The 251,901-nt window shown below is 43.1% G+C and overlaps 3 protein-coding genes across 6 annotated transcripts in view; 2 read left to right on the top strand and 1 right to left on the bottom strand.

The window, feature by feature from the left end:
* The window catches only part of IL10RA (interleukin 10 receptor subunit alpha), a 10,700-nt gene extending 3,354 nt beyond the window's left edge, over positions 1-7,346 (bottom strand). For both annotated transcript variants that reach the window (XM_069947058.1, XM_069947059.1), the window contains exons 1-4: positions 7,100-7,346; positions 2,750-2,870; positions 1,603-1,775; positions 1,050-1,219 (exon numbers count right to left, since the gene is read on the bottom strand). In XM_069947058.1, coding sequence (XP_069803159.1) covers positions 1,050-1,219; positions 1,603-1,775; positions 2,750-2,870; positions 7,100-7,178 — 543 coding nt within the window. In that variant the 5' untranslated portion in view covers positions 7,179-7,346. The remainder of the gene's footprint in view (positions 1-1,049; positions 1,220-1,602; positions 1,776-2,749; positions 2,871-7,099) is intronic.
* A 69,510-nt stretch (positions 7,347-76,856) lies between these two features.
* TMPRSS13 (transmembrane serine protease 13) lies at positions 76,857-128,600 on the top strand. Its single transcript, XM_069947061.1, has 13 exons — positions 76,857-77,290; positions 90,513-90,639; positions 102,618-102,722; positions 110,427-110,552; positions 114,027-114,159; positions 114,538-114,636; positions 114,733-114,776; positions 117,240-117,411; positions 120,802-120,968; positions 122,309-122,407; positions 123,809-123,951; positions 124,267-124,419; positions 127,295-128,600. The coding sequence occupies exons 1-13, from the start codon at positions 77,276-77,278 to the stop codon at positions 127,310-127,312; spliced, it is 1,401 nt and encodes a 466-aa protein (XP_069803162.1). The 5' UTR covers positions 76,857-77,275; the 3' UTR covers positions 127,313-128,600.
* A 2,132-nt stretch (positions 128,601-130,732) lies between these two features.
* LOC138768967 (FXYD domain-containing ion transport regulator 6-like) lies at positions 130,733-209,699 on the top strand. Of its 3 annotated transcripts, none has more exons than XM_069947076.1 (8): positions 130,733-130,755; positions 195,824-195,877; positions 196,957-196,998; positions 198,481-198,555; positions 204,067-204,106; positions 206,166-206,215; positions 206,299-206,339; positions 208,378-209,699. In XM_069947076.1, exons 2-7 carry the CDS (start codon positions 195,829-195,831, stop codon positions 206,325-206,327), a joined length of 285 nt encoding a protein of 94 aa, XP_069803177.1. In that variant the 5' UTR covers positions 130,733-130,755; positions 195,824-195,828; the 3' UTR covers positions 206,328-206,339; positions 208,378-209,699. The 3 variants fall into 3 exon arrangements, with proteins under 3 accessions (XP_069803177.1, XP_069803175.1, XP_069803176.1); XM_069947074.1 differs by lacking the exon at positions 130,733-130,755 and adding an exon at positions 138,448-138,686 and having other exon boundaries at positions 208,378-209,698; XM_069947075.1 differs by lacking the exon at positions 130,733-130,755 and adding an exon at positions 161,847-161,982.
* Positions 209,700-251,901: the final 42,202 nt, after the last annotated feature.

Genomic DNA, 251,901 nt, shown 5'->3' with positions numbered 1-251,901 from the left:
CTGTAGACTTTGAAAGATACCCCAAAGGCATAGCAATTACTGGGAAGCTAAAATCTCCAATTTCCTGTGATATGTTTAAAAAATACTATAGTTTGATAGGGAACACAGGACAAATACACCATGTACAATGTGGCCATGTATAGTTGATTGAAAAAGATTTTGATGTGAACTCTTGACGTATCAGCTAATGACACAATGTCACTGTTGCTTCACTCCGCTTCCCTTCATGTGATTTTTGTAATCACTATTTTTGTAAACTTCCCTTACCAAAAATGACTCCTTACCCCAGAAAAACTGTTCTAAAGCATTGGCCACTAGTTTTCTCCCTTTCTTGTAATCTTCTGTCCACTACCTGTTGTCGGGAAATAATTTTCTAGTAACAGAGAGACCAAGACAGCACACAGGAAGTGGGAATGAAAGAGGAGAGGGAGAGAGATAGGAATAGAACTAACTGTGGAAGCTTAGTCAGTGCAGTTTTAGCAGCACTATGCCATTGGCATGTTGGCATGTCTTGTGCTGGGGGTGACTGGCTTGAGAAGTAAGGGAGGAGAGAGTTAATTATATGATAGTAAAAAGTCCTTGTTGCTAATTCCTGCCTTCATGGTCTCTATCATGTACCTAAGAAGTGCAGATTTTCCAGTAATGATTGGGAATGAGCTAATGTAGGTAAGGGCATAGCTGGAGGTATGCATGGCAAAGGGCAAGAACTGGCTATAATTAAGAACTCTTCTTGTGCCAGCTAATCAGTATGTCAGTGGAAGGGATTTGCTATAGGTTCATACAGTACACTGTCTCGGTTGCACGTATGCTATTTATCAGAAAGAGTCCTTTTCTGTACTTCCTCCCACAACACTTTCACATTGTGGTAAATAATATGCAAACATTATAACGTCACTTAAAAGAAATATTGCCTAGCACAGAAATCCTTTCCGAAACAAGTGGGCTAGTTTGGACTTAATGCTGCCTTTAAGTAAAATAACCCAATGTTGATCTAAACATGTAGCAACCATGTATAAAAAAAACTTACACACATATTTGGCTTGCCTTACCGTGTGATTATCTTTAGTTCGCCGGATTTTTAATGTATATACACGATTATAATGGAAAATATCCTTGTAATTACGAGTAATGTTGTCCTTTGTGATCTCAGGTAAAATTAGCTCAACGTGTAGTAATGTTCCATTTACGTCAAGCAGTACAGTTGGTGGAGGAAGGTTAACTGTGTGAAAATCATAGGATTAGTGTTCAATGTATACAATACATAAAATTGCATTTTCTAAAAGGGTACCTGTCATGACGTTCTCCACCATGCCGGGTCAGTCCCATGCTTAAGCCCCATACTAATCCAATAGAGCTTGTGCACTTAACCAACCCAACAAGGTCGTATCCCTATTACCTAAGCCTCAGGAGGAAGGAGCGACTGCACGCTAAACTGGAGAGAAAACTTTATGACACCTCATGGTACCCATTAAATGTCTACAAGGGAATACACATCAAGGCTCACTAACAGGTCCACATTTCCACATTTTCCTATGCTTCCATGTTAAAAAACCATCCAATAGTGTAAACCAGTCTATACATGTCACACATATAATCAATCACCTTCTGTGAATGTGTATCGTGCTGTTCGGGACCACTCTGATGTTTGGTTTCCAAGAATACTCCTGACCCTTCCATAGTACCCAAGGCTCTTGGGCAAGGTCTCCCCTGTGAGATCACAATATTGGTGGCTTATATGGTGACAATGAGGTACAGACGTCCAGTTAGAGCCATACCTGAGAACAGAAAGGTAAGATGATATAAAATCTTCCACAGAACATCAAAGATATAAAAATAGGCTAACTATAAAAATTGGCTGCATCTTGAAGTTTCTTAGCTTTTTTTGGTTACTTTCATGTGTGTTCATTACGTGTATACTGCCCGAGCAGTATCCCCCATTGCTGCATACATTTCCTTTTTACACTAAAGTCAAGTATCAGGGTCCACTTGTGATTAGCCCACAAAATAGACTCATCCTCTATCCTCACGGGTGACCAATATGCCTAATCTGCCCCAGGGGGCAATGCACCTAGGATTTCACTGTATTGAGCGCAAAGTGTCTTCTTTGGCTGGTCTCTCGGAGATCAGTGATCTGTTTGCCACATTGTCTGACCACTGGGATCGCCACTGTTAATGGTCAACCTTGTTGAATAGAGTGGTGGTTGGACATGTGTGCTGCCCCTTCATTCAACTCTATGGTCCACAATAAGGGTATGGTCACACTGAGCAGAATCGGTGGAATTCCACCTGCCTCAGTGTCAAACAATGTGTCTATGGGAGGGCTCGCGCACCTCCACTCCTTCCACTTAAAGAATTACCATGTCATATCTTTGTATCTTTGAGCAGAGAGCAGAGGAAGTGGAGGCGCGCAAGGACACTGACACGGAGGCCGACGGAATTCCTCAGCGGAGAGCTCTGCCGCGGAATTCCACCGATTTTGCTCAGTGTGAACATACCCAAAGATAGCAGAGCACTGTACTCATGTACACAGTGGTCAAGCCTCCACTGATCAGACTTTCATCCCCAATACACAGAATATACACAGTCTGTTTCATGGCCAAACCCCTTTATTACATCATCTCTTTCTAAATTGCCTTCTGTCAATGTGCTAAAATTATTTCCTTGAAGAAATGTAATATTGCATATATATCTTTTTGCATTCTGGTCATGGCACACATGACGTTAACTATGCTTTCATGCTATTCCTTACCTAAGATAATCAACTTCATACAAGATTCCATCATCAGTGGTTTTGTCATGGCTCCAGGTTAAAATGTGGGCAAAGAATCCCAATTGGAAGTGGACATTTGTAGGAGATGTGACATTGTCTCCTATGGGAAAATCATAGAGTTGGTTTTAATCAGAATATACAACATACATAGAAAGTATCTGGTAATAGTTTTTTCCTTTGCATATTTTTACATTTTCAGTTCATTCTGACCCATTATCTTCTACAATGTGTCTGTGACTAATACCACATAATAGTAATATATCTATTATAGTGGAGGTGGAGGAAATACCCAACACACTTATCCAGAACAGAAAATCAGTAAAGTAATGGGTTAGATGTATATCTTCTGAGCCTATTTAGTAGAATCCAGAAAATTGTGCACATTTCTTTATCAGCTTTAACTTCTCTTCCATCACTTCTACATCCCGTAGCTGAACAGGAACCAGTGACGCCATCACACCACAACTTTACAGTATAGAAAGTTTCTGTACGTTATAAGATTCAAACACAGCGGAAGCTGCAACAGAAACCTTCAGTCTGCACAAAGGAAGTGAGTGTGTTTTTGAGAACAGGCATTAACTTAGTGTTTTTTTTATAGTGGAAACATCTTGGAAATCTATAGGTCTTGGAACATTATTGGTGTTACAAAGAAATTCATACATTTTGGGTTATTGGCAGCTGTTCAATATGAAATGTACACATTAGTAAAAAAATCATTTTTGAAAACCATCTGGTTCTAGAAAGTTAATATACATTTGCATTCTCCCGCTCCTCCGCTGATCGCTGTCACTTTTATGCAGGCCAACTATCAGCCCAAGGAGGGCTTATAGCAACACTACTGGCCGATGATCAGCCTGTGTAAAAGATCCTTTACCATGTCAGAACTGGCTATTACAGAGATATGGCCGGGGAGTAGATCATGCTGCCGCTGCACCCTCTATCCGGTTAAATCTCCAGATTACAGTGGGTCTCACTGCTAAGACCTGCTGTGATCAGGAGTAGTGCTGAGCGCAATCCACTCTTCGCCTGTATCTCCATTATGGGCAATTCTGACAATATAAAGGATCGTTAATCTGCTGATCATTGTCTCTATTAAATAGAGTGATAAATCGGACAAATCGGCCAGATTCGGCCGATTATTGCTGTAATAGGGCCCTAAGTCTATGAGACTACAAGTCTATGATTAGCTTCTGTATCAAAGACGGCTTATTCTAACAAATCACTTCCCATTGTAAGAGCAATGTACATATCCATTTTATTAGAACAATGGCATGTAAAATAATACACGAAGAAGCTGTACAGTTTGTCTGTTTTCTGACTGGATTAGGGAAGTATTAATTGTGGACATGCGTCATCCATCCTGCATGGGGGTTTCCATCCTTGTACTATCCAACAGTATGTAATTATGATACTCATGTGAGTGATACTCAATGGCTGCTAATACTGTATGTTTAGTATTGTACAACTCCATATAGTCCACAGGCCCCTTGGCTTTAAAAGATACAGTAATCTATATCATAAAAATCAAAGTCTGTCTGTCTGTCCTTCTGTCTGTCTGTCCTCTATAGACTTCCAAACGCCTGAACCGTTTGACCCCAAATTTGCCACACAGATACATTGGGTGCCCGGGAAGGTTATTGCGAAGGTCCCGTCCCCGCCAGATGTACAGGAGGGGAGGGGGAGGGGAAAGAGAGGCGCCCCATAGAGATGAATGGGAAAATCTCCTCACTGCAAACACAGGTGATATAATTAGCTGCAGCAGACACGGCAGTTGGAGCCTTAGCAACCAATAGGATTACTGCTCTCATTTTCACAGGGAGCAATGGTTGCTAGGGCAGCTGCCTCACAACATCCACAGTAATAACTGGTAGACCCCCTACTCCATCTATACAGTACACGTATATACAGGACCCCCTACTCCATCTATACAGTACATGTATATACAGGACCCCCTACTCCATCCATACAGTACATGTATATACAGGACCCCCTACTCCATCCATACAGTACATGTATACACAGGGCACAACAGGTATACCAAACTGTGACTGGGTAACACTGCCACACCAGACCTGAACAATACCGCCATACTGTGCTGGATAACACTGTCATACCAGACCTGACCAATACTGCCATACTGTGACTGGATAACACTGTCATATAAGACCTGACCAATACCGCCATACTGTGAATGGATAACACCGCCACACCAGACCTGACCAATACCGCTATACTGTGCTGGATAACACTGTAATACCAGACCTGACCAATACCGCCATACTGTGACTGGATAACACTGCCATACCAGACCTGACCAATACCGCTATACTGTGCTGGATAACACTATCATACCAGACCTGACCAATACCGCCATACTGTGACTGGATAATACTGCCATACCAGACCTGACCAATACCGGCAAACTGACTGGGTAACACCGCCACACCAGACCTGACCAATACCGCCATACTGTGACTGGATAACACTATCATATCAGACCTGACCAATACTGCCATACTGTGACTGGATAACACCGCTATACCAGACCTGACCAATACCACCATACCGTGACTGGATAACACCGCCACACCAGACCTGACCAATACCACCATACTGTGACTGGATAACACCGCCATACCAGACATGACCAATACCGACACACTGTGACTGAATAACACTGCCCTACGGGTAAATACAACCCTGCAGGTATACAGGACACTACAGGTATACAGGACCCCAAAACTATACACTACAGGTGCACAGGACCTCCTCAAAACTATATACTACAGGTATACAGGACCCCAAACTTTACACTACAGGTATACAGGACCCCAAAACTATATACTACAGGTATACAGGACCTCCACCAACTATATACTTCAGGTATACAGGACCTCCACCAACTATATACTACAGGTATACAGGACCCCAAACTATACACTACAGGTATACAGGACCCCAAAACTATACACTACAGGTATACAGGAACTCCACCAACTATATACTACAGGTATATAGGACCCCAAACTATACACTACAGGTATACAGGACCTCAAAACTATACACTACAGGTATACAGGACCTACACCAACTCTATAATACAGGTATACAGCACCTTCACCAACTCTATACTACAAGTATACAGGACCCCAAATATACTACAGGTATACAGGAACTCCACCAGCTATATACTACAGGTATATAGGACCCCAAACTATACACTACAGGTATACAGGACCTCCACCAACTCTATACTATAGTTATACAGGACCCTCAAACTATTTACTACAGGTATACAGGACCCCCGAACTATATACTACAGGTATACAAGACCTCCACCAATTATACACTACAGGTATCCAGGACCCTCAAACTATAAACTACAGGTATACAAGACCTCCACCAACTATACATTACAGGTATACAGCACCATCTATACACTACAGGTATACAGGACCCCCGAACTATACAGTACAGGTATACAGGACCTTCACCAACTGTACACTGCAGGTATACAGGACCTCTCTCAACTATACACTACAGGTATACAGCCCCCCCAAATACACACTACAGGTATACAGGAACCCCCCCCCAACTATACACTATAGGTATACAGCCCCCCCAACTATGCACTACAGATATGCGAGACCCCTAAAAACTATAAATTGTGGGTATACAGAACCCCTCCAACTATGCACTACAGGTATACACTAATTCCACTGATTAACTCAGATGAAACAATACCTTTAGCTTGGCCTCCTGGGCACCTTAGAACAAATCTAATTAACACACTGACACTTTATACCCGGGCAGCACCGGGTACATTTTCTAGTATACATATAAATTGTAATCATTTTAGTGGTCATATGCTGTCAGCATTTATATGTTTATAGATTTTATCTAATAACATAAATATCTAATAATAATAATAATAATAATAATAATAACAACAACAACTAATAATCATCATCATCAGAATTATCATAATACAACATGCGTCAGAAAAATTTAGGAACAGTCTATTATCCATCTCATCTATCTGTCTATGTATCATTCTGTATGTCCGTCTATATACGTATCATCTATGGTCTATCTATCTCCTATTTATCTATCTCCTATCTATCTATCTATCTATCTATCCATGGTCTGTCTGTCTATCTATCTATCCCTATAAATTCAAAGAAACTTATTTTATCATTTCAAATGTATCATTGTGTTTTCTATCATCTATCTATTAATTCATTCATTAATCTAATTCTTTCAATTAAAAATTCTTGCTTGATAATATGAGAGTAAATCTGCTAAATGAAGAAATGAGAGCTGATTTACCTTGTGTTGGTGAAAGCAGGCACAGAGCAGCACTAAGGAATGGCAGCCAGCCCAGCGTGAAGAGACACAGCTTTGCCATGGAGACCTGATATCATTGCTTCATCATACAGTAATCTGCTAATAAGTCAAAGAACACTTATCAGTCTGGATACTTCCTCATTGTTCTCCACGCCTTGGAGGAGGTGTCCTGATGTCCCACGCAAGGAAATACCAGGGGATATTTTGCAGAGACTCCTGAGAGATCAGTGTGAGGAGCTTACTAAGTGACAGCAATTTATATATACAGGGACTTCCTCCGAAATGTGAGCTGTACAATAGAACACTATGGGTGGTGGCTTCACTGGGTTTATTATTTGTTATACTGTATAAAGCTAATAAGGTGTAATAAACTATAATCTACAGCTAATTGTTGAATGTTACATCACAATAAGCAATGATATGAGGATAAAAAACTTTATGCCAGGACAGTTTATGCCTCATTCTAACTACTTGCTGGACATGGATGTTGCTATTTACTGTGGCATCTAAGGGGTTAAATCTGTTGCGATCGAATGAGAGATGTACAGTATATTATATTTTATCCCCAATACTGATGGGACAGGCGCAACAGCTGTGCTTACACCGTCCATGACCACCATGAGCGAAACTACAATTTTTTTGCAAAACCCCGAATGCTCGGCATTTCACTTCTGGTGGCTGGAAAAGATGGATACAGCCCTAGGGCTGCCTGGAAAACATGGATACAGCCATAGACCACTGGGAGTCAAATAATGAACGTTCGGAGGTTTTGCAAACCCAAACCTACTAAAGTTTCGCTCATCTCCATCTCATTGCCACACCACATGATACACATACAGCACAGCTCAACAGTATTGCGGCAATCCCTTCATGCATGCCTCAGCAAGCTATCTCACCTAGGACTGTCTGTTAGCTATGGCTGTAACAAAGATCGTAGACACAGAATCACTAAATAAATGAATACTGTCTAGTCATGTGTATGGCTAATTATTAGTGAAACAGATAGCGTGATCCATCTTCAAGGCATATTATACAAACAGTTGGTATAACAAAGGACAAAAGGGAACATTTATTAAGACCAGTATACTTGTAAGTCGGTCTTAACTTAGGCCCTGTTCCCATTCATCCTGCCAGGTGGGTCCCGCACCTGGCGCACAGTGTGCACAAAAATGTACACCTGCTCTGCCTTACTGCACCCCCCCCCTTTTCCCCATCAGTTACACCACAGAACTAGGGTGGTTTGCACAAATTTGGTGCCGGTTCAGTGTGTGTGTGTGGGGGGGCATTTGATAAATGTGCCCCAAAGCAATTACATGCCATCACACAGTGTTAGTGCAGATGAGATACTTAGGAACACTAGAAACACTATCAGTAAGAGTTGTTATATGTGCAAATGTAGATCCCCCGCCCATATGTGGTCTCAGCCACAAGGCAGTAAATCCCCCGCTTATCAGTCACACTAAATATCTTCAAGATGAGGTTGTAAAAATAAGCAAGAGAAAAGCTGGACACTATAGTAAAGCACACACCACTATATCCAAACCAAATGCAAAGTTTATTGAGACAAACAAAAAACACACCACAACAAACAGCGATAAAATCAATTAAAAACCACATAGGTATGTAGAAAACTAAGCAGGAGGACAATGTACTCTCCTACTTTACCAGGGAATCAAGCATGTTAGTGATGCTCCACATGATCAAATATAAGCTATAAAGTGCATAAGATCGAATGGCTGGCAAAAATACAAAAAAGATCTATAGTAAATAGTAAACAATGTAAAAAGTTAAAAGTGCTACAGTGCAAACGTGCAAATGAATCGTTCAATCATTGTAAACACCAGTGTAAACCTCTAACATAGCAAAAAGAGCCAGACCATATATGCAATATCAATTAGGTTACATGGGAGCAGATACCCTGGTGCAGACCCTGGGTGCGCTTTACTATAGTGTCCAGCTTTTCTCTTGCTTATTTTTATAAGGTTGTTCTTTGAACACTTAGCTGCACCCCTTGTTTTTCCTGTATTTTTGGTGAGCTCCCCCATATCTTACATTGGATGAGGTTGTAAGTCACTTGAAACCCCATGATAGAGTGAAGTGCTGCTCTCTGCCTGTGTGACTAAATGTATTGTAACTCGTCATTACATGTACAGTGAACAATAACTAATGCAGAAACATATTTTATACTGTTTGGCTTCTTTTTAGTTACAAGATGTTATTGACCGCTACAGTTATTCAGTGTGAAATTCGGTTAATTCTCCAGTCCAAACCAGTGAGAAAATGTCAGTAGAATATTAGCTATGCATATTGCGTCATATTGAGATAAACATACAATATTAATTCATCATTTTCATATTGTTATTTTATGTGTATTTTCTTATGCCACCAAGTCATTAGAGAGGAGCGAACCGCTCGAGGTTCGGGTTCGTATGAACCTGAACTCTTGGCTTCTTATTCCCGTTGTCTGCCCGCTCCGTGGAGAGGGTGGATACAGCCTAAGGACCGCCTAGAAAACTGGGATACAGCCATAGGCTGTATCCCTGTTTTCTAGGCGGTCCTCAGGCTGTATCCACCCTCTCCACGGAGCGGGCAGACAGCGGGAATCAGAAGCGGATAGTTCAGGTTCATACGAACCCGAACCTCGGCCGGTTCGCTCATCCCTACTAGTCATATAGCTTTGTGTTCCTCTTTCTTCTTTCTTTTCCATAAACAGGTGTAAGGTCAGGCATGCAATCTATAGGTGTCCAGGCCATAAAAAGAAGTAGCATCTCCCTCTTCAGCAGTGACGGACGATGCACCTGTGCAACCACTCATGTTCAGGTTATTCAAGTTTAGTTTTTAGTTATGTTTTTTTCCCCACATTGACACCTGCAGCATACAAATTTGAGGAAACTGCTTTGGTTTCATTACAGCATTTTTGCAGATTAAGCTCCCCCCCCCCCACATGCCACTTACCAACAAGAAAAATAATGCTCCATGTTATAGAAATTGAATGACACTTGATATAATGAATGAAAGTACAATGGTAAATGTAAGCAATAAAAATATTAGAGCAAAGTTATACGTTTATTAGGGAAAATTGTACAATAAATGGAGGCTTAAGCACTGTTATGCTGCCTGGATACAAGATGAGATACAGTCGAGCATACAGGTTCCATATGGCATCCTGCAGCACATCTCCCCACAGATGTTGCAGCAAGGGTGATGGTACCTGTGAAGGGCACCTTGACATCAAATTTCCTTACTAAACTAAGACAAGGCTTAATGAAGATGCCATCTGTGTGAAAACTGTGGGAACTCCTTGTGCTTGTTGGCGGATCAAACCTTCCGTACTGGTGATCTGTCTGGACATCTGGAGTCCATTCTCTGTGTGTGCCTGACCTCATGTAAAGACTCCTCCCAACACCTCCTAACAACTTGGTAAGAACGGCCTAGATGGTGTGCAGTTTAACAAAAAAAAAAACCACCATCCTACTTCTCTCAGTCTAAAAGTCTTACAACGTAACAAAATGTCTTTAAATAAGCCATAGAAGTAAATGATGTCTCACCAAGAGGCACACAACCCAAAGGTAGCCTCTGAGAGCAGGGCAGTGGGGGACGTACATTTGCATCCTCTTGTGGCAAGGACCAAGTGTCTAATTAGACCATACCTATTTTAAGACAGTGGCATAAATGCATGCCAACTTTTGCAGCAATCTGACATAGGGCGTTTTTTTTTCCCGCAATGAGAATATTGTACATGCCACCCAAAATCCATGATCCAGCACTTAGCCTACCTTTTTATGGTAGGTGTATAAAGTACTAGAAGCGCCTCTGCATTTAAGTATAAGATCAGGGGCGTAGCTAATGTCTCCTTGGCCCTGGTGTGAGAGGTCAACTTGCCCCTCCCCCCTCCTTTCACGACCAAGTGATGCTTTTGGTATATATATATATATATATATATATATATACCAAGACAATAAAGTACAGTGTATTACCAATGACACCAGCATATAGGAAGAGAAAATATTATCACCATACATATTACCGCCATACTGTTACTGACCAATTCTTGTATACTGAGACCAATATTACCAATAATACCAGTATATAAGAAGGAAATATTACCACCACACCAAAACCATCACCATCATATTGTTACTGACCAAATCCAGTATACTAGGACCAATAAAACACAATACCAGGTAACAAGTAACAAATAACACTACCCCATACTAACTAACACCATTGCATACTGATTAACACCACCACATACTGACTAATACAATACATACTGACTATACCACCACAAACTGACGAACACCACTGCTGCTACTGACAAATACCACCACATACTGACTAACACCACTGCTGCTACTGACTAATACCACCATATACTAACACCCCTGCTGCTACTAATACCACCACATACTAACACCACCGCTGCTACTGACTAACACCACCACATACTGACTAACACCACCGCTGCTACTGAATAAAATACACTGTAAACAGATCACTATCACCTCATCCAGTCATATAGAGGCTGACCCAGCTGTACACAGGTTCTGTACTCCATATACATTACAGTGCAGTTATATCAGGTGACTCACAGGGGACGTCTTCTCTAATCAGAGTTCTTCCCTTTTCATCTTCTTCTCCATCCGCCCTGGGCCGTTATAAGAACTTCTCCGAGCCACGAATCCACAGAATCTGCCAGACAGACATATTAGGCTCCTCACTCTGGCACCATCCTCATCTCTACAAACTGCACATCTGTATTGGCCCCTTTACACCCTCATTTAGTGGGTAGGCTGACTCTATGTGACCCCCTAATAATATATGCCACCGCCTCTATGTATCCTCCTTATAGATGATCCCCTGTGTTGTCCCCCTTATAAATGGCCCCCTCTCCCCCTATGTTGCCCCCCCTTATAGATGGCCCCCTCTCCCCCCTTATAGCTGCCCCCCTCTCTCCCACGTTATAGTTGGCCCCCTCTTCCCCCCTTGTAGATGGCCCCTCTCTCCCCCCTTGTAGATGGCCCCCTCACTCCCCCCCTTGTAGATGGCCCCTCACTTCCCCCCTTGTAGATGGCCCCCTCTCTCTCTTTCCCCCTTGTAGATGGCCCCCTCTCTCTCTCCCCCTTGTAGATGGCCCCCTCTCTCCCCCCTTGTAGATGACCCTTTCTCTCCCCCCTTGTTGATAGCACCCTCTCTCCCCCCTTGTAGATGGCCCCCTCTCCCCGTCCCTTCTTGATGCCCACCCTTATAGATGGCCCCCTATCCCCCCCTTATAGATGGCCCCCTTTCCCCCTTATAGATGGCCCCCTCTTCCCCCCTTCTTATAGATAGCCCCCCTCTCCCCTACAGATGGCCCCCTCTTTCCCCCTCCTTATAAATGGCCCCCTCTCCCCCTATGTTGCCCCCCTTATAGATGGCCCTCTCTCCCCCTATGTTGCCCTCCTGTCTTCCCCACTTATAGATGCCCCCCTCTCCCCCCCTTATAGATGCACACCTCTCTCTCACCTTATAGTTGGCCCCCTCTATCCCCTTGTATATGGCCCCCTCTCTACCCCCTTGTAGATGGCCCCCTCTCTCCCCCCTTGTAGATGGCCCCCTCTCCCCCCTTGTAGATGGCCCCCTCTCTCCCCCTTGTAGATGGCCCCTCACTCCCCCCTTGTAGATGGCCCCCTCTCTCCCCCTTGTAGATGGCCCCCTCTCTCCCCCTTGTAGATGTCCCCCCCTCTCCCCCTTGTAGATGGCCCCCATCTCTCTACCCCCTTGTAGATGACCCCCTCTCCCCCCTTGTAGATGGCCCCCTCTCTCTCTCCCCCCTTGTAGATGGCCCCCTCTCTCTCTCCCCCCTTGTAGATGTCCCCCTCTCTCTCCCCCCCTTGTAGATGGCCCCCTCTCTCCCCCCCTTGTTAATGGCCCCCTCTCCCCCCTTATAGATGGCCCCCTCTCCCCCCTCCTTATAGATGGCCCCCTCTCCCCCCTTGTAGATGGCCCCCTCTGCCCTTCCCTTGATGCCCACCCTTATAGATGGCCCCCTCTCCCCCCCCATTATAGATGGCCCCCTTTCCGCCCCTTATAGATGACCCCCTCTTCCCCCCCTTCTTATAGATAGCCCCCTCTCCCCCCCTACAGATGCCCCCCCTCCCCCCTTCAAGATGGCCCCCTCCCCTTATAGATGGCCTCCTCTTCCCCCCCTCCTTATAGATGGCCCCCTCTCCCCCCTCCTTATAGATGGGCCCCTTTCCCCCCCCGTGCAGGCAGATAAAAAAAAACTCTGGTGTTGCAACTCATTACTGAGGAAAGAGCTGAGCAGTGCTATGAAACGCGTATAAAGAGTTGCTACTACTATTGAATAGATTGCAGAAATATACTGCCATAACCACCTACCACCGGTCCCACCATTTATTAGCTCACAGCATAGTGAATGCATACAAATACTCCTATGCTGACAGAGAACACGGGAGCAGCTCTTAAGGGTAAACACCCATCTGATGTCAGGAGAGACAACCGAGCACTGAGCATTCAGCTCCAAACCGGACAGTACTCTAAACAAGACCCCGTGCACACGACACGAGGAACACTGAACATGAGGAGAGCTCCTGACGACATCTTCAAGTAAATAACCCTCTGTCTGCTCCCTCCAGTCTGCGGCCGCAGACCTCATAGAATCAGAGTCTTCAGACCGGTGAGAGGTGGATTTCCACCGAATCTATTTTAACATATTTCTGTGAAAACGCTAATAAGCGCCACTAACTGTTGCAATTTATAATGAACTGAAACATAACAGTGATAACTGACTTGATCAAATATAGTAGTAATAAACCACGGCGACTTGCAAGGGCCCTGCACTAGTCGCATGCGGTGTTAACCGCACCGTATGCAACAACTACATGCGGACTTAACCGTACTATATTAATTTTAACAGCATTATATGTATTTTAACCTAAAAAAAATCAAGTCTTTATCCTGTATTATACCATTTGCAACCGCATGAGATTTATATACAGAGATTTTTTTGTAAGCATGTAGTTACATGTTCATTTGTTTATATGTTTTTATGAATTTTAATTTTGATTCAGATAAAGTGTTATATATACATATTTACTTGTGATTTAATTATACTTCGAGATAATATTTTAGGGGTATTGCTAGAGAGCCTACTAATTATACAGATAAAAAAACCCCACACACACACAACTCACCTCACAACGCGCTCCCCTGTCGAGCCTCTCTCCTCCTGCAGCATCCGTCTGGCCCTGGCTGATGACACCCCCCTGTAGCTGTGCATGTCCCCGGCAGCGTGCGCACCAGAGAACTCCCTGTGTGCCAAGGCTGAGACTCCCGGCACAGTCCGGAAGTCAGGGCCCCAGGCACACAGGGAGTGGGGCAGACAGATCTGGACTGTTGTGACCACAAGCAAAACAATGCTTGCGGTCACAAGAGTGATTGATGGGGGGCCCCCCTTGTGGCGGGCCGTGTCGCAGTGGCGACCGCTGCGACCCTGGTAGTATAAGTATGGTGTATAAGATCCCACATTGTTATCCCACAGCACAGCCAAATAAATAATCAATTGGAAAATGTGTTGATTTATGGTCCGTGGTATGTCTTACACTATTTCTATTTTACTTACACTGCACTATCCTCTCAAGAAGTTATTAGTTATTTTGTAGTCACACATGGCCTCATAGCGTAGGTGCATTGCATTTTTTGCTGGAGTGGAAAATGATAAACAGGGCTTGAAGCAAGTGAAACTAAAAGTAATGTTGAGACCCAAGTTATCAGTTGTCTGTGTCGTGTGTTTTGTAGAAATGAAAAAGTCGCAAATTTTTGAAAACATCCACATGCTCAATATTGAGAACGGTCCTAATGAAGGACCGAAACGTTGCCTCGTATTCCCATCTGTGCACAGAAAACACATGATTACTTACAGTCATCTACAATCTGACCTCCCTCTGGCCCACATATATTTGTGGCTTTTCCCAGCTTCATCGGTCCTGATGTTTTTACATATGTACAAATGTCCTACAGCTTTTTTACTTATAGGTGTGTCTAGTCTGTTTGCTTTATGTAAAAATATTATACTTGTAATCTGGACATGTAACCAAAGACTACATAACAATGTCATTAGACAATCAACGTAGGCAAACATGTATAATAAGCTGATAAACTGTGAAAGTCAGGACAGGTCTGTGGGGGCAGGATTGTAGTGTGGTCATAAGCTTAGGAGGTCTGTGGCCTCATCATCCACCCATCGGTTTGTGGATAATGTGTTATGTACGGTATGTATGTATAAATAATAAATGTCATGTATATTGTATGCATTGCTGATACTTTCTATTGTATTTTTACAGAAGTTTTTTTTTTTTTTTATTAAGATTTTTTGGCCTTTTCACTAAAGTGAAAACATAACTTACTCTAATATATAGGGAAGTCAAATTGTCACTGTACTGGTCAGAATTTCCCCCGATCTTTGCAGTACAATCACTGGGTATCAAGTACTTAATACTTTTACTGCTCTGTATCTTTCTACTGCAAAAAATAATCCCATATCTACTCAAGAGTATTTTTCCTGTTCACATCCATCTCTGAATACATACTCAGCAATATACAATAATACCAATAATACACCACTCTCCCAAGTTAAAATCGAGTTCAATAACTTAAAGTTTAAATATTTTCTCAAAGGGTCTAAAGAGAAATTCCAGCATCAACACTAATCTCCACAAAGAAATGTCAATCATAAAAATAGAGTATAAGCTCTAATAATAAAATTCATACAATATCAACAGAATTATTTTGAGGTACTGGGTCCGTGTAAATTGTTTTCTAAAAAAATTTAACAGATATAAAGTATATCTCAATTTAACCACATGGCAAAATAGATGATTGACAGCCAAGGGTGTGGCTGGAGAGCAGGGTGGGCACAGACAGTGTCACAGACACACCTATGTGACACTGTCAGCCCAGAAGAAAGAATGTTTTTACTAAAGATCTCAGATTACACAGCATTTTTATGTGTGGGATGCTGGTGTGATCTGGAAACTGGTAAATATATGCACATACGCGCTGTCAGTTTCCCTTTAGGGAGGCACCAGAAAGCTTGAAACAGATATAGGCTGAGTGGAAGGTGGTAAAAAAAAAAAAAATTAAAGAGAGCATTAAATGGTTCGTACTGGGGTGCCCTCCAATGCCGATTGATAATAGAGTATGTCATCTGCATATAGCAGTTGGCACTCACAGGGTACAAAGCCTACTCCCCACCAAGCATATTACATACCTACAGTATACAGTATGTCAAATTGTGCAAGCATTATAGGATTCCACTTGAACAGGATAAGCTCCTGGTGACATGATACTGATCATTCTATATCTCAATCAGTGTGGTTCGGTGGTATTTATCTAGTACAAATTTAGATTTGTTCTAACATACAATTTTTTCCCCCCAAGGGACTGCAATGGAGTCAGCTTGTGTGCCCTTGAATGCTAATATCTTAAAGGGGCTGGTGCATAGATGATACGGTCATAATTAGAGATGAGTGTAGCAGGTGGAAATTCGTTTTGTGATTACAGAAGGGCAAATTTGTTAAAGCATGTTGTTGTAAAAGTGTCAAAAATCTGAAAATCACTATTTAAAAAAAAAAAAAACATTAACAGCCAGTCAATCAGCCAATTTCTGCCATTCCTCTCCTCTCTTTCACTATATCAATCTGTTAGTCTCTCCCTGCTCTGCTCTAACTGTGTGCATCCGTTTTTCCATTGACTTCCATTATAAAAAAGAAAAACGGATCAAAACGGATGCGTTTTTTATTTGTGACCGACACAAAAAGTGGTCAACATCATTTTTCGGTCCGTCAAAAAAAAACTGATCCATTAAACGGATTGCAAAAACATAGTGTGAACCCAGCCTTAATGTGTTTATAATCTTTATACAAGAAAAGTGTAAATTAACAATCCGTAGAATCGACCCACTGTAAATTCACAGGAGAGACCATGAAAAGGATTTTACTACAAAGTGAAGCCAAATGGGTTTATTTATTGAGGACTGTTTTCCACATGGTCTCAATGAAATGTTTAACTATGTTTCTTTTCTGTTAGTATTATTATTAAGGTTTCATATTAGATTTTTATAGCCCTACTTAGTTTCTTTAATCTATTTTAATTATTTTCTTTTACCTTAACACTCAATTTTTAGTGTAGCCCCACAAGGTTTATATTTTGCAGTTTTATTAAAAACAGTGGCATACTTGGTGGTTATGGGTGTATCTTTAATATATTGGACATTTGTATGAACTGGGGGTTGTTTTAAAGCTACACAATGAAGAAGGAAGAGAAGATGAATAGAAAAAATAAATCATATATTTTTGTATTACTAATATATGAGAATTTATTTACCTCAGTGTACTTCTGTGTTCTAACAAATCTGTATCATATTGCTCAGTTGTATTTTTTGGTCACATATATCAATTATATTAATGTTTTTCCTCTATTTAACATATTCATGTGCATGGCCTAAGGAACCCTACCAAGGACGCCATGTGAAAACAAAACAGAGGGCTAAGGCTATGATTGTATGTTTTGATCCCACTATTACAAGTAGACTTTAGCTGCCTGTCAGTGTTGGTAAATGTACTGCATTTATCACGCTGTTACTATGTACAGAAGCATTTGTTACAGTTGAAACTATTTTGCAATCTACTGATTAAGGCCTTATCCACACATAAGTTTTTTCTGTCCGTAAATCAGGATCCTGATTTAGGTACAGAAAAAACACCTATTGATTGCAAATATGTGGTCATCCACGCATCTGTTTTTAAACCACAAGTGATCTGTTCCACCAAAAAAATTGGACCTGCACTTCTACCGTCTGTCTTTGCAGAACAGAAGCTCCAACAGAAGTCAATAGGTCCATTATTACCAGATAACACACATATGTTTGGCATCCATTTTTTCATCAAGCATTGACTAGTAAGTCCTAAGTAGGCTCCATCCTGTGGTCATTTATTACTCTCCCATCGGTCTTTGCGGATCCCCAAAAACTGATGTAAAACTGATCGTTTTTCCAGGACATCACTTATTCAGATTTCTGAGATCTGAGAAGAAATTCTGGTGAGTGGATAAGTATACAAAGAGGGGACTTTGTATACAAACACTTAATAGAAAGATTTCTACATCAATACAGTATATTTATCTCAAAGTGTGGAAAGTTTTGCCAATTCTTAATATACCGGTGTGTGCATGTAGTGGAGGTCCTAGCAGTGCCGCTCACTTTGTACCTTTGTTGGTCTGTTGGGATTTGGTATTAAAATACTCCAAATAGATTGGCTGCTCCCCCAGTGCTCAGTAAGCAGAATCATCATGGTTATACTTAATGATTGCATGATTGAACGCCCAATCATTATTGTAAACAAGTGCGACTGCTAGATTGGCACTCATTTACCGAGCCTATTACATGGGCCAATAATCATTTAGCAAGGGCTCCACGGACATCGTTAGCTATATCCATGCAGCCCTTGCCCAGACAGTTAATCCATTAGCTGTCCACGCTCTATGGGCTCTGCCTGTTTTCCGGTCCAGCAGCTGCACCTTCACAGTGATCTCTGAGCTGACAGGCCATTCAGCAAGTCACTGGACAGTGATTGGCTGAGCAGCCTGTCAGCTCAGAGAAGCTGCAGTGCGTGGTGTCGGGAAGAGAGCAGAAGGCAGGAGAAGACCGAGAGCGTGGACTGATAATGTATTAACTGTTTGTTCAAATGTTAGGGCCCTAGAGGCCCATTGATTTTCGGTCATGACCTAAAGAAACGATCGGTCGATGATCGTTTCATCGGCTGATCATTGTGTCTATCACACAAAGCGATAATCGGCAGAGTCATACTGATTCTGCTGATTATCGCTCCATGTAATAGGGCCCCTACTGTACGTATTCCACCCCAGCAATTTCTCTTGATAAACTAGATACTCAGTGTAAGTCCTGTCCCTATTGGGGTTTTATTATGGTAGTTTGGGCAATACAAATTTATGTTATAAACGGTTTATGACTACAATGTTGCAGATTGTTGCAGTATAATTAATTGCTAATGATTTATTACAGCACACGCTATACAACCTTTTACATTCTGTTCTTTTTAATAAATGGGTTTATTTTATTTGACACAATATTTATGAACTAATGGTTTGATGCTCACCATTTCTCATTTAACATAAACCACTGTGTGGACACACAACGGGGCTCAGAATGGAAGGAGCGCCAATTAGCATTTCCAGTTCAGATTTTTCTGAAGAAGTTTCTGAGCGCCAGGTGCATTTGCAGAGCCCCTGTAGTGTCAGCAGAATAGAACCCCCCAAAAAGTCACCCCATTTTGGAAAGTGCACCCCTCAAAGAATTCATCTTGGGGTTTGGTGACCATTTTGACCCCACAGGTATTAGAGGAAAGTATTCAAAAGAAGACAGTAAAAATGAAAAAATAGAATTTTTCCAATAACATGTTTGTTTAGTTCAAAATTTCTCAATTTAACGAGAAACAGGGGAGAAAACTCACCCCAATATATGTAACGCAGGTTCTCCTGAGTAGAACGGTACCCCATATGTGGGCATAAACCACTGTGTGGGCACACAGCGGGCCTCAGAAGGAAGGGAGCGCCAAGCATTTTCAGTGCATGATTTTTCTGAAGAAGTTTCTGAGCGCCAGGTGCGTTTGCAGTGCACCTGTAATGTCTACAGAATAGAACCACCCCCCCCAAAAGTCACCCCATTTTGGAAATACACCCCTCAAGGAATTCATCTTGGGGTGTGGTGAGCATTTTGACCCCACAGGTATTGAAGGAAAGTATTCAAAACTAGACCGTAAAAATGAAAAAAATTGAATTTTTCCAATAACATGTTTGTTTAGTTTGAAATTTCTCAATTTCACTAGGAAAAGGGGAGAAAAAGCACCCCAAAATTTGTAACGGAGGTTCTCCTGAGTACAATGGTACCCCATATGTGGGCATAAACCACTGTATGGGCACACAGCAGGGCTCAGAAGAGAAGGAGTGTAATTTTAGTTAGAGGCAATATGTGGGTGTTTACTGGTTATCTGGGGTGGTAATAGACAATCTCGGGGTGTTTACTGGCTATCTGAGGTGGCAACAGGCAATCTGGTGGGGTTATGGGCAATCTGGGGTGGTTACGAGCAGTCTGTGTCAATCTGGGGTGGTCACAGGCAATCTGGGGTGGTTACGGGCTATCTGGGGTGATGATGGGCAATCTGGGGGTGTTCACTGGCTATCTGGGGTGGTGACGGGCAATCTGGTGGTGTTCACTGACTATCTGGGGTTGCAACGGGAAATCTGGGGTGGTGATGGGAAATCTGGGGTGGTGATGGGAAATCTGGGGTGGTGACGGGCAATCTGGGGTGGTTGCGAGCAATATGGGGTGGTTGCGAGCAATATGGGGTGGTTACAGGCAATTTGGGGTAGTTACAGGCAGTCTGTGGCAATCTGGGGTGGTTACGGGCTGTCTGGAATGGTTATGGGCTATCAGGGGTGGATACGGGCAATCTGGGGAGATTACGGGCGATCTGGGGAGATTATGGGCAATCTGGGGTAGTGACAGGCAATCTGGGGTGGTGACGGGCAATCTGGGGTGGTTATGGGCTATCTGGGATAGTTATGGGCTATCTGGGATGGTTATGGGCTATCTGGGATGGTTATGGGCTGTCTGGGATGGTTATGGGCTGTCTGGGGTGGATACGGGCAATCTGGGGTGGATACGGACAATCTGGGGAGATTACAGGCAATCTAGGGTGGTTACAGGCAATCTGGGGTGGTTACAGGCAATCTGGGGTGGTTACAGGCAATCTGGGGTGGTTACAGGCAATCTGGGGTGGTGACGGGCAATCTGGGGTGGTGACGGGCAATCTGGGGTGGTTACGGGCAATCTGGGGTGGTTACGGGTAATCTGGGGTGGTTACAGGTAATCTGGGGTGGTTACAAGTAATCCAGGGTGGTTATGGGTAATCTAGGGCACTTGACTTTGGTGACAGGCGTAAAAAAGTGTCGGCACCATTTGGAACAAGCGATAAGCGGTATATAGTATATACCGCTGATCACTTGTACTGGGACCACACTGGGTGGTCACCGATCATTGCCCCATGCTCTCCGCCACCTCCGGTGGTGGAGAGAATGAAGCTTTGATCATTTTTAGGAATCCATCACTGTGAATAGAGTCTGTTCACAGTGATGGCGGCGGCTATCTTGGATCAGATGGCCGCCCAGGGAGGGGAGGGTCAGTGACCAGGTCACTAGGGTTAATTCTGGGGACAGGGGGGGGGGGACATGTTCTCATCTCCTCTCACTGTGGATTCACGGTGAGAAGAGATGAAAGCGTTCAGCTGCACTGACAATGTCTGTTACCGGTTAACTATTACCGCTTTGGCGCAATAGAAACTATCTTCCTAGCAAAAACCCACAAAAACTGTGGCCGCATTGCAAGATCCATAGCGTTCTCATCTTTTGCGTGACAGAGCTGGTTTTGGGCTTATTTTTTGCGTGAAGATCGGTAGTTTCTATTGATACCAAGTTTTATATGTATATGACTTTTTGATCTCTTTTATGACGTATTTTCTAAAGTGGATTAATAAAATACAGCTATTCTGGTACTGTTTTTTTTTTTTTTTTTTTTTTTTTTTTTTTTACAGCGTGTGTCGTGCGATATAATTATTGATATAGTTTTATAGACTGGGTCGTTACGGATGTAACAATACCAAACATGTATATGATTTGTGTTTTTAATCACTTTTATGTAATGTTTTATAGTGTATGGGGAATGTAATGCATCTTTATTATTGGGGGGGGGGGGGGCTGGGGGGGGGGCTGTGTTGTGTTTGGTGCACACTTTTTTTCACTTTTTTTTACTTTTACACTAGTGTACATTACTGTACACTAGTGTAAAATACTTAGATCACTGATACAATACACTGCAGTACCTGATGTACTGCAATGTATTGTATCATACCTCATGCTGACAGGCAATAGCCACGGCCACCCCTGTCAGCATCAGGCATCTCCATGGAGACCCCGGGGACCTTCATTAGGACCCCGGGATCACCATGGAGACATCGGAGGACTGGACGGCGCCGCGGGACATCGCGATCGCGTAAGTGACCCACGGCGCAGACCGGGATCCACCGGGACCCGTTAAATGCCGCTGTCATGGTTTGGCAGCGGCATTTTATGGGTTAAACTGCCCGAAACGGAGAATCCTCCGCTCCGGGCAGTTACAGGAGGGTGTCAGCGGTCACACTGACCACTGATCACCCGTCCTGCAGCCTCCGCCGGGCAGTGATTTATTCCGATATAAAGCCCATTAGTGGCCGCCGTGAAAAGGCAGCATGGCGGTCACTAAGGGGTTAAAGGACAACTCCGGCGCTGATAAAAAAAAAACTTAACTAAAGCTCCAGTTGGTGTCTTCATTTTTTCTTCACTTCCTGGTTTGGGCTTTCCCATGATGCCTTTTGTCTCCTGTGATGTCTGACTGACTCTGTAGAACTGTTAGATGACTTACAGCTTGCTCAGCCAATCAGAGCCATCTGACAAGGGGCGGCTGGCCTAACAGGGCTTAGACCCGTCTCCCTCTTGATGATGTCATTGTCACAAAATGGCTGCCAAAGAAAAGCCTGGGGTCAACAGTCATTAGGTAAGAATGAGTTTACATCACTTCCTGGTGGGGGGTTGAGGCGGGGAAGGATACGGAAGGGGGGGTAGATAGGTCATTTAAGTATATTACAAAGTTATATAATATTTTGTAATGTGTTTCAATTACTGGGGAAAAGCTTTTCACCGGAGTACCCCTTTAATCCTGCATTGGCAGCTTTTTTAGTGTCTGTAATCAGATGAAGGGTTACTTATATGAGGTATAGCAATAAATATAACCTCATCAAGTAGGTAGGGACATAAGCAGGGTTCAGTTTGAAGCCTGCACTCACACATTTACCCTTCGTGACATTACAAACAGGGTCAGAATCATCAGCAGTGAATTAGTCATCTAAGTATATCACTTGAACTTAACAGTTATATTTATCATTATTGAATATATTAAATTTCTAGCAATCTACTCATCATTTACTTATTTTCACATATTTTCCCCATATCTATACTTAATTAAATCCTCTCTGTTCATCCTTTTGTTTTGTTTCCCACACTTTGCATTAAGAATTTTGGCAGTAGCACTATGTTTCTCTTCCTCCTCAAAATTCCCCTTCTCTTAACCTTTCACTGAAAATAGTGAAACTACTGTACTGTATGATTTATAGGGGGAATGGGGGTTGACAGAATTACAGCCGGTGTACTGCAAGTCAAAGTTTACTCCTGTGAAATAATTGAAGACATTCCAACCTCCTCCATTTCATAGTTCTGATTATTTTTCTAGTTAAAATTAAACATATTTCTTTAAAGAGAATGCTGCTTATCTATACAAGTACTGTTTGTGTTATCACATAAAGTGGATGAACAATTCCAGTATAATTGGCCTTGGCCAGTATCAGTATGCTTGACCTTGATCAGTCACTGTGACTAAGGAGGGTCCCGAGATATCTTGTGTTCATCGTGTCTATGTGACTGCTTCTACATTGGCTGGAAAGAAATTTGAGAAGTTGCTCATGGCGTGTTCATTCTAATTCTCTGTAAAAACACTTGTTATCGCATTAGCAAGAAGTGTACTGCATTGACATCATGTACAGTATCACAATAGTTTCACTGTTATTTTTATCCACAACACTACACCTTAAAAACCATAAAAAAAGAAAATAGATACATATATAAGGTTTTTGACCCATACATATATATATATATATATATATATATATGTATGTATATATATATATATATATATTTTATTCCCTTCATTTACTTTGTGTTAAAGGGGTACTCCAGCGGGGGGGGGGGCACTTTTTCGCTGGGACCGGGGAGGAGGTGGCTGAGGGTAAAGACGTCCACTCACCTCCCCGGTTCCAACGGCGGGTCCGGCATCGCGGCGCTCTGGTGCCCGGTTCCCAGCCGCTTCCTGGTGTCTGACGCGTGCCCGAGACGTGACGTGAAGTGCCCCCCTTGGAGTACCCCTTTAAGTTAGTGTATGTAGTAGGGCAACTGTGATTATATAAATGTTTCAGTATTTTGGTTGTGTCCTGGTGATCTGATGTAGTTTTTGCAAAAGAATCCCCATGATAATGCATTAATAAGTGACTAGTCACATGGCTTTTACGCACACAGATGTTCAAATCTGGGCCAGAAAAATCCACTCTGCAAAAACTATGGTGTGGATTACTATAAGACATAAGATGAGGTCTGGGAGTAGAATTTTGACCCGGTTTTTCCTAGTTCCTGAAAGAAGAATTTGCCTAGATACGACGCTGTTTTGTAGGAGGAGGAGATTTATCTAGTAGATTTAGTATTTTGCTCATTTAGAGAGGGAGTCAAGAGGCATTGCAGGTTGTAGCTCTTGAGGAGCTTGGGAAAGCCTCTTTGACATTTTGCACCACAGAATTAAAGCACTTTTTTTTTTTAATTATGGAAGCACAGAAAAATATAAGAAAGGTATCATGTGTCTAATAGCAGCCGGTCCTCACCCGGTATGAAGCAAGCTCAGCTCCTGAGCTCGCTTCATAGGGCAGCCCCCCGGCAGGGCGTACAGATGCGTTAAAGGGGAACTCCACATAAAGGAAAATTTGTTTTCCATTAAAAGTACATTAAAAGTTATATAAATGTGTCTATACAATGTATTACCATATCTATGCGGTTCTGCCACACTGGTAGCTGATAGAAATCCAGGAAGTGAAGAAAAATGGCCTCTGTGCCAATTCACATTGTCTCCTGCTTCTTTTGCTATCCCACCTTAGGGGACAATTATTCCATGCTTCTGTCTCACATTATGTGTGTTTGCTGAGGACAGGCTGATGATGCAGACAGGGGGCAGGGCGTGATGTCCCAGGAGGCTTGGCTGGATCCCCCAATCCCCTGAGTGATTTACCATCTCTGACCGGCCAGAAGCAGCTGCTGCGGACTGTGGACTGTGATGAACAGCTGAGGGAAAGCATTGCATTCTGGAACCAGTGCTGCATTCGGGGAACAGCTGAACCAGGAAGTACAGAAACACAATACAGAACATAAACGGCCAAAACAAATAAATTTTTGGTAGTTTCAAAACTGGGATAGATAGGTAAGTAATGCGTTATGCTTCTGCAGAAGTTTAATTTTTTTTAACCTCAGCGGGGGCATACATGTACCATAACCTTTTGCCGCAGTGAAAAGATGATGTGTTTCTCTCTGCGCTGCTTTGTGAGTTACAGCAGCAAGATCCGGACTGTAATACATGGCTGGGACCCTGCTGCTACTGCCGGGAACAGAGGTGAGTTTGCTCTTACCACGCTGAGTGGTCAATAGCAATAAAGTGGTTATCCGGTATCAGAAAATGGTATTAAAATAAAATTATCACCCCAAGACATATAACTTTCTAATTTTAATAGTCATTAAATTAATGTTGCTGGAATAAATAGGATTCAGATGTCTGTCAAGATGGGATATTGAAGGATTGGTGAATCCTGAGATCTAAATTTAATTTGACTAATGATGTGTTTACAGAGAGATTTATCTGACAGATTTTTAAAGCCAAAGCCAGGAACAGACAATAAACAGGGAACAGGTCATACAGGAAAAATTGAGACTTCACCTCTTCTCAAATCCATTCCTGGCTTTGGCTTCAAAAATCTGTCAGAGAAATCTCTCTGTGTAAACACACCAAAAGGGTATGTGCACACAACGGAATCCACGTGGTTAACGCGCCACAAATTCCACTGCTCGCCCCCTTGCGCATCTCCATCTGTACCATAGACTCCATTCTAAGCACAGGCGGATTCCGCCGACCGCCCAAAGAATGAACTGTGAACTTGCCAGCTGACAGGATACAGCGCATTTGTTAGGCAAACAGAGAAGTAAAATACACAGAGAGCACTGGGGGAACAAGCAGAGCCGGCAGTGGGCACCTGTGTAATGGGCACATACCCTTGGTGGGCACACATCTGAAAGGTAGTCTATGGCATACATAGAGATGCGCATGGGCGCGAGTGGTGGAATCCGCATCGGTTTATCTGCCTGGATTCTGTAGTGTGCACATACCCTAAGAGTATGTGGTGGGAGTAACTCCGATTAAGAGATGCATTAAATACTTCGGGTGAAGAATTACAATTGAAAATGACAGAAAGATAATTAAATATGTAACTAAAGGTGAAATAAAAAAAAATATATAAGTTATATATAAGAACTTGATGGAGCGCTCTGGGGATAATGTGAAAAGTATCCAAGCATGGAAGAAGGAAAATTGGACTATTGCAAAGGAATTTTTCTGAATAAAAAGAAAGTCTCATTGGATTTGGAATCACCGACTTGTACAGTTTAATATAATTCATCTTATATATTTCACTTTAAAATAAGATGCATAGAAGGGAAGACTTTTGGTGTCCGAGGTGTGACTATGAAGGGGCTGATTTTTGCACATAGTATGATTATGTCAGACTATTGAAGGGTATTGGAAGTCTATAAACTAAATAAAAAATTCTTTCTATATTGCAGTCATTGGGGGGGGGGGGCTCTTAGGCTCTATGTATGGGGTCATAAATTATTGGGTAATATTTAGTCTGTTAGGCTATATTCCTACTACAGGATCACAGCGGGAGAAGGCGTCCGTCTCTTAATATTGATGGCCGCAAATAATGATCATTATTTGTAGACATCAATACTAATAGCTGGGTGGCACACTTGGTACATACGATCTATACATATTACATACCTATGGCAAGAGAGCAACAATGACTATACTACATGCCCCACGGGTCTTCGGCATATCTTATTAGTTGTTACTCAGCTTTCCAAAACTCCTGAAAGATAAACCTGCCACATAAATATAACAAAACATTTATTGAATTATAACACAATAAGTAAAAGAACTGTCGGTAAATGCGTTGCTTTAACAATACGACAAACCACAGGGCCGTGTGGTCAGTCTACTAGATCTTCCATTATCTTTTTGGTGGCAAAGATAGACTGTTGCTTTATTCCTTTTAGTAATAAAAGACTGTTATATTTTTACTTATGTTTTAAAATATCTGTCCTTTAATTTCCATCTCATTTATCTGTTACTGGGTTGGCTGAACGGATACTTAAAACATAGAAGATCTAGACTGACCACACGGCCATGTGGTTTGTCATCTTGTTCTCTTGTTATAGCAATACATTTACTGAGAATTCTTTTACTTATTGTGCTATAATCTAATAAATGTTTTGTTATCATTTTTCATTCTTTCCATAGATATTTTAGATGGGGCAGTACCTGAAATATTTTTTATATTATATGTGACATTTATTCTCTGGCTTTTTGAGTATAGGAGTATCTTTCGGTGTCCTCGGTAATAAATCATACATTAGTGAGCTGCTCGATTACCTTTTAGATTCATTTCTCTATCCTAATACTTCCTGCCTCTGGTAAAGTTTAATATGTGTGTAGACATGGCAGAACTAATGGTCACATTGGCTAAAGCCAACAATGACCACAGGGATTTCTTAACCAATTAGGTGCCACAGTCAGCAATGACATCAATACCAAGGAGCTATCACCAATCCTGGATCTTAGAGAAGGGTGTTGGTTGTACAATAGAGAAACCAAATCCACAACAGATGACAATACAAGGCATGTAAAGGAAAGTCTACTTGGGCCTACTTCCATGGTAGTTCTCATCTAGGAGCACTTTGGGTAACAAAGAAGTCTTCTCCAAGACTACACTTTTGTTTCTATGCAAGGCAAGCCCTGGATTGCGGCACATCCTTGCTGCACAAAAACTGATGCCCAGTACTGACTAACATTACTCTTGTAGCATACACAGGTGGCGCTAGTCTACAAGCTGTAAAGAGTCCTACATTTTTCTGAGGAATAAATCCTCCTTCATCCTTGTCTTGTACTCTGAATTTTATAGACTTAGGGTGCGTTCACACCTACCGCATCCGCAGCTTATTTTTCTGCGGAAATCCGCAGGTCTGGTGGTGCAGATATCAACCTGCGAGAATCCGCATATGTGTGCGTTTTGTGGTTTTTCTGCAGCAAGTTTATCGCAACTGAAATGTCCGTTTAGAATGAGACACATTTTAAACTGACATTTCAGTTGCGATAAACTTGATGCAGAAAAACCGCAAGACACACACATACGCAGATTTCTCGCAGGTTGAAATCTGCACCACCAGACCTGCGGATTTCCGCGGAAAAATAAGCTGCGGATGCGGTAGGTGTGAACGCACCCTTAAAGTTAATTTGTACCAATGGACTCCCGCAAACTGCCAGTACCATTCTATTGTCTTCTTTACTGCATGCCAGGTCGCAGAGCGCTGTCTGTCTCTTAGGGTCAGTATTAGGGCTAAAAACTTTTATTCCGGCTGTGCAGTGTCAATGACGGTTTTGGGGGAGTCCAGTGGTACAGATTGACTTTAAGAAATTGTTTAAGAGATGTTCCTCTAGGCTAGGGGCTTCTTCTTGTATGGTGAAGTCAGCAGTAATTATAGTATCTCTCTTTATCACCCGTTGGGTAATTTCATCACCAACAAACATACATGCTATTATAATTCTTATTGGTTATGGCGTTATTGTTCCTTAGTACTGTATGGTGATATTATGTCATCATTGTTTGGTGGCATTAAGTGATCATAACATGTTATCCTGCAAGTATCTTAAATAGAGAGCAGAAATAGTCAGTAAGCCCAACGGTGAGAGATGTAGAATTTTGAGTTATTCTGTCTCTTTGGGGATTGAAAAATTACAATACAGTGGTGCCTTGGATTACGAGCATAATTCGTTCCGGGACCGTGCTTGTAATCCAAATCCACTCTTATACCAAAGCAAATTTTCCCATAAGAAATCATTGAAATGTAGACAATTGGTTCCACACCCCAAAAATCATTTTATAATCATTATAGCAGCAGTGCGTATAGCTGAGTGTGAGTGCAAGCACATTATAGCAGCAGTGTGTATAGCTGAGTGTGAGTGGAAGCACATTATAGCAGCAGTGTGTATAGCTGAGTGTGAGTGCAAGCACATTATAGCAGGAATGCAGAGGATGGGAAACACAAGGACTGATAGAGACTGCAGGGAGCATGAAGGAATGAGCAGGGCAGATGTGGACACAGTATAGCAGCACTCTCTGTCCGGGGAGACAGGGGTTAAAGCTATAAAGAGATTACCCCCACAGTACTGTCCCCTGATGCAAGCCCCAGCCTGAAGTGGATCTGCTATAAATTGGAAGGTGAGAGAGACTTCCTGGGTCAGAGTACTGTGCTGCAGACCCCGCTATGCAGGCCATGCCCCTCCCCCACTCACGCTCCCACCCAATACCAGGAGCTCTTAAACCAAAGCAATGCTCTTAAACCAAGTCACAATTTTGAAAAACTGAGCTCTTCTTGCAAAACGCTCTTAAACCAAGTTACTCTTAAACCAAGGTACCACTGTATATTGAAATTAAAATATATTAGTATATTTGTACTGAATATCTTTTATTAGTTATTCTTACTGTTTTTTTGTTTTTTTTCTGCAGAAACTATCGAGGACTACCATGCTCTGAGCCTCAGAAGAAACTGAGGTTGCGAATCAGCTGGCCTACCACCAGCAATTGTATAACTACGGTGGAAATGGCAGGTGACAGCAGCCCTGCAAGTTGTGTTACTATTTCAACTCCCCAAGGGGAAGAATAACTGCTATCATTCCTCTTCTGGTCTTCTGGAGGAGTTTGCAAAGACATAAAAACCTTAAGTTGGTTAAAGGGAGTTTACTACATACCTTTTAAGGCTGTTCACACAATGTATTCTTTCGTATTTATACGGCCGTTGTTGTAATTTGCAACAACGGTCATATAAATACGAAAAAATACATTGGCCTGGTGTCTATGGTGTACACATAGTATACGCTTCGGCCGGGACCCCTCGCGGCGCTGCAAACAACTGAAATGTCTGGCCGGGATGATCTTTGCAGTGACCGTCCGCTCTGTGACCCGGCCGGGTCACAGAATGGCCGGTCTTTTGCACCATGTGAATATGGCCTAATATTTTATTCTTGCTTTTTTCTCAAGGGGGGGGGGGGGGGTAGTAATGTATAATTTCTCCATGATGGCTACTTTCATTTTACTACATGCACAACCAGTCCTAGCACTTTTAGGCCATGTTCATACATGAATAAAACCGAAAAACTTTTGTTAAATAACCTCCAAGAAGTACAAAACACTCTCTATGCTCAAGGATGTACAACCCATACAGCACCCCAAAACAACTCCTCCCACAGAAGAGACATCCGAGCCAAACCACAAATCTTAGAAATATTCAATAAAGTTTATTTTGTACAGTCATTTTGAAAACATGATTTACACACAAAAAGGTTTTTATTTAAAAATATTCTTTGTACAGAGGACAACACAAGACAGACAACACAAGGAAAGGGAGACAACACGGATCATGCAGGTGTCACAAAGGGAGTAAAGTGCATGCTTTAGCCAGCAAATCTCATATATCACAAAGTGCCATGTGCATCATGCAATAAACAAAAAATTAAGGGAGGCAAAGCGTGCAAAAATGTAAACATGATATTATATAAGATGATTGTCAGAGGTGAAAAATAAACAAGGTAAAAATGCAAAGTGCTTAAGTAACAACTAATGATCACCTCGAGGAAAAGAGCATACGATACATCACAGAATTAGACACTATGCATGCGAGCCGTGCAGCTCCCTTACCCACAGGAACACCCCTCACACATGGCACAAACAGCGGACGTTGTGTGACACGCTCTGTCACAGACTGGCCCAGGGGCGGATAAACTTTACTATAGGCCCCGGGTTGTTCATTAGGCCTGCAGTATCACTTCATCCTAATTGGAATGCAGGCACATTCGGGTGTGCCTGCACTCCATATAGCCATAGAATAACACAGGAGCAGTACTTTACTTTGTGTGCCTATCCTATTTTTTACAGCTGCTGATCACTGAATACCAGCCGCAGAAAATAGACATGTCAGTTTCTTGTGCGGCCGCATAGAACCCTGGCCATTGTGTACACAGAATGTATACACCATGGCCGGTGTTCTATATACCTCAATGTTATCAAGCAATATTAGTTAACAACAGCCATTGTTGCAAAGCTTGTTTTACCGAAACATACAGTGTGTGAACGAGGCCTTAAGGTATACTGTAAATACAAATATGAATCGAACATTTTATAAAGGGTCCCCTAGTCTCCTTGCACTTGTATAGTGGTATTTTTTATAGGTCTTGTATGGTGATATAATTTTGAAATATATATTATTAATTGAAGCTATACAATTTATACTATATGTGAATTAGTTTATGTGATAAGTTAGTTATTTAGTGTTGGGACTGTTGTGGGACAAACTATTACAGATACAGATCCTGCAATACAGAACACAAGAAATATTTCCCACTCTGCTAAACCTAGACCCAGCTGTCCATGTTCACCACCGCTCTCCTAGAATGAGAAGCAGAGGAGACTGTTTGATGAATCCGCTTTTGTTGACACGTTTTTCTGGAATGTTGCAATGTGTCTGGAAAGTTTGAAATCCATCCCTGCTTCCATGGATCCTAGTTTCAGCTAGTTGTAAGGTTCTATTTGCTCCTCTAGATGTCCCCATGTAACAGCATTGTTATCAGGTTACACACACGGCTTGGTTCAGAGTGCCCGGTGACTGTACCGTCTATATACGCTGATACTCATGAGTGTGAAATGCCAGGTGACTTGTTTACAATAAATCGGTTAATAGTACAGCCCACTGCTCAAGATACTTTATTTTTTTGCTTTTAAAAGAAATTATTTTTCATAATTTTCATATTTTTATAATAATATATCAATAATGTTATAGGAAAAGATAACACTAGAAAATCAATCACCAATGGAGAAGTAAGAACAACAACTCACCAAAATCTTCTTAAAACCATGATTTATTTAGAAGCAGGCCTTCCATAGTATAAAAGAATGTACAACACGGACAATATGGACAGACGTGACTGGAACCATGTATACACTGAAACTGCATTACATTATCCCCTTTCCACTTTAGCTTTACTGGTATACAGGCAACCATAGGCTCTAAGCTTTACTGGTATCCAGGACACCACAGGCACTAGACCTAACTGGTATCCAGGCAACCACAGGCACTAGACCTAACTGGTATCCAGGCAACCACAGGCACTAGACCTAACTGGTATCCAGGCAACCACAGGCACTAGACCTAACTGGTATCCAGGCAACCACAGGCACTAGACCTAACTGGTATCCAGGCAACCACAGGCACTAGACCTAACTGGTATACAGGCAACCACAGGCACTAGACCTAACTGGTATCCAGGACACCACAGGCACTACACCTAACTGGTATCTAGGACACCACAGGCACTAGACCTAACTAGTATACAGGCAACCACAGGCACTAGACCTAACTGGTATCCAGGCAACCACAGGCACTAGACCTAACTGGTATTCAGGCAACCACAGGCACTAGACCTAACTGGTATACAGGCAACCACAGGCACTAGACCTAACTGGTATACAGGCAACCACAGGCGCTAGACCTAACTGGTATACAGGCAACCACAGGCACTAGACCTAACTGGTATCCAGGCAACCACAGGCACTAGACCTAACTGGTATACAGGCAACCACAGGCACTAGACCTAACTAGTATCCAGGACACCACAGGCACTAGACCTAACTGGTATACAGGCAACCACAGGCACTAGACCTAACTGGTATCCAGGACACCACAGGCACTAGACCTAACTGGTATCCAGGCAACCACAGGCACTAGACCTAACTGGTAGTCAGGGAACCACAGGCACTAACTGATATCCAGGCACCCACAGCCACTAGGCATCTCTGGTTTTCAGACAACCACAGGCCTTAGGCATCACTAGTATCCAAGCAAGCACATGAACTTGACCTCACTGGTATCCGGGCAACCACAGGTACTAGGCATTATGCTGTCCAGGTAACCATAGATACTAGGCATCACTAGTATCCAGGCAATCATAGGCACAAGGCATCAATGGTATCCAGTTAACCAAAGTACAAGGTATCTCTGGTATCCAGGCAACCACAGGCACTAGGCCTTACTGGTATCCAGGCAACCACAGGCACTAGCCATCAATGGTATCCAGGTAACCACAGGTACAAGGCACTTCTGGTATCAAGGCAACGACAGATACTAGGCCTAACTGGTATCCAGGCAACCACAGGCCCTAGGCATCACTGGTATCCAGGCAACAACAGACACTAGGCCTCATTGGTATCTAGGCAACCACAGGCACTAGGCCTCACTGATATCAAGGCACGTTTCTCTACCCTAAAGCACACAGTCCTCTATCTTTTATAATTCTGGGTCATAAATGCAATGACAGAATACAGAATGCAGCATACACTGACACTGCATACATCCATACATACATTACATTATCCTTCACAGCAATTTTTTATTTTATGTTACATTCTTACATTTTTTCCTCCTTTAAGGCCCATAGCATCTTAATTTTTTCGACGCCTATAACGTTTACAGTTTCCATCTATGGAGCTGTATTAGGACTTATTTTTGTGTGCTGATCTGTGATTTTTTTTTCTAATTCTTTTTATTCCAAGTTTTATGTGATGCGACCAAAATCAACAACGCTATTCTATTTATATTACATTCAGGGCCTTGTAGTAATTGTAATAGGTGTCAAAATCAATGTGTATTACATATCAGAGAACAAATACAAGCTCAGCAGACAGTATCACACATAATAAGATTACATAGAACAGATCATACCGCAGTCTTTTTTTGAAGGACTGGTTCCCGCATGCGGCCATATTCTATTCCCGGGCACTGGCCAGGGGTGAAGCACTGGAGGTGGTCCGCCTGTCCCCAGTGGTAGGAAAGTCCAGCCCCTCTATGATGCAGCTCCATTCATTGTAAAGGAGCCGCGTCATAGAGGGGCGTGGTTTCCACCCACTGTGGGCGGGCCGGCCCCCCTCCAGTGCTTCACCCCCGGCAGGTGCCCAGGAATACACAGCCATACACAGGAACCAAAAACACAGGAAAAAAAAAAAAAAGGACCGCGGCACCGGCTTCCCCTTGCCAGCGTCGGTACTGTACATTTGCTTTAACTCATCTGACATGTCTGTACATACCAGTATTGCCCTGTAGTGAAGATAACATTTAGGGAATATTTAGTACCTCCAGTCACTCATGCTTGATTGGCAGCCTGAGCACTGAGAACTTAGAGAAGCAGTTCACAAATTTTTTTTTATTGCAAGCCAACCTCCCCGCCCCCCGGTAGCCGCTGGCACGTATACTCACCAAAGCAGATGGGTGTCCCATGCATTCTATATGGAAGCGCGTGACTTCCAGCGTTCAGAGAAGACAGAGAAGAGGAGTCACTGCATAAGCTTAAGAGAGCGCACGCTGGATTTGAACGGTGCCACGGGCCCGGGCGAGACCGCGCTGCAGGACACCAACTAGTTGTGGTGAGTATACATGCCAGCGGCTACCGGGGGGGGGGGGGGGGGGGGGGCAATAAAATTTTTTTGTTAACTGCTTCTTTAATGCAAAGCCTTGCACTAAGGTCAAGGTTTTGAATTTACCACACTGCTCGAGAATGCTGGGCATAGTGTTGGAGAGCTGAACCTGGCAGCTGTAAGGTACCGGGGCAGACTCCCTCTTCCTCAGGGAGGTGATTGGTTCCCTTTAACGCCTTCCTCCCCTGTACTATCCCTAATTCCCTGCCAACAAACTCAGTCATGCAGGCCTTCTCTTAGTACGGTCTAACCTAAACTTCAGGACTTTGTATAGAAGGATCATAAATCCTATAAGGCCATGGTATCAATAATGATATGAAAAGCGTGTGAAGCTTGGTGTATATACTCTGTGTATATATTGTATATAGCAGCGATTTGTGAAACACAGACATGTCGAACACTAAAGTATTTTTATGTGAACATGTGAAGCAGATAGAAACTACAACATCCTACACAGATCACCAGTTTCAGTGACAACAGGATACCGATACAACCTTTAAATGCCGCAGTCGAATTTCACATTTTGAAATAAGACATTCTAAGGCTATGTATACACAAGGGGACAGCCGTCTATTAATAAATAATGGACACAAGTAATGTTCATTATCAAATAGCAGCCATTATTATAAAAACAGCCGTTTTTTGCCTAAAAAGACGTTGTGTGTATTTCTTGTTTTGTTTTATACATAAATTTTAAGGCATAACAAAATCTTACTCGAATAGCGATATCATATACAGTACGTACTGCACATTATTACAAGCAACATGAACCTGAAAACATAGGGTGCCATATTTTTTCTACCATGTAACGTGCATCCATCATATCATAAAGGAGGTTTCTGATGATATACTGTAGGTGGGTTACTATATTTTATTTACTATATTTATTTATTTATTTCACCTCCTTTCACATTTATTGCTGAAGACAGCTGGGATTATTGTAAACTCTAACGTACGATCACACAAACTTGCTACAAGCTTATGCCACACAGCCACAGGTCACCATGGAGCCCTAAAAAGCCTCTAAGAATCTAAAAATACTATTCATTATTGCCTTTCCAGTTTATCTATAAAAAAATTATGATGACGGCTCAGTGTCTCCACTAGCTGGCTGCAGAGAGAGGGCTTATAAGTGTGGCTTCCCTTCTGAAGCTGAGAGAATATCCCTATTAAAGGGGGAGTCAGAAAGTGGTGGTGGTGTCAGAAAGTGACAGAGATATGTAATTTATTTCTTAAAAAAATCTCAAGTATTCTAGTACCTATCAGCTGCTGTATGTCCTGCAGGAAGTATGGCAGCAGAGAGGACAGTGTCATACTCCAAAGAAGGATAATGAGAAAAATATGATTAAAAAAAGGACCACGTAAGGTGCTGCTTTAAAAACATTACAGATTTATTTAAAAAGCATAATACAACAAGTAAAAAGGTTTGTTTTGCAGCCAGAATGACTTTTTATTCAGGTAGGTGCATGATGTTCATAAAAAACAAGGACCCCTGGCACGGATCGTCTGAATAGGCTTATAGGATTCAATGTCCTCTAATATTGTCCGTGGCCACTGACTATTTATTGTTTTTTTTTGCCTTCCCTGGATCAACACAGTAGGGTTTCCCTAGGTTGAACCTGATGGACTCTTGTCTTCTTTCAACCTTATTTACTATGTATGTTACTATTGATGACTCATTATCCCGACACCAACCCTTTACTAGAAAATGTGTTCTAGAACTTTATACCTTTTACCACTAGTAGATGGTATCAAAGAGCAAAGAGAGTGGAATACTATCTGTAAGTGAACACTGTGTATGGGTGGGTTCACACTGAGAAATCCCCACAGAGACATTCCGCAGATTCCATTGCTGTCCCATAGACTCCAGTCTTTGGTCGGGCAAGTTCCGCCATCCGCCAAAAGAATTGACATGTCGGAATCCGCCTAAGCATAGAATAGAGTCTATGGCACAGTCGGAGATATGTGCAGGCATGAGCAGGGGCGATTGATGGAATTCGTGGGATTCCTCAGTGTGAACCCACCCATAGAGCTGAACGAATGCAACAGAAATACAATACAAACATCAAGAGTAAGCATGACAAATAATAGTTTGACTCTATTACATTCCAGGGAGGAAACTACTGGCATACCGCAATACAATTTCTAACAATTGTTTCTTTACTTCACACTTTTAGTTGTTTCGGGATTAGTTTAGCATCTTGGTCATGCCACAGGCAGAAGTAAACAACAGATGGTGAAAAAGTGGGTCAACAACACTTTATCAGCGACATCACAGTGGCATGCAAACTCCGGCTTGAAAATGCAATGAACGGTTATATATTTTAAATGTTGCAGGCAGCCCTCTGCTTGGCCCAGGAATGAACAAAGCACTGTACATCCTTTCTATTGTAAGGCTGGGTTCACACTGTGTTTTTGCAGTCTGTTTATGAAAATAAACAGATGCAATTTTGGGCCATACATTTGGATCCGTTTTTTTCGTTGACTTCCATTATAAAAAGAATTTTTATTTTTAGCGGACTGCGAAAACGCAGTGTGAACCCAGCCTAAGTTTGTTTGCAATCTCCTTTCCGACAAGCGTCATCCTTTAGCATTACAGTCCACCCAGAGCTCACAGTGTGTAATCCCTTGTCCTCACGCGCTTCAATCCAGCGTTCCAAGAGAGATGATAGCGTGTCACAAGCATGATTGAGTATGACTTTATGGAGGTGTGGCAAGCCTCAGTAGTGACACACTACACTCATATGTGTATGAGTAGCATATATGTTGTGTACATTGAAACCTGCTACTGGTATTGGCTAGGTTCAGCTCCAACCAAGGACAACATCTGTATGTAACTTGTATTTTCTCCCCATGTTTCCATTAGGTACACCACTTTAGCAGGGTAAATGTCTAGGCATAAATTTAGGAATCATGTAGTCATAATTATAATCAAAATGATTGATTTATTTATTGTCGTGCAGAGTCCACCCCCGGGCTGCCCAGCATGACAGACACAATACAGCTGCAGTCTTACTAGAAGCTACTAGTTGCTTTCCAATACTTACAACTACAGAGCAGGAAGACATCTGTTTAGTGATGGCTGTGGTTGGGGAGGCATCAGGGGATTCCAAGGAGAAAGCAGAGAGGTGCATAGTCTGACTTCTCAGTTCCTCTTTCTTTGTTATGCCTCTGGAAAGGTTTAGGGAAAAGCCTAGGAGATGACTTCTGGGCACGTCCTGTAAAGGCCCTATTACACAAATTCGGTTGTATTCGGTCGATATTGGCCATTACGGCCAATAATCGCCTTGTGTAATTGAAGACAACAGTCAGCCGTCGGCTGATCGCTGTCTTTCAACATGTTAAAAGACAAACGACTAACATAGCAGATATGCTGCCGTCACTCCGTGGAATAGAAGCGGCAGCAGCAGACCGCCGCTATCTTCTATGGGCTGCTGGGACAATCTAGCGATCACCCGGGCAGCCCCCCCCCCGCACTCACCTGCTTGCTGCCTGCGCACGTAATAGCGGTGGCATGGAGCAGAAAACAAGGAGCAAACGGCACCGACACTGCTTTATTGCTCCTCTTCATTGCCCGGTGTAATAAAAGCTTAAGTCTTTCAAAAAAAGGAAGGACGCACGGGGCACTTCACCAAAATTGTGCTGTGTCTTTATTTCAGTGTTTCTTCAATACATGGTTAAAAAGCAGGTAGCAGAAAAGGCGCCATGCACCCTCAGCAGACAGCTGTTTCGCGTTTTCCACACTTCATCAGGGCTTAAATCTTTTACCCAGTCCATTCTCGCCAGCACATGATCCTATACACGGCCTCCAGCTTTACCACTGGTACTAGTACATCATTGTGTCTGTTTTAGTAAAGGAAATATTTAGTTCTACCCTATGTGACCAAACAATGTAATTCCATTCAAAACAGCACTTGTATAGTAATGGGGGCCTGAGGGCCGTCCCTGGCTTCTTAGACCATTAAAGACTATGAGGGACATTTATTATCTGGCTAAAATGACAGATGGGCCCAGTATGCGTAAATAGATATTTGCAAACACTGCTTTTGCAAATATTTTATTTGCATCATGTCCCTCTGCCCTGCTTGCGCCAGAGGAGCAGAACAGGGGGTGCAGCTGCATGCAGAGGAGGCGGGGCCTTTCTGTGCTCCGCATTTAACATTTTTTCATTGAAAAATGTCAGTGAAACCAAGGCTAGCTTTGAGCTCTCTGCACTGTGGGGAAAATGTTAACCCTTTGAGGACCAAGCCCAAAATTACCCAGTGGACCGTGCAAATTTTCATTTTTTTGTATTCGTTTTTTCCTCCTCCCCTTCTAAGAGCTCTAGCACTTTCAGTTTTCTATCTACAATGCCATGTAAGTGCTTGTGTTTTACAGGAATAGTCCTTTGTAATGGCATCTTTCATTCTACCATAATATGTACTGTATGATGGAACTCCAAAAATATTATTAAATGAAAATATAAATAGTAATCGTAAAAAAATTATGCAATATGGTAACTTTTCGGGGGTTCCTGTGTCTACGTATGGGGTGTCATTTTTTCTGCCATGATCTCTAGTTTTTGTTAATACCATATTTGTAAAGATTGGATGTTTTGATCACTTTTTATTGAAAATTTTAATTTATTTTCAGATATAAAGTAGGAAAAACAGAAAGTCTATTGTCTTTTTTTTTTATTGAAAATTGAAATTTTTGATCACTTTTTAATACATTTTTTATATATGTATATATAATGTACCAAAAAATCGGAAATCCTAGCGCTTTTTTCACTCTTTTTGTTTACGCCGTTCGCGATGATGATTGTTATATTTTAATAGATCGGACAATTACACACGCTATGGTATATAATATGTTTATTTATTTATTTTTATTTATATAATTTTTATTGGGTGAGGGGCTTTGGGGTATTTATAAAAACATTTTTACTTCTTATTTTTTTACACATTTTAGGTCCCCCTGGGGGACTTTCACCTGCAATCATGAGATTGCAAATGCTGTACAATTCTATGCCATAGGCATAACATTGATCAGTGTTCTAGGCTTTCTGCTTATTGAGCCCTCTTGTGGCAGGCTCAATGAGCAGAAAGCCTATTGGACCGCATGGAGGAAGGTAAGAGACCTCCAGGGGTCCGATACTGCCCCTGTCACTTACACTTAAACGCTATGGTCGCGTCGCGGCCTTTAAGGGGTTCATGACACGCTGCAGCGCGATCGCTGCACCTCCTATCATAGCAAAGGACGTACTGGTACACCCAGGGTCGTCTGGGGACAGTCACCGAAGTACCGGTACGTTAAAATAATAGTTGCATCTAAAATATATTCGCCCCTTGAATACTGGTTCATAGATAGAACGTATCCAATAAAGAAGAAATATCCAATTATTCACCTAAAAATAGGCCCAAAGACCTTGATAAATTCCCCCCATTGTCTATTTTCAGTGAAAACACTAGTGCTTCTGTTATAATGTTCACAAACAAAGGGGCTTATTATAGTTTTCAGTTTTTGCAATTACTGTACATATATTGTCATTTTAAATGTCTAAAGTGTTATGTTTTAGTTTTAGAACGATTGTAGTGTATTTTTAAGAACATTGAGAGCACTGTACAAAAATATTAGACAGTATAAACAATAATTCAACTTGGACTTTGCTCTCTTTGCTTCATGACAGCATTATTGTCAGCAATAAAGGGGTTTAGCGATTTACAAATACTTGTCTCCTTTCCCGCTTCGGACAGTTCCTGTCATGAACAGAGGTGGCAGCAGAAAGCACTGTTTTAGAATGGAAATAATATACCACTTCATGCAGGGCATACAGCAGCTGATAAGTACTGGAAGACTTGACATTTTTTATATAGAAGTAAATTACAAATTTATATAACTTTCTGACACCAGTTGATTTAAAAAGATAACGGTTTTTGCCAGACTACCCCTTTAAGCTTGGATTGAGCCATGTTACAAGGATTGTGTGTGTGTGTGTGTGTGGGGGGGGGGGGGGGGGGGATTAAAATTTATCCTAAATATACAACCTCAAGAGACTTTACAGCTAGATCTGTCACTATATACAAGTGAGCTTGGGTACTGCAACAATGTTACCCAGAATAACTTTCCACCACATTAATATCATTAAACTATAGCAATGTATCATTGCACAATTGCAGAAGGTGAAACTACATATTAAACATTAGTCATCTCAAGTACCATGACAGTGACAAACCCAAAACCTAAGTTATGAAAATAAACATAGACTTTCATAGCTGAGTATCTACAGATATTGCCTCACTGACCTTCTCATGATAATATGTCAGTGGATCATGAGCCCTTTCCTATATAAAATCTAACTAATGGATGATATTCATAAAAGTTTTCCAGCATATATCATGGTGTAACCATGGTGCAGCCATAGACTCTACAGGAAGGGTCCACTTTTTCTGGTTTAAAGAAATATGTAATAATGATGATAATGTGACTGACTCTATGCTCTTTTGCATTATTGTTCCCCATTATGCTTATTGAGGAAGCCCCCCTCCATTGTCGCCCTTCCTTGTCGTCCAGATGGCGCTCCTGTCCATAAGAGAGCTGCAAATGTTAGAGCACATCACTTAGTCACATGCTTCTCTAGATCTAACACGAGCGGCATCATGGGAAATGTACGCTGCACTAGGAGGGCCATATCAAAGGGGAAATTGAAATCAAGATGGCTGATGAGTTCAACCCATGCATGCCACAAAGTAGATCAGAAGGCATACAATGGTCTTTACAATAACCTGGGTGAAGCAGTGCTTACATAGATAGCGCTTGTGTCAGATAATATTTAAAAATATACAAAGCTTACACATTCCATGTCTATGCATGCATCTTCTTACAGTAAGTAGGCACTAGAGGCACTTAAAAATAGTTTGGCGAAGTTCGCAAATATGCAAATATTCACGAATCACATGCAAACGAATGTTGCGGTGACAGTGTTAAAATTGGAAAATGTCAATTAAAAAAAAAAAAACAATCAGCCTGTTAATCATTCAATTCTTACCATGGACAGTAGTGGACGTTGCTGGATCAGCGGCTTAACACCAGTTTTCTACCAGGACAGCAGTTAAATGAGCACCCAGTCAGTTATTAAGATGGACACTGTGTTCACTGTGAATTCCTATAATGCACACCCAGCACCCAGTGACTTGGTATAATGAACAACAGTCACCCAGTTACTTGATATACTGGACAATGGCTTCACTTCTACCACAGAAAAACACCCACAATCCCCTGTCCTCTCCTCTCTGTCCCTATTTCTCTGTATTTCTCTCCCTGCTCTAACTGCCTGCTGCAACCTACTCTCCACTATACACAGCCGACTGGCCGCCTCCAGGAAGCCAATCACCTTATAAAGAGGGGATAATCCTTTGCTCCCGCCAAAAGACTGTTCTGTAAGCTAGCATGTGCAGCCGCCATGTTTAGCGAATTTGCAAAGTGAATCTGACAAATTCGCGTTTCGCAGGCACCTTAGAAACCTTACATCCACATTTCCAAATTTTTATGCATCATGTAGTAAACACAAATAATAATAATAATAATAAACGCCTAGTCAATAACACAAGGTTTCGCGCATGGCTTTCTTCTTTCTATATAAAAATAAATGCAACTGGAATCTTGAAATTCCCCGGTCTGACTCTACAACTACTGTATATCACCTTAACAGAAAACAATGTCTATTTTATTCGATTACTTACCAATCCGTGCAAACATAATTTATTACTAATATGACACACACTGTATGTAAGCACGCTGAGGAAACACTGAGTGACCTGAATACAAAGCTGCATTCTTCTCGGCGGAGCAGTTTGTCTGGTTCCATGAAGGAGAGAACTCATTTCTAAATAGCCCATAATTTAAGCTGATTCATTCAGCAGTCTACCTAGAAATCTCTGTAATGAGACGTAGCAATTCATGCAGCAAGAATGTTTCTATTATACAAGGTCTTCATTCAGACAAGTAAAGAGAACTATAAGCTATGCACCATCATCTTCAGTCACTCTTCAGGAGCCCATCAGAGGGCTGACTTCATTCTTTTTTACCCTCGCTGTGCTGTCACAGATCTAGTGCAATGGCGGCACAGAACTTGTCCTGAGTGATTTGTATTTGTAGAGGTATTGATGCACCAGATACAAGTACGTCATACATTTCAATCGTCACTCCAAAGATATGCAAACTTCAAATAAAGTATTTATCTGATTACTGTCTGGTCATTTACATATTGAAATTAGGAGTTTAGGATTTAAAGAAGGTCAAAGGGAAGCTGACCTGCATACTTACCTTCCACGCTGATCTGGCTGGGTTGATCCAGCATGTTCCTAAAAATCGTTCTTTATCCCTGGTCTGTGACACTGTGAGCACGCCCCACACAGCCTTAGCCTGCCCAGCTCTCCATCCGATGATGTAGCCTAGGCTGCTGCCCACCTCTTCCAGAATGACTGACAGCCAGAGGAGGCAGACTGTGACCTGAAGCTACAGTGTGGGACAAGCGCAGACAAGCACAGACAATGTCACAGACACACCTCTGTGACACTGTCAGCCCAGGGATAAAGAACGATTTTTAGGAACATACTGGGTCAGTGCAGCCAGAACAGCACGGAAGGTAAGTATGCACTGCTTGTGTGATTGGTAGTGGGAAACTGACTGCACAGATATATGCATGCTGTTAATCCCTTTAAACTGAAGAAGGTCTACAAGACCCTCATTAATGCCCCGAAAAAGGGATGCAGGCAGTCAGTGAACACATGACCCATTTGATTACAATCAGATCTGATATGTAGAATTCTTTATAGTCAAATGAAAATCTGCATATTGATCTGTTTAAAGAGTATAGAGATCCATTAAAAGCTTGGACAAGCAGAGAAGGACCCTTTTTAGAGTATCTGTGGTTGGCTGATAGTAAGAGGCTACTATGTTTGGGATCTCTACTCATTGTAGTAAAAAGCACAAGTGATAGTCAAAAGCACATATAAAATGTATATTTCAATGCACAGCAAAACCTTATAGCAAGTTTGCCATTTACATTCATAATTTTTTTAGGTATCATGGAGAACTCGGCACTTCCTGTTTTCTGACTTTTTCTTTCAGAGTCAAAAGAGGAAGTCCTGTGTATCCCAGGTCATCTAAGCGCTCAAAGAAGCAGCAGTCAAATGATTGAAAGACACATTGAGCCGTGACTCTCTGTACTGGCCGGAATTCCTGTGTTTAGTCTGTTTTTTTTCAACCAGCACAAGTCTAAAAATCTGCCTTGAGGAGACTGGACCTGGACGCTAAACTTTTATGGTTAAGCAAGGATAAGGTACAACTCTCCACAGCGCATATATACTGTAGTAATCGGACCACAGCCTCTCCTATAAAGTCATAACTTGGAACAAACTGTTGCTCTTCACTCCACACCAAATCCTAGGTCTGGCGCAGGTCACACCAGGTATTAAATATAAATAGCTTTTATATTTGATACCTGGTGTGACCTGCACGAGACTTTACCTAGGATTTGGAGTGGAGTGAAGTGCAATGCATTTATTCATGACCAAGTTTTGTTTGTCTGAGCTTTTTTTAGGAGAAGAGCAGGGTCAGATTTTGGGCATGGCAAAGAAGATAAATGTAAAGTGATAACGCTCCTCCTTTTTGATGGTGATCTAAATCTAATGCAGAGTTTCATTGTGAACTCCGATTTCCATCATTAATTAATAGAGATGAGTGAAATAGTGAAATATTCGACTTTTGAGAATTTGAATCGAATAGGCACCGAGATTCTACTATTCGAACGAATATTCAATCCCATTATAGTCTATGGGGAAAAATTGCGCCACTTGGAAATCAAAATTCAACCACTTGGAGGTCACCAAGTCCCCCATGAAACCTCCCTAAACGATGCAAACACCTCCGGAGTGACACTGGGACATTAGTGGGAGCATGCCTGAGTGCCCCCAAAACCCCAAAATCGCAGTATAATGCCACTCTCCGGCATTGCGAACGCTTTACGAACATTTATGGCAATGTTCACACATTTTGTTCGTATTTCTTGCGCAGTGTTACATACATGATTCCAATGTGCGTCTGTAAAGCGTCATGTTTTTCGCGCGTATCACACATCATGCTGTACGAACGTTACAGGAACAGTATGTATGACGTGCCTTTTTCTGGGCTACTGGAACAATATGTATATCGTGCCTTTTACTGGGCTACTGGAACAATATGTGTATTGTGTCTTTTACTGGGCTACTGGAAATGTATATATCAGATGCAATTAGTGGGCTACTGGAACAGTATGTATAACGTTTACGTGCCCTTAGCAGGCTAAACCAGGGACACTATAAGTCACTTGTACACACAGGGTACTGGAATGAATACAGCTGCTTATGCTGCTGCTGCTGCTTTTATATAATCTATTTCTTAGCACTTAGAAGTGCTTTTGATTCAGAGATGACTTCTTCGCTGTATCTTAGCCCTGAAAAGGACTTTTGGGTTCTGTAGTAAGCCTGCCTAACCAAAACACTACTAAAACCTATCTCTCCCTGCTGCAAGATCTCTCCCTGACTAGGGTGAAAGCGCATCTGCGGTCGAGAGGCGGAAGCCAAGTATTTAAGATTCAAGGTCATGTGGTTCAGCTATCCAATGAGGGTAGACGCCATTTTCGTGCTGCGTGCGTACTCCCAGGGTCCCTCACGGCCTCTCTGCATGGTCATTGGATTTAAAAAAAGCGCCAAGTGCGATGGGAGGGCTTTCGAATGTTTCCCACGTATTCACCACACTACTCGATTAAATTTGAATCTTTCGAATACCGGAATATTCAATCGAATATCATCTCAATCGAATCGTATTCGCTTATCTCTATTAATAATATTAATTATTGTATTAAATTGTTTTATACTGTTGCTCTAAGATGTTTCACAAAATTGAAATCCAGGTAAAAGCAGTTGTACCCTTGTAGGAATTAACGCAGAGAAAAAATATCATGGAAAAGTTTGCACTTTGCACTCACATCCGGTTATATACTGAGCAAAATACCGTGTGAACTCCACCTAACTTTGACCTGATGACAGATTCCATTTAAGAATATCATTGGGTAGGGCACAAAATGTTTCCATGATACCATCACTTCAAGCATGCCTGTAGTTGTAAAAGATTTTTTATAAATCCCCATGGTTCTGATAGAGTAACCCTGCAGAGTGCTGACAAGTGATTTTAGTGTTCTCACTGCTGTTATTGAGCCCCTGAGAGCCCTGCCATGGTGTACAGCTTTTACTCAGAGGGCGGGCTGGGCTGTTTGCCAGTAGTACACACAAGGTTACTTCCTCCTTTACTTCTCAAGCCAATCCCAGCACAGCTATGCCATACCATAGTGCTGATGATGATTTACATAGTACACCACTATAGATAGGGGAGACGGGAGCTACTGATGCATTGGGTTTTCAAAGAGCTATGTAAATGGAAAGGAAGCAGCAGCAGCCAGGAAAGGGTAACACTAAGCATTGAGCTTCTACTGCTGCTGCTGATACACCACAGCATTGTGGACATATAGCAGATGAGCTATTCACAGACATTGAGCATCCCCATGATCAGCCGTTTGACGTCTACACTATACAGTGTACGGGGCTGAAAGCAGTTGTCTCCATTCAATGTGTAAACTCAAGTATTGAAGTAAACTGAGCTGGAGTAACCAGGTCCGGCAACTACACAGGGAACACAGACAATTGCTTCCGGAATCATAATGGCGTTCAATGAAATGTCTTTAACGTCTGTAAAGTTTCTCCCCTGCTGATTGGCTGTACTTGCTGTGGTGATCTATTGCAGGACAGCCCATAAGTAAGTACACTGCAAGAATTGTGCTCATATTTATTTATAGTTGTTAGTTGTGCCTCTTCTTCATCTTGTTTACTGCTGATCAGATACTTTAAATTTCCTCTATATGTCTTCTAAATAAAATTGTAAATAAATAAATATTACAGTGTTCAAAAAAGCACTATATTGTTATCCCTTTTCTTTATTTAGCCCAAAACGCTTTATACAGCCCAAAACGCTCTGCACACAGATTCCGTTCAAACTGCGTCTCAAAGCACTCGGCAGTGACGGGTGTACTAAATATTTTTGGTTTCTATCCGATTTGTATTTTTAAAGAAAAATATGTTAAAAGATCTAAAATTCCTTATAGAAATGAATGGAGGAAAGTTCAGGAATTCAAATATCACACAGCACGGTGCTAACCAGCCAATCACAGCACACATGTAAATAGTTGAAATGTAGCAGCCAATAGAAACTGGCAGCTCCTTAATTCAATGCCTGACAACATCCACGCAGTCACATGTCCCCTGTTGACCAATAGAAAATGGCAGCTCCTTATAATTTTGCCTCACTGACAAATACAGATTTTAACAACTTGAGCAATTTTCTTTACCTTTATAAGCCGCTCTGAATGTCACTGTTAAAGGGTAGGTATCAAACTCGCTCTTAAAGAGCCAGTACCAAGGTCATTCTTAAAGGACCAAATTTGTTCTTAAAGGGCCTGCACCAAAGACGCTTTTAAAGGGGCAGCATCAAAGTTTCTTTTAAAGGAGCAGCATCAAAGTCGATTTCAAAGGAACGACACCAAATTTTATCTTAAAGGGCCGGTATCAAACTGGTTCTTAAAGGGCCGACACCAAAGTCACTCTTAAAGGGGAAGTACCTTTTTAGAGCAACTTTGTTACAGTCCCTTTAAGGGCAACTTTGCCCTTAAAGGGACTGTAACAAAGTTGCTCTAAAAAGGAGTGTATCAATGGTTAAAGTTTCTCTTAAAGAGAAGTCACTGTTAAAGGGGTGCTTTCTCTTCGAAATGCACATCTAGTTAAAATAATTTCTCAATATTTTCCATTCCGACATCAAGCCCATTGTGTCATGTGACTGCCCTATTATATTTAGCCTTTTTTCTTCTCTTTTTAATAATGCAATAATAATTTCTTTATTTATTTTCTTAAATGTATTTCTTTTGATTTTTTTGGAACAAGGAATAATGAATTTATAACAGTAAAAAGTTAAGAAGAGGTGTAACAGGGCTCAGAATATTATCTGTCTTTTCTATGAAGCAGCTTAGCAGTTGGGTCGGGGAACCTAATGATTAAACTTGGGTAGAGAGTTCCCACAGTCCTAGGCTTTTTAAGAATAAATAAACAAAGTGGAGGGACTGTGGTGAAAATGCTATAATACGTCTTATAGCATGTATTTATTAATATGTACATTAAACACAAACATGAAAGACAGGTTTTATACTTAGATGATTATAGGTAAAGATATAGGGGGTACGGGGTAAAGGTACGAGATGGGTTACATGTATCAAGGCATATCCCATTGATACTCCAACACTCTTCCTACTCCCTGAGGAACTTGTCGCCATAGAACAAGGGAAACGCGTTGGATAAACGGAAGAAGGGATATCAGAACCACGACTAAAAAACATCTATACCTGCCTTTCATATGCTACACACTTTGTATATTACCAGACACAGTGACAACTGACATCTGTGACGGGAAAGACCTACACAACCCTAGCACAGGGTCAGTCCCTCCTGTTGTTTGGGGACGCCTAAACCAGGGGGTCCCACTTCAGCAATAGGCAGGGTTAAACTAGGGGTAACCCATCTCGTACCTTTACCCCGTACCCCCTATATCTTTACCTATAATCATCTAAGTATAAAACCTGTCTTTCATGTTTGTGTTTAATGTACATATTAATAAATACATGCTATAAGACGTATTATAGCATTTTCACCACAGTCCCTCCACTTTGTTTATTTTTTCTATGAAGCAGCCTGCCCTCCTTTTATCATATTACATATTCCCAGGCTAGAAGTAAGTAGGTTTCCCATACTTAGAACCAGTAGGATAAGGTTTCACAGCCGTGCTTTATGATGATTTTCATTCCCTGACAGGAAACAATGTCCTTTTTGTCGCCGACCTGTCCCCATTCATGCTGTGATGATGCTCCTTAGAGACAGCTGATCACAATGCACTGCTGGCTGGCCAAGTTGACGTATTATCTTATTGTCACATGGCACACAGGACTGGGTAAGGTTATATTTAGGCTAAAGGTGGAATAGTGATTTAACTCTTTTGTTACTACAGCTCAGCAGCTTTTCATTATTTTAGTTTTGTTTAATCATTATTTTATATGTTCAACAATATACCTACATGGGCACTGTGGTTTTAAACAACTTCCCACATGTGTATCCTAATATTGCCTTTGCTATGCTGCTGCCACTCCTTTGATTTCTTCTCACATAGAACCTTAAAAAAAGCCAGTCTATGCTATTTGTAGTAGTGCAGTATAGTAGCAGTAGTAGTTGTGTCTTTCAGCACTGTGCAGCCTGAACAAGGTTCCTTTTTCCTTAAAGGGGTTGTCCAGTGAAAATCTTTTTCTTTCAAATCAACTGGTGTCAGAAAGTTTTAAAGATTTGTAGTTTACCTCTATTTAAAAATCTCAAGTCTTCCCATACTTATTAGCTACAATATGTCCAGCAGGAAATGCTGTTTTATTTTCAGTCTGACACAGTGCTCTCTATTGACATCTCTGGCCAAGACAGGAACTGTACAGAGCAGGAGAGGTTTTCTATAGGGATTCCCATAGAAAGCCTCTCCTACTCTGGACAGTTCCTGTCTCGGCCAGAGATGTCAGTAGAGAGCACTGTCACAGACTTAAAATAAAACACCACTTCCTGCACGACATATTGTAGCTAATAAGTATGGGAAGACTTGAGTTTTTTTAAATAGAAGTAAATTACAAATCGTTAAAACTCTCTGACACCAGTAGATTTAAAATACAAAGATTTTTGCTGGACAACCCCTTTAAGCCTCATTTACACCTCAAGGGATTTTCAAGGACTGTGATTTAGTCCCATTAGCTAGATTCGTAATCCATGGAAAACCATCCGTGATTGCATCTGTTCCGTGCAACACATTACCCCAGTATGTATTCCACCATGTGTATGCATCATGCTGAGCCTTATTGTTCCCTCCCCTGCCATGCTGAGCCCTGTAGTCCCCTCTATGGCATACTGGGCCTTTTAGTCCTCCTGTATATGCTATATGCTGGCATGCTGGGCCTTGTAGTTCCCTCTACATCCCCCCCCCCCCCCCCCCCCCCCCCCCCGGCAGCAGAGGTGGCAGTGCATGCCTAACATGAGATCCCCCAATCCCCTCCCCCTGGGGCAGAGCTGGCAGCATATTTTATAGAGCTACTTGTAGGGGTGGTACTGGGCAGGTAAGGGGTTAAAACAACTCATTTAGGTGTTATAAGGTCACCTTTGGTCTTTTGGTTAAAGAAGGATGAAAGATTACTAATCAATGTTAAAATATATTTGTTTGTCACTCTTATAATAAAGCTGTGGCAGTCAACTTATTGTGTCACCCCATAAAGATGAAAAAACTGCATCTATTTCTTTAGGGAAGAGGTGATTCGCTGCCGGATGAGCACTTACAACAAAGGGTAAGGGGAGTTTATAATTTATTCTAAACTATTATAATTAGAATTTGGCAGGCAATCTCATAGATTAAATGAAATAATCTAGCAATAAATTCCCAGCAACCACCATTACTTCCAGCGCACCCTATACTCATTCATACTGGTACATTGTTGGAAATGCTGCTGCTGGAATTTAACCAATATACCCAGGTAGTAGCAGCTCCACAGAAACTATTGGCGGAGCTGGTGTCACAGCAGTATTTATAGCACCACTCCTCCCAGTACTACACCTTGCTCTGGTCAGCTGCGCTGTTTGTTTTCTGTGGTTTTGGCATACATGGCTTTTCATTATGTAGTTATGATTTTTTAGCAGCGGGGCACCATGATACTGTAATTGTGGTCAGCTTCTTGTGATTCATACTTTAAAACAAAACAAAGCGCTACACAATGGATCTTGGTGTTCTTTATTGTATACTTAGAAACAAAGCAACACCTTCAAAGCCACTTTAAGGAATGTTTGATAAACTGAACTACCAGGAATACCTAATATAAAGGTATTGTCGGAAACACTACAGCCCTGGGAACACTCCAATAATAACACTCTAACACAGTGTACAGTGTACAGACTTCACTGGGAAATAATACTGTGAACAATGTTCAACTGCTTAGAAAGCACATTTAAGGGGTATATTAAGGGGGCATTCACACGTACAGGATCCGCAACAGATTTGATGCTGCAGCTATCAATGTAACTAAATGACTGAACACAGCATCAAACCTGCCCCATCAAATCTGCTGCAGAGCCTGTCCATGTCAATGCACCATAAGGCTATGTGCACACTACATAAAAGTACAGCCGTTGTTGCCATCGGCAACAATGGCCGTACTTTATGCAGTGTGGAACATTGCCTACATTTCTATGGGATCCCGGCCGGGGCATATACACATCGTATGCGCTCCGGCCGGTATCCCGTGCGGCGCTGCAAATAACTGACATGTCAGTTTTCTGCGGCCGCAATTCAATGAATTGCAGCCGTAGGAAACCCTGTCAGTTCACACAATGAAGCAAGCGGCTCCGGACGCTTGCTTCATTGTGTGCTCTGGGAGGTTCTGATGCGGGCGCGCGCTGATGCGCCTGCATCAGAACCCTGTGGCCAAAAGATCATCCGTCCGGTACTTAAGTACCAGCTGGGATGATCCGGGGAGAGACTGGCCGTTTTGTGACCCGGCCGGGGTCACGGAATGGCCGGTCTCTTACCCCGTGTGAACATAGCCTAAGGGTAGCTTTACAAGTAACGGAATCGCAGTGGATTTCATGCTGCAAGTTCACAGCTAAATCAGCAGCGATTCCCCTCCTGTCAGTTTCAATAGGATTACATACTCACAGTGGAATTGTCATTCCGCTGCGAGTATGTAAGCGGCAGCCCCCTTAACCCTCCACGGCCGGTGCATACATTACGTTGTTCTGTGGCTCCTGGCGTCCTGACATCCTGCTCAGCCAAGATCCGCTGCGGATCCCTGCACTGTACACTATAGGCAGACAAACTTGCAGCGGGATGGACATCCCGCTGTGAGTATGTCAGCAGCCCACCCCATTAACCCCCCGTCACCAGAGCGCGTACATCACCTTCTCCACGCCCCGGCTTGTTTCGTGGGTTCCCGGCACGTTCCACTTGGCCAATCAGTGCGCTGCCCCGCCGCAGCGCACTGGTTGGCTGAGCGGGACGTGAAGACGTGGGGAGCCCTGAAGCAAACCGGAGCGGGGACCAGGTGATGTATATATGTCCATCCCGCTGTGTGTTTGTCTGCCCATAGTGTACAGGGCAGGGATCCGCAGTGGATCTCGCTGCAAATTCGCAGTGAGATATCCGTTCTAAGCTCCATGCACAATCCCTTAAACACTCTTGTGTGGCATACCATACAGTGTAGATATGCTGTAGTAATACTGTGTAGTACTTTGTGACATTGATTTGAAGGTAAATGAAAGGTAAATTTTATAGAATTGGCAGTATGTGAATGGGACTTCTCCCTAACTATATCTGCTGTGGAAAGTTACAAGGTGGAGTAGCAGAGTACTAAGGCTCTTGTGCAGCAAAGTCGACACTACTTTACCGACTCAGTGACTGCAGGGCTTTAAAGGGGTTATCCAGTGTGGGGCACTTTTCTTCGGGGACCGGGGAGGAGGTGGCTGAAATAAAAGACATCCACTTACCTCCCCGGTTCCAGCGGCGGGTCCCACATCACAGCGCTCCAGTGCCCGGTTCCCGGCCGCTTCCGGGTGTCTGACGCCGCCACCAGAAAGCGGCCGGGAACCGGGCACTAAAGCGCCGTGATGCGGGACCTGCCGCTGGAACCGGGGAGGTAAGTGGACGTCTTTTATTTCAGCCACCTCCTCCCCAAAAAAGTGCCCCCACGCTGGAGCACCCCTTTAAACCTCATCTGGCATGGGATGAATCATGCCTCCCTCTCTGGCAGTCTGATAGACAAGTCTGAGGTTGGTGAACGCCAGGAGACGTTTATCTTCCTGGTTGAATTGTGCAAACTTGAATGTTTGAACTTGAACGGCTGCACAGAGCCCTAAAGGCTACTCCATCATATCCCCCCCCCCCCCCCCACCAGCCCTGTATGTCAATCAGTCATGGCAGGAGGGGCTCAGCTCAGCACCACCACCTAGACTTTTGAGTATAGCACTGAAATATGATGCACCTTATATTAAAATACACCAAGGTTATACTATTATGCTAGCATGTCCATGGCATAGTCAATGCATAACATACCAGCTGTACTTATATAATCATACACTATTTATTGTCTTCTCAATGAGGTTAATGTGATAATATTAGTGCAATAAATCTCATGAAGCTGAGTAGTGTAGGTTATAAGTGGATCCTTATGAACTAGTACATTACTATGTACTGGGAACTGGATAATTTATCTCTTGTATAATAGTACTATTGATAATTAGCATGGCACACTTGGTTAAGTAACAGTAGGATGGTAATGTAGTGTAGCGGTATTGTTGGTAATATTGATCTTGATATACTGGGTTATGTGCTGTAAATGTTGGATGGTAATATATATGGGGCTGATGTGGATATTATTTATTCATTGTATAGTTGTGCTATTTGTGTGTACACAGCCTTAAAAAGGTATTCCACTCAAACATAACTTTTGATATGTTGCTGACGCTGATGAGAGTAACAATTCATTCCATACTTGTTATTATCTATTTAGTCTCCTTCCCCAGTTCTGAGCTGCTGCTTTTTGCTGAAAACACAAAAATCTGTATGGCAGCTTTTCCCTCTGGCTGGCTTTATCTGCAACATTTTAGCTTCTTTGTAATGCTGGGAGGATTAATTTGATGTCAAGGTGCTGATGAACTCTGATTAACCCTCCCAGCATTACAAAGAAGCTACAAATGATGCTGATCAAGCCTGCCAGGGACTTTTTTACATCAGCTGTCTCAGAAGGGAGGGGGGGGGGGGAAGAAGGGAGAGACAAAGAGAAAGGCTCAGACACAGATTTATGTGTTTTCATCAGCAAGAAGCAGCTCAGGCATGGGAGAAGGAGACTGAATAGATAATAAAAGTATGGGAGGATTTGTTAGTCTTACCATGGGCAGCAACATGTCATAAGTTATGTTTGAGTGGAATACTCCTTTAGGGTGCCTTCACACCTACCGGATCCACAGCGGATCTCACTTCTGCGAATTCGGAGAGAGATCCACTGCGGATCCGGTACCATTCACCCTAATGATAGCACATACCCGCAGCGGGATTGACATCCCGCTGTGAGTATGAGCTTTAACCCCCTGGCGCCCGCAGCTCCGCCGCTGCCCCCATCAGCCCCGGCGCCCGCATCCCCAATTGCCGCCCACCCGCATTCCCGATCATCCCTGCAGCCCGCACGCATCCCTGATGGCCGCCCGCATCCCCATCATCCCCGCAGCCCACCCGCATCACCCCAGCAGCTGTGCCGAGGAGCAGGTAATGTATGCTCTCGGCGGCGGCCGGCGGGTTGCTGGGATGATGCGGGCGGGCGGCGATCGGGGATGCGTGCCGGCTGCAGGGATGATCGGGAATGCGGACGGGCTGCAAGGATGATGCGGGATGATGCGGGCAGGCTGCAGAGATGATGGGGGATGTGGGCGCCGGTGCTGATGGGGGCAGCGGTGGAGCTGCAGAAGGCGGGGATGCGGGCACCAGGGGGTTAAAGCTCATACAGCGGGATGTCAATCCTGCTGCGGGTATGTGCTATCATTAGGGTGAATGGTACCGGATCCGCAGTGGATCTCGCTCCGAATTCGCAGAAGTGAGATCCGCTGCGGATCCGGTAGGTGTGAAGGCACCCTTAAGAGCACTGTACTTATTATTGCACAAAGGAAGGCAGACAGATCTCAGACCACTTACTGTAGTTTATATGTCATTTTCCAAATAAATATAAAAAAGGTCCATTTGCTTGAGCTTTTGTTTTTTTTTTCACTGTGTATACTGTTCAAAGCCAAAAGATAAAACAGTATGTATGATCACTGTCTCAAATCCTTGTAAAATTACGAGTGGCAATGCTTGAGATTCTTACAACGTTACGTGATGTTCCCGTAAACTTGTTGCACAGCAAAGCAAGATGCAAGGTCACCGGGGGATTAGTAGACATTGTGAAGATCTCTAACTACACCCTATCATCTGTGCACCCTATGAGTAATGACGGGCTGGATCCTGACATCACCTGTCGGGGTTTACAAGCAGTTTGCCAAATCCTTAAACTAATGAGACCTACCGGAGATGTTTAACCTCTTCACATCTGCAATAGACAGCTGATAACAGGTACATGCAACCGTGTTAATCTCATTCATGATGTAACAATGAAGATATTTCCCCATTTAACCAACAATAGATGAATTTGTAAAAACAAATTAGTCATTTGGAATCACCTCTCCTGAGACTGGAAGCTTTGTATTATACAGCAATAAGGCTACACAGCGATTCCCAGGAGCTGCTGTGGTGCACCGCCCATCTCTCGGTCGGGTCGCATGACCCCCTCACTCATGCATGTGAATGGGGTAGCAATGAAAATCTATCCTGGATGCATTTTTTGTGACTGCGAGGTTGTGGCCATAGCCTGACAGTCAGTTTGACATGGAGGATCCTGGTCATGCGATTGGGAATGGTCACGTAGCTCCAGCCTTAGGTATGGCATATTGTGTATCCATTGAACCAGCGCTAGTGATGGCCCCAAGCTTTAGAACCTGCACTAACACTGACTGATATGTTGTTTCTCACTGTTGGTGGGCCCCCAGGATCATTGGTGGGCCCCCAGGATCATTTCCTGTGGTGGGTCCTAGAAACCCCATTCCAACACTGGCAGGAACCATGGGCAAGCTGGGACCACATGCTAAGGGTAGCAATGCAGAGGCTCCAATACGGGGGCCTAGGAGGAGCTAGAGAGGTACACACCGCGGCTGTAACAATGGGCAGCAAGTACAGGTAATAAGATGAAAGTAATAATCTAACTACTATATATATAACATTTCCGCCTCTTTACCTTTACATGCCAATTGTGTTGGAATTCATGTTGTCGATGTCTTTTTACAGTCTTAAAACCTGTAGTATTTTTTGTTACTTTAGCGGGACTTTTTGATTTTAGATTTTTATCCAATAGTGAACTTATGGTGGTTTTACACGGAACGATTTATCGTTCGAATTTGCACGATAGCGGTCGAATCGAACAATAATCGTACGTGTAAGCGCAGCGAACGATCAAGCGAGGAGCGAGAAATCGTTCATTTTGATCTTTCAACAACTTCTCAAATTGTCGTTGATCGTTCGCAAAAAAAAATCGCAGATCGTTCCGTGTAAATATTCTTTCAACGATTTCACCTATGTATGAGATAGGCTTAAGCAATCGCAAAACGATCGCAAAACGATTTTTCCATACGATGTATCGTTCTGTGTAAACGCTGATCGTTATGAAAAACAACATTGTTCATTCTAAGTCGGTAATCGTGCGATTGGGCAAATTATCGCTCTGTGTAAAAGTACCATAAGGAGAAGATAGGCAGATGGGTAAGCAGAAGGACCAGAACGAGATTAAATTAGGGAAATAAAGTAACTGGAAAAGGTAGAGATCAGCTTGAATGTTTAACCGCTGTATTGTGTTACTGCCAGAGACTGGCCAACTATGTAGTGTATTGGTCTCCTTACTATCGCCCAACAGCAGCTGACAGAAAGGTAAAGACCGGGCATGTTGAATCCTAAGTGCCCAATACCCTTGTTCTTGAAAACTATGTCACCACCCCAGGTGGTTTTCTACCTTTTCCCCATTGAGAACACATGCACTTTAGCTTTCCTTGGTGCCAGGGCTATGGAGTTGGTAAGCTGCAGCTCCAACTCCGACACCTGAATTTTACCAGGAACTGACTCTGACTCCTGCTTCTTCATAAATGGTCAATCAGACACCAGGAGAGTTATTTATCACACTGGTGTAAAGTAGATCTGGCTCAGCAGCTTCTTCCCAATGTCCTACATGATCCTGGAGCGACTTCTGAGTGAAAAAGGCAAAGATATAAAGCAGATTCTCCTCCTCGTGTGTGTGTGCAGTGGATGCCGCTAGTCTCCAGCCACCATGTCCCGAACAACTCATAACTAGATTAGATGGACCAGGTGGCTGATCTTTTTCTGCTCATAATCTTCTATGTTTCTAAATACTAATATATTCAATACTAAATATTCATCATTCACAAAGAAAAACTGGCAGCAATGCCAGATACCTGTAATATAAAGGTCAGACATAGGCCCAGATTTATCAGCTCTCGGTCAGTGTCCGCGCTCCTGAATCATAGCGGCCCAACACAAACTACCCACTCAGCCAATCAGTGACTAAGGTGAGACACAGCTGCAGTCACTGGCTTGCTGAGTGGGCATTTCTGAGTGGGGCCATGACATCACAGGATTGGGAACCCAGCGAGGGACCATAAGCTGTGAGGCTGCACTGCAGGGGGACACGTAAATAGGACTTCTTTATCATGATCCCACCACCCCCTGCCCAGGACATTTTTCACTGTTGCCCAGAATACTCCTTTACTTTGGCCTATCTCTCTAAAAAAAACACAGCCTGCTGCAGCCATAGCACACACACAAAGCCTACTGCAGTCATAGCGTGCGCACACACACACACACACACACACATGCAGCCATAACACACACAGCCTGCTTCAGTCATAGCGAACACAGACAAACAGCCTACTGCAGCTATAGCACCTGCACACACACAGCCTGCTGCAGCCATAGCACACACACAGCCTGATGCAGCCATAGCACACACACACACAGCCTGATGCAGCCATAGCACACACACAGCCTGCTGCAGCCATAGCACACACACAGCCTGCTGCAGCCATAGCACACACACAGCCTGCTGCAGCCATAGCACACACACACAGCCTGATGCAGCCATAGCACACACACAGCCTGCTGCAGCCATAGCACACACACAGCCTGCTGCAGCCATAGCACACACACAGCTTGCTGCATCCATAGCACACACACACAACCTGCTGAAGCCATAGCACACACACACAGCCTGCTGCAACCATAGCACACACACACACACACACACACAGCCTGCTGCAGCCATAGTGCACACACATGCAGCCTGCTGCAGCCATAGCACACACACAGCCTGCTGCAACCATAGCACATACACACACCCGCAGCCTACTGCAGCCATAGCACAAGCACAGCTTGCTGCAGCCATAGCACACACAGACAAGCTGCACCTGCACATACACAGCCTGCTGCAGCCATAGCGTGTAAACACAGCCTGCTGCAGGCATAGCGCACACACACACACACAGCCTGCTGCAGCCATAGCACACACACAGCCTGCTGCAGCTATAGCACACACACACACAAACACACATACACTTCAGCCAAAGTACACAGAAGAAAAACACACAATCTTCTCTGAGAGAGAAAACACCATATTGAGGACAGAGGGCACTGCTACACTAATTATGGCTTCTCCTCCTCCTTCTTCCAGCTCAGAAACAAACCGCCAAATAGTGAGACTTTTCCTCAACCATCCCTATCTAATAGGTCCAGTGCTTTATTACTGATTTATGAGGAAATGCCTAACCCCGTGTAACTAAATGTATGCGAGAAAGTGTTTTTCTGGTTTTAATAAATAAGACCATCAGATTTATAAAACAAACTTTATTGATGAGGAACATTTATAAAATTCATATGAAAAAATTATAAAATTTTGAAAGATTCCTTTTTTACAGCTCTGACTCTGACTCCAGCCAAATGCTTAGAGCAGAAGTGACAAGGGGGCAGTGCTAAGCCGCAGTATGCATGCCTCCTCCCTCCACCACCCCTTACTGCCTTAATTGATTGACCTTCATAGCTTAGTGCTGGAAGACAAACTATGTACACCAATCATTTGAGTGAACGGTGGGGAAAATAGATGGTGTGCAACCTACAGTTCATATAGCCTCCTGGACACTTGGGCTCTGGGCATGATCTAAAGCTGACAGATCCCCTGTAAGGCTATGTTCACACTACGTAAAAGTGTGGTATGGAACAATGCCTTATTTTCAATGGGATCCCGTCCGGAGCGTATACACATCGTATACGCTCCGGCCGGGATCCGTGCGGCGCCGCAAATAACTGACATGACAGTTTAGGTTTCTGCGGACGCAATTCAATGAATTGCAGCCGTAGGAAACCCTGTCAGTCCACACAGTGAAGCGAGCGGCTCCGGCCGCTTGCTTCACTGTGTGCTACGGGAAGCTCTGATACGGGCGAGCGCCGATGAGCCCGCATCAGAGCTCTGCGTCCGGAAAGACTATCCGGGCAGAGACCGGCCGTTCTGTGACCCGGCCGGGGTCACGGAACGGCCGCTTTCATACGTTGTGTGAACATAGCCTAAAGGCCCTATTCCACGGAACGATTATCGTCCGTATTCAGCCGATATCGGCAGCTACGGACGATAATCGTCCCGTGGAATAGAGTGCAACGATCAGACGACATCGTTCATGTCGGCTGATCGTTGCAGTTGCTTGTTTTTCAACATGTTGAAAAACAAGCGACTGATATAGCAGTGATCTGCTGCCGGTGCTCTGTTGAATAGGAGCATCGGCAGCAGACGCTGCTATATCCTATGGGCTGCCCGGACGATCAGCGATCACCCGGGCAGCCCCGCCGCCCCCTTCCGCACTCACCCGCTCGCTGCAGCCGCGTTGAATAGTGGCGGCAGCGAGCGGGCAACGAGAAGCAAACGAGCGCTGAGAGCGCTCATTTGCTCCTCTTAACGACCCATGTAATAGGCCCTTAAGAATGATTCTGTGTGTGCCTGTTTCTAACATGGAAAAATCGGGTAACGAATGTGTGACCTTGTGATGCAATAGACGAGAGATGAGCAGATCTGGCCTAAAGGTGTTTTCTCTTAATATGTAAATAAAGATTAATCATAGTACCAGAAAAGTAAAAGTTATGCAACTTTGGGATATTCTATGGGACAGATGCACTAAGGCAGTATGCTGGCACAAATTCTGTATACCGCATGTATTATCCATTTAAGAAACTTTTTGCGTATTGCATCTCTGTAGCAAACCCCTCAACTATGGATTTATTGCAAATTTATACGTCCCCACTGACGTCAAGGTGAACAAATTACAATAAATTAGAAGTGTATACACAACATAAATCGACAACATAAAGATTTAAAATCCATAGAAATTTTCAACATACTTTTTTTTGAAGTACAGTAGATGAGTTAAATATTGAGATGAATATTGACATTTCTATTCTTCCCCTTAATGACCAAGCCAATTTTCGTTTTTGCATGTTTGGTGTTTCCTCCTTGTGTTTAAAAGGCCATAGCGCTTGCATTTTTTCACCTGCAGACTCATATATGCCCTTATTTTTTGCAACGACAATTGTATCACTGTAGTGACACTGTTAATTTTTCGATAAATTATGCTGCAAAACAAAAAAAAAAACTAATAAAAAAAAATGCACAGTGAAATAAAAAAAAATAAAGGGGGGCTGTCTATACACCATTCACCCTGTGGCAAAACTGAGATGTTATATACTGTATGTTCCTCAAGTCAGTACGATCACAATTTATATTACTTTAATTTTATTTTACTGCTATTAAAAAATTAAAAAATAAATAAATGTGTTAAAACTACTCTTTAATGATCTTTATTTTTTGGTGTATGGGGCTATTTGAGGAGCCTATTTGCTCTAAAATCTATACTTTTTATTGATACCTTGCTTGTGTTTATACGACTTTTTGATCACTTTCTATGATTGCTCATAGAGATCAATGCAGTGCATATGTACTGCATTGATCTATGTTTTATGGATTCGATTGATAGGTATAATAGATCAGCATTTGTGAAGTCAGACATTACTGTTGGACAAGAGAGCCTCTCATGCAATCTTGATTCTAGGTCATCCTTAATGACAGGAGTAGTGGATCCGGTGAACCACTGCTAGCGATGGCACAAGCCACACCAGGGAGCAAAGTCTAAGGGGCTCTTGGCAAGGTGGGTTGGACTTGCTGATGAAAGCGAACCCCAGGTTGCTACCCCTGACTTGGCTTTCTAGTGGCAAGAGACGAGGTGCTGCTGGAGACACCTAGGCAAGCAGGCAGGCAGGATCACAGCAGGACTCACCTCTGGAACCAGGGCAATAGTTACAGACAGCAGAGATGGGCAAGAATCATGGGGGAGCTGGGACCACCCACTATAGATAGCAATGCAGAGGCTCCAATGAAAGAGCCAGGTGAAGTAACAGTTTAAATAGTGAAAGGCTGCAGGCTGCAGCCAATTAAGGGCGCACTGTCCCTTTAATGTAACTGAGCTGGGAGCGAGGACCCTGCACATAGATTCCAGCGTCTGCTCTTGACAGACTGCAGGAGGATCAGGCACATCAGTGGTGGGGCCACGGAGCACGGACTGCCCAAACCTAAAGGTGTTTAAGGTCAGAGCTCACCCAACCATGCCACTATGGGCCACTAGGGCACAGTCATGCTGGAAAAGAAATGGGCTGAACTCACACTGTTCCCCCCAAAGCGTAAAGGGGGAAATTTATCAAGGGCTTTGTGCCTATTTTTATGTGAAAAATTAGATTTTTCGCCCAGTTTTGGTCTAAGTTCTATGTATGAACCAGTTTTCAACAGGTGAATATTTTTTTGATGCACCTTTATTTAGTTTGCCTATTTTGAGTACTTACCCAGAAGTTTGCAACTTTTTCTGTAATTTTTTTACATTCACTATGGCAGTGCTACATTTTAATAACTCAGTCACAAGATATTGGAACAAAAAAATCCACCAATCCTCATTAGAAGAGTCGTACAAATTAGACTTTTTAGTAAATGTTTAGTAAAAGTTTTTTCCAAAATGTATGCATTAAGCATAAAAGAAGCACTTTGTCCTCCCACATACTCACATATTCTCACTAGAGATGAGCGAACTGGCCGGTGGAGAGGGTGGATACAGCCTGAGGACCGCCTGGAAAACTGGGATACAGCCTATGGCTATGGCTGTATCCCAGTTTTCCAGGCATTCCTCAAGGTTGTATCCACCCTCTCCACGGAGCGGACAGACAGCGGGAATCAGAAGACGATAGTTCAGGTTCATACGAACCCTAACCTCAGCCGGTTCGCTCATCCCTAATACTCACCAGCGAATAATGGTGTCCCATGGCATGGCCTCGTTCTGGTCCTGTGTCACTGTTCAAATCCTGTTTGAGTTCACATCACCGCTCTTCTAACCCCGCTTCTGTCTCCATGTCGATTGAAGGCCGGAAGTCACTCTCTCCCATAGAGAATGCATTGAAGAGCGTGACTTCCTGCCTTCAATCAACATGGAGACAAAAGAATAGTAACATGAACATGTGAGGGATTTGAACGGCGCTGCAGGACTGGAACAAAGCCGCACCACGGGACACCGATCATCGCTGGTGAGTATACGCGCCAGCGCGCAGCAAGTGCTTCTTTAAGATTTCCCTTCAGGGTACAAACACACACACAGTATACGCAGCGTATTTACTGCTGCGATACGCAGCAAATACGCAGCAGATTAGATCAAAATAAATGAACACACCTTCAAATCTGCTGCAGATCTGCTGCGTATTTGCTGCGTATCTGCTGCATATATGACCAATACATGATAATTAACTCCACACTTAATCTCTCCTCCCCCAAAACTTTACAGCTGGCAAAATGTCATATGGAGAAGCATCATTTCACAGAACGTGTTCCCACTGTTCTAGAGTCCGGTGGCGTGCTTTACACCACTCCATCCGACACTTTATCATCGACGGCTGTTGTGCGAGGAGTATTCTTGTGTCAGTTACTGTTTTGGTGCATGTTGGTTAGTAAATGTACAGTATGCCTATTTTTTGTGTGTATCTTGCACCAAAAATGGTACAAAAAAAGACCTTCTAGGGAACATCTTCCCAATCATATAGGTTTTAAGGGCCCCACATAGTTTTGGGAGCTGTCATTTTGTGACAGTGTTATCGCTCTTGTTGTTGTTCTGTTATTCCACAGTGTTGGGTGAGGTTGTGAATCACTCAGCTGTCACGCTGGTCGTACACCTGGTTCAGGCTGCAGCTAGTTATAACACAGAGGACACTGCCAATAAGGGGTGCTACGGTATATGCCTCTTATCTACATACGCTGTGCAGTTCAATACAATCTAATGGCACTTAAAGGGGTTTTTTGGGTAGAAAACCTTTTTTAAATACCCTTGAAGGTAATTCTAACCCAGTAGTGAAGGATCCATGTTTAGGACTTAAATCTTTTTCTGCTTCCTGCCGATCCCAAGATGCCGGAAAAAGCTCAATCCAATCCTGGGAAGCTTCTCCTCATTTCCCAGGATTGGATCCAGCTTTTTTCTGGCACTCTGGGTGGGGGGAGCGGAGCAGCAATAAAAGGCCGAGGGCTTGAGACACTTCGCTTTGATTAGATCTGCGATTCGCTCATCTCTACTTTTACGCATCATGCAGAGTCTATAAAGAGGGATGTGACATGTCAATGCATTATACAGATAGTCCATTGTTTTCAAGTAAAGCTGTTTAATGCTTCATTTCATGTTGTTGCTACAAGGAAACCAAACCCCTTGTTTCGGGGACCCCCCACAGATTACAGATGGGCTCTGGCAGTGGACCACCTCTGATCAGCTTGTTGTCAGGGTAGCTTTCTAATAAAACACAATTATTCTAATCAGACATTTCCTTTATTGTTCAATGACCATCAATATAAAAGTGTTCCTGATGGTGCAAATGCAGTATTCATATAATAAATTATATACAAGAGACCTTGTGCAAAAAACAAGTGAAAGGTACTGCTCAAAGCAAATAAACAAAGGTCCTGCTTTTTTAACACAAGATTAGAGGCCTTTATTTTAGTACTAAAATACTCTCTATAGTGCCTCCATGGTATTACAATGTAATTTCTTTGAAAAATCTGTACATTATTTTGTATGATTTTTTTTATTTTTTTTTCAATTAGTTGCTTTTCAGAATTCAAAATTATGGGGTTATGACTGTTGCACAGCTTTTGGTTGTAATGGGGACTAAAATGCTGTATACATTGAGATTTCTGAATGGAGCTATGTCTGTTTCCCAATTTCTTTCTCTTTGTACACTAGCCAGGAGCGTTGCTGAACTATGGGGAGCAGGAGAGGTTTTCTGTGGGGATTTGCTCCTGCTCTGGACAGTTTCTGTGCCTGACAGAGGCGGCAGCAGAGAGCATTGTGTCAGACTGGAAAGAATACACCACCTCCTACAGGACATACAGCAGCTCATAAGTACTGGAAGCCTTAAGATTTTTTAACAGAAGTAAATTACAGATCTCTGGCACTTTCTGACACCAGTTGATTTGAAAGAATATTTTTTTTATTTTTTTTTTTGCTGAACTTCCCCTTTCATATAATTTCAATATACTCCAACTGACTCCAATCAGTTGGAGTATATTAAAATTAGAGAAGTAGAAACTCATTTGCCTCTGGTCTATCATTCTGTGTTTCACAATGACTTCAGTACTTGTGACTAATAAGAAATGTTTGCAATTTACATATAATCAACATTAGTATGTTAATCCTATGTTTATTATGCAAATGAAGACTTACTATAATAAAGTCATACTATACAATGTAAACTAATGAATGTACCTTTTTAACAGATTCATGTTGCCACTATCTCCTAGACAATTGGCATTGCTGGTGCAAATCAAAGTAAATTTAGGCTGGACTTACACTGTGTTTTTGCTGTCCATTTAACTTATCAGTTTAATAGAAAAAGCGGATACATTTGTGTGCATCTGTTTGGATCCGTTTTTCCATTGACTTCCTTTATAAAAAATTTAATGGATCATAGTGGATCAGTTTTTTTTATAGCGTACACAAAAATGTATGTTTTTGTGTATGCTAAAAAAAGGAAACAGATCACTTTTGATCTGTTTTTATGCATCAGTTTTTTCCATCCCTTTTTCTCTTTATACGGATACGTTTAAAGGGAAAAAACTGGCAAAAAACTGCGTGAACTCAGCCATACTCAAACACATGGTGGACCTATAGTCAGGGGCGTAGCTAAAGCCTGATGGGCCCTGGTGCAAAATTTTAGCTTGCCCCCCCCCCCCAAGCTTGGCCCCAAGCACATACATACAGTCACGTAGATACACACATATGGTCAGGCACATACATACATAGAGACACATACAGTCACATTTACACACAGATTTAGGCACATATACAGAGACACACATGCTGTCCAAACAAGCACATACATAGACACATACAGTCACATGCACACAGGTACATATACCCATACACACATGCTGTACACAAAGGTACATACATACAGTCCCATATACACATATGGACATGGACATACATACAGAGAGACACATACAATCACATATACTCATACAGACAGACATATATACCCATACAGGGAAACACATACACACACACTCTACACAGAAGCACTCAGGGCCGATTCTAGCCTTTTTGCCGCCTGAGGTGAAAATTTAAATCCCCCCCATCATCTTCTGACAGCAGGTTCTGTATATATTGAATAATACTGCTACACACTGTGCCCCTGAATATAATACTGCCACACACTGTGCCCCTGAATATAATACTGCCACACACTGTGCCCCTGAATATAATACTGCCACAGACTGTGCCCACTGAATATAATACTGCCACACACTGTGCCCCTGAATATAATACTTCCACACACTGTGCCTGCAAAAGTAGTAGTGCTTCACACTGTGCCCACTGAATATAATACTGCCACACACTGAGCCCCTGAATATAATACTGCCACACACTGTGCCCCTGAATATAATACTGCCACACACTGTGCCCCTGAATATAATACTGCCACATACTGTGCCCCTGAATATAATACTGCCACACACTGTGCCCACTGAATATAATACTGCCACACACTGAGCCCCTGAATATAATACTGCCACACACTGTGCCCACTGAATATAATACTGCCACACACTGTGCCCACTGAATATAATACTGCCACACACTGATCCCCTGAATATAATACTGCCACACACTGTGCCCACTGAATATGATACTGCCATACACTGCGACCCCTGAATATAATACTGCCACACACTGTGCCCACTGAATATGATACTGCCATACACTGCGACCCCTGAATCAGGGCTCCAGATGGCGACCAAAATGGTCGCCAATGCGACTGACATTTTGCAAATGGCGCCCAGATTTATTAATCTGGGCGCCATTTGCGACTGGCCCCGGCGGCAGCGCGCTGTCTCTTTAAGATGCGCGGCTGATGCGCGGCTGCCGGGGGTGTCCCGTCCTATCCCCGGCAGCGCGGCGCATCAGTGAGCTGCCTGGGGCCCTGACTTCCGGCACAGGAAGCGCGCGTCAGAGACGCTTCCTGTGTCAGAAGTCACAGCCCCGGCGTACAGGGAGCTCACTGACGCGCCGCGCTGCCGGGGATAGGACGGGACACCTCCGGCAGCCGCGCATCAGCCGGGGACAGCGTCCGAAGAAGAAGAGGATCGCCGGGGGAGCGGGTTGTCAGGTGAGTTTGTGTGTTTGTTTTTTTTAAATATTGCTTAGCATAGAGGAAAGGGGGGGCTTTATAATGGGGGGAGAAGAGGGGCCATATTCAAGGGGGGGAGAGGGGGCCATCTATAAGGGGAGGGGGTATCTATAAGGGGGGGAGAAGAGGGGGCATCTATAATGGGGGGGGAGAGGGGGCATCTATAAGGGGAGGGGGTATCTATAATGGGGGGAGAAGAGGGGCCATATTCAAGGGGGGGAGAGGGGGCCATCTATAAGGGGAGGGGGTATCTATAAGGGGGGGGGAGAAGAGGGGGCATCTATAATGGGGGGGAGAGGGGGCATCTATAATGGGGGTAGAGAGGGTCATCTATAAGGGGAGGGGGCCATCTATAAGTGTAGGGAAAACTGGCTGCAGACACTGGGAGATAGATATATGCACAATTATTATTATCAGGGCCCCTCAGGTGTCTGTATTGTAGGGGGTCACTTGCATTAGTCACTAGGTGAGAGATATATCTATCTATATACACATCTTGTGGGGGGTCACTATGGCTGCAGTCAGAAGTCTAGCTCAGTATGTATAGACTGTTGCAAGCTTTTAAAGGGAACCTGTCACCCCCGGTGCCGGGGTGACAGGCTCCTAACCCCCCGTTAGAATCCCCTATACTCACCTCATCGCGCCGGGTCCCGCTTCTGGAGGTGGTCAGGTCACGGAGATCTAAGCCGCTGCAGCCCGGCGTGCACACTGAGAGATGAGTCCAACACTCATAGAGAATGACGAAGCGCTGGACTCTCCCGTCATTCTCTATGAGCGTTGGACTCATCTCTCAGCGCACGCCGGGCTGCAGCGGCTGAGATCTCCGTGACCCGACCATCTTCAGAAGCGGGGTGAAGATGAGGTGAGTATAGGGGTCTCTAACGGGGGGTTGGGAGCCTGTCACCCCGGCACGGGGGTCGACAGGTTCCCTTTAAGTTCAAGTTCAGAAGAGTAAGCCTCATTAAAAGGCTAGCCAAGTGAAGCTGAAGTACTGAGTCAGACTCTATATGGTTGTCAAGTTGCAAGTTTCCATGTTGAACGTTTTCAAACTAAGAAAAGAAAGGATCTAAAGGAGGAGGAGGCTGCCGTGGCCTCTGCACACAGTAAGTCCCATTTAACATAACATTAATTTTACATGGTTTAAAATGTTGGCGACCAAATATTCTATTTGGCGCCTAAATTTTTCAGGTTAGGAGCCAATGGCTCCCAGGTAAATTTTTTAGTCTGGAGCCCTGTGAATATAATACTGCCACACACTGTGCCCACTGAATATGATACTGCCATACACTGCGACCCCTGAATAAAATACTGCTATATGCTGTAGCCCCTGAATACAATGCAGCCACATAATGTGCCCCCTTATTATAATAGTGCCACACACAACTAGTCCCTTTAACGTTATGTTGTGCCCCCTGAATACTGTTACAGAGCACGTCCCCTAAATAAATTGGCATCACATGCTGTGCCCCCTAAATATTATGCTGCCACACTATGTGCTCTCTGATTGAAATAGCGCCACACACATTATGCCCCCTGAACAGTGACACACACACATTGGGACAGATTTATCAAACATGATATAAAGTAAAACTGTCTCAGTTGCCCCTAGCAACCAATCAGATTCCACCTTTCATTCCTCACAGACTCTTTGAAAAATGAAAGGTGGAATCTGATTGGTTGCTGCTAGGGGCAACTGAGCCAGTTTCACTTTAAACCATGTTTGATAAATCTCCTCCAATGTGTCTTCTGAGTATTGTGGAAAAAATTGTGCCCCAAAAATTAGTGCCAAACACAAGATGCCCTAAGAAAATCATAATGCTACATGGGAGCAATTAACAACTGATCAAGGGCCCTCCTAAAACATGACAATATAACTCACAATGACCTACAATAAATGATGGCTCCATTCACTGTTAACTGAACACAACCTGACTTTCCCAGTATGCACATTAAGGGGGGGGGGGAGGGGGACACCAGAACTCTGCTGTACAGTGAGGAACTGACATGTCAGGAGACAGCAGGCACAGCTTCCCCACTTCCAACCATAAATCAGGTTCAGGACCTGTGTGTGATGCCGACCCTGCTCACACAGGTCATGAACTTAATTATTCTAAGCTCACAGGTGGATTCCAAAGGAAGAAGGGAGAGCACATAGTGTAGATAAGGAGACGACCACCCCTCTGCACACACCAGCAGCACATACAGTGACATTCAGTGAGCTGGACTTCACTGAAATGACAGGTCCGGCAGCGGCCCTGAGTAGATGGTTTGGCAGCATGGGGACGATAAGGGGGGCCTTGGGCAGGAAGGAAGGGCTGTCCCCTGCGCTGCCTGTTACTTTTTTTCCCTGGAGGCCTGTGCTTAGTGCATTTCTCCTGAACTGGCTGTCATTATCACAGCCAGTTGGGGAGACCTGCAGAGTGACTGGAAGTGGTGAGGGGGGCCAGCGGGGCCCCCCCTAGCTACAGGCTCGGTTGCCATGGCGACCATTGCGACCCCTATAGCTATGCCACTGCCTATAGTGTATATACATAGATACTATATACAATGACACCACACTGTGACAGGTAGCTGCTAGGGTGGAGCAGATTGAGAAGATAGCAAAGGAGGTTTGCCACCAATAATGGAGATAGTGGATGGTCCTTATGCAGTGCCTTATTGGAGTTGTAATTGGCCTGTATAATTATTAGACCTGGGAATTTGTTCCATCTGGGAAGATTGTGGTGTGCTGGAAGCCATTGTAGGCTTGGACTTTGCTTTGGTAGTCTGAAGTTTTGAAGAGGTTTGTGCACAGGGTAGATTGCAAGTGGGCTGGATGCCAGGGGTTGACAAAGGGCCTAAAATGCGCAAATGTTCTGTTTGAGTGAGTTTCTACAGAGTAGAGGTTTGGCTCTTTACTGAGACCTTGTTTGTCACTTGTGAGAATTGTAGAAGAAGGAAGTCTGACCAAGAAGGAGGGTGGTTGGCCGACCATGCAGACCATGTGAAGTGGTATAGCTTGAGTGTACAATAAACTTGCATGGGATAGCTTTGCTAGAGTATGTTGTTGGACCAATGTCAGATATGAGGGAACCATGGAGGCATGAGCAGTTCTAAGCTCAAACCTGGGCCCATGATGGGCCGACTGTTAGATATGCTAATTCTTTAGGGACCTCACAGCAACCAGGTAAACTGAGAAGCACAAAAGAGTTACAATCTACATATCTTCTAAATGTATATTGCAGAGATTGTCATTCAAAAATTCCTTAGAGTGGTGCAGAGAATTTCCCACTGGTTCTTGCTTTGGAGATGAGTTGTCTCAGCAGGACCAATGATATCTTCAGCAGTACCTCATCTAATCAAATGAGTCAATGATTAGCTAAGAAGGCATGTCCTGCAGGAAGTGGCGTATTCTTTTCAGGCTGACACAGTCCTCTCTGCTGCCACTTCTGTCTGTGTCACCAACTGTCCAGAGCAGTGGTAACTCCCCATAGAAAACCTCTCCTGCTATCGCGACTAAAAATAATACACCACTTCCTACAGGACAAACAGCAGCTGATAAGTACTGGAAGACTTGAAATTTTTTAATAGAAGTAAATTACAAATCTCTGGCACTTCCTGGCACCAGTTAATTTAAAAGATTTTTTTTACTGGAGTACCCCTTTAAAGTCCAGATTTACCAATCTGTATAAAACAAAAACTGGTATAATTTGCCCATAGTAACCAATCACAGCTCAGTTTAAAATACTTAACAATCTATAGTAAAAGGAAATCTAGTTGGCTGCGATGGGCAATACACTCCAGATTTAGTTTTACGCAAATTAAAAAAAATCAGGAGTTCTTACTCACGGTTGTAAGAACCCCTTAGACAGCTGATTTTTATCTGTTCCTCTTTGTATGTAACCATTGGATGCTAAATAATTGAAGAAATAGAAGCTGCCTTTATTTACCCTATTTATTTATTTTTATTTATTTTTTTCAAATAAAAGATTCTGAAGCTATATCATCAGTCCAGTGGTAATGTCTTCTAAGGTTTGTTCCACATCTACCCTCTTCCTGACTGGTGACTTGTCCTTTAGATGCAAGCTGTACCCCACCGACTACACTTGATCAATGCACTGCAAGAGTTGTGTCTCATAGCACAGCCAGCATAGGTGAGTGTTCTTATTCCATTAACAGCATTCCATCACAGGAGATGTTTTTACCCTATGAATGCTTTTCTTTCATTCCACATGATATTTGTTTCTGTATATTGACTTATTAAAGGAGATCAGAATAATTACTATAATTACTTGTTCAAAACAATCTTAGAAATCCATACATTTGTTAGGGGATTAACCCTGAAACAACATTATTTGGAAATAAATCTAATTCTAATTGTTAAGCCTCTGGAGAAAGAATAGTTAACCCATATAGTGAGTCTGATTTTCATGAAAAGAGTGCCTTGAAGTGCCTTATAGAATTACAGGAATTTTCATCTTCTACTGAATACCAGGAAAACCTGCCCAAGGACTTTAGGATATATGACTTTTACCAGATTGAGTTCAATTCCTGGAGAAAAATAGATCTACAGGAGCTAAAAAGTTTATAGGGATATAGGGATATTAGATACTAATTCTTATATAGAACACATAAGAAGTTACACTTGCATCCTTCAATAGAATTCTCTGGGAAATTCAAATTCTCCTTGTAGCGTTTTGGCTGAGAGTACAAAAATATTTGTATCCACAGCATCTGATTATTTCAATAATGTATGGTCTTCCCATGACATATAAGACCATATGAGACCAATCATGTCCATTATTAGCCCTCTTAAAGGAAGGCTGCGCGCTAGGCTTGACTTCCTTCCACTGCCCCTTGTTTCTAAATTCTCTAGATACAGTAAAGACTACTGGGACTTTTAGGCTACCTTCCATAACAGAGAATGGCATGTCAAAAGTTTTTAGAAATGACAGGAAATCTTTAAAGAGTCACTGTCATTAAAAATAACTTTAGACATGTCATCAGGCATTTAAAAAGTTATTGATCGCAGTGGGTCTCGCTGGATCGTGCTTCTGCCCTTCCCTTATCCTCGCAATATCTCCTGATCACAGCAGGTCTCACTCAAAACATTCAACATCCAACAAAACCAGCAATTATAGTACAGTACTCACTAACTCCTCACTCATCCTTTACTGTCCCCACCCCCTCCATCCCAGCCCTGTACAGGATGGGAGACGGTGGTGCACTGACTGTACTACTACTTTACTGTATATACACTCCAGCAGTCTTATACAGTACTGTACAGGATGGGAGATAGTTGTGCACTGACTGTACTACTTCTGTACTGTATATGCACTCCAGCAGTCTTATACAGTACAGGATGGGAGATGGTGGTGCACTGACTGCAGGGGCGTAGCTAAAGGCTGATGGGCCCTGGTGCAAAATTTTAGCTTGGGGCCCCATCTTACCCGATCAGGCAAAGTCATATCTAACTTTATATCCAATTACTCTAATGTGCCACCATGTTCTAATGCACTGTCACTGCCTCCACCTCATGTACTGCACTACTGCCCCCTATAATTAATGGACTGTACCGTGTCATTGTCTAATTATTGTTTTCCAATCTTTGACTCTCCAGCTGAAAAACTACAACTCTCATCATGAACTGCCAGTTGGAAACGATAGGGGTTGTAGTGCTGCAACCTGAAGAGCCACATGCTGCAAAACTACAACTCCCATAATAAACTGTCAGCAGGGCATGATGAAGTTTGAACTTCTGCAACCTGGATAAGTCACCTGATGTCACCTGCAGTCCTATGTAACACCACAGATAACACAGTGATATCCCTCTGAGTACAGATAATGTAGTAGTCACCTGCAGTCCTATGTAACACCACAGATAACACAGTGGTATCTCTGAGTACAGATAATGTAATAGATGTCACCTGCAGTCCTATGTAACACTACAGATAATACAGTGATATCTCTGAGTACAGATAATGTAGTAGATGTCACCTGCAGTCCTATGTAACACTACAGATAATACAGTTATATCTCTGAGTACAGATAATGTAGATGTCACCTGCAGTCCTATGTAACAGCACAGATAACGCAGTGATATCTCTGAATACAGATAATGTAGATGTCACCTGCAGTCCTATGTAACAGCACAGATAACACAGTGGTATCTCTGAGTACAGATAATGTAGATGTCACCTGCAGTCCTATGTAGCAGCACGGATAACACAGTGATATCTCTGAGTACAGATAATGTAGATGTCACCTGTAGTGCACTTCTTCTCTCCTCAGTAGTGTAAGTTTGCTCCCGCAGGGTTGAGGCTCCTCCCCCTCCAACATTGCTGTACTCTCTGATGTTACTTGCCAGCTGTACAGTAATGTCACCTGACCTGGGGGAGGGGCCTCAACGCTGAGGAGAGGTGGATTGCAGCACAAGCTGGAGCTCAACGCGGTAAAGGTACGGCCATAGGACACAGCTTGGGCCGCCAACGCAGATGTCTGGTACTTGTTGTCATCTGATTAGGTAAGAGGCCCAATCAGATGACAGCATGTGCCAGCGGGCGCAGCGGGACAGATTAGTGCAGTGCTTCCCAACCTTTTCCACCTCGGAGCACCCCTTGGAAAAAAAAATTACCTTGGGGCACCCCTACCAAAATTATGTTCTACAAAATAAGAAAACCGTCATACAGTGACTCACAGGTGACATCATCTTTGATCTGAGGCGTCACTTTCCCTTTTCCTCTCCATCCAGTCCAGTCCTCCATGATGATTCCTTCCAGATACGTTTCATCTTTTCAGAACCTGCGAGACAAACAATTTAGGCTCCGCACATTTCTAGCAGCTTCCTTTCCTTTCTCCCCCCTGTCGGCTTCCAAAGTAACTGCGCTGTTTGGTGTTATGTGCAGTAAAGCGACTAGGAATGTGGGATGCCCAATGTATGTAGGATCCCCTGCTGTGCCCCCATGAACTAATAATGCCCCCAGAGGTGCCCCAGGAGCTAATAATGCCCCCAGAGGTGCCCCCAGGAGCTAATAATGCCCCCAGAGGTGCCCCCATGAACTAATAATTCCCCCAGAGGTGCCCCCATGAACTAATAATTCCCCAGGGGTGCCCCCATGAGCTAATAATGCCCCTAGAGGTGCCCCCATGAACTAATAATTCCCCCAGGGGTGCCCCCATGAGCTAATAATGCCCCTAGAGGTGCCCCCATGAACTAATAAGGCCCCCAGAGGTGCCCCCATGAACAAATAATGCCCCCAGAGGTTACCCCATTAAACTTATAATTCCCCCAGAGGTGCCCCCATGAGCTAAAATGCCCCCAGAGGTTACCCCATTAAACTAATAATTCCCCCAGGGGTGCCCCCATGAGCTAATAATGCCCCAGAGGTGCCCCCATGACTTAATAATGCCCCCAGAGGTTACCCCATTAAACTAATAATTCCCCCAGAGGTGCCCCCATGAGCTAAAAATGCCTACAGAGGTTACCCCATTAAACTAATAATGCCCCCAGAGGTGCCCCCATGAACTAATAATGCCCCCAGAGGTTACCCCATTAAACTAATAATTCCCCCAGAGGTGCCCCCATGAGCTAAAAATGCCCCCAAAGGTGCCCCCATGAACTAATAATAACCCCATGAACTAATAATGCCCCAGAGGTGCCCCCATGAACAAATAATGCCCCCAGAGGTTCCCCCATGAGCTAATAATGCCCCCAGAGGTGCCCACATGAGCTAATAATGCCCCCAGAGGTGCCCACATGAGCTAATAATGCCCCCAGAGGTTCCCCCATGAGCTAAAAATACCCCCAGAGGTGCCCCCATGAGCTAAAAATGCCCCCAAAGGTGCCCCCATGAACTAATAATAACCCCATGAACTAATAATGCCCCAGAGGTGCCCCCATGAACAAATAATGCCCCCAGAGGTTCCCCCATGAGCTAATAATGCCCCCAGAGGTGCCCACATGAGCTAATAATGCCCCCAGAGGTGCCCACATGAGCTAATAATGCCCCCAGAGGTTCCCCCATGAGCTAAAAATACCCCCAGAGGTGCCCCCATGAACTAATAATGCCCCAGAGGTGCCCTTATGAACAAATAATGCCCCCAGAGGTTCCCCCATGAGCTAATAATGCCCCCAGAGGTGCCCACATGAGCTAATAATGCCCCCAGAGGTTCCCCCATGAGCTAATAATACCCCCAGAGGTGCCCCCATGAACTAATTATGCCCCCAGAGGTGCCCCCATGAACAAATAATGCCCCCAGAGGTGCCCCCATGAGCTAATAATGCCCCCAGAGGTGCCCCCATGAACAAATAATGCCCCCAGAGGTGCCCCCATGAACTAATAATGCCCCCAGTGGTGCCCCCATGAGCTAATAATGCCCCCAGAGGTTCCCCCATGAGCTAATAATGCCCCCAGAGGTGCCCCCATGTACTAATTATGCCCCCAGAGGTGCCCCTATGAACTAATAATGCCCCCAGAGGTGCCCCCATGAACTAATAATGCCCCCAGAGGTGCCCCCATGAGCTAATAATGCCCCCAGAGGTGCCCCTAAAAAAACAAACATCCTACTCACCTAATCCACGCTGTGCAGGCAGCAGCTCTCCTCCTCTTCTGGCTCCATCTTGCGAGCCGCAGGGACAGGACCTCCGGCAGGCGTGATGACGTCACATCATCATGCCTGCCAGAGAGGTCACGTCCCGGCATCCCATAGGCTGCTGGTATGAAGTGCTGGCAGCCTATGGGAGGGAATGCAGGAGCAGGACGCTGACAGGTCCTGCTCCTGCATTCTGCTCGCTTTAATGTTCCGCCCGCTCATTGTGCGGGCGGAACATCAAAGCGATCTGTGCATCCCGAGAAGCTGCGCGGCCGCAGCTTCTCAGGATGCTTAAAGAGACAAGTGGCAAGGGGGGCTGTGCGGGCCCCCCTAGCGTAGGGGCCCGGTCGCCATGGCGACCGCTGCGACCCCTTTAGCTACGCCACTTACTGACTGTGCTACTACTGTACTGTATATGCACTCCAGCAGTCTTATACAGTACTGTACTGTATGTGAAGCCTCACCAGTGCTAAACCCACCATCCACGCTCGCAAAAACGTTGATACCGAGCAAAATTTGAATTCTGAACATTACTTCCAGGTAAATTTTTATTCAAATACTTGAAAATACTGTTGGAATTCGGAGCAGTTTGAGAACAGAGGAACCACTGTATAGGCTAAACCATTACTGTAGTACAGTACATATGTGCAGGAGGAAGATGTTTGCTTTTCAAGCGATAATATCAGTTCTATATAACAGAAGTGGTACTTTTAGTTTACATTCTATTATATAACCTTGTCTAGGTGATTTATAAAGGAAACTTGTATGGTATTGGATCTGTGTAAAGTGTAAACTATCTGATTCTCAGCTCTTTTTATTCATCTAACCATGAAATAATATAGATGAAGTATATTCCAGGAACTTTGTGTCACGGACGGGTTGTACCAGGTAGTGGACAGGACACGACAGTGAGCCCTAAAGCTGAAACCACCCCCTGTTCCTACCTACTTGCCTAAAGACAGTCCTAAGCAACTGTGGGCAACCACAGTGACGTTCCCTATACTACACCAAGTGAGAACACAAAACGGAGACAAACAACACGATAAGCCAAGGTCTTCAGTCCAGGTCAGTAACAGTGGGCAGCGAAAGTACAAAACGTGAGGCAGAGGAATCGTCAGGGACAGACAACAAGATCAGGGCGGGCGGCAAACAAGACAGGCAAGGGTCAAAAACAGGAGATACAGAGCAGAGATAGCTTAGCAAACTTGCTGCTGGCTATGCTCAGTATTTATGAGGACCAGGAGCCCGCTAGAGATGATCGAACATCGGAAAGTCTTAGGTTCAATCAAACTCAAACCTTGTCAAACCTTCCGCATTTAATACCCAATGCCTTCCCGTTCCATGCGGAAGGAGGAGACAGCCCGGGTACCGCCTGGAATTCCGGAAAACAGCCTACGTAATAGGCCAAAGGTTTCCCATCCCTGATTTAGGGCTATGACAGGTTATGGTCTCTTAAATCTGGCTAACAAATGGTATCTATCTAAAGCCTTTATACCCCTATTTTAGCTAGTCTAAAGGTCACAGAAGTCTGATCTTAGAAACCGTAGCAGTTACATAGTGGTATGATGAAGCCTAGGACCATAGGGCAACAACATGCCCCCAGGGAACCATTTCTTGGAAAATGATGACAATGACTATAGGTGTTTTATAAGAATGTTATTAATAAAAGCTCATAGAATAAAGTTTTTTCATTGGTCAGGTTGATTCAGGAAAGTGTTGAAGAAGTCTTTGTTGAATGATTTGGCTTTCATTGCTGGTGTTACCACACAGCTTCATAAAAGTGATCTGATGCACTTTCTCCTTATACTCGACCACAGCTATGGATGCCACCCACAGCTTAGCTGTAAGGAAGTAGGAGCAGTGGAGCGGTGACAGGAGTTGGATGATGCCAGAGGCTGGTGTGACAGGTTGAGTGAGTTTGGGAGGGGGTGAGGACAGGATTGAAATTACCTGAGAGGGAGGAGAGCAGGGATGCTTCTTGGGACAGGGAAGAAGCCGAGCAATACTTGAGACAGAGAAGAGGACAACTTGTGCCTGGGACAAAGAAGGGGGAGGAAGAAGAGGGCCGGTCGTAACTGGAAAACAAAACTTTATTTCTAACCAAAGAAAGGACATAGGCTAAAGCCTTACCTGGGTAAACAAATAACAGTGCTGTAACCTAATCTCTTATAAAGCATCGGCATTGCTTTCAATAGAAATATCACCACGGATAGACGGGTCACTATCGCAGAGTAAGAAGAGGCCAGAGGTGCAGTTACCTTTATCTGAGACATGCAGAACACAGCGGTGTATTAAGGAATTAAAGTGCAATAAGTATTACTTGAGTTTCCAATGACTCAGGTGTAGTCTGCAACATAGAGAAAACTGAAATGAGCCTTCATCTTGTCGTCTGATCTTCTCACCTTCATTAATGGACAACACTCCGGTAAGTACTTGGCATACAATATCTATCAGTTTTTACCTGCAGCTGACCTTACAACTTATACTGCACATGTCCAATGCTTCTGTATAGCAGATGAACATTATATAAGATTATTAAGCTATAGTATATATAATATACTGTATATATAGTGTTGTGTTTTCATTCTTTTTATTGTATTTGATTCTATGTTCATTTTGTTCTGGCACAAAGTGTAGACACAGAAAGGCCCCGACACATAACATGAAGGCCCTAACTAGAGTTTTTTTTTTTGTACCACCCTTATGTCTTACCATGAGCAACATTACCAATCATAGCTATTGCGGACATCTTCTACCACCCTTGTTTTTTTTCCTAGGGTAATTGGTGATAACTTATCAATAACATGAATATCTGTACTTCTTGTTGTCAGGGTGTTTATTGGATCTCTTGTTGTTGTTGTTCTGGTTTAGAATTACTATAACATACCTTGCATTCTATATGAAGTTGTAACAGCACAATCCATGTATTAGGTGATCCCCTCAGAAGGCCTGTGTATGGAGCCCCTCACATTGTATAAGTTGGTCAGGTCTGGTGAGAGTTCATTTTATTTTCGCATAAACACTTTTTTTTTAATAAATCTTTTTATTAACATGTTATAATTATTTGTATTTGTGTTTTAAATGTATTAATTGCACCAGGCAGTTAAAATATTATAATTGTATTCTGTGGGTCAGGACAATGACAGAAATACTAAATTTATTTACATATTTATTATATACATTTTTGTTTGTGTAGGCGCTTGTTTCTTATGGGAAACTTTTAATTTTTATTGCTACCATTTTGAGGTATATATATATGATCACTTTATTCAATTCCTTATGGGTTCTTATCATTCCAGTCTTTATGGACATGGCAATCTTACATATGTGTGTTTTTTTATATGTTTTATGTTAAAAAAAAATATTTTGTTTTAGAAAAAGGAGGGTCTTTTTTTGCTATACTATTCATATCTATTAGTTCAACAAGGGGACTCCTAACAATTTCCTAATCATGTATATAATATACTACACAACTTCTGTACTGACATTTATTATGCTTCACAGTATAATAGGTAGGCATGCAGACCTTAAGGGCATTCATTAATCCCCCATTGCCATAGAAATCCATCAGTGCCCCGCAGTCATGTCACCGGGGTGCTGATGGGGTGACTGGTCCATACAAATTTTTGATTTGAAACAGATGCTGTGATCACTATTTGACTGTGACATCTAAGGGCCACAGATGGTTTAATATGAGGAGGTTCCTCCACTTCTGGTAGCTGAGGTCCTTCAATACCCAGCACAAAAGACTTGTAAAAAGGCATTGGTCTACAACAGAGACTCTTAAAGTGTTACTGTCCTTATAACTTTTGAAACCTAAATCAACATTAGATGTGATATAAAGCAATTTACATATATTTTTTTTTATTATTATTATAATGGAAAACACAGCACTTCCTGTTTTCTGACTTTTTTTCCCAAACAATCTTAAAACAGGAAGTCCTGTGTTTCCCAGGTTATCTGAGCGCTTATAGATGGACCCATTGAGCCGTGACTCTCTGTACTGTCCGGAATTCCTGTGTTTTGTCTCTTTTTTTCATCCAGCACAAGTCTAAAAATCTGCCTTCAGGAGACTGGACCTGGATTTCTGGTAAGTTCTGCTTTGTTTTATGGACCAATAACAAGAAGAAAAAAAATGAATGTATATTGCAAACTTGCTTTATTTCACATCTACTGTTGATTTAGATTTTGAAATTTATAACAACATGTACACTTTAATAACTGCTATAAAAAGGTTAAAAAGGACAATTAGTTATTTTTTCATGTCTGTAGAGATGGAATAAATCTTACATACATCATAAGGTTTGACCTGCTTCAACTCTACAGCAAACATTCAAAATAACAAATACTTTTACATACTATTTTTTTTAATTCATTCCTTGAGATATTGATTAGCATTTGCTCTATTTGGACCATATCTTTTTATGAGCGATAAATGTATCTTGTTACTGCACAGGTTAGGCATATGCTTCCCAAATATACACTGAAGTAGCATTCAGTAGTTTTTGTACATGTGTGTAGTGGCTGCTATTAAAGTGATATGTGTTTGTTGTGTATGAGGCTGGACCAACCAATAAGTTATATAGGCTAACTATGGGTTGTGCTTATACTGTATAGCAGATATTAAAGTGATGGATGTGTATATTTGTATGTTATCCTTTGGTTGTTTGAAGAAGTAACTGTATGTTACTTGTTCTTTGTGTTCTTATTGTTGTAATGATTTATATATTTGAATGTTGTATAGTATTGTTACAGAACATTTCTTATTGTGTTTTGACCATTAAATAGTGTAACAAATGTGTTTTTTGTGCTGCTTGACCGTGGAAGTGGTAACAATAGCATGGTGGAAAATCTTACCATTCGCTGTGCACTTTGCCTCAAGTAGTACAGTATCTCACCCACAACAGAAGACTGCTTTTTTTCCATGACACCATAAAGGTCACTTATAAAGTGTGAACTATGTGGGTTAATGTGCATAATGGTTATAGTGATGCCTGTGTGCACCGACCAGTCTGAAAAAAGTTACTATGAAATAATGTCATACCAAAGTAGCAAATGATTGCTTTTAACTAGCCTTGAGATTGTCTGCATATAAGTGATACATCTGATCTTAAAGGAACACTCCAGGCTAAACTGGTTGACATCCCTACGGCAGAGCAGTGACTGGGGGATACAAGCTGCACCAAAGAGTCTTCAAACACCCCCCTCACAACTAGGGGCTCTCGATATGCTCCAAGGTTGTTGACATTCTATAAGCACACAAGAGACTTTTGTTTGGCGTCCACAATGCAGTGATTGACAACAACAAAAAATACACCAAGAAGGAGTTTTTGAAATCGACTGAAACTCTATATGTGTTAATGTAATGCTGATATGTAAGGCTGCGACTCTAGTATGCCGGGGATGGGACAGGTTTCCATCTATTATGATTCATTTACCTATTTTGGTTTCTTTCTGTGTAGTCATTGTTCCCAGTAAATGCTGCCAGTGTTCTTATATTAGTATCTGAGCTGCGGACATTGCCTACCAATTGTCATATTTGCCTATAGTGTCCTGAGGAAAGTACAAAAAAAGGAAGTTTTGACCTTGACCTGTATACAATGGCTTCCTGTTATGGAAACAGTTTTCATTGTTATGATCTTCCCTGGGATATTTTCCATGATCACCAAAGATTATAAACCAGGATGTCATCTGTGTATATAATATATCTGTTTATAAAGCAATATAAATAATAGGATTGTTCTTAGCGCACTACAGTTCATATAATATAATGATCTGTGGTCACCTGTAATAAAGAAATAGAAAATGTAGCTTTTCTTAAGTTCTTCCAGTGCCATAAATTCGTACCATCTCCTCTGTCTGTATAGATTTGCCATAAATGCGTACCATCACCTATTTGAATTTTCTCTGTCTGTATACTGGTTTATGATAGAGCAAGTTGACAATGAAAAGTTATACAGAGGGCACAGTATTCATGTGAACGGTAAGGCATATGGGCTATGGCATAGTGTGTGTACTGTAAGAGTAGCTCCCATGCTGATGGACTCATGCTGCCCATGTAACACTTCTGAATAGCCGCAATGTAATACTAGACAAGGCTTATCCCCAGCGAAATCATCTGGCGGCTTTATTCTGGAAAAGGTTGACAACTCACTTAACAGCTGTCTCTCTGAACCTTCCCAGCATGCATGGTAATTTCAATAGGAGAGGTGAATAAGCTAGTGCCAGACTCCATTGCCTAGCAGCAGCTTATCTCTCAGAATATGAAAGGATCTGCCATGCTGAAAACTATCCCTCTCCCTAAACAGTAGCTGGACTGTTGGGAAGACCTTATTCATATTGGGTCATTGGCCTACACAGTGTATTTGGAAATTGTATCACACAGGTCCTAAGTATTGTATTCTTGGATTCCAGTAGGCCTCTGTATACTGTCCAGCCAAATATGGGGATACATGCATCCTCAGGAAAACTAGGTGGCATACATTTATTTTATAGTATTACAAGTTATAATAGCAACACCTGAACTTTTACCTGTTGCTAGTTGGCAATATGGCAACAAATGGGATGGAGGCTGATAAAGTGTAACACATTATGCTGCATCATCAAAGTGTCACTATCGTTATAACTTTCAAAGTCTAAATCAACAGTAGATGTGATATGAAGCAAGTTTTCAATTTGCATTCATTATTGTTTTTTAGTTGTCATGGAGAACACGGCACTTCCTGTTTTCTGACTTTTTTATTAAGAGTCTAAAAACAGGAAGTCCAGTATATCCCAGGCTATCTGAGCGCTCACAGAGAGGGCAGTCATGTGACTGATGGACACCTTGAGCTGTGACTCTCTGTACTGGTCGGAAATCCTGTGTTTAGTCTGTTTTTTACAACCAGCACAAGTCAGAAAAATCTGCCTTTAGGAGACTGGACCTGGATTTCTGGTAAGTTCAGCTTTATTCTACAGCATGATAACATTGAAAAAAATAATGAATGTATATTGCAAACTTGCTTTATTTCACATCTTTTGTTGATTTAGATTTTGAAAGTTATAATGACAGTGACACTTTAAAGTGGCATCTAAAATTGCTATCTTCTCCTTAAAAGAGAAGGCTGGGAAAAATGTAAAAATCCCAGGCGAGCAGTGGGAGGAGTAACTTAATAAAGAAGACATACTTACTAATCCTTGTGCGCCCATGCAGCACAACATCTAGCTCACTGGCAGCCTCAGTCTCCTGTTTCTCCTAGCTTCCTGCATTGTCACGTCCAGACAGAAAATACCACTCAGCCATCCAGTGACTGCAGCGATGTCCTGCCCCAGTCACTGACTAGCTGAGTGCATATTTCTAAGACAGAATGTAACAGAACTGGAAGCTGCAGGAGACCACCATAAGCCCATGAGTGGTGGTGCTGCATTGCAGGGGCATGGGGACAGGTAAGTATAGCTAATTTAATATCTTCCCCTTCCACCTCCTTCCCACTCAGGATTTTTATTAAGGAGTTCTCCTTAACACTCCACCAGTAGGACGTTTGAGAGCAATAGCAAAGTCTGCCATGTGCCTGTAGCCTGTAGTGTGTCTGGAGCAAATCCAAAGTGACTAATCTAAAGTTAAACACACTAAATGCTTGATTGTATGTGACCAGATTTGCTTTACAAAAAGGATGAGTATTTGTGCGGTTACCTGTAAGAAGAGCATGACATGTTCATTTGGTAATTACTATGTAACTACTGTACACATTGCCTTCTATGGCTATGTTCACACAATGTATGTTTTGTATAAATCACGGCCGTTGTTGCAATTTGCCATCATTTATACAAAACATACATTGCATGTGAATGAATGGAATCCCGGCCGGAGTGTATACACATGGGGGGGGGGGGGGGGATTTATGAACGTTACGCCAGTGGCGTACTCCAGCAAGAAGGTGCATATTCGCCCCTTCTCCTTGGCGTACGCCTCCCGTGCTCCCAGCTTTCCCGATGGGCGGGCTCGCGGAGCTTGCGGGGGGGATGGGGGTGGCGTGATGAGGCAGGGAGGAGGCGTGGCCTCCTCCCATGCCTCATTTATCAGGATTTATGCCTGCTTGCAGACGCAAATCATGATGCAAATCGTGACGCAAATCTACACCTGCTGGAAGACGGGTGCAGATTCGCGCGCCCGGCCGGATTCACTAAGAGGCATATGTCTCTTAGTGAATCCTGCCGTGAAAAAGGGGACACGGCTTAATTTAAGACCAGTGTACTTGTACGTCGGTCTTAAAATATTTCCCCCCCCATAGTACCAGCCTGGATGATCTTCAGTAACACCAGCCGTTCTGTGACCCAGCCGGGTCACAGAACGGCCGGTGTTAAATGTAGTGTGAACTCGGCCTTAGGCTGTGATAGCAAAGCTGGTTGATATACTGTAAGGGTACAAACCCACACACCGTATACACAGCAGATACGCAACAAATACGCAGCAAATACGCAGCAGATTTGTTGGTACAGATTTGATGCTGTGTTCAGTTATTTAGATCTAATCTGCTGCGTGTTTGCTGCGTATTGCAGCAGTAAATACGCTGTTTATACGGTGTGTGGGTTTATACCCTAAATATTCCCTGGTCTGTCTTAGGGTGAGATCGCATATTGCGACCTAAGCCAAATAGTATTATTGCTGCTTTCACATTGCCTACAAGCAGTTTTATTGCTAATGACTACAGGATAAACTGCACTGATCATTTGTAGTTTTGTATAGATGAGACTTTTTTCTTCAACCTTCATATGTGATGTGATTGTACTGTATGTTGTATGCCATTCACCTTGCATAAACATTTTTATTTGAGAAATGGGAAATGGGGAGGGGTTATTGTGTGTTGGAGATTTTATAATATTTTTAAAAAGTACTTTTTTTTCATCATTTTTCCCGCCACGTTTTTAGTCATCATTATATTGCTTGCACATATCAATGCGATAGATACGGTATGCATTGCACTGATCTGTGAGATCGCTGCTCTACTTGTACAGCCTATATTATGGAGTCTATATGGCAGGTATGGAGGCATTTGGAAGGCCTCTGGCTGCCATAGCAACCAATCTGGACCTCATGATCGTGTCAAGGGGGTGCCAATTGGAGACTTGACATGTCCAACACCTGTCAAGTCCCCCTTTACATGGCATAAACTGCCAGGATTGGACTAAAGTCTGAAATTGGCAGATGAAGCCAAGTGTCTGCTGTAAGATACAGACAGCACCTGCCCCATAGAGAGGGCTCTCAGCTTTTGAGCCCACTATTCGCCCCCAATCTTCACATTGGTTTTTACCATCCAGCCATTGTGTAATAAGAGCAGATAAAGCTAATTTCTATACACTATTTACTGAGCCATTCCTATTATGATGAGGCTGCAGACATCAGTGTAAGTGTATGTGTAGGAGTTCACATGCGGCAGATTTATTGTGGATTTCTCATTTAGATTAATGGGGAAAATCCACAACAAAGTTAGAGAATCTGCACTGTAAATCGACATACTGATGTAAAATCTTTACTGCTTGACCATTTTCAAATTTTTAATTTGGTGCTGTCACTGGAAGAAAGTAGCCATGTTTTTGAAGTGCTGGATAACCCCTTTACTGTATAGCCATGTAGAAGGTCACCTTAAAACCCAGGCATATATGGCCAGTGTGAAGGGGAAAAAAGAAGAATGAGGAGAAGATAAGTAAATATAAAGCTATTCATTGTATATGTGCGCTATATCATCACACGTGAATTGTCTCTGGAATAGTCAGCTGTGACAAGGAGATTACCTGGGCGCAGACAAGTTGTTTCTGGTGAATGTAGTATAAGTATATCATATCTCAAAGCACCATCAGTTCATAAGCTTGCTTCATAGCAAAAGTGGCAAACAACAATCCAAAACAACTCAGGCAAAGTTCAGGGAAAATTCCAAGTCTCAGGAATTAGCCCTCCTTTTATTGGGTCTTATCTCCAGCCTTATTGTGCGTTTACACAGAGCGATAATTCGCCCAATCGATCGTTTAACGATTTTGAAGCAACAATTTGGTTTTTATAATGATCAGCGTTTAGACGAATAAATCGTTAGAAAAATCGTTTAAAAATTTGTTATTGCTATAGTTTTTAAGATCGCTTAAGCCCATCTTTTGCATGGGGTAAATCGGTGAAAGACTGTTTACACGAAGCGATCTGCGAAATTTCAGCGAACGACGAAGGATGATTTAAGAACATGTTGAAAGATCAAAATGAACGAACGATTTCTCGCTCGTCGTTTGGTCGTTTGCTGTGTTTACACGGTACGATTATCACTCAAATGCCATCGTTACAGCGAAAAAATTCGAACGATAATCGTTCTGTGTAAACGCAGCATTAGAATATTTGGTGTCTAGCAGCTTGGGCAGTATATACAAGTTCTGTCTGGCATGATGCTTTTCATAGGACTATGCAACCTCTGTATATTTTGACAAGCCTAGATCATTTGTGCAACTCATGTGCTTGTTTTTTGTTGTGTGAGGGTATAAACACACACACCGTATACGCAGCGTATTTACTGCTGCGATACGCAGCAAATACGCAACAAATACGCAGCAGATTAGATTTAAATAACTGAACACAGCATCAAATCTGCACCTTCAAATCTGCTGCAGATCTGCTGCGTATATGGTGTGTGTGTTTGTACCCTTACACTTTTTTCTGTTTTATGATAAATCAGTGGAAAGAAAAGTACCAGCTAGGGGAGTGAAAATGTTAAAATCACTGAATATTCCTCAAACTATCCAGGTGGAAAGAGGATCTGATGATTATGGAGAGGTCTGCAGAAACTGTGCAAAACCCTGTGCATAGAACTTCTATGGCAGTACTTAGAATCCCCAAGCCTCTGTCATATAGACTCATAGGCACTCACTGTTCTCATGGTAAGGGTATATTCACACGAACAGGCAGGAGAATCTCGCTGCGAGCCCGGCAGGTCCTGGCAGTTCCCATACACTACATACTTGCTGCGGTCTAAACGACCGCAGCGAGTATGTAATTCTGCCGCCCTTAACCCCTTCTGCTCCCGCCCGGCTCCCCCGCTGTAAGCATACTTTACCTGTCCTCGCTGCACGGGTCCGGCGTCCTGCTCTCCCGTCCGGCCAATCAGTGGCTGCGGCTGGGCAACAGACTGATTGGCCGGGCGGGAGAGCAGGACGCCGGACCCGTGCAGCAAGGACAGGTAAAGTATGCTTACAGCGGGGGAGCCGGGCGGGAGCAGAAGGGGTTAAGGGCGGTATAATTACATACTCGCTGCGGTCTTTTAGACCGCAGCAAGTATGTAGTGTATGGGAACTGCCACGACCTGCCGGGCTCGCAGTGGGAATCTCGCTGCGAGCCCGTCCGTGTGAATATACCCTAAAGAAGACTTGTCACCTCCGGAGATTGAACCTTTTTTTCTCCAGGCGGAGGCAGTGCCCCCTTATTCACCTTGAACATCTTTTCCCTATATATCTTGTAGGGGTCATTTATATACTTGTATTAGTTAATCATATCTCCCCTCTTACGTCTCTTCTCAAAACTAAACACATTTCCTTTAATCTATCCTCATAACTAATGCTAAGTTTACTAGCATTTACTAATGCTATCGTTCGAATTCGAACGATAATCGTACGTGTAAATGCGGCGAACGACTGATAAATCGTTCATTTTGATCTTTAACATGTTCTTAAATCGTCGCTCGTCGTTCGCAAAAAATTCGCCGATCGTTCCGTGTAAACAGTCGTTCACCGATTTTACCTATGTGTGAGATAGGCTTAAGCGATTGCAAAACGATCGCAAAACGAATTTTCTGTGAGATATATCGTTCCATCTAAACGCTGATAGTTATAAAAAAAAGTTGTTGCTTCAAAATCGTAAATCGTTCGATTGGGCGAATTACCGCTCCATGTAAACTTAGCATAAGAGTCCATTTACACAGAAGGATTATCTGAAAGATTATCTGCCAAACATTTGAAGCCAAAGCCAGAAACAGACTATAAACAGAGATCAGGTCATAACGGAAAGCCTGAAATTTCTTCTCTTTTCAAATCCATTCCTGGCTTTGGCTTCAAATCTTTGTCAGATAATCTGTCAGATAATCTTTCTGTGTAAATGGACCCTAATGGTAGTTTTACACGGTACGATAATTCGCCCGATCGCACGATTAACGATTTTGAATGAATGATGTTTTTTTTATAACCATCAGCGTTTAGACGGAACAATACATCGTACGGAAAATTCGCTATGTGATCGTTTTGCGATCGTTTAAGCCTATCTCACACATAGGTGAAATCGCTGAAAGAATGTTTACACGGAACGATCTGCGAATTTTTTTGCGAACGATCAACGAGGATTTGAGAACATGTTGAAAGATCAAAATGAACGATTTTTTGCTCGTCGTTTGATCGTTCGCTGCATTTATACGTACGATTATCGTTCGAATTTGACCGTTATCGCGCAAAAACGAACGATCAATCGTCCCGTGTAAAAGGACCATAAGATGTTCCATTCCCCTTATTAGTTTAATTGCTCATCTTTGTACCTTTTCCAGCTCTAGGACATCCTTCCTATGAATCGGGTTCCAAACTGAACAATAGCATACTCCAGATGAGGCCGCACCAAAGCTTCAGAAAGCAGTAATATTATATCCCTGTCCCAAGGTCACAGAACAGCCGGTGTCAGAGAAGATCATATTAATTTCTGATGAGCTGGGATGCGGGCGCAACCCAATTCAGCGCTGCACACAATGGAGCGTGCGGCCCGACAGGTCCTCTGCGGCCACTATTCAATGAATAGCGGGCGCAGAAAACTGACATGTCCCGGTCGGAGTATGTACTATGCGTATACACTCTGTCCGGGATTCCCTCTAACTGTACTGTACATAGGTTGGTATTAATCATGGCCAATATTGCACATCGGCAACAACGGCCGTGATTAATACACAACTTACGGTGTGTGAACATAGCTAAAACAGCTGTATGTAATAAACAAATGTTATCATAGTAAATCATAGTAAAAATCTATGATTTACTACCTGCACCCCTTAATAGATCTTCCAAAATGATCATCGATGTGGACATTAGGGCCCTATTCCACAGTAACGATTATCGTTCTGTGAAATAGAGAGAACGATCAGCCGATGATTGTGTCATCAGCTGATCGTTCATTTAGGGCCAGACCTAAAATCATCGTTCCCCCACCGCGCATCGCTACGGTTAAATAGCGGTGCACGGCGGGCGACCGATGATCTGAGAAGCAGCAGCAACAGCATACATTACCTGTCAGGTCTTCTCCTCCGCTCCATCTTCCTCCCCGGGTCCCACACGCTCTAGCTTCAGAATGGCCTGTCAGCTGACGGAGCGCTCAGCCAATCACAGGCCGGGACCCCCGCGGCCTGTGATTGGCTGAGTGGCCTGTCAGCTGACCGCCATTCTGAAGCTAGAGAGTGCGGGACCCGGGGAGGAAGACAGAGCGGAGGAGAAGACCTGACAGGTAATGTATGCTGTAAGGGCTGCAAGGACATCGGTAACAATGTCCCTGCAGCCCTCGCTCAACAATCATCGGGCCGTGGAATAGGCCCAGTAAATGAGCGTCGATCTAGCAGATCGACACTCGTTTACATCCTTGATCGGGCCCTCCTCGGCCCATGGAATCGGACCCTTACTTAGACCTAACATACACAGGTCGTATTAGTGGAAGTCACTGGAAAAGAGATCCAAACAGATGCACACAAATGCATCTGGGTTTTTTTCATCAGTTTTCTATATTAAACGTATACGTTAAACGGACTGCAAAATTGCAGTGTTAACCCCGCCAAACTAAATGTTCACCATCGAGTTACTTTGCTGTATTGTGCAACTAGCTGATATTTTGAACTCGAAATTTTAAATTCTAAATTTTATGCAGAAAAAGACTTATGACTGACTCTTTACCGTGTTGTAAAGTAATCCTGACCCCCTGTATCCACAAGAAGTATTACATATGACTGGATATCATCTGTACACAGTGAATTATATAATAGCCATAACTATCCATATAACTATTATATAAGTGCTGCACCTCTTTGACCTCTATGGTCCCTCATGTCTCACTCCACACCCCATCATTGTGACATTTACCAGTCATTACACAAGTTACAGATTTATCTCTATTTGTACCAAGAGAAAACCACGGTCACTTCCTATTAGAGATCATATAAAAAGATATACCTTTTATGACCTTTTACGCATATGGTCATGGGCTTGGGTTGGCAAATTTATATAACTGGATTACCTAGGTCATTAGGGAATTTTTATATGTACTGTGTATAAAGGTTGTACGTGCATGTTTTTGGCCATCAATGCTGTACATGGCATTGGACAAATAGTACGTGACATCACCAGTGATAAAAATGAAGTTAATAATAACATGACTCACAGAAGATAGATGTTTCCACATTCAACCTGGAGAATGAGTGCACAGCTCAAATAGCTGTAAATAGCTAGAATCCTGTTAACCTTTCCATAACTGAGGCTATTTGTGTCCTTTATAAGGATTGTTGCCCTTATTTGTATCCACTAAATGGTCACTGTAATTTTAAACAACTTCCCTTCATGATTCCTAACGTTGTGGGACTCATTACCCCATAAATAGCAAGCAATAAAGCCTGCTTTCTTCCTTCCCTGCAGTCTTCACCCCTGAGTGAGATGTCTGCCTGTGCTGTTTTCAACTGCTGTGGTTTTGTTATTAGGGAAAGTCTGTCTCTAGTCTCAAAGAGACCAGACAAAACACAGGAAGAGGGGGTGGGGCTTAGCATGTGTACTGTGTAAGGAAGAGAAAGAGGGACTGAGAAAGCCTGGGCTGTGTATCTGCAAGCTAAATCTGTCTGCCTACTAAAGATGATCTACACTGTTCCTAAAAGGTAAATCAAGGCTTCCTTCTCATCTCTTACCACCTATAAAGCTCAGGGCAGCTTTCCTTTGTATAAATAACAGTGTACCTAATGCTGTATGATCACAGTGCTGCAGTGTATTCTCCTTACTTTTTCAACAGCAGCAGTGGCAGTACACTGCCTAAAGGATCCCCCTTTTTTCTTTGCTGCTGCAAGTTGGAAAGCCTCTTCTCTCACCGAATATAACCTATAGTACTTTACAGGGTAAATACTTTAAGGCTGGGTTAACCCATAGTATTTCATTAATTATTTCTTTGAAGTAAATCTCTCCAATGTAATTCATGTTTCAAACTGTTAAAAAAAAGTGCCTGTGAGGTTCTATATTTATGGTACATTCATAAATCTATCCCCATGTTGCTGATTTTTGAGTCTATACATTTATACCAATGGCTATATAAGCAGTATATTGGTACTGTGTGATGTCTTCAAATGTATGAACTATCCATGCAGAAAGGCATACCCTAGGAAGGCTCAAGTATAGGCCTGCAATTGGTACACAAATCACTATTATCCTATGATTGCAGATAACTATAAATGTACTTCTAGGGCTGTCTATAGCTACAGGTCCGCAGCTACGGACAGCATTAAGGAACGTGTGAATGCAGCCTAAGTAGGCTTGTAGGATGTCATGTTGTTGGTAGATTATTTCACATTTCTTGCTATTATATTACGTTTGGAAGCAATTTTCTTTTTCAAGTCACACTAACTTCTTCCTCTGTTTAACAGCGTTACGACAATGCTCCATATACAGCATATCCAGGTCCTTACCCACCAAACAGCTATGGTACCAACTACCAGCCATACACCATACAACCAGGTCCCCCTCCTCCTTCCTACGTGATCGAAAGGCCATGTGAGTATCTGAAAGAAATTATTCCAGACATTATTATGTACAGTACAAATATTTAGACTATATTTTCCTGGTTAAGGACTTAAAGGGTTTTTTTTCCGCCAACAATTGACATTTATCACCTATGGTTTCACTTGTCTTTATTATTTCTGAAAATGGGCTGGATTGTGAAGAACCATCTAATAAAGTGGGTGGGAGTCAGTAAGATGTTTCCTAAACATAGATACTAATTATGGGGTGATGTATTACAGGTATCTTTATCTTAATAGCAGCAACCATACCAAATCATACAATAACAACGATTAGCCTGTAAGTACATAGCTCATACTCATGGCAGAAGCTCTTAGCCACCTTGTAACCTTGAAATTATAGAACAGGGGTAGGGAACCTTAGCTCTCCAGCTGTTGCAAAACTACAACTCCCATCATGTATGGACAAACAGTGATGAACTTTCCCAGGAAAATCCCCATAGAAAACCTTTCCTGCTCTGAATAGTTCCTGACGTGGACAGAAGTGGCAGAGAGCACTGTCAAACTGGAAAGAATAAACCACTTCCTACAGGATATACAGCAGCAGTATGGGAAGATTTGAGATTTTTAATTAGAAGTAAATTACAAATCTATATATCTTTCTGACACCAGTTGATATGAAAGAAAAAGATTTTCACTGGATAACCCCTTTAAGCATTCCAAAGCCACACTATGTAAAAACAACGGCTTTTTTTCATATTTGAGAAATAATGTTTGTTGTTTGCACAACAGCCGTTGTTTTTACATAGTGTAAACCAAGCCCAAAGGTGCATGTAAATAACTATAGGTTCAGGCCCTCAGTTAAAATCAGGATTTAACACTTCATAGTAAGAAAGAGATAGGGCTAAAGTGAGATTCTTGAGAGAATAAGAAACAGGTTTCCACTGCTGTAGAGAGGTAGCAGTAATGTCACAATTAATGAAGCTCTCTAGATAATACATGTGTGAATGCAGAAGGATCACATCATCAACCCAATGATTTGTGGGGCAGGTTGTAGATCATTTTCCCCATTGTGTGATATGGCTTCTAGATACCTATCCACAGACAGAAAAAAGTCCCATCCCTTAAAACTTTAGGGCTAGTATAGGTTTTGACATTGTGATGAGTAGACAGTGTGTTGGCATTGTCCAGAACAAGGAATTTATATTGATCATTGTTCTAATTATATGATCCTAATTCCATTAAAGGGAACCAATCATAACCAAAATGGCCCTGCAGTGTTACATACAGTGCTATAAAGCCCCCAGCACTAAGTCTGACCATATATCTCATGGCTACCAGCTCTCCTCTTAGTCCCTGAAAATGAACTTTTAAAATTTCCCGCCCTGCATGCTAAATACCTTTATCTAGTCATTGGAGCGTGCCTCTTCGGCCAAATAATCATGGCTGGTGGGAGATTTCAGCTGTAATCACCCCCTCTGGGCATGAATACAATGGCAGAGCTTGCAGTGTCATGTAGGTGGGCCGCCCAGTAATGTTTTATGGACACCAATGTGGTATCCCACCATTGGTGTGTTTTTTTTCTCTCCTGTGCACCTCTCAAAAAGCTTCTCACCTTGGGTTCAGTGGTGATGAAGGTATTTTTAATGTTTCACCACTAGATGTCAGTGTTTCTTATATGTCTATGTATTGCACAGCTGAAGCCAGTAATGGATTACTGATTTATATGTACCATGTGCTTTTGTTGACCAATGGGAGGTGTTTCTTCTTCTGACCTATCTCTTTCCCTCTTTCTTTTGCACACACTCATCCCCACCACTCACAGGGTAGATTGCTTAGCCCCTGTAGGAAGTTAGTTATTGGGTAGAGGAAGTGCAAGTCAGTTATTATCCAGATTCTCGTGGGAGAAAAACACACAGAGCAAACATCCCTGCTGTAGCCAAGCCAGAGCCTGGCTCCTGCCAGGACCCTTGTTCGGGACCAAAGTTCAGTTCAGTCTGGAGCAGTCAAGTCTAGACAGGAGTGTGTACAGATGCAGCTAGAGACAACCAGTTTTTCTACTACTTTCAGTATATCTACTAAGCAGTGCCAAACACTAAAAAGGCAGAAGAGTCTAGGAACATCCTAGCTAGGGATGAGTGAACCGAACCGTTACGAACCAGATTTGTTACGAACTTTGCGAAAAGTTTGGTTTGGTACCGAACCGAACTTTCAAAAAGTTTGTGACGAAGTTCGTTAAAATCGCAACGGCGTCGCAAAACTGTACTTTAATCAGAGAATAGAACAGTCTACAAGGGATTATTACTCCTATAATCATTTGTATCCTGTTTTCATGTGAATATCAAGGTGTGTGACGTCACTCCAGGAATAGGAAGTGCTTGAGCCTGGCTGCAGTTCCTCATTGTGTTTCCAGACACCAGAGAGAAAGGAGGTGTATGTTAGGCAGTGAGGGAAAACACATAGATTACATATCCAAACAACTGGATAAGTACAGGGAGAGATAGAGAAGGAGTATATATTGTTTGTGAGAGAAGCAAAAGAGAGGAAGATAAAAAAAAAAAAAAAAAAAAATAAAAAAAAAAATCGCAAGATCCAGGGAAAGCTTGATAAGCTCATACATAGTGAAAGAGGCTGAGAAATCAAGAGTTAGGTAGAGAGAGGGAGCCATCTAACTCAAAAATTGTGATATCTAGGGAGAGATAGGGAGATAAAAAAAAGAAATAGGGAGAGAAAAGTGACAAGAGTCACTCAGGAGTCAGGACACGTAGCATTGAACCAGCTACTGTTCCGTGACAGAGAGGAGACGCTGGACGTTTGTTTGTGATCAGCTGTTGTAGGTGACGCTAAGTCAGCGCCTCACAAAAGCTGTCCGTTTGTGCTCTGCTGGTTGCCGTTAACCCCGGCTAGCTGCCCGCAACCAAAAAAGTTTAAAAAAAAACTGGTTTGTTTGTGATCAGCTGTTCTAGGTGACGCTAAGTCAGCGCCTCACAAAAGCTGTCCGTTTGCTCTGCTGGTTGCAGTCAAACCCGTCTAGCCAACAGCAACCAAAAAAGTAAAATAAAAAATAAAAAAAAGTTTGTTTGTTTGTTTGTGATAAGCTGTTCTAGGTCACGCTAAGTCAGCGCCCCACAAAAGCTGTCCGTTTGTGCTCTGCTGGTTGCCGTCAACCCCGGCTAGCTGCCCGCAATTAAAAAAGTTTAAAAAGAACGTAAAAAAATAAAAAAAGTTTGTTTCTTTGTTTGTGATAAGCTGTTCTAGGTGACGCTAAGTCAGCGCCCCACAAAAGCTGTCCGTTTGTGCTCTGCTGGTTGCCGTCAAACCCGTTTAGCCACCCGCAACCAAAAAAGTTAAAAAAAATAAATAAATTGTTTTGGGATAACCTGTACATTTCTGCTTTGCTGGGTGCCTCCAACCCACAAAGCAATAGTCACTGAAAATTTGTGCCTTCTGCCCAATAGATTATTTCTTTTTCAAAATTTACACCAACCAAAGAACTATGTCCAAGCGTCCTACTTCCAGCACTTCCCAGGCAAGGACTGCAACGGCAGGCGGTGAGGGTAGGAGAAGTGGCAGCACCAGGCCCGGCGGCAGCCGGGGCAACAGGCGTGGCTGCAGGGTGAAGCTACCCCAGACACCCAGTGGTTCTGTAAGAACCACACAGCCAGCGGTTCTACATTGGCTTACCCAATCCTCCACTTCCACCGCCCAAAGCTCCCAAACGAGGTCGGCTGGATCATCCGACACCACCCTTACATGGGACGGTCAGCGAGAGTCCTCTGCCCGCCCCCTGTTATTACTATGCCACTCACCTCTGGGGCACCTTCTGCCAGGGAACTGTTGGCAAATCTTGATCTGCCTTTGGATTCTCTACCACTTTTTAGTGATGATGATGAGGAGGAGGTAGTCCACCAAAGGCAGCAGGTGGAACGTGCAGAGACTGCAGAGGAGGTGGTGGCTGTAAGCCAGGGAGGGGGGGGGGGGGGAAATCGATCAACTGCTGCCTCATCCTCCTCAAGTAGCCTCTCCTCGATTATACTGGCCTGGAATCAATCAACTGCTGCCTCCTCCTGCTCTTCTAGTAGTCTGTTTTTAATTATACTGGCCTGTAATCGATCAACTGCTGCCTCCTCCACCTCAAGTAGCCTCTCCTCGATAATCCTGGCCTGGAATCAATCAACTGCTGCCTCCTCTGCTGCGCAAGTAGTCTGTTTTTAAGTATACTTGCCTGGAATCGATCAACTGCTGCCTCCTCCTCAAGTAGCCTCTCCTCGATTATACTGGCCTGGAATCAATCAACTGCTGCCTCCTCCTGCTGCTCAAATAGTCTGTTTTTAAGTATGCTGGCCTGGAATCGATCAACTGCTGCCTTCTCCTCATCAAGTAGCCTCTCCTCGCTAATACTGGCCTGGAATCGATCAACTGCTGCCTCCTCCTCATCAAGTAGCCTCTCCTCGATAATACTGGCCTGGAATCGATAAACTACTGCTGCTGCTGCCTCCTCCTTCTCAAGTAGCCTCTCCTCAATAATACTGGCCTGGAATGGATCAACTGCTGCCTCCTCCTCATATAGCCTCTCCTCAATAATACTGGCCTGGAATCAATCAACTGCTGCCTCCTCCTGCTCTTCTAGTAGTCTGTTTTTAATTATACTGGCCTGGAATCGATCAACTGCTGCCTGCTCATCAAGTTGCCTCTCCTTGATAATCCTGGACTGGAATCGATCAACTGCTGTCTCATCCTCCTCAAGTAGCCTCTCCTCAATAATCCTGGACTGGAATCGATCAACTGCTGTCTCATCCTCCTCAAGTAGCCTCTCCTCAATAATACTGGCCTGGAATCGATCAACTGCTGCCTCATCCTCCTCAAGTAGCCTCTCCTCAATAATCCTGGACTGGAATCGATCAACTGCTGTCTCATCCTCCTCAAGTAGCCTCTCCTCAATAATACTGGCCTGGAATCGATCAACTGCTGCCTCCTCCTCCTCAATTAGCCTCTCCTCCATAATACTGGCCTGGAATTAATCAACTGCTGCCTCATCTTCCTCAAGTAGCCTCTCCTCCATAATACTGGCCTGGAATCGATCAACTGCTGCCTCCTCCTGCTGCTCAACTTGTCTCTTCTCAACAATACTGGACTGAGAGGCGAGCAATCTACTGCTGCCTCCTCCTGGTTCTCGACTTGTCTGTTCTCAACAATACTGGCCTGGGTGCAATCAAGTGCTGCCGCATCCTCCTTGTAAACCTTTTTTTCCAATATTTTTTTTCACTATTTTGGCACTTTTATTCACTATATTTTATTAATTTTATTCCTATTATTATTTTTTTTTATTAATTTTTTTCTCATTATTTTTGGAAATTGTTTTCCCACTTTTTTCATTGTAATAACAACTGCAACTAAACGAAACTATACCCTATCACACTCCCACTATTGTAGCTGCAATTATTCAGCCGTTAGAGCAAGGTTCGTTTTCGGTTCGGACCGATCCGAAATTCACGAAAGTTCGCCGGATCGAACCGAACCGAATTTTTCAAAAGTTCGCTCATCCCTAATCCTAGCCCACGCTGTGAACCAGTCTAAAAAGTGTAGGGCAGTATCCTAAAACACAAGAGGAACTAGCCTAGATAGGACAAAGCTACCAAGGAAGGGCAACGTACCCTCTCTCTCAATGCAGGTAATTAGGACACCCCAGAAACTTAGCTTCACCCAGATAACCACGACTGGGGCTTGTATCACTCTAGTGGGACAGGACACTCGACACTGTAGGGCACAAGTTGGTCAGACCAAAGTGTATACACAGGTACAAGTAACTTCTCACTCTACAAAGTATTCTCTCAAAGTTCTGGTTGAGTACATTGCTGCATCGGGTTAGGACTCCCTCGACAAACTCTTCTCCTCTACTCTCAACACTTCAAGTACCCAAGGGACCCATCACAACCCGGCAGGTCACAGACCATATGGGGAGTCCAGCCAGCCACAACACAAAGCAGGTACCAACATCACACCCGTGTGCTTGACTAGCACTGGTGTCACAACAATAGCACCTTTGGCTGAGCTGTACAACAACATAGTAACCAAAAACCTCAACACACCAACATCCTCAGTAGGGGATTTAAGGGGATGTCTAGGATTAAAAACACAAAGCTGCTTCCTTCCAAAAACAGCACTACGCCTGTCTCGAGTTTGCATACAGTATTGCAGTTTAGTTCAGGACGTGTGGTGCTGTTTTTGGTAGAAAGGAGCCATGTTTTTGTAATCCTGGACTTTCCCTAAATATCTAGCTTATAAAAACATTGTTATCTTTCATGTCACTGCAGGTCACACTTCATGAACACTTTCTTTATTTTGAAGCCATATTATCCCATTTAGTGCAGTAAAGTCTAATAATATCATTAAGCACACTTTGGCTTCATTAGTTCTAAGCTGCAAGGACATTATGTAACTTCTGCTAGAAGCCAATTGTCATCAATTATAAATACTGAGGAATAAGGATATGAAAGGAGGCTGAGCAGCTGGATTCTGCCTCCTGCACACAGAACCAGTCCTATTTCTATAGAAAAGGATAGTTTAGTACGCATAGAATTTGTTAGAAGTTTTCTAATATTCCAACATTTTATTTTTGTCAGAAATTATTTGGAAGTATGAAATTGTGATTTTATTAAAGGGGTTATCCAGCGCTACTAAAACATGGCCACTTATCCTCTTGTCTCCAGGTCAGGTGTAGTTTGCAATTAAACTTTATTTACTTCAATGGAACTGAGTTTCAAACCCCACCCAATCTGGAGACAAGAGCGGGGCCAAAAGTGGGCATGTTTTTGTAGAGCTTGATAACCCCTTTAAAAAGTGCATTCCCACCTCAAGTAGTAACATAGTTATACATGGAAACTGGAGAGAAAGGAACGGCTGCACATCCCTATCCATGGCTGATACTAATGCAGCTAGGCCTATATTAAAAATCAACACCGGAGTGTCTGTATATGATTTGATCAAGCCATAATAGCCCCGTGTACCACCGTGCAGGTCCTCTGGTTCACACGGGTCCCTACGCTAACTCCACACCGTGTCGGTCAGTGACCGCCACCCCTGCAAAGCGTGCACGTGCAGGGAAGGGGGGCCATGGAATGGCCCTGCAACCCCCATGTCACAGGACCAAACCCAAACAGCCCCACCAGAACCCGGCCAGCACCACCGGCGGGGAAGGCTGCCCCCAAACGACACAAGTATGGATATGGTATTACACTCACCAAAACTGCTGCAGACAGAATGGGAAAAACATGGAGGTACTGACATGTGAGCACAGGCATATCCTGCTAATTTTGGTCATGTGGGTTTTATAAAGGAGTGCGAGCTGTTCAGAGAGTGAGAACTGTAAAACACGGAAACTGGAGAGAAAGGAATGGCTGCACATACCATCCATGGCTGATACTAATGCCACTAGGCCTATATTAAAGATCAACACCAGAGTGTCTGTATATGATTTGATCAAGCCATAATAGCCCCGTGTACCCCCGTGCAGGTCCTCTGCTTCACACGGGTCCCTACGCTAACTCCACACTGTGTCGGTCAGTGATATGCCTGTGCTCACATGTCAGTACCTCCATGTTTTTCCCATCCTGTCTGCAGAAGTTTTGGTGAGTGTAATACCATATTCATACTTGTGTTGTTTGGGGGCAGCCTCCCCCGCCGGTGGTGCTGGCCGGGTTCTGGTGGGGCTATTTGGGTCTGGTCCTGTGACATTGGGGTTGCAGGGCCGTTCCATGGCCCCCCTTCCCTGCACGTGCACGCTTTGCGGGGGTGGTGGTCACTGACCGACACAGTGTGGAGTTAGCGTAGGGACCCGTGTGAACCAGAGGACCTGCACGGGGGTACACGTGGCTATTATGGCTTGATCAAATCATATACAGACACTCTGGTGTTAATTTTTAATATAGGCCTAGCGGCATTAGTATCAGCCATATCTCTCCAGTTCCTTTCTCTCCAGTTTCCGTGAGTAACATAGTTATACTTGTCGATTGTCAACTTAAATATTTTTGCAAATAAATTCATATGCAAACTTGTCTCCTTCTCCTGATATGCTGCTCTTTCACTCCCATTGTTGTCTTGGTTACTGACCACCACTCTGCTCTAAATCAGTGGTCTGACTGATGAATACATAGATAGTATATATAGTACATACCTCACAACTTTTTTGACGACCAAAGAGGGACACTTGTGCTTTAGTCAAGGGAAATTTTACAGCCATTTCTATACTTTTTAATTCAAAGATCCAATCACACATACAGGATCTGCTGCAGACTGATGCAATCACACATACAGGATCTGCTGCAGATTGATGCAATCACACATACAGGATCTGCTGCAGACTGATGCAATCACACATACAGGATCTGCTGCAGATTGCATCACACATACAGGATCTGCTGCAGATTGATGCAATCACACATACAGGATCTGCTGCAGATTGATGCAATCACACATATAGGATCTTCTGCAGATTGATGCATGCACACATATAGGATCTGCTGCAGATTGATGCAGTTACATATACAGGATCTGCTGCAGATTGATGCAGTCACACTCCAAAAGAGTGACACTTAAGACGTATGATTATACTATCTCTCTATACATCTACATTATAGCTGTATGTACACCAGCCAGACCACTGCTTTTAGAGCAGAGTGGTGGCCAGTACCCGAGACAACAATAGGTGATAAAGAGGAGCATATCAGGAGGTATAGGTTTGCTAAATTAATGTTTTTGCTAATAGGATTAAAGGGAACAAATCAGCACATTAAGCTCCCAGGGATGCTGCACAGATCTTATGGACAGGACTCCTGCCATGTCGGGGGTTGCTTGCTCAGTAGCTTTATATTGCAGTAAAAGGTTAATCTGTGCTGTGCATAGGGAGAGCTGTGAACTCTGGGCAGTGTCATCTGGGCAGTGTCCCAACTGTGACTAGTCACGGCTCTCTACCTGTCAGCGTGCTCTGTTGGGGTGATTGACAGGCAAAGAGGCGCTGACAGGCAGACTAGTCAGGGCTTGGACACCACCTAGATGACTAGTTCACAGCTCTCCCCTGCACCGCATGCTGGATTAAACAACGCTTTACCAAGATATAAAGGTACCAAACAAGCAACCCCCCCAACATGTTAGAAGACCTGTCTACAAGATGTGTGCAGCATCCCTACAAATGAGCTGATTGGAGATGGGAATACCCCTTTAATGGGTTGCATATGAGATGCAATCACTCAAGATAGCTTTAATTACTGGATGCAGCCATGTCGGAGTATAGATCAGGAGGAAGGTTCACAATCAAAGATTCAGTACGGTAGAATCTGGAAATACCCTGAAATTTGGCACAAATCATAACATTGTTTTTCATTATATCTACTGGATATGAAAATAATTATGTATCTGCAGCTGCTTCTCCTATGGGATTGGTTGGCCATTTGCTCATACAGTTTATACTGCACCACAGTTTAGAAAATCAGATAGCGTTAGGCAGGAAAAGGGTTACACCTACTGTATATATGTTATACCTGGGACAGGCAGTATCTGGCACAGTTACTGAGGATCTGTAAGCAGCTTTCCACACTGAGCAGAATGCTGGTGATTGGTCACAGATACATTCACAGTGTTATATCACTGATGAGCCCTGAGATTTATACTATGAGGATGTTCTATTTGTATATAAGATCATTCTTATTAGTTTTTTAAAGCGAATGTACAATCAGTACATTCACTTTAAGTTTTGAACATGGATAAAACGGCCCTGGCATTGGGATGCTGGTGCCATGGTCCTTTTTTTGAGCCAAGGCCTGGTTCCCGCATATGGCGACGTTCTATTCCCTTTTTTATTGCACATGAAAAACATCACAGACTTAGGCTACATTCCACAATTAAGAACAAACTTTGGTCCCATTGATTGGTATGGGACCCGTTCACTTATCTGTGGCATGGATTCACTAATACAAATCAAGTGTAGTGTCCACAATTTGAAGATGTTATGGAGGTAATGATATAACATCCACAAATAACAGATCTGTTCCCTCTTTTTTTCAATCAACTTCACTTGCAAAATTGCATAATTACGGACAAATACGCGTGCATTACAGACATAATTTTGTTTCTGCATAGAAAAGTTAATGTGGCCGTATCCATGTTTTCCAGGACTCCTTAGGGCTGCATTTAACTTCTCCAGCCGCTGGGAGTCAAATGCCGAGCATTGAGATTCTGAGACTGTTGCCAAACCCAAACAGTTCAACAAGTTCACTCAACACTATCGAGGATCCAAAAAAAAATAAAAAATAAAAAATAGTTTCTCCAACATCCAGTTTAATTAAAATGTAATGTTATTAAAAACAAAGGAGTTGCATACAATTAGGGTACAAACCCACACACCGTATACACAGCAGATACGCAGCAAAAACGCAGCAGATTTGAAGCAGATTTGGTGGTGCAGATTTGATGCTGTGTCCAGTTATTTAGATCTAATCTGCTGCGTATTTGCTGCGTGTTTGCTGCGTATTTGCTGCGTATCGCAGCAGTAAATAAGCTGCGTATACGATGTGTGGGTTTATACCCTAAAAATGTAAACGATACATGGTGGAATAACAATGCCTTTCAAAGCCAATCAAATTCTTAGTCATAGTAAAGATAATTCCCCATGACCACACTTATATATTCATAGAACACACCTGTTCCTCTTTTCCTTCTCCTCCCCATTTTTCTTTTATTACAATCTTTATTAATTTTCCATAATACAAAATCATGTTAAAACCTTCAATTATCCACATCCTACCCCATACAATCTCCATTTGCTAAATTTACCCGGTCTAGATCAATACCATCAATTAAAAAACATAACAAAACATCATTATGCTCCAGGGGGCTCAATCCATCCCTTTACAAGGTACCAGCTAATTTTTAAACCTCTAATATCTTCCCCTTACCATCACTATATCACAGTATACTAACACCATTACTAAATCTTCCTATACTAACTGCAGATTCCATACCCAGTCGAGAGAGCACATCAAACTAGCTCAATTTAAAGATTAGAAAGTTAGCTCTTAGCCAGTTGTTGTTGCCATTCCATCCTGGAACACGGGCAAGCCCACTCAGGCAGACCACCAATGCTCCATACAATCTACTAAGCTCCCGGAAGGGCCTCATTCCCCATTTTAATTGCCAGCAAACTGGATCGATTAATAAAATATTGCTTGGGATAAAGTGATGACATGAAGTGGGCCAGAATCAAATTCTCCCCTAACAGCTCATACATAATAACAATCTATCAAAAAGGTTTGGCTGTCACTTTGCCAAGTAGTTTAACATCCATATTTAGCAAAAAAAATTCAGGTCATATGAATGTGTAAATTACAGGTCTGTACTGTATTGTCCATATCCATATTGTCATAGCGGCTAGCGGCCTACTTTCCTATTCTGCTGCCCTACAACAGATCTGGTCAAAGAAACTCTTCTTATTTAAAAAACAAACGAATCTCCTTAGAAGACCATCAATTCAGACACCCTCTCAATAATGAACTCCCAAAGGAATGACTCTAGTCTTTCTGCAGTGACGGGCTTGTCTATTGTTCATCAGTCAAGGATCAGAGAAGGACGTCCCTAGTGCCAAGCTAATATTCTTCCAGAAGTCCTGTACAACATTTAAAAAGTGACCGGTAAATGATCTACCAGTAGCATCATTAACCCCTTCCTGCATTCTGACATCCACTTATGTTGGCAGTGTGGAGGGGCTCAGGAGCTGGGCCTATTCCATTTGCGGTGGGTTACAGCTTGCCATCTACTCCCAGCAAATTAGCCCCATAGATGTTGAGGTCTATAGTGACTGTGGCATCTGGGTGGATATTTTACAGGTGCCCAGAATCTTGATGGGAACCCCTATCTAGTTGTATAATTATTTACATTCATGTTTTCATGCTGTTGTGTACATATCCTTACAGAAATGCTGTTGCTGTATTAAATAATAAATCTAACTTTATGTAATTTCAGCTTCAAACAAGTATCCATTTTCCTTCTTTTCAAACCGCGGATCCACTATCTTTGGCGTCATTGTAATAATCATTGCACTCATAGGAATTGGTCTCATCACCGCATGTGAGTACAGCAGCCCGTCTTACCTTTTATCCTGTTCACTATGTTCAAGTCCTGTCCATTGCAAGGCTCATGTCTGCCCCTTCTACCTAACCATTAACTACTTAAAGGGGTATCGCAATATTCTGGGAATAGGGGCACTGCCCAACCAGGAGGCAGTGATTTTTGACATGGTAAGGGAGAGGACTACACACCAAGTAGATGTAAGGGTGGTTTAAAAACTGGGCCAGGCAGGTAGGCAAGGTTTTATACTTTTGTAGCATTTTTCCATGATGTTGGCGTACCCCTTTAACACACTAATGTACCTAATGATTACATGCTACATACAAATATATGAAAATCCATTATTGCCAATTTGTATGGGACTTTATGGGCTTTCATGGAGTTGGGTCTCAGTTTTGATTGTTACCTGGTAATGCCATGTAATCTACTTACTCACCCATGTTCAGTTAAAGAAAATCTGTCATCACTTTCATGCTACCTGAACCTCAAGCTACTAGAGGGGTCCCCAGCAGTTTCTCCCTTCCCCATTAACCTTGATTGACAGATCTCTTTCTGTCTGTGCATAGGACAGGATCTACCAATTATGGCGAGGGTGGGAGAGGGGAGGAATTGGTGATGGCCCTGGCCCTGACCCTGCCCCAGTGGTTAGTGCAGAATGAATGATGACAGGTTCGCTTAAAAGAGGTGATAGTCAGGGATATACATTAAATACATGGGTTGATAATTAAATAATTAATTTACACTTCCTACATCCAGTAATCAGTTATGTTAGGATGTATTCAGCAATTGTGCCATGGTACTTACTACACTACCAAGAATTACATGGTGAATCCACATACATGGTTTTACATATAATAGTTTTGGTATCAATGAGCTTTATCTATTCTAATCAGCAAATGTCTGCAAATGACGTTTTTTGATAAACCCTTAGCATCCACTCATTGACTCCATACATTGTCAGAAGGAGCAATACCATACACCCTTGCTTGCATTTACCACTTTAAGCAGCTGGAAATATGTAGATCTAAGTACACCCAGGGATTTCCTAAGTGAAAATAATAGCAGCACCTAAAAAGTGAACATGACATCTACACCCTATTGGCACATAGATGGTAACATAGTAAGTGAGTGTGTCCTGTCTATCCTGTTAGTCTGTCCTGTCACTTTATATAGTGGAATAAATTAATTTGCAAATAGTTTCTATGAAGTGAGCGCTGATACTGGAGTGTTCCTGAGGTCAGGCGCTGAGATAGCTGGATTTGCTGCTACTTAGCATACTAATCTGGCAGCATGGCTTTATGTATAGACATCTCCAGTGTAGTTCTGACATTTGGATTGAGCATCACAGGCTTATGTACATTGTGGGGGAGATTTATCAAACATGGAGTAAAGTGAAACTGGCTCAGTCGCCCCTAGCAACCAGTCAGATTCCATCTTTCATTCCTCACAGACTCTTTGGAAAATGAAAGGTGGAATCTGATTGGTTACTAGGGGCAACTGAGCCAGTTTCACTTTACACCATGTTTGATAAATCTCCCCCTGTATGTCTAAGTAGATGGCTGCTGACAAGCAATTCACCCCCGTGGCTACCACTGAGATGAGCGCTAGGTTACTGGATCCTAATAGGAATCATGGTACATTATAATGTCCTTTAGGGATCCACACTGCCAGGAGATTGTGAGGCTGGTGTTACACTGCTATGGAGACCTCGCATGAATACCAATAATAATTTCAGATGGTTGTTGATTATTCTACGTGATGGCTTTGTTCACACTGACCTTACAATGCGCTCTGGCGTATGCCAGGGAGAAGGCACAGATTCTTGCCGTATCCCTGGCTTGCCTCATGGGTTGGCAGAGGGGGCACAGCAAGGCTGCAGCGCTAATGACACAGACAGCTTTCCAAAGCGCAATTTCTATTCCACTGACAACATGCATTAGACTTCACATCAGGGGATATTTAGTATTGCTAGCGCCAGGGCCGTTTTAATACATTGGTGGGCCCAGTGCACAGCCCTCAAGAGTGGGCCCCCCCTTACCTTTCTGCACATTGTATAATGTACTGAATTTGCCCCCACACTGTATCAAGAGCCCCAATACATACAGTAGTTACCTTATAACACTATTTCCACCATACAGTGATTACATATTACATAAAAACTGCACTAAACAAAACAGAAAGCTATCACCAATGATACCATTACATAATACCGCCACACCATGACCCCTATCAGTACAAGCCTATAACAGAGTGAAGTTACATGCAGTGACTCACCGGGGGCGTCTTCTCCGATCAGAGTCTGTCACCTTTTCTTTTTCTCTCCATCCAGCCTGGGCTACCTTGAAGTCTTCTCCTGGCTGTGAATCTTCTCTCCAGAATCTGCCAGACAAATATTTTAGGCTCCAACACATACAGTAGTTAGGTCCCTTGTACCCCTATACAGTAGTTACACCCCTCTGTGCCTCCATACAGTGTCCCTGTAGTATATAGACCCTCATGTGCTCCTCCAGTTATATACAGCCCTCCTGTGCGCTCCCCCTTTAGTATATAGCCCCCCTGTGCACTCTCCCCAGTAGTATATAGCCCCCCTGTGCTCTCCCCCAATAGTATATAGCCCCCCTGTGCTCTCCCCCAATAGTATATAGCCCCCCTGTGCTCTCCCACAATAGTATATAGCCCCCCTGTGCTCTCCCACAATAGTATATAGCCCCCCTGTGCTCTCCCACAATAGTATATAGCCCCCTGTGCTCTCCCACAATAGTATATAGCCCCCCTGTGCTCTCCCACAATAGTATATAGCCCCCCTGTGCTCTCCCACAATAGTATATAGCCCCCTGTGCTCTCCCCCAATAGTATATAGCCCCCCTGTGCTCTCCCCCAATAGTATATAGCCCCCCTGTGCTCTCCCCCAATAGTATATAGCCCCCCTGTGCTCTCCCCCAATAGTATATAGCCCCCCTGTGCTCCCCCTCAATAGTATATAGCCCCCCTGTGCTCCCCCTCAATAGTATATAGCCCCCCTGTGCTCTCCCCCAATAGTATATAGCCCCCTGTGCTCTCCCCAATAGTAAATAGCCCCCCTGTGCTCTCCATAATATATAGCCCCCTGTGCTCTCCCCCATAGTATATAGACCCCTGTGCTCCCCAATAGTATATAGCCCCCGTTCTCCCCCATAGTATATAGCCCCCCTGTGCTCCCCCATAGTATATAGCCCCCCTGTGCTCCCCCATAGTATATAGCCCCCCTGTGCTCCCCCATAGTATATAGCCCCCTGTGCTCCCCAATAGTATATAGCCCCCTGTGCTCCCCAATAGTATATAGCTGCTATATAACATTGAAAAAAAAAAACACTGTTACTCACCTGGGTCCACGCGTTCCTCTTCTCTTCCCTCTTGTGGCCGCACTTCCTGCGGTCACAAGAGGCTGCACTCCCCTTACCCTCGCGCCGACGCTCCAGTGACGTCGGGCGCTAGAGGGAGAGTGCAGCCTTTTGTGACCGCAGGAAGTGCGGCCACAAGAGTGACTGACAGGGAGGGAGCCAATGGCTCTCTCTCTGTCAGTGTCGCTGCTGCTGCAGCGCTGAAGCGCCGCAGCAGCAGCGGACGGGGGCAGTGGCAGACGGGGGGGCCCTGCAGGGGGCGCCATGGAGGGGTAAGTAGATTACCCATCCATGGCGCTCCCCCCTGACAGGCTGGTGGCCGGAGCCCTGTGCGACCGCATTGGTCGCACATAGCAACGGCCGGCCTGCTCGGGGGGGCCCCTTTAACCAGTGGGCCCGGTGCACGTGCATCATGTGCCCTCTGGTTAAAGCGGCCCTGGCTAGCGCTGCATTACAGCTGGAATATAACTGTGCCAGATCAGAATGCAGTTAACAGTTGAATACTGTGGGGATGAGTTCAAATGGCAATATAAAAGTCTTTCTTAATATGCAGTTTAGCCAAACAGCAGTCCTTTTATTTTCAGCATAGAAGGGACAGCAAACTAAAACACTAATGGCTTGACTTCAGCAAAACAGAATATAAAGTCCAAGTGGATGTCACAAACTCACAAGTCCTTTTCAGTTTCGGGTTCACCCGCTAGGGTGTGGAAAGGTGAGATGGCACAGCTTCCAGACACCCACCAGCTTCCCAGCTGACACACTCCAGCACTGCAAGTCCCACAAACTCCAGAGTTGGGACCACACCCTCAGCTCTGCTGAGCTACTTGGATTCTATCCAGCCACAGAAAACCCGGCCTGGAATACGTGGGAGCAGTCATCCCACCCAGCTCTAAGACTGCTCCAGTGAAAGGCCGGCCCGGATCAGCTGTGCAACAGCCATACTATTCAACAAAAAGTGTCAGTAACCTAGGGTTACCGACCAAAGCTACCAGCTCACCTCGGTGACCTCGGCCAGGCACCTCGGTGACACGTATCGGTCATCTACTATGACCCCTTGTACCTTCTCACAATACTATAAAACAATAAAGAAGCTATACTTACCTCTCCATGCTCCTCTTTTGTCTTCCTACGGGTCTCCCGCCGCAGCCAGTGTTTGAGTGGGCTGTCAACCCAAAACAAGTCTCTCTTGGAAGTGGAGAGGGGATTGTCTTAGTGGGACACTGGAGACCCCTAGGAGGACACTGGACACAGAGAGATAAGTATAGCTTCTTTATTTTTTATAAACACTTGCAATGATATAGATTATCCTTTTTCTACTGTATGATTAGCAGTTCAGAAAAATCTACCTATTGCGCACGGTGTGCTGAGGATGAAGGTAATTTTCTTACCTTCACCCTTGATGCCATTTCCATGCCATTAGGAGTTAAACCCTTATGCTAATTAGGCATTTTGGTGCCCTGGAGGCGGGGCTACCTCCCCAATCCAATGATCCACCCCTGGCAGGCCAGCCCGTTCTGCTGATATATTACTAGGAGTTAGCTGGCTGGGGCAGATTGGTGCACTAGGGATGGGTGCACCAAAACACCAAATTAGCAGTAGGATTAAACTCCTAATAGCATGGAAACTAGACCGAGGATGAAGTTAAACTTACCTTCATTCTCAGCACCACGAGCACAATAGGGATGCATCAGTTGGTTAGATTATTGTAACTTGCCGATGCTTTTCTTTTAATTTTTCTTACTAGTCCCTCTGTTCATTAAAACCAGCGATTCCCAACCATGTGACTACCAACAGCTACGTGCTACAACAAGCCCTTACTATATGTATAGAAAACACCTTATAATATTATGTCATGAAAACAGTCTTACTCCATGACCTGCTGCAGCAGCGTGCCATGACCTGTCCTCCCCTCCATTGTTACTGTTATTACAGAAGGAGAGGATGGAGCACGGTATGTCATATGAAAGCTTAGGTAATAAGATTGTCTACTATGATGTGGCTTTTTGCCTTGTCAAACAATTATTATAGGGTAAGATGTATAATATGCTATAATAAGCTGTGTGCTAATGTATAATATGACTGGCCTACGTCATGTAACAAGTTAACAATCAAAAAAGTTATAAATTATTATTTTTAGTTATATTACATTGTACATACATTATGGTACTACTCTTGAACCACTCACTAGCCCTGTCCCCTGCCCCTAGTGTATGTGCATACTCATCACTTTTAAAGTGTCACTGTCGTTTAAATTTTTTGAAGAAATCAATAGTACAGGCGATTTTAAGAAACTTTGTAATTGGGTTTATTAGCCGAAAAATGCATTTTTATCATGAAAAAGAAGTTTGAAGCTTTCCCCCCTGTCTACATTGTTCTCTTATGGAGAGGGGAGGGGTGGAGGGAGATGAGGCACCAAAACAGGACAACAAAGAGTTAATTTACAGCAACATCACCGGCTATCTCCTCTGACAGTCAGCACTGACCTCTCTGACCTCTAATTACCGCTTTCACACAGTTCCTGCTGTGTAATCCTTTGTTCTCTGCTCTCTGCTGCTGACTAATCTCCCTCCTCCCCCTTCCATAGACCAGACGAGAGCATGTCTGATGTAAAAGAGTTGAGATTTCCTGATAATGAGCAGCGGATAAGAGGGGGGGGGGGGGGCTGGGACAAGGCTTTTTGAATGCAGATAATGGAATATTTGGCTAATAATCCCAATTACAAAGTTTCCTAAAATCGCCTGTATTATTGATTTCTGCGACAGTGACACTTTAAGGTTTGCCTTTACCAGTTTTTCTCTGCAATCCTTACTCCTCTGGGTACTGTATGACAGCTACACCAAATCTATTGTAGACTTTTGCTATGTATCCAGTAACACTATTCTGAATGGTAGAATACTGGTTTCATCTGTACAGCCCAATATATGCGTTATTACTTCAAGCTAAAAATTGGTGAGGCCCCCTTCACACGTCCGGAAAATCTGTCCGGATTTCCGGACTCATAGGCTAACATTAGACATGGACACCCTTCCGGATTTTTCCGGAAGGGTGTCCGTTCCGGAAAATAGGACCGGATTTTTTAGATCCTGTCCTATTTTCATCCGGAAATCCGGCACGGACGCCCCCATAGAAGTCTATGGGAGCGCCGGAATCACGGGCATTTTCCTGATGTATATCAGGAAAGTGCCTGCGATTCCGGACTGGTAGAGAGCCAGCCCCGTCCGCCGTCCAATCACCCGCACACCCCCATCCCCCCCGCACCGCAACGCACCGCACACTCTGCCCGGCACTACAGGGCTGGCCGGCCAGAGTGCGGTGCAGATCCCCCAGGGGATCAGGTCATGATGGGAGTTGTACTTCTGCAGCCTGTGGCCATCCAGGTTGCAGAAGTACAACTCCCATCATGGCTCTGCTGGCAGGCCATGATGGGAGTTGTAGTTCTGCAGCCTGTGGCCATCCAGGTTGCAGAACTACAACTCCCACCATATCTTGCTGACATGTCATGATGGGACTTGTACTTCTGCAGCCTGTGGCCATCCAGGTTGCAGAAGTACAACTCCCATCATGGCTCTTCTGGCAGGCCATGATGGGAGTTGTAGTTCTGCAGTCTGTGGCCATCCAAGTTGCAGACGTACAACTCCCATCATGCCTTACTGACAGGCCATGATGGGAGTTGTAGTTCTGCAGTCTGTGGCCATCCAGGTTGCAGACGTACAACTCCCATCATGCCTTGCTGACAGGCCATGATGGGAGTTGTAGTTCTGCAGCCTGTGGCCATCCAGGTTGCAGACGTACAACACCCATCATGCCTTGCTGGCAGGCCATGATGGGAGTTGTAGTTCTGCAGTCTGTGGCCATCCAGGTTGCAGACGTACAACTCCCATCATGCCTTGCTGACAGGCCATGATGGGAGTTGTAGTTCTGCAGCCTGTGGCCATCCAGGTACACGGGTACCTGTGATTTATGTTGGCATACTAGACCATATTATCTCATCAGGAAATCCTGAAGGTTTTTCCTGATGGTTTCCTGATGGTAAAAACGGATTACTGTCAGGAAATCCTGATACTTTCCTGATGACATTTGAGGTCTCCTGATCAGGATTTCCTGACAGTAAAAACTGACACGGACGTGTGAATGGGGCCTGACATATTCTGCCTATGGCATTGCTGTGTAGCATCAGTCTTCACACCAGATGTACTGTTTTTTTTTGCGATAGGGCAGAAGCCTTCGGTTCTATATTGTTAGTTGCAATGTTTCCTAAACCCAGTTCTTTAGCTCCGTGTATAAATGGTTATTTGTCACATTGAACAATTTCCTCTTCTTCCAGATAAACTTAATGCGTTCGGGAATTCTTCTTATACATACAGCCAGCCTAGAGAGAAGTGTTTTCCCAACAAGACTCTGTGCAATGGAGTGGCTGAATGTTCTGAAGGAGGAGACGAGTCTGGATGCGGTAATGTTACTTTTCTTATCTTGTGCCATACAAAATTATGAGGCTGAAGCCCCTTTTACATGGGCCTATTATTGACAATGGACATTGTTAGAAATGCTTACTTGCGACTGTAGACGGCCAAAGATTTGTATATGTAGAAGTACCTTAAAGTGAATGTACTACCGTTACAATGCTCTTTTTGTTTTTTACATGAAAAGACTGGAGCAGGGATGCTGGTGCCGTGGTTTTTTTTAACTGCCGCACAGTTCCCGCGCACACAGCGCTGATCTATTACCAAGCACCGGCTGCGTAAGAAGTACTGGAGATGGGCCTGCCTGTCGGCCCCCAGTGTGACGAAACCCCCTCCCCTCTGTATCACAAAGAGGAGGGCAGATCGACACACTGGGGGCCGGTAGGCACGCATCCAGTGCTTTATGCCTAGCCGGTGGTCGCTAATAGACTGGCACTATGTGTGGGAACCGGGCGGTGGTTTAAAAAACAGTACCGCAGCACTGGCATCGGTCTATTCATGTGAAAAACAAAAAAGAAATGTACTCATGGTACATTCGCTTTAAGAGATGTTTGTACACAATATCGAAATTATATCAATAGTCCCACACTGCACAAACTTTAGACACACAGGAGCACCAACTCCTCTGGAGCACGCCACACTTCAATATACAGACATCTGAATAACTCTGGGATGGTGCAGAAACAGACTGTATTGGGAAAAATACTGTACCTCACTGACCACAAAGTGATGCATGTTCTCCGTGCTGTTTATTTCTTGACAATTCATGGTATTCCATAACAAAGATCAGTAATGAAAAAGCCAGATCTTACTCGGTATGGCATTTACTGGCTGGCATTTTCTTTACTGATCTCTGTTATGGAATACCATGAATTGTCAAGAAATAAACAGCATGAAAGATTTTGGACAACATGCATCACTTTGTGGTCTGTGAGATATGTTTCGTATCGCTATATCTTCATAAGATTTATGCACCATCCCAGAATTAGTCAAGTGGTTGTAAACAATGAATTGATCCAGGGGGAGACAATGAATAGATCCAGGGGGGGGACCTAGACTGCAGAGCTGCACAGCGCCCCTATCTGGAACATGTTTCCTGTACTCCTGAGAAGGCTGATGCTGGGGGACACTTACAGAAGGAACCAGTGGGAGGATACCTGCTCACCTGCTTCCATTCTCCAATCCTGGACTGTTCTGTATAATACCAACTACAACTCTCAGAATGCCCTGCACTTACGAAGCTCTCAGGGTATGCTGGGAGTTGTAGCTTGTGAGGGGACAACACCTTGAGGTGTCTGTGGACTGTCAGTAAATGCTGGGAGTTGTAGTGTTTGCAGCTGTTGCAGTTGGAGGGTCCCAAGTGCATTGATTTATGATGCTTTACCTGCAAACAGGTGTAAATCATGGCAGAAATCTACAGGAGCAGGTGCAGGTCCCGCTGAATTTACTTATGGTGTGTTTACACAGAGAGATTTATCTGACAGATTATTGAAGCCAAAGCCAGGAATGGATGTCTTTCCTTTATGACCTGTTCTCTGTTTATGGTCTGTTCCTGGCTTTGGCTTAAAAAAATCTGTCAGATAAATCTCTCTGTATAAACTCACCATAAGAGAAGTGTCATTATCATAAATGAGTATTCCTAAGGGCTTATGCCCACGTCCCATAAATTGCTAACGATACGGACAAGGAAGCCCTGTAATGGAGCATGACACAGAGCCGTGCGGCTGTGTCATTCAAACAGTTTCCCCGCTCCCGGCATGATGTTGATACATAATGCCGGGCAGGGGTACGGTCCATCAGAGGGTTTCCTTGTCTGTAGGGCCCGTAATTCACAGGATGTGGGAATAAGCCCTTAGAACGCTCATTCCCCTATGGCAATATCAGCTGACAGGTGAGCAAATGCTCACTTGTTTGCTGACTGGATTTTTTCGGCTGCCATATAAAATTATTATGGGTTGCACATTGCTCTGTATATACAGGTGATGTGTGGCCGATAATAATGTATGTAAATGGCTGCACCACCAATACAGCAGCCCGGCTGCATATGACTGCATATGGGCCATGTAGAAGGGGCACTATATTAATATAGGTCCTGTACTGGGAATATCTTCTCTTACTATACTAATAAGAGCCATGTACCCTGAATATCTATTACTTCTCTAGTTCCCTCAGTTTCTCCTTATCAGACACTTATTTATTACAGCAAAGAGACAGGTGTAACCCTTACATTGCCTGCCCAGGTAACTAATTCATGGGAAGGCAGTGCAAGGGTTAAACTTTCAGCAATGAATATAAGTGACTGATGAGGAGAAACTAGAGAAGCTGCCCATCCCCCTCCCCCCACACTCCCCACTCCCCACTTACATCGGACCCTGACACTGCTGTCTTTTTAGTGACCCCCCCCCACTTGCCCAGATGAGCTGTAGTAAGATAAGAGAGCAGGACTTATGCTGGGTTTACACGGAACGATAATTCGCCCGATCGTACGATTAACAATGTCGGAGTAACGTTTTTTTTTCATAACAATCAGCGTTTACACGGTACGATATATCGTGGTTGGTTAAATCGGTGAACGACTGTTTACACGGAACTCTGTGTGCAGAGTTATTAGCAGGGCCACCACGGAACGTCCCTGCTGCCTCCACTCTCCTCTTGAAAGCAGCCACAGGACACAGGATAATGCAGCCACAGGACACAGGATAATGCAGCCAGCTCCTAGGACACAAAAGGACCCTCCCAGGAGCCGGGTGCTGCATGTGGGGGCGCACTGGAGTCTATGCCAGCTGCTGTTGCACAGACAATATGTCTGCCACTGCTACTGAGTGAGATGTGGGAGGGCGCCCCCTAGCTGTCAGCTCCCTGTGCCTGTGCCCATCCAGCACAGTGCTAGAAAAGGCCCTGGCGTTCAATATAACACACCCATAATGGAGAAAAGCTTTGTAATGAATCAATGAGAGAGTCATACTGACTCATGCACCATCTCTAGAGAATTTTACTAAAATGCAAGCTTCTAATTTTTTTTTTTCTTGTGGTCTAGAGTCATGCCTCTCTGTTGTCCTTGTCTATCTTTTCTACCTTGTCTATATTAAGCCAAATACCCCCTACTCAAATAAATTACCACAGTACATCTGGGATTATGATCATACACTGTGCTGTGCATTAAGAGAAAATATAGAATAAGTAACCCAGAAACATGGTATGTGCCCCCTCAGATGCACGTTACACAGACGGAGAACCTAGAGTGTTTTATACTATATGGAGTGTAGATAAAAGAGACAGATCTCCTTTTCCTGTAATTCCTTGTACTTATCACATAGATTAGTTGGGAGTATGATTTAGAGAGCAGTGATTATTTGGACCATTAGGAAGACCACCCTGCTAAGACCCCTGTATATATAGAGATAGTCCTGGTTACTGTGAACACATCATGCACCATCTAATAGCAGTGTTCTTACATCTAACAGTGCGCTTTAGGTGGGATAATTCATTGCTTCAAGTGATGTCCCGGAGAAAGGAGAACGAATGGTTACCAGTGTGTTCTACAGGGGTCAATGATAATTTTGCTTCATATGTGTGCCAACGATTTGGATTTCGGGAGTAAGTATTACCATATTTTCCATACCATATCTATTAATGCTTAATCGGTTTTCTTTTTTTTTAATCTCACATTGGCCTGGCATCATATTAATTGTTATACAAGATCACTGCTCTGGTCCTACAAGATGTAGCACAGAGGCAGCCATTCGCATCAATATGGCAATGACGAATATTATAAACAAGAGATTTCCATATATAAACATGGTTTTATACTGCCATCTATATGTATTCTCTTTTATGACATGACAGCATAAATATTTGTTACTTTAATAATAATAATAATATATATATATATATATATATATATATATATATATGTATGTTAATATTACATATATTGGTATATTGTATGTAATTATATTGTTTGCCTCTTCTTAGACGCCCAACCACAATGTCTGTATCCATAAATGACAATCCTTCTAATATAGGACTTTTTGCCTCTGGATCATCTAACACCATACAAGGGGGTCTGGACAGGTATGAGAAGCAGTGATATTGCAGAACTATTCACCTTCTTATTTGTTCTTTAATCCAGATGACATGTACTTATTAATCCTCTCCTTATTATCTTAGTCAAACTTGTCCGAACTCCCAGTACCTGGCTGTGAGATGCTCAGGTAAGTTTTTGACAACTGTTACCCTCTCAGGCAAGTAGAAGTGATGCTGCTTAGGGCCACAGGAGAAAGGTGTCTCTCAGGGCAGGGCAAAACAGGTACACAGGGTGTTTGTAGAAGGTCCTTGCAGGAACTAGGCTTGAAGGGGTACTTCAGTGTCAGAATGTTCTATACATTTGTAATTTACTTCTATTTAAAAATCTCAAGTTTTCCAGTACTTGTCAGCTGTTGTATGTCCTGCAGGAAGTGGTGTATTCTTTCCAGTCTGACACAGTGCTCTCTGCTGCCACCTCCCACTGTTCAGAGCAGTAGTAAATTTTCTGCAAAACCTCTACTGCTCTGGATAGTTCCTGTCATGGACAGAGGTGGCAACAGGGAGCACTGTGTTAGATAGGAAAATAAACTCTAAATAGAAGTAAATTACAAATCTATACAACTTTCTGACACAAGTTGATTTGAAAGAAAACATGCCCCCCCCCCCCCTTTCCTTTTTTCCTCCAGATTATAAAGATTTAGTTCCTTAAGTCTTTCCTGATATGGTTTATGCCTTGCACTCTTCACCATTTTTGTAGCCCATCTTTAGACCTGGTCTATTTCATCAATAGCTTTTTTAGGTGAGGTCTCCAGAACTGGACACAGTATTCCCGATGTCATGTCGCTAGAGCTCTATATAGCAGGATCACAATCTCCCTCTTCCTACTGGTTATATCTCTAATTATACAGCCCAGCATACCATTAGCTTTCCCTACGGCCTGGCTATGCTGGTGACTCATTTTAAGGGCTCATGCACACTGAGCAAATGACGAGGAATTGAAGAGGAATCCGCTTTTAAAGGGGTAGTGCGGCGGTAAAGAATTATTCACAGAATAACACACATTACAAAGTTATACAACTTTGTAATGTATGTTATGTCTGTGAATGGCCCCCTTCCCCGTGTCCCACCACCCCCACCCGTGTACCCGGAAGTGTGGTGCGCTATACATTACCTGTCACGTGCCGACCCCCATCTCCGATCTTCAGTCAATGACGTCTTCTTCGGCCGGCCGGCGAACAGCTCCGACTGTCCCGAATGCCGGCCGCCCTCTGCAGCGTCATCCGATGCTCAGCCGCGATTGGCTGAGCATAACTGTGCTCAGCCAATCGTGACTGAGCAGCTGATGACGCGGACACGGGGAAGGGGGCCATTCACAGACATAACATACATTACAAAGTTGTATAACTTTGTAATGTGTGTTATTCTGTGAATAATTCTTTACCGCCGCACTACCCCTTTAAATTCTGCTTGAAATTCCTCCCGTAAAAGAATGAACAGAACAATGTCTCATTGTGTTCAATGGGATTTCCACTCTGTTGTTCACACAGCAGAATTTCCAAGCAGAATTTTCTGCCGCAGATCTGCTTTCTGCCCAAGTAACATGTCACTTCTTTGGGCGGATTCTGCTAGAGGAATCCTATAGAAGTCAATGGGGCTTTAATTCTGATTAAAATTCTGCTTGAATTCCACTTGCATTCTGCTTGAAATCTGCTCAAATTCAGTTCTATTCTGCTCCTATTCTGCCAGAGCAGAAATTTCAAGCAGAAATCTTTCCTCTTCAATTCCTCGTCTTTTGCTCAGTGTGCATGAGCCCTAAGGCTGTTAGAGATCACTACCACTAAATCCTTCTCTTCTTAAGTCTTTGCTAACACAGAACTGCTTATATAATACTCCCCAAGTAAATTATGTACCATATTTGAGTAGAATTCCGACTGTACACAGGCTGTGTCAGTACACTAGCACAAATTTTTTAACTGTTTAGGAGCTCCTGACGTCATAAAAAAAAGAAGGGAAGAAGAGAAAAATCCTCTAAAAAAAGGAGTACAAAAGGAGTTAGTTATGTAGCACTAGTGTTTACTAACGTTAGCTGTAAGGAATGTAAATATTTCTACTAGTTTAGAGGGTCAGCGCCATATTGTAATGGCTACACTAAATATACAATATATCACATCCTTAACAGTATGAAAATGATATCAGGAATTCTTACCCTAACCTCTGTATAAGGAGGGTTAAAAAGCAGAAGACTTAGGGCCCTATTCCACGGGAAGATTATAGTTCAGATTATCGTTAAGTCATTTAAATCTAAGTGATAATTGTTCGGTTGAATAGCAGTTAACGATTAACGACCGAACGAGAAATCATTGATCATTTAATAAGACCTGGACCTATTTTTATTGTTGCTCGTTCGCATTGACGTCGTTCGATCGTTCGCAGTAGTGACAAACGCAATAGCGACAACAAGACGACCGTAAGAACGATCATAAGTAACGATTTCAGGTCTTTCGCAATGGCGGTCATTTGGATCGTTTATCGTTAACGATTATGCGTAAGATAATCGTCCTGTGGAATAAGGCCCTTACTGTTTGTTTATTCTTTATTCTTAGAAAGCTAATGTCATTTGTTCTTTTAGCATTGAATTATTTATTTGACAGATTGTGGGCGGCGGAAGGAGAGCAGGATTATCGGTGGTACAGAGGCCAACCCTGGTGACTGGCCTTGGCAAGTCAGTATGCAAGTTCGCACAGAAAGTGGTTATGAACACGTATGTGGAGGAACAATTGTCAACAACCTATGGGTGGTGACCGCATGTCATTGTTTCTCCAGGTAAATAGTTCAGCTAGTTTTTAATATGCACATAAAAAAAAAACATCTATGTAAAATGGTAAAATGGCTCTTGAGTTTCCCAAAAAGTTTTGACATCCTAAGTTCAAACCCTGTTCAAATCTAATGCTAGAATGAGGGATGTTTCTGTCCCTGTTCTGTATTTGTGTAAGTGAAATGATCCCGTAGACTTGCATTGTGAGACTATTTTAGTTCTTTGACACAGAGCTGGGACAAAATCTTGCGAACACTCGTGGCTTGACTGCTCAGATCCTCACTAGAATATGTGAAAATAAATTTAAAAGCTCAGTGCCCCTTTAAAGCGAATGTATCTCCCCTGACCAGCTACTGAGCTGGTTGCATCGCTGGATAGAAATCTATAAAAGCATTTAGCACATATTTTTGTTGGCTGTGTGTGTTTTTATTTTCAGGAAAAAACTACGTTATTTGGGCTATGAATAGTGTCAAGAGGGCGGGGCCCAGTATTACCTGGGCTCTAGTCCCACTTAGCCTGATTGTGCTGTATGTCTGTCCCTTGGTATAATCAGTGAGGTGTACTTTGTATACAGAAGAGTGAGAAGTGGCAGTGCTAGGGCACAGGGATCCCTAGGCCCCGTCTCCTTGACATTGTTTATGGCTTGAAGGTGTTTTTTCATAAAAAAAAAAAAAAACACAGACGCAGGCAACAAAGGTGTATTCTGAATGATTTTATTGATATCTATCCAGCAGTGTCACCATCTTGTTAGTAGGTCAGGGTTGAAAGATTCACTTTAAGCACACTGAGTTACATGCAGCCATGTAAATTAGTATACAGATTTACTTTTCCAAAATATTTATAGAGAGAGAGAGATAGAACATTTTTAATATGTAGCTGCCAGATAAGAGAACATAACAAACATGTTATGTTTACCTCTCTGTGCTCCCCCAGTGTCCTGTTGCATTATCCCCTGCTGTGTGTAGTCGCCATTACTTCCAAAACAAGCCGATCTTAAGAGTGACAGCCAGCTCAGCCAATCACTGTGGCGGACAGTGCCGAGGTTGGTAATTGTGAAAAAAAGAGAGCCCATGGAGCCTCACTGAAGAGTCTCGAAACACAGGACTAGCCAGATATCCCTCCGGGAAGGACCCAGTCAATGGGTGGCTCCTGTAAGTGTTTCCTTACAGAAGCCAACCCTTGGCAGGGTCCTTCCCGGAGGGATATCTGGCTAGTCCTTTGTTTCGAGACTCTTAAATGAGGCTCCACAGGCTTTTTTTTTTTTTGCATATTCATGTCTCCCAGGGAGCAATGCACCTAGGATTTCACTGCAATGAGCACTTTAGCTAGCAGCCGGCAGTGTTATCTTTGGCTGGTCTCCCTGAGATCAGTAATCTGTTTCCCTTCGAGGTTGATAATTGACTGAGTGCGTTGTCACTCTAGAAACGAGCTTGTCTTGGAAGTAATGGCGGCTACGTACAGCAGGGGCCACTGCCGACACAGCAACAGGACACCCGAGGAGCGCAGAGTGGTAAGCTTAACATATTTATGTTTTCTTATATGGCAGCAACATGTTAAAAATGTGCTAGTGCTGGATAACCCCTTTAAAAGAAAACTCCCTTTAAAATAAAATCCAGACAAAAGTTCAAGAGTAAATACTTTGTTTTCTTTATCTTGTATCTGAGCTATATGACATTTTCTACACCATTCAGAATGAAAGTAAAAATTCTTCTGGTTTCTTCTTAGAATGTGAATGATGTGGTTTAGGCATTCATCTAACCGAGGGAAACTGTAACTACTTTATATAACTGTGTACTGAGCTCCCACCATGTGCTGACTAAAGGTCAATGTTACATTCTAATTGTTAATGGTAACTGAAGAAAAGCAAGAAAGTCTTATGCTCATACACTATGATCACTGGAGACCTGTTTTTGAAAGAATAGTTTACTGAAGTTTCTTAAAAATGCAGCAGATACAAAGATACAACAGTCTCTTTGTATGCAAGGTGCAAAAGTGGTAGTTAGGGAGTTGGCTTGTCTGTGTCCTATTAACCCTTAGGGCACTGCTTTCATCAGGAATACTGGGAGATAGGGTTTAGGGTTTTAGTAAAGTCTCTGGATAGAGTGGTTACTTGTTTAGTTACATGGCTTGAGGACCTATACAAATAGTACTGTGCTCAGTTGGAGGGGCTCTGACCACTTAGGAGTTGGTTGTGATAAACTTGATGAAATAACCTGTACCCATGGCCATGACTGATCCGTCTAATAATGGGTGAGGGCACAGAGTGATGCATCGAGTAGTACAGGCCCCAGTGAAGGGTGAACCAGCTGTTGCGAATCCCCATCAGGTCCTGGCAAGTTGCAGTGGGGTAGGTTGACGTAGTTGCTCTTTCCTAATCCACCATCTTGACTGGCTTGAGGAAGTGAATAGAATAGCCTCTCAACATGGATTGGTTTTGGATTCTCCCGTCAACAGTCGTTGAACCTGAGGTGTACTAGCCCTACATGTCTAGCATACAGGAATACCGAAACAGAAGATCAGCATAGACTTATGCCACCCAGAAGGTGGGCTCTGCCCAGTGGCCAGACCCCAGGAAGACACTCAGCAGGAACCACTTATACTTTCTCTCACTAGACTGGTACTAATAGACTGAAGCCCACTCCACCTCTACTTATAGGCTTTCTGGAGGTTAGCTATTGGTGGAGAGAGCATGGGAAGACAGTGAGACTGGCTGAACACGATAAGTAACTTTTGTGAGATGATCTCTGCAGCGATTGGACAGCAAGCCAACTCTCCGCTGGTGGCAGACATAAGAAGCAGTGCCTAGGCATGTACACCTTTAACCCCTTTGTACAGTTCTCTTCAGCTGTGCTTTACAATAGAAGAAGATGCAGGGTCACATCTACTGACCAAAATTCAGTACTACCTTTACTATTCAAAGAATACCCAATAACATGTACCTTCAGTGCTGACCTACATATACACACAGAACTAGAGGTGGCACATGGGTTCTGGCACACTGCATTAGTAATATGCGATTACTTACTATTGTAGGCACTCCCTTTAAGCCCCACATTTACAAGACTGCTGTTGATGGATCCTAGTGATGATGTAAAGTGAATGAGGTTCCACCGCACACCATGTCATCAACCACAACAAATATCTGAGACATCTGGCAGTAGTTCATCTTGCCCTCTTTCATAGAGATTAATATGGTTTTCCATCAACCATGCATGTTATTGGGAGAATATTTGATTAGAACTGTTGCATGAGTAATCCAGTTATGTTCAGCTTTACTGATAATGGAAGATGAGTATGAAGATTATTCCTCCATGTAACATTGCATTTGCAGGCTATGTACAGGCAGTTTGCTGTTCTTTGTCATTTTTAAATGATCCTGATGTCTGTGTCTCCGACAGCCCAGTACCCATTACCTACTGGAGGATAGTGGCCGGCATGGTCAATCTGGCTCAGGCTAATAGCATGTCAGGTGTCTCTGCTATTATTAGACATGAGAATTATAATGAAGACACTGATGACTTTGACGTGGCACTGATGAAACTAAGTAACCCGTTTACTTTCTCAAGTAAGAAATAAACAATTGTGCTCTGTTTTTTTTTTCTTCTGTTTCTTTATAAAACCATCTATGGATTGTATACAGCTGAGAGAAGCACATAGCCGAGCGCTTCACTCCCTGGCTTGCATCTCTCCCTGTCTAGCTCCAGGAGACAGGATCCACAGACTTTCTGTACTATAGAATCCAACTCTATTTATTTTGAGATTAAAATATGGTAATTATCACAATATGGCTGTATTTTAGCCTCAAAATTATGTCCATCCAAAAATTTTCGCCAAAAACAGACATTATTCTGTCACAGACCCTATTGCACTAAGACTGTACCCTGTCACTTTTGGTTCAGTGGTTTCTTGGACACAGTTGCAAATATGACCCCTATATCTACATTAATGCACACAGTATTTCAACAGCCAGGTGTTACGGTTACCATACACATTCAATAACCATTGACTAAATATTTAGTTCTACGGTCTTCCCTATACACACACATGCTCAGTTTGGCTAAGTGTGCATGTTTTTTCAATGAGGAGGGGGAGTAGGCTGCAGCCAGCCATCTCTGGCAGAGGCTTATCTCCAATAAAAACAAGGGGATTGTGCTTTTCACTGACATCATGTGTCAGAGGAGCATTGGGAGTTCCTAACACATGTTAGAAGGCCAGCTAATCACCGTAAACCAACAGATTTGACTGTGTAATGTGTATAGAGGCCAATCACATACCCTTTTTTATACTGTACATACTGTACACTGTATATGTTACATATTGCAGGCATATAGCAGACAAGCAGGGAATTTGGTAAAAGTATAGTACATAAATTAATCTGTTGGTGCTATACAAATGAATATTATTAATTCAGTAGGAACTTTTTTTGTAATGATGAGTAAAAATGAGGATTGTAAGAAAGCAGCAGGTTCCAACACAAATCACACCAAGTACAAAAATCACTTATGTGGAGTTATGCAAAACCATAAGAATATGCAAAATAAACACAGCATGCAAATATACTTTTATGCTTTTATGAAATTTCTTTACAATTCAACTGATATAAATAGCTTCTATTCAGGGTCATTACATGTACACTTGATGCCGCATACCAGCTAACTCCTGCCATGTAGGGGAACAGCAGGCTAATGTGTATCCAAATGACACTGCCATAGAGCCACCTAGTGGCTACAATAAGAAGAACAATGGACACTCTTTTTACATACTATGAACCCTTTTAGATATGTTTCCTTATGTTATTAGTAGTTTTATGTTTGCTTGTATAATACCAGGCATTCTTGTTGTACATGATATGCTGCCTTTTTTATTTAAATTTTAAATGTATTTTTTTTTTTTTTTGTCCTTTAGATAGTATTCAGCCTGCCTGCCTTCCAATGACCCAGCAGACTTTTAACCCTGGCACCCAATGCTGGATCAGCGGCTTTGGTAAAACTGTAGCAGCTTCAAGTAAGTAAGATCAGATAGGGTAGTGAACAGCAGATTAAGTGATCATCACCTTCTCCTGTGTATAAATGGTCTGCGATGTGGGTCAAGGGTAGAGATAAGCAAATTTACAGTACTAATTAAGCGATTCGTTACGATTGGACATTGGCTTGTCAGGCTGCTGGCTTTGAACTCTGTGCCACTCCCGGTGTCTGGAACACCTGGATCCAGTCCTAGGAAACTTGGAGACGTTTCCCAGGACTAGATCCAGCTTGTGCATGGAGTGGCACAGAGTTCATAGCCAGTAGTCTGACAAGACAATGTCCAATCGTTACGATGTGCTTCGCTTTGTTAATACTGTAAATTTGTAAGGGTATGAGTGACAACATACATGTATACATGGCCTCTATAACAAAGGTCTATTCCTGCAAGCCAGTTATTTAAAAGGAAATGGGGGGGGGGGTAAAGAAAACATACTCACTTGTCCTAATCCCCTGCAGCTGCTGCTCCAACAATGCTGGGTCCCTGCTGCTTCACCCAATAAGTATCATGTGCTCTTTGTATCATGAAAAAGTTGTCATTAAAGCGGCTCTGTACCCACAATCTGACCCCCCCCCCAAACCACTTGCACCTTCGGATAGCTGCTTTTAATCCAAGATCTGTCCTGGGGTCCGTTCGGCAGGTGATGCAGTTATTGTCCTAAAAAATACTTTTAAACTTGAAGCCCGTGCCAAACAGGAGTATCTGTGCCCTAACTTTGCACTGCCCCACCATCCCTCCTCCCCACCCTCTTCATCATTAGGAATGCCACTGAAACATTTTCTCCATGCTGAACATTGCACAGGTCCTTAACGATCCAGCCCATGTGCCGTGCTGATACAGGTGGGGAATAGGAGACAATCTGCCTGGAGCATTCCTAATGATGAGGGTGGGCAGGAGGGACGGAGGATTGGTGCAAAGTTAGGGCACAGATACTCCCGTTTGGCACGGGGCTGCAAGTTTAAAAGTATTTTTTTAGGACAATAACTGCATCACCTGCCAAACAGACCCCAGGACAGATCTTGGATTAAAAGCAGCTATACGAAGGTACAAGCGGTTTTCGGGGGGTCAGATTGTGGGTACAGAGTCGCTTTAATTCTAGCTATTGGTGCTAGTGTGGGAAGATTTTGGTAAATGTACGGCCACATATTACCAAGTGATCTTTATATAAGTGGCACAACCTACTTGAGTGGTGTTGGAGACCATTATGCCAAGCATGGGGCTTACTGAGGGTATGACATTGGGATTTATTCATTTTTACATTTCTACCACTACATAAATACTTATTTTTTCTCCTAACTTTACACTCGCGTATGAGAATGAATGCTTATGACAATTATAATATGTTGCACGTCTTGATCTTGTATTTTTTTTCTTTTTTTGCAGAGCAAACATCCAATGTGCTGATGAACGCAGAAGTCTCCATTATCAGCACGTCAGTGTGTAACAGTGCCAATGTTTACAATAATGCCATTAGTGCCAGAATGATGTGTGCTGGGGACCTCAGGGGAGGAAGAGATTCTTGCCAGGTGTGTATAGCAAATAGAATACCACATGTAGCCCCTTTCATTGAACATTTGGACCAATGAGCTGCCAATAATAAGCGCTGATCTTGATGATCTGTGCTAGGTTGCTGAGCGTTCACAAGACCCGATCAATCACATGTCTGGGCTGCACCTGTTGCCTGCTGAATGTGCGTAGTCTGGTCAGAGTCTTCTCAACTAAAAGAACGTTTTTAGAACTGTATCTATCTCTCCTATCTATCTATCTATCTATCTATCTATCTATCTATTTATCTATCGTGCAGTGTATATGCTTATATATGGCCTGTAAATTATTTTCAGGGGGACAGTGGAGGACCACTGGTTTGTTTTCAGAATGATCGCTGGTACTTGGCTGGAGTGACGAGCTGGGGCACTGGCTGTGGACAACCTAATAAGCCTGGAGTATATAGCCGCGTTTCTGAGTTCCTGACATGGATATACACCAAAATAGAGGTAAGAGATCACACTCTTTAACACACTTAGGGTGGTATTACATGAAGCGATTATCGTTCGAATAATCGTTCAATCGGTCGTATTTGAACGATTATCTTTAAGTGTAATAGTAGACAACGATTAAACGACGAACGATTGGTCGTTGGTCGTTTAATAGGTTTTGGATCTATTTTTATCGTTTGTCTTTTACACATCGTTCGCACATCGTTCGTTTGAATAAGATGTCGTTAGCCGTTCCCTGTTCATTCGCAAATTGAAAGGGGAGTGTTCTTGAACTTTGTTGCTCCAATTCAACCGATAATCTTTCCGTGTAGTAAAACGAACGATTATTAGGCAACCGCTATTGCGATCGTTGGAGATCGTTTATCATTAATCGTTAATTGAAAAAAATCGCTTCGTGTAATACCACCCTTAGGGTACAAACCCACTTGACGTATTTGCTGCGTGAATCAGTCTTAAAAATAAGCAGGTAAAACGCAGGTTGGCTTTATACGATTGTTCTGCGTTAAAATACGCAATTGCGTATTTTTGAAGCGTGAAGCTTGTTGTTAGCAAAGCATCAGTTGTTAACAACCTGTGCGAAAAACGCATGTAGCTTCATGCTTCAAAAATACGCAATTGCGTATTTTAACAACTTATGCTTTGCTAACAACAAGCTTCACGCTTCAAAAATACGCAATTGCGTATTTTAACGCAGAACAATCGTATAAAGCCAACCTGCGTTTTGCCTGCTTATTTTTAAGACTGATTCACGCAGCAAATATGTCAAGTGGGTTTGTACCCTTAGACAAGCAATAATATGAAAACATTTTGGCATGCAGATTTCTAGAAATGCATTCTGCACTAGTGCAAAGAAATATCCTATAAATCTTTTTTTTTTTTCACCTTGGATATCCTATCTGGGGAGGTCTTGTTTTTGCATGCAGTGATTTTACATATATGTATAAATTTACTTTTTAGGATTCAAGCTTCAGTGCCCTAGGCTTGAATTGTGATGTAGACGAACTAACTTATACAACACATATAATACTTATTTATTTATCAAGGGAACGCCTGATTTACGCCACACAAAGCCACAGATTTTACGCAGACGATGGGTGGAAAGGGGGATGTGACAAGGCTAGGAGAAGGTGTGATCATTTATTATGATTTATATCTGCTCCAGATCTGAAGTAGATTTTTAAGACTACCATATGGCAGCCTAAGATAAGATGGATTACAGTGCAGTTACACCCAGTGACTCACAGCTGACGTCTTCTCTGATTGGAGTCGCTCACTTTTTCTTTTCTTCTCCATATGGCCTGGCCATTATGAAGGCTTCTCCCAACCACTACGTGCCTCCACAGTCTGCCAAACAAACATTTTAGGCTACTTTCTCATACAGTATAGGCACCCTATGTGCCCCCTTTTAGTAGTTAGGTATCCTCACTGCATCCATACAGTAGTTATGCATTCTTCTGTGCATCCATATAGTAGTTATGCGCTCCTCTGTGTATCCATATCATAGTTATGCTCCCCTGTGTGCATCTATATAGCAGTTATGCGCCCATCTGTGAAACCATATCAAAGTTATGCTCCCCTCTGTGCATGCGTATATAGCAGTTATGCACCCCTTTGTGCATCCATATAGTGGTTATGTGTCCTTCTGTGCATCCCTATAGTAGTTAATATAGTTTGTAGGTATTCCTTTTGGATTTCAGCCCCTAGCCCCCCCCCCCCCCCAATAGATAGCATCCCCATCTTAGGAATCAGCCTGCAGGTAATCCCCCTGGAAATTACCCTACCCCCCAATAGGCAGTATCTCCCCAGGTAGTAGGCATCCCCTGCAAATCCCACTGCTACCCCCCCCCCCCCCAGGTAGCATCCCCATATAGTAGGCAATCAATCCCCCTACTAGCCCACCCAGTGAATAGTCCCCCAAAAGATAGTATTTTCCATGTTGTAGGCATCCCCCCCCCCCTTGTACTTGGCACCTCTTTGTAGGTAGTTCCCCACACCTCTTAAAGCATCCCCCCTCTGGAATTTAAAAAAAAAAAAAAAAAAAAAAAAGGAAGAGAACTATACTAATCTGGCTGGCTGCAGTAGTCCACGGTCATATCATCTTCACTCCCTCTCGGTGTGCGCATGAGTAATGTCACTCGTGTGCAGGGGCATAGAGAGGCCTCTTGTGGCTCAAGGGCATAATGCTGCCTCTGGCCACAATGTTTGGCACAGCGAGAGCCTATGACAGTGCCGCCCAGCCTGGATGTAAGGCGCAGGTCCTGGGGGAGCAGCAGAATCAATCTGACCCAAACTGTTTGAGGACAGGGTGCCTTGTAAATATAAGTGGCAGCCCTTTATCCTTGACTGAAGGGACCAGGGGGCCATTAGTCAGTGATACAGTGCTGCTGCTCAGTGTGTGACAGACTCTGCAGGTGAAGGTTCCAGGCCAGGGGCCCACCGGAGGATCCCCCGGGGACCCAGTCTGACACTACACAGGGATTTTCCCAGGGGAACATTATCACCACCATCAGTAACCATGGTGTGAGGACTACAAGCCATTCTCCCTTATACAGTCTAGTGCTTTCCTTAACAATATTCTCAGAGTAAATGACATCTTGTGTTTAAAATGTATGTTAAAAAAATCGCAATTCAGAGTGTGAGGAGCATTTAAGTTTCCAATTAAAAACAATGGGTTTTATTTACATGTGATGCATGCAGTGTGAACACGGATTTAGATATCAGAACAGTGGTTCCCTATGCCAAATATTGTCCCATTCATAATGCATTGGTTGTGAGTGCTACAATAATTAAATTCTATTGACTCTACAAGCAATTCAAAGAACTGTGTTTTGGGTTTATTATTTGACCTTGAATCTTAATATTTCTTTTCCAGATGGAGACAAATCGGTGATGTTCTACAGTATGTAAAGAGGCGGAAGGAGACGCACTTGCACTGTGAATACAGCAGAAGAATATACTTCAGTAAAGGGATATATAGCATGGGAAGGGGTATTTATAAAACATGGACAAACAGCGGCATTCAAGATACTAAATCATTGTGGAACACTTTGTTACTCAGAATGCCACAGTAGCAATGCAATAAGAAATAACCAGGGGCTGACATCTCTAAGAACCGTGACCTTTACTCTGAGAAGTGTGTTTGGCTATATAAAGGACTTTTATGGTGGGCATAATGGACATGGTATACAATCTGTAATTGGTTATAGTGCGTAATGTGAATTAAAGTTCACTTCAGTCATATATAATTCTATGTAATACAGTGCTCTACATGCAATACCTATCATTTTCTCGATACCTATGGCCAGTTTACTAAATCTATGATTTTAGTTTTTTTCATGGTTCATTTGCACAGATATTAAAGTCTGGTTTAGGCCCTCTGGGAAATTCTGAGAATGGAGACTTGGTACAAGGAACATCATTCTCCATGGTGGACCCGATATGTCTGTATGCCTTGTAGACATGTGGTTAATTTTATGGGGACTACTGTGTAATACTTAATTTCCCCTGTGGGGGTGCTGCACAGAACACTGGCTGCTAAGTTGTCACATAATACAGCTGATCACTGGGACAGAATAGGATTGTCCAAAGCAAACATTTGAAGTACTGAAAATGAACGATGGAGAACATCATACCAATGTATAGTAAATCTGGGAAAGGGTTAGGAGAGCTGTGGATAATAGACTGATGGGGTGTCTATTTGAGCAGGGTGATGCAGGGAGCTTTATAGGCCATGCAATGCTCCCTGGGGGAGAAAAATATGTGAAGTGGTTCTCCTTCAGAAGGAAAGAGCTTGTTCCCACATATTGGAAGTAGCTTTCCTGTAAGTGCTTGTCTAGGAAATATCTATGTGTGGTCTAGGGCACATAGAAGAGTTAGAAGTGGACTGGTGCATAGGAGTCATCTGGCTAATAGCACCACATGTCACACAAGTCCTGGAGAAAAGTTATTGCCATTGCCATAATACAAAAAGTCATAACTAGCTTCCAAGTAATATTAAACATACTGCAAAGGCTGCAGCGTATTGCCACAACATGCAGGCAGGGGACCTTTAGACTGCATACTGTATAGTAATATTAAACTTCAAATAATTTATTACAACTGAAACCTGTACTAAAACTATTTTTATAAATGCTTTTCTGGAACATTTTGCATTACACATTATAAAGGTATTAAAACCACGTGGAGTATTGTCTGATTGGAAAGAATTCCTATGTTATACAAGTACAATAAGTCAGTATAAGTACAATAACAACAGCAATAAAGGGACTTTATTGTATTCTATGTCGGTCGTTTCTGTTTTATGAGGACATGGCTGATATTTGGTAATCCTGCATATGCATAATCTGATCATATAGTAATAGTCACTAACGTAATAGACGTTGGAGAGGTCACGTGTAACCTCCCAGGCAGGACACGGACACCTTAACATGGTATCAGCAAGAAATCAATAGTTCACTGCGGATTCTTTTTGTTCTCAGATGCCAAGTCTAAATGTAAGAATAATTGAACTGGAAGTGATAGAGAATGACGTAGACATTCACCAACCCATTAAATCCCACTTTAGAGAAAGTAAATGGAAGGACAATCCATTTATTACAAAGCAAATGCCAAGTGACTCAGGGCCATCATGTTATCTGTTATATATTAGCCTTGGCACCTGTTTGCTGCCTGGCACAGGGTTTGTTTCTATCACCCAGGTATGAATACTACTGCTATTGTTTTCACATTACTGACTTATGTGACCTTGACCAGATCTAGTGCCAGCTTCAGCTCTGGCTACTGTTGTTTTTATCTATTAGAAATACAGATAACGTGTAACACTTCCAAATACTTCAAGAGAAAATCCCTGGAGCACCGAGCAGACACTGATACCGCGGCTTGTTGTTGTCTTGTTGTATAGCCAACGGGATCAATAACTCTAGCGCCATCTCCTGTATCAGTGGCTACAGAATACACCTTTTAATTTTGAATGCTATCAATAGGATCCGCATCTGCTGTTCTATGTAACGTGTAGTACAGCTATTAGATATCTCTTACTTTTCATCATGTGCTGTGTCCAGAACGGTAAGGCTGGGTTCACACTGACCTTTTCTATTCATTTCACGGTTTCCTTTTCAGTACCTTTATTTTTTTTCTTTCAAATCAACTGATTTTGGAAAGTTATATAGATTTGTAATTTACTCCTATTTAAAAATCTCATGTCTTCCCATACTTATCAGCTGCTGTATGTCCTGCAGGAAATGTTGTTTTCTTTTCAGTCTGACACAGTTCTCTCTGCTGCCACAACTACCCAGAGCAGAAGCAAATAGAAAACCTCTCCTGCTCTTGACAGTTCCTGTATCGGACAGAGATGTCAGCAGAGAGCACTGTGTCAGACTGAAAACAAAACACCACTTGAGATTTTTAAATAGGAGTAAATTACAAATCTATATAACTTTCTGAAACCAGTGGATTTAAAAGAAAGTTTTTTGCCAGTGTACCCTTTTAACGTACAAAAAACCTGATCAACCACATTTTTGTGAACATAAAAAAACACGTCTTCGTTTCAATCCATTTTTTTTCTATAAGGCAAGATAATGTAAGATTCTATAGTATGGTATACAGCAGCAATTTTTACCAACCCTTTTTTCCTTTTAAAGGGGTACTCCGGTAAACAAAAAGAATGTTTTTAAATCAACTGGAGATACAGATTTGTAAATTACTTCTATTTAAAAATCTCCAGCCTTCCAGTACTTATCAGCTGTTGTATGTGCTGCAGGAAGTGGTGTATTCTTTCCAGTCTTACACAGTGCTCTCTGCTGACACCTTTGTCTATTACAAGGAGCGACAAGCAGCAGACTGTTGCGGTCGTGATTGTTTTTATTACACCAAAGGATTATCGGCTGAAACGGCCATTAATTGGCCAAGTACGGACGATAATAATGTAATGTATAAGAGCTCTTAGACATTAAAATAAGAAATTAAACTAAAAAAAGGTAAATGAAAAAATGTCAGATTCATTTGCTTTCACTGAAGGTAAAAGGAACAATATTTCATCATCTGCATAGTCAGCTGGTTTACTATTGAGCAACATAAAAGGAGAAGTGAAAATCCATGATGCAAAAAAATTACTGAAATTATTTAAAGTGAAACTAGCGTGCCACTTTACCAATGTGAATAGTACTTCTACAGATAGTGAAGTTAATGGAAAAGATCACATGACACTGGGGTCTGCAAACGCATCTCAGAATTTTTTAGGAGGTCATCAGAGGAAACGAAAAAAAAAACGGGGGTGTATCTTCAGAAGGGATCACAAGCAGCCAGCAAAGGAAGGAAAAGAAAGGGAAGAATAAGGTGAGCTCCTTCTAAAGAACGTACTGAGACATTATTAATAAAGGGCTAGGGTTTGTACACACATAGAATTTGGACAAATTTGACTTTATAATTGACTTATAATTTTTGTAGATATTTAAGACTAATGCTGCGTTTACACGGAACGGAACGATATATTGTACGGAAAAATCATTTTGCGATCGCTTAAGCCTATCTCGCACATAGGTTAAATCGGTGAACGACTGTTTACACGAAACGATCTGCGTATTTTTTGCGAACGACGATTTAAGAACATGTTGTAAGATCAAAATAAGCGTTTTCTCGCTCGTCGTTTGATCGTTTACACGTACGATTATCGTTCAAATTTGATCGTTATCGTGCAAATACCGTCTCGATCGAATCGTATTCGCTCATCTCTAGTATTAATGTAACCGCAGTGACCCAGAGAATGCATTTATGCTGTTATTTTTTTACCGAACACTGAATAGCGTATTTTTTTCCAATTTTTTTATGATATTGTGATTTTTACAAAAAAACACATACAAAATTTTGCCACTAACATAAGGTATCACAGAACTAGAACCGCAAACTGAGACAAGTCAGATTTTGGAAAATGAGCTTGGTCATTAAAGGGGTTGTCCAGCAAAAATCTTTTTCTTTCAGATTAACTATTGTCAGAAAGTTATATAGATTTGTAATTTACATCTATTAAAAAAATCTCAAGTCTTCCCATACTTATTATCTATTATATGTCATGCAGGAAATGTTTTCTTTTCAGTCTGACACAGTGCTCTCTGCTGACATCTTTGGCCGAGACAGGAACTGTCCAGAGCAGGAGAGGTTTTCTATAGGGATTCCCATAGAAAGCCTCTACTTCTCTAGAGAGTTCAAGTCTCGGCCAAAGATGTCAGCAGAGAGCACTGTGTCAGACTGAAAAGAAAACATTTCCTGCATGACATATAATAGATAATAAGTATGGGAAGACTTGAGATTTTTTTAATAGATGTAAATTACAAATCTATATAACTTTCTGACAATAGTTGATCTGAAAGAAAAAGATTTTCACTGGACAACCCCTTTAAGGCTCAAACTAGCTGCAGCACGAAGGGGCTAATAGAAGGCGAGGCTGCAGTAACATGGCACCACCACTACACTGAGTACAATCCAACTGCTTCCAGCCAGGGCCGCTCCTGCCATTCCGCCTCAGGTGGCATATTCTGCAGTCCCGGGGGCGGGGGGGTAATCTTCCCCACAGCAGTCATTTTAGTTAAGTTTAACTTAACAAAAGTGACGCAGCTAGGCCCCTCCTCAGTCCCTGGGCAGCCGCTTTATCCCCATGTCCCGCAGGGCGTCACCCAGACCGAGAACAGACCACCCTGGGCTTTGGTGAGCGGGGGTTGTGCTGGGGCAAGAGTGATTGGGCGGGCGGGTAACTCGGCTCCGGGGGGAAAGGGGGATGGCAACAACGGCTGTACTTTTACGTAGCGTGAACATAGCCTGAAAGATCAGAGACGCCACTGTCGGGGGGGAGGGGGGCAGCTGAGGTGGCGGCGGTATGGATACTGGGGGGCATTTTAAGAAAACCTGGAATTGGCCGTAATTCCAGCTCTGAGTGTAGTGTGGTCGGCAAACCACTCTCTTGACAACCTTTTTAAAGTAATCATGTATGGGTTGATGGGGTTATTTTTGGTGTATTTTGCCAATAACTATTATTGTTTAGTCTGCAGTGTGATTGGTCACTATGTGGCAGCATTATTGATTGTAAAATATAGTGGTATTATACACTCCCTGATAATAATAAAAAAAAAGTTGACAACTCTCCCTGATCATATGGTTAAGACTACCAGTTTTCAGGACTATATATGATGTCTGCAATCATCCACAATTAGAGATGAGCGAACCTGGAGCATGCTCAAGTCGATCCGAACCCGAACTGTCGGCATTTGATTAGCGGTGGCTGCTGAACTTGGATAAAGCAATAAGGCTATGTGGAAAACATGGATATAGTCATTGGCTGTATCCATGTTTTCCAGACAACCATTCACACGTTCAGTAATTTTCCCGGTCCGTGATTGTGGTCCGGCAGCTACCTCCGTGATCCGTGCAAAACAGTCCGTTTTGCATCCGTTTTGTATCCCTGTCCGTTTTTTTCACTGATCTGTCTTACAGCATTTTAAATTACATTGATTACATCACATCCGTGTTTTTCACAGATGAACACGGATGTCACATCCGTGAAAAACACGGATCTCATTGATTTCTATGGGGAAATCCTTTCCGTGCATTCGTTCCGAGTAATGACATGTCCTATTTTTTAACGGAACGGATCACGGATCCGTGAAATCACGGAACATCTGAATAGCCCCATAGAAAGCAATGGGCTGTAAAATTGTCCGTGCGCACGGATCCGTGAGCACGGACAACTTCCCGGAACGTGTGAATGCAGCCTTAGAGCTTTATCCAAGTTCAGCAGCCCCAACTAATCAAATACCGAACGTTCGGGTTCGGATCGACTCGAACCCGAACCCGGTTCGCTCATCTCTATCCACAATCTTTTTCCAGGTGAAGGTTGATAGGTTAAAATAGGTTATGCAGCCTGTGGGCTCTGGTGTTTGTAGTGGGACACTTTTAACGGCCAGGAGTGCAAACATCAGTAAGATATTTTAGCTTTCTGAAGTGCAGTTGGCTAGAAACTGTGTACCTGCACCTGTGATTAGCCAAAACAGTGAACATACAACAGCATAGTTAAAGGGGTAGTGCGGCGCTCAGCAATTATTCACAGAATAACACACATTACAAAGTTATACAACTTTATAATGTATGTTATGTCTGTGAATCGCCCCCTTCCCATGTCCCCCCACCCCCGCACGTGTACCCGGAAGTGTGGTGCGATATACATACCTGACGCATGTCGACCCCATCTTCTATTGATGCAATCTTCGGGCGGCCGTCCGACTCGCTGCAGCCGTCCTGCATGCCGGCCCCCCTCTGCAGCGTCATCAGCTGCTCAGCCGCGATTGGCTGAGCATAACTGTGCTCAGCCAATCGCGGCTGAGCACAGTTATGACGCGGCAGAGGGGGACCGGCAGGAGCAGGTCGGCCGGCCTCCCGAAGATGACAACTTTGAAGAAAATGGTGGACGGGGTTGGTCGACACGGATCAGGTATGTATAGCGTACCACACTTCCGGGTACACGTGCGGGGGTGGGGGGACACGGGAAGGAGGCGATTAACAGACATAACATACATTACAAAGTTGTATAACTTTGTAGTGTGTGTTATTCTGTGAATAATTGCTGAGCGCCGCACTACCCCTTTAACCCTTAACCTTCAGCTGTGCTCTGACAGAACAGACAGTTTAGGGGAACTGAGACACCAAGTGGTGAAAATGCAAACAGCAGCCGACCTCAGCGTAACCCCTAGGGGTAAGTAACAACAGAAGGTGAACACAGCATGGGTTACTATATAAGGCACATCATAAATAACAATATATAACAGCATAGAACAGGATATATAAAAGTATAAAAATATAACTTAATATATATAAGCAATCATTAAATCATCCATAGTGCAAAGAACTGTTGGCATCGCTATGCAGTGGTGAGATCCTCCATAGTATGCTGGGACTGGAGCTCTGGATGCATCAGTCCATATACACCCTTTTTGGTGCTATGATGCATCAGTCTATATACATCGCAAGTGGCTGAGGTAGAGCAAGAAGTCTCTTTTCTCACAAGAAAGAGGGGAAAGGATGGGAGAAGTTCACAGCAGAGTTGTGCACAGGGGACTTGAAGAAGCTGTAGGGATAACCTAGGGGACACACAGACTTGAACAAGGTGGCCAACAGGGGCCAGTCACTGGATGGTGGGAGTATTTTTACAGTAGACTCTTTAGTTGAAGAGCAGCTTGCTCACAGCTTTGTGAGCTGCCAGGTTGCAGCAGGCTGCTTCCTTCTGGGTTGCTCTGGTAGCAGACATCTGGGACCACTCCTCTTACAGTACATGCAGTGGCTACTGTGGTTGTCGTGGCAGTGGTTGTGGTAGCTGGCAAAGGTGACGGCAACGTTATATGTTACCTGAGGCTGGACTTGGATAATAGTGCCTGCATCCACAACAGTAACAGTGGCTAAAGACCTGCGGAATCTCTCTACGGAAGCAGCAGGCACCGCAGCAACCTGTAGACAACAAATTGTTTGTGTGCCGTTGATCGTTGATTTACATCTGAACCTAAATCATCATTAATCGTTCGCTGTAATTCCACATTTGTTCGCTGTAGTTCCGCATTTTTTTCACTAATCGTTCAGTGTAATTGCCCATTGTTTATTATTTTGCTGGGATCAGATGGAGTAAACGATCATAGTAACCATCGCAATAACGTTGGTAATAACGATCATAACAATATGGTTTGCAATCGTTTATCGTTAGTGGTTAATCGTTAAATCGCTTTGTGTAACAGGACCCTAAGTCTATGGGAGCAGGCTCTCCCAAGATGGCTGCTTCTAGTGACATCAGTGGAGGTGTGCAGCAGACTCAGGGGCTCCACTGGAAACACTGTAGAGTTCTTTTAGTTCCGCCTGTGGGCAGCGATGGGAGTGTATCTTGTAACTGTTGGCGGGAACACTGTACTTTTTCCCACGCTTGTGTAAGCGATTTGTTAGCCCCTTGATGGGCGATCTGGAGGCAGCTTGCAGCGTAGCAGAAATAGGACACAAGCTGCGCTGACACGCCATCTCCCCAGTGGGGCAACTAGTAGATAAGTAGACAATCCTGCAAGCAATAAAAAGCACAAAGTTCTACACAATATGGCACTGCCCCACTTATGAGCTTGATATCGGGCAGTAGATTAGTTGAACCAGGCCTCTGTACAGCGGTCAGCTTTGCGATACCGCATCTGGATAGCAGGATGGTTCACACCAGTGACTTGGCATTTTTTTGACTGCACAACACTCTTTTTTAAAAAAAAAAATAAAGTATGGGGCAGGGACCCCACAGTAACCATAGTGTATTGCACAAAAACAGCACCAAAAATGTAGCAGACGGTGTGATTTAAATAATTAAGGCAATGTCTAGGCACAAGATGTAACTAGGAAAAATCTCACCATGGTGCACAATACATGCTGCTATTTCTCTGCCCTCCCTCCACCCTAGATTTAATCCTGGGAGCGCCCTTGGGGCCGGGTTGCTCATCAGGATACAAACAACACGTTTTCTTATCTCTAACTGCTAAATTAGAAGAAACCTTATGTTGGGTGATAAGGTATAAATATAGATGCACCTGCTCCGTGTGTATACTGTAAGAACAGATGTAAGCACTGTTCAAACTTTTATGGCAGAGAGTTATAACATGCCAGTTTATAGCTGTGTTATCATCAGTGTATGTGGACTGTGTTATTATATAGTAGGCGGAGTCAATGTTTTAAGTATTAGGCTGGCCATAAGCCTTCAATAATAGATGGCTGAACCATCATTCAGCTGTAAGTGATCGCTTCCAACCGGCTGCTGTCCTCCCTATACACAGGAGCGTTCAACACTGCTGAGCATTCCTGTGTTCTCTATGGGGAGAGTAGTGGTAAGTCACAGTGAGAGAGCTCTTGCTGTGGCTTATCTCTCCCGGAGCAAAGGGGTCAGATAGTGATTTACCATCACCATCAGCCCCTATCTCCACCGACATCACCTGTCAGTGGACAGTCGATAAAACTCTACACTTAGATTGACAGCAATAGGTGGGCACGGCTGACAATAGTCTAGGGTGTTGGACCTTTAGTCAATGGAGTCATAGCCATCCAGTATTCAGAACAGGCATGTTTTATTGCTTTAAATGACCTAATCCAATGCTCCTTTTGTGTTGTCTTGTTTAATGGTGCGTTTACACGGAACGATTATCTTTCGAATTCTAAAAATAACAGTCGCATTTGAGTGATAATCGGCTCGTGTAAACATAGTGAACAATCAAGCGACGAGCGAGAAATCGTTCGTCTTGGTCTTCCAACAAATCGTTGGTCGTTCGCTAAATATTTGCAGATCGCTTCTTGTAAACATTCTGTGCTATGCTACACGGCTGAGCAGCTGATGCCGGTATGAGGGACGGCTGGAGCAACAGCCAATACCTACGTATAATGCACCACACTTCCGGGGTGGGGGGAACACGGGGAAGGGGGCCATTCACTTAACTTTGTAATGTGTGTTATTTAGTGAATAAAAGTTAAACGCCGCACTATCCATTTAAGCGATCTTAAAAACGATCGCAATAATGATTTTTTTCTAACATTTTATTCGTCTAAATGCTGATCATTATAAAAACCAAATCATTGCTTCAAAATCGCTAAACGATCGATTAGGCGAATTATCGCTTCAAGGAAACGGACCATAAGCCAAAACAAAAGCATACACCTTGCCTAGATTATAGGCTATTTTTTGGCCACTGATGGCAACAGTAGATTTTGAAGATGTGGCCTATAGAGAACAGCTATAGAATATATCTACACCTGCCTCTTCATTAGCCCTTGGTTGAAGGGAACAGTGATTACAGTTAACATTTCCATTGAAGGACCTCCCCTAGAATACACAGACAATTTACTGATTTTAACAAAAAATGTTTTGCAATACTTAATTTCACCTGTGAGGGCATTGCAAAGAAACTAAACACTGTTTCCCCACAGGTAACAGCTGATGTCTGGCATCCCAGCAGGTAGACACTTATAGGCAAGGGAAAATTCTAAAATGAAGAAAATGCCTTAATGTAGAATTACTTTAATATTTCATTGCTTTATCTTCCCTCCGATAGAACCATGGTTCCTTTTCCTGTCTGTCTACTCTCTGTTTAGTTCCCAATGTTTCTTTTGCCAGTTATACCAAATTTCTTGCCACTTTTATTAATCTTCCAAATCCTAGGCAGGGCTATATCTGCCAGAGGCGAGATGAGTATTGATGAGATTTTGCCGCAGATGGCAGACTAAAGTGTCCCTGTAGGGTGGCATTTCCATGGAGTAGCCAGAAATCATACTACCATCTTTGACCCTATTGTTCTATACCATTGGCCTCACGATCTGCAAATGACAGCTGGACACAGATGACTACTATGTAGCGGTATATAGTACCACTACTGGTTTTTTTTTGTTTTTTACAACTGTTCAGATTTTGGGCTTTGATATGTATTTCTAAAATTAATTCTCACATGGTTTTCAGTTATCTTTTTTTCATTTAATATTTATGAGAACATTTTCTGCTTTATGAACCTATGACTAAAAAAAAATATAATAAAAAGCATGTCTTCCCGTAGGGATCTGCTTTTCTTATTCCGCACAGCAGTACAGAATATCTGATTTTTCAGTATATATACTAGGAAAGAAATGGGACAAGCCTATTCTATGTTATCCCCAACCTCCTACAGTACAAAATTCGTTCAGCAATAAGTCTTTTCATAACTTTTCATTTACCCGCTCCTTGTGCTTTCCAATTTCAGAGGATACGCCTTTGTCTTTTGAGGTTATAAGAAGTTGCTCTGGTTTAAATAGGGCTATTCTATTGCTAACAGTATGTTACAACATTTCCCCATGATAAATTTGCACTGTAATGTTGTGTAAATTCTATTTCTGGCGAATATTTTTATTGTTATGTGCTCTGTCTATGAGCACAGCATGTCTTACTGAGTGTACTGAGTCGGGCGGTCATATTTGTTGTTTTGGTATGATGTGTTAAAAATATCCCATAGTCCTCTGCTCAGACAGATTCTTCTTCCCATAGCGGAGATTCCAGGATGTGGGAAAAGTTGAGCTGTTTCACTGGGGAGTAGCAGCTGTGCGTTATAACTCCTGAAAGTAAGAACACAGGCGGAACAAAGGAGTGTTTGCCCAAGAAAGTAAACTTACAGGGCTCGCTCTACTCCAGGACTGTGGACCTAGAAGTGATATCCAGTGCATATAAGTAAAGAAAAGAGGGAGACATACATAAAGAGGTAAGTGAAGTGGCCTAAGAAGAGACGGACAACTCTTCGCACTACAGCTGTGGCTGGACAAAGCCCCCTATGGAGCCTGTCTGGCAGCAATGCTTAAAGTCTGGATGAAGTTTATTTGTCTATGTAGTTGTAGCAGGAAATAATTTGGAAAGAAGTTAGTCTAGCAGAGGGAGAGCTATAGGGCTCTAGGAGTGTGAGTGTGATCTCCCAGGAGTCTATAGATAATTCTGGACCTGTAGGCATTTCATTCTTTCAGCTGCCTGCACTAGAAGCTGCTATCCTGGAAGGTACTTACTCCTCATATGCCAATCCTATTGCTTTATATGTTTGAAGATATTCATATATTTTATATTGGATATTTTTCTGGACTTTCAATGAATATTAATAGCCGACAGCAACATAAGTGCTGGTTATGTTGAATATTAAATGGACTCTAAAACTAAGATCTATCGCCCATGTGTTGCACTGCGGAATTCAAGCTATTGTTCTCTGTAGGAAGCCATTTCTGATGAGAGAGGTCCTGGGTGTACTGGTCATCAATGGGATTACTGTACAGAAGTGCAGATGATAATCTTCCTCTATGGTCACTTCTAGATCTCCAGTTACAGTATATAGAAAGAGAGAAAAGAGCAAAGGGGGCTTCTTGGTGTATAATCATAAGGATTCGGTGGAAATCTTCTCCAATCCTGATCTATACAAGGTTTTCCTTATCGTCCTTGGTTGTGTGAAATGCTATGGAACGCTCACTTTTTGGGGGGACATGCAGGGTGCTGTGCTCTGGGATACGGCAGCATGCAAAGAATGGGTCTTTAGCGTTTCCATCTTTCAGTTTTTCTTTTACATTTTCTATAATTGTAGGAATACCTACATTTATAGCTGTTAAATATAACTTTTTATCATCATCATCATTATTTATGTATGCATTTATCGCTTGAAATTAAATGTTTGTTATCTATGTGTTTTATATGCTTATGCCATGACCCCTCACCCAGAAGTGGAAACTGAGAGGTGCGACTTTGTGCATAGTTATAAGCTTTTCAATGATATTGTTTGTTTATGATATGCCTCCCCTCAGTAGGGCTCTGCCGTAATACAGAGCTGAAATGCGTTGCTCAAAGTGGCAGTAGCTTTGTAGGTGCTAGTTTTCATTTTACCAAGTCACACAATTTGCAGTTTGACAGTGGACAGCTGGTTGCACTCTTTATAGTGAAGGCACCTGTTTGCAGTCACTAGATGGGTCTGGGCTAGAGTCATCTGGATATCTCCAGTTATGAGAACCGCTATGTGTGTATGAATGACTGTAACATATGGCTGGCTTTTTTAGATGTTGTAATATACTTTGTGGCTTAATACATTCATAGATTAATATATGGTACACGAAAATGTGAACACAATAGACTGGGTAACTTCAATATTACAATGCACTACACAGTAGCTTTCATATCTGTCACAGCTTCCACTATCCACCAGAGAGGAAGCATTGAAGTCCCATGACACCCTGTACAGCTGCTTTCATGTCTGTGATCTGTACAGCAGTGTGTCCTTGTAAGTCGCCCTGCACCCACAACACCCACAGCTCTTAAGTGCTGTCATCTTAGTATGGTAAATGTCACATTACAAGAAAACAAAGTGCTTAAATACACATCTATTCACACTGTATACAGCAGATTGCTACATGATGGCTGGATGAATGTGGTTAATCTATGGTATAGTAATCCATTATAGGGTTTCCATGGAGGATTGCATAATGCTATATATAATAATCTCTCATCATCCTATGTCGCTTATATACAGGAGTCCATTTTCAGATAATAGGTTCCATAAAATTGCCATACGGCCTCGGTAACCAATTACAGATAGACATTTCTGCAAATTATATTCATGTAGAAAGGGCCGGAAACAAGAACACTGTGAAATTTCACTTGGATTTATTAAGTCAGACATTTATCTAAGTTTAGCGAGATTCTGCTCATTGAAAATGTTCTTGTGTAATCGCCTTCCAGTTACGTCCATCTGTTGGATGTACTCTATTATTCTCTGTTATCAGCCAGCTCAGGCTGAATGCGGTGTTACCTGTCTCTATGGTTTTGTAGATAGGCTTGGTGATGTGAGGCAGGATTCCATATCTAATGTAATTCAGTCTGCTCTGTATTGAGCCTTTACTTACATCCTAATATTGTTAAGGGACATAAATCGGTAAAAAACATATGAATCATTAATTCTAAGACGGTTTCTAAGCCATCGGCTACAAGAACAAGAGTAGCGGAGCGCTAAGGGATTAGATTCTCAATGATTTATGAAGTAATTGGCAGCGCTTGTCTTATAGTTTATGCCTATATTCACTCATACAATAGCAATGACTGTGCGCTTGCTGTATCCAGTCTCCAGTGGTTTCGGGAGTATTTATAGGGTTAAGCAGTCCAGCCTTCCTCAAGGACCTGATGTCCTTCAGCATGTGTCACGCATTAATCCTCAAGTTGGTTATAGTACTGTACCAGTGTCTTGCCAGCATTATCTGCCGTGCCCCCTCCCTCTCTGCGTGTTACAGAACTGCTCAAGGCCCAGATCCTCCTAGCAGCCTGCCGGCAGCGACTGTGCGGCTCCCAGATCTGCCTCTCTGTGCTGTGAATCCCCGCCACAGTCTACTATTTATAGCAGGACTGCTAGGAAATATGAGATAGGTTTTCCATAACAGGGAAGACTGTGGTAGAAAAGAGAACATTTACAAAGCCAGACTGTCTGCTATAGAAAAATCATTCTATTTATTATGTGGATGGAATACAGACCATAGACCTACAACTGAGGACTGCTAGGCCTCAAGCCTTTAATAAATGTTGGTACTGTAATAAGTAACAGGATAATAACATCTATAGCCATTAGGCTTCATTCACACATAGGGGGGGGGGGATTTATCAAACATGGTGTAAAGTGAAACTGGCTCAGTTGCCCCTAGCAACCAATCAGATCCCACCTTTCATTTTCCAAAGAGTCTGTGAGGAATAAAAAGTGGAATCTGATTGGTTGCTAGGGGCAACTGAGCTAGTTTTACTTTACACCATCTTTGGTAAATGCCCCCATAGTGTTTTTAGCCCTGTTCATGATACAGTTATTGTGATTGTGCACATACTATATTTTGTCGGCTAAATTTTTCTCTGCATTATGTGATTCAAGGGTTTTTATTGAAGAACATGAAAATAAATAAATAAAAATCACACTAACATTTACATATGCATTTTTCTAAACCTATAGGGGTGGAATAAAAAAGCCCCAGCTAGGAGAAAGAAAAATCATAGCTAAAGTATGCTGCATCTTGGAAAACCTACTACTGACCCCAAAAACGTCACTGTGTCGTGTAACTGTCATCAGAGCCGCTGCTGAATCAGAATGGGGGTCGCAGGCATTACAGTCTCATACGTTTTTGTAGCCATGGAGACCGGAACTTCCACCTGCTGAGTGGAATTCGCTGTTCATCCAGCAATGGGCGTAATGACTGGCAGACTCTAAAAAAGAAAAAAAATGTTTGTACAGTGTTTTATATTGGTACAGAGTTTTATATTAAAGTGTCACTGTCACAGAGACATAGCAAACAATGAAGTTCCAACAGCACCCAGAAAACAGATCCTTGTATACAGGGGTAACAGGCATTGCATGCTGTGTGGCTGGCAATCCTGCAAGACTGAGTATGGTTGGAAAGTCGCTTTATCAGGATATGCAATAAGGCTCTTTTGAAGATTATTTGGATGCTGCTGATTCCTTTGAAGTCATAGAGACATGTCAAAAGTTTTGATAGGTCCAGGTCTGAGTGTTCAGACCCGTACCATTCGGGAGAACGAGCGAGGAGAAGACTGTGTGTCGAACTTAGGGTATGTTCACACTAAATAAATCAGGCAGAATCCCGCCTTCCTCAGTGTGCCATAGCCTGTCTATGGTAGAGCTCTCGCGCCTCCACTGCCGCCTCTCTCCACTCAAAGAATTCTCTGAGTGGAGAGTGGCGGCAGCGGAAGCACGCAAGCCCTCCCATAGACAGGCTATGGCACACTGAGGCAGGCGGGATTCTGCGGCAGAGAGTTCCTCTGCGGAATTCTGCCTAATTTACTCAGTGTGAACATACCCTTATAATGGAACCTGACTCTTTTCTCTAATTCAGAACAGGGAGAGGATTTGCTGAATGATCATAACTTTTGACATGTCTCTATGACATTAAAGAAAAGAACTCAGCAGCATCCAAAGAATCTTCAAAAGAGCTTTTTTGCATATCCTGGTAAAAGCGACGTTTTGACCACACTCGGTCTTTGTCAAGCACTGCAAAGCCAGGTGCGGTCGAAACGTTGCCTTTACCAGGATATGCAATAAAGCTCTTTTAAAGATTCTTTGGATGCTGCTGAGTTCTCTCATTTGATGTATCTCTGCTGGTAATTGGAATTGCCCGCCACACAGCATGCATTGCCTTTTACCCCCGTCTACAAGGATCTGTTTCCTGTGTGCTGTTAAAACTTCTTCATTTGTTATGTCTCAAAGTTTTTTGTAACAACAGTGACACTTTAACTCCAAGCTAACCTCTGGACACTGGGCATTTTTTCTGTGTATTTTATGGGGGTTTTTTTACACTTTTTTCGGAAAAGCATCACGTGTGAAACTTTCCTCAATCCAGCTTGTATGTGTACCATCTCAAAAGAGCTGAGGTTACTGGTATGTGATGGTATCTTGGTGGTGGGCACTTTTAGGGCCCTATTGCACCGGACGATTATCGTTCGCATAATCGTTAACGATTAACGATCTCAAACGACTGCTATTGCGAAAGACCTGAAAACGTTCACTCATTTCCATGGAACAATAATTGTTACTTAAGATCGTAATTGCGATCGCTTTTTCTTCGCTATTTATTCGCTATTGCGTTCGTATCTATTGCGAACGACCGAACAATGTCTTATTCAATGCGAACGATTTGCGAACGTTTTGCGAACGAGCAATGATAAAAATAGGTCCAGGTCTTATAAAACGATCAACGATTTCTCATTCGGTCGTTAATCGTTAACTGCATTTCAACCGAACGATTATCGTTTAGATTCGAACGATTTAACGATAATCTGAACGATAATCGTCCGGTGGAATAGCGCCCTAATGCCCCTATTCCACTGGTCGTCAGAGGAGCAAACGAGCGCTCTCAGCGCTCGTTTGCTCCTCGTTCCCCGCTCGCTGCCGCCGGTATTCAGCGAGGCTGCAGCGAGCGGGTGAGTGCGGGAGGGGCGGCGGGGAGCTGCGGGGGGGCTGCCCGGGGGATCGCTAGATCGTCCGGGCAGCCCATAGGATATAGCAGCATCTGCTGCCGACGCTCCTATTCAACGGAGCGACGGCAGCAGATCGCTGCTATATCAGTCGCTTGTTTTTTAACATGTTGAAAAACAAGCAACTGCAACGATCAGCCGACATGAACGATGTCGGCTGATCGTTGCACTCTATTCCATGGGACGATTATCGTCCGTAGCGGCCGAATACGAACGATAATCGTTCCGTGGAATAGGGCCTTAACCCCCTCAGACAATGCGGCACTGGATTTCTTTGTAAACATAATATATTCTCAGTTGTCCTGATAGTGATATCATTCCTAGGCAAACGACTTTCATATAACTCTCGGGGCAACAATAAGGCTTTTATTATGAACTTGACAGGTTCTATTTCTGCTGAGGTGTAACTGTAGGTGAGCAGAGATGTCTGTAAGTGACAACCGGCTGTAATGACATGCTGGGGAACATCTGCAAAACCTGCAAAGTAGCTGTTCTTTCTTGTGAACTCTGGCAAACCAGCCAATAAAAAACACAGGAAGACACTTTGCTCAGTACAGAAGAAAAGAAACATGTTTCTAAACATTGCTTTATTCATATTCATAGAACAGTCCGCAGACATGAGATTGTAATACAGATACTGGACTAATGTTATTCACAGATGGTTAAAGGGGTTATCCAGCGCTACAAAAACATGGCCACTCCCCCCCTCTCTTGTCTCCAGTTCAGTTGTGATTTGCATTTAAGCTCCATTTACTTCAATGGAATTAAGTTCTAAACCCCACCCAATCTGGAGACAAGAGAGGGGAAAAAGTGACACACAAGCAGGGTCAGTCTGTTATAAGGGGAAAACCCATTGATGGCCTATCCATAGCTAATCAGCAAGGCACCCTGCCGATTATTGCTGTGCCCAGCCACGGCACTGGGAGTAAACACTGTGTATTATAGCACCAGGTTACTGCAGGGCAGCTGCCACTGAAGTGAATCCAATGCCATGGCTGTGCAGAACAGCTGATCGGCAGCAGTGTTAGATGTTAGTGCCCAGCTGATCAGCTATTGATATCCTATCCTGTGGATTAGCAATCAATAGATTTTCCCTGGAAAACCTCTATAATTTATGTTTTTCTTATTACAAAACAGCAAGTATGTAAATCTATGGGCCCCGATGTAGCATCTGTAATGACACCCCTAATCCACCATGTTCAATTTATAATATTGGTAAATGGCAGATGTAGCAATTGGCCTATAGGATACCAGGTATAGCTGCAATCTCTGCCCCCCACCCCCTGTAGTGACAGATGCTACATAGTGGCATCCATAGCACATTGATTGCTATGTTACAAATGTTATACATTTTGTACTAGATCATGATCCTCTGTGCTATTCCATCCAGGTAATTTAGCTAGAAACCCCAGTGGAAACCCAATGATGAACCCAATGGAGACTTGAATGAGAGCAAAAATGCCACTTCTATCTATGCCACTACGACTTCTATCTAGTGATGAGGGTCTATGGATACATAGGCATTAGGAGATTTCTCAGTGGATTTGGCAAATGTAATGTACACTACAAACTTGGTGTTAAAAGTGTCTAACAGTGCGGAATGGCTGCAGTCATAATCAATGACAGCCTTTGTATGTTTGCATATAAGGCGGCCATCTGTTTGTTTTTCATTGGATTCACTGATAAAAATTAGATCTGGGATTTAGCAATAAGGCAGAAAGAGAGCTGGCTGAATGTATCTGGCATAGTGACTATATCACTCCCCTATGCTGTTCATTCTAATTCTGCAACATGTGGAGGTTCCGTGCAGCCAAAATATGGGAGTATGGCCAGTCAGCAAGCTTCTAGAGATGTAATATTATTAGGATTAATAATAGTGGTACTAGTAGTAGTATTACTAGGAAAGATTGGTACCAAACTCATGGTTGATTTAAAGTGTCCCCATCATTCTAAAAAAAACTTTTGACATGTGCCAGAGACACAAGTTTTGATTGGTTGGGGTCAAGACAAGCATTAAAATGGTAGATCACAAGAAGACGGGATAAAGGTACAGGTTGGTGGTGTTAAATTATCTTTGTTGTTGTAACTTTTCATGTGTCTCAGAGACATATTAAGCTTTTGATTGGTTGTTGTCTTAGGGTACTTTTACACCAAGCGATTTCTTTTTTTGCTAACTTTAACGATTAATGATAAACAATTTCAAACGACCGCTATGACAAACGACCCGAAATCATTCGCCCAATTACATGGAACAATGATAGTTACTTATGAACGTTCTTGTGGTCGTTTTGTCGTTGCTATTGCGTACGTTTCAGCTATGTCTCCTTATTATAACGAACGATGCGGGAACGATTTGCGAACGATCAAATGATAAAAATAGGTCCAAATTCTTTTCTCGTTAATCTTTAATCATTGTCTGCTAATACACAAAATGATTATTGTTTGCATCTGAACGATCTAACGATTTTTCGAATAATCATCCCATGTAATACGGCCCTAAGTGTTCAGACCCTGACCAAACAAAACTTATGATATGTCTCTACGACGTGTCAAAAGTAACAAAAGGGACAACAACATATCCAGGCTGTCTTGCTCTAAGTTGCAGACAGCTTTCATTATTCCTCGTATCTTAAAGCGAATGTACCACCGGTACATCGCTTTTTTTGTTTTTTACATGAATAGACCAGCCCTGGCATGGGGATGCCGGTGGCGAGGTCCTTTTTCTGAACCATGGCCCGTTTCCCTGACATGGTGCAGGTCTATTCCCTGGCACCAGCTGGGGATGGAGCACTGGGGGTGGGCTGGTCAGCCCCCAGTGTGACAAAACCCTCCCCCTCAGTGAGCCGGCTCCATTAGAATCAATGGAGTGGCGACACAGAGGGCATGTCATCCCATTAGGGACCCGCCGGCCTGCCTCCAGTGCTTAATCCCAGGACGGTGCCAGCGAATAGACCTGCGCCAAGTGCGGGAAACGGGCCACAATTTAAAAATAAGGATCCCCGTGCCGGTTGTTTCATGTAAAAACCAGAAAAGCGTTGTATTGGTGATACATTGCTTTAAAGGGAGTGCTCATTTTAGAAGACACCTTGTTTACTATGTTATTCCGGGAGGCTGAACTAATGGAGAGAACCCTTTTTCCTCTGATAACAAAAGTCACAAGCCAAGTCTAGCATGATCTTGGCTCTGGATGCCAACAGACATCTGCTAAAAACTATGGACATCCAATACTGTATATTATACAACTAGTGCATGTCGTCTTTTTAGACAATTGGCTCTAGCCTCAGCCATGTGTGTACAGGGAGTGGGATCTGCTGCCATGCTATTTACAGCTTGTCTATCATCTGTGTGCATGTTAATTACCAGTTAGGAAAAATCCCTTAGCTTTGCCTTTTACTAAACTCTTTTCTTGGATCTTTCCCAAGTAGCTTTTACTAAATATGCTTGATAAGCAATTCAGATCAAAGAATTCTTATCCGAGCTGTAAAATAACAGGAAATATGGATGCCGCGCTCGAGTTTATAAGTCTTGTGCAAAATTAATGGAAACAAAATCTAATGTAACGATGGGAGAAATATGAAAATCACCTGCATAAATAGCGCAAGGGGACTCGGCGGACATATTTAATCCTCTGGCTGCCACAGGCATTTATGTTCAGAAAATTTTAATTTGTAAGATGCCTGGGTGCTAATGCTGAGCCTGTAGTGGTGAGCACACATTCAAATGTCACCAATATTACACTAGTGTAATAGGTTTATACTGTATATATGAACCCTTATGATGGAAGTCTATAATATCATTATAATTCACGTGCCTTCATTTGTCTTTGTCTAGTACTTGCTTTCCTAAGAAGGTGACCTAGTTTTAGATTTGCAACAGTTTAATAGGGAAGATGAGAAACCATCAAAAAGGTTCCACAATGTGGAATGTAGGCATGGGGCTGTTATAGCAAATGGCAACTGTCAGCCACCAGATTCCAATACCTGTTTACAGGGCTCTATATAATGGTTGCTTCAAACTAACAGTATGAGAAAGATTTTGTGCGGTTGAGGGGATTTTAAAAAATGGCAGCTTTCTTCCAGAAACAGCACCTCTCCTGCCATTTCTGTGGTTTTGCAGTTCAGTTCCATTAAAATGAATGGAGCTGAGTTGTAATACCACACACTATCTGAGGACAAGGGTGGCACTGTTTTTGCAAGAAAGTAGCTGTGCATTTTCTAATCCATGTGTCTCCAAACTGCGGCCCTCCAGCTGTTGCAATACTATTCCCATCATGCCTGGAGAGCCAAATCCAAAGTTTTATCTGTCCAGGCATGATGGGAATTGTAGTTTTGCAACAGTTGGAGGGCCGCAGTTTGGAGAACCATGTTCTAATGTATTAAAGTTTGTGTATTGGAAGCAGATAAAATAGGCAACTGTAAGGATCTGAGTGACTTTGACAAGGGCCGAACATTGATGTCTAGATGATTGGTTTAGATTATCTTCAAAATGGCAAATCTTGTGGGATGTTCATGGTTTTTGGTGGTTATTACCTTTTAATACTGGTCTGAACAAGGATAACCAGAGAACCCTCAGAGTCATGGATGCCCATCTGATCCTATTCCACATAACACTTCCCCATACACTTTATACTTATGCCGACCGAATCTGCTGTGAGCAAGGCCAGAATAATGCCTGACTAATAAAGGGCAGACATTTAAAGTGGACTTATTTTAAACATAAGTTCATCGCATCAACCAAAAAAAATGCTCATTATCATATTCCAGCATACCTGTTCTGGTTGTGTCTTTACACACCATTTTATGTGGACTTTTATACTTGTGAACGAAGAATAAAGGTATGATATTTTATAGGATAGAGTGCCTTGGATGAACTTTTTTGTTTTTTGCATTTAAAGTGAACTATTGGACATGGAAGAATGGGGGAAGACCCATATACTGTATGAAGGAAAAACCTATTGCGTATATCGTGTATGTTGTGTCTATTATTGTTATTGTAGTTGATCCCACAATTATATGAATAGATGTAATTTGAAACATATGGAAAGGAGCAAAACTGTTTTTGAAAAAAAAAAAGAGAGGAAATTTCTTTAATGGATTATTGACCATACTACTGTGTGAAGTGTGTTGGGCAATTCAATTGGTCATAATACTATGAGATGCTATAAGCATTGTCGGCAGGGCCGTATTTCCAACGAGGCACCCATGGTCCGGTGCCTAGGGCAGCAGCTTGCAGGGGGGCAGCGCCAGGGAGCAGGGAGAAGGAAACAACTTTTTTTTGCTTTTATTTTTTTTAGTCTCTTACATCCCTTTCAGACTTGCCAGTAAATCTGGTGTCTTTTCAAGGGGGGAGGGGGGGGGGAAGCTATAGTGGTAATGGTCAGGTCTGGTATGCTGGTGTCATCCAGTTACAATAGCTGGAGCTATTACTTACCAATCCTGTGGTGAGAATTCCTTCTGACAATATGCAGACTGCTCTAATAATTGATTACCAGGATTATTAGCAATACAAGATATAATACAACAATAAAAGAAAATCATGATACATGATATTGGTGAGTAAAGATGGGGTGTCTTCAGGTTTAGTGCCTAGGGCAGCAGCAGCTGTTAAAAAAGCCTTGATTGTCAGAAGGTAGATAAGTAAGTCTATACCATATATCCAGGAGGCTTCCCAAAAACTACCAGAAGAGCAGGCAAACCTCCATAGTACTATCCTCTCCTTGTTCCCACCCTCCTCATCACTCCCTCACATAGCAGCCTGACAATACAGTCTATGGTGGTGCAGGGGCTGAAGAGGGCTACAAAGCTTTCTAGCACATGAATGGTGCATTTTCCTTTTAGGACAAGCTTGCCAAGTCCCACGAGACTAGTGCCTATGATTCTGGGTTGTTTTTACTAATATCTATGAAGGTCACAAAACATAAAATTAACTTCTACTGCATGAATGGTAAAACAAATAAACCATTATCAGGGTAACTTACACCCACCCACCCAAAGAAAATAAATGACCTAGCATATATGGGTGGAAAAGGCAAACATTAAGTATTATTCTACAAATACTTGTAGAGGGCAGGTTAGAAACCAATCCCTGGCAGGATGCAGATAAGGCACATTGCTCTATGTAGGAAGTCCTACAAGTGCACAATACTCATGGACAGCCACTGGCCTTCCATTCATTAATGGGGATGGGGTTGTGGGGGTTAAGTTCTATACATATGTCAAAGTTAAGAACACTTATCTATGTATGATAATCTACGTTTTAATAATAATCATACAGTTACCAAATAATACAATTTTACAAGGAACAAATATCATCACTGTGTGCATTATCATCAAACTGTTCATACTGTTAATAAAGAAGCATCAGTACACTGAGCCCAATATTACTAATAATATTACTATACAAGGTTACACTATGTCCACCACACGGGGAATGAATAATACTATCATCCTCTAGTGGAGTAAAAGCCACAATACAAAGACCATTATTACTTCCATACAATGACCATATAATAGTAGATACGAGCTCTACACAAGCTCCCTAAACCATATACGTGATTGCTGTGTACTTATACTGTATATAGTGAGTCCTTTGCTTTAACATCCCTTACATCTGGCCCAGGCTACCATTAAGACTTCTTCCAGACCCTGCTTGTCTCTGCAAATCCTAATGGATGGACAGAATATGTCCATCACATTTCTAGCACCCACCTCACCTTTTCCTTACCCATAATGCCCCAAATCATAACTGACTTGTGCCCATCTTGTGTATCATGCACACTAGTTGGGTACCTCTCTTACCCCACACACTGATCAGCCCCCTTTTTCCTAATAATATTGCCCCTTTGGGCTATGCCAAGTGCTGGGCCTTCTTTCCTCTGCAGACACAATGAGTGACTCTGAAAAAGCCCATGGCCTAAAAGAGCCCCAGGAGCCATTCATGTGGATACAAAGGCAGTTAAAAGCAGTGGTGGTCAGGAGCAACTGACAGGACAGGAAGGGCCAGGACCTTACAGCCCGTCCCCGATACCCCACAGGCTCCAGATCCCGATACCCCACAGGCTCCGCTACCCCACAGGCTCCAGATCCCGATACCCCACAGGACCCAGGACCCAATACCCCACAGGCTCCAGGTCCCGATACCCCAAAGGCTCCAGATCCCGATACCCCACAGGCTCGGATACCCCACAGGCTCCAGATCCCGATACCCCACAGGCCCCAATACCACACAGGCTCCAGATCCCAATACCCCATAGGCCCCAGGCCCCAATACCCCACGGCCTCCAGATCCCGATACCCCACAGGCCCCAGGCCCTAATATCCCACAGGCTCCAAATCCCAAAACCCCACACTCCCCAGGCCCTGATACCCCACAGGCTCTAGGCCCCGATACCTCACAGACCCCAGATCCCGATACCCCACAGTGTCGCAGCAATATCATACTACAATATTACAAAGACAGCAATGTTATAAGCTTGTTACCCTTATTTTCGGTGCAGTAATTTCTTTACATCTCAGCCAAATCCCAGCATAATGTGATTCACCTACAGATAGTGGGACACAAAGTCATTCCTATGTATAAAGATTGTCATACGATCCTAGAGTTTGCTGGGATGACAGAATGTCAGGGTCGTACGTAATGCTAGGGGGGGCACTAACACACCACTCTGCTTTGGACAGGATATTTAGACACAGGGACGGGTCAGCAAAGAAAATCTTTCTCTGTTTGAAGGAAAGCCTTGTTACAATTCCGATCAGGAACATAACACATAAATTCTACAAACAAACAATTTGGCTTCTCGTCCCCAAAGACACGTTCCCCAAGCTAAAGATGTACAAATGAAGCTGGAAAAACAAAGGAAAGGGTGGCGGCATACTAATTCCTGATTATCAGGAAAACAAGGCCCAAATAAGATATGGTACTGAGTGATCAACCAGATATCAAAGCCAGAAATTATTATTCAGCAGTTTATAAATTCAATCCCGAGCTTCTTTGATATAGTAGTGAATATTTATAAAACTGGCACCGCACCTACAGTACCAGCTGCCACCAGATTGCAATAATGCAAATATTCAAAGAAACCACACGTCACACACTAAAATACCCATATGTTCCCAAAGAGATCGGATACACTGAAAAGTGACATTTCCAAACAATCCTATTTGACAATAAGCCATTTGCATCTCATGAGATATTCATATGGAAAGCCAGACTACACAAGTTAAGTGCTCTATTTCTATCATTATCACCCTAAATATAGAGGCTACTAAATTTATCACTTCAGTACAGTCATGTTATTAACGCTATTAAAGGTATCAGGCCGGCACATGTTCTATAATAAACCTGAGGTGTTCTTATCTGAGAATCAAAGGGACACAAATGTAGGAGAACTGGATATAGATCTTACATCATGTAAGATTATTTAGACTTTATTATGGTTGACTTTTTAGTTGTATTTAAAGGGGTATTCCAAAAAAAGGATAACAATATAAGGGTATGTTCACACTGAGTAAAATTGGGGAATACCGCGGTGCAGCTCTCTGCCACGGAATCTCACCTGCCTCAGTGTCCCACATTATCTTTATGGGAGAGCTCGCGCACCTCCGCCCCCGCCGCTCTCTGCGCAAAGAATTAAAGTGGTAGTGCGGCGCTAAACAATTATTCACAAAATAACACACATTACAAAGTTATACAACTACGTCATTGTCCCAAGATGGCGGACGGCATAAAACATTTATTGGCCGCAGGAGAATTACTTGCAATGACTTGCCGATAATCAGCACATCTAAAAGGCTCTTAAAATTTCTCTATTGTTGCATCAGAATCCAAGGACGCCATTAGTGCCTCAAATCCATTTGCCCCATAGTGTCAGCCACAGAGCATACCATAGATGCCTTATTGACTTCATCTCTCCCAAGATACAAGATATTGACACAACACTGATATCACAAGACACCACAAAAGGGAGCCGCACTGTGTGCTCTAGGGGTAATGTCACCCTAAGTATTAAGGTGCTGGTTACAATGAAATGACGTGGTTTTTTTTACTGCTTTTAGACTTATGCAAACATATAAGTATAAATATATGCACACGACTGTAACACATTTGCATATGTCTGCCCATTGGCTTCCTTAAAAAAAAAAAGTCCTTTTGTTTTGCAAATGGAGTGGCAGCCAATGATTTTCATTAAAAAAAAAAATACAGCACACAGATATAAACCTGTCAAACGTGTGCTAAAACAATATAGTTCTACAATATATGTCCAGCATAGAACTTGATTGCAATGTTTTTAGTCTTTTTTAAATGTACCCATAGTGGCGGGTATTCACGTGTGATTAATCTGCATCCAAACGCAGCCTAAGGAGTTTTTAATAAGCATCCACTTCAGAATTATTATGCTGTAATGATAAATCCCCTATCACTACTTACATGAGGCATTACACTTCTAAGCCCTTCTTCTATGAGTCTTTAATTAGTGTTCTCTATGAAGACACGCTGCACGTCTAGGATTGTGGGACCAGGAGGACTGAGTAACACAGATAGGTAAGCTAGCGGCAGACTATGTTGTACCCCAGTTTTCCATTATCTTAATCTGTTTGCTGCCAAAAAATACAGTAGTGGAGCTGTACTTTATAGGATTTATAGCTATTCTTTGCATGTCAGAGCTTAGGGAACAGCAGAACATTATACATATAAATGAACGATAGACGTAGGGAGAAACTGATCAATTAGGAAGGGTGCACACTGATTGGGTTCAGCCCTTGCCCCCTTAATCCCCACCCTATTATAGTAACCCCTGGTGAGAGGTTAAACCCAGTGGCTGTTCCCCTTCACCCTCCTCTCCTAGCGAGTGGACTAATAGGGCTGCATTCCTCCCCTCCTTACTCCAGATGGGGTCTATATAGAGGCCACCCATTTCCTGGTTCTCTTCTTTTCCCTCTGGGTATCTAGAAGCCAGTACAAACCGCCCACCCGCCCCTTAATTTAATTTTGCCCTTGCTTCCTCCTATTGATTTAGCCAAGGTTGATGGTTCCAAAGCAAATCACACTTTTGAGTCCAAGTAAAATATATGTAAAATAACCCAAAGGTAGTCATTAGCTGACTATGTTCAAACCATAGACGTAAAAGGGGTCCATGTCCGTCTTTTTACAAATAAGTTGCCACCTAATTTTGACAGGGTGCCATCGTATCTGTGCCCACAGAGGGCACAATGATGTGTGAATGCACTCTTATGTGACAGCATTGCTAATCTTGTATCCAGAGATGTGGTATGAGTCATTAAGTCACAGCTGGCAGTCATAGTTCTGGTGTAAACAGCAGAGCGGATGGTAAAGCAGATTTGCAGATACATATACATGTACATAGTGCTTTCCTTCATTTTGGTTACCGTGCAGGGCTAGGTACCAAGTTTGACTCTCTTTATGTGGCCAACTACCATCCACAAAAAGATGTCAGTGTTTAGTTTACACATTCAGCATGGTGGATCTGCAAGGCAGTCACACAATAGTACTTAGGTTCCGATACTGTATACCTCCTTTTATGACTCGTAACTCTTTCCTTTAAACCATTCTTTTAGGCCTTATTTTCGGTCATTTTTATATTTACATACAGTTTTTCAAGGATTATTTGTATTTGGTTTGTTTGTCCAAAGGTTTAAGGCTATGTTTCCACTTCAAGAACATAGGGGGGAAAGGAGACACATGGCACCTTTTATATATCTCTGCTTCCAGAATGTACAAAAATGCATTTTATTCTTCAGTGCAAAGAGGTTAAGAGGCTTTCCCAAGTTCCTGATCTGCAGCAAGCTGATGTCTCTTTTTCCTCCCTCTCTGCTTGATTGAAACCTGGAGTCCCAAGCAGGGTCAAATATGGTAGGGGGGAGTAAGGAGGTGTCACAGCTTACTGCACTTTAGGATTTCGGGAAAGCCTCTTTGACTTTTTGTCCCATAGAAATAAAGCATTTTTCTGTCATCCGGAAGCACAGATGGATATATGAAAGGTACCATGTGTCTCCTTGCCCTAGCAGCTATCTTACAGTGTCAGCATTTTGGAACGTGATTTGCAGCTGACAGATTCCCTTTAAAAAAAACAGACATGGATATCAGTCACATACTGCAGTTGGGGAAAGTTGTATATGTGTTTTTAAATCAGAATCAGAGGTGGATTAAGGAAAGAAAAGTTATAAGTTATATGCTAATAGGTTCTATCCTTACAATAATATAATATTCATATCATAATAAGATGTCAAGTTAGTAAAACATGAAAGAGTCTGATTACTTCTCTAGCAGGCAAGTGAAATTGCTGATCTCTGTAAAAAGGAATTTGAAGCAGAGATGTCATCCTAAAATAAAAAAAAAAAGAGAAATGTACAAGGGTAGCAATGTCTGAAGATGCACTAAACAGCAGCGCTGTAATATGTGTGGATGTGGTTATGCAAGCATGGGGTTATATTACTCAAACAGACAGTGGTATGATATTAGATCATTTCCAGGCTCATACTAAAAAAAAGTTTGATTGTTGATTCAGCTCACCTCAGTCAATGTAAAGCGACTCTGTACCCACAATCTGACCCCCCCAAACCACTTGTACCTTCGGATAGCTGTTTTTAATTAAAGATTTGTCCTGGAGTCCCTTGCAGCCCTGTGTCAAATTGGCGTGGCCTAGAGTGTTTGTGCCCTAGGATTGCAATGCCCCTCCATCCCAGTTTGGGGAGGGGGTGCAGATTGTGGGTACAGAGTTGCTTTAAACTCAGCATTGTAGAGATGTAGTATCCATGGACATCCGGTGCTAGCTAGGCACTGTTAACAAAGAGTTCAGCGGTCATCACAAGTGTGGACTCCGGCACTTTCCATGGGCCAAGATTCAGTGCAGTTGTGTGAAACGCATTGGTAAGTCTGTCTGCAGCACCATGTTTAAACTTGCACAAAATAAAGGTTATGTTTTAAAGTTTCCACGCATGAGAAGTGCCCGCACCCACACTTGTGATGACCACTAGAAAAAAAGTTACAGAAGTTGAGGTTCTGGTTGCAAACAGGTTATTAGGTAATAGAACAACTTAAGTTACTATACAAACCCCTAACAATCTGCTGTATCATAAAAATTACCCTCTATATGACAGTGTCTCTAAGTATTCCTATATAGTAAATCTAAATAGTGGCCAAACCCCCTTCCCCAATTACATTTATATATCGATCAGTGTATCTTAGTGCAGACAGCATGGTGCCCCTGCATTGTGCTGCATGCCCAGTGGCTCACATCTTTTGCTGCTTGCTTACTCATAGTCTATGTCATGATTTCACTGCATAAACCGGGTCTGAAGTGGCCTGTACATGGCATGAGTTCCCAGTAAGTGTCCTGTGACCTCCAAATGTGAATGACAATACCACCAAACAAAGGTATGAGGGCGTTACCCTGGCACAATGACACTCCTTATGTGGAGCACTTTGACATGTCTAACAAGAAAGAGCGGAAACCAGTCTGTAAACCCGAGAATTACTTTATATTTCTAATAAATTCTAGCATCATTGTCATGGTGATTAAACCTGTTGTAATGCTGAAAGCCAGTACTTAGCTGATCCCCGGTGGGATCTGAGAGAAAACAGCCATGGCGACAAAGTGTGTTTACAAGAACAACTGTGTAAAGGTAAAAAAACACCGCACTCTCGTAAGATTCAATCACACGACTGATAGGTTGGAGGGAAAAGCATCCATCACTTCTATCAGCACAGATTTGGACGAGGTTACAATCTGCAACATGAATATTTTCCGTTGGTTTCTTGATTGTGTGCTTGTGTGTAAATGTGACGATGATGACGGTGATGAAAAGCCAAGTACACATCACACAGGCCTGTGTCTCTGTCATCACACATACAGGGCCGCCATCAGGAATTTCGGGGCCCCATACAACCAAAGTGTCTGGGCCCCCCACATTAATAAAAAAAAAAATAGTGTGTTCGCCCCACGCCTTGCTGGGAGGTATAATTTTATTCAGATCAATTCTAGAGAACTGGCTCATATACCCCATTTTCCCCAGTGGCTTAAAATGTGACCTCTGTTATACAGTTATAAAATTGTAGAAACTAAATGTGAACAAGGTGCAATTTAAATGTCACCATACAGACACTTACTTGTATAGCTGCCTCTTGTGCTCTGTATGCAGTGCATTATATTCACCCCTGCAACGTACAATTTATAGCGTGTCTACAAGCCCAGCGGGGCTCATTATGATAGAGACTAAAACTTATACAAGAGTGGGGTAGGGGTTCCCCTGTATTCAGAATGCTGTTGAGTACTAGGCAATGCCCCGTTTGGGGTTATTGAATTTGGTTATTGGGGGGCTGTTTGATTTGTATATGTTCACCAATATCCCCCCCCCCCCGGTATGCTCACTAACATAGAATATGTTGATAAGGCTAATATAATGAGGCTGTTCCATGTTAGTGAGCATATACAAATCACCCTACCCCCCACCCCCAGGCAGACTAGTTTAGCTCACCCAAGCCAGTGATAGCGAATACATGGCGGTGAGAACGCTTTCTAGGAGATCCTGTTTGTGCAGCAGAGGTGTTTTTATCCTGCTCTGCATAGACCCTCGAAATTCAATAATCCCAGACGGGGCATTGCCTAGTACTCAACAGCATTCTGAATACAGGGGAACCCCTACCCCACTCTTGTATAAGTTTTAGTCTCCATCATAATGAGCCCCGCTGGGCTTGTAGACACGCTATAAATTGTACGTTGCAAGGGTGAATATAATGCACTGCATACAGAGCACAAGAGACAGCTATACAAGTAAGTGTCTATTTGAATTGCACCTTGTTCACATTTAGGTTCTACAATTTTATAACTGTATAACAGAGGTTACATTTTAAGCCACTGGGGAAAATGGGATATATGAGCCAGTTCTCTAGAATTGATCTCACACACAGACACCAGCACACATGTATACAGACACCAGCACACATGTATACACACATACAGACACCAGCACACATGTATACAGACACCAGCACACATGTATACAGACACCAGCACACCAGGGCACGATGAAGTTTGAACTTCTGCAACCTGGAGAAATCACCTGATATCACCTGCAGTCCTATGTAACACCACATAACACAGTAGTATCTCTGAGTATAGATCATGTAGTAGATGTCACCTGCAGTCCTATGTAACAGCACAGATAACAGTGATATCCCTCTGAGTACAGATAATGTAGTAGTCACCTGCAGTCCTATGTAACAGCACAGATAACACAGTGATATCTCTGAGTACAGATAATGTAGTAGCTATCACCTGCAGTCCTATGTAACACCACAGATAACACAGCGATATCTCTGAGTACAGATAATGTAGTAGTCACCTGCAGTCCTATGTAACACAACAGATAACACAGTGATATCTCTGAGTACAGATAATGTAGATGTCACCTGCAGTCCTATGTTACAGCACAGATAACACAGTGATATCTCTGAGTACAGGTAATGTAGTATCTGTCACCTCGGGGCACCCCTACTAAATAATGTTCTACAAAAAAAAGAAAAGTGTCATACAGTGACTCACAGGTGACGTCTTCTTTGATCTGAGGCGTCACTTTCCCTTTTCCTCTCCATCCGGCCCAGTCCTCCATGATGATTTCTTCCAGATATGTTTCATCTTTTCAGAACCTGCGAGACAAACAATTTAGGCTCCGCACATTTCTAGCAGCTTCCTTTCCTTTCTCCCCCCTGTCGGCTCCCAAAGTAACTGCGCTGTTTGGTGTTATGTGCAGTAAAGCGAGTAGGAATGTGGGATGCCCCCTGTCTGTAGGATCCCCTGCTGTGCCCCCTGTATGTAGGATTCCCTGCAGTGCCCCCATGAGCTAATAATGCCCCCAGTGGTGCCCCATGAACTAATAATGCCCCCAGAGGTACCCCCATGAGCTAATATTGCCCCCAGAGGTGCCCCCATGAACTAATAATGCCCCTAGAGGTGCCCCCATACACTAATAATGCCCCCAGAGATGCCCCCATGAGTTAATAATGCCCCCAGAGGTGCCCCCATGAACTAATAATGCCCCCAGAGGTGCCCCCATACACTAATGATGCCCCCAGAGGTGTTCCCCTATACTAATAATGCCCCCAGAGGTGCCCCCATACACTAATAATGCCCCCAGAGGTGCCCCCATATACTAATAATACCCCCAGAGGTGCCCCCATGAACTAATAATGCCCCCAGAGGTGCCCCCATATACTAATAATGCCCCCAGAGGTGCCCCATGAACTAATAATGCCCCCAGAGGTGCCCCCATGAACTAATAATGCCCACAGAGGTGCCCCCATGAACTAATAATGCCCCCAGAGGTGCCCCCATGAACTAATAATGCCCCCAGAGGTGCCCCCATATACTAATAATGCCCCTAGAGGTACCCCCATACACTAATAATGCCCCCAGAGATGCCCCCATGAGTTAATAATGCCCCCAGAGGTGCCCCCATGAACTAATAATGCCCCCAGAGGTGCCCCCATATACTAATAATGCCCCCAGAGGTGCCCCCATACACTAATAATGCCCCCAGAGGTGCCCCCATATACTAATAATGCCCCCAGAGGTGCCCCTAAAAAAACAAAGATCCTACTCACCTAATCCGCACTGTGCAGGCAGCAGCTCTTCCTCCTCTTCTGGCTCCATCTTGCGAGCCGCAGGGACGGGACTTCCGGCAGGCGTGATGACGTCACATCCTCACGCCTGCCGGAGAGGTCACGTCCCGGCCTCCCATAGGCTGCTGGTATGAAGTGCCGGCAGCCTATGGGAGGGAATACAGGAGGAGGACGCTGACAGGTCCTGCTCCTGTATTCTGATCGCTTTAATGTTCCGCCCGCTCACTGTGCGGGCGGAACATCAAAGCGATCTGTGCATCCCGAGAAGCTGCATGGCCGCAGCTTCTCGGGATGCTCAAAAATAGGTGGCATGTCTCTTAGGGTCCGGGCCCCATACGGCAGTACCACTTGTACTGCCCTATCGGCGGCCCTGCACACATACATCAAACAACCAATATTAGGAACGGGAATTGTGAAACAGAACACAGCACTGGATGTTTCTTCTGCTCCAAGCCAAGACCCCTAAATACTAGATACCTGATTGTTATGAATAATAATATATTAGTGTAAGATTACCTATACATTAAGGGCCCTATTACATCGAGCAGTAATTGGCCAGATTTGGACGATTATCGCTCTGTGTAATAGAAACAAGGATCAGCTAATGCAAAAAACAATGGCTGATCGCTTCTTCAGGTTCAGACCTAAAATTATCGGCTGCCAACCTGTAATAGCAATGCACGGCCAACTGATGACAATTGAACAGTTTACATTTCCTGTCCATGTTCCCGGTGTTCTCCTGCGCTCTGTATGCGTCCCAAGAGAAATTTGAACAGCGCTCCATAGCACAAATCAGGGAGGTATGTGGTTAGTGTGAGAAATAATTAAAAAACTCTCACCTGATAGGGTTGTGCAAATGGAGGCACAACACTCTAAAAGCACATGTAGGATCGCTGCCACTCCCAGGTAAAAACCATACAAGATGGTTAGCACTGAACAGAAAAAAGACCTCCCTCCAACCAGGGTAGTAAATCAGGCGCGGATCCAACGGAGATGAAAGATATATTTAAAAAATTAAATATTTAGAACATTCATGGCGACACAACGTGTTTCTAAACCGTACTGGTTTCTTTCTCAAGTATCATCTCGATGACACTTGAGAAAGAAACCGGTTCGGTTTAGAAACGCGTTTTGTCGCCATGAATGTTTTAAATATTCAATTTTAAAATATATCTTTCATCTCCGTTGGATCCGCGCCTGATTTTCTACCCTGGTTTTCTGTTCTGTATGCGTCCCGGCACTGCGGCTGCAGCTTCAGAGCAGTCTGTCTTGGCTAACAGGCCGCTCAGCCAATCACTGGAAGCCCTTGCTAAACAATTATCAGGTTGTGTAATAAGCCCAGTAAACATGCGTCCATCTTGTAGATCAGCGCTCGTTTACCATATTGATCGGGCCGTCATCCACCCGTCTAATAGGACCCTAAGATTCTATTACTACCAAGCCAAGACCCCAAACACCTAGATATATAACTGTTATGTATGTCAATATATTAGTGTAAGATTACCTATACTTTAAGCTAATAATACCGTCATCAATAAATTAAAGCTTTCAGACAGGACACCTCTTGCAAAAACTTGAAATATGTCTGGATTCTGAGTAATGTTCACAAGATAGCTGTCAAGATTCACATATCATAGATACGAAAGCAAAGGACTGTAAGAGAATAAGATAAGGGGGCACATATGTAAGACAAGCTATACTGGCCCACTTACTTATCAGGGCTAGGAAATGGGAAAGCATATAAAATCCTATTAGTAGAGCTGTATAGGGATGGATTGTTGAATGAATCTGTAGACTTTACTATGGTTAAATGAACTGATTCACTAACAAAGGTCATGAGTTAAACCTTACAACAATAGGCATAATGTACCCGTATCTAATAATAAAGCGTAACCATTCAAAATCTGTAAATCTCAAAGATTGCAAACGGATTCTTGATGAATGAGGAAGGAAAAGTTTCTGTGCTCGGGGAGGTTGATTCTATTGTGGAGTATATAGAATGATGTAAGTAGACCCATGGTGTGATAGTTATAATGCGACGGGGTAGGAGGTGGAGTAAGAGCTCCTTGTGTTACAGATCACATCTCATCTTAATTAAGGGGCAGAATCCGAGCACCTTACCAGGAGCCTTGTTCTCAGTCACAAGGAGAAAAGCGGAGTCACACAACACACACACACCCTCCCATTGCTGGTCCATAAGAAAGGCTCTCCCTCCCTTACAGGATGTGCTATTAAGCAGCACAGCAGCCTCCATCCATCCTTATCAGCAGTGGCACACACACTGCCAGGCGGCAACATACAGACTGCTCGTACAGCAGAGCCCAGAGAATACACCACCTGCTGATCCCACCATCCAGGAACATCACTGCAACAAGGTAACAGTGCTGTGGATGTATGCTGTGTGCTTTATAATGGTGACCTGGATAGCTGTCCACTACAGCAGGAGGCTTACAACCTGAGCACTACAAGTAATAACAGGGAATGAATGAATGAATAAAATGAATGAATGCTAGTGGCACTGACACAAGATTGGGAGCTAGAATTTTACAGAGCGAGAACACAATGTAAATTCTGCAGAGCTTCTATAATATCAGATTATACGTAGAAGTAGTAAATACGACCAGGGATTGTTACGTTGAATTCTTCAATGGAAATAGTAGTAATTATTTTTTTTTAATACAATCTTTTCAGCCGGCAGCATTAAATAACGTGTAGCGGCATTAGTAGTCTTTGCTCTCGTCTTTCTCCTTTGTCCCTCCCTTTGTCCATGTTCTGTTTGCCTATTCACACAGGTGTCTGCTCTCCGATGTTATGGAGACGTGAAGATGATTTAGTTAGATAAAGAGGTTGATCTCTGATAATCTTTTCATCAGTGCTTGTTACAGGGGGAGTGCCGATGGTGGTGGTAATAGGGCGGGAGGGGGGGGGGGTGTTTATGCCAGTTCTTTGTGCCCCCCTCCCCCCCTCCCTTCCATTCTTCATAGTTTAATCCCAGAAATCTCTTTCTTCTCCTCAAAGATGCTCCAGATTTCTACATGTGGAAAACAAATAGACAATGGGAAAGTGTTTAGTATTGGTAGTAGTAGTATTTTTTTTATGTATTTATTACACATGTATTTTCTGAAATGTATTATTTTATATTTAAACAACAAAACATTATTATTACTACTACCATTATGAAACCTAAAATGTATTGAGTATTTTTAAGCTTGGAAGTATCTGGGGCAAAATGGCAGCTGAGATGTTCCAAAGAAAGCTGTGTACAGTACATCAACTTGGTGTGACGCAATATTTTTGTGTAGTGGAGGATATACAGTACCTGCATATCGCGCTACAATAACCCACTTTACAGCGTATATATTGACCTGGATGTGAACCATAGAAGGTAATAAGCACTTAGCTTAGATAAGGTTTCGTCGTTTTTTACATGTTATTCTCATTTTTTTTTTAAGTATCTCTTGTTTTATAAGCGAAAATAACTAATACTGTGTATTATATGATACCAAGTGTTATTGAGGGTATAATTTGCTTTCTTTCAGTAATGTTTTCATACAGGACCATTAGGCATAAAATATAATAGATAAGACATCTCAACAGCTTGGATAGACAGTGATGAATTCTACACATGGGTGTAAACACACACATGCTGGCTTATCTTCCACAACCATAGCACATATTCAGTACAGAGACTTGTACACAGAACAGAGCGCTATGACAGTATAATTATAGTTCCTTTGATATAAAAGTACTGTCTTTCATGTTTAGAAATGGTGCCTCTTCCCTTTCTACCAATTGACCAAAGCACTTATGTTTTTCTCCGTGCAGCGCCCCTTGCAGAGAAAACTGGCACTGGCACACTGACACCAATGGTTGGTGCAAAGACCATAGGGGCCTGTTTTATTATCAGTAACACATACATTATCAAAATCTAAACAACCATGTACAAATTTTATTATGAACATTGTTGAACACTACCTGATTTATTACAAACAGCAGTAGGGGGAATTGAAGGCAACTTGATCTACTGGTGTTATTCCTTGTAAACCACTGGAGAGGTCTCCATTAGTTTTGAGTTGACTTGCTGAACCGTTCGGGTTTGGCAACATTTTCTGAACCCAAACGCACAACATTTGATTACCAGTGGCTAGAGAACTTGGGTGCCGCTCTAGGGAGTCCTGGAAAAACCATAGACTGTATGCATGTTTTCCAGGCATCCTTAGGTCTGCTTCCAACTTCTCCAGTCACCGGCAGTCAAATGCTGAGCTTTTGGGTTCAGAGATCATTGCTAAACTTATACAGCTAGGCAAGGCAGCTCAACACTAACCTCCATCTTCACCATAAGCCGTCCCCACCTGACCCAAGGTTCCCACCTTTTGAGGCCTTGCTCACTGGATTTTACACTGAAGTTGGATACAGCACTAAAATTACTAGTATACAAAAGGTGTATTTCTGCCCCCCCCCCCATTTCCCAGTTTACTCTACAACTGCCTCCAATTCCTCCTCCTCCTACCACCAGTGATGTCTACCAAGGCTACCAAAGTTAATGTGGGCAGCAACTTTCCACAATTGTTCTGTTCCTACCTAAATCCCTCCCTATTTCCCCTCTATGTTCACCCCCTTCCTTTAACCCTTTTACTACCTCCTCTTCTCCCCACTGCTTCTCATCCTACCCGTCATGTGCCTCCTGTACCATTCTGCATACCGATCCAGGGCTTACTCATTGGTCGTTGATCAATGATGACCTAATTATTGTTTGCAATACATTCCCCTTATGTAAACAGGCATCTGCTAGTCATGCACTGGTAGCACAGCAGGTACGTACATGGTGGTAATTGAAATGATAAATAATAAACAATTACTGTCACCTATAAATGTCTATCTTTTGAACATTAAAGATTCAATATCATTTGATCTATGCTCATTTTTATAAAGTTACTGTGCTGATCTTAATGGTCATGTGAATCGGCATAATAGCTAATGGATGAATCATTGTTCATGTGGCACCTAACATATGTCTTTTACCATTTTAGCGTTCTTTAATTTACTAAACATTTACTGTGCAATTGGATGCAACCTGTCAGCTATTTCATGCTCGGGTAACTACACTGGGATTCCTAATAACATTTATATATATATATATATATATATATATATATATATATATAATTTGTTACATATATTAGCAGCTTTTTATTACCTTCACTTTTATACAATGGCTGTAGGTTAAATAAAACAATAGCATCTGGGAAAACCAATGTAAATTGGTCTAATAATTATAAAGTATCCATGATAAGGCACATTTAGTATATTAATTTACTATACATTTAGTATGGTAATTCAGTATATTAAGCCATACACAGAACAAAACAGCTGAATAAGCCATTTTTTCCTGACTCCACCATAAGCATGGAAACACTTGGCTACGTCACACGTTATTTAAGAAGAATAAAGATTGCAATGCCATCAATTCTGGGATCACTGGTGTTGTGCATTAGCAGGAAAAATTTCAGTCTTGATGTTTGGGAAATGTAGTGATCATTTATGACTATTTATGTATACTGAGTGTTTAGTTACAGTATATTCTCCCACCATAACAGCTCTGATATTAGCAGAAGATCCCACGTGGTCACTAACCTTTTTTAGGATATGCAGTCGCAGTAGCAGTGCTTTTGGCTATTCAATAACTTGTATCGGTCATTTTTTATCAGTTTTCCCCTTTGCAGGCTCCATCTTTTGCTTTTAGCTGTCTCTGAGCTAGGAGATGAGACTAGCCCCTACAATACACACAAACAGAAGAAGGGGTCCTGGTTTCCTGTGTCTCTATAGTGCACAGAAGCAGTAACAGCATGGCTATACATATCTCTAGGATAAGACAGGAGACTCACTAAAAGCTGCTCCAGCAGCTCTATTCCCATAGACTTCTATGGGCAGCATATAACCTGGTCCCTCAGTTAAATGATAGCCTCTTGTTTCTCAGGATGACAGAAGGAGAAGGGCTTATAGGTTAAAAACAAGATTTTTCTCTAATAACATATACTACAAAGGCAGCTGATAGATTTATCTAACCTTTAAGTACACAGGATTATATGCAATATACTCAATGTGTAATGCCCCTACAATAGAAAGCGCAAACAATTAACACCATACAGTAGTTCACAGCATCAATATAGACATACACTTTCCAATAGACAACCAGCTGACATTACAGTGTGACTAGGCTCCAATTAGACCTTTTGGCACTTGGCAGCTGCAGGGGCCCTCCCTTATCCTGGTGGTGCTTTGCCCAAACAGGTAAACTTTAAACCATGCAGAATCCAAGAAAGGAAGGGTTGCATCACTCACCAAGCACAGATAAAACAATGCTTTATTCCAGGAAACCAGAGGATGTACAGCAAATAGCTTTCCACTAACAGAATTATGGCCTTAAAACGGTCATAGCTTTGTTAGTGGAACGCTATTTGCTGTATGTCCTCTGATTTACTGAAATAAAGCATCATTTTATTCGTGCTTGGTGAGTGCCGCCACTCTTCTTTTCTTGGAGTCTGCACAACACAGACATACAGTAACTCTTTGTAAGGAAGGCATCTAACAGTCCTAAGGAGTTCTCTAGTAGTTTAGTTACCCCATTTCATCCTCCTTAACTGTAATTTGCCAGGCATTGAATTTATATATGCTTTACTTCCTTAAAGCAGATATCGACAAACAGAATAAAAAATGCATTAAACCTTACATTTGCATTCAGTATTCATTCATGCAGATGCTTATACACAAAAATAATGTGAAAACAGTTGATCAAGATGTAAAAAGCTTCTAACCCCAAGATCACTCATAACATTAAAACCACCTTCCAAATATGGTGTAGGCCTGTGTCAAGACCTCTAAAGATGTCAGATGGATTAAGGCACCAATACATTAGCCCAGATTCTTTAAGTCCCGTAGGTGGTGATGTGGCCTTCATGGTTTAGACTGATTTTCTAGTACAAAGATGCTCAATTGGATTAAGATTTGTGGAAATTGTAAAACAAGTCAACGTTCCCCAACTGCTCTTTTCCCAATTGCCTGTTCCCCAATTGCTCTTCCTTGGACCACTTGTGTGATACTAAGGCTGGGTTCACGCTATGTTTTTGCAATCCATTTTTTTTTTCATCTGTTTTTGCAAAAAAATGTGAATCCGTTTTGATTCGTTTTTCCATTAACTTCCGATATAGAAAATAACGGATTAAAATGGATCCGTTTTTTTTTTTAACGTACACAAAAACAATGTCGACCTCATTTTTGTGTCCGCAAAAAAAATTGGATCCTTTTATAATGAAAGTTAATGGAAAAACAGATCAAAATGGATGCACACAATTGCATCCGTTTTTTTTCCATCAGTTTTTCATTTGTTTTTCGAAAAATGGATGAAAAAAAAAACGGATGGCAACACGTAGTGTGAACCCAGCCTAACCACTGCATAACGACAACACCCTACCAAACCTGCCAGATTGGAGATGCTCTGACCCAGTTGTCTAGTCATCACATTTTGGCCTTGTAAAAATTAACTCACATCCTTACATTTGCTTGTTTTCTTTCTGCTTACACAACAACGTTTTCAAGGGAAAAAAGTTGCTTAATTGCCTAAAAATACCCTACCCCATGACTTTGTAACATTGTAACATTTGTAACAGTAGCAGTCCATGTTATTCACTTGTTCACCAGTTTTTAATGTTATAGTAATGCCCCCCAGCCTAGCAGGAACTTGGTACTGCCAGCCCACAAATGTTACAAATGTTAATTTATATAACAAAGCCATAAACTGTTAAATATGTACAAAGCACATACATGATTTACATAAGCAATAAAAGCATACGAAATAAAATATAGAAAGTCACTGAGAGCTCCCTTGCAAGTTACAGGGCACCGGAGCAAGTTGGGTAATGTAGTTCAGTGATGACATAATTGAGGGAGTAAGATATTGAATCATACTATCACAGCAATGTACCCTCTACTGTCCAAGAACTAGAAAAATTGGGTAAAGGAGTCAAGACTACAGAACAGACAGCCCATATGTATGGATTATCATAGAAAGTTAAAGCAAATCTGTAGGCTCCATCGACCCCCATGCCAGACTGCTGGTACTGTTGCGCTGCCACGGTCAATCCATGTCTGGTCCCAGGGTCAAAATCTCCTGTTTTTAATCTGGCAATGCAATGTCAATGAGGTGGGGCCAGGTGTGCTGTGCCCTAGGCATGTCTTGCTGCCTGCCCTACCTGCCCCAGGGGCAAAGCTAATAAGAATAGGAGGAAGAAGAAAGAGGTGCTACAGAGCCCAGGGCACAGACTTGCTAGGCCTCACCTCATTGACATGGTGCTGCTGAACTAGGAGTGCAACCAGGAGATATTTGGACCTGGGACCAGACATGGATTGACCACGGCAACGCAACAGTACCAGCAGTTTGGGGGTGGTAACACATTTGCTTTATTTTAGGGATGATCCGAACCTGCTGAGGTTCGGGTTCGTACGAACCTGAACTCTCGGCAATGATTCCCGCTGTCTGCCCGCTCCGTGGAGAGGGTGGATACAGCCGGAGCACCGCCTGGAAAACTGGGATACAGCCTATGGCTACGGCTGTATCCCAGTTTTCCAGGCAGTCCTCCGGCTGTATCAACCCGCTGCACGGAGCGGGCAGAGAGCGGGAATCATTGCCGAGAGTTCAGGTTCGTACCATCCCTACTTTATTTCCTTGTCCACAAATACAGTGGTACATACACAGCGGGCCTTGGTGCTTATGGGCGAGTCTGAATGCTTCATGGAACTGAACATAGCAACAACAGGATATAATCATATACAACCTGGGAACTTCTACTATACATTTACATATATCTGCACTGTACATTGTAGTACAGGTGCTGCCAGTATATTTGTCAAAAATGCAGGTACCTGGTATTTTTAATGGGATTTTGAGAAATAACATCCTAACAAAGGGACGTGTCTTACAGTTCCTTGGATACAAGTGCATATTCAGCAGCAATATACAGTATAGGGAATGTATTCAGTCTAATATACACATATACTACAGATACAATAAATATATGCAGAGATCACATGCTACATACAGGCATACAGTCAGTACTCAACAGCTACAGGATTAATAGAGTATTTCTGCAAAGGATAGAGATCTGTGTTCTGGTGTGTCCTCATCTGAGATGTGAGGGGAGTGTCTGAAGACTGTATTTAGCAGACAGCTCTTCTTATCTCCCCCTCCCTTTACTCAGTAGATAACAGATGTTTGCTCCATTCTCCCACCCCCATATCAGTTCTCTTTGTACCTTCACCCCTCCCTTCCTTTTCAACTTTTCTTCTCATGTATGCGAAGCTGCCCAGAATATTGATGAATATCCTTCATCTTATAAGCACTGGGATATTGTGCAAATATATAATAAATAATAGTTTAATAACAATGTTTCTCCCACTTATTGCCTTGTGGTTAGCCCATGAGATATGACCAGCTGGGTACTCTATATTAAAGTCCCCCATACAGATTGAATAACTGATGACCAAAAGATTATCAAGCAGTACCTTAAAGGCGTTGTCCTGTTTGGGAGGATTTCAGCAAAAAATAGATATCCTGATGATGAGCTGTCCTCAGCTTTGCCCATGGCTGAAATCTACAGAGCATTCATGTAATACAAGGACATGCTAGGTTCTTCTAAAGGAGAGAGGCCACTCAATCTAGTGGATCCCTGGTCTGAGGCTTCCAGCAGGGGACTGCTCTAAAACATTTACATGGTCTTAGGGTCCTTTAAAACTGAAAGACCTGTGCGCCATACGAGTGCCAGTATAGCAGATTAGTGCTTGTTTAATGAGTTTTTCATGTCTTAATGATTGTACAGCCAATCACTTACATAATGATCAGCCGCACATCCTGTATACACAGGGAGATGTGCAGACGATGATTTTTAGGTCCGACAAGCCGATAATTGACTCATTTACAGTGTCCTTCAAGCTGAATTTAAATTGGTTTCCCCACAGGAAATACATTTTTAAAAATGGTACCCGGGTGTCTTAAGAATAAAAAAATACTGCATACTCACCTGTGCAGTCCCCCACTGCCGCTGATGTATTCCTGTCCGGGTCCCTGCTGCTTGTAGCTTTCTGGTGACTTGCCAAAGCTCAGTAAATGCCCACTTAGCCAACCACTGGCTACAGAATTGGCTCTTTAGCTATTCTAATATGTGAGGAACATTACAATCAACCCCTGCCTAGACTGAAATAGCCAACAAAAATGATTTTCACAGCCACTGCCCGAGGTGTGTAGCAGTTTACTCCTCTTTCCATACTGAAAATACGTGGACACTCTGCCAAGCAGAGTGTGCAAGTTTATGGAGGGCTGGGAAAATAGCTGTCAGCTGACTCAACATTCAATCAACGGATATTGATCATTTACTTCTGAAACTTATGTACAGCCTACTGCATTATAACTAGAGCAAGGGTATGTTCACATGTCTGCCATTGTGGACCAGTAGCTGTGGACAGAATATGGACCCGTTCATTTCTATGGCCCCGTTGACACACCCGTAGGTGTTATGGATTTATGATGTGATCAGTGCTGCAAGGAATGCTGGCCACCACTAGTATGAAGAGCATTTGCAGCACAGATCACTATTCACATGCATCCATAGTGCATCCATAGTACTGTCCATAGGTGCAGGTCTGTGACCACGGACAGCAGTACGAACATGTAAAATGGGCCTAAAACAACAAAATATCTCTACAGGGACATAAAACTAATTTTTTGTACACCAATAGAGCGCTCTGTAGGCAAAAGGGCTGTAGGCTTTATGGATGTTTAGCCAAAAGTTAAAGGGGTTATCCAGCGCTACACAAACACAGACACTTTCTTCCTGAGACAGCACCACTTTTGTCTCCAGCTCAGGTGTGGTGTGCTTTGCAATTAAGCTCCATTCACTTCGATAAAGCTAAGTTGCAAAACCCCACCTACACTGGAGACAAAAGTGGTGCTGTCTTTGGAAGAAAGTGGCAATGTTTTTTTTAGCGCTAAGTAACCCCTTTCACTTCCCAAACTCTCTTTCCCGGTGCAGTTTCAAACTCAGCTTGCAAATCATGCGCAGGGAAAGGGGAGGAAGCCAGTGCCAGACTTCCCTTATGATGCCTTATTTCTCAAGAAAAGAAAAGGATTGGGCACATTAAAGGGGTTATCCAGTGCTACAAAAACATGGCCACTTTCCCCCAACTGTTGGCTCCAGTTTGGGTGGGGTTTTGAAACTCCGTTCCATTGAAGTAAATGGAGCTTAATTGCAAACCGCACCTAAACTGGAGACAACAGTTGGGGGAAAAGTGGCCATGTTTTTATAGCGCTGGATAACCCCTTTAAAATCTAATAACTCAGTCTTTCTCCCCCATCCCCATGGGAAGGAGTCCACCATACCCATTAGACATCTGGCCAGTCCGATATCAGGTGGTTGGACTGACATTGATCTAATGGTAATAGTGAGCTTAGGTGCTCTATCATAGTAATACACACATCACAGATTCATAAGAGAAGTGCATGTGAATCACACCATAAAGGGATGTCTAGTGTCAGGACTAGTCACTAAGAGAGACAAAATGGCGGACACAGACAGTGCACCCTAAGCTCAGCCCCACCCACTGACTCTACCTACTTGCCCCCCTAGGCTAAACCCTAGGGCAGCAACTGGGCGGCGGTCCCTGTACTGGCTTGGTGGGACACAAAGACAAGACAGACAGACAAAACACAATAAAGAGCAGTCAACAGTCCGGGTCACAACAATCGGGCAGCACAGTACAAAATCACAATCCAAAAGCAAGGTCAATAAACAGGCAGTATGGTCAGGGGCAGGCAGCTAGCAGGAATGGTCAGAAACACAGGCAAAGGGATCAGCATAAACAGAGCAAGAAAACCAGGCAGAGACAAGCTCATTATCCGGCAGTGAGAGGCAGGCTGGCAGACACTATATAGGAGACCAGAGGTCCAGTGCAGGAGCTGATTGGACCAGACCCCTGATCTCCTCAGAACACCTGGGGCAAGAGCAACCTGACCAGACAAGCTAACCAGCATCAGAGTTAACTCCGGAGTGACCAGGAGTATTTCAGGCAAAGTGGGTGTAGCTGAACAAACACAGAAGGAAATAAAGCAGTGTTCAGACAAGGTTCAGGACACGCAAAACATACAAAAACACTGAATATCAGTGCCATCTCAGGCGCGCAGCACGAGCCAAGGGGCGCACAGAGTTTGGCACAGGCATATTCATGACATCTAGTTTATAAAACCAACGTTCAAATGTATATTAAATATTTAGAGATTAGAGTGGACTGAGCAGATAGCAAAAAGTATTTTGTTTTGTAGAACTGGAATATTTATACATTACACAGACACCTGATTGATTTCAATGAGATCTGTGGGAAGAAAGGATATGCAAAATGGCTCTCACACCACTTAGGCAAAGTAGTTTCCCTTCCAATGTTTTTCTTCAACCAGGATTCTTAGAACATTGACCGTTTTTTTCAAAAGGAAAGACTACTAATCTGCAGACAACTGTTTCTGGGTAGTTGCCCCTTTTTAAAGCAGGATGTTATCTGACTCGTGGGAGGCCTATCTATGTGGGATTAAGGGCATACTGGTTCTCCTTAAGGAAAGGCCGTCATAAAGACGTGTGGAGGTCATTCCTGCTCCACTGGGAATTATAGGAAGAAAGGCTATGCAAAATGGCTCTCACATCACTTAAAGGAGAAGTCCCATGGAAGGACAAAAACTGCAGACAGGCTGGTGGGGGCAGGAAAGTAATAAAAACTGAACTCACCGGTCTCTATGCCTCCAAAGCACTGCCCCAGGGCCCCATTCACATCAGCCAGTTACTTGCAGCTTTGGTAGCTGCAATGTCATGATCCCGATTGAGTGATCGCCCACTTAGCCAATCATTGACTGGGACGGGACACCGCCCCAGTCACTGACTGGCTAAGCAGGCGATTGCTCAGCCAGGCCGCGACGTTTCAGCTGGTGAAACCTAGTACATGACATACCCAATTTCCAGCTAAGGTTGACAGCTGGCTACTGCGAATGGAAACTGGGAGCAGCACATCATCTGCATGAAGATGGGTGAGTTGTTTATTTTCCTGCCCCCACCAGCCTGCCAGCGGTTTTGGTCCTTCCATGGGTCTTCTCCTTTAAGGGTCTTTCACACTGGCCAATTATCGTGCCAAAAATTGTTAAATCATTCAAATTTAAGCAATAATCATCTGGTGTAAGCGCAACAATAGTATAAGGCAAGGATGCCAGTTAGAGGCCGCTAACAGGCCTCCTTGCCTGTCAATCACCCCATAGAGTAAGCTGACAGGACAGAGAGCCGTCACAGTCCAGAGATGACTAGTTCCCAGCTCTCTTCCTGCCTTGCGCATGACAGTAAAAGATGTTTCACTGGCATAAGAAGGTGCCAAAGAAGCAACCTGGACCCACAATGAGAACTGTGTAGTTCTCCTTTTTTCCTGTGCAGGTGCTGAAGGGGAATGAAAGCTTTTCCTCTGGGTTCCCTAATCATAACATCTGATCGCCATAGTATTATGACCATGACCCCCCCCCCCCCCCCAAAAAAAAAAAAAATACTTCAGGGCAGCAGTATAAGTCTGCATTTCTTCACTTCCTTGGATGTCGTCTTCAGGGTCTCTTCAGTGTCAGACCGCCATTCACTCAAAACTGAATTTTTTATTGTGCCACACAGAAGAATTTTACATAACTAGCGCTCTATGATTATAGGCAGAGCTTTCGTATCCCTCAGGCATCACACAGATGTACTGTGTTCCAAGTTGCGGGGAAACGTGATGAATATACTGTATGAGAGTGGTCGAAGTAAAAATTCACATGTCACCTTCATAACTCCAGGCGAAATAAACTCTATCAACCCAGCCACTCTACTGTAGTCAATGCAGTCTTTGTAGCTGTTCTGCTATGTCTGCAGCCATCACGTGGTCACAGCGGGGCAGACGGATCAATAAGGTTGCAGAGACACCATGTAAAAACCAAGATTAAGTACTGTCTGTGACCTATTCTGTAAAATGTCTCACAGCTAATGGTAAATGTCTCCAATACTAAAGGCTATTGGAAACCAGACACCAGTCCTTCAGCAAGTCACCTGTTGTGTAAGGCAAAAAAATTTTCTTACGACATTGATTTCAATTGATTGCCAAGCTGACAAAATTGGTCCCTACACATTGGATGAACGTTGCCCGACGCATTTGGCCCATGTAAAAGTGCCAGCGATCAGATGACGAACAGGAAAACTGATCGGATCATTTGTGCGGCGGTAAAATGTATGGGTATTGGCTACACATTTCTATGTGTAAACAAGAGGTGTGCGGACAATAACAATGAATGGTAATGGCCGCACATGGATCATGTAAAAGGATCTTGATATGAAATAAAGTTCTAAAAAGCGGGGACCATCGCTTGCACAGTTTTGTCTCATGTAAAAGGACCCTTAGGGTAAATTCACACGGGCGTCTCGCATAGAAAAACCGCAGCTAATCCGCAGCTAATCCGCAGCTAATCCGCAATACATTTATTATTCTTATTAATATTAATATGTGTATTGCGGATTAGCTGCGGATTAGCTGCGGTTTTTCTATGCGAGACGCCCGTGTGAATTTACCCTTACTGCTTTCCCTCTGGTGAGAACAAAGGCATGGGAGTATATCTAAGGGCCATATAACATGGGTTAAATATCAATATATACTAATCCCTGTGTAATAGGCCCAGTGATCATATGATGAACAAGCCTGGTCATGGGCTGACTGCATCTTTTAAGCTAGTTAAAAAAAACATTAAAAAAAATATATATATTGGACACATATAAATCTGTGTATTAGGTTTCTGAAAGCTACTTTTTCCTACTAGGGGAAAGGCTGTTCTGTGGCTTTCTATTGTTTTTTTTCCTGGAAAACCTTTAGGGTAGCTTCACTCGTACCGAATTTGCAGTGGATTTCACGCTGCATGTTTGCAGCGAAATACACTGCAAATCCTTGTACTGTGAAGTTCAATGGGGTTACATACCATGCTCAGCGCTGCAGCTGCATGTGAGGCTCCCGGCTCCTGTTGGTCCTGCTCAGCCAATCAGTGCACGGCTCTGCCACAGTCACTGATTGGCTGAGCGGGACCGACGCGGGCCTCACATGCAGCCGCAGCACCGAGCAGGTAATGTATGCTGCGGGCGGCAGGGGGTTAAAGGGGGCGGCGTTACATACTTGCAGCAGAATGAGGTATGTAACCCCATTGAACTTTGCATGGATTTTGCTGCAAACTCGCAGTGTGAAATCCGCTGTGAATCCGGTACGTGTGCAGCTTCCCTTAGGGGGAGATTTATGAAACATGGTGTAAAGTTAAACTGGCTCATTTGCCCCTAGCAACCAATCAGATTACACCTTTCATTCCTCACAGACTCTTTGGAAAATGAAAGGTGGAACCTGATTGGTTGCTAGAGGCAACTGAGCCAGTTTCACTTTACACCATGTTTGATAAATCTCCCCTTTAGTGTCCATTCACATGTACAGGATCTAATGCCGATTTTATGCTGCAAATATCATTGAGAATAAATGATTTAACACAACAAACAATCCAGTTGAGCCTGTACGCGTAAAGGGACTCTTAGGACTCTGTAAAGGCCCTATTACACGGACCTGTCAGATCAGCACTCGCATGCTCCTCGTTCTCTACCCGCTGCTGGCACTATTAGGGTGCGTTCACACCTACAGGATCCACAGCAGATCTGCAGCAGATTTGATGGTGCAGATTTGACGCTGTGTTCAGTTATTTAAATGAAATCTGCTGCGGATCCGCAGTAGATCCGCAGCAGAAAATAAGCTGCGGATCCAGTGAGTGTGAACGTACCCGTAGATGTGCCAACAGCAAGCGGGTCAGAGTGGGGGGGGTGCCCAGGAAGCTGTGGTAGAGGCTTCCCGGACAATCTTTAGATTGTCCAAGGAGCCCTTAGGAGATAGCGGCGGTCTACTGCCACAGCTCCTATTACACAGAGCGACGGCCAGCAGACCATCGTTATCGTTCAAAAATCTTTCAACATGTTGAAAGACAGGGATCAGCCGACATTGTTGCCTTTTAACAGTAGCTATTACACCAAGCGATTATCGTCTGTGACTGCCGAATACGGCCTATAATCGCTTGGTGTAATAGGGCCTTTAGTCTTATGGTGCGTTTAGATTTATCTGGCAGGTTTTTGAGGCCAGACCCAGGAATGAATTTAAGAAGAGGAGAAATCTCAGTCTTTCCTTTATGACCTGTTCTCTGTTTATAGTCTGTTCCTGGCTTTGGCTTCAAAAATCTGTCCGCTAAATCTCTCTGTGTAAACACACCATTAGCCATTATCCTCATAAGTGCCAGGTACAGTGTAACGTAACATGCTTGCTGCAGATTGGATGTGGTGTAAATAAAACGAAATGATTGAACACAACATCAATTCTGTAATGTCAAATCCACAGAAAACATGGTAATCGTAGAGGTTTCCTAAAGATAAGCTTAATCCTGAATGGTTAAAGAAAAGAGCTAAGCAGCTAGGGCTGGTGTGAGAACCTAAATCCATTAAAAACAAGTAGACATGGAGGGCTTGACGTACGAACCCTTAAACCATCATAGACCACGATGGATAAAAAATATCAACCTATATACCATTCTAGATCAAAGACATTCTCATCCCAGTCTCTTGTGACCAAAGCATTAGGAAAATCTCCTTTTCAGCTTTTGCAGAATAGGCATTCAGAATTGTGTGAAACCTGCATCGTTCCACGTGTTAAAGGGCTTAGAAAAAAATATGTTTGCTTACTTACAGAAAGAGCATCACTCTAGTCTCCAGTTTGAATGGGGTTTTGCATCTCAGTTCCATTGGAGTGAATAGAGCCTAACTGCAATACCACATACAACCTGGAGGCAGGTGTGGTGCTGTTTTTGCAAGAAAGCAGCTCTGCTTTTTATTGTTATCACACTGTGTAGTTTATTGTATTTATTTATTTTTGGTGTTTATCTACTGAAACAAAAAGGGCATGAACAGTGTGAACCCAGCCTTACAAGTTTATAAGCCTGCTGCTTATCAATATTGGCAGAAAGGCAGAATAGCCATGATCTCTATTGCATTGCTCTACATGATGATGATGATAATAATGATGATCATCATGCAAAGACTTCTATTGCCTCTAGTATAGATCAGTGGGTTAATCTGAGCAGGGAGCATGCTGGGAGATATTTCTTGTTTATTTTGTCTGTGTTACTGCCTCCTGTCGTTGCCATAGTAGTATCTCCTCCCTGCGTTGCTATGGAGACGGGATGTGCGAGGACCACATCTGCACGCAGGGACGTGGATAACAAAGCAGACTTGCTTGTGTTTTCCTGCTGTGGAGGACTCCGGGGAGGTTATGGCGGTGTATGCATGAATGAAGCCTGTGACTATCAATTAGTCTTTATATACTGATGTGGTACCAGGCGCGGTACTAACTGCATCGCTGGTATCTAATGCAATATACCAGGCCATTGTGTTACTCCATGTAGCTCATCACTAGGCATACACAAAAGATCAGCTCAGTGGCGCAAGGCATATATATATATATCTATATCTATCTATATATATATGTAAAATATTATTATATTACAATCGCCATGAATTTCCTTGTATCTTGTTATGATCTGATTGCCACACCTGTACATGTCTCCTTGGTGAGTGACCCCCCGCTGTGTACCCAATTGTTGTACCATGAAGATCTATCTGTTATATTTATTATTATATTACACTAAAATGGATTCACAGTATTGTTACACATGCATGTAAAATATAACTGTATTGTATTTTTTGTCAATCACTGTCACTATATGGCATATGAATTTTACACTTTTTTTCACTTTATTGATTGATTGTTTGCCAATCATCCTATCTGTATGTGAACACATTTATACTTTAACTAGAGCACATGTTGTTACACTGCTTGATAAAGCTCTCAGTGAGAGCGAAACGTCGCAAGTTTTTGGGTGAAAATAAATACCACTATCTTTTGAATTTATCTGGAGTGCTGCGGTTTTCTACTTTGCTATACGTCTGACACGATTGGTCTCTCGTGCCTACCGCTTGGCACCAACTTATACTACATTCGTGGAGTGCTGCAGGATTTTTGCTTCGCTTATATCTATATATATAGATATATATATATAGATATATATATACTGTACACTATTTCCATGTGAAACTGCTGGGGGGATGCATTGATGGTAGTTCCATAAACAAACAGTATATGTAATAAGACATCTGCATGTGTATATCTTTATATATAAGTATGATATTCTAAGCCAAATATCATGTAAATAAAGCATTAACAGGATTAGTAGAATTGGGACAAAAAAAGTGCTCGGTTCCTTTCAATAGAACTTAAAGGGGTTGTCCAGCAAAAATCTTTTTCTTTCAAATCATCTGGTGTCAGAAAGTTATATAGATTTGTAATTTACTTCTATTTAAAAATCTCAAGTCTTACTTGCGATTGAGTCATACTTATCAGCTGCTGTATGTCCTGCAGAGAATGTTTTCTGTTTGGTCTGACACAGTGCTCTCTGCTGACAGGAACTGTCCAGAGCAGGAGAGGTTTTCTATGGGGATTTGCTGCTGCTCTGGAGAGTTCCTGACATGGACAGAGGTGGCAGCAGAGAGCACTGTGTCAGACTGGAAAGAAAACAACATTTCCTGAAGGACATACAGCAGCTGATAAGTATGGGGAGGTTTTTAAATAGAAGTAAATTACAAATCTATATTAGTTACTGGACGCACATCTCTCTGTGTAAACAGGAGACGTGCGCTGTTAACAATGAATGTTAATGGCTACGTGAATGATGCAGCGATTGTTTGTGCAGCCCATGTCATGTAAGGGCACTGCAGACGAGTGCTGCTCTCGCTCGTCGGTGCTTGTGCGTGGTTGTCTAATTAAGATTATATGGAGATTTAGATACCATAAAAGGGGGTTACTCTATGAGCTAAGGAATACAAATGCTTAGGCTGGGTTCACACTGCGTTTTTGCAATCCGTTTAGTGTATCTAGTGTATCTAGTGTATCTGTTTAACGGACAGAAAAACCCGCATCCGTTTTGATTCGTTTTTGTTTATAAAGTCATTGGAAAAACAGATCCAAACAGATCTATTTGCATCTATTTTTTGCATCAGTTTTTTTCCCCATAAAACATATACATTAAACAGATTCCAAAAACGCAAACTGCGGCCCTCCAGCTGTTCCAAAACTACAATTTTCAGCAGCTTTGGCTTTCGCTATCCAGACATGATGGGTATTGTAATTTTGCAAAAGCTAAAGGGCTGCAGTTTGACACCCCTGCTATAGGGGGTACAGCAGGGGCCTGGAGTCTGAGGGGGCCCATAAAGTCTCCTCCTCAGTACTAATAATGAAGCATTATAATTGAGGGGCCCTGTGATAGATTTTGCACTGGGGGCTATTGCCTACATATTAACCCTTTTTCTACAGGGGCTGTAACGTAAGATCATAAAGTCAATGCAGGCCTAACAATCATTGTTAGTAGGCCGCACATCTCCCCATGAAATAGAGCATGAGGAGCTGAAATGATGATTTGCATGCCCCAATTGCATGCCCCTTCTATGCCCCCAGGTTTCTGGCATACAGACATTTTTCTATTTGGTTGACTGTAATTTTAACTGAGAAGTCAGATGGTGTGGACTTTATTGTAAGATAGGGTGTAAGCTCTGGGCTAAATGGGTGTGAGTACTAGGCTCAGGGGTATGAATCATGTTCAGGGGAGGGTGACTATGAATAAAAACCTCCATATCATAGCACATAGGAAGACAGTAAAAAACACAGCTGGAATCAGGGCAGCCAGGTCAGACTGACCACAGGTCTTCTTTGAGAAGAATTTACCATTGAATATTACATGAAGGATCATTACTTTAAAATACTCAGCAGGCCCTAACCTCTAGGAATTATAAATGTAATAAATGAATTAGATTTCTAATTCTAATATCCTCTTAATAACCTGGCCAATATACAGTATTGGTGTAGTAAACAGTAATCTTAATATACACTGTAACATTTCCATAGCGGTACATCTCTTCATTTAGATGTAGTATACTGTAGCTCTACATGAGCTATCCCGCATCTTAATAAATGTGTCTGACTAAATAATGACGGGTGCAGAACCATTAATAATTTCACATGTCATTAACTTGAGTGATGTCTGAGACATATTTATTAAATTGCTGAAAGGCTTATGATTAATGTCTCAATTGCAACTTTTTTATTAGGACACAGGCAGGATACCTGCAGCAGCATTGGTCCCTCATACATTCGCTCTACTTGTAAATTCTGCCTTTAAATATGTAAATATGTCCATATTTAGCCCATCTACTCAGAGAATAGAAGCCTAACCACTGTCAAGCTGCCATGGGGCCCAACCACAAAGGGTCCAGAAGTAAGGTTAGTGATTAGAGATAAGCGCGACTCACACATGCTTGAGTTAGATCATTCGCCATTTGAATACTGGCGGCTGAAGAAGTTGGAAGCAGCCCTAAGGCTGCCTGGAAAACTTGTAAAGAATGCTCTCCTCCTCGAAATCCCACCTGCCTCAGTGTGATACTGTTTGTCTATGAGAGGACATGTCAATCCTTTGAGCGGAGAGCAGCAGGAGCGGAGTTGAGTGCGAGCCCTTTCATAGACAAACAGTATCACAGTGAAGCAGGCAGGATTCCGAGCGGAGAGTTCTGCCGCAGAGTTCTGCCACATTTACTCAGTGTGAACATACCCTTTTTTTTTTATCAAAGAAAAATAAACATTTTGATCATTTAGAAAAATTTGGTTTTGATAATAAAAGTTTGTTTTTCTATTATTGTGCAAATAGAGAACAGCAAAACAATTTAAATGTAGTATTTCTATAATCATTTTGCATACAGTCCATAGCAATATAAAGGTTATTGCTCACAGAAGGAAGGGAGGGGTTAACAGTTGCTTTATCTTGACTGCATTTACAGTCAATTTAGAGGAAATTTTGATGGACTTTAGTTTTTATGGACTGTTTTGAAACATGAACTGAATCATGAAAGCCCTAAACCTGTCTATATGGGCAAATGTATTTACAAGTAAACAAATCTGTCTACATTAGGTGCCTACAGGGATTGTAGCCTCATGTTACATAATGGAAATTGCAAGTGAAGATGCTTCTTAGGTTAAAATCGTCTTTGTATAATGACTTTTTTCATCTAGAATTGTACATTGCTTTACAGTACTAATAACAATATAATTTAATTAAAAAAAAAAAATATATATATATATACATATCCTATCAAGGGTGTAAAAAAGCTCACTGTTAGATAAAAATATGCTCATTTTCGATGGCATTTTGGCAACATCTCTGGGGTCCGCGGTCTGTTACACTGCCCTCCACTGGGGGGGGTAGGAGGGAGGGAACTGCGGACCCAAGAGCTGTCTCACTCACATGCTGTATCACTCACATGTCTGCACCACCCTCCCTCCTCGGCGCCGCATGGATCACCCATTCAGATCTCTGAGGGATCCTCCTGCAGGCGCAGTGATGACATCATTGCGCCTGCTGCGGGATCCCTCGGGCGAGTGATGCAGTTAGTGTGCGGGGGCCGGGCACTGTCAGACACCCACCGCCGTCCCTAGAAATGGCCATGTTGCTAGATAACGCTTCTCATCAGGATTTCAGACATACATTTGGTTAATTTGCAAATAAAGCTCATGTTGCCAGAGGTTGTTACCAGGATGGTGCAGGATTAGAAATCCCATGTTCTCTATAATCCACTTTCTGCCGTTAGATAAAGAGAACATGGGGCTGTATATACCTGGGCTTTTACCAAGAAGGGGATCGGCTCATTTGCATAATAATGATAAAGTTGATATCCCTACGCTGAAAAGGACTATGGAGATGAAATAAAATCAAGCCGTATAAACATATTTAAATAATAAACAAGGCTATAGCTAGATAGGGATTCTCATTTGAGCATACCTTTTCTATTTTCGTGGTCCTCTCCAGCTCCGATATGAGCTGATTTGTTTATATGCAAATGAGTCTCAAATGCCAGGGGGTGTTCCCAGGATAGTTAGAGTTCAGGTTTAGCCGGCCTATGTCCTCTTTATCACTGTCTCTGTAACACGCTTACATTCGCCTACCCAAGTTATCTGACAGCCATTATAGAGGAAATAGGGCACTTAAGCCTCATTTACATATTAATAAAAAGGTTTTTTTCTTGATGCTGTAAAGTACTATGGGGTTTAAAAAAAAATCTAGTCATGGGTGTCCACCAACTAGAGCTGCCCGATATCGCCCCCAAAAATACAATCTCAATTTTTTGGTTTTTTCTTCTTTTTTTTTTGCTAAATAAACTGAACATGTTTTTCGTTGCAGGCGACTCAGATGCTATTTTAATGGTGTTTGAGGCAGCAGCTGTATTGCTGCACGCTATATAAGCAGTTATGCCCCCAAATAGTAGACAAGGTCTTCTCTGTGCATCCAGGGGCGGTCTTGGCATTTCTGGGGCCCCAAGCAAAGTTATGTCTGGGGCCCCCCCTCGACATGCATTCCAAAACAATAGACCGCTGTGTGTTGCCCCCAGTAGTATATACCCCTTGTCCGCTACCGCCAGTAATATATACTCCTTGTGTGCTGCCCCCAATAGTACATACCCCTTGTGTCCTGCCCCCAGTAGTATATACCCCTTGTTTGCTTCCCCCAGTAGTAAATAGACCCCTGTGTGTTCCCCCAGTTATATATAGCGCCCCGTGTGCTCCCCCAGAAGTATATAGACCTCCTGTGTGCTGCCCCAGTTGTATATAGACCCCCTGTGTGCTGCCCCCATTTGTATATACCCCCTGTGTGCTCCCCCACTAGTATATAGGCACCCTGTGTGCTCCCTCAGGGGTATTTAGCCCCCCTGTGTGCTCCCCCACTTTGATATAGACCTTCTGTGTGCTCCCCCACTTGGATATAGACCCCTGTGTGCTCCTCCAGTAGTATATAAACCCCCTGTGTGGTTCCCCCCGTAGTATATAGACCCCCTGTGTGCCCCACCAGTATTATATAGACCCATTGTGTGCTGCCCCAGTAGTATACAGACCCCTGTGTGCTCCCGCAGTTATATATAGACCACCTGTGTGCCTCGCAAGTAGTATATAGACCCCCTGTATGTTCCCCCAGTAGTATATAGATCCCCTGTGTGCCCCACCAGTAGTATATAGACCCCTGTGTGCTCCCCCAGTAGTATATAGCCCCCCTGTGTGCTCCCCCACTTGGATATAGACCTCCTGTGTGCTCTCCAAGTTGTATATAGACCCCATTCTGCTGCCCCAAGTAGTATATAGACCCCCTGTGTGCTGCCCCAGTAGTATATAGACCCCTCTGTGAAGCCCCAGTAGTCTATAGCCCCCCTGTGTGTTCCCCCTGTTATATAGCCCCCCTGTGTGCTCCCCCCATTTATATAGACCCCCGATGTGCGCTCCCCCAGTTAAACAGACCCTTGTGTGCTCCCTCTCCGATATAGTAAATAACACAATAAAATAAACACTTATACTCACTCACCTGGGTCTGGGCGTCTCCTCTTTTCTTCACTCTTGTGGCCACAGGAAGGGTTTTCCCTGCGATCACAAGAGGCCGCACTCCTCTTGTCCTGGCGCCGATGCTCCAGTGATGTCACTGGAGCGCCGGCACCACAAGGACAAAGCTGCCACTTGTGACCGCAGGGAAAACCCTTCCTGCGACCACAAGAGTGACTGACAGGAAGGGAGCCAATGTCTCCCGCCCTGTCAGTGCTGCTGCATGTAACTATGAGCGCTCATTACGAGTGCTCATAGTTACAGTTCAGATGGCAGCAGCGAGCGGGGCAGCGGCCCTGTCCAGCGGTCTTGAGCACAAGAGCGGGGCGTGGGGGCCCCCCTGGATGTTGGGGGCCCCAAGCGATCGCTTGGGGTGCTTGGTGCCAAAGACCGCCACTGTGTGCATCAATATAGTACTTAGAACACTGTCCAGTAAGACGAATTCATCACTTACCTATCCTCCATGTAGATAGTCCCCCTAGTAGTGAACCCCCACACACACACTCACTTCTTGCCCAACAACTCCTGGTAGTGTCATGCTGCTTAACCCTTTCTGTGCTGCACCATGTAAGTGACAAAGTACCAAATTCACTTACAGGCTGCAACACAGAAAGGGTTAAAGAGCAAGAGATTGATGCTTCATCGCTTTTGCACTGGTATTCCTCAACCCCATAGAGTCCCGCAAATAATTCTACTTGGTGGTAGCCTGATCATGGAAGTCAGAGGTTATAAGTTTATGAGCAATGAATAGAGATGAGCGCAACTTGAGCATATTTGAGTCTGATCATTTAGCATTAGAATACTGGTGGCTAAAGAAGTTCAATGCATCCCTAGGGAGTCCGGGAAAACATGAATACAGCCTATGGCCATGTTCACACAACGTAAGTTCTGCGGTAATCACGGCCGTTGTTGCAATGGCCGTGATTAGTACAGAACTTACCTTGTGCTGCAGGCTGAGGGAATCCCGGCCATAGTGTATATACACAGGGGGACATTTATTTAGCTTGGCGTTTTCTGCGCCGGGCTTAAAAATGTCCCCGCAGTGCCGACAGTACGCTGATTTATGTAGAGGTGTACAGCCTCTACATAAATCCTGTGCGCACCAGTGTGTGCGCCGAGGAAACCTACGCCAGCTCAGAGCTGGCGTAGGTTTCTTTATAATTTTTTGGTGGAAAAAAAAGATAAACGCCCCCCCCCCCCCCGTTCCACCTCCTCTACACCCCCTCCTCGCCCCCCTGGCGAAGCTTGCGGAAAATGGCAAGATGTGAAAATTTATTCAATGAATAGCGGCTGCAGAAAACCCTGTCAGTGTACACTAAGAAGCGTGCGGCGCCCGGATTATAACTCAGCAGCGCTAAAGATCATCCGTCCGGTAGTGCAGTACTGGCCGGGATAATCTTTTCTGAGACCGGCCGTTCCGTGACCCGGCCGGGTCACAGAGCGGCTGGTCTCGTACAGTGTCTGAACATAGAAAACACCTATATTCCTAGGAAAATAATGTATATTGGATTGCGGAACTACACCTAGTACCAAATAAAACCTGACCAACACCTATATAGCACTATAGTACTTTTTTTTTTAATCACAAAACTAAAAAATATTATTACTCTATTCAGCTTACTGAAGCATTGGGATATAGCACTTGCACTCTATTTTATACATGCATTTATGCTGAAGCAGGGACGTAGCTGGGATTCACTGGGCCCCATAGCAAAAAATTTTAAGGCCCCCCTCCCCCATGCACAACACAAAGTGCTGCGTGTGTGTACATATATATATATATATATATATATATGTGGCCAGAGGCAGAATCCTTGCTTCAGCCAGAAGAATGACTGGCAGAGCAGAGAGCCAATGGCTGCTTTCTATGACAGTCCACTGTTTTTACCTATAAGGGCCCATTAGGCTAGGTTTACACTGCGTTTTCAGCATCCGTTTAACAGATCCGTTTTTTTTAACGTCCAGAAAAATAGGGTCAGCAACGTTTTTGGTCCGTTTTGGTCCGTTTTGTTTTTTTTGTATAATGGAAGTCTATGGAAAAACAGATGCACACAAACGAATCCGTTTTTTGCAATCCGTTTTTCATGCGTTTTTTTGCAAAAAACGCATGCGTTAAACCGATGCTGAAAACGCAGTGTGAACCTAGCCTTAAGGCCCTATTCCACCAACAGATCTGACGACAGATTATCTGCCAAAGATTTGAAGCCAAACCCAGGAGTGGATCTGAAAAGAGGAAAAATCCAGTCTTTCCTTTATGACCTGTTCTCTGTTTATAGTCTGTTCCTGGGTTTGGCTTCAAATCTTTGGCAGATAATCTGTCGTCAGATCTGTTGGTGGAATAGGGCCTTTAGGAGCCTTATGGTTAAATACATAGGAGGAGGAGCAGACTACCTTCTGCTTAACCTCTTATGTACTGTAGTGTGTAAGTGACCCAAAGTTCAGAAGACAAGGAGTATCTGCCTTAAAGGCCTTACTGCTGGTGCACTGATAACCCCTGACCTCTACACGGAGCTCTGCATATTTTCCTACTTGATTAAGCAGCTGGAGAAAAGAGGTCAGAGGTTATCAGATCACATCTCTTGGTCTTCTGCTTGTTAACCCTTTTTTGTGTTGCAGCATGTAAGTAAACATTTGGTCACTTACACACTGCAGAAGGACACACACTCTTACCTTCTCCCCAGGCCCCAACTGCCTACCCTGCCTCTATGGTAGCTACGCCACTGTGCTGAAGGAGTTGTCTATGAGTTTTACAAATATGCACATGCACTTTAAATGGTTATCATGTTACTTCTGTCCCAGTAGTGGGCTCTCCTACCTCCCAGGTCATGATTTTATGTTTTTTCTTTTGTGGTGGATTCAATAAAGTTTTGTAATTAAATTTAAAAAGATTTTTGAGTGATTTTGATCATTATTTAGGACATATAGTACTATATAGGTGTTGGTCAGTGTCTGAATATAGCCTATGGCTGTATCCATGTTTCCGGTGCATCCAACTACTTCAGCCACCGGTATTCAAATGCTGACAGATTGGACTCGAGCATGCTCAAGTTGCTCTTATCTCTAGCAATGAAGCATAAACATCTTGCTTGTTAACCCTTTCTGTGTTGCAGCCTGTTAGTGAACTTTTTGTCATGGACATGTTTCAGGACAGAAAGGGTTAAGCAGCAGGACACAGGACATTTCTGCTTCACTGCTTCTGCCCTGCCATCCTCTACATCGGCACAGGAGCTTTTTTTTTTTTAATCAAATTTGTGATTTAAAAAAAATAAATAAAATTGTCAAACCCCCAAGGGCGAATTAATTGAATTAATTTGATTAATCGTCCAGTCCTACAACTAACACATTGTGACAGCCTGATTGCTAATTGCGCCTGAAGGGAGGCCTCAGAACATTACATTTTCCAAGGCAATATAATTTTTTTAAAAGAGCTCACAATGCATAGTCTTAATATTAATGTTAATAGTACTAGTAACTAACTCCAATCCATAGTGGTCTAAAGTTCTCTGTTTATCCACCACGCTACTAAAATCCATATATATGTTACAAGTCACATACATCACATGTACTATATATGAAGGGGATGGCATATACAATCAACTTTGTCCAAAACTATTCTATAAACAGTCTGAATACTATTTGTACTATTCATAGAAATAAATTATATATATATATATATATATATATATATATATATATATATATTAGAAAATGTATCCCTATGAGTAACATTATGTTAAAAAAAGTATGGCAATGGGGGTCCTCAGTCACCAGGGCCCAGGAGCAACTGCACCCCCAATATTTACACCCCTAACAACAATGCTCCAGGGAAAGGGACTCGTACTAGTCATTTAGTTGAATTCATATCATAGCACGTATATTTCATAGACTATGCCTTTAGCCATTCACTATGCAGATGAAGAGATGTATGCAGATGGGAAGATTTATATACAGAGCAGTAGAATGAGGCAGGAAATAATATCATAAAGTGAAGGTTACACTAAGAGCAGGGAGGAGATTTACAGTGAGAGATTATAGGGGAAGCATTGGAGGGAGCAAGGATTGCAGAATGGGAGAAAAGAATGACAATGCAGATCAGTATGGAGTGGTGATTATGTCTTACTGACCTGGGAAATAATCCTTGTAAAAAGTCTGGAGTCTTGACTGCTGTGTGCCATTGCTGCCTCTGTAGCACATCAGTGTGATGTCCTGAGTCAGGGAGAAGAGCAGAGAACGCCTCCTCCCTGCACCTCTTTCCACTACTTGGGATCTGCAGGACTCTGCAGTGTAATACTCAGGCAATGCTTCAAGGCAACCATCCCTGACAAGGCAGTATCTGGACCTGAGAGCAATACATAGCTAGCGCTATACACTGAGAATTTCAGTCCTGGCGTCTGGTTTGTGGGTATAATAATAATATAAATATATTGCATACAAAAAATATATCACTGAACACATTCAGCATGCCTGGGGTTAAGCTTGGCTTCAACGGATGGAGCTTCACATTCATCGCCCTTGTACAATGATTTATTACAGTATTAGGAACCAGTGAGGAGCTTTAAAACAAATGAGGAATCTTGTATATAGTATATATATGATAGTATAGTATATAATATGTTTGTGATTGGAAGACATGTTCCTTCCTTTCTGCCTTCTTTCATGCACACTGCAGAACAATCACTATATACAGGATATAGTAGAGCCCGGTTTGCCATGTAATTCTTGCTTGCTGTATAGTTTTCACATTGGCCATACTTGAGATCTATGTCAAACATATCCCAGATACAGTGGTAATACGTGTAAGAAGCCTATGGCAATGCATTCCACTATATAAAATGACTATTTATATGCAGGGCCTGCATGAAAAGATATGAGCGTGCTCCATCAAACAGCATATATCATACCATGTTTCCCCTACAGGCAATGTTTTTTTTATATACAGTACCCCACAAGGAACATTTCACAGTATGGCAGGCAATACAAATAGATAATATTAGTGAGCTGTACTACTATGTGTGTAAATAGATTACAGATAGGTAATACAGAACATTCATGTTGTTAGCTCTTCCTGTCTTTTCCTATGAACATAAACAATGGTGGTGGCCTTTGTCTCTGAGAACAAAAGGCTCAGCAGTTTAAAGGTGCCTGTATACCTTCTCACATCCTCCCCTTACACGTTCATGAATTCCCCATGTGCTGGGCAGGGGGCAGTCCATCTGGCAGCAAATTATCTCAACCCCCCTAAAAACAAAGGGGTCAAGCAGTGAAATTTCATAAAACCTGACCCCTATGTCCACCAACATTCTCTGTCAGTGGAGACCTGCCATTTGGCCTACTAAAGTATAAAGTATATGGGTATATGGGGACCTTAAATCCATCATGTCTGATCATTCCTTCCTAAAACATACTTGATATTAAAGAGAATTAGTCATAGAAGTACAACTCAAGTGATAGTGTACCTGGGGCCTGTATGATTGTGTCATCACACAACGGGCTTATATGTAATCTCATATCTAGTGTCAGTGCTGTATACACAATGATTATGTCAGGTGCCAGGACTAACGATTATCGGCCGTACTTAGGCAATTACCAGCTGTTCTGGCCGATAATCATTCGGTTTAATAGCGATGTCGACTGATCGGGGTCTTTCAACATGCTGAAAAACACGATAGAGACTGCTGTGCATCACTTCGGGCCGCAATAGGAGGGGCAGCAGCAGACTACCACTGACTTCATGATTTTAATGGGCCGCCCCTCCCCCAGATACCCTTTGGACCCCCCACCCTCGCACATGCCCACTACCTGTCCGTTTGTGTAACAGCGAGTAGGAAACAAGGAAGAAGCGAGCGCTGATCTGACAGTTCAGTGCTCACTTCCTTCTCTAGTAATGCACTCAGCTATATGTGATCAAATGGATAATGTCACATTTAACGCCATGAAATAACAGGGGAAAAAAGCCTAAGGGCCTCATGTCCTTCTTAACATACACTACATTATGGTACTGTATTTGACCTCAGACCTGGCAGGATCTCTAGGGTGTCTACAGGTTCTCGACTGATTCTAAGTTAGTGAATCCCCCTGCATCTGTGATGGATGGTAGGGGGCAGGAAGAGAAAGTAGGGGATTCCTTTTGGAATGATTGTACTAATCAATATATCCTCAGTAATATATATTGCCACTATCTTCGCTTAAGGATCTGCAGCAGATTTAATGCTGTGTTCAGTTATTTACTTACATTGATATTTGCACCATCAAATTTACTGCGGATCCTGTACGTATGAATGTACTATTTTTTTTAGGGGGAAAAAAAAAACATTTGAAAACATTTGAAAAAAAGCCTGCAGTCCCTTAAATGTAAAAATACAATATAACCTTTATTCAAATGATGTTCTAGACTCTAGTCATCCATCGAAATGGTAATCTTCATAGCACACAGGCGAATGTAAGCCAGAACAGAGGAGACCAGGACAAAGAGACATTCAGATGATGCAGATACTGGTCAGTGTAAGGGTATGTGCACACTGAGGGAAAACACGCAGAGGACTTGTGGCGGATTCTGCTGCTCGACCTTGTGTGATCCCGCTTCACTTTCCGCTTGTGCCCGTTTATTCTCCGGGCGCACCGCATAATTTGCCTGGCCATAGAATGGAGTCTATGGCACAGGAGGAGAGTGAAGTGGGCGCAGGCAGGGACGAGCTCAGTGTGCACATACCCTAAGCCAGAACAGAGAAGACCAGGACAGAGAAACATCCAGATGATGCGGATACTGGTCAGTGTAACCCAGAATAGAGTATGCCAGGACAGAGTAACATCCAGATGATGCGGATACTGATAAGTGCAAGCCAGAATAGAGTATGCCAGGACAGAGTAACATCCAGATGATGCGGATACTGATAAGTGCAAGCCAGAATAGAGTATGCCAGGACAGAGTAACATCCAGATGATGCGGATACTGATAAATGCAAGCCAGAATAGAGTATGCCAGGACAGAGTAACATCCAGATGATGCGGATACTGATAAGTGCAAGCCAGAATAGAGTATGCCAGGACAGAGTAACATCCAGATGATGCGGATACTGATAAGTGCAAGCCAGAATAGAGTATGCCAGGACAGAGTAACATCCAGATGATGCGGATACTGATAAGTGCAAGCCAGAATAGAGTATGCCAGGACAGAGTAACATCCAGATGATGCGGATACTGATAAGTGCAAGCCAGAATAGAGTATGCCAGGACAGAGTAACATCCAGATGATGCGGATACTGATAAGTGCAAGCCAGAATAGAGTATGCCAGGACAGAGTAACATCCAGATGATTCGGATACTGATAAGTGCAAGCCAGAATAGAGTATGCCAGGACAGAGTAACATCCAGATGATGCGGATACTGATAAGTGCAAGCCAGAATAGAGTATGCCTGGACAGAGTAACATCCAGATGATGCGGATACTGATAAGTGCAAGCCAGAATAGAGTATGCCAGGACAGAGTAACATCCAGATGATGCGGATACTGATAAGTGCAAGCCAGAATAGAGTATGCCAGGACAGAGTAACATCCAGATGATGCGGATACTGATAAATGCAAGCCAGAATAGAGTATGCCAGGACAGAGTAACATCCAGATGATGCGGATACTGATAAGTGCAAGCCAGAATAGAGTATGCCAGGACAGAGTAACATCCAGATGATTCGGATACTGATAAGTGCAAGCCAGAATAGAGTATGCCAGGACAGAGTAACATCCAGATGATGCGGATACTGATAAATGCAAGCCAGAATAGAGTATGCCAGGACAGAGTAACATCCAGATGATGCGGATACTGATAAGTGCAAGCCAGAATAGAGTATGCCAGGACAGAGTAACATCCAGATGATGCGGATACTGATAAGTGCAAGCCAGAATAGAGTATGCCAGGACAGAGTAACATCCAGATGATTCGGATACTGATAAGTGCAAGCCAGAATAGAGTATGCCAGGACAGAGTAACATCCAGATGATGCGGATACTGATAAGTGCAAGCCAGAATAGAGTATGCCTGGACAGAGTAACATCCAGATGATGCGGATACTGATAAGTGCAAGCCAGAATAGAGTATGCCAGGACAGAGTAACATCCAGATGATGCGGATACTGATAAGTGCAAGCCAGAATAGAGTATGCCAGGACAGAGTAACATCCAGATGATGCGGATACTGATAAGTGCAAGCCAGAATAGAGTATGCCAGGACAGAGTAACATCCAGATGATGCGGATACTGATAAGTGCAAGCCAGAATAGAGTATGCCAGGACAGAGTAACATCCAGATGATGCGGATACTGATAAGTGCAAGCCAGAATAGAGTATGCCAGGATAGGACAGAGTAACATCCAAATGATGCAGATACTGGTTAGTGTATGCCAGAATCAAGATGGCCAAAACAGAGTTTAGATAATGCAGACACAATTTCCACAAAATAGAGCACATTTGGCACCATGTTTGATATAAAGCAATACCCAGCATCATAGCTTATGTGTTTAGCTATATTTAATGTCAGGGCTCATATGCGAAGTCATGTACAGTATATTGGAGAGCAACCTAATCTCAAATATCTTGTCATGTCTTGTTTAGACACACCTATCTAGTACCAGCACTAATATGCTCAGTTGTATCTAATGCCAGAGTTATGATATTTCATAATATTATTTCTTTTTGGTGCGAGGGATAATTTCTTGGCTAATATATCCAGTCATATTTAGGCTGGGTTCACACTATGTATATTTCAGGCAGTATTTGGTCCTCATGTCAGGTCCTCATAGCAACCAAAACCAGGAGTGGATTGAAAACACAGAAAGGATCTGTTCACACAATGTTGAAATTAAGTGGATGGCCGCCATATAACAGTAAATAACGGCCATTATTTCAATACCACAGCCGTTGTTTTAAAATAACAGCAAATATTTGCCATTAAATGGCGGCCATCCACTCAATTTCATCATTGTGTGAACAGAGCCTTTCTGTGTTTTCAATCCACTCCTGGTTTTGGTTGCTATACAGCCTCACAAATACAGCCTCAAATATACATAGTGTGAACCCAGTCTAATATGTATACTCTTATTGTGTGCCAGTTCTAATATGGAAAATTTTACAGTACATGTGTTTAAGAATTCAATGTTTTATTGCACTCAGCATTTACCTACTGTAATATATGAATAATATTCCTCTCATTATTTGCTTACTGTTTGGATACACACTACCCAGAACAGGATCTCTAAGTAATATCATAAAAATGAATAATGGCAACTACATGATCAAACTAGACGGGACCTTATTATACATACTTCATCTTTATAGTGAATGTAGAATATATAAGATGATATAACCACTTGGGGATTAGGTAGACCTTACCCAGGTGTCCATAAGATGAGGAGATCTATATGACTTTTTGCATAGTGCATACTCTTGCGTGCTGTCAGCTTTCTTTTATTGTTATCAGGCACACATAAACCTGTTTACACAGGACGATGTGACAAATGTGGTGTCCCACCCCTGGTGTTTTTCTTTGTCTCTTGTGTCCCTGTCGAAAAGCTTTTTTCTCTTAGGTTAAGTGGTGGATAAGGTATTAAGTTTCCCCACTAGGTGCCAGTGTTTTGTATCCTTTTTATGTATTGCACAGCTGAAGGGTTGTTGTACCATGTGTTTTATGCTGACCAATAGGATGTGCCTTTTTCTTTTCTACCTATCATCTCTCTTCTTTCTCCTGCGTACACTTATCCCCACCACTCACAGGAGGGTACACAAAGACCCCTGTAGGAGGAGTTACTGGTGGAGGAAGTAGAGTGAGTCTTATCCAGATTTTCAGAAAGGAAGGACACAAAAGCAAATAGTCTCTGCAGAAGCTAAGCCATGGCCTGGCTGATGCCAGGACCCCTGTCAGGGACAGCAGTTGAGTTGAGTCTAGCCACAAGTGTGAACAGATGCAGTTAGAGACAAACGCTTCTTCTACTACAACCACTATATCTATAATGCAGTGCTAAGCACACAACAGGGAGAGTAGCCACCAAGGAACACCCTGACCCATGCCAGGAACACGTCAAAACAGAGCAGGGCAGTTACCTGAACAAGATAGGAACTAGCCTCAGTAGGACAAAGAAAACGGTATACAAGGTCTACGTATCCTGTGTAGTGCAGGTAACCAGAAATAGTTAGACACCTAGCTACACCCAGATAACCACGGCTGTACCTCGTACTACCCTACTGGGATGGGTTCTACGCAACCAGAGGGCAGAAGGCAGTCAGATAGTGTCTATACGTGAGTACGAGTATCACTTCACTCAAGATATCTACTAAAAGTTCCAGCAGAGTACAAAGCTACACAGGGTTAGGGCTCCTTAGGCAAACTCCTCCCCTCTACTCTTCACTCTACAAGCACCGCTACAACTACCTCTTCTGCTTCTCTCAAGCACCTCCTTCAAGCACCAAGGTCAAGCACTTAAGTGTGTCAAGATATATTTACATGTGAATCCGTGTACTGTTATACTGAAAAGCCTTACAGTAAAGTTGTTATATTTTTATACTAATGGGACTCTGTCATCCTCTGTCTGCACCTGTACACACACCACCGCACACCTTGGATTATTTCCCCCCCTCCCCCCCTTTTGTGGGTGGCGGTAGCAACAGTCCGGGTGGGTCAGTTACCACTTAGGACTGCTGTGACAAGAGCCCAAGGGACCCACAACAATCCGTCAGGTTACCTACCATTTGGGGAACACAGCCAGCCACACAAACAGGTACCAGCATCACACCTGTGTACTGGACTAGTACTGGCATCACAACACTAAAATCACTGGCTGAGCTGACACAACCAACCACCACACAGACACTGATAAATCTGAAAGCCTGTTCTAAAGACCTGATCAGACGAGGATCGGGTGTTTTCCCTGTCCTTGGCTGATCAGTGTCACTTGTACACAGGCCGATTATTGGCCACAGGAGCGTTTCTAGCAACACTCCTGGCTGATAATGCTAGTACTCTGCCTGGACTAAGCTGCCTTGGGGCTAAGGTAACTGAAGTCACATAATGACCCCCAAGAGGCTGTTATACCAGCTTCTAGATCATTGTGAGTTTCAAAGGAACCACAGTTACCTTATCTGTAATAGCACCATCCCTGCAGAGCGACACAGTGATGTATAGTAACATGTCTCCTACCATAGCCAAAACCACTGTGCAGCCCAGTAGCTTGGGGGGATAAGAGACTGAGGACTCTTTGTGGGAGAAGGGCAGAGGAGGACGGACACACTGGAAGTTTTGGTGAAGAGGTGGGAAATATTTGTTGTTTATTTAGGGGGAAGAATAAAACGTCTCTAAAAAATACAATGATAGTCAGAGAACCCACTGCCTGTACAGAGATACCAGTCCACAGCTTCATGAGGGGATCTCTGTTCATTCTCTCACACAGTCCATTATCTATCTTATAATGTTCAGCCTGGTAACGGTCACTTACTGTCACTGTCTGTAAGAGTTGCTGCTACTCTTCAGTCCCATCCTGGCAGGCCATAAAGTGATCCTCCAGCTGCTGTGACAGCCATGTACTGTTCTACCTCCTCCTCTCATCACACAAGAGTATGCAGATTGTCTCACCGTCATGGAGGAGAGGGGGGGCAGGGGCATCAGGGACTCAGACATGTGAGTTTACTGAGGGCAGGGAAAGGCTACATTGATTTTAGAATCCTGCATTGGTCTACAGAGTAGTTGTAAAATGCAGAGGTAAATGCCTCTGTGGGCAGTGCCAGCCAGCCCCTTACAGCAGTACTGCTGCACACAGGGATCTCAGAGCAGCGGTGCAGGGAGCTGGAGGCTCCTTACACCAGTGACTCCCTGAACACACAGGTCAGTAGCTTTTAAAGGAATACTCCATCCAAACATAACTTTTCATATGTTGTTGCCCATGGGGAGTCTAACAATTCATTTCATACTTGTTATCTATTTGTTTCTCCTTCCCATAGTTCTGAGCTGACACGAAAACTGTGTCTGAGGTCAAGTTGCAGATGAACTCACTGTGATTAATCACAACCCCAACCCCCCCCCCCCCCCCCCCCCCCCGACAAGCGATCGCGGAGGGGTGATCCTTGCATAACTATACTGTGAGGCATATGTGAGGCATATTCAAATGCCAGAACAATCAACAAAAGGTTTCTGACCGCACACCAGACGCCATACTTACACTCCTCTATCTTAACCTCCTCTTAGCTCTAGGCTCAGCCACCATAGGGTCCTGAGGCCGGACAGTGCTAGGACCCAATGCAGCCAATGGCTGAGATGAAAAAAAGTAGGGTCTGTATTATTGGCTATTTGCTATTGTACTCAGCATCCCAAATTAAAAACAAGGGGGTGGCACAACCATATTCTGCTACTGGGTATAATGGTGGTATAGGGATTGGTGAGATAAGTAAGTGAAACTTACAGTAGGTTACAGGAGTTAAAAAATACTATTCCCCCCTTCATTCTGTGTAACGTTCCATCTGAAGAGTATTTGACCATACAAAAATGTATATTGACAGTATATACTCACATTTATGTGTCAACCTTCTTCTCACCAACATCCTGTTCTTTCCTACAGGGCTCATGGAGACGGCTTTGATTTTCCTTTGTTCTGTCTTGGTACCAGTACTAGGTAAGAGCAACCAATTCCTCAGTCTGTTTCGGTTATTCTGGACACATGTTATTGTATGACTACTGAAAAACAGACTGAACAGTGACAGTAAAAGTGGATTGCAGGCTTTGAACTCACTTGACATTCAGACAATGGGAAACCACCACTACATATCTGGACTATGGTAAAAAATGTACGATAAACATGAAGTAAAAATGGTTGATCACCAAGGATTTATTTTTTGAAGCCTCTTCTTCATGATATCTGATGCAGTAAAAGTCTAATATCATTAAGTTATTAGACCACATGATTGATTGTGCCTTGTACTGTGCTGTGCACAAGGGCCCTTAGTGTATGTTCTCACCTACTTAAAGGAGAAGTCCTGGCAGACCTCTTTTATTCACAAGTGTCCGGGAGGGGAAGGATAAAAGGAGCAACATGCTCTCACCTCCAGGGCCTGTAGCGGGATGCCGCCTCAGCCGCTGAGTGGCTGAGTGGACCTGACATGTCACAACTCGGGTCCCCATTCAGACCAAGAAGCGGCCGGGGACCCAGGGATCGGATCAGCGATATGTGGTGACCAGCACTGCAGCCTAGGAGGTGAGAGCATGTTACTTCTTTTATCCACCCCCCCTCCCCGATAAAAAAAGAGGTCTGTCCATACGTCTCCTTTAATCTACTTCAGAATGATGCTGTGGCTTGGATGCCGTGGATTTAATTTTTTTTTTTTTTTTTCAAACAAATTTTTTATTGTGATCAAGAAAAAATAAAAGAACATCTTCCAGAAAAGTAATAATAACAATTAGGACACGCAGGTCCTAGCACCAAGTACATAGTTAACACGATGTCCTTTGCATTGATCAGGATCACTTGTTTTATATTGTTTTGTGCAGATGTCTGCAGCATTAAAGCATTGGATTCCGTATGTGTGAACGTATCCTGACTGTAACCATCACGGGTCTCTTGGGTCTGGTTTTAGCTGACACACAGCAGAAATAAGAAGGGATTTATAAAGCGGCAATAGAGAGCGGACTTACCTTTAAATTTGCCAGTTATCTAGGTTTTGTGGCTGTGATTTTTTTTTCTCTTTTTCTATACAGGTGCCAGTGAACAGAAAAGTGAAACAGATCCATTTCACTATGGTAAGGTAACAAGATGTCAAAATCTGCATTTCAAGGAAAATACTTCAAAAATAAAAAACAGTGATGCAAAAATATATATGAGCATCAGATGCCAAGGCAGACTTGTTAGGTGTTGTAGAGCAAGTAACGCTGGGCAAGCTTATGTACTTCTTACAAGAATATTCACACACACACACATAATTTATAGATATGTATAATAAAAGCAGAACTAAAAGGGAACCAATCAGCACGATTGTCCTCATTTGGTTCCCAGCTGCACAGTATAGAGCTACTATTCAGCACATGGAGCATACCAGCCATGGCTACAGCAGTAGCTATACATCAGGGCAAAAGATGTTTTATTATGCTGCACAAAGCTAGGAGGGGGGCAGCAACTAGTCATCTGAGCATCTAGTCGTGGTTCTCTGCCTGTCAGCAAACAGTGCGGAGATGATTGACAGACAGAGGCCACTAGCGGGTGCTGATTGGTTCCCTTTAAGGGATAGAAAACCTTCGACCTAACGTGACCAACAACCCAAGCATATCTCTGTTCCACTTGGCACCAATCAATAGAACCACAAAAATGATGATGATTGAAATTTGTGGATGGCAAAAAGCTATGGATAAAAAATGGCTGTACACCTTACTCCTAACAAAAACCTGCCTGCTTGTTGTATAAGGGCTATGCCTCCTATGTGGGGCGGGTGCAGTCAGAAGCTCAGTAAACCCATATTTTTTGCACACTTTCCTAGCTTTCTGAATCTAGCCCAGGCCATCTTCTACACCACAATTGTCAAATTCCAGTTGTTACAAAACCACAATTCATTATACCTGATGGAAATTGTAGTTTTGCAACAGCTGGAGGGCCTGAGTTTGACACCAACACTCACTGTTACTGCTATGAGGAGTTTACTGTGCAGACATCCTTGCCGCCTTATTTTTTTGGCAACCCACTACATGTCCACACCCTCTTTAGCAATGCAGTATTCACTCTCAGTCCTTAGTAGTACCACCCTGCTGCACTCTTTCATTGTGCCAGTCTACTGCCCCCAATACTATGTCTGCTGTTAGCCTCAGTCACATATCTGCTACCCCAATACCATGCCTGTTGCTATCCTCAATACTAAGCCTATTGTGATGTCTGTATCCCCTACTCCTGCTGCAGCTGTACTGCTCCCCAATCCTCTGCTTGCTCCCCCTATTAATGAGCCCGCTCCACAGTAGAGTCTCTGAGATAAATCACCATAACTGCAGTGAGAACTGTTTTTCCAGCCCCTTACGGAAAAAGACAAAAATACATAGGATAAAGAAAATAAAAATTCATCCCACAAAAAACAGGTTTACATTGGGGACTGTGTTCTAAGATTTGACTGGATAGGGAGGTTAGGGGCATAATGCAATATAGTAAAGGTATCTATATTTCCATATAGTGTTTGAAATGCGGTGGGGGGAGGATAAATGGCCGCAGCCGTCTGAGTAATGTGTTGTGAAATCTTTCCCCAGACTATGAAAGCCTGCGGATTGGAGGCCTGGTGTTTGCAGTTGTACTTTTCACACTGGGGATTCTGCTGATTCTGAGTAAGTCTTCTATGCAGTAAAACTGGCCCTTGAAAGATTTTATATATATATATAACAGACTACAGTGACATCTAGTGGTAGCTACTAAAAGCTCAAAGAGTCGGTAATGGGAATGAGCAAAACGAAAAGAGTTGGTGAAGTCGAATACATCCCCTTCCTGCTGGATCCACTTTAGAATGTGGCTAAAAAAAAAACTGCACCTTAATCTAAGGTCAGTTCACACTAGCAGATATATTGGAACACGCTATGTATTGAAAAAAAATCACTAGAAGGTAGTGGAACTATTTGGCACTATTAGGGGAATAAACTGTTTGGGGCACTGTTGGGGAATTAACTATTTGTAGGGCACTATTATGGCACTATTGGGGAAATTAACTATTTGTAGGGCACTATTATGGCACTATTGGGGAAATTAACTATTTGTAGGGCACTATTATGGCACTATTGGGGAAATTACCTATTTGTAGGGCACTATTATGGCACTATTGGGGAAATTAACTATTTGTAGGGCACTATTATGGCACTATTGGGGAAATTTACTATTTGTAGGGCACTATTATGGCACTATTGGGAAAATTAACTATTTGTGGGGCATTGTGGCATGGTTGGTAAAATTTACTTTGTGGAGCAATATTGTGCCATTTTGGGGGGAATTAACTTAGTGGGGGACTATTGTGTCAGTATTGAGGGAATTGACTATTTCTGGGGCACTATTGGGGGAATTAGCCACCATATGGGGAACTAATGGGGGATTAACTACTGTATGGGGAATTGTTATTGGTGCAGTGTGATATTGGGTTGTACAGTACAGTTGGAGCTGTGTGTATTTCTGCAGTGTGGTGTTAGCTTACTTAAGGTAGAACAATATTTGTTGCTGCACTGTGGTGTTAGTTTACTACAGGTGGAGGAGTGTTTATTGCTTTAATGTGGTATTGTGTTACTACAAGTGAAGCAGTACTTTTTGCAGTTACTGCACTTTTTGGTCAGTTGCTGGTAGAGAAGTATTTATTTCAGCACTGCAGTATTGGTTTACTGCAGGTGGAGCAGTATTTATTTCTGCACTTTGGTGCTGATTTGGCAATGCTCTGGGATATTATAAGTGCTGCATGGCGGTATCTGCCACTGCATAGTAGTATGGGTTTGTTGGTGAGGCCCCAGCTTCAAAATGGATCACCAGGTGAGAACAAAAAGTTTTGCTGTTTAGTGTCTTAGTGTTTCTGCAAACCTTTGGACCACTTGCAACTAATCTCAATAGATTCTATCTATCACTTCATTGACCTCAATGGCCATTTTAACTATTCAAATTTTTTTTTTTTATTGTGATCCAAAAATGTATTAGGCTGTAATTTCCTTAAAAATAATAATTAACCCCTTCACGTCAGCAATCTGTATATATACGTTCCTATTGCACATGCCCCGTGCAGTAGGAATGTACATATACGTTCCTGACTGAGGGGGGCTTTATGATGAGAGTGGGATCGCTGCAGAGATAGCGATCCCGCTCTCATCTGTGTACAGCCTCGGGGGTAATGAGAGTCAGCTGCGATCCCGCAGCTGACCCCCATTAACCCCTTAGTGGTCACTAATGGGCCGGTGCCACCGCTATATTTCATCTCCCCCAACCGTGAATCGGAGATGAAATAAGTAACATCAGACCCCAGACCAGCCCCCCTAGTGCCCCGATCACTATCCCCCCTCCCCGCGGCGGCCATCAGATCTCAGAAGTGAAAAATGAATGAAAACCCCATGCTCTCCGCCACCGGAGGTAGCGGAGAGCATGGGGCAGTCATCGGGCCCCCCCTGTGGGGTCCCGGTAGAAGCGATCAGTGGTATATACTATATACCGCTGATCGCTTGTGCCATGTGCTCCAGGCACTTTTTATCCCCTGTCACCATGAATGATTGGTGCGGGATAAAAAGTGATGTCCCCCCACCCCCCAAGTGGCCCCCCACGCCCCCTGTCACCCCCGTCCCCCAGTCACCCCCCCTACCCCTTATACATTACCTGATCCTGGAGCTTCTTCCTCTTCGGCGTCCTGGCTGGTTATGAAGTGCGCATGCGCTCCACAACCAGCCAGGTCTGAAAATTTAAAGTGACAGAGACCAATTTGGTCTCTGTCACTCAACTGTGATTACTGTGATAGAAAATATCGCAGTAATCATAGTAATACAGTGAAAATGAATGTATAAAGTACAAAAAGTGACAAACACACAAAAAAATAAAACACACTTTTTATTATAGTAATAATTGCAGTTTACTCCCAAATTACCCCTAACCCCTCCCCAGATTACCCGCAACCACCGCAGGTTGCCGTAACCACCGCACGTTGCCCGTAACCACCCCAGGTTGTCCGCAATCACGTCAGATTGCACATAACCTCCCAGATTACCCGTAACCACCGCACGTTGCCAGTAACCACCGCACGTTGCCCGTAACCACCGCACGTTGCCCGTAAGGTTGCGCATAACCACCCCAGCTTGCCCGTAATCATGCCAGATTACATGTAACCCCCCCAGATTACACACAACCACCACAGGTTGCCTCTGACCACCGCACCTTGCTTCTGACCACCGCACCTTGCCTCTGACCACGGCACGTCGCCTCTGACCACGGCACGTCGCCTCTGACCACTGCACGTCGCCTCTGACCACCGCACGTCGCCTCTGACCACTGCACGTTGCCACTGACCACCGCACCTTGCATCTGACCACTGCACCTTGCATCTGACCACCGCACCTTGCCTCTGACCACTGCACCTTGCCTCTAACCACCCCAAATTGCCAGTGACCCCCTTCAGATTGCCCGTAACCACGCCAGATTACAGGTACCCACTCAGATTACCTATTAGCACTTCAGTTTATCCATAACCACAGCAGGTTGCCTGTAACCACCCCAGATTGTCCATAACCACCCCAGATTGTCTGTAACCACCCCAGATTGTCCGTAACCACCCCAGCTTGTCCGTAACCACCCCAAGTTGCCTCTAACCACAGCAGGTTGCCTGTAACCACATCAGATTGTCTGTAACCACAGCAGGTTGTCCGTATCCACCCCACGTTGCCCGTAACCACCCCAGGTTGCCTCTAACCACCCCAGGTTGCCTTTAACCACCCCAGGTTGCCGTAACCACAGCAGGTTGCCGTAACCACAGCAGGTTGCCCGTGACCACTCCATGTTGACCTTATCCACCCCAGATTACCCGTAACCACCCCAGATTACCCGTAACCACCTCAGACTGCCCGTAACCACCTCTAGATTACCCGGAACCACCCCAGACTGTCCATAACCACCCCAGACTGTCCGTAACCACCCCACATTACCTGTAATCTAATTTTTTTATTTTATTTTAGTAACTGCGCTATTCTAATAACTATTACTAGCTGCGGTTTTGCTCCAGCAAATTGGCGCTCCTTCCCTTCTGAGCCCTGCTGTGTGCCCATACAGTGGTTTATGCCCACATATGGGGTACCGTTGTACTCAGGAGAACCTGCATTACAGATTTTGGGGTACATTTTTTCTCCTGTTCCTTGTGAAATTTAAAAATTTCAAACTAAATCAACATATTATTAGAAAAATTCAAGTTTTTCATTTTTACTGGCCAATTTTGAATACTTTCCTCTAATACCTGTGGGACCAAAATGCTCATCCTACCCCAAGATGAATTCTTTAAGGGGTGTACTTTCCGAAATGGGGTGACTTTTGGGGGGGTTCTATTCTGTAGACACTACAGGGGCTCTGCAAACGCACCTGGTGCTCAGATACTTCTTCAGAAAAATCTGCACAGAAAATGCTAATTGGCGCTCCTTCCCTTCTGAGCCCGGCTGTGTGCCCATACAGTGGTTTATACCCACATATGTGGTACCGTTCTACTCAGGAGAACCTGCGTTATAGAGTTTGAGGTGAATTTTTTCTCATGTTCCTCGTGAAATTGAGAAATTTCAAACTAAAGGAACATATTATTGGAAATTTTTTTTCCAAGTTTTTCATTTTTACTGTCTACTTTTGAATACTTTCCTTTAATACCTGTGGGGTCAAAATGGTCACCACACACCAAGATGAATTCTTTGAGGGGTGCACTTTCCAAAATGGAGTGACTTATGGCGAGATTTTACTCCGCTGGCACTACAGGGGCTCTGCAAACCCACCTGGCGCTCAGAAACTTCTTCAGCAAAATCTGCATTGAAAAAGCTAATTGGCGCTCCTTCCCTTCTGAGCCCGGCTGTGTGCCCATACAGTGGTTTATACCGACATATGAGGTACCTTTTTATTCAGGAGAACCTGCGTTACAGATTTTGGGGTACTTTTTTTCTCTTGTTCCTCGTGAAATTGAGAAATTTTAAACTAAAGGAACATATTATTGGAAAAATTCGAGTTTTTCATTTTTACTGTCTACTTTTGAATACTTTCCTCTAATACCTGTGGGGTCAAAATGCTCACCACACCCCAAAATGAATTCTTTGAGGGGTGCACTTTCCAAAATGGGGTGACTTATGGCGAGATTTTACTCCGCTGGCACTACAGGGGCTCTGCAAATGCACCTGGCGCTCAGAATCTTCAGCAAAATCTGCAATGGAAAAGCTAATTGGAGCTCCCTTCCTTCTGAGCCCCGCTGTGTGCCCATACAGTGGTTTACGCCCACATATGGGGTACCGTAGTACTCAAGAGAACATGTGTTACAAATTTTGGGGTGCTTTTTCTCTCATGTTCCTTTTGAAAATGAGAAACTTTAATCTAAACGTATATATTATTGGAAAATTTAAATTTTTCATTTTTTTACGGCCTAATGGTGAATACTTTCCTCCAGCCCCTGTAGGGTTAAAATGCTCATTATACCACTAGATTAATTCTTTAAGGTGTGTAGTTTCCAAAATGGGGTCACTTATGGGGGTTTCCAGTATACAAACCTCCTAAATCAACTTAAAATAAGAACTGGTCCCTAAAAAAATCAGTTTTGGAAACTTTCACAAAAATGTGGTAATTTGCTGATAAATTTCTAAGCCCCGTAACACCCTAAAAAAGTAAAATATGTTTATGAAATGAAGCCAGAATAAAGAGGACATATCGGTAATGTGACTTAGTAACTAATTTATGTGATACGACTTTCTTTTTGTAGAAGCAGAGAATTTTAAAGTTCATAAAATGCTAATTTGTTAAATTTTTCATGATATTTTGATGTTTTTTACAAAAAACACACAAAGTAGTGACCAAATTTTGCCAATAATATAAAGTGCCATTTGTGACGAAAAAACAATCTCAGAATCGCTAGCATACGTTAAAGCATCACTGAGCTATAAGAGCATAAAGTTAGACAGGTCAGATTTTGAAAAATGAGCCTGGTCTTTTAGGTGCAAAAAGGCTTGGTCTTGAAGGGGTTAAAGAAAGGATACAAGGTGACAGATGCAGTTCACAATCTTAAAAAATGTAATGAATCGATGGATCTCTCCTGATTTATTTTTAACTATGAATATACAATAAAATACACTTGTAATGCAGTATTTATCTTTATCCAGGTCGAAGGTGCAGATGCAATAACCTGAACCAAAAACAAAGGTAAGAGATAATCTATCTATCTATCGTACTACTATTTTGCTAGCTATACTCAATGGCCAAGCAATCTCATTTCTTAATTAATGGGTAATTTAAATTGTGGGTAATCTAATATACATACCTAATATGTACAGTATATCTAACTATATAGTAATTAACACTATCAAAGTACGGTATAGCCTATATAGCATATGAGTTCAGATGGTTATAAAGAGGAGGACTCAACGTTTTCAGACTTCAACCGCTATACATACATTTTTTCTGCCATACAGTCGGTAGACAAATTTAACACAGTTCCAACAAATGTGCCTTGATTATTGTCCAAATCATGAAAAACAAACACTGCATGCTGGTAACAGTCCAGTGACGAGTTGTGACATTTACTTACGACCTGCTGTTCATAGTGTATAGTACTGTATGTCCACAATTGCAAAGTGTCCCCACACCTAGTGCTCTGTGCATAGTTATTTCTTGAAATCTATTTGCTAGGCCTTATGTATTGCCGCAATCACAAAATCATGTACACGGAGCCTGTATTGCAGCAAACAGGGTCTTTATTACAGTTGTAGACCCTTTATGTGTTGCCACATGCGGCCTCTCTACAGCACTGTTTCTTCCACTACACAAGACCCATATAAAGCTATGGATACATGGCAATATGGGTGACATTATTCACCCCAAATCATCAATTGCGAGTCATGTGAACAAAATTTTTCTGTGGATTTGCTTTCATTCAACTTTATTACAATTGCGATTGGTATGCACCCGACTGCTTATGGAGGGTGTTCACGGACTGTCTGTGGCATCCTCCATAGGATTTGTCTTCCAGCTTTGTTCTCCTTCCCCTATACTTGTCACCCTGCCAGGAAAGAGTTAAGGATTGTGGTTTCCTCCTTCACCCTCCCCTTTCCTTTACATGGTAGCTCAGGGACCAATAGTGGCTGCTCGCGGGCTTTAGAGCCTATCAGAAAGCTAGGGGTATGTGGCTAGAGTATAGCTTATAAATATGGGTCAGACCTCCCCCTCCTCAGTGACTGTTCAGAGGAGCGGTTTTCCCTCCCTCCCTCCCTCCCTATTAGATAAGTACAGTTGACATTGGAAATGTTGGTCAGTGTTTACACATAATGCAAAAAAAATAAATAAATAAAAAAAAAAAAAAAAAAGAGGATGAGAAAATAAGGGGTGACTAAATACAGCACCCTTCTATGCTTGTAAGTGTTTAATCACAAGTCACAGCTGGCTGAGAACACCTGCCTAGCAGGAAGGGATAGCGGACGTTCGTGTACGGCGGGAGTCCGCCTGTGGCACCCCGTAGCTACCCCTCGTTGAGTTGGCACATCGTGCCGGTTGGTTTTACAGAATACGGTTAAATAAAAGCTGTGGCCGGCCATCACCCAGCAAAGAAATCGGTGTGTTTGTCTTTTTTCCTGGCGGCGTGGGGAGCTGGGTGTTCAAGGTGGGTGTATGGAGCTCAAGACAGTCTAAGCAGGTTGCAGTTATAAGAGACTTACACTGAGGCCTATGCTAGCAAAGCCATTGCGATCTGTGACCAAACATCCACAAAACTTAGTGACTATCCTGTCACAATGGTGTTAGGCTGGGTTCACACTGCGTTTTTAGCATTTTTAACGGACAAAAAAATTGTGTCAGCAACAATTTTGTGTCCGTCAAAAAAAAAAAACAGATCCGTTTTGATCCGTTTTTTTTTTTATAATGGAAGTCAATGGAAAAACGGATCAAAACGGATGCACACAAATGCATGTTTTTACAAAAACGGATTGCAAAAACGCATTGTGAACCCAGCCTTATTCTGCATGCTGTAATGCAATAGTCTTCATGTTTCAGAATGAAAGTCTCTTTCTAGCCAGAGCCTAAATCTCTCCCTATATATTTCATGTATAAAATGATGAAATTAGAGGCATATGGAGGTATAGCATGGGCATATATTCATGCAACCTGGTTCATGGGCATGAACACTGAATTCTGACAAGGCACAATGAATTATGTTCTTGTTTCAGGCGGCTTCAATAAATTTATCTTATTTGTTTTCTTTGTTTCCTAGGGCTCCAGGTGATGAAGAAGCTCAGGCAGAAAACCTTATTGCATCAAAAGGTGATTGAAAAGTAATAGAAGCTGTGTACGTGCATATATACTTCCATCATAAGACTCACTTTCCCCCCTTTTTTTTCCTACAGCTCGAGGAGCTCAGAAAACAGAGAACTAACAAGACAACCATGTAAGTTGCTGATAATAAGTAGGAAAGAAGTGCAGACTAGATAAACCAGGTGTTTTTTTTCCTGCAAATAATCTTTGATATTGCTATGTTACAAAAAGCTTTTGGGGGAGATTTATCGAACATGAGGTAAAGTGAAACTGGCTCTGTTGCCCCTAACAACCAATCAGATTCCACCTTTCATTCCTCACACACTCTTTAGAAAAAGAAAGGTAGAATCTGATTGGTTGCTAGGGGCAACTGAGCCAGTTTCACTTTACACCAAGTTTGATAAATCTCCCCCTTTGTCTTTTCTGCTGTCCGACTCTATGGGTCTTGTTGTACCTGAGGACTGACAGCAAATGTAGGGGCATCCCTTCAACAGATCCCAGAGCAAACTATCAAACTATTTTGCACCCACAAACACAAAAACAAATCTAAAAAGGCAAATTAATTAGAAATTATTGGCAGGTTCAACCATCCTAGTGTAAGACCAGCAATAGTGTATTTAAAATAGTGCCAATAGTAATGCACTAATAAGAATACCAGCCACACTCTGTCTTTTTTTTAATGGAAAGTGACATATGTGGTAGACACAGTTTTGTATGGTGCACAACTAATTTTATTGGTGCATAAAACTATGAGGAGTAGGGTATTTCCCGCCTGGTGTAGGGGATACGGTCCCCTAGTTTGGTAGGCAGGGACTGATAGGGTAATATCCCTGATATTCGGGTGGGCCCTACCTCTGCATAGTGTACTTCCACTGTTTTTTGAATCACTTGTAAATATTTTGCACCAGTAAAATTAGTTTTACACCATACAAAACTGTGTCTATCACATATACTATTTTTCATAAAAAGGTTTTTTGTTTGTTACCTAGACTTGTAGGGACTACCTCTTTACTAATTTTGTCAAGAAATCTTTACATAGTTAGGCTATGCTCACACTACTTATATTTTATATATAGGCGGCAACAGCACGTATATTTTTGTATTTATCACAGCCGTTGTTGCAAATCGGCAACAACGGCCATGATCAATACAAAAATATCCGTGCCGTTGCCGCCTATGGAATCCCGGCCGGAGTGTACACTTTGGCCGGGATCCCTAGCAGTGTCGCGAGAAACTGACATGTCAGTTTTCTGCGGCCACTATTCATTGAATAGCGGCCACAGAAAACCCTGTCAGTGCACACAATGGAGCGTGCGGCTCAGGCCGCACGCTCCATAGTGTGCAATGGAGAGTTATGATGTGGGCGCACACGGATGCGCTCGCTTCAGAACTAAGTGGTGCTAAAGATCTTTTCTGAGACCGGCCAGGTCATGGAACGGCCAGTCTCTTACAAGGTCTGAACATGGCCTCACAAATCATTGTTGGCAAATGGGAATGATGCAAGCAGCTTTGAAGGGGAACACCTGCTGAATTTCTTTTCTTTGATATCAACTGGTGTCAGAAAGTTATATAGATTTGTAATTTACTTCTTTTTAAATATCTCAAGTCTTTCAGTACTTATCAGCTGCTGCATGTCCTGCAGGAAGTGGTGTGGTGACAGGAAATGTTGAAAGCAGGAGTGGTTTTGTATGGGGATTTGCTACTGCTTTGGACAGTTCCTATCATGGATAGAGGTGGCAGTGGAGAGCACCATGTGAGACAAGAAAGAATACACCACTTCCTGCAGCACCTACAGCAGCTGATAAGTACTAGGAGACTTAAGATTTTTAAATGAAAGTAATTCACAGATCTGTATAACTTTCTGACACCAGTTGATTTGAAAGAATTTTTTCCGCAGTACCTTTAAAATGTCTTGTTAAATTGTATTAGGCCTTATGCTGACTTGTACAGGGCCGTAATATGTCTAAATAAAAAAAAATTTGTGCTGAAATCAGTGAGTGCCGCTGCTTATGTGTCTGTAGAGGGGAATATTGTTGGCTTGATGGTAGCTGAGCACCCCTGTCAGCTTTGCCTCCGGTATATATGAGACGCATGTGCCGTGCAAGCAGAATTGTATATCCAGTAGTTACCTTGAATGAAGTCCATTTATTGTTGTTTTCTTTCCTTTTTAGGACCCCAGGGATTAACAGAGAACAAACTACGCAAAAAATTTAAAGAGCGCTTCTACCACCTACTACGACCTACTAACACCCATTGTAAATCAGGCCTTCCCTCTCCGCCATTTTGTGCGTCCACACCACGTGTGAAACCCCTATTTATAATATGTTTCTCAGTGCCGTCTGTGCTCTTCACTTGTAATGTCTTAGCACTTTGTGGCAGAGATTTTCCTAGAGGCTTAGAAGGAGCTGAGATGTCAGTAACCTAAAGTTTGTGGCCAATGTTTGGTCCCGCTCTCAGTCACTGCACATGCTGCATTAGAGTAGGGAATTTCACTGACCACAGATGATGTATTCCTTCCCATATTACCTAAAGCGTTTCATATTGTTTACCTCCGAAATCATACATTTATTAAGACAGGTGTGTTAAACAGTCTATTTCTATAGGAGGTCCTGATAGCCAGATCGAAAGTGTGCTTGTGCCTTTAAATATTCTTGTTAGTGAGTACTGTGGAGCTACACGTAGTAATGTACGAGATTATGGCGGAGCCACATACCCTGTGTGTTTAGCATATCTGTTCTATGTAAATAATCATACATATCTAGTCACCTACAGAGAACTGGGCACCTGTGAACTGCAGAGCACTGTGTAGGTAGCGTATATTCCCAACAGTGCATATATCACTCACAGCACTGTGAAACCTATGCAGAGTGTACTGCTGCAGACTCTGTTCATGAAACAATCAGCAAAAGTCTGCTGTAATACTCTGCACTGCTGTACGTTGCGACTGCAGGGAGTGACAATCCACACTAAAATAGCCCTATACATCCTTTGGAGCTAAAACACACAATAGCTTGTATATACAATAGCATAAGGATTTAGGGGTGTACATATAAAGGGAACCATGGCAAAAAGAAGTCCCCTCTAAAGCTGGTTTGACTATTTTAGACACTCTCCTTTGAGATTTGCTGCATTTAATTTAATATCTGTGTTTTTGCTTCTTTGGAACATGCTCCAAAATAGAGTGTCAGCATATACTGTCACTTAGAAATTAAAGGGGTACTCCACTCAAACATAACTTTTGATATGTTGCTGCCCATGGTGAGACTAACAATCCCTTCCGTACTTATTATCTAATCAGTGTCCTTCCCCCAGTTCTGAGATGCTGCTTTCTGTTGAAGACACAAAAATCTGTGTGTGAGCTTTTCTCTCTGTCTTCCCCTCCTCTCCCTCCCTTTTGAGACAGCTGATGTAAACCAGTTCCTGACTGGCTTTATCTGCAACATTGTAGCTTTTTTGTAATGCTGGGAGGGTTATTCTGAGGTCTAGTTGCTAATAAATCACAGTGAGTTCATTAGCAACGTGACCTCAGAATAACCCTCCCAGCATTGCACAGAAGCTACAATGTTGCAGATAAAGCCAACCAGGGACTTGTTTACATCAGCTGTCTCTGAAAGGAGGGTGGAGGAGGGAGAGACAGAGAGAAAAGCTAGTACACAGATTTTTGTGTCTTCAGCAGAAAGCAGCAGCTGGGAACTGGTAGAAGAAGACTAAATAGATAATAACAAGTATGGAATGGATTGTTAATCTACCCATGGGCAGCAACATATCAAAAGTTATGTTTGAGTGGAATACCTCTTTATGCTTAAAAAAGGTGTGTACCAAAATGTTGTGAAAAAAGGGCAGCCTTGGATTCTATATGCTTATGAAATGCGTCTGTTAACCTGCATTTTTTATACTTGCAAGGTTTTGCTACTTAGCAATTAGGTTGTAAATACTAAAACTGGCAAGTATTAAAAAAGCAGATTAACAGCCACATATCAGAAGTACTTACTGCATACAGCCCACCACAATACAGTCTATGTTTTTACCCTAAAGCATTGCTAAGAAGCAAATGACATGACAAACTGTATGCAGCAAATTTCAAATTAAACTTGCCCTTTAAGTTACCCCCCCCCCCCCCCCAATTGAGTGAAGGGCTGCATGACAACTTTGGTTTCATGACATTAAGATGGCAATGTCGCACTGAAACGTCACGCCGTCACTCTTCCAATGACTGTCAATGTGCTCACGTTGCGACATAAAACATACTGTGACTGCGACACATTCAGTCACATAAAATCCAAGTTTGATTGATTGGTGGTTGCAGCTTGCCAAGCGCTTGATGCAAGTCTTTGATTTGGCCATTTTATAGCCCCGCCGCCAGCGCTCCAAACGGTCTTACTAGATGTGGTATTAAACTACAAACTGTACGGAGATCGCGATGAGGAGGAAGGAAACAGACTTACCTTAATCCTTGGCGCCCTGTGCGCAATAGGGACATATCAGCAGATTAGATTCGTCTAACCTGCTGGTAGTTTCCCTTTAAGGGGAGATTATATTGCATTGGCCTCATCATTGGCATCATAATGAGAATTTAAAGAAATATTTCAAGTAAAATTCAAATAATGAGATTTTGGCAGGACTGTGGATGTTCCGTCCAACCTCCAGCGACAACCTAACCTGATGGAATTCTTATGTGTTCCATGGCTGGCCTCATTACATTGTCCCAGTCTCCTGTTCTTCCAGCAGTGCTTGGGGTGCATGTCATGAGAGCTGCCCATAGAGGTGCACAAATCTATAATGAAAATATAAGTGATTCAGATGGAACAGAAGTTCTCCGATGTACAGGCTTGTCCCTACGCTATTTCCCGTCAGACGGCTTTGAATTCATTTCCAGTTCTCTTCCTGCCTGATCCCTGTGCAGATGTTGCTGTTTCTGTGGCATGTTCTTACACAATCCAATCTATGTTTCCTAAAACATGTACCGATCTCGCTGTGATTCTGGGGCATCCCCTGCTCCTCCTCTGATATAAAAAACACACAAGCATCTTTTTTATTGTGTACGTATACCTAGTGGCGTCAGAACAATGTGGAATAAACTTGTATATCTAACCCTCCAATGTCTCCAGAGCCTGGTTTCATACACTCCTGGTGCTATAAGGACCGCCGCCACCTTTGAATGGGTAAATTTCAGTGTTGTCACCTTGTGACATTTTCCTATAACTCTTCCTATTGATCCTATAAATGGTTTTTGCCTCCGCTCTTATTGGTGCACACGACCTCTCCTTTGTTTGCCTATACTCTATAAATCCTATTGTCTGGTGTAATCTCTGCTCCATATAACTTGTATAGCTCTATAAATCCACCTATTGATTCATATGACTACTCTTTATGATTGATATTGACTACACATGCCTACTCCATCTATTCTTGTGTTTTATAGGCCCTGACACAGCTAGAGTTTTTTGTGACCCCAGTAAAGACAGCTCAGCATGTTGTATCCGGCAAATATATGTACGTATTCATAGTGGAGGCAAAAAAACACAATAGGAGACAGATTTTGTTAGTAAACAGGCAAAAAGTGAGGCCACTTGATACCTGGGATTTATCCAGTCTTGGCGTAGGCAAATCTGTTAAAGGGAACTGGCCATCACATCATGCTGCTAGAACAATGACTCAATGGAGAGTTCCCCGGAGACTTCTTCTTGCCTTGCCTTGATTGTATAGTCATAGATCTATCAAGGAAAGGCTGGTGGGGTAGGGAGAAGTAACCAGGAAAATAAAACAACAGATTCCCTTTATTTCATATTAAGAAGATCTTTTTCTAAAACTGTCTTTGTTGCTTTTATCAGCCCAAGACAGACATGTTTTCATACACTTTGAGGATTCCCATATTTTCAGATCACACAATTTCTTGACAATTTTCTTTGTAGTATTAACTAATATGCACAACAAAATTTTGACAATGCAATCCAGGAGGAGAATCTACCAGCCCCTGCTTTACCAACTTTTACTGTCACAAAGTTTGCCTACAGCCTGTATCCCTCCATATGTAAAGGTTCCCATACACTTTATATTTTTGTCGCCTGAACCTGCATTCGGGATTGGATCAGTGTATATATATAGTGTATGGGGCTCTCTTGACACTCCATCCCCCCCCCATTCCCCATAGGGACCCTCAGCCATATGCCCTCTGTAAGGCTCCTTGCCATGTAGTTTATGGGAGCCAGCAATAAGGAGTACAATGCCACAATCCTAAGAACTCTGTGCATCGAAGAAAAAGAATACTGCATTCCAACATTACAAAAACAATAATTTTACATAAAACAGGGTTACTGGGATTCTCAATCAGGATCTAAAAAAATGATTACCCTATCCTATTTTATCCCACCTCAGTAGCTAACCCACCAGCAGCTTAGCATTATTTTTCCCCAATATAGGCCTCATTTACCCAGGTACGAAGAGGAATCAAATTTTTGGAAAGACAGTTGGTATATTGAAGGCGCCAAACTGATGCCTGGTGGGTCCACCTTGAAAACAGGAACTCCGTCAACATTATGACCCCTACCATATATACCAATTGTCAATTTCCAAGCATTTAATTCCTCCGTGCATCTCCAATCCAAGCCAGGATATCGATAATGTCGGGAGCAGCAGCCGATCTTCTGCTTGTAAACGCCTTGGTGTGTGTGGAGCATAGTTTACCAAGGTGAGAGTATTAGGGTACGTTCACACTACAGAATCTGTGAAGAATTTTAAGCGGCGTTTGCGCCGCTGACTCCACTTGAGATTCTGCCTGTATCATTGATTCAATGTGATTTCTCAAGCGCAATACTCCATCCACCCAAAGAATTGACATGTCAATTCTTTGGGTGGTTGGCACATTGCGATTGAGAAATCCCTGTGGTCTGAACTCCACTCGAAATTCCTCACCGATTCCGTAGTGTGAACATACCCTTATATTTACCTAATCACCTGTATTAGCACATTGGTCTGCACCTCCTATTCTGTTTTTTTTTTTTCACTACTCATCTCTAACACTTACTTAGGTGAGACAGTTCTCAGCCATCCCAGCTACATTTTCCAACTTCTGTCTCTAGATCCCTGAACTAAATAAAGGATCCTCTTATTGTTCTCATCACACATTTAGTGCAAAAAACAACAAACAAAAATATTTGATAAATGATAAAGGTTTGTCTATGATCAGTTCCATTTTAATACTCATAAAACATGCTGGACCAGGGATACAACTGAATGGTTTTAGATTTCCTCCTTCTGTTTTAACCCTTTTGATTTTTTTTACTATTTGATACATAACGTGGTTACAATGTCACACTTTACTCTAGTTACCAGTTACTCAAGTAATCTTCTTCATCTCTCATATCTTACATTAGAGCATTGCTCCAGTTATTCCAGCATAGTTGCATTTATGTTTACTAATTGTTCAGCGTTTGCAATGCTTGTCCTTCAGGACAAAAGAAGTTAATTTAGTGTTAAAGCAATGGACCATGTAATGGAAATATGTGACACAACATTTGTGGGTGGTCAAAAGCATTTGCCAAGTGCAAGTAGAAGCCAGTTTAAAGCAGCTATAGGTTATACAGGTGAAATCTGACTAATGTGCTAAGTGGATTTAGCCGTGTGAAGTTATTAATGAGGTCTATGCGCTCATGTGCCGAGATTCCTATAGAGGCAATGACCTTTTAATGTCATTCAAGAAGTTTTCTTACTTTATATATATATGTTATAATATGGCACTTTATTGTCTTTGCAGAGACACCCCTCTAAGTGAGTTTCATTTAGATGTGTAAACTCTCCTTCTATCACAGCACTTAGTCCTAAGAAACCACTGAATGTAACCGCTTATATAGGCTTAAAAAAAGGACAACCATGTGATGCATTGATGTTCTGAGAGGTCATTTGCTTTCCCACTTCTCTTGCCAACACATAAATAATACATCACTCCATTGCAGAGGTGGAGAGGGGAAAAACACATACTGAGCCTCCTGCCCCTAGTGCCATCATAACTAAAATTATTCCCCAAAAAACAGTACCACATAGATGAGACAAGTGCCCCAAATGTAAACAGTGTAACAATGACCATTTAGTGCCTTCCTCATAGTACGACTATGCTAACACAATGTTTTTCAACGACCATTATTTATTTTTATTTATTTATAAAGCAGCTTAATTCCAGAGCTCTATTTCATTATTAAAATTCAGGCTAGAGGTGGCCACTTTTTGACACCCTTTCGGGGGCGGCTTTCTTAAAGTTACATTCAATATTATATAATTGACGGTGAAAGGTGAGTTTCAATGTTGCAAACAACAATCACAAACTACAAACATCACAGGACAAAGGGGGAAAACAACAAAGGAAGGTGAAAGGATTTAGGAGGCAGACCAGAGGATCGCATGGGACAGTTTTCTGAAGGACCGATGAAGCCATCAAGCAAACCCTAATATGGGGACAATCCCAGACGATGTGATATAGCTAACCAATCCCAGAAGAGCATTTCCAACATTGTGGAGAAATCGAAGGACTCAATTTGTGGAGGAGCTCTGGAGTATGATACCACATTATGAGTAATTTATAACTAGTTTCTTTGTAGGTTGCACAAATAGAAGATGTAGCTGTCCTGTCCCAAATGATCTTCCACACCACAGGAGTAAGTGTCTTATTTAGAACCCTCTCCCACCTATCTATTCACTTACGCCGGATCGGCGAGTCACCAGTAGGAGATCCTCGGATAGTGTAAATAGCTGAAATTAGCCTCATAGTGGAAGTTCCTGCCTTACAGAGTTGTTAAAACGCTGTTTGTATGGAAACTGTGAAGGAGCCCATAGTGACGTAACTGGAGATAGGTAAAGTTCTTAGTTTTTCAAAGAGGAGCAAGGACTGACTAATGTGAAACAGCCCTTTGCAGACCAGGTTCTTACTACCAGAGACTCCAACCCTGTGAAGAACACAGGATAAAGAAGAAACAAGTTCATGGGTGAAGCTTCAGAGAATAGTTTAAATCTAGCTGCACAAGTGGTCAAGATATGTTGATCGGTCCTAGTAGGCAAGTTCGCACAGATGGAAGGCTCAAACTGCTCAACAGGAGGGAGTTAGGATGTGTGCAGGCCAATCATAGTTTTTCTAACAATATACATTTATTATACGCAAGATATGTGGACCATGAGGGGATGTAGCGTAGATGCACCATCCAGTAATAATGGACTAGATTAGGGGTGGCCAAACCAACTTGCGACTTACTAGTCATCATTACAGATTTTGGAGTTCTGTGTTGTTTGGCTCCACAAATATTGAAGGGATTTGAGATCACACATAGGAACCTTATTTGGAAGAGTCTTAAACTAATACAGGAGCTTCAGAAAAATAGTCATCTTTACTGAAGCAATTCGACCCAGGGGGGAAATGAAGTGCACCTGCCATTTATTAAGAAGCATTCAAAATTCCTCAAAAAGATTTGGGCAGCTAGTTGAGTATAAAGCTGGGTTCACACTACGTAAAAAACATGGCTGTATTTCATAACAAAGGCCTTAGTTGCACAAATACGTTATTTGCACAATTATGGCCGTTGTTATGAAATACGGACATGTTTTTTACGTAGTGTACACATAGTTTAAGGGTGCATATGTAGGTGTAAGGTGTAGGTGTATGGAGGTGTAATACCTAAATAGCGGATCACTTACACTTAAAGAGCGTTTGTGTGGACTTAGTAAATATCTAGAAGTAGGAGTAAAACTGGAGAAGGTTTGTCAGTATAAAATATGGAGGGTAGATCTATAAGGTTGAGTATGGAGCAATGGCCTTTAGATTAAGCAAGTAATGCTTATAGTTCTATCATAGTCTTTGGTTGTGGCTGCTCTTTGGTTTAGACAACTAAAGATATACACTTTCCAGTAAGCTTTTTTACCTAGAATTCTTCCCACGATAACACGCCATAACCTTTTCTATCCCATCTGGTTCTTAAGACATTCCATGCTTCATTGAATTTCACATTCCTAAGACATTGGGCCCTTAGGGTTCACATTTTGATAGCAATGGGAGGGCATGTAAGGAGGTGGAGGGTTATAAGTAGTTAGGTTTGATAAGGAGCTTGGTAAGGAGCACTAACTCCATCAGACAAATGAGGAGGGACACCTGGATGCCTCTACTGTCTACCAAAGACACTAATAACTGCGGATTAGTGTGAGTAAAAGCTCAACCAAATCCTAATGCCTACCCTCATAGACGATCAGTGGTGATCTGTGCACTGTATGCTGTCATTGTACTATGACCTAGTGGTAATGGCTTCTTCATACATTGTCCATCTTCTGTAACCAGCACATAAAGTCATCCTGGTCAGTGCTGCATTGCTTTATTCTCTGCGATCTCCATCTCTAAGATTGATAAGGCAGATTAGTCCCCACTCACATCTACACATGGCTGACTTCTGCTAGAAGGTGACTTTCTCACCATTAGTCACCTGTGAGGACAGCTGACTGCGGTGTACGCTGAATACAACTATTGTGAGACCTCAAAATGAGTAGTTATATATTAAGAACGCCGTGTTCTTTGGCATTGTGAACAGTCCTGGAGGTCAAATACATGCAATTGTTTTCTCCTTTTAAGGTGCTATGTTTATGGTGGTTGTAGTTTTATGTTGCAAGAATAACACCATCCAAGAATAAGTGTTGTAGGAATAACAATAATGGGGAATGTAGGAATAAACTAATGTGTTAACATTTCTCAAATGGGTATTCTTAGTTCATGGGACTACAGTCCCATTGTGTAATGAAATGATGTGTACACAATGTTTCAGGTTTTGTCCATTTCTGTGTCCTCTGCCTTTTGTCATTAAATGAGAACATTCCTGGTTGAAGATGGGGGTGCATACAATTGTGTATAGTCTAGGAAATCATCTGTGATCCAAATGCATTGACAGCATACAGTATATCTTTTATATACCTGTGCTATATACTCTATCAATCATAAGCTAAATGTATGAGCCAGTCAAGGCTATGTATTTCAGGATTGTTAACATGCATTATTATATATCACACTTTGCTATAGCCTCATCTGGGGTAGCTACCAACACTTTCTTTCATCTGACATCCCTACTACAAAAATGGGTGAACTCACTCCCCACTGATACATGCAACTAGCTACCTCCAAACTCTTATCAGTACCTTCTTCTCTTGGCCTCTCACAGTGGTCCTCCCCAGCTCCCCACATAGATGGACACCACACACATGAAGACCTCATGTCCACCTGCCTTTATTCCTAGTTTAATCTTTCAAACTCCCTTCTCCTCATATATGATCACAATTTACTTACATTCTAGCCCCTTTTTTCCAATTTCCCCCAGATCTACCCTCATAGAGGCTCTAAACACTTTGACAGTCAAACAATGATACTGTATCTTCTAAAAACCTCAAACAATTATTTACCATTTTTATTCCCTTCTTAATAGTCCCAAGCTTCCTGACCCATCTTTCACCTCACCACTTTTTTTCTCATATTTGAAACACATGATCCAACTTTACAATGCACTTCAACCTACTGTCCCCTGCCACCCCTCTTACCAACAGCTCAGTTCTCTTGCTTCTCCACTATTAATAATGCAAGACTGTCTATCCCTAAATCAAACCTCACTAGCTGTTTACCCAGTCCCATCCTCCATCTACCCTAACCTTACTATTTTACTTATTCCTGACTCATCCCTTTAAACTATTACTAACCGCTTTCATTCACTCAAAACATGCAACATCACACCTATCCCTAAGAAGCCATTCCCCGACCCTCCTTGTTTGTTTAGTTATTGCCCCACCTCACTATTCCTTCATGTCTTAAAACTCACTAACAACATATTCACCTCGAACTACTCTTTTCCCTCTTCTCGACAATCTGGCCAACTGCCCTATGTTCTATCTGCCAAAGCCTTATGCCAATATTCAGTTCTCCTCCTTCTAAACTGTCCTCCTCATTTACTCCCTAAAATTATGCTTAAAATCTATGTCAGGTATGCCAGCCATTGTTGTACGTTGTCTGAACATAGCCTAACACTGATCACAGTCTGATTTACCTCTCTGACCCAGTGGCATACATAGAAGAAAGGGGGTCCCACAGAAAAGATCAAAATTAGCCTTTTATTATGGAGTCTCATTTTGCCCACCCCAGGACTGTGTTAATTTACCCTTACTTTCCATGACCCTTCGCTCAATGCCCCTATCCTCTTCTTTCATGACAATGCAGATGTCCTGCACAGTTCTCTATTAATAGCAAAAGGAATTGCTTTTCTAGATACCATGTTAATGGCTCCACATAGTCCCACAAGTTCATTGCCATTGCTATAGGGCCCATCCTCCTGTACACTCCCCTCTGCCTGTACAGCAGTGTAAGCAATCAGACATATAATATAATATATGTGCATTTAACAGCTGTACTGTCTCTGATCCATTCCTCTGTGTAAATTGTTTCCATTGCAGAGACAAGCACCATCAGATATAAAGGATATAACAAGCCCAGCTTTCAATTTTATAGAACATTTTTACAGCTCCCTGTTTTATGCCCTTGTCACATGTGGGACCTCTGTAAATGTTTTAGGTTTATTGCAACAACAAAACAGCATGCATGGATTTAATGTCGGCTGTAGGTTAGTGCTGAGTAGTATACACCTGTATGGAGCACAATACAGGCAGAGAGAAAGCTAAAGGCCGCATTGTTTGCATTACAGTTGTAGCAGTGAATAAATGATATGGTATGGTTTATGATATGGTTTCATTATTGTACTAGGGTTATCAGACCAGTCAATCCCTTTGTTTCTCATGGGACCTAAAGAAACCTAGAATATCAAAATGGTCACTCAAATTACCCAGATTTATCACTGGTCCTATTACACCAAGCGAATATTGGCCGTATTTGAGCTACTACACCAGGAAATTATAATTGTCTGGTGTAGTAGCTCCTGTTAAAAGGCAATGCTTAGACAACATCCACGCTGTCGGCTGAACCTTGCCTAGGGCCTTAAAGCGACTCTGTACCAACAATCTGCCCACCCCAAACCACTTGTACCTTCAGATAGCTGCTTTTAATCCAAGATCTGTCCTGGGGTCCATTCGGCAGGTCATGCAGTTATTGTTCTAGAAAAACAACTTTTAAACTTGCAGCCCCGTGCCCAACAGCCGGGGCTTAGAATATCTGTGCCCTAACTTTGCACCACCCCTCCGTCCATCCTCCCCACCCTCTTCATCATTAGGAATGCCCCTAGAACATTTTCTCCTGTCTGAACATTGCACAGGTACCTTAACGATCCAGCCCCTGTGCCGTGCTGACACAGCTGATGAATAGGAGACAATCTGCCTGGAGCATTCCTAATGATGAGGAGGGTGGGGAGGAGGGACAGAGAGGTTGTGCCAGCCTAAAGCATACACAACCTAGGCCATGGCCGGGCTGCCAGTTTAAAAGTTATTTTTTAGGATAATAACTGCATCACCTGCCGAACGGACCGCAGGACAGATCTTGGATTAAAAGCAGCTATATGAAGGTACAAGCGGTTTAGGGGGGGGGGGGCAGATTGGGGGTACAGAGTCGCTTTAAAGCAGAGAACTCTGGGTGATCAGTAATTCAGACTTTATGTTAATAGATGAATGAAGGGGGCACACATGTGTCATGTGACTAAGGCAGGAAGCAGGCCCACTAGTTTCTTTAGATGTAGGCAAGAGAAGGTAGCAGATTAGGCTAGAGGCGCATGGAAACTACTGATGGCTTTCTGCTGATTGTTTGCACTTATAGTCCCCGTTCCCACTCAGGAAAGGTAGCGGAATTCCGCGACGGAATTGTCCGCCGCGGAATGCCGTTAGCCTCCCATTCATAATGGGAGTCTATGGGAGGCGCGCACTCCTGCTCTGTACGCGCTGAAGAATGAACATGTTCATTCTTCAGCGCGGACAGGGCAGGAGCGCGCGCCTCCCATAGACTCCCATTATGAGCGGGAGGCTAACGGCATTCCGCGGCGGACAATTCCGTTGCGGAATTCCGCTACCTTTCCTGAGTGGGAACGGGGCCATAGGAGGAATAACAGTTGTTCTTCCCCAGTAGGGAGGCACCATTCTTAAAAGTGTTGTAGAGAGACTTGAATAGCCACAGTTTGCAGAACTGCTCCTGTTGGTCCAAAGTACTTGGAGCACACAGCCTCTAGTCACAACTCACTGGGGGACATTTATGAATGATATGCCCGAGGAGTACGCCAGGGAAAAGGTGCAGATTCGCCCCCTCTCCCTGGTGTACTTTGAGAAAGCCGGAGTGTCCGGTGAAACATGTCAGTTACACGGACATCATTTTAACTATTGCACCTCTAATATTGGCAATGGCTCCATGTATGTAGACTATTAGAACTAGAAGGGAAGAGCGTACATACAAAATCGCTCAGGGCACAGCAGTACTCTGCTGTTACTGCGCATTCCTGCCCGACTGGGCTCAGGGTATAGCTCCAACAGCACAGGAGCATACAGGAATCGCACTAGTTACACACTATACCCCGGCTGGGGCAGTGTCCGAGTCTGACAATACTGGAGACCAACCATTAACAGGGAGAGTGTCGGCCGACACCATTGTACAGCGGCATAAGAGGCAGCAATATTTAAAAATTGCACATTAAGGTGAATTTTTCTTCTGTTTTAAATTGAACAATAAAAGTTATATTTTAGCCTATAGGTAAAACTGGGTATTACCTGAGCCACCCTCAGGATAGAGTTTACAATATAGTGTACCCCCTACTAGGTTGGGATAGATTGCCTGAATCATTTATCATGATTCACGCCTGCTCGCAGGCCTAAATCATGATCCAAATCAAGAGTTAGTACGCCGGGTTCAGGCGCCCGGCCGTCCGGATTCGCTAAGAGGCGTGCTCCTCTTAGTGAATCCTGACAGGGAAAGGGGGGCGAGGCCTTATATAAGACCGCCGTACTTGTATGCCGGTTTCATTAATCTCCCCCACTGTGTCTAGATAGAGCATAGTTGAAGGGGTGAGTTTCTGCACTGCAACATATGGGTCACAATCCACAGTAACACCCTTGCTAAGTCTCCTGACCAGGCAAAGTCCAGGCTGGAGACTCCTTAAATCTTCTCTCAGGAGTTCAAAACCCAGCACAAGAAACATGGGTTATGTTCTAAGAGGAACATTTCCAGTACTAACATGATAATCATGGTACTGTATACTCTGAAACTTAACAGAACAGCATAATACTTTAAAGGGAATTGATCACAGCAAATAGCTTCTGCAGCTCCAAATACAGTGTAATAGGACTAGTACTGCTGTTTAAGTATTCATCTTACATGAATCCCCAAAAATGAAGTTTGTACATCTCCCGTGCCGTATGTAAATCATACTTAACTATTCATATGAATGAACTAGTCGCCGCTAGTGGGAAAAGTCCTCTGTCATCACGCCTTTCTGGGCATGGTTCTCATTGTACGATCCACCAGTGTCACTGGGGGGAGTTCATGATTACAGAGGACTTTTCCCATCAGCCTTGCTGGTGATTGGCTCTCTTTAAAGGGACAGTAAACACATCAGAAAATAAGTGCATAATTGTAATACACATAATTGCTGCTGTACAATAAAACCACAGGTAACTTTCCATTGTGCCCAGTCTCTCCACACTACAACTACTTGCATACCCATTATATAAGGCACATTGTACAAAGATTTATACTAAATAACATATATACACCACATATACTTAATATCTTACCATTGGCAACCTCCAAAGTCTACGCTCCACTAACACAAGGGGATTGGGCTATCCACTTGGCATGAAACACTATGGTAAAAGCCCTGTTTTTGGCACTACTGTACAGACAAACTATGTAGCTTACAACACTGTATATAAAGTACTGGCACTACTATGTGGACATTATAGTTGGTACTACATTAGTTGGTGGATTGGTGGGTATAATTTAAACTATGCAATAATTCTGCAAGCAAGACAACACATAAATCTAAATGAGAGACAACAGTACTGTTTTTTATTGATTCAACAGAACATTCATGCTTGGTGCTGACAGACGCTGCTGGAGAATGGCCGCCATGATATCATATAACTGGTTAGAAGAGATTGGGGTAAGGATGCTTGTGCTGCCTAAACTGCTTTTAGAGACAACCAGAGAATCTAAATTAAACAGTAGTACAGGTGCTAACAATGGAAAAAATCTTTCAGATAAACAGCCAAGCAGAAAATCTATCTGCAAAATTGTTATACAGTATAATATTATATGTATTGCAGCTACTGTACCATGAAGGCAGACCACGCAACTGCTAAGGGGCCCGCTGCCATGGTACGGCTCACATAGTATCCCCAGGACAGCAGCTGGCAGAGAGCATCAGATGACACCCCAAGCCAAAGGATAGACATTAGGACCCTATTCCACAGGAGCGATGATCGGGTCATCGGCTGATCATTTAGGTTCAGACCTAAAATCGTCGTTCGCCACCAGCGCATGGCTACGGTTGAATAGTGGTGTGCAGTGGCGACCAACGATTTCAGCAGAACCATACATTACCTGTCCGGGCGCAGGTCTTCCGGTCCCGCGCCGCAGCTTCGGAGCGGGGCTGTCTGAACTTACAGACCACTCAGCCAATCACTGGCCGGAAACGCCGCGGCCAGTGATTGGCTGTGCGGTCTGTCAGTTCAGACAGCTCCTCTCCGAAGCCGATGCTGCGGCGCAGGACCGGGAGAAGAAGACCTGTGCCCGGACAGGTAATGTATAAAACAAGGGCTGCAAGGACATCGGTAACGATGTCCTTGCAGCCCTTGTTTCACGATCATCGGGGCCGTGGAATAGGCCCAGTAAACGAGCTCCGATCTAGCAGATCGGCGCTCGTTTACATCGTTGCTCGGCCTGTGGAATAGGGCCCTTAAGCAGCGCATCACTCTACCCCCCCCTACCCCTCCCCGACTAGGTGAGTATATGTGTATGGGCAGGGCGGGGTGTACAGGATTCATGGGGCAGTTTTTTGCTTTTGCTATGGGGACCCATGAATCCTAGCTACACCCCTGATGTATTAGTTTCTTAGTGAACATACAACTGATAAATTGAATTATTAAATACACAGTATTATTAGCTGTTATTCATAATTTATTTTTATATATGTCAATTAATAAAATAATAGCAATTACAGATAAAACAGAAATAGAACTATATGCCGCTAATAGTAACTGTATCACCCTTATGCCTTTTTTATTTTTCTGGCCTCAGTATTTAGCTGACTTATAACATCAATCCTGTTCCCTCAGCCCAGTGCACAGAGCTAGTGACGCACATGACACTCTTGAGTTGTTCCAGCTAAGGCAACATAGTATTTACACAGTGGCATCATATTCCCTATTGTGCCCATTTGTGGACCAGAGAGAGTGCTCACACAGCACAGCCACCTAGAATATCCCATAACAGTGTGCCGGACATCATTTCAGTATAGTACAGAGATGCTCATGAAAACGTTACTTCTATATTACCCATGTTATAATGTTATCTTGTGAATTGCCTGTACAAATGTGTCAACAACCACTGTGCTTTGTGTAATGTGTCCATGTAAGGTTACAACGTTACAATAAGATCAGAAAAAGACAAAGTTATATTTCTATAACTTTAGCATAAAGATAGTTATCACTGGAGTAATGGGTTCAATTGTTGCCCAAGTAACTGCACAAAACGACAATAAAACAACACACATATCAGTAAGTTTCTTAAGATTTTATTAAATGGTGACAATGTTATTCCACCAAATATAATACATAAAAAATCCTGGTGTGACCAGAAAAAAACATGTTTTTTTTTGTGCCTGCTAGAAAAAATGATGCATTTTGATCCGTTTTTTGATCCCTTTTTTTTTATAATGGTAATCAAAAACAGATCAAAACTGATGCACACAAATGCATTCATTTCTTTTATCCATTTTTTGAGTTAATTGATAATCAACCAATTAATGTTAGCATATCATAGAAATAATGATCTCAAGTAGACTAGAAAAACCTACAATGGGTAACAACAATTACAGTCAATGCTTAGCTGCATCTTCCCCCTCCCCAATGACCGTATCCTCTTTAGCCTTCTAGGTGAGAGGTCAGGCGATGATACACAGGACATTCAGAGTCTGAGAAATCCCCCTTCCTAAAGTCTAGCAGTTTTATCTGGTTTTACTTCTCTTTTCCACCCTTACTACAGTTCCTTATTATCAGAGCTTGCACAATTCTTCCTTGTTCTTTCAGCATCTGTTTATACCAGTTATGATTCTTGTCGCTAAAAGCTTATTTGTATATAAACTGTTTTATAATGGAATATGTCATGATGTACAGTTCATCACCCGTTCAGATTGCTAAGATCACTATGACATGAGCCCATTCTCTGTGGTGGTCTTAGGACACACAGGTACAGCACTAGGTTTCTGCAATACATTTTGCCCATTAGATGTCCACCCCAGGCCCGGGCTTAGGGAGACCTTTGGGCTTTACAGTAGTGGAATCCATACTGCCCCAATATCTCATGGGAAAAGTATAATTGCTATATGCATATGATATGCATATTGCAATATGTATATGATAGATGCTTTGATACATGTGCAGCTTACGATTATATCAAAGCATGTAGATTGTTCTAATGCACATTATGTGTAGTTTAGGCCAATACCAGCACCAGATTAGGAACCAATATGAATTGATGGTGTGAAGTTCTTGGGTCAAGTAGGCTTATTGCTATTAAAGCAGTTCTTTACCATTTTTTTTTTCTTTCAGATCAACTGGTCCCAGAAAGTGCCAGAGATTTGAAAGATTTGTCCTTCAGAAAGTGGTGTATTCTCTCCAGTATGACACAGTGCTATCTGCTGTCACCTTTGTCCATGTCAGGAACTGTCCAGAGCAGCAGCAAATCCCCATAGGGAACTTCTGCTCTCCATACTGAAGGAAAACACAATTTTCTGCAGGACATACAGCAGCTGATAAGTGCTGGAAGATTTAGGATTTTTTTTTAATAGAAGTAAATTACAAATCTCTGGCACCAGTTAATTTGAAAGAGAAAACTTTTTGGTAAACTACCCTTTTAATGTCTGTATTAGAGATGAGCGAACCGGGTTCGGGTTCGAGTCAATCCGAACCTGAACGTTCGGTATTTGATTAGCTGGGGCTGCTGAACTTGGATAAAGCTCTAAGGTTGTCTGGAAAACATGGATACAGCCAATGACTATATTTATGTTTTCCACATAGCCTTAGGGCTTTATCCAACTTCAGCAGCCACCGCTAATCAAATGCCGAAAGTTCGGGTTCGGATCGACTCGAGCATGCTCAAGGTTCGCTCATCTCTAGTCTGTATGAGTATGATAACACCTTTATTGCACTGTGTTTGCTCTATTTTTTCCCCTTATTCTGAAAGCAGGAAGTTTCGGAGGCTTGCAGAACACAGTTTGGAAAAATGTCTGTGTTCCTGCTTATGCCTTATACCAGTTGGGCGCAAAGGATTCTCTATGTACGTTTGATTGCAAAGAAATCAGATACATTTTTATCTGTTTGCTGTACCTGGTAATTTGTATTTGGTTTGTAGGTGGATGCTTTGCCTTTTTATAGATTGTATAACCACCCTTTGTTTCCTATCACTGAACCAATTGTTAATGCATTTCCACATATTTCCTCCTGGTTCCAGCAGTCACATTGTAGGTGCCAGCCCTTTGTGTGGCTCAGTATCAAAAATGAAGATAAACAATATCCACAACCTTTCCCAGGTCCAGTTTAGGATTGACAGAAGCTGAATAGATTATTGTGGCAAAAACAATCATTTATAAAGCAATGCTAATGCTGTTACAAGGTTATTTTCATTGAGATCAGTATTAAACATGAGCAAACCGAGCCTTCCAAACTCAGATTCATGCCAAACTTTGCCAAAATTTAAGTTCGATACCGAACCAAACTTTTTGCAAAAGACAACAAAAAAAGTTATTCTCACCTGTCTGTGCTCCCCAAGTGTCTTCTTGTGGCTCTCTGGTCCGGTACCGCAACCTGTGATTGGCTGAGTAAGCTAAAAAACTGAAAATGCAACTGCAACCTACAGGTGCAAGTGCCTACCATATATACTTCTCCCGGCATACACATGATAAAAACCTGCTCTATAGATATTAGAAATTGAGGATCTTAGCAAACCATTTGATCAGAGTGTATTATGTTACCACGTTAAGTGGTGCAAGTGTTATAGAGATTTGGCTCCTATCTGCCCAGTTGTAGGCTTATTTAGCCCAGGAGAGGCCATTGCTAGCGTGACAATGCTAGAGTCAGACCATATCTCTGAGGACACCTTAACGTGGAGACATGGTACACTCTGTTTGATCAAACAGTTACAATCCTCATTTTTTAATATCTATAGAGCAGGATTTTATCGTGTCTACGTCGGGGGAGTATACACAGGAAGCACTTGCACCTGTATGTGGCTGTTGCACTTTTTTTTTTTTTTTTTTTTTGTCTGTACTTAAGCCACATGCAGCGTTCAACCTGCAGTGTAAACACAGGCATAGAGGGGTGGCCAATTTTTCCTTTTGGCTGAGCAAGCTGTCACTCTAAAGACTAAAACAACCGCCTGCTCAGCCAATCACAGGTTGCAGTGCTGTCTCATGTCAGTCAGCCTGTGATTGGCCTTCACCTGGGAAGATGATGGGAACGGAGAAGACAGACATGTAAGTATAATGATCGGCTCGTTAAAGTTTGGTTCAGCACGAATCCAAGTTTAAGTAAGTCTATAGTTTCAAGGCTCACTCTAACTTTGACCCCTTTGTGAATATTGAGACCACATCTGCTCTGTGTAATTTTTGCAGAAAAATTTTTTTGTTTGTAGAGTCATCTGCTTAGACATGATTTAAACCAATGACTAAATGCTTCTTGAACTGTAACACGTTTGCTTAGACATTTAAAGTGACTCTGTACCCACAATCTGTCCCCCCTAAACCGCTTGTACCAAGATTTGTCCTGGGGTCCATTTGACAGGTGATGTAGTTATTGTCCTTAAAAACAACTTTTAAACTTGAAGCCCGTGCCAAACGTCCGTGGCCTAGATTGTGTATGCAAAAGGCTGGCACATGCTCTCCGTCCCTCCTCCCCACCCTCTTCATCATTAGGAATGCCCCTAGAACATTTTCTCCTGTCTGAACATTGCACAGGTGCCTTAATGATCCAGCCCATGTGCCGTGCTGACACAGCTGATGAATAGGAGACAATCTGCCTGGAGCATTCCTAATGATGAGGAGGGTGGGGAGGAGGGACAGAGAGGTTGTGCCAGCCTAATGCATACACAATCTAGGCCACGGCTTTTGAGCACGGGGCTGCCAGTTTAAAAGTAGTTCTTTAGGACAATAACTGCATCACCTGCTGAACGGACCCCAGGTCAGATCTTGGATTAAAAGCAGCTATCTAAAGGTACAAGCGGTTTGGGGGGGGGGCAGATTGTGTGTACAAAGTCGCTTTATAGTGTCACTGTTGTTTTTTTGCAGAAATCAATAGTACACGCGATTTTAAGAAACTTTGTAAGTAGGTTTACTAGGCAGGTATGCCATTATCTGCATGCAAAAAGACTTTCCCAGGTACCCTCCCCCTCTCTCATTCACTATTTATTATCAGGAAATCTCGACTCTTTTACATCAGTCGAGCCCTGTCTAACCAATGGAGGGGGAGGAGGGAGATTAGTCGCCAGCAGAGAGCAGAGAACAAAAGATTACACAGTGGGAGCTGTGTGAAAGCCGGTATTCAGAGGTCAGAGAGGTCAGTGCTGATTTCAGAGGAGATAGCCTGGTGATGTAGCAGTAAATTTACTCTTTGTTGTCCTGTTTTGGTGCCTCATCTCCCTCCACCCCTTCACTCTCTATTAAAAAAACCATGAAGACAGGGGGGAGAGCTTCAAACTGCTTTTTCATAATAAAAATGTATTTTTAGGCTAATAAACACAGCTACAAAGTTTTTAAAAATCGCCTGTACTATTGATTTCTGCAAAAAAAATGTAAACGACAGTGACACTTTGAGATTTTAACCACAACTGGCACAGCCATTTATGAATTGATATGTGACCCCATACATAGTATATACCCCTGCTCTGATATGTGTCCCCATACATAGTATATATCTCCTGCTCTGATATGTGTCCCCATACATAGTATATATACCCCTGCTGTAATGTCCCCCATAGTATATACCACCTGCTGTAATGTCCTCCATAGTATATACACCCCTGCTGTAATGTCCCCCATAGTATATACACCTGCTGTAATGTCCTCCATAGTATATACCCCTGCTGTAATGTCCCCCATAGTATATACCCCTGCTGTAATGTCCCCCATAGTATATACCCCTGCTGTAATGTTCTCCATAGTATATACCCCTGCTGTAATGTCCTCCATAGTATATACCCCTGCTGTAATGTCCCCCATAGTATATACCACCGGCTGTAATGTCCTCCATAATATATACCCCTGCTGTAATGACCCCCATAGTATATACCCCTGCTGTAATGTCCCCCATAGTATATATACCCCTGCTGTAATGTCCTCCATAGTATATACACCTGCTGTAATGTCCTCCATAATATATATACACCTGCTGTAATGTCCTCCATAGTATATATACCACCTGCTGTAATGTCCCCCATAGTATATATACCACCTGCTGTAATGTCCTCCATAGTATATATACCACCTGCTGTAATGTCCCCCATAGTATATATACCCCTGCTGTAATGTTCCCCCCCTTCCCCTCGGCACTGGCAGGTTACCTGCATGGTGTATACTGGGTGCTGGAGGCCAGCCGCTCTTCTCATCAAACAGACGTGATGGAGGAAGGAATCCTTTCCTGGATTCATCTGTATCTGTGACAAATCCCTTGTAAATAACATTTTCAGTCGAACTAAAACTCAGGGTATGCTGGGAGTTGTAGTCTCTGAATAAATCACTGTGTGCAGAGTGTCCTGGTGGCTGCAGTCTGTGGGTGACTACCATCAGCCCTGAAGGTCCAGCAATACATCTGTCTACAGTTATGAGAGGATTGTACTGCTGTACTACAACTCCCAGCATATCCTGAGGGCTGCAGACTGTCAGTACATGCTGGGAGTTGTAGTGCCTGCAGCTGTTGTAGTTGGGTCCTATACACTGGATGCTTTATGGCAGATCAGAATACATAGATCTGTGGGGGCTCAGTGCAGGGAAGTGACCCCAGAACATCACTAATAGGGGATAGAACAACAACATTTCCCCCTATCCCCTATTAGTAATGTTCTGGGGTCACTTCCCTGCACTGAGCCCCCACAGTTCTATGTATTCTGATATGCCACAAAGCATCCAGTGTATAATGCACCTAGGACCCAACTACAGCAGCTGCAGGCACTACAACTCCCAGCATATCCTGAGGGCTGCAGACTGTTCTGGGAGTTGTAGTGCCTGCAGCTGTTGTGGTTGGGTCCTGGAGGCGTTGTGGGAGATCAGAATACAGAGATCTGTGGGGGCTCAGTGCAGGGAAGTGACCCCAGAACAGCACTAATAGGGGATAGAACAACAACATCTCCCCCTATCCCCTATTAGTGATGTTCTGGGGTCACTTCCCTACACTGAGCCCCCACAGATCTATGTATTCTGATCTCCCACAAAGCCTCCAGTGTATAATGCACCCAGGACCCAACTACAACAGCTGCAGGCACTACAACTCCCAGAATTTACTGACAGTCTGCAGCCCTCAGCATACGCTGGGAGTTGTAGTGCCTGCAGCTCTTGTAGTTGGGTCCTAGTTTAAAAATTTGCGCTAGTGTACTGTAGTGACCCCGGGGCTGTGTCAGTACACTACCGCAAACGATACACTGACCCATTAAGACCCCAATGGTACACAGGCTCTGCACACTATAGAAGTGATTATAGTGCAGTTACTAATGACTAACAGGTGACGTCTTCTCCTATTGCCGTCGCTCACACTTTGCTTTCTTCTCCATCTGGAGCAGCCATCATGAAGACTTCTCCGACCACATCTCATCTGCAGGCGGGCATCTGGGGGTGACTGGGGAAGGGAGGCAGCTGAGGGTGACTGGGGAAGGGAGGCAGCTGGGGGTGACTGGGGAAAGGAGGCAGCTGGGGGGAATAGGGAAGGGAGGCAGGGATAGCAGCTGGGGCAACAGGGGGAGGGGAAGAAGCTGGGGGGCAGGGAGATCAGCTGGGGCAACCGGGGGAGGGGGAGAACCTGGGGAACAGGGGGAGCAGCTGGGGCGACCGGGGTAGGGGGAGAACCTGGGGAACAGGGGGAGCAGCTGGGGCAACAGGGGGAGAAGATGGGAGGGCAGCTGGGGCGGCAGGGGAAGAAGATGGGAGGGCAGCTGGGGTTGCAGGGGGAGAAGATGGGGGGCGGCTGGGGTTGCAGGGGGAGAAGATAGGAGGGTGGCTGGGGTTGCAGGGGGAGAAGATGGGGGGCGGCTGGGGTTGCAGGGGGAGAAGATGGGGGGCAGCTGGGGTTGCAGGGGGAGAAGATGGGGGGCGGCTGGGGTTGCAGGGGGAGAAGATGGGGGGCGGCTGGGGTTGCAGGGGGAGAAGATGGGAGGGCAGCTGGGGTTGCAGGGGGAGAAGATGGGAGGGCAGCTGGGGTTGCAGGGGGAGAAGATGGGGGGCGGCTGGGGTTGCAGGGGGAGAAGATGGGGGGCGGCTGGGGTTGCAGGGGCAGAGGATCGGGGGGCTGGGGGAGAAGATCGGGGGGCTGGGGGAGAAGATCGGGGTAAGCTGGGGTGGCAGGGGGAGAGGATGGGTGGGGGCAGCTGAGGTGACAGGCAGGGAGGGAAGAGGGAGCGGTCGGGGGGCTGAGGGATCAGCTGGGTGGCAGGGGGACCAGCCGGGGGTCAGGGGGATTAGCCGGCTGGCAGGGAGACCAGCCGGGGGTCCGGGAGATTAGCCAGCTCTCCCTGGGGAACAGGGGGAGCAGCTGGGGCAACAGGGGGAGAAGATGGGAGGGCAGCTGGGGCGGCAGGGGAAGAAGATGGGAGGGCAGCTGGGGTTGCAGGGGGAGAAGATGGGGGGCGGCTGGGGTTGCAGGGGGAGAAGATGGGGGGCGGCTGGGGTTGCAGGGGGAGAAGATGGGGGCGGCTCGGGTTGCAGGGGGACAAGATGGGAGGGCGGCTGGGGTTGCAGGGGGAGAAGATGGGAGGGCGGCTGGGGTTGCAGGGGGGGAAGATGGGGGGCGGCTGGGGTTGCAGGGGGAGAAGATGGGAGGGCGGCTGGGGTTGCAGGGGGAGAAGATGGGGGGCGGCTGGGGTTGCAGGGGGAGAAGATGGGGGGCGGCTGGGGTTGCAGGGGGGGCAGCTGGGGTTGCAGGGGGAGAAGATGGGGGGCGGCTGGGGTTGCAGGGGCAGAGGATCAGGGGGCTGGGGGAGAAGATCGGGGGGCTGGGGGAGAAGATCGGGGTAAGCTGGGGTGGCAGGGGGAGAGGATGGGTGGGGGCAGCTGAGGTGACAGGCAGGGAGGGAAGAGGGAGCGGTCGGGGGGCTGAGGGATCAGCTGGGTGGCAGGGGGACCAGCCGGGGGTCAGGGGGATTAGCCGGCTGGCAGGGAGACCAGCCGGGGGTCCGGGGGATTAGCCAGCTGGCAGGGGGACCAGCCGGGGGATCAGCAGGGCGGCAGGTACAGAGGCAGGCTGGAAAGGTCTCCCCCATGCAGGGCCGGCGTGAGCTTCCGGTACAGACAGGCCGGAAGCTCACAGTGCAGCCCCGCGATGCCCGAACTTCTTCCCTGCTCAGCAGCGTGCGTGTGACGTCGTCACGCCGCTGCCAAACAGGAGAAAGGTTCGGGGATCGCGGGGCTGCACTTTGAGCTTCCGGCCTGTGTGTACCGGAAGCTCACGCCAGCCCTGCATGGGGGAGACCTTTCCAGCCTGATCCCCCGGCCGACCCATCACTCCCCTGAGCCCCCCCAAACCGCCCAGGCGCAGAGGGGTTTAACAAAAAAAATAAAAAAATAGCTCCGGAACACCCCTTCCGGGTTCCAGCTGGTGGGGGCCCCCTAGTGGTGGAGGCCAAGGGGCACGTGCCCCTTGTCCCCCTCCTTTAATCCGGCCGTGATTCTATCCCAAATTGAATACCTTTTGGAGATATCTTCAGGGCTGGCTATTACCTCTTCTGAAAGGAAGTGGTGTGGAAGACGGCACTCCTGGATGTAGATACTAAAATTTAACTTTTATTCGTGCATATTAAAATATTTAGGTGGGCATAGCAGGACCTACGCGTTTCGCGCTACTGCGCTTAATCATGGTCTAGTTACAAATGAATCTCGTGGCGAATAAAAACAGGTGACCAATCAATGAAAGGATCCCAACGTCATGGATCATGTGCCTGAGTGGCACAGGTGTAGCATGAGTGCTACTCCCTCCCGTTATGTGTATTTGAACAAATGCTAGGTTATTTGCGGGGTGGGAGTACATGCTGGATGATAAAACAAAAGTATTTTTTAATTATAAATAATGGTACAATAGGTCATTTTTATAATTGAGACCTTTGGGGAATCTGGTGTTTAAACGAAAAATCATTTCTGCTTCTTTATGTAAAACTTGTTTGTGCCAGTCACCTCCTCTCAATGGTTTGTTAACCCTTATTATGGCATATGTGCTGAAGGTGCTGACATCCCCTCCATGTTTCTCTATAAAATGCTTTGCTGCCCCTGATGCATTGGTTCTGTGTTGTTTCCTAATACTAGTGAGATGTTCGCTGATGCGTTGTTTATATTTCCTTATTGTACATCCCACATAGGATAAGTTACAGGTAGTGCAGCCTATAATGTAGATGACATGATCACTGTTGCAATTTAGATAGTCACTAATCTCATAAGTTTTAAATCCTGAGCTGTCACTAAAAGTCCCTTTCATGGGATCCTTTCATTGGTTGGTCACCTGTTTTTATTCGCCACGAGATTCATTTGTAACTAGACCATGATTAAGCGCAGTAGCGCGAAACGCGTAGGTCCTGCTATGCCCACCTAAATATTTTAATATGCACGAATAAAAGTTAAATTTTAGTATCTACGTCCAGGAGTGCCGTCTTCCACACCACTTCCTTTCAGCTACACCTTGCATGCGGCGTCCGACCAACGCCTTGAAGATCGAGCACCCTCCTCTACTAAATCCTGCCTGCTGTCACCCTACCTGCTTTATGGTGAGCTGTATCTCCTCTTTTTATATTACCTCTTCTATTGCTTCTGTATATTGGCATTAGTGTTAGTCCACTCTTCCAGGTACCTCAATATTCTCCTCCTGACTTTTATAAAAAGCTAAAATCATTCAGTGTCCTAAAAGGCCAAGACTACAGACGTCCGGGGAAAGGACGTCATCAAACAACACCTCATAGAGTAAAGTAATTCTGTTCGATTTCTGATATATCCGACCACAGAAATGCCGGAAGCCTACAAATTCTAACTCCATTTATTAATAGAAAAACCTTGAAAATTCAAAAACTAGGGAACATATTCAGATATAACCTCCCAGCATTTGTGATAATTGGACATCTGTGGCGTTTCCTGAGGAATGACATTCAGTTGCAATTGCTCTTTAACAAGACCAGTGGGATGCCCAGTGCTGTGTACATCAGAACTTATTAGATGCGTCTGCATGATCTTAAAGGGGTTGTCCAGCGCTACAAAAACATGGCCACTTTTCCCCCTAATGTTGTCTCCAGTTCAGGTGCAGTTTGCAATTAAGCTCCATTTACTTCAATGGAACTGAGTTTCAAAACCCTACCCAATCTGGAGACAACAGTAGGGGGAAATGGCCATGTTTTTGTAGCACTGGATAACCCCTAAGCTGGGTTCACACTACGTATATTTCAGTCAGTATTGTGGTCCTCATATTGCAACCAAAACCAGGAGTGGATTAAAAACACAGAAAGGCTCTGTTCACACAATGGTGAAATTGTGTGGATGGCCGCCATATAACAGTAAATAACTGCCATTATTTCAATATAACAGCCGTTGTTTAAAATAACAGCAAATATGTGCCATTAAATGGCGGCCATCCACTCAATTTCAACATTGTGTGAACAGATCCTTTCTGTGCTTTTAATCCACTCCTGGTTTTGGTTGCAATATGAGGACCACAATACTGACTGAAATATACGTAGTGTGAACCCAGCCTTTTAAATGGTGGGTTTTAGTACACTGATAACATTATGTCTCTATGCACTGTGTATTTTTGAGCATACACTGCTTTTAGCTCAACATTTAGAGAGTACCTATCAAGAAAAATTGCTTTCTACATGCTACCAGACATGTCAAAAGTTATTGATTACAGGTGGTCTCACTGCTGACCCCTGCTGGGATAAAGAGATGCAGTATAGCCTGGGAGAGACCCTGACCACATGTTGTGGCCTCTCTTATGGGTCCGTCAATGAAAGTCTATGGGAGGCATTTATTAAGTCCGGCGTTTTTTACGCCGGACTTAAAAATGCCCCCGCAGCTCCGGCGGTACGGGGATTTATGTAGAGGCGGACTGCCTGTACATAAATCCTGTGGGCGCCGGTGCGCACCGCCGAAAACCTACGCCAGCTGAGGACTGGAGTAGGTTTTCGGCGTACATTTGGGCGGAACGGATAATAAATCGCGCGGACTCTGAGTCCGCGCCCTCCGTTCCGCCCACTTCCCGCCTACTTTCCGCCCCCTTTCCGCCCCCTGGCGTACTCGGCGGAAAGTGCCGATTTGCGATTATTTTATTCGCAAATCGGCCATTTGCGTATAAAATAATACGCAAATCGGCACTTTCCGCCAAAAATCATCCGTCCGCCGGATGATAAATGTGGCCCTATGAGACTACCTAGACGGACAGAGCAGACAGCCAGGGAGTAGATTGTGCTGCTGCCACACTCTTTCCTCAGGTATACTGTATCTCCTGATCCCAGTGAGTCTCTGAAGTGAGACCCTGCAGAATCAATAACGTTTGACCCATCTGATGACATGTCAAAAGTTATTTTCTGTGACAGGTACTCTTTAAAGATTCTTATGCCATATAACAACCCAGCAAAGATCATGTAATGGAAGTCATATAAGTTAACTACAGTTAGCTCTCTATGTTTGCATACATCAATGTACAAAACACATATACAAATAAAGAAGCTTTCTTAGGAACAGCTTCCCAATAGACTAAAAGCACTATTAAACTGACCCTTGAGGAAGCCATTGGATGAAATTCATGTCGGTGTTAGAGGTAAAGGTTATGATCTGGTACCTTTGCATTATAAACTTGACCTCTATTCCAATTCCTACTGGGTCAGCCAGGGGCGGATTAACCTTACCATAGGCCCCGGGCTGTTCACCAAGCCTGCCCCCCACCCCCACCCCACTGTAACTATGGCTGCACTAGCCTGGCGTTCATAGTACAATATAGATAATGTCATGATGTCCTGATTTGTGCAAAAATGCCATAAAAACAGTGATTTTTTTGCAAATCATGGCAAAGTGTGGCCAGGAGACAGTACACCACTGAAAGTATAAGTCTTTTTGGGTGGTCATGGGCCCCCCAGGTGCTTAGGGCCCCGGGCTGCCGCCCTAAACGCCCCTATTATGATCCACTACTGTGGTCAGCCTGTGCCTGTTTCTTAGTAATAGTTGTGGCATCCAGTGGCGTAGCTACCATAGAGGCAGGGTAGGCAGTTGCTATGGCGCCCGTGCAGGAGGGAGAAGGGGAGAAGGTAAGAGCATGTGTCCTTCTGCTTAACCCCTTATGTACTGCATTGTGTAAGCAGGGCCGTTTTAATACATTGGTGGGCCCAGTGCACAGCCCTCAAGAGTGGGCCCCCCCTTCCCTTTCGGCACATTGTATAATGTACTGAATTTGCCCCCACACTGTATTAAGAGCCCCGATACATACAGTAGTTACCTTATAACACTATTTCCACCATACAGTGATTACATATTACATAAAAACTGCACTAAAAAAAACAGAAAGATATCACCAATGATACCATTACATAATACCGCCACATCATGACCCCTAACACTACAACCCTATAACAGAGTGCAGTTACATCCAGTGACTCACCAGGGGCGTCTTCTCCGATCAAAGTCTGTCACCTTTTCTTTTTCTCTCCATCCAGCCTGGGCCACCTTGAAGTCTTCTCCTGGCTGTGAATCTTCTCTCCAGAATCTGCCAGACAAATATTTTAGGCTCCAACACATACAGTAGTTAGGTCCCTTGTACCCCTATACAGTAGTTACACCCCTCTGTACCCCTACATAGTCACACCCCTCTGTGCCTTTATAGTTTTAAAGTGTCCTTGTAGTAAATAGACCCTCATGTGCTCCTCCAGTTATATACAGCCCTCCTGTGCGACCCCCATTAGTATATAGCCCCCCTGTGCTCTCCCACAATAGTATATAGACCCCCTGTGCTCTCCAATAGTATATAGCCCCCCTATGCTCTCCCACAATAGTATATAGCCCCCCTGTGCTCTCCCCACAATAGTATATAGCCCCCCTGTGCTCTCCCCCCAATAGTATATAGCCCCCCTGTGCTCTCCCCAATAGTATATAGCCCCCCTGTGCTCTCCCCATAGTACATAGACCCCTGTGCTCCCCAATAGTATATAGACCCCTGTTCTCCCTAATAGTATATAGACCCCTGTGCTCCCCAATAGTATATAGATCCCCTGTGCTCCCCAATAGTATATAGACTACTGTGCTCCCCTATAGTATATAACTCCCCTGTGCTCCCCAATAGTATATAGCTCCCCTGTTCTCCCCCATAGTATATAGCTCCCTTGTGCTCCCCAATAGTATATAGCTCCCCTGTGCTCCCCCATAGTATATAGCTCCCCTGTGCTCCCCAATAGTATATAGCTCCCCTGTGCTCCCCCATAGTATATAGCTCCTCTGTGCTCCCCAATAGTATATAGCCCCCTGTGCTCCCCAATAGTATATAGCTCCCCTGTGCTCCCCCATAGTGTATAGCACCCTGTGCTCCCCCATAGTATATAGCCCCCTGTGCTCCCCAATAGTATATAGCCCCCTGTGCTCCCCAATAGTATATAGCCCCCTGTGCTCCCCAGTAGTATATAGCTCCCCTGTGCTCCCCCATAGTATATAGCTCCCCTGTGCTCCCCCATAGTATATAGCACCCTGTGCTCCCCCATAGTATATAACCCCTGTGCTCCCCCATAGTATATAGCTCCCCTGTGCTCCCCCATAGTATATAGCCCCCTGTGCTCCCCCATAGTATATAGCCCCCTGTGCCCCCCATAGTATATAGCCCCCTGTGCTCCCCCATAGTATATAGCTCCCCTGTGCTCCCCCATAGTATATAGCCCCCCTGTGCTCCCCCATAGTATATAGCCCCCTGTGCTCCCCCATAGTATATAGTTCCCCTGTGCTCCCCCATAGTATATAGCTCCCCTATAGTATATAGCCCCCTGTGCTCCCCCATAGTATATAGCTCCCCTGTGCTCCCCCATAGTATATAGCTCCCCTATAGTATATAGCCCCCTGTGCTCCCCCATAGTATATAGCTCCCCTGTGCTCCCCCATAGTATATAGCCCCCTGTGCTCCCCCATAGTATATAGCCCCCCTGTGCTCCCCCATAGTATATAGCTCCCCTGTGCTCCCCCATAGTATATAGCCCCCAGTGCTCCCCCATAGTATATAGCCCCCTGTGCTCCCCCATAGTATATAGCTCCCCTGTTCTCCCCCATAGTATATAGTTCCCCTGTGCTCCCCCATAGTATATAGCTCCCCTGTGCTCCCCCATAGTATATAGCCCCCTGTGCTCCCCAATAGTATATGCGCTCCCCCTCCCATATAACATTGAAAAAAACAAACACTTTTACTCACCTAGGTCCACGCGTTCCTCTTCTCTTCCCGCTCGCCCGCTGCTGCTGTGGTGCTTCAGCAGCAGCGATACTGACAGAGAGAGAGCCATTGGCTCCCACCCTGTCAGTCACTCTTGTGGCCGCACTTCCTGCGGTCACAAGAGGCTGCACTCCCCTTACCCTCGCGCCAACGCTCCAGCGACGTCGGGCGCTAGAGGGAGATTGCGGCCTCTTGTGACCGCAGGAAGTGCGGCCACAAGAGTGACTGACAGGGTGGGAACCAATGGCTCTCTCTCTGTCAGTATCGCTGCTGCTGAAGCACCACAGCAGCAGCGGGCGAGCGGGCGGGCAGCGGCGGACGGGGGGGCCCTGCAGGGGGCGCCATGGAGGGGTAAGTAGATTACCCATCCATGGCGCTCCCCCCTGACAGGCTGGTGGCCGGAGCCCTGTGCGACCGCACTGGTCGCACATAGCAACGGCTGGCCTGCTCTGGGGGGCCCCTTTAACCAGTGGGCCCGATGCACGTGGCCCTGTGTGTAAGTGCCCAAATTTTTACTTACATGCTGCAGAACAAAAAAAGGGTTAACAAGCAGAAGACAGAGATCTCTCCTTCACTGTTCTGATAACCTCTGACCTCTGTTCTCCAGCAGAACAATTAAGTAGGAAAATATGCAGAGCTTCGTGCTGAGGTCAGGGGTTATCAGTGCACCAGCAGTAAAGCATATTATATACACACAGTGCTTTGTGTTGTGCGTACTGGAGGGACCCCCTTAAAAAATACTTGCTATGTGGCCCCGTGAATTCTAGCTATACCCCTGGTGGAATCTGTGTTATATACAAGTTATACCCATTATGGAACTAAAATATATCTCCCTTCATACTTTCGGCCTGTTTTCACTTCCTGCTTTTGGTGGAGAGCGGGCAGCTCCACAATCACTGGCTGTTCTGGCCACAATCACTGTGCTCTTCTGCTCTGCAATATGCTGTGCTGTGTTGGGCTCTGCTATTCCAGGCCTCATCCTGACAGCTCCACAGGACTGGGACCTGTCAATGTGAAGATGGTTTACTGCAGATAAGATGGCCAGACAGGGGAGCCAGTACATTTCTTTTTACTGATGCCTGCTCTGAGATCCTGACCACCCCTCCATTCAGAGTAGTGAGGGAGTGAGGTCAACAGCCAGTATTAAGGGAGTGAGGTCACCGCTGATAACACAGAGAGGTAGTCGGGAACCTAGACAACCAGTTGTAAACATGACAGACAGCTCAGAGTGCCTAGCAGGAAGACCAAGATATAAAGGTAAATAAACTTCAGTAAATTGTTGTAATAAATAAAATGTACTGCTATAATTACACAACACATGTGTGTCTAGCGGATATATTATCATCCCCCTGATAATAATGCATGTCATAATGCAACTATGTACTACTGTTAGCTGCTTTAAATGCTATTATTATTGTGGGACATGATTTGTTCCTGTTGTTTTATTATTGTTATGATTTGTTACTATATTACTGAAACGTTATTCTTAAAACCCGAGTGGAAAAATTTTAATTTAAAAATAAAAAAGGTAAATACAGTAGATCCAATTGCAAAGTTTTCTTAACTCTAAATTACCTACTGTTTAAGATATAGTTATTGTGATGAAACTACACCTTTAACCCCTTAAGGTCTGAGACAATTTTCATTTTTGCACTTTCGTTTTCATACTTCATTTCTGCATAAAATATGCTGCCGAACCAGAAAAACATGATGTGCGTAGTGAAATTAAAAATAAAATGCTATTTTTTTTATTTGGGGGGGGGGGGGTTGTTTTTATGCCGTTCACCCTAAACTGATAAAACTGACATGTTATACATGTTCCTCAAGTCGGTACAATTACAATAATAGGTAACTTGCATAACTTTTATTTTATTTGATGGCTTTTAAAAAATGTAAATCTTTTTAAAAAACTAAATATTCCTTAAAATTGCTCCATAAAGGACAACTCCGGCGGGACCCCCCCCCCCAAAAAAAAAAAAACACAGACACACACAGACACCATACTCACCATCCCTCCGTTGACGATCGCCACTCCATTCGCCCGCCGTCCGCCTCACCGTCACCTGCCTCCTACGTCCAGCGATGTCTCTTGCTTCCGGGTCCATGAGAGAGAAAAGGCTGCCAGTGCGCTTGCGCACCGGCAGCCTTTTCATTGGCTGGAGCGCATCACATGGCTTCCAGCAAGCTCAGCCAATCAGGCTGTGATGTGCTCCAGCCAATGAAAAGGCTGCTGGTGCGCATGTGCACCAGCAGCCTTTTCTCTCCCATTCACTCTCAATGAAGACGCCGAAGAGGAAGAAGACCCGGACCGCCCCCCCAGCTCTGACGTCACCCGACACCAGAGAAGAGGACCGTGACGACCGTAATAGATAATGTATACATTCTTTAACTTCCGGGGTGGGGGGTCGGGGGTCGGAAAGTGGGGGAAGGGGGCCAGACCGGGTATTTAACCACATTACAAAGTTATATAACTTTGTAATGTGTGTTAAATAAGCCAAAAAATTTTTTCAACGGAGTTGTCCTATAACGTCTTTATCCTTTGGTCTATGGGGCTTTGTGAGGTGTAATTTTTTGCACCACGATCTATAGTTTCCATCGGTACCTTGTTTGCGCAAATGCGACTTTTTGATCACTTTCTGGATTTGATGTGACCGAAAATGCGCAATTTAGCACTTCGGATTTTTTTTTGCACTTACGCCGTTTACTGTGCATGATCAGGAATGGTATAATTTATTAGTTAGAGCGATTACACACTTGGCGATACCAAACATGTTTATTGTTTTATTTTTATTTATTAAATGAGAAAAGGGGGGGTGATTCTGACTTTTATTAGCGGAGGGGATATTTTATAAAAAAAATTTTAACATACACAGTAATGAGGGATCAGTGTAGTTGTATTAGAAGTCCCCCAGGGGGACTTCTAATACAACTGCACTGATCCCTCATAGAGTGTAGTATAGTTGATAGAGCACTAATCCATTAGATCTGCTGCAGACCAGATGTATAGATTACAGAGCCGGAATCCATGTCATTCCAACACTGAGGCCCAGTAAGTTGAAGGGATCCCCCACTAAAACACCACAGAGGGGCTACAGCAGGCATTTAAATGCAGCTGTCATGTCTGACAGCCACATTTAAATGTCCTTATTAGCGGGCGCTGTGATCAGCCACACCTGCTAATAGCCGTGGTCCTGGACTGCAAAAAGTGGAGGTTCACAGCGGGGTCGCGGCACAGCCTCTTCCTGAACTCCCCTAAAGGTGCTATGACGTTTGAGGTACATAGAGACACTGTGTTACAATGAGGCAGGCGGGGTTCTGCAGCGGAGAGATGTTAAAGGGGACTTTTTATTTTCTCACATCAACTGGTACCAGAAAGTTATATAGATTTGTAAATCTCAAGTTTTCCAGTACTTATCAGCTGCTGTATGTCCTGCAGGGAGTGGTGTATTCTTTCCAGTCTGACATGGTGCTCTCTGCTGCCACCTCTGTCTATAACAGGAACTAAGAGCATTAGCAAATCCCCATAGAAAACCTCTCCTGCTCTGGATAGTACCTGTCATGGACAGAGGAGGCAGCAGAGAGTACTGTGCCACACTGGAAAGAAAACTGGTACCAGTTGATTTTAAAACATTTTTTATTTTTATTTTTTTGCCGGAGTTCCTCTTCAAACGAGTAAGTGCAACATTATATTAATGCTTCTGTGGTCATATAGTCCTGTAAATTCCCCCATGCAAGCTATAAAGATATCTAACACTACAAATTATTGTGAAGAACTGTGTGGTCATTGGCCGCAGCTTTTACTGTTGTCTTGTCCTATCACATAGAGAGATTTCTTAGATAAAAAGTTAGGGCACAATTACATGGCACAATTGTCGTGCGAAAAATCGTTATATCGGTCAAATTTAAATGATAATCGTTCCATGTGTATGCAGGCAACAGTTGAAAAATCGTTTGTGTGTCGTTGATCGCATCTTTTTCAGGTCGTTCCGAAAAAAAACCTTGCTTGCAATTGTTTATCGTTAATCGGTGAAAGTGAAAAATCGCTTTGTCTAATAGAATTCTTAGAGTACATCGGTGTATAGCAGGGATGGGAAACCTTCGGCCCTCCAGCTGTTGCAAAACTACAACTCCCATCATGCCTGGACAGCCTTCGGCTCTCCAGGCATGATGGGAATTGTAGTTTTGCAACAGCTGGAGGGCCAAAGCTTCCCCATCCCTGATGTAAAGCCTGGGAGAATCTCTTCCATAACTCAGGTAGCATATCATCTCTGTATTGAGGTATACTTTTATTTTTCCTGAGCCTCTCCCCATTCTCCTCCATCCAAATCCAACATCCCTCGTGACTGGAAGAAATATTACCCCAGGGGTGGTTAATGTTTAATGAAGGCTGTCTTTGAATATTTGTCCTATCTGAGGAGTCACAGGCATTGTACATTTTGACTGGCGAAGAGGAAGGGAGCAGTTGGGTGAGACCTGAGGCATGGCTGATGGTAAGATGAGATGCTGGAGCAGTGCACAAGAAAACCGCATGTATTCTTCTGGGCTCCTCTAAGGAATAGTGTGACTAATAATACCCACTAATCTTCTGTTGTCTGACCTTCCTCTTAACATTAGACTGCACTTATTCACTCCTCTTCTTTGTTATATGTTTCCCAGGTGATGGATTTACTTACTGTCCTTTGTTTCCTATACCCTGTCTAACTAAATACACTTCTAACTATCCCCTCTGTATCCGTATATAAAGATGCTGAGTTCTGGGAAAAGTTATTCTACTTTATTCTGATGAGATCTGCTCAAGTTTTGGCAGATATATTCATATAGTAGTATTGAACCTTATACGCAGAGTTATCACAATGCATCCCCATAGAGGTTATCGACAGATTCAACTCTGCTACACCTACAGTATATGCACCATAATATGGCATTGGTATAGTATACAAATGCATGAATGATAACTATTTGCTAACATTGTAAAAGTTAGGCAAGGTTTAGATCCAGATCAGGGGTGGGGGACCTTGGCCCTCCAGCTATTGCAAAACTACAACTCCCATCATGCCTGGACAGCCAAAGCTAAAGCTTTGGCTGTCCAGGCATGATGGGAGTTGTAGTTTTGCAACAGTTGGGGAGCCAAGGTCCCCTACCTCTAATCTAGAGATTAGGTTATGGTCTGAAACCCTGAGTGTTCTCTTTTTCTTCTCATATAGTACATCTTCCTATATCTCCGACAGTATAACAAAACTATCATCAGTATGAGGCAAACATACTATAGCAACATTTACCCCTGGTCTTTATTTCTCTCTTTATATTACTTTTGGGATAGAAGAATATAAAATACATATTGGTTTGTAATTAGTTTAATATATTATATATATATATAATTTTTTTTTATGAACTTTATATAATAATTGTACATAAAAAGGAAAATAGGTCACTGCAATATCCTCACCTATAAATAATAACTATAGTATATACTGTAACACAATGGTCTCCAACCTGTGGCTCCCTATCAGTTGCACAACTGCACCTTTTGTAGTTAAAGGGCCACATGCGTCGGACAGACAGTTCATCAGTTATTATGTAAAGCATACTATTTTATGGCACAGTGGATAGAGTATCAATCTTACCTTGACATTTTACTTCTCTTTATGGTCCACTCCCGTTTTTTGCATGTATATAAATGTATAAAAAAGAAAACTGCCCTGTTTGAACCTGTCAATAGTGAAAACTGGCCAATTACTCAGGAATTCCCAATCCCCCCAAATTTGAAATTCATTCCAGATAAAATATTTTGCAGTGTAGAGCTGCAGATAGTAAGTGCAGAAGTGCACCCTGTCCCAATTTCAGTGGCCAATCACAGGTAGGCAGTGCTGTTGTATCTCTCGCTGCTTACGCCATACATTTGCTGGACCAGGAGCTCTGCAACTGGCCGAGGGAATGGTAACTGTAGTGTTTGCCTTACCATTCAGTATACAGAGGCAGGGACTCCTCCTATTGACAGGAGTTACTGCTCCTCTACTGTCAAATCCAAATTATTTGTGGAATCTGAATCAAATCCAACAACCATTTTAAACGAGTGAACTCAAAAGATTTCAAGAATGTCATTTATCTCTAGTTGAAAACAATGGCAGAGCAGGAAGCCATATACTCCTTACCATTCTCTAGGCAATAGGCTGCATTAGGTCTACAGTCTTCATTATGGCAGGACCATGAACTAGAGGGTTATGCCCTAATTGTAGGCACTATTACCTATAAGGGGAAACTATCGCCTATTAGGAGGCACAATGGAAGGTTTTAATATTAATAATATTGTTGCCTTAAAAAGGTAGTAAAAACAAATAAAATTTTTATCTTTGTTAGGGTAACATTAATATGTTGTAGGATACATAATGTGGGGTATTTTTACTGTGTGGAGGGCACAATGGTTGGGAAAATGGGGTTCTAAAAGTTTAGAAGTCTGTATTATTACAAAGTGGGGCCCTGAGAAAATCACTATTACTTTGTGATGTACAAAATAGTTTGTGTGGTAGAAATAATACCAATAATACCCGGAGCACACTATTAGGCTATGTTCACACTACGTAAAATAACGGCCGCTGTCCGCACCGCAAAACTACAGTCGTTGTTTTGAGGATCCCTATAATGACTGCAATGCAATGTAACTACGGCCATTGAATTCACACTACGTATCAGATAACGGCCGTTGTTTATACGGCCCCGCGAAAAATGAACATGTCAATTATTTCCGGCCAGTAATACTGCAACAACGGCCGAGGATTTCAATGCGGCCGCGAACGTAAAACTTATATCTGGCGAATTAAACTTGATTTTGATGTAAAAAAAATTCTGAGTGGTTTCTCGGGCTGGGCGCAGTATTTAAAGTAAATGACTTGTTCCATCCAGTTTATAATCATGCTAGGAATCAAAATTAAACAACGGCCGTAGTTTCACGACTAGCCCGTACGGTCGTAATTCTACGGCCGTAGTGTTGAAAACAACGGTCGTTATTTTACGCAGTGTGAACATAGCCTTAGGCACCATAGGGAGAGTGCTGAAAAATAAGGAGCCAAAGATGTCCGGGCAGCAAACTGTGCAGATACAACTGGCTGGAGAAGTCTTTGTGCTGGAAAAGCCAGGAACAGTCAATGATTACAGTCAGAGAAGATTATAAGCCATTAGATGTAAAGGGACTGTAACCACTTACATGGTTTGAGAGGCACCTAGCCAGAATGTCACCTTATGGTGGTAATCATGGTCTCAGTATTCAGATTTTAATTGTGTAACAGTATGGTAACATTATTTTGTCACTATTTAGGATGAACAAACCTTCCAAAATTTGTTTTGGGAGGATTTGCTTTGATTTGGCTGGCTATTCTGATAGAACTGCTTGTTCAGATTTGGCCCTACACTATTGGGGCCACTCAGTGCCACATAGCCCTTTTTGGCCTGGCAGTAAGCAGCCATGCATACATTACTGCTTACTGTACAGGAGCAGGGACTGATAGGTGTTTGATAGGAGTTCCTGCTGTTCTGCATAGGATCTGTGGTGCCCTACGCTGCAGTACCATGGAAGCTACATACAGGGTAAGGATGGTCCAAACCTGCCGAGGTTCGGGTTCGTACGAACCTGAACTCTCGGCAATGATTCCCGTTCTGCCCGTTCTGTGGAGAGGGTGGATACAGCCGGAGGACCGCCTGGAAAACTGGGATACAGCCTATGGCTATGGCTTTATCCCAGTTTTCCAGGCAGTCCTCCTGCTGTATCCACCCTCTCCACGGAGCGGGCAGACAGCGGGAATCATTGCCGAGAGTTTGGGTTTGTACGAACCCGAACCTCGGCCGGTTCGGACCATCCCTAATACGGGGCATAAGGCACAGAATGAATGAACATGCTCTGAATTTCCTTAAAAAAAAGTGTAGGTGGTAATCTATTACATCCCTTCGCATACAGTCCTTTTGCCCAATAAAGGTAAACAGTGATCCATAGAGCATCACAGTTTACTGTATAGGAGCAAAGAATACTATCTTTCCCAGGAGCTCCTGCTTTGCTACATAATTTGTGCCATAATGTGTGCCATAAAAACTAGGCAGCAAAGCAAACATTGTATGCCTTCCTGCTCAGTGACCATTCCCTAGACCAGCAAATGGTGATGCATACTTAAACACTGCCTACCTCTGGGCTGCAAGCATCTGCTAGGCAAGATCCCTGGACCCAGCCCAGTAAATGTGAGCTGACTGCTAAGGCACACAGTGTATGCCTCCCCGCTCAATAAATGCACAGACTCTATTACAGGAGCCCATGTTCTTACATTTACTAAATGTAAACCTGCCTGGGATAAACATATATCTATCCTAAGATGAAAAGAAAGCAAATGCTAAAAGGACCTACTAGATGGATCAAGTGGTCTCTTTCTGCTCACATGTTTCTATAGTTCTATGTTTCTACTGTCACCAAAAGCAAATCACAAAAAAAAATAAAATAAATTAAATTTGGTGGTGTTGTGTGAACCCTTCACAGCAGTATTATTGCTAACACTAGTCTCTGTATAGTGTGTTTTATTTAGTAACAGTAATATTAATTCACTGTATGGTGGTAAAAGTTGGTTGTGGTATAGTAGTATATAAATCTATAACCTTTATTGTTGTGTTTGGCCCAGCCAGGTGCACCACCCTTGTAGAACATTTAAATCAGACGAAAAACCACAGGACGGTGCATAACACCAAGTTAATTCTTGCATGTCTAATACCTAGGATTTTGCAGCGACTTGTCCGTACAGAAGCAGATTCTAGATGTCCTTGGTATTGCTTCTATGGAAGGTGCATCATGGTACTGCATGATACTACATTGAAGCACTAACCAGAAATGGTAAATCCGGCTCTGCTTCATTGTACCTCAGGAAGTCTTAATGTTTGTAAGTGGTGTGGTTTATATGTTACCAGGGTTTTTCTGCTTGGTTGGCCTGTAACCGGTCCTTAATGCACTAGTTAACCTCATGGCCTCACCTAGCTGTGCCCCTCTGTGTCATCCGCCTGTCTCCATACCTGAATGGACAAGCGCTGAACAAACAGAAATAAAGCACAGCTGCAATTAGATATATAGGATAAGGGCTATGTGATAGTTAGGGCTGGTTAGGTATGTATTATGCAGGCAATGAGCTGCAGCAGATGGCTGTGTATGCACTTAGCGGATGGTAAACAGATATTATCTCTGTGGACACTACATTAGTAACCTGTGCACTGCAACACCTTACAGAGACAGCTGATGGCGCCCTCCTTTATTCACTATATAACTGGTGTTTCTTTTTCTATTTTTTGTGCAGATATGTCAGGAGATACGTCGGACAGGTTCTACTATGGTGAGTAGTTGGGAAAATATGGGGGTACAGTGGCTAAGGTATAAGCTGCCTCCCTCAACACTGGACTTAATGTCACCTTCAAAAGTCATATGTGTTTGTGGTCAGGTTCACACAGAGGGTAATGGTGCAGTTTTTTAATTGTACATTATATGGGGGTGTCATCACGCACATTTTGTGCCAGATTTGTATTGATTTTTGAATCCAGTAGTAGTTTCAAATGAAAAGGCTACATATAGAGCAAAAGATGATGGCATCCTTCTGCTGGATCCATTTCGGAAGCAAATTGCTATGTGTGAAAGATCCCCAATGATGACCATGTGGAGGAGGTCAGATGGTGACCTGGTGAAGGAGGTCCAGTAGTGATCATGCGCAGGATGTCTGACAGTGACCTTGTGTAAGAAATCTAATGGTGACTGTCTACAGTAGGTCTGACAGTGTCCATATGTGGGAGGCTTCATAGTGACCGTCTGCAAGAAGTCTGATAGTGACAATGTGCTGGAGGCTTGTTAGGGACCATGTGCAAGAGGTTATATAGTGACAGTGTGCAAGAGGTCTGATAGGGACCATGTGCAGAAGGTTTGATAGGGACCATGTGCAAGAAGCCTGACAGTGACAGTGTGCTGGAGGCTTCATAGTGACCATCTGCAAGAAGCCTGACAGTGACAGTGTGCTGGAGGCTTCATAGTGACCGTCTGCAAGAAGCCTGACAGTGACAGTGTGCTGGAGGCTTCATAGTGACCGTCTGCAAGAAGCCTGACAGTGACAGTGTGCTGGAGGCTTCATAGTGACCGTCTGCAAGAAGCCTGACAGTGACAGTGTGCTGGAGGCTTCATAGTTACCGTCTGTAAGAAGCCTGACAGTGACACTGTGCTGGAGGCTTCATAGTGACCGTCTGCAAGAAGCCTGATAGTGACAGTGTGCTGGAGGCTTCATAGTGACCGTCTGAAAGAAGCGAGCGGGGAACGAGGAGCAAACAAGTGCTGAGAGCGCTCGTTTGCTCCTCTTAACGACCCATGTAATAGGCCCTTAAAGGAGGTCTGATAGAGACCATGTGCAAGAGATCTGATGTTGATCACATAGGGCCCTATTCCACCGGACGATTATCGTTCAGATTATCGTTAAATAGTTCGAATCTAAACGATAATCGTTCGGTTGAAATGCAGTTAACGATTAACGACAGAACGAGAAATCGTTGATCGCTTTATAAGACCTGGACCTATTTTTATCGTTGCTCGTTTGCAAAACGTTTGCAAATCATTCGCATTGAATAAGACATTGTTCGGTCGTTCGCAATAGATACGAACGCAATAGCGAATAAATAGCGAAGAAAAAACGATCGCAATTACGATCATAAGTAACGATTATCGTTCCATGGAAATGAGTGAATGTTTTCAGGTCTTTCGCAATAGCAGTCGTTTGAGATTGTTAATCGTTAACGATTATGCAAACGATAATCGTCCGGTGGAATAAGGCCCTTACTCCCTCTTTTAGAGAGACAGACCCTACTTTTGAGCCACGCCCCTCTGTACCTCTTTGCTCCTTGCATAGGAATTAGATTTGCATTAATAAACTTTCTATGTTGCTCTAGAAAGTGCCTGGTTTCTTACTGTATAATAGACCCAAACTTGCACATTATTCTATCATGTGGTGCAAGTTGGATCCTAAAAATTGTTATATTCGGATGAATCATGTGACAATATGGCCCCTTTCACACATCATTTCACACATGCAGTTCATATGGCACCGTTTTGGGGCCATGATCCGTGCCACAAAAAAAATGATTAAGCCGTCGTGCGTCCATGTCACTCACTTTACATCGGGTCCCTGCAAATACAGACAGTTACTGAAACATATTCCTTATACAGTCCATGGTTGCAGGTCTGCAGTTACTGATGTGTTAATGGGACCTAAGGATACAGTCACACATACAGGATCTGCCGCAGATTTGCAGATATCAGTGTAAATGCATCAATCTGCAGCAGATCCTGTATGTGTGATTGCATCAATCTGCAGCAGATCCTGGATGTGTGATTGCATCAATCTGCAGCAGATCCTGGATGTGTGATTGCATCAATCTGCAGCAGATCCTGTATGTGTGATTGCATCAATCTGCAGCAGATCCTGTATGTGTGATTGCATCAATCTGCAGCAGATCCTGTATGTGTGATTGCATCAATCTACAGCAGATCCTGGATGTGTGATTGCATCAATCTGCAGCAGATCCTGGATGTGTGATTGCATTAATCTGCAGCAGATCCTGTATGTGTGATGGCATCACTCTGCCGCAGATCCTGTATGTGTGATTGCATCAATCTGCAGCAGATCCTGTATGTGTGATTGCATCAATCTGCAGCAGATTCTGTATGTGTGATTGCATCAATCTGGAGCAGATTCTGTATGTGTGATTGCATCAATCTGCAGCAGATTCTGTATGTGTGATTGCATCAATCTGCAGCAGATCCTGTATGTGTGATTGCATCAATCTGCAGCAAATCCTGTATGTGTGATTGCATCAATCTGCAGCAGATCCTGTATGTGTGATTGCATCAATCTGCAGCAGATCCTGTATGTGTGATTGCATCAATCTGCAGCAAATCCTGTATGTGTGAATCCATCCTTGAAATTAAAAAGTATAGAAATGTCTGTAAAAATTTCCTAGACAGAACCACAAGTGTCCCTCTTTGGCCGTCCAAAAAGTTGGGAGGTGTGTGTGTGCACTAGGTTTGATGGTAACAGTGTGTAGGAGGCCTAATAATGACTGTGTTCTGGAGCTCTGATGGTGACTGTGTTTAAAAGGAACCAATTAGCACAATTGTGCTGAGATGGTTCCCAGCAGCACAGTATAGATCTACTGTGCAGTTCCCTAAGCATACTAGCTGCAACAGTAGCTTTACATCGGGGGAAAAAGGAGTTTTACTACGCCGTGCAAGGCTGGGAGAGGGTCGGCAACTAGTCATGTGGGCCGGGAGCCACCTGTGACTAGTAACAGCTCTCTGCCTGTTAACGTGCAGTGTGGGAATTGATTGACAGGTGGAAAGGCCACTAACAGGTCTCTACCTGTCTATCATCCTCGCTATGCACGCTGAGAGGCAGAGAGCCGTGACTAGTCACAGGTGGCTCCCCGCCCAGATGACTATTTGCTGCCCCTCTCCCGGCTCAGATGGTGACTGTGTTCAGGAGTTCAGATGGTGACTGTCTTCAGAAGGTCTCATAGTGACTGTGTGCAGAAATTTTGATTGAAAGTGTAGTAAGTCTGATGGTGACTGTGTTTAGGAGTAAAAATGAGCAAACCGTGATCATGTTCGGGTGTGTCCAAACCTGAGTGTTCGGCATTTGATTACTGGTGGCTGCAGAAGTTGGATGCAGCCCTAAGGAGTCCTGGAGAACATAGATACAACCTATGGTTATATCCATGGTTTCCAGGCAGGCATGCTTTCAGGAGTTGTCATTGTGATAGTTCTGATGGTGACTGCATTGTTGCAATATGTTATATGCTTTGTATGGCCTCTAGGGGTCTCACTACTTATATATTGGCACAACTGTGATATTAAGGGTATAAACCCACACACCGTATACGCAGCATATTTACTGCTGCGATACGCAGCAAACACGCAGCAAATACGCAGCAGATTAGATCTAAATAACTGAACACAGCATCAAATCTTCACCATCAAATCTGCTGCGTATTTGTTGCGTATCTGCTGCGTATACGGTGTGTGGGTTTGTACCCTGAAGGTTGGTTGTTGTTCAGTGGTCAGCCTGATGTGTAATGGCAGCTCCATGTACAAAGAATATAATGTCAGAACAGAAGTTCTAATGGTGACTGAGCTTAACAGTTCTCATTAGTGACTGAGTTAAACAGTTCTCCTAGTGATTATAATAAGAAGTTCTCATTAGTGACTATATCCAGGAGGTCTGATGGTGACTGTAGGAGGTCTGATAGTAAACGTGAAAAAAAAAAGAAGTAAAATTACAAAAAAAAAAATGTCTAGCAATGTCATATTGTCATACCAGTTTTCACTGATCCTTGCCCTGGGTCAGTGTTGTTTTTACTACAGTCTCCATGTTTTATTGTATTCCCAGATTATGAGGCCGTCAGAAAGGGAGGCCTTATCTTTGCTGCGGTGGCATTTGTAATAGGGATGCTGGTCATTTTCAGTGAGTATATACCTAAAAAGTTTCATTCCTTTCCTGAATGATTCATAGAAAGACAGTTTATGGTAACAGACTAATCCTTAGGACTCAGACACAGCAATGTAGACAATTCTTTCCATATGAATTTCTATATATTGATTATTGTACTAAAGACGGGGCTTGTGGTTGATGAATAATGAATAAAAGCGTCTTCTATTGTCATCAACTTTGTAAGAGAAGAATGTGTATAGATTTTGCTGTCAGAGGGGATATAAAGCTTTCCTATGAAACAATAACACTTCCTTATCTGTACATTCTTGCACGAAAGCTGATAAATAGTGAAAACATGTAAAAAGGGCTCAGCGATTGGACGTT

The sequence above is a fragment of the Dendropsophus ebraccatus genome, chromosome 12, assembly GCF_027789765.1.
Source record: "Dendropsophus ebraccatus isolate aDenEbr1 chromosome 12, aDenEbr1.pat, whole genome shotgun sequence".
NCBI classification, from domain to species: domain Eukaryota; kingdom Metazoa; phylum Chordata; class Amphibia; order Anura; family Hylidae; genus Dendropsophus; species Dendropsophus ebraccatus.
The sequence above is the reverse complement of the archived record's forward strand: the minus strand, read 5'-3'. Positions and strand labels throughout refer to the sequence as shown.

Coding starts and splice junctions, on each gene's coding strand:
- LOC138768967 (XM_069947076.1), top strand. CDS start 195,829: ATGGAGACGGCTTTGATTTTCCTTTGTTCTGTCTTGGTACCAGTACTA. Junction 195,878..196,956: donor TGTCTTGGTACCAGTACTAG/GTAAGAGCAACC, acceptor TTTTCTATACAG/GTGCCAGTGAACAGAAAAGT. Junction 196,999..198,480: donor AACAGATCCATTTCACTATG/GTAAGGTAACAA, acceptor ATCTTTCCCCAG/ACTATGAAAGCCTGCGGATT.
- TMPRSS13 (XM_069947061.1), top strand. Junction 120,969..122,308: donor TAACCCGTTTACTTTCTCAA/GTAAGAAATAAA, acceptor TTTGTCCTTTAG/ATAGTATTCAGCCTGCCTGC. Junction 123,952..124,266: donor GAGGAAGAGATTCTTGCCAG/GTGTGTATAGCA, acceptor AATTATTTTCAG/GGGGACAGTGGAGGACCACT.